This window comes from Homo sapiens, chromosome 3 (genome assembly GCF_000001405.40).
Source record: "Homo sapiens chromosome 3, GRCh38.p14 Primary Assembly".
NCBI classification, from domain to species: Eukaryota; Metazoa; Chordata; class Mammalia; order Primates; family Hominidae; genus Homo; species Homo sapiens.
The window spans coordinates 30,703,312-30,991,669 of NC_000003.12; the positions used below are offsets into that span (position 1 = coordinate 30,703,312).

Here is a 288,358-nt window from a genome sequence, read left to right on the forward strand (position 1 = left end):
GAGATGTTTTTTAGACTTTTGTGTCCTGGCAACCACTGACCCCACCCAGACTCAGGACTCAACTGGTCCTGTGGCCCTTCACCCAGAGTGCCCCTCCAGCACACAAGGACTATTTTCCATGCCCCTGTGATTGCATCCCCAGCTAATCAGCAGCACCCATTCATTAGTCCCCTGTCCACCAAACTATCTTTGAAAAACTAACCTCTGAGCCTTTAGTGAGGCTGGTATGAGTGACAACTGCAGTTCTCCTGTGTGGTCTGCCTCATGTCAGTTAAACTATTTCTTTACTGCAATACCACAATCTCAGTGAATTAATTTTGTCCATGTAATGGGCAGGAAGAACCCACCAGGCGATTACATGTTTAGTTAGCTGAGGGGGCTTAGGATTTTATTTTTGGTTTATAAGAGGGGATTTAAGCTTCAATCATCTGAATTGTCTTTGAGTTTTCATACTTTTTGTGACTCTGTGCACTTTCATCTTAATACATTTGTATGCCTTTTCTCCTGTTAATCTGTCTATTATCAGTTTATTTCAGCCGACTCAATTATCAAACCTTCAGAAGAGAAGTGTAAGCTTCCCTGCACACATAATATGTACCATATTATCTTTTGGAAAGTTCTCCAAAATTCTAGCTTTCCAAACCTATCTTATTCTAGGGATTTGAGATAAGGCTTGGGATATATATATATATATATATATATGAATTAGAAAGTTTCTTTTTCATGGTATTTCTTCATGTGCCCATTACAGGGACAGAAAAGATAATTTTTCCTCTACCCTTGTAAATTCTCAGCTGGGGCCTCAATATAAAAAGACAGATTAACAAAAGAAAAACAAATAGAAGTTTATTAACATGTATACAGTGACTTTTTCTGTAACCTCTGCCTCCCCCCCTCCCACCATGTTTATAGACCCCTGCATTTAAACCATCTGGGACTTCAGGTTTTAAACACGAGCTGGCTGAATCTTCTTGCTTGGTACCCTGCAATAAATGTATACATGGGAGACACCCAGGGACAAATGAGGAACTCTCAAAGAGATAGTTTAGAATTCAAGCATAAATACTATCTTCAGCTAAAGACAAAACAGAGAATGGTGTCAGGGAGGACGAGGTAACTAGGAAAAGTACAGTAAAGAAGAGTAAGTTTTGTAATGCAGATGTAAGTCAATACCTTCCCCACTGCTAAGAGCCTCTAGTGATTTACCCATCTTTCTCTTTCTTATACAGAGAGGGAGACACACTTAAAAAATTGAGATTTACTTTATAAATGCAAATTTCCCATAGAAAAGGGTTTACTTCTCCTTTATTTTCAGAGCTTCTCCTGTGTCTGCTGTTTCTCAAAATAATTCTGCTAAAGAGGCATATTTTGGGGTGTCATATTCTGGTCTCCTATATCATTCACGCTAAATCATGGGGCAGGATGATTTTCCGTTAAAGCTGAATACCAGGGAAGGCTTTTTAAAATTTCAAATGCTTGTGCTTCTGAACATCAAGAGGCAATCTGTGAAGAGATTCAAAGCAAGAAAGAAGACAGGAAACATAAGAACAAAGCTTCTTGTTTCCCCATCACCAAGTCTAGTTAAAATTTTCCAGTTGAAGGGAGACCAAGGAACTAAGATGAGATAAGATGTTCATGGGGCTGAGGGACAATGTGCTGCAGACTTGAAGGAACCATGCAGAATGAAGGTAAGTCATCATCCAGGGAACAGCCAGCCCCCACTGGAGTGGCACTTTATACTGTCAGCCCATGGGAACACCACGGATACTAAGTCAGAAACTCTAAAACTTCTGGATCCATTCAAGTGAGAATCATGTCGCTTGTGCCAAAGAATGACATCAATAGTCTTTCATACTAGCAACTGGTAAGAAGCGCCCATCCATAGCAGCCTACTGCCTACTTAATGTTAATCAGTACTGGCTCCAGTGGCCCAAGATAATTTTCTCAGGCCTTGACTGTTATGAATTAACCTAACTCAATTTTGCCAGTCAAAATTATCAGATTCATTTGGTTATCAGTAGTTTCAAATGCTTAGAAGCAGACTAAGGATACAAGACTCCTCCCAAAAACCTCCCCAGCAGGCTTCACTGAAAACAATCTCAGATTGCAAAGAAAGGAGTCACACAACTGAGACAGAGCAGGGACCCCTCTTAAAGGCCTGCAGCCCACCCCTCACCACCAAAGCGTGATAATAAGGGAATATTTTGACTTCCTTTAAGGGAAATTCCATACACCTAGTTAGCCCTGGGAAGTAAATGAGCGATTTGATAAGCAAGAAGACAAAAGTAGCTTAAAACAATAGCTAAAGCAGTTAGCATCACAAGATGTTTTGTTCCCTATAGAAATTAAAGATAACATTTTAACCTCTCTTCCTGAGTTGGTTTACAGAAATCCAAACTCCCACCAAACGGATCCATTGGCACATAGAACTCAGATAAGGGGCAATTGAGGACTGAACTCCGATCACCATTCTTCGTTCTAAATTTCTTCCCGAGGGAGGCAGTTAAACCCATGAGCTAAAGCTAACATTCTTTTCTGCTGATCCCAAATTTTAGACAAAGCTTTGCTTCTTAACCAATCACAATTCAGAAAGTCTTTGAATCTACCTATGACCTAGAGGCCCTGCTTCAAGATGTCCCACATTTTTAGTCAAACCAATGTATAGCCTCAATGTATTGATTTATGACTTTTTCTGTAACCTCTGCCTCCCCATCTTTATAAACTCCTACCTTTAAACCATCTCAGAGTTCAGGTCTTAAACATGAGCTGCCTGAATCTTCTTGCTCAGTACCCTACAATAAATACCTCATTTTCTCTCATCTCCATCCCAGTGTCACTCTTTGGCTTTGCTGCACTGGATTAGCAGACCCCGGTTTGGTTTTGTTGGGTACAGGCCCCCAAATCTGGCCATAAACTGGCCCCAAAACTGGCCATAAACAAAATCTCTGCAGCACTGTGATATGCTCGTGATGGCCTTGACGCCCATGCTGGAAGGTTGTCGGTTTACTGGAATAAAGGTAAGGAACACGTGGCCCACCCAGGGAGGAAAACCGCTTAAGGCGTTCTTAAACCACAAACAATAGCATGAGTGATCTGTGCCTTAAGGACATGTTCATGCTGCAGGTAACTAGCCAGAGCCCATCCTTTTATTCAGCCCATCCCTTTATTTCCCATAAGGAATACCTTTAGTAAATCTTATTATGACTGGCTTGCTGTCAATAAATATGTGGGTAAATCTCTGTTCGGGGCTCTCAGCTCCGAAGGCTGTGAGAGTCCCTGATTTCCCACTCGACACTCTATATTTCTGTGTGTGTGTCTTTAATTCCTGTAGCATTGCTGGGTTAGGGCCTCCCCAATTGAGCTGGTCTTGGCAGGTTTGATAATACAACCTTTACCACAACCTCAAGGAAGTTCCAAGTCTCTCTCTTTAGGTACCATCACCAGACCTCACACCTGAGACAAGAGCAACAATATTCTAAAGTTAGGAGGCAGCAACTTTACAGTTGGTGTTCAACAACCAGAATTTAGTAAATTAGTACCTGGACATTGTTTCAGAAACAAGCTTCAAATGCCATTGTAAAAGATCTGGATGTCTGAGCTAGCTGGATTCTATTCACCTGAAGATGGAAGGGATCTTCACAATATTTTTAGTCCATCCACATATTGCTATAGTTTGGATTTTTGTCCCCCAAACCTTATGATAAAATTTGATCCCCAATGTCAGAGGTGGGGCCTAATGGAAGTGTTTGGATGATGGGGGCAGACCTGTCATTAATGGCTTGGTGCCATCTTCATGATAATGAGTGATTTATTACTCTATTAGTTCCAGTAGGGAGCTGGTTGTTTATTTTAAAAAAAGGGATGGAAATGCCCCTCTCACTTGCTTCCTCTCTTACCTTGTGATCTCTGCACATGCCAGCTTGCCTTCACCTTCTGCCATGGGTAGAAGTAGCCTGAGGCTTCACAAGAAGCAAATACTGGCACTATCCTTCTTGTACAGCCTGCAGAACTGTGAGCCAAATAAACCTCTTTTCTTTATAAATTACCCATTCTCAGGTACTCCTTTATAACAACACTAACGTGGACTAAGACATACACCTTGAACACCAGTAATTTCAACAATGAGCACTTATTTGCATATCCATCATGATAATTGACAAAACCTCCACTATTGATATATAAAGGTAGGTGAAATGCTTGTAGTTACAGTCTCTGAAGTGTGACTTTTAATATACTAACTCACCATCCATAGAGTAATTTTTGAGATTGGGCAGCCATGCATCCTAGTAATGTGCATTAAAGCCATCATACACACACATATATATCAAATGCATGTGCTATACTATTTGAAAGTAAGTTATAGACTATAATTTATTAACTGAGGTCCTGTGTGGGTAACCTGCTTTTCAGTTTCCCAGAGCACTCAGAAGCCCTTCAAGTTAGAGGGTGGAGCACTGGATATCTAGAAGGATAATGGTGATGATATTTAGGTGAAATCTTCCCAGGTCCTCAAACTTCACAGTTGAACATGTTGGGAACTGAATGCAATCAGAAGAAAATCTCCTCCAAAACCAGGAAAGAAGTATATTATCTTCCATTCTTTCTGGTCAGGGAACAGACCCTACATTTGGGACAGAGCTCGATTTGTTGGAATATTTTTTCACTATAGCTCCCCTATGGACTACGCTGAGTCATGCTTTCTGCAACAAATGTCTCCATTGTTGGCACAATGGTCCAAGAAAAAGCTGTTAATGTGGCCATACCTTGTGGTTTTGTTTTATGAGACACGTAATCGTGTTAATTTGTTTTATGAGACAGGTAATTGTGTTAATATACAGATATTGTGTTAGAAAATTAAACCATTCATATACAAGTATTGTAAGAAATTAAACTATTTATGTTATATATTTTCACTAATTGATGTTAAATGTGGTTTCTTAAAATGTTAATATGAAATTAATAACTTAAATATAGAACATTCAAAATTTTATAAGGCAACAATATAGAAGTGATTAAGTAAAAAGATTATATGTCTTACATATGCATCTGTTGGGGCTCAGAAAATGATATCCCCCAAATTAAAGTATCAGAAGCAGTCTCAGAATCAAAGTTTCTCTCTGACCTTCTGCCTTCCTATCTCTCAGCCTCATTCTCTTCCAAGACAAATCATAGAAACCAGAATCTCTTTTCCCCAAAGTCAGCTATGAAGTTTAAAATTGTTACTCTAACTCTCCCCACCCACTTCCTTCCATGTAGGAAATGGCCATAAAGAAGGTGTTTCATCTACCTTGTTTGATTATGAGTCATAACACCCCTATTCCAGAATTCTGCCCTATGACAGAAGGAAATGAATTTCCTCCAATCAGTCTATTACTATTAGATCATACATTTTATTGGCCAATCACATTTCTACTCAGCTGTCCCTGCTTCACAGAAGCTAAATATAAAATAAGATAGTTTTCCCTGTGTATTAGTCAGGATTCTCCAGAGGAACAGAACTAATAGGATATATGTACATGGGAAAGGGAGTTTATTAATGAGAATTGACTCACACCATCACAAGGTGAAGTCTCATGATAGGTCATCTGCAAGCTGAGGAGAAAGAAAGCCAGTAGTGGCTTAGTCCAAGTCCCAAAGCCTAAACAGTAGGGAAGTCGACATGACAATGCAACCTTCAGTCTGTGGCCGAAGGCCTGAGAGCCCCTGGCAAACCACTGGTGTAAGTCCAAAGGCCAAAGAACCTGGAGACTGATGTTCAAGGGTAGGAAGCATCCAGCACAGGAGAAAAATGAAAGCTGGAAGACTCAGCAAGCCAGCTTATTCCACTCTCTTCCACCTGCTTTTTCTAGCCACACTGGCGGCCAGTTGGATGGTGCCCACCTACATAAAGGGTGGGTCTTCCTCTCCTAGTCCACTAATTCAAATGTTAATCTCCTCTGGCAACACCCTCACAGACAAACCCAGAAACAATACTTTGCGTCCTTCAATCCAATCAAGCTGACACTTAATATTAACCATTATACCCTATATCATTTGGTCATTTAACCTGGAGCCTCCTGTGTCATGTAAAACTTAGATTAAATAAATCTGTTATGCTTTTCTCTTGTTAACTTGTCCTTTGTAATAGGGGTGTTGGCTATTACTTTTAACATCCTCAGGAAATGCATCACACCTTTCTGTTCCTACATATCTATGCTTGTTATTTTATCGTTTCTGTATTTCTGTGTGCTAGATTGCTTCCCATTTCCCTTTTTCCACCATCGTGAATAATGCTGCAATTAATATTTTCATATAAGTTTGCTATGTTTTATTTTTCCTTAAGATATACTATAAGAGATTATGAGTATTTTTATGATACTTACGGTCTCTGGCCAAATTATTTCTCAAAAGTGTTGTATCCATTTTGATTCCCACCAACAACACGTAAGACAAGACATATATTTCACAGAACATTCACTAGCTTTACATATTAGCATTTTTAAATTGTAATAGTCCACAATTATGCCTCACTAATGTTATTATTTGTATCTCTTTTATTCATAGAAGGTTGAGTTTTTTCATATACTTGTTTAGAAATTATATTTCTGGGCTGGGAATTATATGTAATTTCCTGTAGGAGAGAACAGGTAGTACCTTATTGTCACCCATTGCAAGATTACTGGCTAAGATCCCTATAGCAAAAAAGCAGATTAACAAGAGAAAAGCATAACATTTTTATTTAGTATAAGTTTTACATGACACAAGAGCCTTCACAAATGAAGACGTAAAAACCCACAGAAATCTATGTATTTTTGTAGAAAGTTGTGCAGAAGCGTGGCTGGAGGACAAAGGAGTGTGATCTAATGGTAATAAACAGGGGAGAACTCAGCCAGACCTGTTTGTTTAGAGTCTTACTGGCTTCCCGGTATAGGGCAGGGCCCCTCTGGAATAAAAGTCTTATGTCCTACTTTCAAGGGAGGTAGTGTAGGGAATTCTTTTACGGCCTGCTTCAGAGGAGAAAGGCAAGAGAAGATCAGCGAGGACCTTCCTGTTTCTGCGGAGCGTTTTTGTCAATTTCCTTCAGCTTAAAACACTCATCATGCCAAGGTGACATATTGCCAATGGGTATTGTGTTCTGAGCCCTGACAATCCTTTATATATTTGTCTATGACACTGAAGTGATTTTATGAATTATAATATTTGCCAGAAATAATTTCCCACTGTATAGGGGAAAAATTTATTTTACCCATCACTAGCTTCACTGCTGAAGTCTCTGTAACAACAGACAGATTGACAAGAAAAACGCATGCAAATTTATTCACTTATAAATTTTTTGTGACATGGGAGTCTTCAGAAAGGAGGACCTAAAGAAACAGGGAAACCTATGTATTTTCATGCTTAAGTTTGACGAAGAGTGGACAGTTCTGCAAATGTATGACTGCACAAAGAAGACATAATCTTACGGTAATAAACTGCGGGGAACAAAGCAAGGCCTGTTTGTTCAGATTCTTCTCTCTCCCTGTGTCTTCAGAGATAAGGATGTTCCTTCCTCTGGGCATAGGAAGGGTACCTCTCTGAGGGTCTTACGACCCACTTCAGGGGAGAAGGGCGAGCGAAAGTTGAGAGGGGCCTTCCTGGTTCTTCTGTTTTCTCAAATGTCAAGGTGACATATTTTGAGGGTAGCATGTATTAAACCCTATCACCAGACTTTCATTTGCTTTTTAATTTTCTTAATGTGTACTTAAAACATTTAAACTGAAAAATATTCGTGGAGTATAATCGCTCACTCTATTTCCTTATGAATTCTCCTGTTGCATTCATATTTAGAAGAAAAGTGTCTGTCCAAAGATCCAGTAAACATCCACCTCTATTTTCTTAAAGATTTTCTATGGCATTATTTTAAAACAATTAATTGCTTATTCTCTCTAGAATTTATTCAGGTGCATAGTGTGGGCTTGATGGAAGATTATTTATGTTTTCTAATTGCTAAACAGATGCCCCCAACATCATTTAATGTGGAGTAAGAATGAGGAAGTTTCATTTGTTGTCAATTTGTGCTACTTCCTTAAAGATGCAGTACATTTGTCCTTGCAATGGAAACTTCTTCTGGACTATTTTGCTCCATAATTCAGATTTCAGTACAAGTCTGCTGTAGATAATATTACTTCTAATTAATGTTTGTATATTTTAATTCCAGAACAACAGAAAAATTATGGCTGTTAATGTTTTTGTGTTTGTTTTTCTTATGCTTCTTTTTTATCTAATCATAAATTATTTTATTAGAAAAAAATTAAAAAGTCATCACATACTCAGGCCTATAGCATGTATTCAGAGTTAATAAAGGTATTTTGTCATGTTTGATTCAGAACTTAGCCTTTCATTTGAAAAGTAACAAAACATTACAAATACACGAACATCTAAGTAACTGTCTTTACTTCCTAGTCCTGTCTCTATTGACCCTCCAAGAGTCCAGTTCTCTTTGGCTTAAATGTGGATCTTTCCTATCGATATATGTGTCTAAAATCTAGAGTGTTACTTCCTGTACATGTTCTGTTTAATTTATGTAAATGGCATTTTGTATATATTGCTCTACAACTTTTTTAAAATTTAAGATTACACTTTTGAGAGCTATCTATGTTGATCAATATCAGTCTAATTTATTCATTTTAACTGCTGTGTAGCGTTATCACACGAATATAACAAAATTTCTTTACTTGCCTTACTCAAAGACATTGGGTTATTTCCAATGCTTTTTATAATTACAAAGTGCTGAGTAGACAGACTTGATCTATTTTACTAGAAGAGGAACTATCAAGGTTAATTAACTGAAACAAAACAATTTAGATTATAAAATTCACTGAAAAGTAAAGATTGAACATAATTAGTGAAGAAACAGATAGTATAAAGAGTAGAAGACAGTGTAATTGTAACCTCAAAAAGGGAGATACATCTGTCAGTTTAAGCTCTAACAAAATATGTCTAGAATCTGTATGCTGAAAGCTATAATAAACTAATGAAAAAAGAAAGATAAACATAAAAGAAATGCTAAACTCTAATCATATATCTCTAGCAAGAATATTCTAAAATTTATGTAGAGATGCAAAGGAAATAGACTAGCCCAAACAATTCTGAAAAAGAAATAAGTTGGAGGGTTCATACTATCTGATTTTTAAAAAATACCTATACAGTTACAGTCCTCTGAATAAGGAACCCAGAAATAGACTACACAAATACAGTAACTTATTTTTTAATAATTTTCAGAGAAATCTAAATAAAAGAAATGGAAAAAAAATCTCTTACCAATCCATAAAATCTCTCCCTTCACAAAGGTAGAAGAGAGGCCGGGTGCAGTGGCTCACACTTGTAATCTCAGCACATTGGGAGGCCAAGGTGGGCAGATCACTTGAGGCAGGAGTTTGAGACCAGCCTGGCCAACATGGAGAAATCCGATCTCTACTAAAAATACAAAAATTAACTAGGTTTGGTGGCGCATGCCTGTAACCCCAGCTACTTGGGAAGCTGAGGCATGAGAATAACTTGAACCCAGGAGGTGGAGGTTGCAGTGAGCTAAGATCGTGCCACTGCACTCATGCCTGGGCAACAGAGTGAGTGAGACTCCATCTCAAATGAAACAAAACAAAAAACAAAGGTAGAAGAAAAAAAAACAATTTTATTATTCCATAAGCATTAAACTATAATGTAAGGAGCATCACATGCAACTGGCTAAGGGGATTGTAAAAATGGAAAGAAATCACACCATTTTGTATAGCAAAGCAGATGCAATCCATTACATACATGTGAATTGTCTTTATCAAAAATAATAATAAAACTTCTTATATTTTTGTGAAAAGCAGGAAGTTACACTAGGAGTCAAGCACGTAGGCTGAAACTCCCACAGGAACAGGAAGACAGAGCTCATCTTCCTCGATGTTTGCGTTTCAAAAAGAAGGTCCAAACATCCCCAAGAAAAAAAAATAACTGAAATGAAAAACTAGCAAGAGACTCATTTAGCTTTTAAAGAGATTTAAATACGTCTCAACCTGACACATAAAACATTTGCAATCTATTTTCTAAAGGAAGTGCCTATCAGAAAGAAAGGGGGAAATGTTTCCTCTCTCTTTTGGCATGAGAAAAATTACATTTTTAGGATTTATATTTATACTTTATACAATATACAAAGACAGCTGAGTGGATAAAGAATAGTCCTTTCTAAATAGTGGAAAAATTACGTGTCATATACAAAATATATGAACCTCAACATATACCACACACCTTATACAAAAATGAACTCAAATGGTTTATAAAAATAAATGAAAAAGTGTAAAATTATAAAACTTATAGAAGAAAATACAGGAGAAAATCCATGTGATTTTGAGGTTAGAAATGAGTTTTTTTTAAGATATGATACCAAAATAGAAAATTAATACATTTCAGTTGATTAAAATTTAAACTTTCATTTTGTGAAAGACACTAATAAGAAGACAAAAGGTAAATCACAGGTTGGGAGGAAATATTTGTAAATCATATACCAATAGAGGACTTTTATCCAGAATATATAAAGAACATTTAAAGCTTAATATGAAGAAAACAAAAACATTAAAAAAAGGGGCAAAAAACTGAACAAGAACTTTATCAAATAAAATATACAATGGTAAATAAGTATATTAAAAGCATCTCAACATTATCAGTCATTACAGAAATGCAAATTAAAACTACAAGAAGGCATAGGATTCTGCAAAGATGGTGGAGTATGTAGCATCAAAATCTGACTCCTCAAAAGTCAACAATTGCACTGGCAGAATTTGTCTGATGTAACTATTTTGGAATTCTGAAGTCTATTGAAGGCTTGCAACTTTCAAGGGAAAGCTTAGATGGCAAATTGCTGTTATTTTAGTCAATTTCAGCTCTTAAAATAGTAGTAGCTACCTATGCTCTATACCAGGGGTCCCTAACCCCTGGGCCACAGACCTGTACTGGTCCATGGCCTGTTAGGAACTGGGCAGCACAGCAGGAGGTGAGTGACAGGTGAGCAAGCATTACCGCCTGAGCTCCGCCTCCTGTCATGTCAGTGGCGGCATTAGATTCTCACAGGAGCATGAACCCTATTGTGAACTGTACATGTGAGTGATCTTGCTATCATTCTCCTTATGAGAATCTAACTCATGCCTGATGATCTGAGGTGGAAGAGTTACATCCTGAAACTATCCCCAATACCAGGTCCGTGGAAAAATTGTCTTTCACAAAACTGGTTCCTCATGCCAAAATGGTTGGGAAACCCTGCTTTACACCTCAGCCACATGGCAGGCTATTTTGCACATGTTCCTGGAGCAACTTGCACACAGCTTGTAGGACCCAGGGTGGACAAAATTAATTCTACTCTTTAAATAGTGGAGATCCGTGCTTAGTTGCTGATTGCCACTTCTGATCACAGGGGTGCAGACACAGAGGTGATAGCATTGTTGTTGTACCTTCCCCAATTGTGCAAGCCTCTTCTCCAGCTGAAGTGACTTCCAGGAGATGTATAAAGCTGGTGTCCCCTCCCCTTCATTTTTATTTTTTTCCTTTTTTGGAAACCAGATATTAAAGACTATGGCATTCAAAAGCAAACACATATATGAAAGAAATTAGAAAATCACTATATATGCCCAGGGAAACACAGAAGTTCAGAAAAGATCTGAGAAGACTTTAAGTTCACATTGGAGGTTGACCTTTGGCAAAGATACAGTCTATAGCAAAAATGACAACTAAAAAAACCATAATAACAAAAATACTTAAATCCCAGGGAAAGAAGAAAATCTGATTTCCAGAGTTAGCATGTTATTACTTACAAATGGCCAATTTTCAACCACAACAAAAAATTATAAGACAAATAAAGAAATAGGAAATAACGGCTCACTCAAAGAAAAAAAACCACAGTAAAAACCATACCTCAAAATGGATCTACTAGACAAAGACTTTAAAACAACTATGTTAAAGATATTCAAAGAACTAAAGGACGATGTGTAGAAAGTCAACAAAATGTTCTATGAACAAAATGGAAATAGCAATAAAGACATGTAAAACCTAAAAAGAAAGAAACAAACAAAAACCAAAATTCTGGAGCCAAAAGTTTCAATAACTGAAATGAGAAATCCATTACAGATACTCAAAGGTTTGAGCAAGCAGAAGAAAGAATCAGCGAACTTGAAGATAAGACAATGGAAATTATTAACACAAGAAATAGAAAGAAAAAAGATTAAAGAAAAGTGAACTGGCTTTTGGGACACCATCAAGTGAATCAATGTACACATTGTGAAAGTCCTAGAAGGAGAAGAGAGAGAAAAATAGACTATTTAAAGAAATAATGAGTTAAAACTTTCTAAATTTGATCAATGATATAAATATAAACCTCTAAGGTGAGGGCATGTCAAAAGGACACAGAAGTCAATCTGTGAAAGCTCCCAGTGATCAAACCTGGAACCACCTGAGCATAAAATGAATATCCTCGAGTCCACACTGATATAAGTACAAAATTAAATACATAAATAACTATGGAGAAATGCATGTTTTTCTTACAAAATAATTCCAATTGATAAATGTAAAAGAGATGACAGAAATACAAAGTGGGGCCAGGTGCGGTGGCTGATGCCTGTAATCCCAGCGCTTTGGGAGGCCGAGGCGGGTGGATCATGAGGTCAGGACTTCAAGACCAGCCTGGCCAACATGGTGAAACCCCGTCTCTACTAAAAATACAAAAATTATCTGGGCATGGTGGTGTGTGCCTGTAATCCCAGCTACTCAGGGGGCTGAGGCAGGAGAATTGCTTGAACTGGGACCTGGGAGGAGGAGGTTGCCATAAGCCGAGATCCTGCCACTGCACTCCAGCCTGGGCTACAGAGTGAGATTCCGTCTCAAAAAACAAACAAACAAAAGTTAGCAGTAGAACACCACAGGAATAATTGCAGCTGGCAGCATCCACTGATGACTGCAAAAATTAGTGAGCAAAACTGTAAGGAGAAATAGGATACTTGCATAGCCTTAAAAATCTCCCCTAAAATATTTATTAATTATTGTTAGTGGTTTTACTTTATGTCTACAGATTCTTTTATACTCCTCACTCCAAAAATGGAGCTTAATTCTCCTCCATAAGTAACTCACTTATAAATAATAGTGCATGAAAAGGGAAAAACAGTAAACTTCACAATGGAGAAACCTGCCAGGTACTACCTTAACCAAGTGATCAACATTAACATCATCAGTAATAAGACCAGACACAACCCAGACATCTTAGTCTAAGGCTAATTTTGTCCTACTATTGAGGCAAGGCTTTTTAAAGTATTCTACCCAATGCTTTTCTAAGTATTCTACCCAATGTCTTGTAAATCATGAGGTTTTTCAGCCTGGCTAGTAGAAGGAGGCAATATTACAGGCCCTGTATGAGAACTGGACACTGTTTCCTTAAACCTTCTAAGGGAATTCTTTCTTCAGCCTCAGGTAGTTTTCTTACATGCATGTGCTGATCAGTACTCTGTTGAAGACTCAAGGGAGACTCTCTGCGGATCAGAATTTTCTCTCAATGTAGCTCTTTTCTCTTCAGTAATCTGTCCCAATCCTCTAGCTACCTGGTCTCCCAGTGTTTCAAATCCGTCTCTTTAACTCAAAGAGTCTTCTGAGATCCATCTTGGCTTCTCTTCCTGTGCCACACTTAAAAAACAAACAAAAAACACCTCTCATTCATTAAGCTGGAGCAATCATTGGGTTCACCTCATTAGCTTCCTATTTCTCAGGGATCACTGTCCTTCATTACCTGATGTCCAATGTCTTAAAAACTTATTTAATATATTTTGCCCTGTTGTTTTGTTGTTTCATGTGAAAGAATAAATTTGGTTCCTGCTACTCCATCTTGTAGAAATGGAACACTTTCTTTAAATACTTTAATTCTAGCTTTTACATCTATTATTTTATCACCCAATCCTTTTATCTCTCTGTTCATTTATTTTACTTCTGACAGTTTTCTCAAGTCAATCTTGTGCTTAATTCATCTAAACATCAAATTATTTTATATTTATTCATTTATTATCTATATATCCAACAATCATTGCTAATATCTGCTGTTTCCAGTGCAGAGTTGAATTACAGAAGCACAAAATTATATGCAGGATACATAAGTGATTGAATTAATAAAATAATACTTCTCAGGATTATTTAAGAAAGAATATTTGGGTAAACGTAAAGCACTATAACATGTTTAAAAAATAACTGTTTATATTTTCTACCCACAACTAAATCTTACCCCCTTTAATCTCTCTCTCTCTTTTTCTGACTCTGTGAGGTCAGTTTATTACTCCCTTTTCTCCCAATATGCTATGGATGTTTTCCATTTCTTTCCTGGTGATTCAGGTTTGTCCTTTAAGTTCGTGAGAAGCCCACAGCAGCTTAAATTGGTTGAGTTTGATGCTCTACTTCACCACTGTAACTTACTCAGGTCAACTCTCTACCAGGAAGCAAACTGATATCTAATCTTTGTGAAACCTAAAATATGCTTGACTCTTGTGATCCGGAATAACTGTGGCTAAGTATTTTTTCCTCGTTTTCAGCATTTAATGGCTGTTTTGGTGAAAAAGAGAGAAAAGGGATTTCATGGGCAATTACTCTTCAAATTAAGAAAAATCATCTGTAAGCAATGAAACTCACAATGGGGTCCAAAGTCACCCAAACATGCAGCTAGTGCTCTTAATTCAGCAAACTCTTTGAAGAATATTCATTGGATTTTTTATTTTGAAGATAAGAACCAAAGGCAACCCATTTAGAGCATCAGGCCTAAGACTTTAAGACATTTAGTTATGATTACAGAAAGCAGCATCACAGAACATTCAGCAACCACGGGATTTGAGAGCTGCAGCAGCAGCAGCATAAATGCCAACCATTGACTTCTAATTACCAGGCGCTTCTTAGAAGACGGCAGTTGGCACAGTGGCTGGTGATCCAGTTTTTCTTCGGTTTTCATATGCAGTAGTAAGTTATGATTGTCAGTGTGTTTCAGTTTTCTGAATTCTATCATATCTCTTTTTGGAAGTTACTTGCTCATCCAAATTCATTCACCACTTGCCTACTTAACTAAGCTTCCTTCCAAATTTCTCTGGTAATGACAATCCTTTTTTCCACTTACCCATAGTCAAAGACTTGCATCAATATTCCACAAATGCCCTTACTCATAATAGTGCACCCTTACTATTGGTCCTTTAGAATAGTGTGATCCACACACATCACGTATATTAAACTGCTGACCTGTGAAGGGGAAGCTTAAACACTGGCTGTAGTGTTCAGGTCAATGACCTTGGTACCAATTTGATCTCTTTCGGAAGTTATGTATTTGTAGCTCTACCAGGCTCTGTTAACTCTTGCTTTACTCTCCATCTTTGGAAATTGGATTTTATTGTTTAGGCTTGGCCTATGCAGCATTCAATCTACTCTTTTCCCAAGATGTAAAGTATAGTGGTGGTCACTGCATTTCAGTTAAAAATCTTATACTTCCTTTTTGGCTTTGGAGAACCCAGACCTGCTGCCAACACTTGACAAACATCCTGACCAAGTCAGCCCCATCCCTAAAAGTACCATGCCTTCAACCTATAATCCAGTCCCTGATCTGTAACTACATACATACACCATAGGCCAGGAGAAGAGCTGTTGTGTGAAACCTATATCTATTAAGATGTTTCCATGATCTTAAAACTCAGACCAATAGAGATTGGAAACACTATGCTAGAGCATAAATATGCAGGATTAATCACGTGACTGTTATTTCACTGATTTAGCTAGCTATAGTAGGGGTGGAACAGGCCTGGGTGCCACACAATTAGTTTATTCATAATCTCTAGGATCTGTTCTTCACCCTTGTTTGTTCACATTAGGAGAAGAGATGCAGAAATTCTCACCTATACCTTATTCAGCTACAACTACATATGGATATCCTGAGCTTGCAGAGAGTAAAGATTTTTAACATTTCCTCACAATTTGCATACCAGATTAGGGCGATATGCAAACCAGCAAGTCACTATAACATGAATGTAAAAGCCCCCCAGAAGCCATTCAGGTTGGATTGCATAGCTCTGCCCTCAAAGATGTGAGAATACCAAAACTGATTCACAGGCTCCAGACAACGGACAGTAAAACACTGATTTGGGGATATTCGTCCCAGAATGAGAAAATTCTCTCCTATAGATCCAAATTAGAGGCCTTAGAGGGGTTTTTGAACACTTGATCTAGTCATTCAACTAAAAATTCAACCCACATGTTAACTTAGATATGAGATGAAAGACATATTTTTCTATTTAGCATGGGTTCTTAAATGCGTCCCAAGAGAGGGGAGTTGAGATAATGACATTTGCTCAAGCATCCATTGCTCATCCTTTTCTGTACCCAGCCCATCAGCAGAAAGGAACCACACCTGCAGAGAGAACAGCTGTGTTTCCATTACGGTTTAACAATCTTCTCATCCCTTCATTTCCGGCAGAGCATGACTTACCCAGAGAAACTTCAAAGCTTTCAAATAACAGAATAAAAATTGTTTAGGACTCACCATCCACATGAACCATAGTTTGAACTATTTGTGTACTACATTGTTATCAGTTAGAATTTCAAATTCCAGAATATTTCAAATGTGAGTCTATATGGTGTCAGTGAGGTGTTAACCGACCCATCTATGATTTGCGAAGTCTTAAGATGGATGAACTCTTGTCATACTCTATCGTGAGGAAATATTTACAACTCAAAATCATGCTTAAGAAGAAAAATTTTCTGAGATAAGTCAAGTCTAGCCAGGTGCAGTGGCTCACGCCTGTAATCTCAGCACTTTGGGAGGACAAGGCAGGTGGATCACAAGGTCAGGAGATCGAGACCATCCTGGCTAACACGGTGAAACCCCATCTCTACTAAAAATACAAAAAAATTAGCCGGGTGTGGTGGCGGGTGCCTGTAGTCCTAGCTACATGGGAGGCTGAGGCAGGAGAATGGTGTGAACCTGGGAGGCGGAGCTTGCAGTGAGCCAATATTGCGCCACTGCACCTCAGCCTGGGTGACAGATAAGTCAAGTCTAAATTTATTTTTAAGAAGAAACTTTTCTCTTTTCCTGTAGGGGCACATTTACTAACCAGAACACATTATGTCTCAATTTGTAGCATGTGTTTTAAAATTAGAGGTGACTTTAGCACTTTCTCTAAGGCAATTGGTTAGTTGTTTTACATTTATGATATGCCGCTCAAATTAAAAAGTCATCTCCAAATACAAAAGCACCCATCTGCCAATCTTCCTTACTTCCCTAATTATATATTGAGCAATTAATTACCATGTGTCAAGCCCTCTATAAATATTATAGTTTAATTTTTTAAAATGCACAGAGATATGTAATTACAAATAGTCACACCTATATTTTAGGGAAAGTACAGCAGCTTATATTGGTGCGATGCCATTTGCGTGGGTAGAGGGTAGGCAGAGAAGCCATCCTTAAAGAACTGAGAATCAAGCTGAGATCTGAACTGTAAGCACAAATTTAGTTAGGCGTAGAGAGAGAAGAAGGAAATCGCACTTGAGGCAAAGGGAGTACATGCAACATCCAAAGGTTTTGACATTCAGGGGAAAGAAGAGGGGAGGCTGAAAGAAGACTGAATTTTCTGGACCCCAGCATGAGAAAGGCACCAAAACATAAAGCTGAAACTTCATGGAACCTGGAGGCATGCAGAGCTTTGGCAGCCACTTGCAGAATTAGATCCTTATGAGAATTCAAATCACTTCCTTCCATATAGCTTAACTATCAGGAATGAGAATGAGGATCACTTACACCAACAAGATTTAACTGTTTATTCTTAACTGGAGATTCTTGCTCAGAAAGTTAAGGCTGTAAGTCAATGAATAACTTTATTGTTTACTTTAGGAAATTCCTGCTAACCGATTTATCCAAACAAACACTTGACTCATCTCTCCCATCAGGACAAAAGAATGTTCACCTGCAGAAACAGCTTGCTTATCAAACAGCAGTTTATTTGTCAAGACTCACATCAAGACTTTCACTTTGCTGTGCTCACCAGTCCTAAACAATTACATGATAAATTGTATTCCAGTCAGTTTGTCTTCTAAGCTACTCGTGTTCAAGACCAAAGCCTATAAACATCCTCCTCTTCCCCCTTTCTGGGACACCACTAAAACTCATTCAAGGCCATAGGATAAATAGACTTAGGTTTTTTTCACTAACAAGTTTTCTGGTAGTCTTTGGCAGAGTTGGTAGTTGTCAATCCTGGGAGCAAACAAAAAGCGATTGAGGATTTTTAAGAAAAGTGGAAGATAGGACCAGCATTTTAATTTGGTTGCAGTTTGGTGAGCAGATTGGACAAAGCACAGAATCAATGTACAGATGTGGCAGTAAGGAGGCTATTGCTATAGTCCAGGAGAAACGTGACAGAAGCTTGGAATTTGAACATGACAATTGAGATAGGATAAATGGATGGATTAGAGATGTGTTTTGAAGGTAGATCCAACAAGCCCTGCTAATAGTGGAGGACAGGGGGAGTTAGAGGTGTTAAGCATTAATTTATGAATTTTTGGTTTGCCGAACTAGATAGAAAATGGTGCCACTTATTGAGATGGAAAACATAGAAAAGGAGCAGGTTTGGAGAGGAATGTGAGGTTGGGGGTAGGAAATCATGAGTCAGTTTTGGACATGCTGAGTTTGAGTTGTCTTTGAGATACTCAAGTGGCAATGTCAAGTAAGCATTTGGACGTGTGGTCATGGAGATCAGAAAAGGTCTGAGAAACAAAGCAATGGCCAAATACTCAGAAAATAATTATTTCATCTCCACTGTGTTTCCCGTTTAAATTTCGTAGTATATGCACTCAAAGGGCCCTTTATACTGCTATCCTCCAACTTCAGTGGCAAAAAGCAGAAAGGAAAATTCTTGTATTCAGGCTTGAGAAAGATGGCAGGGTGGTATGATGTAATTATTGCCTTCTAAGAGCAACTTGGTTCTTAATGGCCTTTTCTTTCCATATAGCTATACTAACAAGAAGTTAAGAGCCTGGGCTCTGGGGTGAAGCGGACTTAGATTTGACTCTTGAATCTATAACTTACTAGATCGATAATCTTAAGAGATTTTCTTAAACTGAGCCTCAGGTTCCTCAATTATAAGTTGAGGATAATAATAACTACCACCTCATAGGGTATTATGAGAAGCAAATAAGTCCATGTAGTGTGGCTGGCATAGTACTTGGTGTGTAGTATGGACTCAATAAATGTTAGTTTTTGCTATAATTATCCTTGGATTCCGGCATTAGAGGATTCTCAAGCTTATAGAATTTTGGCCATAAGAAATGCCATGCCTGCAAAATTAGAGAGTTAAGGAAACAGAAAACTTATACTATTTTCTAATGTACTTCATGCCCACACCCAAACTCACCGCCAACCCCATGGAACTATAAGGGTCTAAGTATCCAGTGCTTCATTTGACTAATCTCATGCCCGTTGAGAAGAAGTGGAAAACAGAATGAAGACTGAGAGCTCTCATTTTTCTTCCCTTGTGACTTACATTTAACCTGGGGTTGTTTTTGTATCACTAGATGAGTTTTCCCTGAAAAGCTAGTCAAGAGTCCCTTTATTGCACTGTTGCTACTGAACTGTGGTCCCTAAAGCCAAGAGATTCATGAAAAGGGAACTTCTTTCTGAATCCAGTTGGATTGAGCAATTTAATCCATATTTTCTTGAGTTACATTGTGTAAAATAAATCCTATACAAATTTGAACAATCATACAAGTTCTACTTAGTTGAAATAAATTTGCCCAAGGTCAATCTAGCTCAAATAGAATGTGATCAAAACAGAGAGACATAAAATTACTTCAAACTGCAATCAGGCCAGTTCAAATTATGTTAGGCTACTTCAGACCAGTTTAAATTAAAAGGAATCAAACTGGTCCTGAAGAGCTTAAATTGAGTCAAATTTTTTTCCAGTTCAAAATTGGCTCTAATTGAGTCAAGGGGATTAAGACATTTCAAGTTGTATCAATCCATTTCTAGTTGGATTAGATAAGCATGAACCAGGCAAGCTGGCTCTGATCAGCTAGAATGAGACAAATTGAATTCTAAACAGTTTAATTGGAATCAAGCTTTATCAATCTAAGTTAATTTCTGTGCTGCCTGGGAAACAAAACATTGCTTTAAGAACTGGTGTCACTCCATGCTTGTGTCATGGTGGCAAAAACGATGAGTTGCTTGCCAGTGTCCATTCTCATAGTTTTCTTCACTACTAGTGGAACTACTTATGTGGTTGTGGTCATCAATGTGTCTAGCTAAAACAAAGCAAAAAACAAACAAAAACCTACATTTTCTCATCTCTCCTGAAGAGAAATATGGCAAATGGAGTGGGCATTGAAAAATAAGTTCTTTTCTATTTCTTGTGCCTGAATTGTGGAAAAAAATGGCTGGAACTACAGAGTTGCAACCATGGGTAAAACATGGTGACTTAATTCATCTCTAAGGATGGCACAATAAAAATATATAAGGATCCTGGGTAACATGGTAAAGGTACCATCTCCTGTTTCCAAAGTGGTCAGTGCTCCTTCCAAATCTCCTAGGCACTCACCAGTCCTGCTGAAGACTTTACCTTCAAGCATCTGTACTCTCTGTCCAAAGGATTACTAGGGCCATAGGGGGAGCATGGTGGGGGACTGTCAGGGAGCTAATGCCCCTGGGATCAGTTTCAACCAATTTATCAACCAATGGATTAACACCTGTTCTTCCCCAGCCCTCAGATGGGACATCTCCAAGGTATATTTTATACCCTTTCGCCGATGTCATGGGTAGGATCAAGCCTCAGTTGCTCAGAGCATTAATTTGCTCACTAATAATCACTACTGATTCTCTTCCCTTTCCTGTCTCACTGTACCACTCCCAAAACAGTGTTTCCTGGCATCACCAAATGAATAGGATACTTGCTCTCAAATCCTTGTCTCATGCCTGCCTATGAGGTAACCAAATATAAGACCATCTCTGGATTGTCTATCTTGGAACTTCTTTTGAATAAAGAAACATAAGCCTCTTTAATCAAATCACAATTATTTGAGTATTCTGTAATATGCTGCTAAACCCTTTCTTATCTGATCTGATTAGCAATGTAATAATTTCTTAAGCTTAAATCTCTTTATTATTAGTAGTCCTTTTTCCAATGAAGAAAAACTATTAAAAACCAAAAGCCAGAAGAAGAATTTAAAAGCCTTTTGATTTAATAAAATCTGATGCCTACTAAAATAAATATTGAAAATTATATTCTAAATGTTTACTTTTAGCAAATACAATTTCAACAAGTAAATGGCTTTACATTGCCAACTAGTAAATTTCAGTTCTTACTTGACTCATCCATAGCTTTTGATAGAGTTGGTCCTTTCCTCCTTTCTGAAAAATGTTTCTCTAATTGGTCTGTAGGCAACCACCCTCTCTTGGCTTTCCTTCTGCCTCACTGGCTGCTTCTTTCCAGTCTCCTTTGCTGGTTTCCCCTCATCTCAAGCTGGTATTCTTAGGCTCAATCTTTGGCCTGTGTCTCCTTTTTATCAACAAGCATGCTCTACATGATATCATTTGATCCCATAATTTGAAATAGTATCCCTAGGTTGATAGATCTTAAATTTACATCTTCAATCCCAATTTCTCCCCTGAAGTTGAGACTCATAATTATTACTTATATACCATCTGTGGTTGGCTGGTTTTTAGACAGCTCAGTTTTTACATGGCTGAAACCAGGCAAAACCACTGTTCCTGCAATCTTCAACTCAGTAAATGGCAACTCCTTTATAATGGTTGCCCGGGCCAAAAGCATACGAAACTAGCCACAATTCCTCATTTCGCTTTCAACACTCCACACCAGTAGCCAACCCTATCAACTCCACCTTTAAATGCTTCCAGAATCTGACCCCTTTTCACCATACCTCCACTAAAATGGTAATATAAACTACCACAATTTCTTGCTTGAACTCTTTCAATTGCTTCCTATTTTAGTTCTCTGAGTCTACTCTTGCCCCACGCACACCCAATTCTCTAAGCAGTAATCAGTGTGATCTTGATTCAAATATAAATGGAATTACATCAATACCCTGTCCAAATTTTCCAGTGTATATCCATCTAACTCTAAGTCTTCACCTACAGAACCCAGTGTAGCTCACTCCCAGACACTTTTTTACTTCATCATTCACCACTCACTCTGTCATTCACTTGGCTTCAGCCAGACTCACCTCCATGTTGATCCTTGGACACATACCATGAATCCAACTCCTCAGGCGTCTGACTTATCATACCCTCTATCTAGAAGATCTTCTAATCAGCTACCCTTGTGCCTCTCTCCCTCACTTCCTGGAAGTCTCCATTCAAATATTACCTCAACAGAGGCCATGACTAACCAACTTTTCTACCATAGCACGGCCCACCACACTCTCCCTTCCATGCTCTATCTTTTTACTCTGTTTTTCTTCAGAATATTTATTGCCACCTGACATGTTATATATTTATGTGTCATCTGTCTCCATTAGGATGAAAATGTTAGAAGAGAAAGGACTTTGTCTATTTTATTCCCTGAATATTTCTAGTACCTAGATAATTGCCTAGAACATAGCAGGCACACTATAAATGTTTTAATGAAAGAATAAATGCATTATAATCATACTTTTATCAAAAAATTATTTTTGACCACTTAGTCAAATACCTGATTGAGTGTGGTATGTCTGAATATTTCAAGAAAAAATAATGAAATTTTCAAAATTTCTGGCAGCAGTTTTTTTTTTACATTGATCAAGGAGCTGCCCTCTCTCGTAAAAAGGCACAGCAGGAGTTGAACTGTGGCTGAGATACCCATGGCTTACCCAGTAATTGAGAAAGACTAAACAAGAGAGTCCACTCTTTGCTATAACTGCTTTTTCCATTTTATTCAAGGTGTTAACTAAAATACAGAGAGCTTTCAACCTACTTTTTCAGTCATTAAACTAAAATGCCAACCAAGTCCAGTTCACTTCTAAAATGTATTGGTACAATCCAGTAAAGAGGAGATGACAGGAAAAGAAAAGTCAACAACACTAAGTATAGTAATGTTCCTTTTTGTTTCATGAAACCCAAATTGTTACAAACATCAATTTTAGAAATATTTTATGTAGACATTAAAACAAAAAGGCAACAAGAAATGCAAAATAAACACACACACACACACACACACACCAATAGGTTTCACCTGAGAATTTGAAGTAATTCAGAGACAGATTTAATATTCTTTGACCAATAGAGATACCGAGAAACTGTGCACACTAAAATGAAAATAAGCAATAAAAGCAAATAGTACTCAAAATTTAAATGACATTGGTTAACAATGGAGTACGAAAAGGTTATTGAATGTGCTAAGTCTAATGCTTTAACACTCTTCAATCATTCACCTTTTAATGCAGACCTTTAATTATATTCATAATCTTATCTTGGTGAACTCTACACCCACACCTATGAATTCTGTCAATTTCTTAGTTAAACAAAACTCTCCTAGAAACCTAGGACCAGGGTCAGAGATAGAATTAAAATCACCCACTCTCAGGAGAAATGGAGGAAGCATTTACACTGAAAGTCTGCTGAATCCCAGATTCTGTAATATAAACCACTTAATAATCTATACTGACATTTCAAAGCTTAGGAAAGGGAATGTTGTACAACCCTGGACTTCATTGTGTTTATTCCCTATGAGGCACAGAGCAAGATAATAAACAAGCCCCTCAAGCTAAAAGAGGAACACAGAAACATATATGTGTGTATATATATATATACTATACACACACATATGTATGTGTGTGTATATATATACATATATATGTATATATGTATATCACAGAAACATATATATTTCCCAAATTTTTCTTAAAAAGCACCCCAGTTCAGGTATCTTGAATAAAGAAAATTAGTCATAGACGAAAAAAAAGAAAACCTTCCAGTTGTCTACCAAGAAAAAACTAATATGGATATTACATGCATTTCTATTTTGAAGACCAACAGTTTATTAATTTATTAATAGAACCTGTATTTTTCTGTCAATTATTGTGCTTTCAATTATTGTGCTTTGAATTATATATATATATATATGTGTGTGTGTGTATATATATATATATATATAATTTTAACTTTTGAGAATGGATAATTTTAACTTTTGAGATAAACATTCAGCCTGCATAAAACATAAATCTCTATGAAGTAAACATCTTATACAGTTTCTCTCTTTAAAAATAGCTTTGACATGCTTCTGATGTCCTTAAATATTTGTGCTGCAGATGCCATAGTTGTATTTTTTCAAAGACTGGCTCAGAGGCTTCTGAAATATTAGATATCCCTTTGCTGGCAAAACATCAGAGTGGGTATTCGATCATTACAAGGTTTTTCTTAAACCAGTGTTTCTCGGATTTTACTGTGCATCAGAATTCCCTGACGGGCTTGTTAAAACACAGAATACTGGGCCTCACCCCCAGAGCTTCTGATCCAGTTGGTCTAGAGAAAGCCTGAGAATCTGCATTTTTAGCAAGTTCCCAGGTGATGCTTTGATGCTGATAGTCCAGGGACCACACTTTGAGAACCACTGCTTTAAACCGTTAGTTTATAAGTTCTTTAAAGAGCAATGTAAGCTTAGAATCCAGAACCTACATGGTACTTACTAAACTCTCTTCAGAGCTGTGTTCCAGGGGCATTCCTTGAGAAAATCATTTTTTTTTTTAAACTTTCTTCTTTTAGCAACAGTAATGCCCAGGCAGCTAGAGAGTCCTTAATATTCATTGCTTAGCATTTTGGTTTTGCTGGGCCTGGACTGGGAGTATTCCCTATTTCTCATCAGAAGGGCTGCAATCTACTGTGTATCTCCAAGATGTTCTGGATCTAAACTCTCCCAGGATAGGATCTATGCCTCTGGGGGACCAAAGCCACAGCTACATGTCTTTACCCAGTAAGTCTATCTCATCCAGGAGGAAGTCCATGTCCTCCCGGCTCACTTGAGGGCTGATCACCACCTGGCGGAAGAAGTTGACCTTTCCCCGGTGCGGCTGGTAGCCCAGCATCAAGCTTCCCTTCTTCATCATCCTCTCCTTAATGGCTGGGGCCACCTGTGTGGGGAGAAAAGGGGAGAGGGGTGAAAGACCAGAACATCAAGGCATTTCAATAGCATTTTCACCAGCCATTGGACATTTACTGGGCATCCACTGGTTTGGATCCCATTCTCATTCACACAAGGTTGACACTAATAATAATAATAATTTATGGAGGACTCATGAGTACTGATTCAAGTGCTTTAGACATATTAATTAATCTTCACAATAACAGTGAGGAAGATGCTACTAATGTGCCCATTTATGGTCGAGAAAACAGGTACATGGCGAGTAAATCAGTATCTCAAGGTCCCAGGCATTTTCTCCCTAAGCCCATACTCTTAAGTGTAAATCATTATTCAATGCTGCCTCATTAAAAACAAATCAGGTGTCCACAGGGATTACAGTCTCATTCTCAAATTTGTCTTAACTAAAAAACACCCCAGTTCAGGTATCTTGAATAAAGAAAATTAGTCATAGATGGAAAAGAAGGAAACCCTTCCAGTTGTCTACCAAGAAAAAACAAATATGGATATTATGTACAGTTCTATTTTGAAGCCTAAGTTTATTAATTTATTAATAGAACATGTATTTTTCATCCTAGAAAAAAAGAAAGTTAGATATTATTCTCATATATGAAATATAAACACCCTGTCTCTTATTAAGAGATGTAAATGTGGTAATAAAATTAGGAAGCACATATTTTAAAGATCTATAGCTGACATGAGAAGTACAGGCCCTGATAATCCAGATACACAGATTTTTCTAAAAGTTTAATGTTTGAAGAAACTAGTCTAATTTAAGAACCACATGGGAAAATCAGTCCATTTTCTAATCAGTAGTATGGCCACCAAAGAGCTAGGTTGTAAACTTTTAAAATAGTGAAGTTCATTTTTGATACACTGAGTTAAAATATTAAGAATGCATTTTTACTGTCTTGGAAATACAAGCAAAGTTTTTCCACTTGAATTTTATTTTAACTCTGAAAACTTTTTGAGTGTGTCCTATGTGAATATGTGGAAAGGGAATATAATGAGTTTCTATCCTTGCCTTCTCAGGAAGATGAGACTTACTCCTCCAGAAGGGAGGAGTACATATAGAAAGAACACCAGGCAGAGTGTGCTTTTAAACTCCTTAGGTGAGGGGCATGAATCTGGGTTCCCACGAGTCTCCCTCTCTCGTAATGTGATAATCCCACACCAGCCCAGTTTTTGAACATACCCACATTTTGTCAGCAAGTCAAATGACTTCATCTGACACTCAACACAATCTTGATCTGTTCCAAAGCTGATGAAAAAATTGGGTGTTTTAGACCTCTGAAGATATTATGTGTTGAACTTAACCACAGAGCCTTCTCAAAGGATGTTCAAGGTTAATTTTAACTCAACACTTTTTTTTCCACATGTACTAATTTTAGAATATAAGTCTTGCAAAACATGGACTACACAGTGCTTGCAATAACAAAACAAACACCTATTCAGGAAAATCACATTGCCATTCTAGCAAAAAACTGGAAGTTTCTTACATTATCACAAGATATGAAAAGAAAATATATGAGTGTAAAAGAAAAAATGTAGAAAAGGTGATGTTAGAGGTCAAGTTAGTGAAAAAAGCATGGGCCATCAGGTTCTACAAACTTCTAAATATATGTGACACATTTTATTCTGAGCTTTCTAGAGATTAGAAAAATGTAACTAAACAACAGCCTGCATTCACTTGAAAAGAGTGGCAAATGTCCAGTTGATGCTGGAAGCCAGAAGCTAGGAAGTAACTCTCTACTATGCTTATACATATCTGCTTCAAACCCATGAATTTGTATGCATTGGTTGAGTTTTCTTCCAAATCCATGTATGCAAGTAGTAATTCTAAAATCTAGTAAAAAAATATGTAAAACAAAGATAGATGAGTGCCAAAAAAAGTGATTTTTGTAAAAACTAAGTTGAGTCCTTTGGAAAGAAGAGATAAAGGGGGATGGCTAAACATCATTGTGATCACACTAGGCAAGAGAACTGTAAAAGCTTTTGAGAATCCAGACTGATTCTGCACGGAGATCGCTACACAGGTGTCTGAGTACTTACTTCACCTGAAGAAACCCGAGCTGCATAAGACAGATGATTCCTGAAGAATGTAGTTTATGCAAGAACAGTGGAGGGCCCTCTCATCATCAGACCTCTACTTAAGAAAAGTTTCACTTGTTTATAAAAAGCATTTGGAAATCTTCACTAGGTGGAAAAAACCTTTCCATCAAAAGATGGTAACATAAATGTACACTGATATACAAATATAACATTAAAAATTTAAATATAAAGATACAAATATTAAATGGGAAAATGCTCACATTATGTATGTATCACATTATTTTCTAGAATTATTTGCTTTACCTGACTAATCCTCCTCACCTTAGGTAGGAGGGCTTCTCGTGCATATGTGGATATAAATGGGTCTGCGTGCATAAGCATGTGTGTGTGTGTGTGCCTGTGCATATATGCACATGTTAATATACACACTCACATATAATTTAAACCTCTGACCCACCATATTGTACTGCTTTTAAAATCTCTCTGGCCACAGGGCAATGGAGAACCACGCTTTGACTTAGGTTCATCATAAAAGTACACTTGTTTTTAATTCAAAGAACAAGTGGCTTTCTGAATGCAAACTGTGAGAAAAAGACAACAGTAGTGCCAGTGCTGAATCAAGATTGGGAAGACCTGGTTTACATGGACCAAATGTCTAGCTAGAAGGGCCACAGACTATCAGTTTTAGAGCTTACAGCTTGCGGTTCTGTGGTTCTTGTTTTTGAAATCAAAATTCTCTTCATGTTCCTCTCCTTCGTCCTCCAGGTACCCAGGGTATAACTGGCTCTGGCTTGTAGCCAATTTTAAATGTAAAACAGGCATGCTCTTGGCTCAGGCCTAATTTGCATAGTGTATTCCTGTTTACTTTTCAATACTTCCATTTTTTCTCCCAAAATGGTATTTTATGCCTTATCTTTGGAGAGCATTAGAATTTTGATTCCAGTACATAATATATCTGAGGCTCACATGAGGCAATTATCAAAATGAATCTGTCACGTTTGTATTTCTTGTGAGGAAGCCAGAAATACTTTCTAACGTGAACAAGAAAGGTAAAGGAAGAGGGCACCTCAGATGTTTTAATATAAAGATACTTTGGATGTTTAAATTCTTGCTCTTGTGTAAAGCGCATGACTGTACTTCCATGGGCAAAACGCAGGGAATAAAAACCAAACTTCTAGGACAAATTTTGTTACTGACTTTCTGAGATTATAAAGACATAACTAAATATATGACTCAGAGAACTAGCTAAGCAAGGGTTTAACAGTACAACACATTTTTATTTATGAGTCTATGAACTATAAGATTAATTCCTACAGGCAGTTACTACTAGGTAAAAAAGGAAGGTCTCCCTTGTCTATGAATACTTCGCGGGAAAGAAAGTAATAACATCAAAGCTGATATTCATCAAATCTTTATCACAAACTATTCTGCTGGTAGTAGTAGTTGTTGTTTTTAACAAGTATTTTACCAGTTCTTTACAATTTGCAATGTCCTCTCACTTGTCTGATTCCCATAAATTCAAATTAAAGCTTATTTGAAAGGAATTCATGTTTTGGCAATTTAGGGACCAAGCACGTTCTCACTAACAGTCAGCTTATCACCTTTGCACTTAAAATCAACCATTTTTTATTTATGAAGCTCCAGGCATAATCCAATGCTAGGTAATTTGGATATTCCTTTTTGCTGATCACAGCAGAGACAGTCCTAATCTGACAGGATGGCATGGTCACAGGGGAAGGAAAATATGCATGAACTAAATGTAGGTATCCAGATACCACCCCTAAATGGGGCGCGCATAGAGGAAAGCAATTTGGCAGGAGTGAGATTGCTTTCCAGCTCTCAATTATTTTTCTGCTGTTTTTTCTTCAAATTGTAAATCAAATTCTTTTCTTGTGCCTCAGTGCACTGGTCCCTGCATCTTAAGTGGAGGAAGATTCTGACATTTCTATTTGGATACACGGTGACTTAATGTACACATTTCTGTGGAATTTGTCTCTCCCTACCCCTGAGTTATGTTCCATCAGTGATTTAGTCATTTAAATAGAGTCTCGTTGCACATCGCTGTAGCACCAAATAGGATTTGATATTTAAAAGTTGCTTAAACCCAAGGAAAAATAAAATAAAATGACTTTCTTTCTGACCAAGCAGGGCAATTCGATAAAAAGCTTCTGACCAGGCATCATTATTGCCTTTGATTAAAATAAAATGATAATTTCCATAAAATGACATTTCTTTTTAAGAATTTGTTATATACTCAGTGTTAACAAGAACAGTTTTTCAAAATACAAAGTGTTTTTCAGGGTCGGGCATGGTTGCTCACGCCTGTAATCTCAGTACTTTGGGACGCCAAGGCGGGCAGATCACTTGAGGCCAGGAGTTTGAGACCAGCCTGAGCAAAATGGTGAAATCTGTCTCTACTAAAAATACAAAAATTAGCTGGGTGAGGTGCTGCTTCTTTGTAATCCCAACTACTAGGGAGGCTGCGGCACGGGACGCAGGGGTTGTGGTGAGCCAAGATCACTCCACTGCATTCCAACCCGGGTGATGGAGTGAGACTCTGTCTTAAAAAAAAGTAATAAAATACAAAGTGTTTTTCAAACTATCTGTGGGGAAGGATCAGTTTTATTTTTTTCAATGCATTATAAACTAATACTTTAGTAAAATACAATAAAAATCAATTACTAGCAAAATGAAATAAAAATACAAGCCCAATTTTGTTTATTTTTAAGTTCAATAGTAAAGCTAATCTGTTAAGGTTGCTATAAAAGTTTCTAAATGGAAACTGTGGATTTCCATAAATTTCTTATTGCAGACTGGTGACACAGATGGGTTGGGATTGCTGCTGTGGCTTTCTTCCAGTATAGTTTTTCTGGAACAATCACAAAAACTAATTTGCTTTATACTTTCCTCCCACGTAATCTGGGTTCCCAATGTGTCCCACTTTCTATGTCAACTTGAGGAGAGTTCTGCTGAGTGGGATATTGAAATCTAGTTCATGGAAAAAATTGGCATGAAATGTTCATACTTTGTATCTGGCACCCAAAACTATCACTGAGACTTACATACCTCCCTCCCCTGTAAAGTCATCTCTTTTCTTTTCTTTTCCTTTTCTCCTTCCTTCCTTCCTTCCTTCCTTCCTTCCTTCCTTCCTTCCTTCCTTCCTCCTTCCCTCCCTCCCTCCTTCCCTCTCTCCCTCTCTTGATTGCTTGCTTGCTTTCTCTTCTTTCTTTCTTTTTTTGTAGTTTGGGGTCATCTTAGATTTTCTGAAGCCAGGTGGAGATACACCACGGATCAAGGCAGGGGCCAGAATTCAGGGCATGAACAGCATCAAGGGGAGAGCTTAAGTGGAAGGATTTCAGTCCAAGAGAAGTATTAACATGTCAAGACAATTCAGACTTTGATGGGCTTTCCCCGTGCCTCCCCCTTCTGAGGGGGTGCTCCAATGCAGTGGCTATCTAGAAGGCAGAGTTTTTCCTGTCTCACTGTACTCAGGAGAAATTAGCCACAGTCCTCAAAAGCTGAAGGCTGATTAACCATCTGAGAAAAGCCAACCTAGAGAGTCTTGAATGCCAGCTTCTGCAGATGTGAAAAGTTAGACATGTGAGAAAGCATGAAATTCTTTTATTTGCTTTATTAATTTTTCTGGTATTTATCTCCATAACTAAAGCATTATGGTTGCCAGTGAATTTAAGGTCTTCAGAACCATGTTAGATCACAAAGTCTCACATCGATTTACATCTCTGTTTGCCTTTTAGTTTCAATTTTTGTTTAAGTATATTCTTCAGTGGAAAGTGGATTTCATCTGTTTCTGGTGATGAAAGAGCTCAACAATATGTCTCATACAAATACTTCTTAAAACCTAATGAATATTCTTATCTCTGAACTACATATCTGACCATAAATATGAACTGAATTATTCTGCCTGTAAATATGAACTGGATTTTCCTTTACACGTGCAGCTCACAACATGTAGAGCTGAAATGGGCTTTGGATTCAGCTAAATATATATCCTCTAGTGTGTAACCTCCATGTTAGCCAGGCAGGTTGTTACTAAATGAACAGCTGTTGACAGAAAGCATTTCCTTATCGTCCAAACATATGATAGTGCAAAAAAGAAAGTGGTTGTTTTAGTCTTATATAAAAAAATTTTTGTGGTAATGGTTAGCTTTACATCTTTAAAATGTATTAAACGGATAGTTTCACCAAATAAAAAAAATTGCTAACCCACAATATAGAAGCTTTTCTTTGTATTTCCAAATATGTCTGAGTAATTTGTCTCTTCTCCCAAATGAGACATCTTACATACCAGACATTTGCCCTCCCAACACAGCTTGCTTTTGTCCATAGCCATAAACTGCAGAAATTTTGATTATCTTTCATCATATAGTCAATTTTGCTCCCCATTAAGGAAGAAACCAGTACTTGACAGACAAGTACTTTAGCACCTTCATGTTTCTTAGAGCACCTGACAATGTAAAGAGGGGAAAATAATAGCCTTCTTAGTTTGTGTTCAGGTACCATCTAAATCTCTCTACTTTGTTGTTGTTGTTTTTCTTCCTGATTTAGTCTTAGGTAAAATGATCTGATTTCTCTGTTGTTTCATCAAGTTACACATTTTCCTTCTGGAATAGAAAAATAGCAAGGGTGCTGCCCTTTTTGAAAGCTACTTGATCCATGCAGTAAAGAAAACTAAATCTCCCATTGCATTGTGTAGAAGGGGTCACACTATACAATTTAACCTTCTACGGCAATTGTTTGTTAATGAAAAATTTAGAACATTTTTCTTAAAAATGCCAAATCGAATGAAATCATTCACTCTATTTTCTTCTTCTTCTTTACATTGGTGTTTTGGCTGTATAGTCTTCATGAAAAAAGAAATGTGAATGTTTACAGCAACTTTATTCAAAGCAACACAAATGTACTTCAAGTACAGAATGGATAAACAAAACTGTGGTATACCTATACAATGGAATACTACTCAGCAATTAAAGGGAATAAACTACCAACACAACATAGAAGAATCTCCAATAGATTATGCTAACAGAAAGAAGCCAGACTCAAAGGCTGCCTTCTATATGTTTCCATTTATGTGGCATTCTGGAAATGGCAAAATCAAATGGCTAGAGAAGAGATGAGTGGTTGCCAGGACTTGGGCTGAGGGGAAGGGTTGACTACAAAGGGTCAGTCCTAGGGAATTTTGGTGAGTGATGAACACTGTGTCATGGCGGTGGGTATATAAACACCAGCAGACAATAAATTCTGTTCGAAGCTGGGCCTTTGCACTCTTGGGTGCAAAGGAAGAAGGCATTTTGAACATGGTGGAACTTGAAGCTTTTCTTCCTGGTGGGCTGAGTGGAATAATGGGAACTGCATGGCTCAAAGATTTTGGGGGCTCTACCACACATCAGATTGAACATATTTAAATGTACCCAACATACTTATTAAATATAATTCATATGCAATCATAGAAGATTTCAGTTGAATTGTGATGGACTAAATTAACATAATCTTTCATTATGTTTGTTTTTCAGTTTTCCTTTTACATTTTGGATCCATTTTTAAAACTAGCAAGTATTTTAATGTGGCCCTATTGAATTCCATGCTCTCAATGTTTATTTTGCCTGATGATTAAATAAACAAGCTCTGTTCACACTAGTGTGATCAAATATCTAGTTTGCTCAGGAGACACCCATTTTATACATGTTTTCCTGTAATTATCAATAACACCCCTTTTCATGGCCATAAGTGTCCCAGTTCAGATGATAAACTTTATGGATTAGACCGACCATACACAGACCAACAGACTAGCTTAGACTGACTTGTGACCTAATTCCTGAGATTCTCTGTGACTTTGGGCCAATATTTAACTCCTCTGGGAATCATATTTCTCTTCCATTCAGAGCCGATAATCCTTTGCAGGGTCCTTATGTGGACTAAATGAAATAATGAGAACACAATAAGCATAGTGCTTGGCATACTAGGCACTCACTAATAGGAACTAATATTATTTATTTCTTAAAATAAATTTGTATTTAATCAATTTACACTCCCGCTTGGACTTTTATTACATTATTTCATTATTATCTCTTGAGACATGAACATTTGCAAGTGCTATGAAAAACATGAAATAATTTATTTTCTCCCCGAAGTGTCTAAACTGGATTTAAATATTTATGAGACAGGCTGCAAGTTTGAAGTTTCAGAAATTAAATATTGCAACTCATGTATGCCATTAATCTTCCATTTAAGTTCCAGGATTTTTTCAAACGTTGATAAAGTCAACTTACATTTTTCCTTTACAAAGTAACACAGTCATTGATAATCTTGGCAGATTTTTTGGAGGGAAGTTTTCCACTAAAATTTATTGTGGGCAGGGATGAGTTTTTATTATATTCTAGAAATTTCTATCTGTTGCATAAGTTGTTAGAATACAAAAACATTTTAAAAGTAAAAAAAGTTACTTTTTCTTGGACCCATGAAAAGGCCATGTACTTAAAATTCATGAGCTTATTTCCAGCATTGTGCAGTCTCCTTGTGCTTTCTTGTCACTTATGTCTTTATCAAAGAAAGGTTGAAGAATACTATTTGGTATGTCCCAAACGTACAAGAAAATACAAATCACCTAGATTCAGGCCCCAATCAGAGCAGCTGAATTTGAATTTCAGTCGAATAAGCCTAGTGGTCTGTATATTTACCAGGCCACCCAAATGCTCTTTTTCATGATGTAAGTTTGGTGAATGATGATCTCTTACTTAGGACTTTGGGAGAGGCAAAGGTGAGGTTGGAGGTAAGAGGAGTTTAGTAAAGGAAAAGCAATTTTGACAGAAGAGGGGAGAGGAAATTGAGAATTTCCTCTCGCATTGCTTATGTCGATTTTGTAATAAAACAAACCAGTGACCTTCAAAGAAGTTGTTAGCCAACTTTTTTGTTAATCATAAAATCTAATAAAGTGTTTAAAACACTTAACCATGGCCCAGGAAACAATGAGCCTCTTAGTTTTGATTGCTCAAAGAATCAATTTTTCTCTTCTAATATATTTTCTGCCATTTTTAAACCTATCTAATTCTTCTCTTACTCCTTCATACAACCTTACTCATTTCCCCTGATACCTCCCCAATCCATAATTTAGAGGTAAAATGCATTAGTATGAGTCTCTCAAGTTTAAATTATGTAAAATTGGTGGTCTATAGCCCATGAAATCATGTGCATCCAAGAGATCATTTTAGCTTGGCAGAATATGAAGAAAAAAGCCATACTTTGATTGGACATACCTTTTTCAAATATGAATTTTACCCTTATTTTCCTCCTGAGTATATCTGAAAATCAGACATGCGCAAAATAAAAGAACTGCCTCATTCATGTTCTTTCCAATACAGATGAGCAAAGCTACAGAAACAAAGAGTTTAGAAACCCCAAAAGCCAGAAAAACACAGTGAGCTTCACATTTGGTGTTTACAACATAGTGACAATGATGACAGCACTTCCAATAAACCTAATGTCAGTCATATATTCAAGGCAGCTGAAATGAACAGTCATAAAAACAAACGAAACTGAACTGAAAGCTTTAGCTGAACAATGGACACAATAAACATTTTATACACTCTATAAAGCAAAAGCTTAATACCCAGTTGTGTCTCAGCAGCCACCTGAGCTAATAGCTCCTGAGTAACTGTTGTGGGCCAACTCCCAAATGTCTGCCTATGTTGGGAGATCCCTGTACTGCTCCCTAAATGCAGTTATTCAGTAGCTCTCTACCAGAGGTGCTACCAACTCCCTTGGGGCATTTGGAATCATGGCAAAGCATTTTGGATGGTTGCAATGACTGTGGAGTGCTACTTGCAGTTAGTGTCTCATGGTTAAGGGTGCCAAACACCTCACAATGCTGAAAATAAATCTGCCCAAGGAAGAATCATGTTATCCAAAATGCCAGTAGTGCCTCTGTTGAGAAACACTTCTCAGGAGCCCCATAATTCCCACCGACATCTCTACACTTTTTCTTGACATATCCTGAGACCTTTAAGTTTTTCTCGGGAGTCATTAACCTTGCTTTGGCCCAGAGCAAAGTAAATGGGATCTTCAGTGCTTAAAGGTATGTTCATGTTGTTTTCCAAGGATTCATAACATATTCAATGAGTATCACTCCATCTGAGAGGAGAGAATGAGTACAATCCCAGGTTCTTCTTTAGGTTCTATGGGCAGTGGTCCAATATTTCTGAATATTGTGTCTGGCCATTTCAGCAGGCATACGATGCTTTAGTTTCGGCACTACTGCCTATTACAATAAGTGGGTCATATTCATGAGTTTTTAGCCACACAGATGTCACATTCACACCTTACCCACACACTTAGTGAGATGAGAAGCACCTGAAATACACTCTATAGAAGATGAAAATTATGATTCATTTTCTCACGGGTTTTCTCAGGGCAACTTTCTCTGAGAATTCTATTACTTTTCAATATTTGGCATTGGGAAATTAGCAGCTACAATTTTCTCTTTTGATTTATTCCACTCTAACAAGCCACTGACAGCCAACGAGGCTCTTCTGGGCATAAAGGCAAAACTCCTACCTAGCAGCACAGGCACAGATGTGGGAAGCGGCCCCAGTGTTGGCACAGCAATAATTTTACATTGTAGAACCTGCATATCAGGCTTGGGAGGCCTAGCTTCCTGAATTACAGAATTACTGATTTTATAGTAGATGCAGGGGCCTGACAAGGCAGGGGATGAAAAAAGAAGGGAGCCCATGGCGTTATGCTGCTTTGACCTAAGAGACATCTTGTTCTATACAGGCTGCCGAGACATTCCAATTATGCCTTGGTGAGATTCCTGTATTCGCCATCCTGCACCCTCCTTCCTGTGCCCATCCTCCTGTGTGACTATCTACCTGCCCCCACCTGCCTGTGCCCACCTGCCTGCACCCATGCACCTGTATCTTATCTTGTTTATAGGTTTTTTCCACTGATTATTTGCTTCAGGAGTAAACTGAAGTCTAAGTTGTCTTTTTGACCTTTTTGTTTGTTTGAATACAGTTGTTCATTATCCATACAAAGTTAGTTGCACACCACAGGATGTGTTCTCAGCTCTCCCTATACCTTCTCTTTGCATCTCTATTTATGTCATTTTCATGTTTTACTGCACTTCTTTATTCAGCTATAGTGCATCCTAAAACACCTTGGTATTTCAATCTCAGAGGCAAAACCTGAACTTTTAAAGTCCCAAGTGTTATGTACCTTACTTTACTTCTGTCGCTGAATCAAAGAAAGCTACCATGAGGATACTTTAAAATAATTCTTATTCCTGTATTATTCATAAAAATATTGAGAAAATGTTAAGTATGAGGTGTTTGTTCCTCCTGGAAATCTTTATAAATACTAATAAAGAGTCTTTACCATTAATGCTGTAAATATTAACCAACGGTTTTTAAAAGCAATCCAGACCATTTACTTGAGTAATGAAATGCTTTTGATTTGCACATTTTGAGAAAATTAATGAAAGCAAGTTACACATTATTTTTTATGGAGCTTGCTCAACACTCCTAGTGTTTAAGGTTGGAAATTACTCTTTCCTCTAAATCATGATGTTTCTATTGTGTCCAGGGGGCTACAGGCTACAGAGGGATAGAGGGGCTCCCACAAGGGGTAAGAAGAAAGCAAAGCAGGCAGGACCCACCTCTGCCTAAACTAAGCTCTGCTTTACCTGCTTCGTATGTCAGAGTTCTACGTAAGAGTTTGCTTGGCAAAAAGGGCTCTGGTATTTAAAAAGACAGAGTTTGAATTCGACTGGTAATGTATTTTTGTTATTATTCAAGATCTTTTTTTGGGAATAACTGCAAAATAGCCCTCAAGATGTCAGCTAAGGGAATTCCTACATGCCACGTCTAAGGGGAGAAAGTTGCTCTTGGAGTCTGGCATTCTTTCCCAAGTTGGGGAAGTTGTGAGAAAGGTCCTAGAGAAACATGTGGCTCTGCTGAAACCAAGCTTCTTTTGCTTAAGAGTTTAGGGTAAGTGATACACGTCAAGTTATGTTCAAGTCAAGTAATGATAGTAATAAATTACTATTTCACACAATTGAACCTCTACGTACGTCCTAAAGCAGTTACATAACAAAACACTATCACCTTCCCCCCAAAGGTCTCTTTTGCTTCTTCCAGGTAATCACTATTCAACTCCTACTTTCTTACTCTCCCATATATGCCCCTAGGGTTTCAAGTTATCTACCAGCCATTTGAATGTCTTCTTTTTGTGAAATGCCTATTTATGTTCTTTGTATATTTTTGTTTTGGGTGATCATCTTTTTCTTACAAATTTAGAAAAACCCTTTATTATTAAGAACATTAATTCTGACTTTACGTGTTGCAAGTTATCTGCTTTTAACTTTGTTTTTAGTTATTTCCTGAACAATTTTTATATTTATACAAACAAACATATATATATCTAATATATAAAAAACAAATATATTATATTTGATATATCAAATATATTTATTATATATTATATATTAATATATATTATATATTATATATTAATATATATTATATATTATATAATATATTATATAATATATATTTGATATATCAGATATATAAATGTTTGTATAAATATATATAGGTGTTTGTATTATATATATGTATTCCTAGTATATATATATATATATATATATATATGTGTGAGATAGGTGGTTTGTTTGTATAAATATTATATATATTATATAATTATGTGTGTGTGTGTGTGTGTGTGTGTGTGTATTCCAACACTGTGGTGTTATACTTAAGCTCTCTCTGCCCACGCCAAGATTACAAAAATGTGTGTTATTTTCTGATTTGATTATGACACTTAAACTTTTAATCCATTTAAACATTCAATTTTTTACCTTGCATAGAGATACACTCCTACATCCCCACATTTAACCAGTAGTCTCAACACTGCTGATGGAACAAGCCTGCCTTTCCCCAGTGTGTATTGGAAACATGTTCGATTCCTATAAATAACTTGGGCCTAAGCCTTCTATTCTGTAAGACTGATCTGTCTATTCTCAGAATAATCCAAGTTGTTTTATTTATATAATTCTATAATATATTCAGTTCCTAGAGAACTCCCCTCTCAAAATGTTCTTGCCGGTTACTACCAACTTAGTCTCCTAGAGGACATCCAGAAGTGTTTTTGATGAGTTTAAAAAATCATTTAATTATTATGATTAGAATTATATTAAGCCCATGTATAAATTAGGGAAAAATTAATCTTCTCACCTAAAATTATGGTGTTTTTCAGTTTCAAAATGAGGTAAATTTAAAAAATATGACTGCAATTTTGTTTGACACTTCTCTCAAAGAGATTTCTTGAATGAGAGAGGGCTTGTGGCACACTAATCACCAGTGGGGTGCAGTGGAAGAGATCCTGTGTGGCCTCCAAGGCAAGGTCAGGAGAGGTGGACTATTGTCCAAATTGTTCTCAGGTACACTGACTTTCCCAAGTTCAACTCTCCTAAGCCCACTATGAGGAATTCCAGGCCACATGGAGAGGCTTTCCTGTAGGTGCTCTGATTGACAGCTCCAAATGAGGTCCCAGCTAAGGGCCAGCATTAACCACCAAACATGTGAGTAAAGACGCTTCCAGAATATTTTGGCCCGGACAGTAAATCACCTTCAGCTATTTTAGTCTTCCCAGATGAGACTCTAGACATCATATTCCCTCTGTGCTCTGTCAGAATTCCTGACACACAAAATCCATGAGCATAATAAAATACTGCTTAATGCTCCTACATTTGGAGTGATTTGTAAAACAGAAATAGTTATTGGAACATTAAGTGGTTTTTTTTTTTGGCCTTAAACTTTTATAGTTTTCTTCCATAGATATTATACTTTATTTAAGTTAACTCTTAGTTATTTAATATATTTTTTTTATTATGGTGATAAAATTATTCTGACTAAAAAGCTACCTTCTGATGTAATTTTTCATTTTCTAGCTCCCAGTTTCTTACCTTTTGTGTAGTTATTCAACTTTGTACATCTACTGCAGTACATTTCTAAAAGTATTTTATTTGATATTCTTAGGTTTTATAGATATACAATCACACAATTTAAAATGAACATATTTGGGTCTTCTCCATTTAAATATTATAAAATTCAGGTCTTTTCTGGTCATTATATTGGCTGGTACTCTCAGAACATCATTAACTCATGGTGGTCAAGCCAGACGTTCCTAATTTGTTACTGAGTTTAAGGGGAAGGTATTTCATGTTTAATATATATAGTTCTAAATATCATACAAGAAAACAAAATAATATAATCATGAGATAAACTCTAAGCCCTACTATTAGTTTTGAAGGTCATATATTTTAGCATATTTCAAGTAATTTTTTTTTTGCTACATTTAAGTGGGAGAAGTAATTTTGGATTACTTTTTTTATTTACTTGTTCAGAGATAGGAAGAAAATGGTGAAATTGCTACTTAAAGCATGCTTCTGCTTAGCTTTAGAAATAATGACATTCTGCTGAATGGAGCAATAAAAACAGAACCTGCGCATGATCTTGTATGCTACACCAGCTGACTAATCCATCTCCTCAGATGGTTTTTCAGAGTCCAAAAATGCTACATAAATTTTTTTCAACCTGTGTGAGTGGATTATTTTGTGGCTTCCTGAAATAATCCTCTCATCTTTTAACACAGTTCTGACCCAGTTTGAGAGAGTATCTTTAATATCTTGTTCTACTTCACTGACCTCAAGGCAGAATAGCCAGAAATATATGCATTTAACAGGCAACTTTCATCTTCAAGCTCACAGAAGGGTTGGCTTTCTTTAAAAAGGAAATTGAAACTTATATTACCAGGCAGCTTTTTAGATGATTTTACTTTCCATTTTATAACTCCAGCAAATAGGAAGCAGAGATGTGGAGTGAGTGAAGGAGATATGTGGAGTGACCAAGGTGCCTCAGAATAGCGCATAACAATTGATGGAAGCAAACACAAGCTGTCACAGCGCCTGCTTTTACCTCACCATTGATTATTCATCAGGTGAAAGGCACTCATCCCAGAAAGAAAAACAGAAACACACGTATGGAAGACAAGGAAAGTGGGTTGCTAGAACAAAACACAGAACAATAGCCCATCCAGAGGAGTGGGCTGGTGAGGTACTTACAGAACACAACCACTCTGAGAATTCACAACACACTCTGATTCCCTGAGTGGATGGTTAGGAGCATGGGTGTTTTCTAGTTGGTAAATGTGAGACTGATTGTTATGGTTATTGCCTGTTAAAAATAAATTTTATTATTGTTCTTCATTATTTAAATGTCCTTCTTGCCTTTGCCTCATAACCCACACACAGGGCCTGCTGTAGGAGGAGTACATATCTCTGTTCCATTGCTAAGTGACCACTTCTGAGCTGAAACTCTAAGAGTCATTGTGTGTTTCTGCCAGGCTTTCTCCTTTCCCTTTGGTGCAAGAATAGCATTTCCCAGACAGGGGCTCCTCCATCAGTCTGGATGCTGGGGGGAAGACCATGGAGCAGAGCAGAGCTGTGACTGACCCCCAGGGCATGAAGCATGATCAAGAAATACACCTTTGTATTATAAACCATTGAGATTTGGCTGGGAAAGGTGGGTGGGGAGAGGGAGGCTTATTTGTTGCTGCAGTGTAACTAAGTGAAACCTAATTCATATGACTCAAACTAAGGTATATTTGGTTAGATCTAGGTGAGTTCTACTTTAGAGGAAATCCTGGTAACTGTTGTTTGTTTGTAAGTTATAGCTGTAATTAATTTTCCCTGTATTCAAAGCCCCCAAACCCTGCATTCAGATACTATGCATTTAGACTTCCTTAGGCAAAGTCAAGGCAACAAGCTGATGATTCTAAGCTATTATTCAAGGAGTATCTACCATCATAAAGGTGGTTTAGTCATATAGATAATATCAATCAATAATACAGGAGATGGCAAAAATTTTTTGTGAAGAGCCAGATAGTAGCTGAGTATGATGACCCCTAATCTCAGCACTTTGGGAGGCTGATGGGAGAGGGTCATTTAAGACCAGGAGTTCAAGACCAGCCTGGGCAACATTAAAAAACTCCATTTCTACCAAAAACTTTAAAAAAATTAGCCGGGTATGGTGGCTCATGCCTGTAGTCCCAACTACTTGGGAGACCGAGGCGGGAGGATTGCTTGAGCCCAGGAGTTTGAGGCTGCAATGAGCCATGATCACACCACCGCACTCCAGCCTGGGCAATAGAGTGGCACACTGTCTCCAAAAAGAAAAGAAAAAGCTACATAGTAAATATTTTAGACTTTGCAGGCCATACAGTTTCTGTGGCAACCACTCAGGTTGTAAGTGAAAGCAGCCATAAATAATAGAAAACAAATGAGAGTGGCCATGTTCCAATACAACTTTATTTACAAAAAAATGACAATGGGATGTGTTTTGCCTGTAGGCTGACCCTTGTTGTAGAATAAGAAACACGAACAGCGGCGAACGAAATCTAAATAACAAGCCTAATGTAGCATGTTCTACAACTATGTTTATATGGTTTTAAAATTAAAAGCTATCCAGGAGCCATTGAAGAACATGGTTAAGTTCTTGGTTTTCCTATATGTAAAATAGAGACAGTAGAAGTTATTTCATAAGATTTTTGTAGGAATTAAGATGAAATATAAAGTGTGCATGAGTGAGCAAGTGCTTAATGAATTCCAGCTTCTTTAATCTTTCTGTGTGCTACTATTCAGGACTCAAAGTAGATTATTAGTGAAGGCCTATTTAATTCATGCCAAGTTAATGAATGAGGTCAAACAGTAATAAGGTGAAGCACAGAATCCTTTAAGTCGACATTTGCCGAGCAATTCAAACTTACGGTAATGAAGAATAAATATTAATATATGTCATGATTTACATGTCTATCAATTAGATCCCTAATTATATTGATTTGACATGGAAATGCTTTATTTTTATTGCGGGGGTACATTTGGAATGATAGAAAATAATTATCTGTGTTCCACACCCAAATCATGAAATTCTTTCCTGCATGGACAAGGGATAGAAAATAAAACCCTATTGCTATCTGCTATATTAAGAAGCTGCTCAATTAAACAGAAGTCAATTTTGTTATTCATTAAACTCAGATTGAGACATCAAATTTTCTTTCAGAAAGCAGTGGATCTCAATATGTTGCTCTGTGTTCTGTTAAATACCTTCCATCATGAATAATTAGTGTCAAATGTGCTCAGAAGCTCATGGCCAATATTCATCATCTTTGGTGCATGGGCCATAGTGACAATTGTTGAGATACCTGAACTTTTTCTTTTTGTAAATCTAAATGCCACCAGAGAAAAATATATTTGTTTTTCCAATACATTCTCTGCCTGATTTAACGTTTAAAATTTATCTTCCTAGGCCTCTACTTGGAGTTCATCCTGTTCCAAAATATTAAAATTCTCTTCCCTTATTCTTTCCATTTCTTCTTCTTCTTCTCCTTCCCCTTCCCCCTCCCCTTTCCCCCACCCCTCCTGCTCCTCCTCCTCCTCCTTCTTCTTCTTCTTTTTTCCTTTTATTGCACTCCAGCTCTGTTGCCCAGGCTGGAGTGCCATGGTGGGGTCTTGGCTCACCGCAGCCTTCGCTTCCTGGGTTCAAGCAATTCTCCTGTCTCAGCCTCCCGAGTAGCTGGGATTGCAGGTGTGTGCCACCATGCCTGGCTAATTTTTGTAGTTTTAGTAGAGACAGGGTTTCACCATGTTCACCAGGCTGGTTCGAGACCTCAAGTGGCCTCAAGAGGTCTGGCAGGCCACAGCCTCCCAAAGTGCTGAAATTATAGGCATGAGCCACTGCACCCAGCCTCCATTTCTTCTCCATTGTTAAAATTACACACTTTAAGGTACCACTCACTGCAGACCTACTGAGCCTCCAGTCTCTAAGAAGTTGTTTCTAGAAATACAATTTTTACCAAATTTTCCCATGATTTTAATGTGAAACCAAGTATAAGACCCTCCTTATTAAAGGAACATGAAGAACATGAGAGATGCTAATAGTCATCACCATCAATATTTTCACAGGGGCATAAAAAACAGCACTAGGGCTGTGATAAGGGTAATAAGGTGACAGGTGCACCAGGTGAGACAGGTGATGGGGTGATAAGGTGACAGGTGGGCCAACAATTGTTAGGAGGAGTTTTCTTCTCTTTTTACTTTGTACCTTTCCTTTAGCTAAGAACAGTGTCTAATCCTGGGCCATCAGATTTCTTACACACAGAAATGCCAACACATAAAAGTGACATATAAGTTGGAGATGCAAGAAAACAATGGACATTAAGATAATTGACAATAAAAATTTCCATTAAAATAATTGAAAATAGTGAACCAGATCTATCATATCTACAAAATTATTGTCTATAAATTCAATGTTGTATTTTGGTGTTCCTGATGGCCAGCAATGCAGGGGAGTGAAAATGAGATATGAGAGTTTAAGCATTAAAGGGCAGAAGGATACTGAGAAATCCCTCAGTGAAACAACGCAATTTAGGCCAGGAATTTTCCACTCTTTATCCTCACAGGCCCTTTTTGGTACCTTGTGTAATTATAGCAGACATATAGGGATGTCTCTGCAACATGGTGCCTGTCAGGTTCCTGCGTTTTTCTTTTTGCCTCTCAGATGATTTTTACTATCACAGGCCTGGGGAAAGTGATTTGCACATGAAGCATTTTAGCAGACCAATCAATTAGAATCAGCCTTTTTCTGTTTATGTCAACAGCCAAATGATCGTGAGAATACCCAGGCCATTTGTTACCTCCCAGGGATTTAGCATCCAGCACCTTGGGTTGTCTGAAGTTCTTTCCAGGGAGCTGCCTCCAGACCTTAGACACACCACGAGAAAATGTCTCCTTGGCTACTGACAATAATGAATCAACTGCATAAATATATCTGTCAAAATGATGGTGCATTTGTCTATCTGAATACTAGAGAAGGAAGGGTAGGAGAGAGTGAAAGAAAGGTGGAATTGAGTAGAGTCTGACACCTCACAAACTTAGCAATTTTGGTAAAGGATAAATTCACATCTACCCATACATTTCTTTGGACATCTGTGCAGAATCCTCAAATCCAATTTCTTTGGAAAAGACAGTCTCCAATATATTTTCTGAATCAAATGGATTTTTAGTTTGTTTGTTTGTTTGTTTGCTTTTAAAGTTAATTTATAATTTCCTTTGAAATGAAGACTGTAGACATGGCCATATCTAAGAGAATATGAATGAAAGATTTAAATAGGGGCATTCATGGTCAATCCACTTCCTTTGTTTATCCTATCCTGTAAATATTTTCAGTCTACTACCCATCTGTCACTCCATTCTCCTGATTCCAGCTCTTATCAGGATTGTGGCCTGTGGTTTAACTGACTGCCTTTGCCAGAGAGTTAAAACGAGTCTGTTCCTGATTCACAGCACCAGCTAGATCACTAGGGCCACTAATGATGAGTTTAGCAAAACTCCCTGCCAATAACATGAAACCATTCAATGGCTGAAAAATGCTTCCTGTCTGAATTAACCCCCCAAATATTTACAAGTACAGCCTACAAAAAAATTCAACAGCATGCAAACTTAATTACTCAACAGTGATGAAAAGTCCACTTATTCTTGAAGCCAGAGAAGGGAAGTTAGGTGAGTTAGAAAGGGATGACTTGGTGTTTTCTCACCTTCCTCCTGGACCAAATCAATGGCATAGACACTATGGATTGATTTGGAACACCATCTAGTGAAGGATATGAGGAAGCGCATGGACGTAGAAAATCCCACATCAACTCCTGGTTCGATTCATTTAACATTTCCTTTAGACTATTTTAAATGGTTCTGAAATGAATAAGGATGTAATTTTTTTAAGTTATGAAAAAAACAAAACAGAATGACCAGTGTGTACTCCAGCACTGACCAGATTCAGCTAATGAGTCCACTTGCCTCTTTTTCTCTTAGCACTTCCCCACTGACTACAGTAAGGATGTAAGAAACACCCCCATAGAGTTGATACAATCAAGTTTCCTTCTGCCGGAATGTCAGCATCTGGAATGGCACCAAAGGATTTGAGAAGAATGATGCCAGGACACCAGATTTTCAAACAAGCATCTATCAGCCATGGTATTTTTCAGTTAAACAATATATGTGTAAGAGGCTTTAGCTATCAAAAAATTTAAACATTTTCTGGAACTCAATAGCTTTTATCGTCAGAAAATCGGTACCAACAGCACCTATTTCACAGTGTGCTGCACACAAAAAACATTCAATAAATATAATATTGTTCAATAACTAGAGGTGGCAGCTAGAATTTTTAACCTGGGAAGAAAGCTGAATATAATTCAACCGTTACATTTTGAATTCTTCTATATAAAACTGTGTCCTCAATTTATTTATTTATTTATTGAACTTCTCAACTCCACATTTCAATGTCTTACCCCTTGGGATGTTGATCCATGTGCTGTTAGCACTGAATAAATATTATATGACTGCCTCTAAACTTCCCACAGAGGGAAAAAAAGACAAAGCAAAACAACAACACAATCCCTCACATTCAATGTTGTGGTTCTTTTACTATAATTATCAATTCCCGAATCAATCTTGCCTTCATGTACCCTAGTCTGACTTTCAGGAAACCTCACTGCACTGTTCCTGATTGGAATCTTGCTTTGTGTTTTCTAGCGGTTGCTCTGAAGTCACATGGTCAGCCTGCCATTTGGGGTATCATAGTTTCTGTGAGTAATTGATTCTATCCAGTCTTAAATGGAAATAAATGCTGTGTTTGTATTGCTCAGCATGTTAAATTTTCCTTTTAGGTGAAGCAGAAAAGGTTACATAAGGTCTGAAAGCCTCAATCATAGGCCACTAGGAACACAGTGACCTCCCATTACACTCTTGGTCTTCTCTCTAAAATCAGAAGAAAAGAAGACTGGCCAGAATGCTGGAGTGTCTCTCACTTTCTCTTTTCAACTCTTCTATTGTTTGAACAATGACTAATTAGCTGTCACTATCTTTAATCCAGCAATGTACTGACTAACTCATGCCTATTTTTAGCAACAGGTGAATCTTAGGACATTTCTTCAAGAAGCCAGCACTTTAGACTAATGGGACCTACTTTGATCTTAGAGAACAGAACAGTTTTCAAACATTCCAACTGTGCTTCCCTGATTTTGTGTGTCTGTGTTTGTGGTCCTTGAAATAATAGAGAAGGAAGGTTTTTACCTAGCAACACATTTTCAATCTGCTAGGCAACACCTGAGAAGCACCTGAAGGCAGGCAGAAGTCCTCTACTGAGTGGTTTCATTCGCCCCAGCTGAACAGCTGACACGAGCTCCCGAGGCACTCTACTGAGGATAATTAGACTTATACTCAGGGACCGGCAATAAAACATGAAAACAACTATGATATAAAATGAAATGGGCTATCTGTCATAACTGAAGAATAAACTGTGATGGAGATTTAAATCAGGGTATTCTACAGCCAATGATGAGGGCCAATGGAAAAGAGTGCTTTGGGCAGGAGGTTTTGTACTTTAGACAAAGGTCAGATTTTGCTGTCATTCAATCAGCTGTGTGTTGTGTAGGCAACTTATTATCATTCAGGTTACAGTACAAGAATTTACAAGTGACTCCTCCTCCTCTTTCTCCTTCTTCATCAAAGTAAATTAGAAAATACTGCAGATTATCCCCATATAATATTCCTCTCACTCTTGCTCTGAAATATTTTAATGAATGGGACAGAAGGCGCTAAAATTACAATCAGAAGAGCACATAACTGGAGATGCTGGTTTCTTACAAAAGTACTTATTTCTTTATGTTGTTGTTCTGGTGTGATTATTGATAGTATCCTTTTCAGTTTCAAAAATGTCCTGAGTTGGGCAATTCATCCTCTGGTCACCAGACACGCACCAACAGTCTATCTCATGAAAGCTGTAACAGCACACGGAGTGGCACAAGTGGGTATGATGCATCGTCCACATCCACTGACATCACCGATACTGTCGGCCTCCCTCTGCTTAGGCTTCCAAAACACCAGGTCTACCGAGATGCCCAAACAACATTGCAAAGGCAAGGTTATGAGAAATGCCACACTAGCTGTGGAAAGAGTACCAGTTGATGTTTCCAGTGTAATGAAATGATGCAAACGCCCACTGTATAAAAATTTCCGTCTATCCCTTCTCTCCTCTTGCAGCCACTTTTTTTTTTTAACACAATTGCTACAGCTAATTGTCAATATTAACAACACACGCACACACAATATAAAATATACATATACGTATATGTAATTTGTCCTGCGGCTTCATATGGATTTCAATTCATATCTTCTTCAAACTAACTTATTTTCAGCTTGACTAAAAAGTTGCTAATTCATTCGCCTTAGCTCATTTTTTTATTTTCAATGAACATTAGTCTCTGGTGGATCCTATAATAAAGCATTATACATTTTAAATATTTTTGAAAGACAGAGGACATTATCTGAAACACAAAGTCAACCTTTGTAATAAATATAAAAGAAGCGTGCTTTGAGAGAAAGAAGTAAAGAACTATTGAGACAGGAGAATAGGAATTAGGGTAACCGGGGTTAAGGCATAAACAAAAGAACAACAGGTGCAGCCAATTCGCATAAGCAAAAGAACAGCAGGTGCAGCCAGTTCTAGGCAAGATTGGGCAGCTTACGGGCCATATCCTCGCTCCTGTGATAACAAGACAGGAGTTTCCAGTTCAGCCTCTGATTGAGGGCCAAGCCTCACTTCAGCCTCTGATTGGTCACAGGCCAATCCTTCAAAGGGCATAACCAATTGGAGGCCTCTAAAGGGCACGTGGGGGGTGTTGCCAATTCTTTTGGCTTTATAAAGCCCTGGGACCATTGTGGTAAGGAGACTCTTGAGCCGCTTGCTGGTGTTTGTTTCTATTCTGTGAGTTGTCTTCGCTCAGTCTGTGCTTTTTCTTTCCTTACTCCGTTCTTCTGTTGCTTTGTCTTTCATTGCTTCTTTTATTCCTTCGTGTCTTCTGTTCAACATTCCGAGAACCTGGGTAACTAGAACCTGGGCAACTAGATCTTGTAATGCTATTTGCCTATGAAAATAGGCAAGCTGGAAATATCTAGTAGACTAGAAAAAAGGCTTTCTAGAACTTGAGTGGAGGTATCTATAGAAGATAGGCTAATGTGAAAACTGAAAGACTGAAACAGTTTGAGGAATTATCTCCCTATAAGCCCACCCCTTCATCTAGTCTTAACTACAATCGTGTCTCATAGACACGGAGATCTATGCACTGAGAAACTGAACTAGATTTCTGCTGCGCTGGTGCCCCCCGATGGTCTCGCCATTTCATGGCTCATAGTTTTTAGAGGAAAGTCCCTTGGAAAGCTTTTTTTGTCTCTGACTAAACACAGAAGTAGGATTAAATGGCAGGGCTAAATCTAGCTTCCCTTTTCATCCCCAACCAATCTTGTTTCTCTCCCCAATATCCCATTGAATGGCAAAGGGTAATGAGGCTGAAGATGAAAAGAACAACAGCAAAGACTTACTGATGGCTGTCTAAATAAGATAGGACGATTCTGAAATTAAACCCAGTAGGCAGAATGCTTCTAAAGGCTACCCAGGCCCATGTGCTGAAACCTATTTCGTTAAAGTACTGCTGTGGTTTCTCATTCCACACACACAGTGGTACCTGACTGAGTACTTCACTGAGAAGCTTGAGCAGAAGATGCGGCTCTGATGTAGTGCTGTTAAGTTCTCTCAGGTAACTTTAGGGTTTTCGACAGCTTTTCCTTTTAAACTTAAGGGAGGCTAGATCCACAAACCGAGCACTAGCACAGGCTGGCACGAAACACAGCTTAACTTTCATTTCAGGCGTTGTAGGGGCCTATCTCTCTTGCTGACAGTTACGGGTGCAGTTTAAGCACAATCTATTTAAGTGGTGCACCTTGCATGGAGATAGACATGTATGGTGAAAGAGGATGGGAGTAACAATGGAGTCTGTGCCGCAGCCAGTCTCTGCTTTTAGATAATGCTCTGTATCTAGTTACTATAAATTTGGGATAGCCCTGGCGATGAGGATGCTGTGGGACACTGTTTGCTTCTTTAAATCACCATAACCACTCATAAACCCAGTCTCGAGGAGTTATGCGAGTGTTTTTCTCTGTCCTTTCTCTTAACCTGTTCCCCTTAAATATCGTTACAAGAAAACGTCCACTGGAGCATACTTCATAGCACTGTGACAGTAGCAGAAGGGAGAAAGTGACTGTTCTAGAGGAACTTCCCCCAGCTCTTAGTTCCTTTGAGTATTTAGAAAGTGGAGTCCAAAGATTTGTTAGCATTTGAGATGTTAATGGCAGGTTAAAACAATCTAGGCTGCTGGAAGACAAGAGTTTTCTATTTAAGTTAACAAGATAATTAAGTTCTCAAATAACTAAAAGTGGCTAGAAGTCAAATCAGTATAAGATGATGGCAAGCTGGTAGGGCTTCTGAATTCAGTTGAGAACACAATCCTCGTTTTTTAACTTGGTTTTGAACACTTCATTGTCAGCAGTATTTAAATATTAAATTTTAAAAATAGATTCCTAAAGGAGAGTCATAACGGGCATCTTCTTAAACCAGCTACTCTTTAAAATCAAAATGCTGTCACTGCCAATAAATAAGTGCAGTGTCTTTTTCTTATGGGTGAGTCAGTTATTTAGTCTGATTTCAATCTTCTAAGTAACCTTGCGAAATATTAACCACGCTACACAGGCCCCACCCCTGACTGCAGGCAAGCAGAAATTCCCTTCAGATTGTGTGAATGGAGATAGTTCCAATCTACGTTACATGATCTATACACAATAGTATGTTTTCTGACATTTATTCCTTTGATTCAGAAATTCTTCCTCAAAACCATGTATTTTGAATTCTAGTTTCAAATATGTCTTTGAAAATATCCATGGCAGGTTTGTGCATAATTTGCATTTTGCTTATTTACCTTGGTTGAGGTTTTTCCTTAGTTTATTTTTTAATTTTTAGGAAAAAATTCTCAGGTTTTTTCAATCCTAAAAAACCAAATTTAAGGAAGGATAGTTTCTTTGTAGAAAGGTGATTAATGAAAAATCCCTGTTCTTGCTATTCTGTCATTGAGCTCTTTCAAACAAGCGTCGGAAGACCAACAGACTTAAAGATAACTTGTTTTCTTACAGTACTTAAGATCACTCTTGTTTACTTGCGGGATGTGGCTTAGAGAATCCCAGTTCATATTTAGATAATATGAGGAAACCAACGTGAATCCAGTGGGCACAAGTACAATAAATGAAAACTTAATTTGCTTTTTAACTAAACTTACAAATACATGTGTTCCTATGCAAGATTTATCTAATTCATAAATTGCAAGAAAACAGGCTAGCTTCCTTGTACACTTAAATCTCTGAGGCTCCTCACTCAACTTTTGTTTTAGTGGACCCTGCAAATGAGGTAACTAGACCATTGATGAATCCAGAAGAGGGAAGCAATTGCCTAAAATGACATCACTACTGTTAGCACGCTAAAAGCCATGGCCACCTACGGATTTTCCCAAGGAGGACTGAGGTGGTGAGGGCTACTTGCATTACCAATTGTATTCTATATTTTCCACCTTCAAATAGTAAACTAAATTAGTCACACAGGCTTTCCTGAAAAAGCGTCTGATTGCTAATGTGCCTCCCAAATAAGTAAAAACCCTTTTAAGAAAAATAGACAAGGTTGTGGATTGGCTTTTGAAGTATGGCTTCATCCTTTTTTGCTTTCCTCATGGATTACAAGTTCAATGTGAGGGGCAGAAAGCCTACCATTTTATTTTTTCAAGATGTGTAAAGGAGAACCACATGCAAGCCTTTTGTGGGGGAACAAACTATAATTCTGTCAAACTGATGAAACAAGTTATCAAGTAATATCTTAGCTTCCTTCAGGAAAGAATATGTTGGGGCTACATTCTGATAGGATATATTCAACCATAAGCCTTAAAAGCATGAATCCTAAAGGGATATAGAAAAAAGCCTCATAGGAATGCCAATGACGGACTCTCGAATCTTCAGGAGTTCTGGGAGCATCAAGAATATGGAGTCCAAATTCTACCGCTAAGCTGACAGATGACAAAGAGTGTATTACCTCAATGGCTAAATATTTAAGCTTCATGGAGTTTGGAAGATAGTTGACTGTAAATGAGCCAAGAATACAAAAAAAAAACTGCCTGTGAAATTATACTGCAGACATAAAATCTCAACTGCCTAAGAGCTCTGGTTCTTCTAAAAGCCGTGGCTGACAGAGCAAATTAAGCAGTGAGATGTTTACTATGTTTAACAGAGATAAACTGGCAAATGTAGAAGATGTAATTACCCAGCATGTTTTTCTAAAAATGAATTTTAACTCTGTTCTATGAGGGGGCAAAAACTGCAGGGCACTGATTTTTTTTCTGAAAGTCTCATGTGCTTGGGTAGGATTTTTAAATTATTCAGTAACTTGATAATAAATGGTCAAATATTGAAAAACCAAGAGACTTTCACTGAGGAAGCAGACCAAAACGGGGGAGCACTTTAGCATTTTCAGCATCTCTGAAAAGATTTCTGGTTGAAGAATATTGTTTGATCTAGCAAGATATCCAGAGGATTTAGCCTACCCAGGGACAACGCAGTGCTTCACATAGAGAAAATTAGCCAGTTAAAGCTGACTTGGGACTCTATAGTGAATGTCATACAGATGACCTCCCACCACAAAAACTAACCTGTACCTTACTGTAAATCATATCATTTATATTTGTCTTGCATGCAATAGGAGATAATTACTGACTAAAATATTCAAAGATGTTTACATGGTGAAACCATCAGCTTGATTTATTAACCTGGATGCTTTTCTTATTAAATAGCAACAATAAATGGAGAGTTCCAAGCCAGCTTCTTGGAAGAAGATACTATTACTAAAAAACTTGTTTTTCTATGTAGATATTCTAATAAGCTAAAAACTTCTCTAAGCCAGCACTGGAATAAATACAAAGATTATTCACACATCTAAAAATATTACAGTAACCTGAAAGATAAGTGAAGACTTCTCCCCCTAAGGAATTTCTTGGGCCTGTCCTAGGAGGGCTATCTCCTTTGCAATATGTTACGACAGGAAATCGTCCATTTTTGCTTGTGTGTGTGTGTGACAGTTGTAGAAAATATATACTAGCCTAATAGCGGTAGTGTTTAAATGTCTGAATCCCCTGTTAGACTATAAACTCATTCAGGTCTGGGAGTCCTCCTTAGAATAGTGTCTGACACATTGGAAATGTTCAATAAATAATTGTTAAACGAATGAATGAAACAAAAGGCAAATGTCTAGATACCTATGTTGTGATTAGAAAAAGATTTAAACAAATGCCAAAGGTACTTTTTTTCCTACCAAGAGGTCATCATTTGCATACATAACATTCATACACAGTTCCAAGTCAGCTTTAAATGGCTGGTTCCTCTGTGTGAGCCACTGCTATGGTCCCTGGTGGTAGACTCCCACAAGCTGCCTCCTATATGCAGATTAAGACCTCAGCTGCTTGATAGTTCACACAGTCACCTCACCCAGGCCTCGCAGGAGAAACCTTGGGACTGTGCAGGAGACCTAGGGCTGTGCAGGAGGAGTTTCACAAATGTTTTGGCAGCAGGGAACCAGCAGCAGCAGAGATGAAATGACTCGCCACTCTTCGGGGCACAGGATCTAGCTATGTCAAGCATTCATTTTCACTTTATTTTGATAAAATGTTTTTATGGACCATGACAATGAACATGGAGCTTGGTAACAAGAGAAACGTAAGTTCTGAAACTCAGCTACTCAACTGATCTGGCCTCAGTTTCCTCCTACATAAGATGAGAATAAGAAGGAAATTGACTATCTAGGATTCGTTGCCAAGTCCAAGTGAGATTGTGGATGTGTAAACACTTGTCAAGCCATAAAACACTCTATAATGTATAAAGTTATAAAGGCATCTTTGTGGTAGAATGACTGCAAATATGGTACCAATTATCCTTCTACCACTTTTTGCACTGTGCCTTTGAAGTTCCTACTATCAACAGGTGAAGTCTATTCCTCATCTCTGTAATCTAGCCTGGTCTTGGAATTTGCTTTGGTTCATAGAAAACAGCAGAAGTAATCGTGTGCTAAATTCTGACCCAAGGCCTCAAGGTAACTTCCTTTGCAAATACATTTGCTCTCGGAACACTACCACTGGCAGAACAAGCCTGGATTAGCCTGATTGGGAAGTAGAGATCATGCGGAGGAGAGTTTAGTTGTCCCAGATGAGGCCATCCTTGTCCACCCTTCAGCAGCAAACACAGCCAAGATCCAGCAGAGCTCCCTACCTGACCCATAGCTGATGGCTTGTCTCTCTTACACTTGCCAAGACCAGTAGATCCATCCAGATTCATTAGGAAAGATAGGCTTGATTGTGTTTAAACCACTGGAGTTTGGGGGTAGTTTATGTAGCAATAACTCAGCACTAGCCTCCAACCAGAGTCCATGGGGGGGACATGTCAAAGGAGAGGGGTAATAAGTAGAAAATGTGTGGGTCTTGAGAATCAATGACAGCTGTTTCAGCATTACCCCTCAGCTTCCTCCATTTCCAGGGTGTTGGTGGTAGTCACAACTTCTGGCTCACCTCGAGACTAAGGCTGAGAACTTCTGATCTCAGTAGAAAGACTGCTCTTAATTCAGAGTGCCATGTGAACCGCTATACCTCTGCTCCCAAAATGTGATTGAAAAAATAAGAAATGGCCTCCTGGACCTTCATCAAATATCTAAGTATGCTGTCTCAATCAAGAGTCAAATACTCAGATCTCCTTTTAAATATAGCCTCTGAAATCAACCTACCCAGCCTGACATTTAAAAATCAGCTGATAAAGGCAGGAAGGGATTAGTTAGCAAAAGTGGGAAAGTGAATAGATCAGAGGCTAGATCATCAGAAGCCTATAAAAAGCATAAATGCTTAGGACAATTCGCATGGAAAGTGAAAAGAATTAAAGACATGAAAGGGAAACCAGTTAGTCTCTTTATGAGCAGGTATATCCTTGCTCACAGAACTCTGGCTGTGTACAGCCTTAAAGCTAATGTAATGCTATTAGTAAATATTGAGGATGATTACAGGCCCATGGATTAGTGGATTTCTGCTTTAAGTTTGCTGTTTATTTTCTAGGGCACATAACCCCCCCACAGAGAATGAGTAAACACAGAAGGACCTAGAATTCCAATCATCCAAATAGTTCTTGGGATTAGTAGATCAGATTCACAAAATCACAAGAATTTGAAGGAGTTCTACAACTCCTACAAATGTAGTCCCCTCCCCTGTTTAAACAGTTCTAGTCCGTATCTTCTGGATCCCAAGACTTCCCTCTTCTCTTACCAGAATACACTAATAGCAAAGCTGCTCAGATTATCAGCAGTTCAGCAAAATCAAAAGGAATATCTGAGCTTAAGATGGGTCAGTTACCCAGTACCAATAAATGCAGATAACACTTATTGAGCATGTTACCATGTGCTGAGTACCATGGTGTTTATTCATTAATCCAAATTTGTTTTCTCAATTCCATGAGTTAAGTATTAAACTAATTTTATAGACGAAACTTCTCAAGATGCAGCAGCTTGCCCCAAAAGCTTCATAGCTTTCATAGTTTCCTGCACAGCCAAGAGCAAAACCAAATCTGGATGATACCAAACTACTCTCTCCAACCATCAAACATCATGCCTTGGCTTTACTCAACATTCTTTGCCTTTGTAGTACATTCCTATCTGCCAAGTACTATCCACATACAGTTGCATGCACCAAGTATGTATTCTTAGTGAACACCTTTGACAGCTTGGTGGAGCACTCCACTCTCTGAAAGAGCCCCTCCTTAGCTGATGAGTTTTCTCTGGGCTATTCTTTGCAGCCTCCCTCCAGCTCTTCCTTCCGTCAGATCTCCATTTCCTACACTTTGCTCCGTATTGCCTTTTATCTTTCCCGTCTTCCCCTCTTCTCAGGAAGAACCACAATGATTGTGCTTGAGAACTTTAGAATCAGACTGGCTCTGAGTAACTGACAAAAAAACATGAGATGGTAACTACCTCATAGAGGGTGGTTGAGAGGACTCTAAATGAGATCATATATGTAATGGGCTTAGCACAGTATAAGATAACATGGTAAATGCTTAAATATAAATGTGGACCTTCTACGAATATATCAACTTGGTGGAAGAAGAGAGTAAAAACTATTCCTGGATTCTTATCACTGAGATAAAGGTTTTCATGGTGACTCCATTCAAGAGGACTCCATTGTATTTCCATAAAGCAAGTATTTATTTATTGCCTCATAATGAAGTACTTTCATAAACAGAATCCTATGCCATCCTTGCCATTAGGCAGCACTTTGTAAAAGCTGGTACAAGTGTCGCCCTTTTGATAGTCTTCCCTGAGCTTCCAGTGGAATATATAGGGGATTTGAGTCAACATTTGATCTCCTTCTAAAGTCCCTTCCTATATTGCAGAGGCTTACACATTTCCAAAACTCTCTTGCAGTTAGTCTGATGTAATTTAAAGTGAGCCAGCCAGACATACCTGCACATAATTTCAAACTTGAGTTAGGTGGGAGAAGAGTCATAATGATTAAAAATCCGTTTTTTTTCCAGTGCAGATCACGATGGAGCTGGTTGGATTTAGTGCTGGCATCTCGTAAGGCAAATCCACAATTCGACAGGCCTCTGCAGATTGGAGCAGAAGCAGCAGCTCCCTGGGCAGCCCAGTTCTAGGGTAGGACTTAGACATCTGTCTCTTTAGCTCTCACAATGATTATGTAAATCTTTAATTATCTATAAATCTTTTTCTTCCAAAATTAGCCAGAGTATATTCTACTCCCTGCACTTGATTTCTAAACAATAGCTAAGAGGAGCTCTTGCCCTTCTTTCTGTACCTCCAGTACTTGTTCCTGCTCATAATTCTTGTTACACTGGACATTTTATTACAGTAACTCTTAGAAACATTTATCTTTTCCTCAAGTTGAAAGCTTGATGGAAGGTGCTATGTCATTTTCACCTTTGATATTTCCCATAGTGCTTGGCACAAAGCATTTGCTGAATTGAACTGAGACACGTTCCCACAGTAACACTGTGGTAAGCTAAAGCCTAATTTTGAATTGTCACTAGGTTTTATTCCACATTTTGTACATTGCTGAACTATGCCTAAACCTGTTTTTTAAAAGTGACCATCTTTATTTGTGGTAGATTAGGTTCTTCAGAAATACGCATATGTATCCTCACTACTTCACTTCCTTAGAAGTAACATTTCCCTGCTCGACTGCCACTGGGTTTGTGCATATGGCTGGATTTGGCTAACTGTAGCATAGTCTCCAATATCTTTTAAGGTTGGGCTTAGTTATGAGATTCACTATGGCCAAGCTAATGTCGGCAGATATAACAGACTCACAAAATGCTCTTATGCAGGTGGACTTGTGCTCTATGCCTCTGTCACTCATAAGAACATGCCTCAGTAAGTTGAAGAAAGATTCACGGAGCCACAGCCACTGCCAGCCAAGTCCAGCCTAAATTAGCTACCTAATATCTCCTTTTTACCTGCAGATTCATGAGTGATAAATGCTTATTGTCTCATATCACTAAAGTTTTGTGATTGTTTCACAGTATTGTCAATAAGTCATGTTTCTAGAGAAATAATTCTTTCAAAGAAAACTTGGATGTACCAGAAAGAGAAGGCATACCCTGGTATGAAGTTTAATGCTTCCCTGTAGGACACTTCCTTCCTGCACAATCATCTTCCTCGAGGTTCATCTCCTTCGTTTCCATAGCAATACATATTACTCATACCCCAGTTACTTACTGGCTTGACCTTACATCTCTTTGTGCCTTATCAATAGATGTTCCTCAATTTTTGCTTCTCTTCATTAAGCTTTAGTCTCTTTTAAATATCATTTTCAGGGACTTGTATCACTCTGTGAAACTCCTAAATTCTGTCCAACCCTGAACTTGTCATAGCCACCAACTTCTAGCTACCAACAGACTGTGTCTAGCTGGCATTCCTCCTAACATCTTACATAAAACTCTCCAAACCACATCCAGCAATATTTCCTTCTGTTTCCTCTTTCTCTTACCATCTTCCAGGCCATCTATACACAAAATCTGTTATCTTCCTCTCACCATACCAGACTCCAAATTTAATAATTACTACGTATCTTAAGTGCTCTGACAAACATTCCAAAGGATTTAGGCTAGTGAAGCTTCTAATTTGAAGGAATACTATTTGAAATCATTCTTGTAAAGCAATGAGTGGTTTTGGTTATGTGACTTGGCCCTGAATTGATTCTCTAATCTTGGGACTTCTCCACATGTTTTTCTTCAGGTGGGGGCAGGGTGATGATGGGCAGCCTGTGGAGCCTCAAATATACTGATAAAGATGTCAAGCAGTCATTTGGTAGAAAGGAAAGGACATAGGGAAACTGGCCATTCCTGCTTCAACTAGAAAATTAAAGGCTGATGTCCTGTGCTGTTCTAAAAAATCAATGGCTAATAAATATTTACCTAGACTGGCAAAACAAGGATTAAAATTTACCATGCAGAACACAACCCACAAAACATTTTGCAACTAGTATTGTATATTTTGAATGGAAAAAAGCTATCGGGTTTCATATAGGCATTTAATGAAGGATCTCTGAAGAGACCCTGGACGTAAATCTTTATATTGTATGCTTTATTTACTTTAATAAAATTCCAGCTTTCCTCTAAATCAGGCTATATTTCTATCACATTATATATTGAGAGATGTTCTATCGTGGATAGCAATGAGAATTCTGAGTCTCCAGGGAAGAAGACAGCTAGAGCCTCTCAGAGCTCCTCAACAAGCTAAGCTAAAATTGACTCAATATTGGTGAATTCTAGACACAAACAACTAAGTTAACCAAATATATGTGGGACTTATTGACAAAACAAGTAGCCAAGTCTTCTTCCAGGCACCCAGTGTCGGTGGCGCACACACATTTTCGCAGTCAATTAACTACAGAACCTGGGGGATAGATATGTTTATTTTTACTGCATGGTATATTTTAGCTCCTATACTAGCCAAATTTTTAGTGCAAAGAATTATTGAGTAAGCTTCCTTCCCTGAATCTGAAGCTGATCTTTGTTCTGTGTCCAGGAAGTCTGAGTCTAAACCAAACTTTATCCAATTGAAACTATCAATCCTCATCAGTCTGTAGTAACTTTTTAAAAAAGGAATGAGATTTTTTTAGACATATCCATTTGTGTGTGAGGGAAGTAGACAAAGTAACATCATTAGACCAGTAAGTAAAAAATCTGGAACACTTTTTCTACCTTATCACTAGAGCATCCCCTCCACCTAGTAGCTCTACCAATTAGATTCAAACCTATGGTCAATATTTTGAATGGCAATCTTGAAACAGCACAACACAAATGCTGCATTTCACAGGATATATAATATGAAGTTTATATGCATGTGTATATGTATTATATGTATATAATATCTGGGGCCGTGGGAGTGAGAATCTAATAGAGTATCTGAAACCAAGGCACAAAAGAGCCGAGACAGTGAGTACAGGTCTTGCAATGTGACGTGGGTAGGTGAGAGGTCTGGATGCAGGAGACAGTCTACATCACCAAATATCTTGACTGCCCTGCTTAGGAACCCATGTTTTATAGAGAAGGCAGCAGGAAAGTCTTTACATAGTGGAATTTGAAGGAGTCAATGGCTGTTTATGCAAGGCCTCTAACAGTGAAGAGAAGAGGGGCTTGGGGTAGTGACGATGCTAGGAGTAAGTGAATTATGTTGAGAAGGTTCATGGCAGTAATCTAGGTGAGAAAAGAGAAGTGAGGACATATGCTTTAAAAGGCTTCCTTTTCTACCTGGTAGTTCAATATATAAGGGTCCTTCGAAGACTGAAGTTTTCATGCGATTTTTGAATTGTCAAGCATGAAAAAATACACAAAGCATATCTGAACTCATGTACTTCAACAAACAACTTCAAAGTCAGATTAGAAACTTAACATTTTTATAATAAACTTTTAACTTTTGTGGGCACCATAGTAGGTGTATATAATTCTGGGGGTACATAAGATGTTTTGATACAGGCATGCACTGAAATAAGCACATCATGAAAAATGAGGTATACATTCCCTCAAGCATTTATCTATTGAGTTGCAAATGTCCCAACCACACTTTTTAAGTTATTTAAAAATGTAGTTATTGAATAGTCACTCTATTGTGCAGTCATAATAGGTCTCCTTCATTCTTTTTATTTTGGATCCATTAACCATGCCCACCTCCCAGACCCCCACTATCCTTCCCACTCTCTGGTAACTATCTTTCTAGTCTCAATTGTTTTTGATTTTTAGATCCCACAGATAACTGAAAACATGTGATGTTAGTCTTTCTTTTCCTTGCTTTATTTCACTTAACATTACAATCTCCAGTTCATCCATGTTTCAAATGACTGGATCTCATTCTTTTATGGTTGACTAGTATTCCATTGTGTATATGTACCATACTTTATCTGTAGATGGACACTTAGGTTGCTCCCAAATCTTAGCTATTGTAAACAGTGTGCTACAACAAACATGGGAGTGCAGTTATCTCTTCCATATACTGATATCATTTTAGGTTGACAATTAAAAATCTAGCACCATAAATAGGTAAAGTCATGTGTCAAGTAGAACTCTGTATGTGTATTTATACATATACATACTCCTCAGCTTACAATGGGGTTACATACCCATGATCCCATCATAAATTGAAAGTATTGGCCAGGAACAGTGGCTCACGCCTGTAATCCCAGCACTTTGGGAGTCCGAGGCTGGTGGATCACAAGGTCAGGAGATTGAGACCATCCTGGCTAACACGGTGAAACCCCCTGTCGCTACTAAAAATAACACAAAAAATTAACCAAGTATAGTGGCCGGCGCCTGTAGTCCCAGCTACTTGGGAGGATGAGGCAGGAGAATGGCTGAACCCGGGAGGTGGAACTTGCAGTGAACCGAGATCATGCCACCTCACTCCAGCCTGGGCGACAGAGCAAGACTCCGTCTCGGCGGCGGGGGGTGGGGGTGGGGGGGAATATTGTAAGTCAAAACTATTACACCTAACCTACCAAATATCACCACTTAGCCAAATCTACCTTAAATATGCTCAGACTTAGATGATTTTGCCCAACTATAGTCTAAGAGGAAGCCTATTTTATAATAGTGTTGCGTATCTCAGAATTTATTGAATACCATACGTTACATCAAAATTGCAACAGTTTCTCACATTGTAAAGTTGAAAAATCCTTAGGTCTAAGCATTGTAAGTCTTAAAGACCATATCTTTATCTATCTCTCCATCTATAGAGATATAGATAACATAATCCTTAGTCAGCTTTTGACCAGAAAATTCTAAATGTGAAGATATCAGAAAATATCACCTTAAAATGATATAATTTGGTTATCCATATTTGAAAAATGATTTTATAAATTCTCTTGATAATAAAAAGGAAAAAATCTTCCCATTGACTTTTTTCTTAACAAAGAATAAAATACATAAAATATTTCTACTAAACAAACCTCAAATCTCTAAATGAGGATACAGGATTTAAAATACTCCGTAATTTGGTCAGAATAGCATAGAAAGTTTTAACATTCATAAAAATGCAAATGTACATTATATATACTTATGTTTATTAAATATATTAACGCTTTACTGAAGTGATTTTATACTTAAAGTTTTTCAAAACTTAGTTCTTAAGTAACTGAGGACATGAAGAAAAATTCTCTTAAGAGATTTTTAGATCCGAGTCATTTTCCCTACTCAAATTTGTAAGAAGATACACAGTAGAAACTAATTTCTAAGACATGATCTGATAGATTCTGGTGTGTAGACTCTAAGAGAAACCATGCAAAATTTGTTAGATTACACTTAAAACATAATTCTCTTGAGTTATGTAACTCATAAGAAAAGCGAAACTACAAGACTCCAGTGCATTATAAACTGAATCAAACTGAGCTTTTTTTCCTGTAAAAATGGAAGTAGAGCCAAGTGTAGTTACATTTTCTTTCCAACTCTTTCGTACTACTTGGTCCCTTGTTATTTTTCTAAGCCCCTTGCTGAGCATTTTATTAGAGGAAATCACTCGAGAAGCATGTCCCAAGCACCAAGAACAGTGGAACACAATAGATGCTCAATAAATATATTGTTTGAGTAGGCAAGTTCCCATGTGAATTCTCTGATCATCTTACACTTAAGAATTGTTAACTCACATGATAGACATGATTAGTACCAAACTAAACTGCCACAGTATTCTAGTCCACCTCGGTATACTTCAGTGTCGGCTCACCCCAGGTTGTACTGACAATCTCCATTCGGAATTAGGCAAGTGATATTACAGTTGACTAAAGCAAGCTCTGCTGTGGCACTGCCAACATTTGAATTATCCCTACCTACCCCTAAAACAGTGAGGCACTACCATTTCTAGAACATCCTGCAAAGAGGGGGGACATTTTCATAAGAAACAGCATAATCCAAGGACAGATTGCAGGAAAAGTCTGACAATGCAGGTTTAGCCATCTGTAGTCACAACTGCAAATTGACTTTTTCCTTCCGAACTGATGATTTGACCAGCAGAACCAAAACTAAATAGCAACTTACAACACTAACTGCTAGATTTACGCAAGACAGAGGTAGTTCCCTCAAAGGCAACATTAGAAGAGCCATCAAAATGTTCATCTCCCCTAACATGTCTTCCTTAAGCTGTCCTTATCCCGAATTCCCCACATGGATCACCACTCATAAGAAGTGGTGGCTCTCGGCTCTTCCTGCACATCAAAAGCCAGATAAAAATATGATCCTAGGTTTTTACTGCAGACCAACTCACACTTTCAGGATGAGTAGTCATATTCTGTAAAACTACAGGTGGGATAATGGACAAAGAACAAACCATGATGTCTTCAGGAAGCCACAATAAGCATATAAGTTGCCCAAATGAAGTTCATGCCTTATTTTGCTGAATGAATCAATAAATTATTTTCTATGCATCTACTATGTGATAACATTGTGAAAACATACAAGGACAATCAACCCCATTATTAAACATTCAGTACCAGGGCTTGCTTCATGGGTGTGCAACCTGTGCAGCTGAACAAGGCCCTGCCCTCAGAAGGGCATGCTTGGTTTAATGCTCAGCTGTCAGCATCTTAAAACTCTGGGTAATTTTGAAACAAGGAGCCCCACATTTTTATTTTGCATGAGTTTTTGTACTAGCCAGGCTTGGAAGGGTTGAAACTCAAATATGACCCTAATGTGACACATTGTCCCCACCTTCATCTCCCCTGCAATCTACTGTATCATAGGGGAATTGTAATGCATCATCCCTATGCTTAAAATTCATCAGCCATTTTCTCCTATGCATTGCATAATTTGTCTGTTTCTCTCGCCTCTAGCTTGACATAATCTTTCCCAACTCCCCTCCCAAATATTGCTTTATTATCGTAACTGGCAAGACGGGAAGAAAATGTGTCATAAGAGTATATGAAAAGGGGTACTCATGCTCAGGTGCCAGGAAATAAGTCTTGGGAAAGCTGAGAGGCTGACCTTCTAATTTTAAATTGGAGTCAGACATAAAAATTGACTGTATTGGTTAAATGATATTGGTTAAAAGTTATAAATGGCTTACAAAAGACTGCATCATTCCCCATTCAGAGGAAGAAACAAGTATATATCTGAGGCCTCCAGGAGGAAATTGAACATGGGGCACCAAGAATGAAGAGGTGGTAGAATATAGGCACAAGGCATCAGGGATGAAAGCAGAGAGAAAATACTAGGAGGTAGGAATGCTAAATTCACTCTCATTAACCCTGAGCATCAGGGATGTCTTGAAGATGTGCAACCAGCACAGTCACACAAGCTCCTGAGCTGACAAGGGGCCCCATGCTTGGTAATGCTCTACTGTGGCCATCTTGAAATTTTTAGTAGTTTCTGGAAAAGGAACCCCACATTTACTTCACATCAGGCTCTGCAAATTATGTAGCCTGTCCCACTTAGCACTATGTGAAGTGGTTTACATGTACTATCCTATTTAGTCCCTGAAAATCCATAACATATCATTACTGTGATTTTTTTTCTCTTAATGAGGAAACAGGTATGGAGTGGTAATGTACTGTACCAAAAGGCACACCACAAAGATGAAGCCAGAACTTTCATCCAGGTTTTTCTGACTGCCAAGCCAGTGTGTTTTTGATGACAGTGATAGGCTGGCTTTCCAAGTAAAGACAGGAGAGAGCAGGTGGCTCAGTCAGCTAGACTGCAGGGGACATAAATAGGATTAGCAGAGGACAAGGTAAGAAGGTTGAGTAAATCAGATCACTGTAGTCCCTGAATGATCATAGACTTTCCTATGGGACAAGGGGGGAAACATGAGTGACATATTGAGAGTTGGACTTTAGGAAGTCTATTATTGTGATAGTGTTAAGGTATTTTGTTAAGCAAACAAAAAGGCATGGAGAAGATATCTGGGGCTCATATAGTCCTTCAAATATGAGGTAACAGGATGAATAATAATGAAAGCTAATGTTTATCAAGCATTTACTCTGTGCCAGGCACTATTCTAAGCACTTTGGTATAATGCTTAAATACTGTAATCCCCATCAAAGTTCTGTGAGGTGCAGGTAGTTTTTAAATATCCTCCTGTTATTGATGGAAAAAATGAAAAGGAAAGCAAGTTTCAGTAACTTGTTCATGGTCATGCAGCCAGTGAGTGGCAGAGGCATTATTTACTTCAGAATCAGTGATTTAATCTTCAATAAGAATATTTAAAAGATGCCCTTTTTAACTTAAAGAGTTCTAAAACATATAAAAATGAAAAATATTAAAGAATGCTATTTTACAAAAGATCCAGGAGGATAGAGTATTAGCAGATTTGAGAACCTATCGTAAAGGAAAGCCATTTAAATCCTTTGGTTCTTGGCACAAAAACAGAAACGCAGATCAATAGAACAGATTGGAAAACTGAAATAGTTTTTAAAATTGTAACATAAGACCCCATAATAAAGTGTTAGGAGGAATTAATTAGAAAAACTTGATAATACTTTGAGGAAATGATCAGGTTAGATTCATACTTTGCATGATACACTAAAATAACTTCTACATGGATTAAGGATTTAAATACAAAAAATTGAATGACAGTAAAGCCAGCAGGAGATGGAATAGAATATCAGGTTTATAAGAAAACAGTAACTTCAGCTTTGAAGCAGTGGAATAAATTATGAAGGAAAAGATTGACAGATTTGAATACATAAAAAATTTAAAACTTGCTGTTTTTTCATCGTACAGAAGACTAAATACAAAGGATATTATTACTGAAGGCCATATTTGCATTCCATGCTACAAAGACAGCTTTAAAACCCAAACCATGTTACCCTTATTCAAATTTATAAGGAAAAACATCAGATCTCAAAATATAAATACTTAAAATATGAAAAAAATGAATACACTGACAATCAGTAAAGAGAAATTGTTCAGCCTACCAACAATTAATAAATATGTGCAAAATAAACTTGAGATAGGATTTTTTACCTTCTAAATAACTCCCCATACCCCCCCCCCCCTTATCCTTATAACACCCAATGTTAGTTAGATTGAAGCTTGTGTACTCATTCCTTACTGCTGGCATTGCAAATGTATACAGACTTCTTAAAAATTAGTAATACAAAGCTAATCAGGCTCAAAGCTGCATGAGTTTTTTCAGGCAGCAATTACATTTTGAGCACTTTATCGTCTGGAAATAATAGCAAAAGCAGATGTGAGCAAAAGATGTTCATCTGTTATTGTTTACAATAGCAAAACCCTGGAAACCTAAATGCCCCAAATTGAGAATGGTTTTATAAATTATGAGAAGGGACTACTTGTTATAGAGGGCAAGCCATTTGAAGATTTTTATTTTCAGGAGTTTGGTCCAAAGGGATGAGGAAAGAGACAGTGAAGTAGCTTGAGGGGAAAACATTAAGGAAAAATTGTCATTTATTTCATTGAAGCCTTGGACATATTTATCAATTGAGGGGGAACAAGATATTAGAGGAAATAAGAATGAAATTTTGAGAAGGAGAAGAGGGGGAGAGAGAAGGGGTGGGGAGGGGGAGGAGAGGCGGAGAAGGAAGAGTGGCGAGACTGGAGGTGCAAAGACCTCTGAGGCACAAAGAAGCCTCAAAGGCAAATGTGGAAAAGTTTGCTTTGGAGAAGGGATGTGACTTCCTCTGAGATAAAGATGAAGAAAGAAACATTTGAAGTGAAGAGAAGGAACAATTTGATCTCTGAGAATTTGACTTAGGTGAGTCTTTCTTGGTCTGGCAGAACCGGATACCCTGACACCTGTGATGCTGTAACTCTATAACATTTTCACAGCATTTGTTCACTCCGCATTTAGTGTGTCATTTTCCAGCTGTGAACGAAAACATGAGCAAAAGTGCCACCAGGGGGCAGGCTGGGCACTGGCAAAAGCACTTCAAAGAGACCATGGAAAAAGTCTTTTCCTTTCAGCCCAGGGGTCTATTCTTTGTTTTTGCAACAACAAACTGCATCAAGTCCAGAGCATTTTCCTTAATGGTTGTGTTGTGGGTATGGATTTTGCTCCATGAACTCAAGTGTGCAAGAAATGTCACAGTACTGTACTTTATTTTCTCTAAATAAAATTAAATTCAACTGCAAGCCACCATCCTAGGCAAGGCTGAAAGTCACTCAGTCATTATTACAGCTCCCACAGCCCCAAAGCATTCTGTAGAGATGAGGATCTTATTCAGTGCTCGTATTTAGGTCATCGGTCCATCCAGCGACTAGTGAAATACTTATGACCTGAACCAACATGATGTCTTGGTACATGGTGACAGTGCTGTATCCTTATCTGTTAGGATAGGGGCAGAAGTTCCAATGTCTGGAACGTATGCACACACGCACACACACACACCCAGATACCTCCTTAGGTTACGCAAAGAGGGAAGCTGAGGATGATTCCTATCTGTAGAAATTGTCTCCTGTACCCTCTTCTGGCTTGAGGGAAATTCCTCCTGCTTCCCCCCTGTGCCTGCCTCTTTGTCTCCTCTATGGTCTAATCATGGGCCAGCTTAGGCTACAAAGAACATCTAGGAAGATAGACATCTTCAGAACACACAAACTTCAGGAGAGGCATTGAAGCCCAGAGGCCCCATCTAGTTCTTGGAATCCGGAAAGGAGAAAACACAAGATCAAAATGCACCCACACCCATATGTCTAAACTGTGTTGCCACATTTGCCACAAGGTCACCGTCCTTAAAACACCCACTACTTGACAGATCTGACAGTATGAGACCGTTATCTTCTAGTAGATGAGAGAGCTCAAGCATCCCTCAGTCGATAGTGGGCCAATCCCAGAACTGCTGCCATGGAGGAGCAAAGATGAAGGGACAAACTCTCATCTCAAGGAGCTTCCAGTGACACACAGGTAATCAAGGACTGACGAATTTAGGTAAGATATTACACATTTCTAAATCACTTACCAATATTGAAAACATTAAAAACAAAGGGTTCACGTAATCATCTGTGTATTATCTAGCTTCTCTTAAAAATAAGACCCGGCAACCCTGGCCTGCATTCCTGCATGGCAGTCATGATTAGGAGCTGAGTAGAGGTTGTTCCCTTTAGCTGGGACCAATATACTTCAGTGTATCACAGTCCCCATCACTCCCTACTATGTTATGCTCAGGCTCCTCTCATTTATGCTACTTGTCTAGCTTCTATACGTACTTGGGTTTGCAACTCGACTGAGTAAACCAAATAAAATCAGAGACACAGTGGTAAGTGGCCTATAAGCATTAATTAAGCTTCTGCCTTTCCTCGATGTTCACTCTGATATACTTGGGAATTCAGAATTATTTCACGTAGACCTTACACGAACAGACGCTAAAGAAACAGACTTAAATGATAAACTTGGCTCATGTGCAAATGTTACACAGAAAGCCAGTGGCACTCCGTACAGAGAATAGTATACTCATGCCTCATGTATGTGTGCAGAACAATAGATGTTCATGAAATGCAGATTTAGCTGTGTTCCTTGGCCTCATCTCCCATGACTGTCATCGAGGGTGCCCAGTGGATCAGTAGGTCACAAGTGAACAAGTGTTTACTGTTAGCTGTGGGTGGCCACTCCCACAAAAATTCCTGAGAACTGGTCTCATCCTAACCTCAGGCCCATGAGCTCAGAGAACTGGTCTCATCCTGACCTCAGGCCCGTGAGCTCAGCCTCAGCCTGCAGAAATGCCAGCTTCATTCTTTATTTTAATTTTCAAGAGATAGGCTAAACTCAGAACTTATGCCACAATAAATTAGAACAATCCAACAGAAACAAGAGAAGAGAGGCTGTTAAGCTCAAGGAAAGAAAAAAAAATTTATAATGAGGACATCTGTACTTATCTGGCTTTTCTGGAGAGTTCAAGTTACTATCCACAAAACACATCTATGAAAATGTTTAGACCACAAAACAATATATTAATCAGCAAATAAGCAAAGTAATAACAAATTTTATGCGTTGAAAGATGCTATTAAATACAAAGGAAAACTCATCATGAACTTCCCGTTAAACATGCGCATACAACAAGAATTTTATTGGAACTTTTTGTTGGTTGGAATTGTATAAATCCAGTGGAGTATATTTAGAAAGACAATAATTAACTAGAAAAGAGATTGAGCATAAAAGCGAGAAAAGCACTGAGTATTCCCTGCCCTTCAGCTGAAGGAACACTCCAGCTTCTTCAGCTGATTGCTGAAGCTGGCCATAATTATCAGAAGTACCTAAGTGGCTTCTTGACCCTTAGTTGCAGAATGGCATAAGAACAAAACTGATAACCATTAGAATGCATGACAAATTGTACATAATATCTCTACCTGACAGAATACTTAAAACAACATTTTATCTTAGGTTTTAATGGTTTGGGGAAAGAGCATACGGTATCTACAAAATTCAGGACATTCATTAGTTAAGCATTCTTGAAATCTACAATGCCAGCCACTATCCAAGTAAGGGGAGCCTCTTAAGTCACATTTAGAGCTATTTTCTTTAAAAGGCACTTTGATATTAGACTCTTTAAACATAAATTTTAAAGTACAGCTTGAAAGCGAGTGATAACTACTAGGAAACAGGATTTTTGAAGGATATACTATAAATTCTGTAGCATAAGGTTTAAAAAAGAACCTCATCTTTGAACATTTTTTAAAGTGCTGCACCTTTAAAGACACAGGTGCTTTTAGTTCACAGTCCAAAAATGAGTGACTGAATATACTAATGTCAAAGACAATGACAAAATCAGAGTTCTGAAAAATACACAGCTTTCAATTAATTTGTGAACATGTGTGCATGTGTGTATGCATATCTACAAGTCCCTAAGAGATCAGGAGACGTTATACACAGGATTGCTGTTATTTCTAGCCGCTCCTAAGTCCAGATATTAGACATGCAAAAAGACATTCAGGAAATAAATGGGGCAAGGAAAGAGATACTGAAGCCCTCCCTAAAATCCAAAGCAGCAGCCTGTGTAGATGTCTTCACTGTGAGGTTTCCACGGAAGCACATCACCCTACTCAGATTATGCAGTCTCATCTTCAAGTGCCGTTAATCAGAAACCTGCCAGGGAGAATACTAAACTCTTTCTAAAGATATCTGGAATATCATCAAGTTTTATCACCAAACAATAAAACAAACCCGTCAAGTAGATTTTAAGATTTATTTCTCCTCTACTATTAAGGAGAAAGGAGCCTGTTATAAATGACTAACATTAGTCACAAATCTGCAGGTCAGCAAATGGAAAAAATTGAAATAACCATACATGAATACGAAAAGACAGCTTGTTAATTACTTTTAAGAACGTAAATTGTGTTGGCATAGTGTACTTATTTATGAAATATTGACAAAATAAGAAATATTCTACATCAGAATACTGAGTAATGATGGGGCAAAACAAACTAGTGGAATTTTCAATTACATTCTCTGGGGTCTAACATTTCCCATCTTATCTTTGCATTCTATCCTCAACTTTCTCATCCTCAATATCTGACCACTATAAGGCAGCTTCAGAAGAAGCAAAGATACAAACTTATTTCAGGAAGTTACTTTAGAAAGCAAAGTGTATAGGGCTGGGTGCGGTGGCTCATGTCTGTAATCCAAGCACTTTGGGGGGCTGAGGTGGGTGAATCATGAGGTCAGGAGTTTGAGACCAGCCTGGCCAACATGGTGAAACCCCATCTCTACTAAAAATACAAAACATTATCAGGGCATAGTGGTGAGCAGCTGTAATCCCAGCAACTTGGGAGGCTGAGGCAGGAGAATCGGTTGAACCCAGGAGGTGGAGGTTGCAGTGAGCCAAGATTGTGCCACTGCACTCCAGCCCAGGTGACAGAGTGAGACTCTGTCTTAACAAAACAAAAGCGAAGTGTAACTCTACCACAATGCCCGAAGCTTTCAGGGAAACCTAGGAAGCCTATTGAAGATCACTAGGAACCACCACTAGCAATGCGTCTAAACTTAAAACCAATGCAGATACTGTGTGTTAGGAAGGAGGGGAGAGATAGGGAGGAATGACATATTGGACACAATACCTGGGAACACATCATGAGAAAATAGTTTGCAAACTAATTAATTATTGTATAATCATGATCCTTAGAGTGGTACAATAAGAAAAGATTAAAACATTTTAATATTTAAAACCTTAAAATTCATCCTTATAAAAACTTTGTTGTTAAATCTACATGCTATATTTCTAAGGTAATACATGTAGATAATTTTTAAATGGTAAAAACGTACCATATTGGGATTAATGCTTATTTTTTTCTGGCCCTTGGGGGAATACATGGTTAAAACCTGGATAACTTTTTGTCTAGATAAAGCACTCAAGGAAATCTGGCTTCATTGGATCAATTACTCCACTAAGGTATCTTTTTAATGTTATCTTATTTTCACAAACATACATTATAGAAAATTTTCAAATTGCAGAGAAATATAAAAGAAATCGCCTGCAACTTTATCTCTAAAAATATTTTGGCACCTCTTATGCACCCTTAAAACATAGTATTTTACATGTACTTAAGTATACTTAAGCATAAAATTTCGATATTAATATACTACAGTGGCTGTTTTAAACCCCTTTTTAATATGAATTATTTTGAAACACAATCTTGTCTGGACACTACAAATTTGTTTATAAGTTATGTACTAAAATTTAGCCAGCTCTTTATAGTTGAATAGTTTCTTCTGAAATATTTGCTATTTTAAAATAATGCCTATGAATGTCTTAGTAGCTTCTCCTCCATATTTCTATAACTTAATACATTTTTAGAAAAGGAATTGCTGAAAGATAAGATATTTGATATGTTTTATAATGTTGCTTTTCAGAAAAATGGTACAAAATTTACCCATGAATAGCTTACAGGAATCTCCTGACGCTCACCAACAGTAGACATCAACATTAAAAACTACAGTGATTTGTCAATTTGATTAGTGAAAGATATCCAGTACCCAATTTCCAGTGTTTCCTAACTCCTCTGGCCCAATTTACTCAGACATGGAGAGCTTTGGATGCCAAAGAGACAAGATTCGATTGGTAAGATATGGTAAGATTTTATCCTGTGAGACAGTGGTTCTCAAGGAAATGGTACAACATTCCTAGGGAATACCTAGGAAATTTGGGTAAATGTTTCAGATTTTCATGATTTTGAGAGGGTTGCTACTGGCATTTAGTAGGTGGAAACCAGAGGTGTCAGCTGCCCTGCACTGTGTAGAGCAATCTTGAGTGACATTGAACTGTGTCCCATGTTTTACACAACTTTCAAATGTCCTAGTAGAAATGTATGAGGTAAGAAGCTTGGTTATAATTATTCAAGCGCAGAACCTAACTGTTTAACATACCAATGCCAAATATTTTGTGGCCATTTTTAATAGTTTTCTACTACCATGTAAAGCAAGGGAAAAATGATTTCTTCAGAGTATTCGCAAAAGTTCATAATTTTTGAAAAGTATATCATTAATACCACACTGTTGCTGTTTTCATCACTAACATCACCTACTTATAATAGTCTGCATTCATAGACTACATTCACTGTGTTTCTAAGAGTATATGCAAGAATCTTATCACTTCCTTATGTATTCCAATACTGTCATGCTCAAGTATTTATATAATAAAACTTTTCTTATAAACTTTCTCTTTCATATTGTATATAAAGTCTTATGTTGCCTTTTACAAAACTGTATAGGGAGGTCATGTATTTCATTGGTTTCATTTTAGGAGAGTAAAGGGTATATTATTCTCCTAAATATTATATTTACTATAAATAGTGGTCATTGACTCTGACCGGGTTGAGAACTGTTGCTATATGGGACTAGGGAACAGGAAGCAAGTCAGAGACTTCCAGCAGAAGAGTGACATGAAGAAGCAGAGACGGAGGTAAAGAGGGGCTTGACGGTAAAGAAAATAAACTGGAAAAGGAGATGGCAGGAGGCAGAGAGACCAGAAAAGAGACAAATACAATCTAGGTAGGGAAGTAATGAAGACCTAAGATATCATAATGAGTGAGAGTCAGAGGAGGATTTTACGGAGGGCGTCTTGAAAAAGTGAAGTCGTTGGAACTCAGGCATCCAGTATCACAGTGTCATTGCATTGTTAGGCTACAGTGATTGTGTTCTCAAATAGTCTCACGTACGTGCACATACTTGCAAGCATACATATGCGCTCATACCCTTCAACTCTCCAGATTCATTACCAAATAATCCCTCTCCCCTTCTGCCGCCAAATGGAAGATTTATCGCACCAGCGATTCTGAAATGTGACAGCTCAACCTGACGTTAGTCTGAATCAGAGGGGCAAAGCCTTATTTGATTTGTGATTCTCTATCCAAGATAAACCCTGAAATAAATTTCAAGTGTGCTTTAAGTACACTACAGGTTATAAATCATATACTTGTATTCTCATTCTACAGTAAGCATAAAACCTCATAAACTATGTGATATATAATCTCCCTTCCCCCTTGCCAAATTCATGCACACTTCCTGACTTGCAGGGAGAGAATGATAGGAAATTAAGAAACTCAGAACCAGTGATAATTTGTCTGCAGCATGCATTTTTTCTATTCAGTAGCAACTATAACAAATGAAGTTGTTACTAGATCAGGCAAGGGGAAACCATGGTTGTAAATGGCAGAAAAGCATTTCCAAAATTAAGGGATGGAGAGTCCAAGATGGCTGACAGTAAAAAAAATAAACTGGATATTTACTGTATGATCATCCATTTTGGCAAATATTGGGGATAAGAGAATGTCCCAATTCCTGTTCAATTCCCAATTAAGATAAAAAGTGCACTACAGGCTGGGTGCGGTGGCTCACGCCTGTAATCCCAACAATTTGGGAGGCCGAGGCAGGTGGATCACCTGAGGTCAAAGCCTGGCCAACATGGTGAAACCCCATCTCGACAAAAATACAAAAATTCAGCTAAGCATGATGGTGGGTGCCTGTGATCACAGCTACTCGGGAGACTAGGGATGTGGGAATCGCTTGAACCCGAGAGGCGGAGGTTGCAGTGAGCAGAGATCGTGCCATTGCACCCCAGCCTGGGCGACAGCAAGACTCCGTCTTGGAAAAAAAAAATGCATTATATTCTGTATTTGAGATTAGCTTATATATCCATACTCAATTTCAATTTCTCTAAAAACAAACATGAGTCTGTCTAGTTATTCTAATCCCTGTCAGTCCAACAGTACTGAGTTAGACACAAATATCACATTCTTCATTGTTTTTCGTAAACAATTTCTAGCTTAGTGAGAAAAATGGTGACCCTATCTTTCTCAACTTGTAATTTCTTTCTCTACCCTACTAAAAAATGTCAGCCACATCCCATCATAGTGAAAAAATGTTCCTCTAAACTTCACCACTAAATTCTCACATTGTCCAGTTCCTGTTTCTCTTTATGGGTTACTTAACATCTGAAATGTATTCTTAAGCACTTTGCTATTTTGTGTGTGACAAATACAAGACAAATCCCCAAAGTCTATGCTACCTGCCTGAAATGGATAAGGGCACAGATATAACACCATCCATCTCTCCACATCTTTGCTCCCTGAGAGGGTTTGATAAGAGGTGTATTCTGTATTGGTCATCTATTATGTTACAGGTTAGGAGGTTTGAGCCATGAATAAACAGAAAATGACCTGAAGCTAAAAGGACACGCTGCCAAGTGAGGCAATCAGTGACCATGACTTAAAGGCTATGTTCTGCCCTCTTCCTTCTAGTTAGACTGGGGCAAAAATCCCAAGCTTTCTGCCGTGGAAGGCAAGGCTCCCATGACCCTCCCTCTGCCTGTTACTCTTCTCACCTCCCATCACTGCTTCTTTGCACCCCTGTGGTCTTTGAATCACATTCTCCCCTCTTGAGCCTCTGAGTTCTCATGCTGTGATTCTTCCTGGAATCTGCTTCTTTAAAATTGTCCCCTGACTGACATCTGCTTATTGTTAAAAACTCAGCTCTAGTATCACACATTGGGGTAGATACCCTTTCTCTCTACTTTCACTGCAAACAGTTAATCTCCATTCAGGTACTTCTTGGTTACCTTGTGATTGTCTCTTTACTCATTGTCTCTAGGAATATTGAGTTTCTCAAGGGCAGAGACACGTCCTTTTGATGTTTGTATTTCCAGTGCATAGTATAGTGGACACTCAGCAAATGTTTGTTGCTTACCTGAGTAGGGAGTCTTTTGTTTTTTGTCTTCTAAGGGGAAAATAGGCTATGGACAATGAAAATTGCTTTTAAAAAAAAAACGTTTTCCCCCTGAGGGTAAGGAGAGGGGTTTGCAAGTCAGAGCTTTTACTAACCAGGGTCATAAAGTCAGCTGTGCTGACTTGATCCCACTCAAGAGGTAGGGAATTGCCTGATTTTAATGGTGCTAGCCCATAAGAACTTGGACTCTACATGTCATGGCCACATAATCCCCAGTGAAACTCCCATGGGTTCACTTTCAGTATGCATTATGTTCATGCATCCAGAAAGTGGGATCAAGTAGTGTTACTCACGAGACTCCATAGTGCTTGGAAATCTGGATTAGAGGCAGGATTATAACTGGCAGGGCCATGCTAGGCGAGGAGTAGATGAGACACAAGCAGTCCCTGGAGCCTGGGGCCTCTCCTCACACGGTATCATCAGCCCCAACAGCTGTGTGTGAAGACACTTCCAAGCACATTTTGTTCGATGATCAGCTGAAACCCACTGCTTAGCATCTCTTTTCTTTTATGTAATCCCCTTGGGTGTAAGACATAGGGCCTTTGTTGAAGACAGTCTCACGCTTACAAAAAGTATCAGATTTAGACTTCTAACATTATTTCCAAGTAAGGTGGTACAACAGTCAGAGATGCAGTAGCAGAGTTGAAATAAATAGTCATTCATCACACAACTTTAACCTTGTGTCCCATGACCAGATGTCACTTCCTGAAGTACACTGTGAGCCAGAACTTCTACCTTACAGACAACCTAATTGTTTTGGGTGTGTGTCAACCATGTTAATTTGTTAAATGTAAACAATGTCTACAACTGTTTGGCCTGTCATTACTTTTTAACAAACTAGAAGACACTTCTCTAGATAATTCTGTGCTTGCTAGGCCCTCTTATTTATAGGATCAACAGATAATGTACACTGAATCTACTTCATCAAAAAGAAAAATACCATTTACTTATTACTTACCAAATTAAGTTTTGCCCAGAACTCGGGTCCTTCTTCCATCTCTCTGAGGCTCGGTGGAATGTACCAAAAGCAAATATTGGCATATTCAGGCTGAGAATTAGAAAAAATATAAAGTTGTTATCTTAAGATTTATCTTAGAATGCAATGAAATACTTTTAAAACTCTTAGCTAGTTTCTTCAAGAGTTATCATGTGTATAAAATTTTAACATCAGAATCTTATAGAGTAACAATCCCTTCTGCCTTCTTGATAACATCCTATTTAAAAATTTTCTACTCCATAGCGTGCACCTAGCAGGTTCTCTTTCATCTTAAATGTGCAAAGATCAGGAAAAAACAGTAAAGTTTGAAGCTGACTCAACCCAGCTCTGATCGTCAGTTAGTGCCTGCTTACATACATGCTCAGAGATGCCCTGGATCCTCTCTCTCCAACACTGATCCTTAAGTTATTTGCTATACCATCATAGGCTTCCAATAATTCTTCTTAAGGCAGCCAAAGTTGGCCCCTACACCTGGCAAATGCAAAAGCTTTGATTACCTGTGAGATGATAACAGCGTGACCTGCTTGGGCTTCACTAACCAGCACTACTATGACCCTAGCCAATACTGCTTTTGAAAAAAGAACATCACCTTGACTCCCGGCTCTCGAATATCAGTAAAAGTGCGAATTAGCTAGGGGACCTATTCAAAATGTAGATTCTCATAGGAACTCAGGTTCCTATGTTCAAAATGTCCAATGTCTAAGTCCATCCTAGAAAAGGCTAAAGAATTGGCATTTTATGAAGCATGTCAAGTGATTCTGAAGCGGGCAGTTTATGTTCTATCAGAAACTCTCATCTACACTAAGTAATCATAACCCAGTTATCTTCCCTGCCAGTCTGTTTTTCTATCAGACATGACTTGCTTAAACATGGGACTGTATTGTAACAGGCTTTAGCCCAGCCTTTGTCACGCAGACAAGGCTTTGTCCTCACTGGACAAAAACATAGGAAATGCGATGACTACTCAATGACTAGGAGATCTGGGACATTATGTTGGGGGTTCACAAATTAGACATATAGAATTGTATTCAGGAAAGATTGTGTCATATGCATCTTCCTCATTTGATGCTTCACACTGACAATATTTGAACTGATTTTCATTTTCTGCCATAAACAGTTTGTAATAACCAATGTTGCAACAGTTCTCAATAACTGTCAGAATTATGCTCCAGTATATAAAGTTTCAAAGCATTTCATCAAGAGGAAAGACCCATCATCTCATATCTTAATAAAAAGTAGTTTAAAATGAAACACTGTAATTCAACTCAATTTTCACAAACATCTATTGAGACTACAGTCATTCTTACAAATCTACACAATTTATACCTGGATCTCTGAAGTATTGAAAGTAATGGCAAAAACCACAATGACTTTTGCAGCAACCTAATATAATAGATTTATCTAGGATAGACTGTACTGAACTCCCAAATTCTTTGAGCATTTAATGTGAACACATTTTTCAAATGAAGTAACTATACCTGACTAGAAAGTAGAAGAAAAATATAGTAATTATCTGTCACTAGATTGTGTTATGTCAGTTATCAATTTATTGCCTCTCAGCCAGAAATCTACCCTTTTTGAGTGTCCTAAAATAATGTAGGTGGACTCTGCAGATATTTCTCCCATGACATGTGGTCCAATCTTAGACTTTGTCAGCAGAGGGTGCTGGAGAGACACTGGAGAAGGAAGGAATGCTTTCCTGGTGTGGTGTGCTCACTTTCATGGGTCTCCTACAGAATCTGTGGTTCATTTCAGCAGTACTGGTGACCAGAAACATAAGTACACCCCCACCCATCTACCCCAGTAGCTTCCCCCAGTACACCCCTTTCAGGTGGCATCACGTGGCATCACAGCAGACAGGCAGCAAGTGGAGAGCCCATAAATGGCTTTTCCTGGCATACTCCCCTCAGGTGGTTTCAAAGGAGAGAGATGCCAGCTAGGCACCTTGCCTTGGATGACTTCTCTGGCACTCCTTCTAGGTAGCTTGCAGTGATTTCCAAGTTGTGGCATGGCCCCTGTAGATGGCTTCCCTCAGCTCAGCACTCCAGACTAGATTTCTAGTGAGTACCACCAATGTAACATCTCAGTAAACTTTTCTGCTATCCCATGAGCCAAGGTCATACTCTCTCTGAAGAGGTCTAGACCTCAGTCCTGGGAAGGGATGGACTCTCCCTTGGGCGCTCTATCTCAGTGCCAGGTGTGGTGGCTGCTCTCTATATCAGCTACTCCTGTTCATTTTTAGGTTTTTCATTCTCTATGAGGCAATCCTCCATTACTCCAATCCCTTGCTAATAATTATTGATATTACACTTTCCCACTTTACCATGCAGTTCTTGTCTTCTGAGTGGACTCTAATATGTCACCAAATTTGTTATTCCCTTTCATTTGCATAGGAACATTACAAAACAGTTTACGATGTTTTATCTATTATGGGTTCTATATTTTACAAGTTAGGACTTAGATCTGATTCCTTTTGCCCAAACAGAAACTTACTAAAAAATGCAAAAGGTCTATCACTAAGCACTTTTAGAATGGAATGGCTTCAGTGCTACAACATTTGAAAGCTTATAAAGCCCTTCTGACACTTCACTTCATTGGAAGAAATTTGATGTTTCATTTGGAATATCTTTGCTTTGGTCATTTCCAAAATTAAGAGTTGAAAAAGTCTTTGAATTTTTGCAAAAATATATTTGACTTTTTCCTGTCTCTGCCTCTGTAGCTTGTATTTTACATAATTCTTAAAGAGACTTCAAAGCACTAATGAGTATTTTCAGAGTAAATCATTTGTATACCCCTTAATTTTAATTGCCTACATATGTGAAAGTCTGACTTCTTGGGTGTCCTGAGAACACATTTAGTCTATGTTCTAAAATCCACAAAATTAGGAAGGTATTTACAGGAGTCCAAGTATCTAGTGAAGGGTACAAAAACTCTGGAGCAGCAAGTGCATTGTCATAATCTTTAAAAAATTCATGATAAAGGAGTAATGTGCCATTAAAGAATGAATACATTCTATACCGGTTTTCAAACAAAAAACATTCTAAAGTTCTTTATCAATTTCAGGAAGAATTATTTAGCAAATTTTGAGACCATTTGGGAAAGAAATTAGTGGTCACTAAGGTAGCAGCTCACGTTCTCTAAAACTGAGTTATGTCAAAAGAAATTCATCTCCTTTGCTTTACAATGTCATTAGATCAGAATAATAGGTAACAAAAGCTAAAGCTAGCACTATTCTGTTTTAATAAATGTAAATGCAGAATCCAGCACACAGATTCAAACAATCATGCAAATATAGAGTGAAGGAAAAGCTGGAATGGTGAATTTTAATTGACTTCAAGCTTATAGGTGTTAAGATTAGACTATTGAAAAATTTCAAAGGCAGCACTGGATAGCAAAAAAGCCTAAGTTTTGGAGTTGCAAGGATGTGGCTTTGAATTTCAACTTCATCAGATCTTTGGGATGAGTATCAAACTTTCTGTTTCTGCTTCCTAAACTATAAAATGTAGATGATGTCTGCCCCACAGGGTTGGTTTGATGATTAAAGAGAAAACGTGTTTTCAAAATTTAGTACCGTGTCTGGCACACAGCAAGCACTGGTCAGTTAGTGACTATTATTTGGGGCCATAATGGCAAAAAGAGATGTCTTTTAAAGTGGATGAGTAGCTCCATTAAAATGTGCACTAGTGAGGTACATCACTATGTTAATTTCTTGGTACTATATTTGAAGGGAAACATTAAGAAATAATGTCCAGCGAGGGGTAACCAAGCTGTTCAAATTAATAAGCAAAGCTTTCTATGTTATAGATATTGACTAGGCATCAGGACAAGAAAATGACACTTTCTGAACTTGGAATGAATAGAGGACAGGGTGTACTGAAGAGAGGTGAAGCTAGAAACGAAGATGGGAGTCATGTCATGAAGGACTTCTCGTATGATGTACTTGGAAGCTTGGGCTTGATTCTAGAGGAACATGGAGTCACTGGAGAGTTTCACTATAGGAAATAGATCTCATCTTTGAAAAGCTGCTCTAGCAGCAGTGTGGCAGTTAGGCTGGAGGGATCTAAGACTGGAAGTGGGACACAAGTTAGCAGACAGTACCTAGATAGTACCAACCTGAAGAGTGATGAGATCTTGAACTAAGGCAGTGGCTTTGGGAGTGGAGAAGACTAAGCATTCAAGATATACTTAGCGGGGAAGAAAAGGAGATAGTAAAAACATCAAGATTTTTGGTTAGTGGATCATAGTTCTAATGACCAAAAGAAGAAAGTAGAATTTTGGTAAGGAAAATACTACACTTAAGTTTTTAGAAATGTTGAATTTGAGGTGTCTGTGGCATCTAGGTGAAAATTTCAGGAAATATTCATATACAAAGGCCTGGAGTTTAGGAGCTAAGTTGAGGATGAAGACATACAAAGAGGCTATTGATAACAAAGTTCTGAATGTGAAGACATTTCAGGGAGACTGTGGCCAAAGACAAAGTGTTAGAAGAATATTTAAGGGAGTGCCCTGATGAAAAGTCCCTTACATGGAGACTGAAAAGAACAAGTCACATGGAAAAGAGAAATTGGGAAAGGAAATCAAAGAAACTAAGACAGGGGAGACTATCAAGAGATGGAGTGATGAATGGGTAACATACAATGCTACAGAATTTCAGCAAGATGAAGATTAAAATAATGTGCTTTGGATTTAGCAATTAGGAGGTAGTTATATAGTTTTATTAGATTACAAGATAACAATGTAAGAAAAATCACAATGTGCTTGATACATATTAGTAGGTTCACTATTAGAACATGAATAATTAGAGCTATCTGGAAGAGGAATGAACTAGTGAATTCTCTGCAAATAGGAAGTATTCAATCACAGGTTGACCACCTGTTAACAGATACATTAAGACAGGTTTGCTGCATTGTGCAGGAAGTTGACTATATGTCCTCGAAGATCTTCTATAACTCAGTTGATGAAACATTAATAACTCCTCCTAGTGTAGACCTTGAGAAAAGAAAAAGTTGAATAATTAGGACTCTCCCAAGAGATAAAAAATAAAATATGTGAATTGACAGTGTAAGAATGAATATACCTCTAGGAAAACATCTATTAGATCTTAGATCCAACACAGAAAAATAGAGATGATTTTCAGGGGCCTATGAATAATTCAGAATTCACTTAAAATAATACATTTCTTGAAGATGATTGAAAGTTATTTTTATTCTTTCCAGGAAAAAATACTCAAGTACTGGGTATTGTCTTGTTATGTTCACTTACAATTTCCAATGTTCCACTTTCTCCTTGCTGTTAGACAACAGTGACACATACTCTCTCAAATACATGTACATATACATATATAGACATACAAATGCATATAAGCAAAAAGACTATCAACTTTATATGTGACATTCAGGGTCTAATTCTGCTTTATTCTCAGTGTAATAAAAAGAAAAGCGGCAAATGCAGATCACATACAAAAATCCTTACACCAGGAATTCTGGAAAACCATTTAGAAAACCACCTGCACTGCTTGTGGGCCAGCTGGCTCCCACAGATGAAAAAATCCAGGGGCAGAAGGCTGACTAAAATCCCACCTTAGCTTTCATTGCAAGGACATGAGTGTTTGCAATTTCCTAATGACGATGGTAAGTGGTTTTTCTTTTCTAAGACTTTAGGAAGAATATATAAAGAACTTTTTAATCGGCCCATCTTTTTTCTCATCACTTCCAGCTCTGTCAAAAGACTGTACAGTTTCAAGGTGTATAGGACTTTTCATAAGCACTATAGCTCCCAACACCAGAGAAAATAACACAACTCAAATTGAGAAAATAGAGGAAACTCAAACCCGAGAAAATATAAAGTGATCAAACTCAATTCAAATAGGACTGCTGTTTCTCCCATACATGCTTAGCTATCCACCACTAAAAACTATAGACATTTTCTTACATGTTTATAATGCCATTATGCCTCACAAAATTGACAATTCCTTGACACCATCTAATAGCCAGTTCATATTCAAAACTCCCCAACTGTTACAAGAATTACTTTTTACAGTTGGCTTGTTCAAACTGGGATTTCAACAAGGTCCATATGCCTTATTTGGTTATGCCTCTTCGGTCTCTTTGAACCTAAAGAGATTATCACTACTCCCTCTGTTTTCCTCACATCACCGGCCTGTTGAAAGAAACCAGGTTGTTCTGCAGAACTTCTCGCACTCTAAATTTGTTGTCTTTATAGTACTACCAGAAAGTTGTTTAATTTTTAATCATTTTGGTATGCATGCAAGATCTTCCATATGTCTAGCTTTCTAGCACTTTGGAAGCTTAGAACTTTCTAGTCTGATGCTTCCTTTGTAGATACTAGGGGAATCCATGCTCTAGATTCTCTGGAAAGTATTTCCCAAACTTCCCTGAGGACTATTGTCATATTTCACTTTGGCTACTAAAAACAGTTTCCAAGTTTGTCTTGCTTATTTTTCTCTTGTCCTCTTCACTATTGCTTTTTCAACATTCCTCTCTTCTCATGACATCAAGAATAATCTTTTAACATGCAAGTCAGACTCCTGTCTTCTTAAAACATCTCCAGTGACTACATTCGGGATACAGGCTAAAGGCCTCACCTTGACTTACCTGACCACCACCTGCTCTGGTCTCTGCCCACCTCTGCAATTCCATCACCTGCTGCACACTCCCCTTCATTCAATACAACTTTTTTTGGCTGCTCAAAGACAGAACTCTCTTCAGCTTTAAGCCTTGCAGTTGTTTACCAATTCTGCCAGAATATCTGTCCCTCAAACATCCGCATGGCTTGCTGTTTATCTTTATTCAGGTCTCAGCTCAAAGATAACCTTAAAATCCCCTACCCAGATTACTCAAACCAAATAAGCCGTCCCCATTTCAGCATTCTACACTTTTCCCCCCAGTACAGTACTATATCTATAACCTGTCTAATTATTTGTATACTAGATTATCTCATGAACATGTTTTATTGTTTTAAGACTACCTGATTTCCCTGTTAATTAATTTGCTTAATTAGTGCCTTTCAGTTTCCACTTGAATGTAAACATGAAATTGGGGGACCTTTTCTGTTTTCTATCTCCTGTGCCTAGAACCATGCATGACATAGTAATTGTTCAATGCATCTTATTGAATAAATACCAAAAAAGCTAGATTTCTTTTTCTTTTTTTTTTTTTCCCCCCGAGACAGAGTTTCACTCTTGTTGCCCAGGCTGGAGTGCAATGGCGCGATAGCTCACCGCAACCACCGCCTCCCAGGTTTAAGCAATTCTCCTGCCTCAGCCTCCCGAGTAGCTGGGATTACAAGCATGAGCCACCACGCTCGACTAATTTTTGTATTTTTAGTAGAGACAGGGTTTCACCATGTTAGGCTGGTCTCGAACTCCTCACCTTGTGATGCCTGCCTTGGCCTCTCAAAGTGCTGGAATTACAGGCGTGAGCCACTGTGCCTAGCCAGCTACATTTCTTATGTATAGCACAGGTTCCAAGACTGGAATCTCTAGGTTATTTTTACATTAGGTTAAAAACTGCTATAATACATATACTATAACAAAATCTAAGAAGTTTGCAATTTATATTTCTTAAAAACCAGAATTACACATTAAATATTTATATTTTCTAAACATGTTTTAGAAAAAAATATTCTCTACATTTGTAACCACCTAATTTCTTACACATAGCAAACAATCCAACATCAGCAAAATGACTTATTTTCCCATTGCTCCAAAGCTAATATGCTCATTATTTTATAAAAAGAGAAAACTGTATGCAGTACTGTACATTCACTTAATTGATTTTTCACATGCAGGCACCACTACATCACAGATGAATATTTGCAGTACAATCATGCAATTTATATACCAAGATAGAGGTCATAATTTATTCAATATTATCCTTGGTAATTATTATTGAGCATTTTAATTTTCAATACTTAAAGGCAAGTATATTCTGTGAATCCAACAAAGGAAAAGTACTCACTAATAGAGTAAATTAACATAATAGACTATGAATTAAGCTAATGACTTGTTTTTAACTCTGCAACACAAAAACCAATGAAACATATAACAGATAAGAAAATTACCACCTTCATCACTGTTAACTGACAAAATCACAAGCACAATTATGCAATCACTTACTTCCATCAGTAACTTGAATCCTTCTCTTTTCTTGATTTCATCTACTAGGTACCTAAAATTAAAAGTCACAATAATATTTATAATCTGCAATGTAAAAGTGTCATGAACATGACTGATATGACAAAACTGATTCAGACAGGGCTTGGAGATAAGAAAGATACAGATAAAGGTCAAGGAACAGGCAGAGCTATGGATAGATAAATACTCCAGACCTACTGTAATTTCCTTGGCCTGAGTAAAAGGATGCATCTTTTTGATGATGATATCTATCTCACATGTTAGCATCAGGCTTTAACCCTGGTGTGAAAAGCCAGATAAAGCAGGCTGGATATATATCTCTGAACATGTGGGTCTTACATTCATACTGTAAATGGGGGATTTAACCATAGGTACTTACATTAAATAGCTGGCTTGGAGGAAAGAGTTTTTTGTTTTGTTTTGTTTTGTTTTTGGTGTCTAATCCTGCTTGTAAGTTCACTTAAAATCAAGAAAGATCAACATAATCTTTTCTAAGTCCAGCACAGAGAGGAGGACTGATAATCAGTATCATGTTAAAAGTAGGCTGATTATCCTCAGCAAACTAACACAGAAACAGAAAACCAAACACTGCATGTTCTTGCTTATAAGTGGGAGCTGAACAGTGAGAACACATGGACACAGGGAGGGGAGCAACACACACTAGGGCCTGTCAGGGGAGGATGAGGGGAGAGTATTAGGGAAAAGAGCTAATGCATGTGGGGCTTAATACCTGGGTGGTGGGTTAAGTGCAGCCAACCGTGGTACATGTTTACCTAGGTAACCTGCACATCCTGCGCATGTACCCCAAAACTTAAAAAATACAAGAAAAAAAATTACCTGAATATGAGGGGAAAAAAGTGGGCTGTAGCCATTGATATAATATCTATAAAGTCATTTTGAATGTTGGGGGAAAGAGAATTGTCACACCTAAGTAAAGGGCATAGATGAAATATGGAATATGAGTGAGAAAAGACTAAAACAACATTGAGAACATGGTGCCCTATATAATATTGACTCCTCTCTTCTAGGCTTGGCTTTTGTCTGTACCAAAAGAGAAGTCTGAAATGGCTGGCCTTGAAAACTAGTGATTCACGAGCCTTTGAAATATTCACAACACTTGACCCAGTACTTCAAATCTAGGACTCAAACATAAGGAAATAATAGAGACGCTGACAGAAATGTGTTTGTCAGAGCATTTATTGTGATTTTTATATATAATAGCAAAAAATCACACCGAACATCAGGAATGCCTTTGAAAACTAGATTCCAGTAATAGTTATGATCCTATGATCATGTCACTAAATCATAAATATTCAACTAATATTTAAAGACACAACCATGCTCCTCTTGGGCCTCAAGTCTCTTACCTGTAAAACTGGACTAATACAATCTTCTTCAATTTGAAATGGTTTTTTAAAATAATAAACATAAATGCAGACTATAAAAACTGGAAAGGGATTATTACGTCATTTTAGGAAGGCCATTCTATAATGTGAATATGGAATACACTAGTTTTTAAGATGTTCCTTTTTGCAAATTTATACAGCTTTTTATATTAAAATATTGATGTTTGTATATTTCAAAGATATTATCTATATGCAATTGTATTAAAAATTGTCAATATTAACTAGTAATATGGGAATCCTTGAGCGATAACGTGAGCATACACATGGGCACGTATGCTCACAAAGTACCAGATGTTCTACATATGCCATTCTCTGAACACTTTTTCAGAAGACATGTAGCTATAAAGTTTTTAAACCATCTATCACACTGGCTAGCTTTCATAAAAAGCAATTCCATTGCTCAACAGATATCAGAAAAGTTATTCAAAATCAGTAATAATCAAAGAAGTGCAAATTAAAACAATATAGGCATCCCTCGGGGGTATTGTAGGTTTGGTTCCAGAACACTACAATAAAGTGAATGCTGCAGGAAAGTTCCTCAGTGTATATAAAGGTTACATTTACAGTATACTGTAGTCTGAGTTTACAATGGCATTATGTCTAAAACACAATGCACATGCCGTGACTAAAAATACCTTATTGCTAAAAAGCGCTAAGGATTATCTGAGACTTCAGTGAGTTGTAATCTTTTTGCTGCTGGAGGGTCTTGCCTTGATGTTGGTTGCTGACTGATCAAAAGGCTGAAGGTCGGGGTGGCTGGGACAATTTCTTACAATAAGGCAACAATGAAGTTTGCCACATTGCCTGACTCTGCTTTCACAAAAGATTTCTCTGTAGTAGGCAATGCTGTTTGAAAGCATCTTACCCACAACAGAACTTCTTTCAAAATTAGTCAATCCTTTCAAACCTTGCTGCTGCTTTGCCAACTAAGTTTATGTAATATTCTATATCCTTTGTTATCCTTTCAACAATATTCACAACATGCTCACTGAGTAGATTTCTTCTCATGAAACCACTTTCTTTGCTCATCCATAGGAAGAGGCTCCTCATCCATTCAAGTTTTATCATGAGACTGCAGCAATTCAGTCACATCTTTGGGCTTCATTTCTAATTCTATTTCTCTTGCTGTTTTCACCACATCTTCAGTGACTTCCTTCCCTGAAGTCTTATACCCCTAAAAGTCAACCATGAGAGTTGGAATTAACTTATTCTAAATCCCCATTATTAGTATTTTGAGCTCCTATGAGTCATCAGTGTTTTCAGTGGTGTATAAAAGGGTAAACCCATAAAATTTTCAATTCACTTTGCCCAGATCTATCAGAGGAATCACTGATATCACGGCTATAGCCTTACAAAACACATTTCTTAAATAAGACTTGAAAGTCTAAATTACTCCTTGATCCATGAGCTGTAAAATGAATGTTGTGTTAGCAAGCATGGAAACAATATTAATCTCCTTGTACATCTCCATCAGAGCTCTTGAGTTACTAGGTGCGTTGTCAATGAGCAGTAATATTTTGAAAAGAATCTTTTTTTCTGAGCAGTAAGTCTCAAGTCTCAACAGTGGGCTTCAAATATTCAGTAAACCATGCCATAAAGAGATGTGCTGTCACAGGCTTTGTTCCACTTAGAGTACAGGCAGAGTAAGTTTAGCGTAAATCTGAAGAGTCTTAGAATTTTCAGAATGGTAAATGAGCATTGACTTCAACCTAAAGTCACCAGCTGCATTAGCTCCTAACAATAGATTCAGCCTGTCTTTGAAGCTTTGAAGACGGGCATTGACTTCCCTCTGGTCATGAAACTCATAGGTGGCAGCTTCTTCCAATATAAGACTGATTTGCCTACATTGAAAACCTGTTTAATGTAGCCACATTCTTCAGTGATCTTAGCTAGATCTTCAGCATAACTTGCTCAGTTTCTCCATGAGCATTTGCTGCTTCAACTTGCACTTTTATGTTATGAGACAGCTTCTGCACTCGAACCTCATGAACCAACCTCTGCTAGCTTCCAACTTTCCTTATTCATCTTCCACACCTCTCTCAGCCTTCATAGAACTGGAGAAAGTTAGGGTCTTGCTCTGAATTGGGCTTTGGCTTAAGGCAATGTCATGCCTGCTTTGATCTATCCAGAACTCTACAACCTTCATAGCAGCAATAAAGTTGTTTCGCTTTCTTATTATTCATGTATTCACTAAAGTAGAACCTCTAATTTCCCTCAAGAACTTTTCCTTTGCATTCATAACTTGGCTATTTGGCAAAAGAGGCCTAACTTTGTCTGTCTTGGCTTTTGGCATGCCATCCTCACTAAGCTTTAACCATTTCTAGATTATTTGAAGTGACAGACATGTGACTCTTCCTTTCATTTGAACACTCAGGCCATTGTAGAGTTATTAGTTGGCCTAATTTTGATATTGCTGTGTCTCAGGAAATTGGAAAGCCTGAAGAGGAGAGAGATGGGAATGGCCAGTTGGACAGCAGTCAGAACACACTCAATATTAAGTTTTCCAGCTTCTATGGGTGCATTCTATGGAGCCCCAGAACAATTTACAACAGTAACATCAAACAGAACTGATGACTCAAACATTTTTATTATGAGAATTACCAAAACATAACACAGACATATGAAGTGAGCACATGCTGTTGGGAAAATGGCACTTGATAGACTTGCTCCATGCAGGATTACCACAAGCCCTCAATTTGTAAAAACAACAAAACCCCCAAAACACAATATCTGGAAAATAAGGTTAAGCACATAAAATGAAGTATTTCCTGTATTAACCATGTTTCCCAATGATACCAGAAATAAATTTTAGAGTGACAACATCCAGTGGTGGTAAGAATATGATAGAAAGTTGCTATAAACCTTTTAAGTAATACTCATATCTTATCAAGCAAACCAGTTTTGAAATGCTGGTCTACAAAGAAAAAAGTTATCAATATCAAGGATAGATATAACAGCATATATGTGCACATATATTTATATGTACTATCTAAATGTCTGTACTGTGGGTATATAGGTATATTCCATACAAAATAACTAGAAACAAGATTAATATTCATAAGTAGGGAATTAAAATGCGGACTATAGCAACATAATGTAATATGCAGCTATTAAAATGAATGAATTATATCCACTTAAAGCACAGGATGATCATGATAAATTAGTAAAAGATAAAAGTGAGGTTCTGAGAAATGGGGATGATTTGATTCAATTTTTACACTTTTTTTTTTTAAATCTCTATCCACATGTATATACAAAGTATGGAAGGATACGTCATAAATTGTTTACCTGAGGGAGGGGGAAACAAGATGCAATGAGGGTGTGTGGTTTTCCATTCCCTTTTTATATCTCCTTTCAAAGTTTCATACATGTGGTTACTTATATAGTTTTTGAAAAAGAACTTAAAAATACAAAACAAATAGATGAATATACTTCCTACCTATAGGAGAAAAGCTTTGTGAACCATCCTTTTTCTCCCTTTTCAGGCACAAATGTACTGGCAATCTGTTAACTCAAAAGCTTGTTATGATTTCATCCTGAACTGAGCCTATGAAGAAAGCTTTCTCCAGAAATCTTGGGAATAACTTTAGAAGATTCTAATTGTGCAGCTAAATAACTTTGTGAGTCTAGGCAAATTCCTAAGCCTTCCTGAGCCTGCCTCCACTTCCTCATGCACGTAAAGATGTACAAAAAAATTGGTAAAATCCTTCCCTTACAAGTTATGGCTACACAAAACTTGCATGTATTAACCATAGTATCATTTTAAAATGCTTGTCAAACTGGCTAAATGTGCTCCTAGAGGAAAGGCATCCTAAAACAGAGCTGAATTATTTCTGTTAAAACTCTTTTTGCTAACCATGTAGATCTGGGCTTTGTGTTGGGGTAATGTTCCTATCGCAGTCACTTTCAGAGCCTGTAAAGCCCAGTGATATGGTTTGGCTGTGTCCTCACTCAAACGTCATCTTGAATTGTAGCTCCCATAATCCCCATGGGTCATGGGAGGGACCTGGTAGGAGGTAATTGAATCATGTGGGTGGGTTTTCTCATGCTGTTTTCATGACAGTGAATAAGTCTCTCAGGATCTGATGGTTTAATAAAGGGCAGTTCCCCTGCAGATGCTCTTACCTGCTGCCATGTAAGATGTGCCTTTGCTCCCCTTTCACCTTCTGCCATGATTGTGAGGCCTCCCCAGCCACATGGAACTGTGAGCCCACTGAACCTCTTTTTCTTTATAAATTGCCCAGTCTCAGGTATGTCTTTACTAGCAGCATGAGAACGGACTGATACACCCAGTGTAACACTCCAGCTGAGTTGAAAGTAGAGGTGATTTTGAGGCAAGAGGAGATGCAGCTATTACTATAACAAAGGTCTTACACCAGAGTTTTCAAACTGTGATCCGTGGTATACCACCTTAATAGGTTTTCCACATAAAAAGTCCCACTATCAAATAAGTTTGAACACTGCTAGGCATATCAATTAGATTGATTTTTGTCTATGCTTAGAAGTACACTTGGCCAGGCATGGTGGCTTATGCCTATAATCCTAGCACTGTGGGAGGCTGAGGTGGGCAGATTGTTTGAGTCCAGGAGTTCAAGACCAGCCTGGGCAACATGGTGAAACCCCATCTCTACAAAGAATACAAAAATTAGCCGGGTGTAGAAGTGTACATCCGTGGTCCCAGCTACTCAGGAGGCTGAGGTAGGAAGGAGGATCACTTGAGCCTGGGAGGTGGAGGTTGCAGTGAACCATAATTGTACCACTGCACTCTAGCCTAGGTGACAGAGCAAGATCTTCTCCAACAGAAAACTATACTTGCCTTAATTCATAAGGCCATTTGTCAAGCTGGTTGGATTGTTCAATAATATCAGGAACCAGTTATTTAATTTCAGCTAGCCATGCTCTGTGTTAGGGAGGTTTCCTCTCATGTTCACAAGACAGCTGCTACAGCTCCATATGTCCCATCCTTATACAGCAGTGTCCGAAGAGCAGAGGGGGCTATAGCAAAAGCACTTTAAGTTCTATTTAGGTAAGAATATTTTCCCCAGAAGTCTTCACAGTATCTTGTTGACTGAGCCACATACCCTCCCCTAAACTAATAATTGGGGAAGATGGCTGACTAAACCAATGTTCCCAGATTGAACATTGCTACGTGAACAAAATCAAGGTTCTACAGGCAAGAGAGAATGGTCCTTGGTGAGCAAATCAACAGTGTCTGCATATTGATTAAAGTTAAAAAATGCTTCTATATTACAGGCCCTCTCAAAGTTTTAAATATCCTAATGAGTACTTCGAATCTCTAGGAGAGGAATAATATAGTAGTTAGCATCTCCCAGACACATTTAACCATGGAACTATTTTTTGAGGGATGATCTATTAAGATCTCTTGGAAGTCTACTGGCCACAGCATACTTTCACAAATGCTGGTTTATAAGTGTTTCTACTAAAAAGTACCCTATCCTCTTCTTAAATAAATGCTTAAATGAAATGTGTTGTTGGAAGGAAAGCCAAAATGTTTTAAGTCACCTCTGCTTATGTTTCTAGGGATGACTTATTCCTCGTAACTTTTTTTTCAATATATGAAAACAGCCTAAAGACAAAATACATTTAATAAACTAATCTTATACATGGTGCAAGCCGGAAAAAAAGTACGTTCAGTTTGGGGACATAATGCAGAAACCATAAACTACTATCAAAAGGCATTCAAGTAAGTGGACTCGAAAAGCAGTAATAACTTCATGAAACTCTTTGTCCTTTCCACTAACCTTGGCATAAAAGAGAGAAAAAAATACATATTGAGTTTTCACCAATCCTACTGTGGGGTAAGAACATATTAGTATTCTGGCTTGATCTTGGCATATGCATTAATGATAAACTTGCTGCAAAACAATTTTTCTTCCTTACAAAGAATCTCAGTTCTGATTGGGTTATATAAATCTCCCCCTTTGTTTTTATTTTTCTTGTCCTTTTGCAAGACATTCTTTCCTCTCTGCAAATAGCCTCTCCAGTCCCTTTCTTACTTCAGCAGCCGCTTAGCGCCTCCCTGAACCATTTTGGACCAAGTTTCTCTCCTAGTCTCATCTTCTCATTTGAAATCTCTTCTGATGCATTGAGCCTCCCAGAACTCCTGAGATTTTTCCATCTGCTTTCCGTATGCTCTGCATAGATCAGCACATGTCACATGACTTGTGGAATTCATCACAGACACCCACGTGCTCTATTCTACTGTAATTGTAACTTTTAAAAAGATCACCAATATAAAGATAAAATGAAAACAAAGACTGTTCCCTAGTCTTCCAGACTCTGTACCTCCCATCACCTAGAGAAATACACTGGCACAAAAGCACCATTGTGTAACTGCTCACCTTTTCCATACTGATAACAATACACCCCTCGGTATCCATGCAAGTCTATGAAATGATTTCCATTTGAGAGATTGCAGAGATTGTGTGTCAAGGGAATAGATAGATAAATGATACTCTGGAGACCAAACAAAGTAGCAGAGTGGGAGTTCCTGAGCTGTTTGTTGTTGAAAAGACTTAGACATGACTCTTCTAGCCTGCTTGAAAAATCCCTTAGTGGATATCCATTTAACCTGAATGCCATAACAAAGGCCTAGAAGGTGCCCTCAGCAACAGGTAACCTTGTATAGTAAAACATTTTTTACTTTCCTAGGCAGATATCAGAAATGTACAGTCACTGGCTTTGTGCCATAGTGGTAGTTTTAAACCTGAGCCCCCTGGGTTTCAATTATGCCCAGTAATCACATGTTGCTTTAGGCTCTCAGTGTCACTGATTTTCGAACCAAAGAAAAACAAAAGCATTTTAGTAATTAATATTTTCTGGGAGAAATGTTCTCTCTTCAATTGGGTTGACAGGGTCAAATGGAAATTAGGAAAAGCCTTAGAGGTCTCCTAGGCACTAAATTTTTCCTTGCTAAATTTCTGACAACCCATAAAATTGGAATCATTGTCCTCCTGAAAGTGTCTGCTCTTACTTTCCCAGGGGAATATGAAGAGGGCTATCTGATCGGTGCAGTGATCATTGGTCTATCAAAATCTCATCCTTAAATCTTAGTCAATATAAAAACTTCAAAGTTAAGCTCCATTTAGATTCAGGAACATGGAAACATTATTTCTATGGAATCAGTGTAATTCTTCCTGTATCATTATCAAAGGAAAAGAGTTGCACAGCTTTTCCAGTATTTTAGAGACCTGACCCTAGGGCCTAGGGAAGTGGATATTTTAGCTATAAGAGCCTGCCAATAACGTGCTCCTCAAATACTAAAACAATCATCACGTGCAGCTTTACTTTGCTGGAGTTATCTACTGAAAGAAGTTACGCTTCTTGGAAACAAAACAATGTTTCTGTAACTTAGAATTATTCCAGGTGGAGCCTTCCAACCATGGGTGAAATGCTTTTGATTTGGTAAACTCTGAAGCAAGTTGCTGGGCATCAGTGGGCTTCATGGGAAATATCTTGACCCTGTCGGTGGTTTGAACAGATTATGCTACTTCACATTATGCACATGGTTAGAAGACTGAAAGAGTTACGATTATAGCTGGAAGAGTTAAGATTATGACTCACAGAACCAGTGGTGTTCTAGAGCTACTTTGTAGTGGTTGAGAGTCCACTGTTAAATATTCAGGAATTTCCTCAACTACAACCATTGGTAGCTTGCAATTTGCTATGACAGAAATATTTACACCATGAAAATTGGCAGACACTACAAACTGGGGCTTTCTTTAACTTCTGAAAGAAAATTTACTGCCATACCACTGCATATAGGCTTAAGCAAACAGAATAGACCCCAGAATTGAGAAAAATATTCTATCTTTCCTAAAAAGCAGAACTACAAATGAATCAGTAATTTGAAAAGAAAGAAATCATGAAAATAAAGCCCTTCTGTTGCTAATTTACTATAAATCTTAATTCTAGAGAAACTCTTTCCAAGTTTTATAATTTCACATTCATACCAAATTACATGCCTCAAAGTACTCTGCCCTTTTCCTTGGCATTGGAGGTAGACTTTTGCCCACCCCAGGAATAGACTGTTGGATATCAAGAGTGTGGAAAGTTAAGGCAAAAAAACTATTATGAGTAACAGCAGGAAAGAGGAGGGATTATTTTTCAAATACTTAAACATAGGTCACAGTCTGCAGCAATGCTCACTAAAATGTTAATTCAATTCAACTTGACAAACATTTACAAACAATAAGTGTTTGTTGAATTGAATTGAAATGTTAACATTTATCCTCCTGTGATATTTCTCTGCAGAAATTAGAAAGTATTCTTAGACTGTAAACTAAATTCCACCCTGAGATGAATGTTAACTTTATAATAAATACAATCATAAAATATCTATAACCTTATTTCAAGACACCTCCCATTGAATTATTTCAAAGCTTAGACAAAATAATGCAGAGATTCTACCCCATTTAAATAGTGCAAGAAAATCCACAAAAAGGGAACAGAGCTTCCTGGACTTCTAATTTAGTGAGCAGCTATAAATAATTTATGGTAGACCGTAGACTGTCTTGTTTTTTCACCACTGGGTTATCTCCCCACTTCTAATAGAAGCACTTCAACCCTATCTCTAACAAAGGTACCTTCATCTAGGATCAGTACACATTCTATAAGAAGAATTGACACACTCCCCAGTGCCGAGAGAGAGCAGGTGAATCATCGTTACTACTGAGAGCATCACATTGCCCTGGAAACCATGACTGATTCAGAGATGGATATTTACTTCACTCTCAAATAATTAAACTTTCCTCGGGATTGTTGAGAGAGGAGTACTTTATCTTTTTGATCTTAAACTTGAACCCGAAAGAATATAGATCTGACACTCTTTGCATCCATCTTCCTCCATAGGAATAAACCCAACCTGAAGGAAAGCAGAACTGAAAGATGCAGAGAGACTGAGGACTGCTGATACTGTTGAAGCACCTAGACCAAGCCTTCTGAAAGTCATCACTACACTAGTCTTAAAAGCCTTAAATTACCTTTGTTTATAATACCTTGAGTTAATGTTTCCATCGCTTACTACCGAGAGTCCTCATATAGTATTCACAGGTTTTTCAAACTACTTCATACCCATAATCACCAGAATTACTGACTTCTAAAAGTCTTCTGAAAATGCCAAAGCCATGTGTTTACCTGTCCTTATATCCAAGCCCTTTGCTATGTAACTTTGCAATTCTTCCTGCTAAAAGGCAGAGGGCACTTCCCACCTCCTCACATTGGGTTTAGCCATATGATTTTCTTTGACCAAAGGAGTATTATAACGCAATCAGCTACAGATATAATACAATCAGGAGTTTAAAGTGGGCTTACATAATTGGTTTGCCTTCTTGGCCTTCTGTCATGGCCATCTCAAGAATGCGCTGGCTAGTATGCTGATCAAGGAATATGAAAGACGTGGCGAGTAGACTCAAACACCCCAGCTGCTGTGATATGATATAAAGTATAAAGTCATGCTAGCCAACATTTAGACCTCTAGGGGGAAAACAATTGTTGTTTTAACACATTCAGACAGCTTGTTGCTCAGAATACCCACACTACTCCCAGTATAGAAAGAAGAAATTGCTATAAATCTCTAAGAAGGTCCTACATGATTTTCCAAGCAGTTAAGTAAATAATAACTAAAACTTAAATAGCATGTAGGACATCCCAGGCATTGATCTAAGTGTTCTACATGTATCAATTCCTTTAATCTTTACAGTAACTGTTTGAGATACGTGTTATTATCACTTTCCTGGGACAAAACTGAGGTGCAGAGAGACTAAGAAACTTGCCCCAGTCACACAGGATTTAGGTCTTGAATCCAGGTTGTCTGTACCTCTATGCTATTAGGCTAGATTTGTTTTTTGCGTTTTGTTTTGTTTTGTTTTTGTTTTTTTTTTGTTTTTTAAACTGTAAGAAATGATAGGGACTGTGTTTTTCCAGAGTCAGGCATCATCATGTTCAGCTAGTTGTTACCATGTGGGATTGAGAGCATTCTAAGCTTTGAGAAAAGCAAAAAATCCAGGTTTTTTATAAATTTATTTTTTTAAAAGCATTTCAAATATTGAAATGTTTGAATGTTTAACACCATGAAAGTTAACCTTGAACAGTATAAGCTCAACAAAACACATTTAAAACTAAATTTGGCTATGGCCTGTCCACCACTGATCTAAGTTTAGCAGTTCAGTCCTATTCAAGTAGCAATGTCTGGCACCTATATCTTGAGCTTTTCTAATGTTCTTGAAAGTGTGACAACAATTTTATTTCTAATGTTTACTACAAGGCAAGTAAACATGGTGCTTCCACACTGCCTTTCCCTTCGAGACTTAAGCTGCCGCCACAACTCACAGATCATTTGCTTTTCAGGTCCTTAATGTCACATCCAGACTTTTGTGTCACCTCACATCCAGAGACTTGGGCCTGCTGCTCCTTCCACTTGGGTCATTCTTCTCCCCTTCTGTTTTAGTCTGTTTTCACGCTGCTGATAAAGACATACCCGAGACTGGGAAGAAAAAGGTTTAATTGAACTTATAGTTCCACAGTTCCCTGAGGCTGGAGGAGGCCTCAGAATCATGGTGGGAGGCAAAAGGCACTTCTTACGTGGAAGTGGCAAGAGAAAAAGAAACGCAAAAGCAGAAACCCCTGATAAAACCATCAGAGCTTGTGAGACTTATGCACTACCATGACAGCAGTATGGGGGAAACCACCCCCATGATTCATATTATCTCCCACTGCGTCCCGCCCACAACATCTGGGAATTATGGGAGTAGAATTCAAGATGAGATTTGGGTGAGGACACAGAGCCAAACTATGTCATTCTGCCCCTTGCCCCTCCAAATCTCACGTGCTCACATTTCAAAACCAATCACACCTTCCCAACAGTCCCCTAAAGTCTTAACTCATTCTAGCATTAACCCAAAAGTCCACAGTCCAAGGTTTCATCTGAGACAAGGCAAGTCTCTTCTGCCTACGAACCTGTAAGGTCAAAAGCAGGCTAGTAACTTCCTAGATACAATGGGGATACAGATATTGGGTAAATACAGCCATTCCAAATGGGAGAAATTGGTCAAAACAAAGGGGTTACAGGACCCATGCAAGTCTGAATTCCAGCAGGGCAGTCAAATTCTAAAGTTCCAAAATGATCTCCTTTGACTCCATGTCTCATATCTGGGTCACGCTGATGCAAGAGGTGGGTTCCCATAGCCTTTGGCAGCTCCACCCCTGTGGCTTTGCAGGGTATAGCCCCCATCATGGCTGCTTTCACATGCTGGCACACAGTGTAAGCTGTCAGTGGACCTACCATTCTGGGGTCTGGAAGATGGTGGCCTTTGTCTCATAGCTCCACTAGGCAGTGCCCCAGTAGGGACTCTGTGTGGGGGCTCTGACCCCACATTTCCCTTCCACACTGCCCTAGCAGAGGGTCTCCATGAGGGCCCCCTCCCCTGCAGCAAACTTTTATCTGGGCATCCAGGGGTTTCCATACCTCTTCTGAAATTTAGGTGGAGGTTCCCAAACCTCAATTCTTGACTTGTGTGCCCACATGCTCAACACCACATGGAAGCTGCTAAGGTTTGGGGCTTGCACCCTCTGAAACCATGGGCTGAGCTGCACCTTGGCCCCTTTTAGCAATGGCTGGAGCAGCTGGGATGCAGGGCACCAAGTCTGTAGGCTGCACACAGCTTGGGGACCCTGTGTGTCCCCAGGCCCATGAAATCATTTATTCCTCCTAGGCTTCTGGGTCTGATGGGAGGGACTGCCATGAAGACCTATGACATGCCCTGGAGACATTTTCCCTATTGTCTTGAGGATTATCATTCAGCTCCTTGTTACTTAGGCAAATTTCTGCAGCTAGCTTGAATTTCTCCTCAAAAAATGGGTTTTTTCTACTGCATCGTCAGGCTGAAAATTTTCTGAACTTTGATGCTGTTTCCCTTTTAAAAGGGAATGCTTTTAATGGCATCCAAGTCACCTCTTGAATGCTTTGCTGCTTAAAAATTTCTTCCATCAGATACCATAAATCATCTCTCTCAAGTTCAAAGTTCCACAAATCTCTAGGACAGGGGCAAAATGCCGCCAGTCTGTTTGCTAAAACGTAACAAGAGTCAACTTTGCTCCAGTTCCCAACAAGTTCCTCATCTCCATCTGAGACTACCTCAGCCTGGACCTTATTGTTCGTATCACTATCAGCATTTTTGTCAAAGCCATTCAACAAGTCTCTAGGAAGTTCTGAATTTTCCTGTCTTCTTCTGAGCCCTTCAAACTATTTCAACCTCTGCCTGTTACCCAGTTCCAAAGTCGCTTCCACATTTTTGGGTATCTTTTCAGCAGCACCCCATTCTACTGGTACTAATTTACCATATTAGTCTGTTTTCATGCTGCTGATAAATACATACCCAAGACTGGGAAGAAAAAGGTTTAATTGGACTTACAGTTCCACATGGCTGGGGAGGCCTCAATTCATGGCGGAAGCCGAAAGGCACTTCTTGCATGGCAGCAGCAAGAGAAAACGAGGAAGAATGCAAAAGTAGAAACCCCTGATAAAACCATCAGATCTTGTGAGACTTATTCACTATCAGTGCAGTATGGGGAAAATAGCCCCCATAATTCAAATTATTTCCCACCAGGTCCCTCCCACAACACCTGGGAATTACGGGAATACAATTCAAGATGAGATCTGGGTGGGGACACAGAGTCAAACAATACCACCTTCTCTTCATTAGATCTCAGTTGAAAGTCACTTCCTCCAAGGAGCCTCTGCCAGTGTGCCTCAAGAACACACTAGAGAAGCCCTCCTGATTGATCTTGGACTCTATACCTCACCTTGCCAAAAATGAGGGTCATTTGTGCATCTCAGTAGGCTAGGATCTTGGAGGGAGGTGATAGGACTGCTCTGTTCATAATTCCTAACACTTAGTAGGTACTGAGAAAATGTGTATTGGATGAAATAATGCACAAATGAAAACATGTACTTGCAACACATTTCAAGTATTACTTTCCTTAGGTCTTCCTATTACAGACACAGATAGACACACACACACACACACACACACACACACACACACACACACACAGAAAGAGAGAGAGAGAGAGAGAGAGAGAGGCTAGTACCTAGATAAAGCAAGAGCACGATTAACTCTTTCTTCAAGGCCTAATGTACCCAGGGCCTTCCAGGTCATCCAGAACTTGAATGCATCTGGTCTTCTGCTACACTGGATAGACTTGTCTCCTGTGTCATAGCTCACATCATAGAATTTATCCTGCTGGAAGAGGTAAGATGCCTTGGCAGAGTAGCATTTTTTAAGAAGATCCTTCGAAAAAGAAAAGATTACAAGACTGTTAAACTTTAGAATATAACTTGATTTTGAAAGCAAACACATGTACACACACAATGTGTATATTCTACCTGTGCCAAGTGTACATCTCACTTTGACTGCCTTACATCAGACACAATCAGTGTACATTGACTTTCAGATACACATTACCCATGGTGTTACCAAACAAAACTTCAGAGTTGACAATGCTAAAATCCATCTTCACAATTTTACTGAGTATTGAGAAGCTGAGAAGACCATGTCATTATCATTATGACATCAAGGTGGCCCAGTTTTTCAGTGTGAATAAAACTGTCTATAACTCAAAGTGCTCTCCATTGGCCAGAAAAAAAAAACTGACATATTTACATATGTTATACAATTTCATAAGCAAAAAAACTAGGTTTTAAGACCTTCTCTCCTTCATATTCATTTGAAAAGGCTAGACCCAACATAACTCAGGGATAAAAACCCAGTGAAAGAGCTATGGAAGAGGTAAACAAGAGCCAACAAGTTTTCACTACCACAGAACATCAGCTATAATCCCACAGGGCCTTTTGTGTTTGTCTCATGCTGGTTTTATTTGCAACCAAATTCCATTTGCATTTACTGACTTGTTATCATTAAGAAATGGGTGATAATTTACTATTCATCACGATTATAGGGCCTTTGCCTCGACCTCAAATCATTAAAGTTGAAGCCATGTTGTCTTCAATGTCATCTAGTGTCTACAAAAGCCAAGATTTCCTAATCAATCATTTACAGCCCTGACAACTCCCCCAAAATATTTTAGATCCTTATGCTCCTCAGTGGAGCCAATGTACTCAATGTCCTTGAACCACTACATCCTGTCTCATCTATGTCTTGTCTTATACCATTTGCTTGAATCTAACTCTCTATTTTATTATGATACTTGACACTTTCAAAAGAATATATGCAGTCTACTTATAAGCTGCGAAGTTTACTGACACTAAACATAGCCTGCCTTCTTTCCCAGGTCTGCCCTGCTATCAGGTCCCATCTCAACTTTTTCTTCCCCTTCAGCTTCATCTGCCCATCTCCTTGGGCTCAAAGGAGTAACTGGTATTTGGCTGCATTTGTTGGCCTTGGTCCTGTGCTTTCCGCATGCAATGAGCAGTCACTACCTATATTCTCTCCTTGTGTGGTCAAGCAGGTTCTTGGGAGCAGGAATCATTTCCTATCCATTGTTACATCCATGCAGTTTAACACTGTGCTGGGCACAGAGCACTCTCATTAAGCTATCAAGACAATGATTCCACTCTCAATGCCCTGACATGTGGTATGAATAGAATAAACACAGTTGGATGAGCTTCTCATTTGGTGAATTTTCCAAACTTTAACAATGCAAAACTACTAGTGCTGTACAGGAAGCTACAAAAAAGCTTCTCAGTAGACATGGCGGTCCTAGAAAATGTTTCCTTCTGATCAGAGAATGTATTAAATGTGCTTCATTTGACTAATCAGCTTGTGCTAATTAGCTGAATGAAAAGGAAATCTCAAGATATCACATTTCAAATGAAAGCATAAGTTTGCTGACTTAATGTAAGCAACATTGTCTTGTGTAGATACTACTCTGGATCTAAATATATTCTATTACAAAAAAGTATGATTTTATACTACAGAGAAATTATATACCAAATATAACCAAGAATTACAATATGCCCCTCATCCAGTATCCACAATAAACTGAGTATAAAACTGATAAGGCTGGGCACTGTGGCTCACACCTGTAATCCCAACGCTTTGGAGGGCTGAGGCAAGAGGATCACCTGAGGCCAGCCGTTTGATACAAGCCTGGGCAACATAGTGAGACCCCATCTCTACAAACATAAAAATTAGTTGGGCATGGTGGCATGTGCCTGTGGTTGTGGCGTATGCCTGAAGTGGGAAGATCACTTGAGCCCATGAGGTCGAAGCTGCAGTGAGCTGTGAGCACACCACAGCTCACCAGCCTACGCAACACAGTGGGACCCTGTCTCTAGAATAATAAGAAAAATAAATATTAGTATGCCTTCAGCCTGGTTCTGATGGGTATTCTTGAGAGATACAGGGAAAGAGCAGATTGCTCTGACCTGAACACTAAAGTAGAAAAATCCCTTACTTTTAAGTCTTAGATTTTATCATCAATATCTCTCCTCTGATCACAGTTGCCACTGCTGCATCTCCCTGCCCTCAAAAGTCAGGAAATTTGGTTGTTTCCATAGCAACTACACTGACCATATATTATAACACTAAAAGGCCACTGCATGTACTTTAAGGACAAATCATGCACACATGTTCACGACACAGGCACACACACTTGCATTATGATTATAAATTTACTGTCACCAACCATGAAAGATTAAAAATCCCCAAAGCAAACGAACTTTGGACATTTCTTGAGCAAGTTTTAGGGGCCTATGGTAGTGATTGAAAGGGAGAGGACGCTCATCCATTATCAGAAGACAAATTGTATCATCATAAGCAAGTGGAGAACAAGAGAGCCAAGAAAGCAAATAGCAGAATAAACAATTGTCCTGCAATAGTGACAGTTAATTTTATGGCACTAAAAAATTCTGCCTTGGGAAGGTTTCCTAAAGAACAACTGGAGGCTTGGGATTTACTTTATCAAAAATAAACTTTCCTCCCAAAGATTTCACTTTGCATTTTAGTTTATGTCCTTGTATTAAAATGGATGAGATGTCCTTTAGTTTTAAGACATCAACTAAGAGAAGATGCTCAGATGTCCAGAGAAAACATTTTAGAATAAGTATAGTAAAACGTAACATTGTTGAAAATAGTTATTATTGTGCTATCAAAGAGAAGCACCATATTTATCTTGCTCATCTTCATACTCTTAATCCTAGCAGGACAATAAATATTAGTAACATGGCTTTCAGAGACAAGTATCCAATGAAAAGACAAATTGCTTTATATTGATATTAATTCAACTCTCCTCAGCGGATTAGTAGACATTGTATTAGGACTTGTACAGTGGCAAATGAGGTTTAAGCAAAAGGAGGGAGTATTTTTATAGGCTTTTGTATATTTAAAAATCTAGTCATATATAATCTTCAGGCACAGTTGAATCCGGTACTAAGTAATATCCATCATCAGGAATATGTCCTTTCATCTTGTTCTATTGTAGCCTATATTGGCCTCACTCCCTACATATGGAAAGCTGGTAGGAAGCCTGAAAACCAAAGCTTCCAGGTAGAATCTGTGAGCATGGAGAGGAGGCTCTGTTTGAAGACAGGAAATGACAAAGAGACAACTTCTGCTGGTGGTGCTACTAACAAAGATTCTGTTTTTGACTAACATTTAGTTACTTAGTCTGCGTCCTCTAGGTCTCCACCTTGACATTTATCTTTCTGTAAATGCATCACCCTATTGTAGCAAGAATCTTGCTAGTCAGTTTGGAAAGAATCCCCCACCCCGATATCTCCCTTTATCTGACCAAATTCTTCATCCTTCTTACTTATCTGACTATTCTAGCCTGCCTTCAGCAAGAATCTTGTTAGATGTCTAACCTGTATCCTTTTATTTCTAATGTTTTCTTAGTCATTTTCCACCCACTGACTCCCAACCTGCCCCTTGGCTATGAATCCCTACTTGTCCATGCTATATTCAGAAGTGAATCCGGTTATACTGAGGTCTATCTTCCTCATTGCAGTAGTTCCTGAACAAAGTCTGTTTTTACTACTTTACTGTCTGGTTCTGGTTTTCTTTAACATTACCCATGTAGAGAGAGACTCTTGGCCTCCTAACCTCACTATCTTATATGAACCTTTTTGTGACCAAACCTAGCAGGAAGCCAATTGGCAAAAGAGCCTGGAGAATATGGCTTTTAGGAGTCTGGACCTTTTGCAGCGCAAAGCAGAGGAAATAAAGAATGGATTGGATTATACAGTAAAGAGAAGCCAATGACAAGCACAGAAACCACAACTTTTACTTTCCCTCTTTGCAATCACAACACCTAACCTAGCGCACATAATAATGACCAGAGCTAACATTTATTGAGCTCTTACTATTTTCCAGACACTTCATATGTAATAACTCACTTAAATTTCACAACCCAGTGAGATAAATTCTATTTTTGTCAACTCCATTGTACATTTTGCAACACAGCAAGTTAATTACCTAAGTTCATGTAGCTACTACATGATAGGGCTAGGTTTCAAACCAAAAATGCTTAGATTCAGGGCCTGAACGCTAACCTATTATACTTTATTGCATCAACAGTGGGCACTTAAATACGTGTGAAAGAGGGTGCTCCATTTGGAGAGGCTGGTGAAAAGGAAAATGGCAGAAGAGAGAACACTGAGCTAGAGGTCAAAATAACTAAGATCCTGTTTCAAACTCTTATTTTTTCCTATAAACATGACCTCTGGTCTTAGCACCAGTAATATCCTGTTTTTAAAGCATTTTGAGATCTTTATGAATACTTGTGAATCTGGTAACATTATGGAAAATATTCACTCATTATGTGAAAGAATGAATCCGTAGGTTGTATATTCTCCTGACCAAGATTAGCCAAGCCATCTTTGATTTCTATAGGCCAGATCAGAATCTGCGGTCTCTTTTTGGTCAGTGATCCCATGGGTCTACTAAGTCAGGATTCTGTGCACCAGCAGTCCCCAGCCTTTTTTTTTTTTTTTTTTTTTTTTGGGCACCAGGGACCAGTGCTCATGGGAGACAGTTTTTCCACAGATGTGGGGTGTGGTGTGGGGGAGATGGTTTCAGGAAGAAACAGTTCTACCTCAAATCAGGCATTAGAGTCTCATAAGAATCACGTGACCTAGATCCCTCTTACGCACGGTTCACAATAGTTTGCACTCCTATGAGAATCTAATGCCAAGACTGATCTTGCGGGAGGAGGAGCTCAGGTGGTAATGCTTGCTCACCTACCACTCACCTCCTGCTGTGTGGCCCGGTTCCTAACAGGCCATGAACCGGTACAGGTCTGTGGCCTGGGTGGGAGGATCCTTGCTGTCCACAACAACAAACCTTTGTATTTCCTCCTTGCAATGATGTTTTTCAGCTCATCAAAGAAAAGCTACCAAAAGCTCTTCCCGTATGGCCCTTCCTATATTCTGTCCTATGTCACCATATTTACATGCAAAAAAAATGGTCTAAATGACTTAGAAAATAGGAATATTAATCATCTTTTAATAATTCATCTAAAAATTATGTATTGAGGACCTATTATATAACAAGCACTATCATGCCAGGAGCCTCGGTATACAAGCCCATGAAGGTGCTAAGTGTCTGGGTTAATATTTGTTGGCGTAATGTGCAAAATCAAATTTAGGTTGCAAATAAAAGACTTGGCTGTAATCTAAAATATAAAAGTGAACTTTTAAAATGATTATGCCATCTGATATTGGCTTTCTTTATTGATCAAATATTTGGGTACCTTAATATAGGCTGAAAGCTGTGCTAAGCACTGGAGATGTAATGGTAAATAAAAAAGTCACCATCCTTAAGGCATTTCAGATGGGAATAGGAGCAGAAAAAACAAGCCACTACTGTCCAGTGCTAGAATAGGAGGAAGAACAAGGCACAACAGAGCACAAACGAGGGTCATATTCACCACCTTAGAGGTGTGAGAGATGGCTTTTCAGAAGAAGCTGAGAGCTGAAAAGTGAGGGACAGCTGGACAGATGAGAGAACAGAACTAATTGAGTACAACTGGAGCTAATTAAGGAGGTGGGCCATAGCTGGAGAGTTCAGGCTAGAAATCTAGAGTAGCCAAGTCACCACGCATCTTAAATGCCACAATAAGAATGATTAGTGATGGAATCTTCCAAGGCTCCTACAGATATTACAACTTAAAACTTCATTACTAATCTGGCAGAATAAAGTGAGAATCAGCAGATGTGAATTCTGCTTTTGATTTAGTTACTTGGTGTCAGAGCTCAAAGCCTGTCACTTAACATCTTGGGCTTCATTTTTCTCATTGGCCTAATGAAAATGCTGTTACTTGTTCTACCCATCATACATAAGTATTATGAAAATCAAAGGAACTAATGTTAACTGGGAATACTCTTTAGTCTTAAGCCAAAAATCTTACCCACCACTCTTCCTCTTCTCGAACATTCCAGTATCCCCTGACCCCTCCCAGCTGTCACTGCCTGTTCTTCCTTTGGTTTACTTTATTTCCCCAGGCAAGCTACAGAACAGAACATCAGCTCTAGACTTCCCCACTGTTTATGAAATGAACATATTACAACCCTCACCCACCTTCCTTTTTAATGGAATGTATTTGCCAGTTATACAGTTATAGAAGTAGGCTGAGTTGACGAAAATATTACAAGAAATCTTAAAGCAATAGGAAGTTATCAATGCTCTACATCCTTCAAATGGAATGGATCCTGACTTAATTAAGCTCCCATACTTGATGTCCTTGGTAGATGCTGTGGGTCTTTACAAGTCTCAGTGTAGTTTAAATGGAACACTCTAAAGGTATCACATAAAATAAGAATGACCCAGGGTAGGGATGCTAGGTGGACTTGAGAGCTAAGGAGCCATCAAATGGCCAGGTGTAACTTGAGTTTTCTCCAGTTTCCTTAAGCAAAGAGGGAAAAATGGTTAACTCCTGTGTAGTTGGTGTGGGGGATGGAAGAGAGTAAGCAGAGGACAATAGTGAATGTGCGGCCGGGTGCAGTAGTGGCTCATGCCTGTAATCCCAGCACTTTGGGAGGCTGAGTCGGGCAGATCACTGGAGGTCAGGAGTTTGAGAGCAGCCTGGCCAACATGGCGAAACACCATCTCTACTAAAAATACAAAAATCAGGCAGGTATGGTGGCACATGACTGTAGTCCCAGCTACTCGGGAGGCTGAGGCAGAAGAATCGTTTGAACCCGGGAGGTGGAGATTGCAGTGAGCCGAGATTGTGCCACTGCACTCCAGCCTGGGCAACAGAGAGAGACCCCTTCGGGGGGGAAATAAAAGTGTTTTTCCCAAAAGGAAGCAAATCAGACTGACCCATGTAAAAGGTCAGTGTATTAGGTTGGGCCATGAATAGTCTGAGAAGGAAGAAAAAGGAGGAGGGGAGGGAAAGAGCGAGGGAATGGCAGGGCAGAGAGGTGGAAAAAGGAAGAGAGAAGCAAAGGATGAACCGGCCGGGCCCAGTGGCCTACGCCTGTAATCCCAGCACTTTGGGAGGCCGAGGTGGGCAGATCACTTGAGGTCAGGAGTTGGAGACCAGCCTGACCAACATGGTTGAAACCCCATCTCTACTAAAAATACAAAAATTAACTGGGCATGGTGGTTGCATGCCTGTAATCCTAGCTACTTGGGAGGCTGAGGCAGGAGAATCGCTTGAACCTGGGAGGCAGAGGTTGCAGTGAGCTGAGACAGCGTTACTGCACGCTGGCCTGGGCGACAGAGCAGGACTCTATCTCAAAAAAAAAAAAAATGAGGATATCATTCAAATGTGAGATTTCAAGTGCTAAAGTATAGGTCAATACAAAGCGTCTGTGTAAATGGGTGCATTTTGAGCTTGTGGAAACCAGCAGACTATTTGGATGTCATCTAACATACAGATTCTTACATTAGCCCACTACTTTTATGAATCTTTTGCCTTTTTTGTCTAAAATGCTGATGTATGAAGTTAGCAAGTGGGAAAAATAACCCTCTCTTCATTTCTCTAAATGCAAGTCCACCCACTACTTTTATCTTTCTCTTTTTTCTTCCCTCACTGTTATAAATATTCCCTCTTTCTGGCTTTCAAATGTATACAACATGTTACAAGTCCTATGATAAGAATGAGAGCAGGTCATCAAAATAATTCGAAAACTCACCATCTTTGCACTTATGTTCACCTCACTCTCCTGTGTCTGTTCTTCTGTGTAACCTCTGTTTTCCCAGTCTCATGCACAGTGACTAAACGGTGGTGGAGAGTGTGCTTCATATACTCAACTCTACTGTAAGAGCTATTCACTTATAATTGGGAATTTGCCTTCAACTTTAACCAGCCAGGACTCATTTCCTGAGTGTCTACTCACAATATTTCTGCATTTTGCTGTATTTATGTTCACCTATAATCCAAAGCAGGTATTCTTTCATTTCTGACATCTTCAAATAAACATCTTGCATTTTTTCCTATGGCATGTCTTTAATTCATTTCTTTACTTGGATTTATTTAGTTAGTTCATTTTCTTTCTGCTGTAGATTTTTCATTCTTTGTCAGAGTAGAAAATATTTAAAATCATCCGGTTTGCATACAGCTTGGAGAGAGAACTTATTTTTTATAAAGGGTCACAATTATTTTTTGAATTTACCATCAAATCTGAATTCCTATTTGCCTTTTCATCTGCAATTTGAGAGGCTAATTCAAGAGGCAGACACATTGTGCTCCATTGGATGTTTCAATGTAGGAGGTTCAAATCATGATATAAACGCTTGCTTCTATTACCAGTTCTGAATCATTTTTTGATATTGACTCAGCTATCTTTCCCATTCCAGTCAAGCATTTTCCAATCACTGGTATCACCTATAGATCAATCTCCACTCAAATCCTCAATTTGTTCTCCAATTCTCACTTCCTTCCCATGATCTCTTGTACTTTCTGGAAGATGTTTTGTACAGAAGTTTGCTGATACTTGTTTTAATAGTTTAGAGGTGGGATTGTAGAGAACTTTCATTTAAGTTCATATTTTTATATTACTTGGATTTATTACAAGTATATATTAACAAAAAGTGAAATTTTTAAACACACCTTTTCCTCCAAAAAATCATTGCATAACATTCATACTGCAAGAAGGGTCTCTATGCATATTCTGTGGGGATATATACATATTTTTTGTCTTATTTCAATTTAAGGAGCATGAGGCTATAAGGAGACAACAATCTTGCTCTAATATTTTCTCAAATATTCTGAAGTTTATAAGCTATGTAATGAAGTTTGCTGATACATGAGGTGCTTGTGATTGAATTTCTGTTCTGGTGAACAGTCTGCCCTGTTCTCTTCTGCCATATAGTGACATGTTTGAGCTTGTTGTCTTGCCATTTTGACATCTCCTTTCCTCGAGTTTATTTTGATCTCCAGTTTCTCAAAAACTGTGTGCTATCAGCCCTTTCACAAACTGGCTTGATGGTCTGCCTGGTTCAAGCCGTTTCCAGAAAGTTTCTGGGTGCTGTGTGCTAGGTTTCCCACGAAATGTGATTTCCTCTCGCTTCAGTTAATTGATATAATGCTTTTAACTTCACAGCTATCTGTGAAAATGTGTTCTTTGAGAAAACATCAGCATTTCAATTCATGAGACTATGAAAGAAAAGTTACATGATATATATAGACAGACAGATACATAGGTAGATATAGAGATATATATATAGAGAGAGAGATCTGTGTTTGTCTTCCACCTTTGGCCCTTTGGTTGATATGCTCTTAAAAATTCTTAAGTTGCTTTACAAAGCTGAGGTCAGTTGCTTCTTTCCTTAATACATTTGACGTTTTTGTGGTGGTTCAAAATCCTCACTTTCCCACTGTGTATATTGCTTTACGTAATAAGTTATCAAAGAGATCCTACAGCCCTGTGTCCAGCTCAAGGCAGAAGGGCAGGAAAGGGCATGTTTGTGCAGTGGGCAATACTCCCCAGGTCCCTCCCATGAGCCCCCAGTCCTCTCTTGGCCGCACCCTCCTCTGGCTCGCCTTTCTTCTCGCTTGTCATCCTAGCTACTCTCTCTCCCAGTCACCCACAGTAGTCTCACAGCAAAATGCGCAAAGGAAATAGCAGCCTTCCACGCAAAATGAGAGGGGGAGGGGGAAGGAAGTCCCTCCCCCTCCTGCTACAAGGGTGGGGCTGGAAACACACCAGCCTTCTTGATAGTGGTTTACGCATTACCAGCTATGAACTGCTAAGAGCTCACAGGCACTGGATCAGTTTATCATCTGTAAAAAACCACTGACTTCTGAAATATTCTGAACACTTAGTGTTGAGATCAAGACTCCCCTTCCCCTTCCAGAAACCCTCTTGGAAGATTCTAGAAAGCTTTAAGTTTCAGGGCTGCAGACCCGTTAGGGATTTTCAGAGAACTGCTAGCATACTTTAGTACAAGATCTGAGATATTTTCTCCCAGAGTGTAAATCTTCCTTAAATACCCCTAACTAAGGGTTAGAATGAGCTGCTTAGAAAATGAGGAGACTGAACTAAGATATTTTTAGAAATGCAACTTAATAATTTTAAACCATAACGCTGCCTACAAGAGAGGAAAGTTGGACTCAGTTTCTTAGAGAATGTGTAAGTGCCTCTATAAATAGTTAAGAAACATTTGATAGTGCAGAGATCACTTGGCAATACCTCTGCATGCCCTACAAGCATTTAAAAATAGTACAATCGGTCTTCTCTCTTAGGACAGATGGAGATTTTTCGATTTTCCCTAGGCAACAATCCACACACCTTCTCTATTAAAGATAATCTAAAACAGTGTTTTTCAAACTCTGACTAGAATTCACAGTAAGAAATTATTTTTAAATAGTGACACAGTATCCGCCCTACCACACATGAAACTGAAAGAAAAATTTCATGGAATAGTACACATTATTACCACATGGAGTGCATACTGATTTTTTCTATTTCAGTCTATTCTGTTCTGTTAATTTAAAGGAAAAAAATAAAAAGCTGGCATGACTTACAATTGACTGTGTAACTCAAGAACAATTGGTACAGTGATTGTTAACCCTGGATAACATTAGAATCATATGGTTTTTTTTCCCCCCAAAATAACATTGCAGGGTTCCTACTCAAGGCCAAAAAACCAGAATTTTCAGTGTGAAGTAAGGGCAGTGTTATTGTTTAAAATGTTTCCCAGTGATGCTAAGGTGCAGCCAGGATTGGAAACCACTGTTCTGATGGGTCTTGATCTCACATTGAAAAATCCTGATCTAGAAGTTTAAGTCAACATTACATTCATGTTGGGACTACAGAAGTCTGAAGTGTTGAGTTTTTCTGATAACATAAACCAGGGTGATTATCTGACTTACTTTTTTGCTACTAGTACCCATTATAAGAGTTTTATTTGTGTGAATACAAGTGAAGAATGGCTTTATTCCGTGCAACCCAAAGAGAATGTGGGTTACATGTGGTCCATGCTGAAGTCTTAATCAGTGGAAGGAAAAAAAGAAGCTCCAAACTATAAAACCTAAGTCTATGGGTTATGTACAAACAAAACCAAGAACCCTAACCTATTCAACCTTTTGCTTTGCTATGTATATTAGTCTGTTTTCATGCTGCTCATAGATATACCAGAGACTGGGCAATTTACAAAAGAAGTTTAATGGACTCACAGTTCCACGTGGCTGGGAAGCCCTCATAATCATGGTGGAAGGTGAAAGGCACATTGCTCATGGCAACAGACAAGAGAACTTGTGCAGGGAAACTCCCCTTTCTAAAACCATCAGATCTTGTAAGACCTACTCCCTATTATAAGAATAGCATGGGAAAGACCTGCCCCCATGATTCAACTACTTCCCACTGGGTCCTCCCACAACACAAAGGAATTGTGGGAGCTACAATTCAAAATGAGATTTGGGTGGGGATAGAGGCAAACTGTATCACTATGTTACTGTGATATGGAAGAAGAAAAACTTGTGTTCAGAAGCTAGTATCAACAGATAGGGGAACTTTGCTCACTTGGCTCTGATAGGAAGAACTGTGATCCTTCCTCTTCTCATATTATTGCTAACTCTGAGTTTCTGGGATCCATTTGAGGCCCTACTTTGTTGAGAAAGGGATTTTAGGTAGCCTACAATATGGTAGGATTGGGAGGAGGACAGGAGGAAGGAGAGAAGAGAGATAGAAGTGAGGGAGGTAGGGTAGATCGGGGAAGAAGAGAAGGAAGGGGAAATAAAAAGGGGAGAATGTGGAACAGAAGAAATGAGGTTCAAAGCCAAGAGAAAATGCAGTGAGGAAGCCTGGAGTGACTGCACACACACTCCATGAGAAGGCACATGAGAAGGGAAACAGAAGAGATTACAGAATTTGACAAATTTTTGGCATATCTGGGAACTGATGCATAGTATAGCAAAGGCATTCAGTAGTCATTTGCTCCTTCTGAACTTCAGGTATTTGCTATGTAACTGTCAACTACATCACCTTGCTTCATCATATAACATTTTCATTCATCTGCAAATTGAGGATAATAATATTGCACTGCAGCCCACCTCCTGGAGATATTTGGATTATTTGTGGCATGATTAAGTAAATGCCTGGAAAAAATATATTTATTAACACAGGACATATTTCTTCAGTCTAGATGGATTAATTGCATCTCTCCAAAATAGGCAGACATATAGAAATGTTCTCTTTCAAACTGGACAAAACAGACACAGAGTGAGTGTTCTGCTTTGGAATGAGGCTGGAAGAGCAAATCTTCACCAAGAGCACAATACTTAACAAAATCAATCTATGTCCCCAGCTTATTGTGATGCTGTCAACAAAGGCATGGTTCCTTCTCAAATAGAATTTTACATTTCAATTTTACCTGTAGCAGTAAGGCCTGTGGCCTACATTTCTTGGAGTTTGAGCATTCTTGAGAGGTCTGGCCTCTGAGGCCTGGAGTATAGGTAGGAGATTGATTTCACAGACAGGAAAATGCTATGCAGGAATGCAAGTTCTGAAACACGAGTTCCCTGGTCGTCTTTGTATAAATCCCATTGAAGATTTGTGGGATATTACTGACATTACTATAATCATGAGCAGTCCTATTTAAAACTATCCTTAAATAGCAGTTAAACATTTAAGAAGTACTTGGCAGAATCTTTGGATAGAACAAAAGATGTAGTGGACAATAGCATTTTTTCAAGGACTTATGATAAAATGCAGAAATGCGCTGAAATGACAAAAAACGTTTCCACTATACTAATGGCTATTTGTTCAGGCAGAAAGAGCCTGTGCATTAGCATGTGGGTTACTCCTCAACATAGACATAACAAGGAAAAAGGAAATTACATTTATCGTGTGCTTACTACTTGATTAACAATGCACTGCACACGTTTGAACATTATCTCATTTAATGTTATATTAGTTTTTCAAAACAGAAGGTGTCTTCATTATACAGATAAAAGCATCAAGGTTCAGAAAGGTTAAATGACTTGTCAAAGTCACACAAGGCAGTCCCAAGCAGAGGAATAATTTGAACACAAATCTTGCTGGGTTTCAAGGTCCATAGGTTCATTTACCCACTGAGAAATCATAGTTAATCCCAGAATTTCCCAGTTCAAACTATAGCCTTAAAGACTGGTAAAGCAAACCCACATCTCTGGATGTTCTAAAACAAGGATGAGCAAGTGAGTACACCTTATATATCCTATATAGGATAGATAGAATCTTATCTGTATAGGGCCAGGTAGTAAATACTTTCAGGTTTGCAAGCCATATGATCTCTATCACAACCACTGAACTCTATGGTTGTAGCATGAAAGCTGCCATAGAGGATATTTAAATGAGCATGCCTGTGTTCTACTAAAACTTTATAAGAACAGGTGACAGGCCAGGTTTAACCCAAGGGCCATAATTTTTAGACCCCATGCTTTAAGACATTCCAGTGAAGAGACATTCCATAAGATAGTCATTTCCAAATTTGTAGAGGCAGAAAAAGTTAAACATTTATATGAAGGCTGCAAAACCAGAGACATTATTCTTGATTAAAAAAAAGAATAAGAGTTCAAGATCAGCCTGGCCAAGATAGTGAAATCCTGCCTCTACTAAAAATATAAAAATTAGCTGGGCATGGTGGTGGGCACCTGTAATCCCAGCTACTTGGAAGACTGAGGCAGGAGAATCACTTGAACCTGGGAGGCGGAGATTTCAATGAGCCGAGATTGTGCCACTGCACTCCAGCCTGGGTGACAGAGCCAGACTCTGTCTCATTTAAAAAAAAAAAAAAATTTTTTTCATTAAGGCAAATTTTTAATCCCTTTTACACAGTAAATACTTAGCCACTAAAAGAGATACTTAAACTGGGAGATAAAATGGCCATGGTTTATTTGCCTTTCTGGATTTGAGAAACATTTTACACAATTCCCATAGAGAATGGCATTTGAAAATCAAGACCCATACTGGCTTATAATTTCTAATTTTCATTGTTCCCCCGATGCCCCAAGAAGAAAAAAAATTTACTCTGTGATAAAACTGGTTAAATTTGTGTTCATTTTCTGTTTTACTGCAAACAGCAAGTGGAAGTTACTAGTAAAGGAACAAAAAGGAAGGCAGGGAGGGAAAGTAGACAGTTCTCTCTGGTCGGTTAGGAGGAGGGCTATGTGATGACATTTACGATTCTCTGGCACAATTCTAGGTCTCCAGGTATGAGAATTATGGTTTCCAAACCAAACAAGAAAACCGTTGTCTGACAGATTGCAAGTGTCCCGAAGGGAACAAGAGAACCAGATGTATTTAGAACAACCATGACTGCAAATCCTGGGGGAGAGTGACTATATCTACAGAATTTCTGTACAACCTTGGCTGAAAGAGGGAAAGTGTAATGAGAAAAACCTATAGGCAAGAGTCTGGGGACCGAATTGAGTTAGGTGGAGATTTATAGGTCAGTTTAACCCGACTGGCTGTGGAAATGAGTTAGAATTAGCAAAATCATCAGCATTACTACTTCATTTTGTATAGGTTCCAAAGGGGATTAAACAATCAGGTTTTATCTTTCTAAATCAATGTTTTCTATTTCTGTACACTGTTACGGCTTTACAATTCAGTTTTAGGTGGGAAACAGGGTTGATCCATTACCTGCCATCTTGTTTTAGGCACACATAAGCTGTGTGGTTAAAAGCATGGATTGCGGACTAAGCATGACTGACTGAATCCCAGTTCCATCCTTTATGAGCTTCATGGCCGTGAGCATGTTATTTATGCTTTCTGTATTCAGGTTCCTCGTCTGTACAGTGGGAAGGGGGAATAGTCCCTACCTCATGGGATTTGATATGTGGATTTAATGGGTTACTATATTTATCCACTTGTTTTATCTGTTTATTGAACTTGCCAGGCCTGCACTGGACATGAGAACAGGTAAGGGAGCCTCTATTTCAGTATAGATGAGAGGCTAATGGCTCCACCATTAGAGGAATTTGCGATATGTACTGAACAAATGCTTGGCTAGAGAGGAGACCCCTAATGCATCCTGGAAAAGCAGAAAGGCCCCCTGGAAGAGTTGAGGCTTGAGCCTCAACTGTTTCATGAGAGAAACAGTAGGACTTAGGACTCAAGTGGGCAAAGAAGAGTTTCTGGTTTTCCACACAGAAGGAACAACTTGGCTGTAGGAAAATAAATGCATTCTTAATGTGATGTTAAAATCCCTCCATATGTGATCTGAAATTGCTTCCAAGCCTCATCTCCCAGCACATCGTTCCCTAGCCCCAGACACCTGGCACATGTCATTGTCCAGATCTGACTTTGCTCTCCCCAAGACCATATATTCTTAATTTGTTTTCTTTTTTTTTTTTTTTTTTTTTTTTTTTTTTTTTTTTGAGACAGTCTTGCTCTGTCACCAGGCTGGAGTGCATTGGCGCTATCTTGGCTCACTGCAACCTCCGCCTCCCAGTTTCAAGCAATTCTCCTGCTGCAGCCTCCCGAGTAGCTGGGACTACAGGCGCATGCCACCATCCCTGGCTACTTTTTGTGTTTTTGGTAGAGACAGGATTTCACCACGTTGGCCAGACTGGTCTTGAACTCCTGACCTCAGGTAATCCACCTGCCTCAGCCTCCCAAAGTGCTGGGATTATAGGCATGAGCTACCACACCTGGCCCACATACTAATTTCTGACAGTTCAGTGTTTGTCAGAAATCAGGGGATAACTGTATTGTATAGCATCTTAGGGTGAAGAGTACCTATTCCTGTCCCATATCCAATCACTTATATAGTCCCCAAGCCTATCACTGCTCAGCATACCCTCTAAAAAGTCAGCATGGGCTGACATACAGTGCCCATACCCCAGTGACCTAAAATGAACCGTAGACATTTTCTTTCTCCCCTGCCTTACAAAATCCATGAACCCATTACAATGATGAGAGACAATATGTCTTCTCTATAGTCTCGTGTAGCCTGGCATGCGTGTCTGTTTTTGGTTCTAAATAATTATGATAAATGTCCTGAATGTAAGTGACAACCTTTCTCAAAATTGTCTAAAGCTGTAGAGGCATTGAGAAAAATAAATCCCCATACAGGGAGTGTTAAACTCCATGAGTTCATACTAATTTTATTGTTATATTGTAAATCCAATATCAGATTCTAGAATATACTTAAGATTCCAGCTCTGTGAAATTAACCTTGCCACCAATCATGGGTAAGTCATTTCCTCAATCACAAGCTTTTTAAACAAAGAAGACATTTGAAGAACTCTACTTCCCTAGAGATTTTCCTTTTAGATTTCAATTGAACTTTTTAAGTGCAGGGGCCCTATATCTTTCAAAATTGGGAAATGAAATCTATTACAGTGGCTAATCCTCTAATGCTTGATGTTGCTACCTCACAGGCAGAAAACAATCTTTTCCTTATTACATATAAATTTCTGGTTCACACTAGCTCTGAAAACAGCTATGTATTTCATTGCATTTCACTACCTCTCTGGCAAGTTGAATATTGAAATGGCACAAAGATTCTGACAGTGCTATAAATGAATGCACCAGTATTTCTAGAACTGGATGTCGAGGGTATAATCTGCACTATGGTGCTGTCTAAGACTGATAATAAAACAGAAGAATACTATTTCAAGGTAAGATCAAAAGGACATATAATAGTCATATGTGCTACTTTGACAAGGGCATAATGAAATGTACTGGGAAGACAGACAGTAGCCTTACAAAAGAGAAGTGGTGAACTTCTTTCTGTGATAACTGCTATGGAACTGGAGATACGGAAGATACAATTCTTGTTTTTTTAGTTTCTGGACTACATTTAAAATTCGGCAATCTGCTAGTAAATTGCCACAGCAAGACATGGAAGATATTCATTGTAGACACAATTTAGCCTCCTTGCCCAGTTCACAATGACCCCTTACTTCCCCTCTCATCCATAGACATGGGCATAATGAACCCTTGCTCCATCCCGCTGCCCTACCAATTGGACCAGAGGCTAAGAAGACTAGAAATGTGGAATTAACACTGAGAGATTCTAATTTAGCTTTGCTGGTCTCTTGGGCAGAGATGTAAACATTATACTGTGGAGGTGCCATATTTTACCTGTCGTGAGAACTTAAAAGCAAATATAATTGTTAGAAGTTTTAAAATTATATCACTTTGGATGTACAAAAAGGGAACTTTATTTTTCTTTAAAACATTTCTGATTTGGAGCCACCATTACTTCTAATGCATAATATTTAGTCTGGTCACTTTCAGAAAAACTCAAATTGACTAGTCAGACCATTCAGAAATAAAACATGGTTGATTAAGATTTTTTTTTCCTGAGAATAATTTCTGCCTCCCCTTGTTCTCTATTTCATGTTATTGTGAATTTCTCAAATGCTGCTGAGAAGAGTTGCCAGTTAAAATACAAAATACCTCATTAAATTTGAATTTCAAGCACATTATAAATTTATAAAAGCCATTAATATAAGTATGTCCTATGTAACATTTGAGATATACTTACACTAAAATATTGTTTAATGAAAATCAAATTTAACTGAGCCTCCTGTGTTTTTATTTACTGAATCTGGCAACCCTACACTGAGGTGTGAAATTTCCTTGTCCAATTTGGTCACTGCAGTTGTGTGTTGAGCTCCACCCTTAGCTCATCCCAAGATGGTCTTCCCACCTTGCTGCTTATACCTGAATATCTGCTATGGCCTCTGAATGTCAGATCACTTGAGGCCTGCTTCTTGCTTCATGCCCCTATTTCCAGGCTTCATTGTGTCTTGTTCATGTTCAGTCAGTTTTGGATGATCCTCCATACCAGCCATTCTGAAGCCTGCAGGAACACAGGGGGCTATCCCAGGCACTCTTATGCCTAGATAAAAGGCCATCTCTAGTTTCTGCTTGAACATATTGACGTGGGAGATTGAGGGGGAGGCTTCCCACATTGAGTTTCACCTAGAATTCGAGCTGAGAGGAAAGAACCTATTATCATTTCATTTACAGGGAGGTTCTATTCTTTCTTGGTGCCCCGGGTTTACACTTATACTTAAGAATTGCTTTCTCTTCAGAGAGTCCTCTTCCCTCCCCAACTCTGAGGCCTGTTTATCTACTTGGGAAAGAGGGTGTGAACTAAAAATGGTTTTTTGTATAAGATGTCCTTCCAAGAATAACTATGAAGTGTAAAAGGTAAAAATTTGTCACTCTTTATCTCTGGTTTCATTCTGATCATTGAGTACAATAAAAAGAACCAGAATTTCATAACACATCTTAAGCACTTGGGAGGTTAAAATCACTTTCATAAATCAGCCTTTGCTCAGAGTAAACTCAGCCTTTGCTCAGAGTAAACTAACATGGTTATTACAGATTAATTGGAAAGTAATTTAGATGAGCACACTCCAAAATGGAACTTAAGGAGCTGAGCCAAAACTGCCCTCAAATGTAAAATAGCATTCTTACAGAACAAAAACATAAATCAGGAGAAAATGAATATTAATTACATAAATTTAATAAGGACATGAAAAATAAATGCAAAAAGTGATTCCTCATGGAAAGAAAAGTAATTGGAAAAAATTTTAATTAAAAATTAAGATTTCAGGCAGGAATACAAGATAAAAATGAGATAAAAATAAGGACATGGCATATATTATGCTAAGATCTTTGAAAATCTTAGCAAAATATATTTGAGAAAATATTGTAATGGACTCAACTAGAGCAGAAAATTAATAGTTCAATGAAAATGTAAAAACTGAACACAGAATTATCTACCCCAAAATTTCTGAGCAAGAGTTTTATAATTAAATTTCCTGAACATTTCTAAAAACTGATGCCTGTTATTGAAATTATTTTTTTAAAGAAGTTTTAAAACTGCACTCAAAATACTATCCAACCAAGATAAAAACACAAAGAATAGATCTATATTATGTACATGGAGGCAAAAATCATCCACTAATATATTTAAAATAGTTTACTGCAGTAAAATGAGGTTAATCAGTAATACAGAAAATCTGTTAACATAAATTTAGTTTAAGGAGTAAATTGATAGAATTACCTTATTTGATAATAGAAAGGTATGTGGTAAAACTCAATACTAGATAATTTCTCAAGATTTATAAAGAATGTATAACTTAGGGCAACTTCAATAAAATCACAAAGACAAGAATGTCTTCTGTTTACCGAACATATTTTTGAAAATTCTATCAGTCTATTATAATTGTAACCAATATGAAGCTAGATATTAGAATGAAAAAATGACAATTTATACTGATAAAATCATATTCTTGGAAATGCAAGAGAATAACTTAAAATCTCTCAGAACCAATTAGCAATCTGGTGAAGTAGTTAAATATAAGTAAATATTTCAAAAGTTTTTCTTACATCAGCCTTAGCAGTTAGAAGGTTTAAAAAATAAAATATAAAATGTATAAATAACCCTAGCAAAACATGCAGGATCCTCTATTAGAAAAGCCATTGATGGGGTTGTTTTTTTCTTGTAAATTGGAAACAACAGGTGCTAGAGAGGATGTGAAGAAATAGGAACACTTTTACACTGTTGGTGGGACTGTAAACTAGTTCAACCATTGTGGAAGTCAGTGTGGCGATTCCTCAGGGATCTAGAACTAGAAATACCATTTGACCCAGCCATCCCATTACTGGGTATATACCCAAAGGACTATAAATCATGCTGCTATAAAGACACATGCACATGTATGTTTATTGTGGCACTATTCACAATAGCAAAGACTTGGAACCAACCCAAATGTCCAACAATGATAGACTGGATTAAGAAAATGTGGCACATATACACCATGGAATACTATGCAGCCATAAAAAATGATGAGTTCATGTCCTTTGTAGGGACATGGATGAAAATTGGAAATCATCATTCTCAGTAAACTTATCGTAAAGACAAAAAACCAAACACCACATGTTCCCACTCATAGGTGGGAATTGAACAATGAGAACACATGGACACAGGAAGGGGAACATCACACTCTGGGGACTGCTGGGTGTGGGGAGGCGGGGAGAGAGGAGGGATAGCATTAGGAGATATACCTAATGCTAAATGACGAGTTAATGGGTGCAGCACACCAGCATGGCACATGTATACATATGTAACTAACCTGCACGTTGTGCACATGTACCCTAAAACTTAAAGTATAATAATAATAAAGAAAAAAAGAAAAGCCATTGAAACTGAAATACTTACAAGTAAACTGATATAATGTGTGTCTTTTTTTTCTCTTTTTTTATACACACGGCAGAGGAGGAAGCAGTAGATATGAAACTGGTCATGAACTGATCCCTACTAAAACCATGTGATGGGTTCGTGGAAGTTCATCTCTACTTTTGTACATATTTGAAATTTATCATAAGAAGTTAAAAAGAATCTTTGTGTGAAATAAGATCTGAATAAATATTACTAGGTTGGAAGGCTAAAATCACACAAAGATGTTAAGTCTTCTCAAATTAATTCACAGGTTTAATATAAACCTTAGAAAAAATCCCCAGTGGAAGTTTTTTAAACTTAAGTTTTTGAAAACTGGAAGAATAAATAGATGATAATAAGTCATTTTTTAAAAGAGTGAATATAGACTTACCCTACTAGATGAAATATATTCTGAAGCTATAATGATTACAGCAAGGTGGACTTGGCAAAACAATCAACAGCTGTTTGATTCAATGAATGGGATTATTTCAGAAATGGAATATCAAGTTATCTTCTTGCCTTATCCAGTCTTCTGACCCTTAATTAAAATTCCTCTACTTTTCTCCTCCAGTTTATACACTAATGCTATGTTTTATTACAAATTATTTTCACTTTAGACTATTCCACATTTCCTGTAGTTGATATGCAGGTTTTGTACAATATTAGGTTTCACTTGGTACACCTAATGGGATAATTTGCTCATATGGAAGTCTGGTATCACTTGGAAACTTTCTCTATAGATGAATAGTTAACATGTGTCACAAAAAGATGACAAAATTCCACAACAAGAATAGATGGCTGGATGATATTTCCAAATACCAATATCTCCTAATTGAAGAAGACAGGTTTAGCTTCCCATGTTTCTGGCAGTCACTGATCACCTCAGTAACCACTGTTGTAAGAGGTGTCTGGATGGGGACTGAGATGAGGGAGGAGGTGTTGCAAATTTTGTTATAGGAGGAAAGCTTCTAAAAACATATATGGACTTTCATGTAATGCAAACTGCTGAGCTGGGCTGAAGGTGCTGAATTAGCTGCTTTCGTGGTAATGATGGCCGTGATTAAAGAAATATTCTCAAGCTTCTTTAAACCCAAGGAGCCTCTGTTTTTTAGATCATAAGAAGGGGTAGAAGTGGATAAAGAAAGCAAGATGCTGGTTATATAAGCAAAATATATTAATCTATACTTATCAGCCTAGATATATATTAATATGCATCTCAAGAAAATTTTAAATGATTTAATATTGGCTGGTGTTTTACAACTAATTTTCGCATTCTTAATTATGCTTGACTCTGACAGTGTGATCATATAATACTTTTAAAATATGGAAAGAAAATACCAGTTAACTGATATGTCACCTCTGCTACAAGTTTCTTGACCAGCCTTTTCAGCAGTGTTCTCATTTTATTTACATTCTCCAACTCCTGCTTTTTAATCATTACATAACTAAATAATAGCATATGTTTGCTTAAAATGTTACTAACCTTTGACTTAGGGTAGGGAGCATGTCTTATTCACTGAATACGCAGTAGTCTCTACATATTTTCAGGTTGAATGAAAGGCTGAATAAACAAATGCTTATTTCCAGTGGCAGTATTGAACAGCTGCTAATTATTAAAAATTCAGAACGTGGCACATATCAATTCTAATAAAGGAATAGATGAATTAAAGACCTTCCCACTGAATACAGCCAAGAATCCTGGAACAAAATATAAAAACTGCATCTAATGAAAAGCCTAGCAGACCTCCACAAGACAGGGATATAAACTACTGGGAGGTACAATGAGGGAAAGGGAACTCAGGGAGGTAAGCTAGAGACGTTCCTACTCCAGGACACTTTCAGACTCAGGGAGGACAGCCAAGACAAGAACCAGAATGGTGAGAAGGGAGGGAACAAAGATTGAGGTCCTGTGTCCACCAAGTGTGGAGACCTGGAGTATTATCACTTCTCACTAGCAGATATCCTAAAGACTTCAGGAAACAAAATTCAAAAGTATTCATTGTTATTAAGGCCAAGAAAGAAATCCCTTTTCTTGTTTGGGACCCAAAGGTCTCCACCATGAAGTGGAGGTACAGGCTATACCCTGAAGATCCAGAAAAATGTCAAGCATTGGTCCTGAACTGCTAATTCCCTCAGATACACATAAAAATGAAAATAGAGATTCCATTTTTATAAGAAAGATCAATTCAGGTCTCAAATTATTCCTAAGGGTAAATTTTCAAATAAAATATTAAGTAAACCACCAAAGATTATAAGGTACCTCTCTAGACAATAGGAGAGCCAGGAATCATGGACACAAGAAATAGTAATAACACCAAAGGGAAACTAGATATTGAAGTTAACAGAAGAGATGGTAAATCTATGCTTACAGTGTTCAAGTATATAAAAGCTAATCTTAAAAACGCCAATAACCTAGAGATGACAGTATGTAGGTAAAAAGAATCCATTAGAAATTATAAAGCTAGAAAGACAAAATAACTTGAGATGGCTTTCGCAGCAGATTAGATACAGCTGAAGAGAAAGAATTTCAAGATAGGTCAGAAGAAACTGTACACAATGAAACATGGAAAAACAAAATTAAGGAACATACAAAATAGAGAGTAAGAAGAAAAGAAAGGAAGAAGTCTTAATATGTATTTAATTGACATGCCAGAAAAGGAGAGAGAAATGAAAGCAGGGATAATAATTACAAAACGTATCAATCTACAGATTCAAGAAACCCAGTAAAGCTCATGCAAGAAAAACTAAATAAAATTCATATTTGGAACATCCTTGTTAAATAGTAGAAATATTTTTAAAGCTTGAAAATTTTAAAAGAAGCCAGAGGAAAAAAAGTCATTTTATCATTAAAGGAATGACAGTTAAATAGCAGATATTTTAACACAACAACAAAAGGCAAAAAGAGAAAAAAAATTAATTAGAAAAAGAAAAATATCACCAAAGTATTGAAAGAAAATTACTGACAATCTTAACACCAGCAAAAATGAAAAACATTTTTAAAGAAGCAAAATATAACAATATGCTACCATTTGACCCACAAGAAAATTCCTAAATGTGGTCTTCAAGAGGAAGGAAAATTATTCCGGATGGAACCTTAGAGATAAGAAGTAAAGATATGTGCACAAAAATACTCATAGCAAATTTTTATAAAAGCCTTGAAATAAATGCCCGTCAACAATAGAATGAATAAGGAAATTGTGATATATTCACATAGAATAGTATAAAAGAATGAAAATAATCATCAGATTGTGCCACAAAATGGATAAATCTTAAAGACATAAGCTTGAGCAACAACAAAAATCCAAGCACAAGAAAATACATACTATATGATTCTATTTGTATAAAATTCAAAAACTAAAGTAAATTATATTATTTGGTATAACTACAGAGCAAAACTAATAAAAGCAAGCAAGAAAGTATCAGAAAGAAACACGTGAAGATCTCTGGGTTTCTGGTTATGTTCTTTATTTTAATCTGTGTGAGAATGACCTGTTCACATTATAATAAATCAAGCTGTTCATTTATTTTATGCATGTTTTTATATCTATCTATCTTATACTTCATAATTTTAATTTTAAAGTAAAGCAAACAACTTTCAAATTCCCAACTAGCCTACCAGAGAATGAACTACCAGGGAGGACATTGAGTTCCTTTTGCAATTAACAAAACCCTCTAAATTATGATTTTCAATCAGCATCATAATGACCTAAAGGTATGTTTGCTGTGCAAGGGTACATGCACATGAGTGTGTACTTGTGAATTATATGCAGTTTCACATCTTGGAAGCAGGAGATTCAAGACCAGGGTACCACTTTTATTTTCTGATATTTTTTCTGTGGGCATTGGGATCCCTACTTAAAAAATAAGCTTGCTATTTTAGAGTTTTTATTTTTCTGCCCAAATCATTATTTATTATATGCCACCAACAATTTCTGAACAAATTAGGGTTTAAATACAATTACTAAAAGTTTATATAAAATCTATTTTCAACTTCTGAGCTACTTACAAAATTAGAACACTTATTCACATGGACTTGGATTAACACTTTGAATCACTATGGAACAACACATTCAGCAAAAAATTGACTCCCTGTAATCTTTTGCCCATGAAGCAACAAAGCTAGAAAGCCTAATTAGAATTATCAGGTATGTTTTAAGATATCTTCCTTGGAAACCAATATGACAACTAAAATTCTGCAAAGAAAAACAAATAGAATGATTTATTCCAAGAACTCAAAAGGGCCTCAACTATCATATCAGAGTAGCGATAAAAGAGAAGGCCTTAACTTGCACAGGAACAGAAAACCAACGCTGCAGGTTCTCACTAATAAGTGGGAGATAAACAATGAGAACCCATGGACACAGGGAGCGGGGAATATCACACACCAGGGCCTGTCCTCAGGTGGGGAACAAGGGGAGGGAGAGCATTACAACAAATACCTAACACATGCAAGGTTTAAAACCTAGATGATGGGTTGATAGGTGCAGCAAAGCACCACAGCACATGTATACCTATATAACAAATCTGCATGCTTAGCACATGTATCCCAGAACTTAAAAATAGAAGGCCTTGTTGCCGTGAGTTAATAATAAAATAAAAGGCAAAAAAGGCAGATACTTGGAATCCATTAAAAAATAGTAAAACCAAATTCTAGCCTACCTGAAGCAGGCACAGCATGCTTATTATGGCATAAATTTTTCTTTTACGTTCATTCCAGGCTTGTTTTATTCCTTTAATCTTATGTCTCTTCCTTTCTTAGATTTTAATTTATGTAATCTTTGTGTTGTGGGACCCTAATCAGTTTTGTTTCAAGCTGAGATGGAAAACATTTAGTGTGTAAATAGAATCCTCTCTCTGGGATATTTTTCAACTGCTGGTCTTTATCAAATTAAAGATGACAAAAGGACACAAAGGCAGAATTTCATATTTTTCTTTCTGGTTATTTTTTAGCAAATCTGAAGTCCTCTGTGATGACTGGCAGAGAAGCAAAGGTTGGCGTTCCATACTGAAACAGGCTGGCTGCCAAGATGAGTGAATTCTTTACCTGGGAAGGGCATTAGAGAGATATCTACACCCTCAGGGTTCTGCACAAATAGGCAGAAAATATAAAATCCAATAATAGGCAAAACCCCAACTCATCTAAGCCAAACTGACAAAATAAATGTAGTTTAATCAGTAAGACCAGGTGGCAGCCACCCAAGAGTTTTGAAGGAACTCAAGGATGAAATTGGGAGACCGTTGGCCAAGATGCTGGATCCAACATTATAAACAGCCATTTCCAGCAAACTGGCAGATTGTGAATGTCATTCTGTTCATTAGAAGGGGTCAAGAGAGGACCCAGGGAGCCTTAGAAAAGCAAGTATCTCTTCTACTTGTCCAGTCTCCAATAAAAGACAGCATCATTAGATACTAAAACAAAAATAACTTCCTAGGGGAAAGACAATATGGTTTTCTGAAAAAGGAAACCATGAGTCACTGATTTATTATTGGTCTCTGAGGCATGTAGATAAAAGGCCAAATGCTGGCACAACCCAGAGTCAAGATTTTTAAAGTGCCAACGTGGGATGGGATGAGAGAAGGTAATGGCTACATCAAGCCATATGGATAAGACAAACAATTTCCATACCCCTTCAAAAAATTTCCTATGTATTTTCCAAAGCAAGAAGGGTCATGCTTTGAGACTTGAAAGATCAGGATGCATGATAAAGGACATACTACTTCACATTGTGGGTAAAAAATTTAAAACACATTGCCATTTGGTGGTATTGGAAATAGATACAGATTTAGTCACTTCAGGAAACATTTTTTAATTGAGAATTAACTGAGGCTTGGGTTTTATACTCAGTAGTAGAGCGATAGTGGTGAGTGAGACCCATTCTGTCCTCAAGTAGCTCCCAGTGTACTACACAGATGATTCTAAGACCTGTGCCCAGTTCAAGCCCTGCATTAGGACCAGTACACATTTATGACTAGGTGGTAACTGATGATTGAGATCAGATAGTACAATCACAATTACATAACAAATCTCTTGGGGCCACAGTCAGCAATAGAAGCAATATACTGAGCTGTATGGGGCATGGATCTAAAGCAAAATGCAAATTCCCTTGTTAAAATGAATGGCAATGGTAATACCAACAAATCCTAAAAATGTTATTGGTTTGTTTGGTGGAGAAATAGATAATGGATTCTGAACACATGAGGCTCTAACATTATTATCCCTTTACCTTATAGAGAAAGAAAGCAGAAATGACAGAGGTGTTTGTGATTACTGATGAAATCGTTTTTTAACGTGATGCACCTACAAAGCTTTGTGGAAAGAAAATTACCCGTTGCTTATTATAATTTTAAAAATACAAGAATTAAGAGTATTTATCAATCAGGAATTGAATGAATTCTCTCTGTTTGATTTCTCAACTTTGCCAAAAGGTCTGGGAAGAATTTTCTGAGCTCAAGCAAGAACAGCCCAGACACAGAGAATGATTTTGGCAGCACGAAGCACAAGAGATTGATCTCTCTCCTACAAGTCAAATGCTTCTCTTTTCTAATCAGTTTTAAACACCTACCTTCCCCTTTTTCTGCTACATTAGCTGGTAGGCTGTCATTCTAAAGAAATTTATAATGTACCTGTACAGAAAAAGTGTGAGTGTTCCCTGGCAGGAGAGAAAATTTCTTTGATCAGATTGTTCAGTATTTTCAAACCATCTAATGGCATTTCCATAGGAGCTCTATGAAGAAAAGCAAGAGCTAGAAAAGAAATCCCCACAAAAGCAGATTCAGTTTGTTCTAGTTTCTCTGATTTAAAAGAAAAATGTACTTTCTTTCCTTTTTCTCTTTACTTGCACACTTTTTAACTGGCATGTAATAATTGTCATTTGTAATATCAATCATTCAGAACAGAAACGAAAATGGGGCTAAGTAACCTGCTTCTCAGGTATATTTTCCAGCAAAAATTCTGTCTTTTCCTGGTGACCACACTGGGAAATGACATTAGTCTCCTTTTTTTTTCCTTTACGTTGTACTATGTGGCTCAGCACATCCTCAATAACTATGTGTTGAATGACTATCCCACTCTTTTTTCTGCTACTCCTTCTCCAAAAATAAAAGTGGGGGGGGTGCGGGGGAGGGTCTATATTCCAAGCCTCCTCTAGAATGAAGATGAAAGGAAAGGAAAAGCATTGCAAGCTTATCTCCAAGCCCTCACATTTAAAACCTAGGCAATTTACAATTGTGTGTCAATACACTGAGCCAAAGATCCCTGAGAAGGAGGTATAAAATGTCAATAGATAAAATTAGAAGGAAAATGTTTGCATCTATGTCATTAAGTGTACAAATGTCTTGCCTATCAAATTGACAAAACTATGCCTGTGATGTCAAAGGTTAGAACACAGACGTATGCATGTACACACATATGCACATATATACTCTACTCTGCTCATGAGAATGTAAATGCTTTTGAAGAAAGATTAGGAAACCTGAATTTAAAAAGCATTATGAAAGCTAACTATTGCTCTTCCACTTCTATAGGGATTTATGCTAAAGGAATACTAAAGAGGAATCATTTATACTTAAAAGGCCATCTGATTAGCATGTTTCATGTTCTCATACCTGTTGAGTTTTTTTTAAACTAAAAAATCTGTCTCATAAACACTAAAAATCAAAAATCTGATACTGACATTTTTCTCCATCTATGCAACTGATTCTTAGAATATATTGCCTTTTATTTTAGATCAAAGCATCAAAACTGTCTTTGATCCAAAACAGCCACGCAAATCCCGCATTTACCTCTGAAGTCAACCTATTTATAATCACAGGTTTTTTTTAAAATCCCTGATTTTCTTTTTATTCCTGTGATTCTTTTTATTCCTGTGATTCAAAGAGGATTAGTGATAGTACAACTTTGAGAGCATCAGCTGTGCTTTGTTCCTGAAGCAGTCCTATTTACTAACACAGGAAATTAAAAATGCAAAAACTACCAGTCAATCAGGAAATCAGCATTGTGGATGTCAGGGCTTTGTAGGTACAAATTGGGGAATTAGTTTTTTCCATGAACAGCAGTATATTTACTAAGTAATTTCTTTTAAACTAGAGTTATCCTTTTACATCAACAGAAGAACCAATTAGAATCACTATTCATCAATTATTGTCCTAACACAAGCCTTGTGTTAGGACCTAGGCAATAGAGCTTATCAACTAATCAACTATAATTTTAATCATTGTATCTTGGAGTTTTCAAAAGGAATAATTTGGGGTAAGGGAAAAATTCAAATTCTTAGTTACTGCTGACATGAAGGCAGATACTTCTGAGGATGATTAATGTATTTAATCAACCATTCAGTTTTTAAATAGATATTAGTGGGTTTTTTTTCCCCTTTTTAGTGAATACTTGCTAGGCACTGACAACACAGTGGTGAATATAATGACATTCTTTCTCCTCATGTAGCTTCCATTCTAGTGGGAGAGAATATTACATGAAAAATCATAATTACAAATAGTAATTATACACACTATTATGCAAATAGTAACTATATAAGCACTTTAAAGGAGAGGAACAGAGTCTGAGAAACAACACTGGGGAGGTGCCAGTTTATCTTGGTAAGTCTGGGGACTCTTCAAAGAAGAGGGTGACAATAAGCTGTGGCATGAAGGATGAAAATCATTCACATGCCTCACATTTTGTATGGCTCAGAACACAGTTATCCAAAATATGGCACCTTGGAGGTCACTCTCTGATCTCCTCTCACCTTTCTTCCCTGAAACATGGTCATAAATAATTATTTGACCTACCTCCCCTAAAAGGAGGCTGTTAAGAACCTCATTCTGGAGGGGTCCTACCCTATGCCTGGAAGTCGAGAAGACTGGACAAACAGGCCCTGCAAAGTCCCCCCCTGCCAGCTTATGACCATACTTCTGCATGATTGTCCAGAAAAATATAGTTTTCCCTGGGCCTTTGGATCTTCATCTCTGAAGGTTCTTGTTTCACAAAAAATTTTGGTTAAATAAGTTTGTTATGCTTTTCTTTTGTCAATGTCTTTCGTTATGGGGAAGTCAGCCATGAACCTTGCAAATTGGGGTAAGGAAAAGAGATGACTTTTTCTTTCTTACATGTTCTTCCCTGTCTGGTTAGCATCACTCTTTCTGGTCTTCCCACCATCTCCCTGGCCATTCTGACTCAGCCTTCATGGGGAATCCTTCCTCCTCTATCTAATCTCTCAATGCTAAAGTTTTTCAGGGCTAAGTTCTAGGCCTTATTTTCTTCTAATTCCAAAGATCCTCCCAAGGCATCTATAACCCATTCCTATGACCTCAGATATCATCTATGTGTTAACAATTCTGTAATAGACTTTACCAGTCCAGACTTCTTTTCTTAGATTTGGGTCCATATGCCAACTTCCTATGTGACTTCCTCACTTGAATATACCTCTTAAGAACCTCAAATTTACTATGAGCAGCACTAAAAGGTGTTTCACTCTCAACTCTTTCCTCCAGTGATCTTCATCTTCCTAAATGGAATCATTCGTTCAGTTGCTGTATCAGTAATCAGGATGATTACATGACACCTGCTTCTCTCTCATCTCCCATAATTGATAATTGATAATAATTGATAATTGAGCCCTGTCTAATTGATAGCTAAAATGTATAGTGAATTTCACATTTTCCCATCTCTCTTGCCATCAACTCTGGCATAGATACTGCAAGCCTTTTTCTTAGTCTTCCATCTATTCTTGTTCCCCTCCAATTCATTGTCCTAAATGAAAATTTTTTCCAATAACTCTTTTAGTTCTTCTGTTGTTCTAAAGATCAAGTCTAAAATCATCACAATGGTCTCTAAGACCCTTCATGATCTACCCACTGCTTAATCCTTTAGTCTCATATTATGTCAATCTTCACATTATTCTCTATGCCTCAGCCAAAATACGCTTTTTTCAGTTTCTAAAATAATTTTTTTTAAAAAGGGCGTTCCTTTCTTAAAGAATTTTCACATGATGTTCCTTCCACCTGAGACATCACCTGCTGTGTATTACTGAAGTACTATACTCTTCTCTGTATTAGACAAGGGTGCATTTGGCTGCAACTAACAGATTACCCAATGGAGATGGTTTCAGTAGTAAGAACATTTAATTTTAACCACTTGATATCGCAAAGTCTGAAAGGAGTCACGTTTTGGGGGTGCAACATTTCAAAATTACCCCAAACCAAGACTTTCCCTTTGTTTCTGTCATTCTGTGCATATTAATTTTTTAAATTTAGGGTAATTGCCTTATGGTAACAACCCGTATATCATGTCTGATGCAACTGCATTCAAGGTAGAAAAATGCGAGAAGAATGCTCTCGTATAAAATTATTCTCAAGGTCCTCACCACATTTCCCTACATCACATTAGACATAACTATGTCATAGAAACTGCAGGGGAGGCTAGTTAGGTGAATATTGGGAGATAGGCAAGAAGAGAAGGAGGCTGGAATGCCTGTTGATTTTTACAATCAACAGAGTCTGACATTTGTTAGTGCACTTATCAAAACAGCAGTTAAAAAATTAAATATCTGCATTTTGTTCATTGTCTTCCCTGTGAGATTATAAACTCTTTGACTCTGGGGAATATGTCTGTCTGATTCAATGCTATAAGAGCCTAGACTCGCACAGTGTCAAGCCTACACAGATCATTTATGCTGATTGATGGAATGAATTAATGATATGGAAGAGAGTAACAGAGGCAGAAACCAGGTACAAAAGAGATAGAAAACTGCCAACACAAAACTTAAACTGATTGCCACATCTCATATCTCATGGTTTAGCTTTCCTATTCCATTTAAATTGAAAACGGTCTTTTCATTAAAAAAAAAATTGGCAACTTTTTGAAAGTGCTCAGTTCTTTGCACAGTGAATAGAATTCCCCTAACCTCTTAATTCATGCCATGAAAATAGACATGGGTTTTATTGTCACTAAGATTCAGGAATGAATTCTTTAAAAAAAAAAAAAACCCTGTTAAGGAGTTATATGATCCAGAAAAATTTAAATTGCCTCAAGTACAGAAATGTAATTCAGTTGTTGTCTAAATTACTCAAATATCAGTTAATAAGAAAAGTATATGAAAGCTAGAAAGTTACTTAAGAGTAGTCATAAAATTTTTAGTCTAAGTTCTCCACTCCTTAGCATATCACACCAACAGATAAGTTTGTCAGATTGGCCGATTTAGGTAGAAAGCAAATGTAAAATACCTCACTCATAAAGGATGCTTGATACATTTTTGTTCTTATACCTAGACCAAAAGAAAACTTGGGTTTATTCCTATCTCTGTCCCATCCTAAATGTGTACCTATGGGCAAGTTGATTACGTTCTTTGGTTCACAATCAATATGGTAATCTTAAACTACCTTTTAGTTACAAATAGTCATACCACAATTTTGAAACTTAAATTTAAAAATTAAATGGTATTGAATACATTCAACTCTATCCAACCTAATAAAACATTAAGGAACTGATTCATATTTCTGGTAGTGTCTATTTCTATAGAAGCAAAACCTGTTCCTAGTTTCTGATGGACAGTCTGATCATGTCAAAACGCACAGGGCACTAACATAAATATCACAATTTCTTTAAAAAGTTGTAAATAGCTACACATGCAAGACTAGGTTTCAAGTTTTAAAAATAGTTTTCATTTCAAATAAAATTCCTTAAAAACAGAAAATGACTTTAACATTGGCAAAGGGAGTCCCCTAAGAAAAAAATGTAAACAGATGGCTGAGAAAGATCACCCACATGCTGAACACAGATCTTGAGGAGGCATTTCTAAGAATGAAGTAGCACTTCCCAGCCTGGGCCACTTCCCACAAGGATCCTTATTTAACCCATGGAAAACACAGAGTTTATACCTCCGGCCAAGAGGAGCCTCAACTTTTTTTCCACTTGCCTCACAGTGATCCAGACAGTTTCCAACTCTCCCTAGCATTCCAAAAGAAGCTAAGTACCAACCACTTGGGATGAGCAATCCCCTAATAAATTAGTGTTCGAAGATCAGCCCTGAACAAATGTCTTCCCATATAAACGGGCTGTTAAGCCCTAGCTAAGCGTATTAAGTATTCAATTTAATGTATGACACACATCTGTTCCACTTTCTCAGTGAGCAGAAGTTTCAAGATAACTTAAATCCCAGACTTAATCAAGGAGAAAAAAATCTTGGCAATGTTTAAAACTGAGTTTTAAAATATAATCCAAATGATGGTGAGAGAGAGACCATTTTGCTGTAACTAATGAGATTATATAATACCTAAATCAAATCCACAAAATTACCTGAGCAGAATCACTAAATATTTTATCTAGGCTTATTTGTCTTTCATGTAGAGACCATCAACACATTTCCCAAACACCTTCAATTTACGCCTCGCCCAAGTCACCAAGAGATGAGCAAAAATGAAGCCCTTGGCAAGCACAGTGGCTTAACCCCCTTGAAGCCCAAAGGACCACAAGAGGAAAACTTACAGATTTGTCTTTCACAAGGAGAGCACAGCACTGGATCCCAGCCATCAGCATCTTGTGTGGGTTCCAGGCCACAGAGTCAGCCCTATTGTTTAAACAAAGGGACAGAGTAGGGAGAGGACTCAATTAGTTTCTACAGGCAATGGAATACTATCATTATCAATATCTGCATTCAGTACTCATACATAGTTTACTGTTCTATAGAACTCCTTATCTGAGTGGTTTAAGGAATTTGGAGGGATTTTTTGTTGTTGTTTATTTAAGGAAAACAATTACTTTGTTTTTTCCTATTTTCAAAATATCACTTAGTCCAAAGAGATCCCTTTGCCTGACAAAAGTTGGCTGTACACCAGGAAACTACATTTACCTGTGGATGCCATGCAGAAGCTTGCGGTGCTTCCTCGACATCAAAGCTGAGCCACCCCAAGAAGCCTGTTGAGATATTTACAGTACCAGAACAATGTTATTTCAATGTTATTTGTTTACCAGTGGGTTGTCATAGAAAACCCTCAGTGAGGACCTCAATCTGCATTATTTGATATTTTATGTCATGTTAACTAATTTGTACCCCAGGAAATTCTGATCACTGGCTCTACTCAGGCAACCAGAACCTCATCACAATAGATGGGCCCTCACTGACCCTTAGAATTATAAATTCATGCATCATAAATTGGTATATTAACCAACTGAGCTATGTGTGGATGGAAGAGGTTCAAAGTCCATGCCCTCTTGAAGCTTAGACTCTAACATAGACAACATCTTCACAATGCTAACATTTTGCTATTCAGTGTATGATGAGACATGGGCTAAGGACTAGTATTTTATATAATGAATGAGGCATATTATTGACAAGGTAGATAGAAGGCCAACTAGGATGAGCTAGGCGGAAATATCTGTTAATGAAAAATTAGATCATTTTAGCTAAATGGCTTTCAGAAATATCTACAAATGAGAGAGAGGGCAAGCTTGGGACAAAAGGAAGTTATCCACTGGAGAAGTAAATTTTGTGAGCAAAGGAGAGGGGAGCTCAGATAAAATCCCATAGTCAACAGGTCTGGAGCAAAGGGAGAAAAATTGATGTAAGAAATACAAAAGTCAGTATGCTTCTTGAAAATGGTGCAGACATAAATTTTAATTTGTAGGACATTAAAGGATAACTGTATTGAGAGAATTTGAAGGGACTAGCTTGGGCTGTATTGAATGCTTTCCAAGTTGATTTAAACCTTACAGCATTCCATTAGGAATGGAGTTATGATCACTTCCACTTTTTATAAAGTTCAGAGGTGTTCAGGTAAATTGTCCAAGGTCTCGCCAATGACAAAAATCAGATCTGAGATTCAAAGCCCATTCTCCTGTCATGTTAACATCATTACTTAAGGAAGGTGACAATTTGGCCAAACTGGGGAGTATAGCATGTAGAATGAGGGTGACAGAGATGCTTTAGGCAATAGGTAAGTTCAGGGGTTGCTTAGGATGTAGCAACTTCTATTTTTGGCTATGGAATTTAAAGGCATAGGTAGACCTTAATATCATGTAAAAAGAAGTGGCATGGTTGGCTGCACCACAGATATGGAAGATAAAGAAAATGAAGTATCTCCACGATCCTCAGAGTATTACAAAATTTGGGCCCATTGGTAGCCAATAACAAGAAAGTACAGCACAAGCAACTTTGTGGCCTTAAATCCCACTTAAAAACAACTTTCATTGACAGCTGAGACTAGGGTGAAGTGAATGAGTCAGGGTGCATAATTCAAGGAAGAACTCATCTCAGAGCTGGACTCTTGCAAGGCCCTAAGAGTGAATGCTTCTTAAAATTTGAGCCCTGCCAACCCCACTGGCCTCATATTAGCACCAGCCTTGTCCCATGGACTAAAGGCTCCATCAACTCCATGGGGTCCCCAGAGGCCTGCGAGCTCTGATGTGTTTCAAGGGTGTTGGGTGTTCAAATCCCAAGGATTCCCAGGTAAAGAGTTAGTAACTTGGCATTATCAGTCAAATTCCCTTCCTGCTGCATTTCCTCCCTTACTTGGATTCACAATGGACCACGTGTGACTCAGGCTGAGCCACAAAGGCAAATGCCCTCAGCATCTAGGAAAATTTTATCCCCAGCCTACAACTGAGGATCTCCAGATCTGGATTTTGAGAACTTGGTCCTTGCAAATATTAAGATGTGTTACATATCACATTTTTCTTGACTTTCATTACATATTCTAAATCCTAAATTACCTACTTTTCTCACTTCTCTTATCCCCCAACCTCTCTGAGAACCTATCAGTGACAACTACAGGAAGGATTAATTAGTCCAGTCAGCCACACCTGTTTGCTCGCTCACACTTTCCACCTGCCTCATACCCTACACTTCTACTCCTTCATGCTCCCTGAGCTAGCCTCTGCCTCCACTGCTTCTCCAAAAAGGTAAATAATCTCCCAATTCTAGTGAACTGGATTTAAGTTTTGAAATCACAGGAACCCTTCCAAGGCATTAGTTCACCACTTCACAAAGTACTTTGGCAGGGTTAGGAACAGCTCATCCATAAATTTATTCCTTAAAAAAAAAAAAACACCCCTGATGTAAATGCCCTACTTTAATTTGCTGCACTCTAATTCCTAACTCCAGAAACTGTGAAATTATCAAACCTATCACCTAAATGATGGAGTTTGGCTTTCCATCTCAATAAAGACTGTCATTTATTAAGCTATTACTATATGTGAGGCACCACAGTATATCATTTTATATATATTTGTCTTTAATTAGTTAATAAATTAATAGTAGAACCAATCTTGAAAGGGAAGTGAAGGTAAGAATGGAATTGAGATTTGGCAGCCTCTAAAGGCCATGATTTTAAATACGTTTGTGCCTTCTATGGCACTTGGAATGAGGAATGGGTGAGAGAATAGGAAGCTTTGTTGGGAATGAGAGGCTTTCCAGCAGCTACAACCTCTGATTTTGAAGAAGAGCTAGACCAGCCCGACGTTTTGTTCTCAGACAGAAACTAGCATAACAATTGCCCTCATGAAGGAAGAGAACAGTACTGGAGTGAAAGAGTCTAATAAAACTAGTTTTTCTTATTCGGTTGTTTAAAAAACGCATTATATTACCAAATTGAAGACAGTATCAAATGTAAGCACCCCCATTTTTTGTGTACTACTAATAAAAATTGACATCAAAATATCAATTTCAGAGTTAAAATTTTTTTAAGTAAGTGCATCTTAGAATTAATAAAACATGGTATGTATGCAGAGCAGCATGGTTTTACTGAAAACCCAGAAGAACAAGTAAATGTCTTTTTATTTTTAAAAAGAGATAAACATCAGTTTAATATTTGAAAGAAGCTTTAAAATACTCTAGAAGATTTCAAACAGGTCAAAGCAATTATTGCAATTTGTTAATATTTTCTTTAATAAAGTACCTATGGCATATGAAGTTTCTTCAAGATAAGCTACATGTTCCTGTAGTAATATTTTATTGATTTGACACCCACAATACTAAAGGATGGGTAAACATGTCTTTAATAAGCCAGATAGGCTTGTGTCAAATTTAATCTAATACTATAGGCATTTGCCAGATGTATACTATGCACAAATAGGATAATTTGGTGTGGTTTACATTCCCTTATAAAGATGTTTTCTTCAAAGACTCAACCTTTAATTTTTAGAAAACCTGAAGAGCTTTTCATTCATAAATCACAATTTTCTCTAAGCCCCATAAATCTCTTAATGTCATTCCCAATTTAAAAGCTGCTGTGGTGACTGTTTTACATAAACTATTTACTTTTCTCCATTTTATACAAACTACATAAACTATATAATCCATATGTGATGTTTCTTTTATGAGAGTACAATATTTAGGTAGAACTGCTGATGTATTTGATTTTCCCCCTTATTTCCACAGTTACAAAAATGCTCACTTCATATTATCTTTTAGGATATAATGTATTGTTATGCTTCTAAGTCTATAAAAATCAATAAGATATAAGTTGAAATATGAACAGATACAAATGCTAAAATCCCGTTAACGAGTCACGGATAATCTACCTCAAGTATTGCCATTGGCATACTAATAGAAGCAATAACTCTAGTAAACTTTATACTACTGTTGCTTTTACAAATGTTAGTATTCAGTTAATGTAAACTTTGAATCATATCACAGACACTCTACTAGGTGATATGATTTGATTGAAATAAACACTTTGAAAGCATAAAATCATCTAAACTACAAAATTATGTGGGTATATCCCCCCAAATGCTGTTTCCTTTTGTTCAGCAAGTCAAAAAATATTTCTTCTGCCAAGGAGGATCTGAAACTATCACTTACCAGAGGAAAGCTCCCAAAACACCATGTGCAATTGTCTCTTTGGTTAGAATCAAACTAATTAACTGCTGGTTTCACACAAAAAAAATTAATTTTAAAAAAGAAAATTAAAAAGCTCCACAAGTGTTCATAGTTGGCTGAATTCAGCATTCTAACCCGGGATAAGTAGAATTTTTAAAGTTACCTTCGATTTAAGGAAATATGTATTTTGAATAACCGCAGGACTTACAAAAATTCTTTTAAAAAGCCAATCCTTTGCTAGAAAATAATGGAGTATATTATCCCAACCCCCCTCAAATAACTATCTGATAGATCCAGAGAAAATTTGCTTTAGTTATAGCATGCAATTATGCATTGTAGCTTTTTTGCATTTTCCAGCTGTTTGGAATCATAATTTTAGAGCTAGAAAGATACCTTACAGCCCACATCTACCATCCCCCCTCTTTACAAATGAAGAAATTGAAATCCAAAAGGCTAAGATCGCAATGAAGAAGAGGCAGATCAGAATTTCAAACCAAAGTCTCTCGGCTCCCTAACCTAAAATGGGTGCCTTACACCAGGCTGCTTCAATGACAGTAGATTTGAGGACCAAAGATGGCTCATGGGAGTAAAAGAAGCAAAATGGAATCCAGAAAGCTAAAACAAAATATACACAAAGTCGTGGAATCTTCTCATTTATACTTTACAAGAAAGTGGCATACTTATTTCCCCCAATTTGAGACACAAACAAAAGCGTTGGGGACTCCACATCTAGTTTCTGAGAATAAGAAAAATTTCTACCAAGGCTACAAAAAGACCAAAGGTTAAACAGGTATGTACACATAAATGAACTTACATCTACATGAAGCCAGAGGCTGTGCCTCTCGCAGATGTCTGCTATTTCATCCAGAGGGTCAAAAGCTCCCAACACAGTTGTACCAGAAGTGGCACAGACAAGAAACGGTGCTGCCCCCTGTAAGAAGGATCCACACACACAAAATTATCACTGTCATCACTAAATTTGTCCTGTAATAGCTGGAAAATATAAAGGGTTATGCATCCAGAGAGTTATTTGGGTTTTTTGGAGGTAGTCATTAATTCAATGGGTGTTTTTAAATTTTGTGAATATGTGGCCTCTTGGCATTATAAACAGATTAAGGAAACAGAAAATGCTATGGCAATAGCATTTTCTGTCCCAACTCAGTACATCTTCAGTATTATTCTCATGTTTTTTGTAATGTTTTGTTCTATCAATTGTCCAGATAGAAATTTAATAACTTCAGCTGCAACAGCAAACTGACATTTTGTATGACTCCTAATTTCTTCCTGAAAAAATACATTTAGCCTCCATTGTGCCATCATTGTCATCTTCTCAAAAAAAAAAAAAGGTTGGAAGACAGAGCTCCCGGAGTAAACCATGCAGGCCTGTTTGCTCATCTCCTTGTAAAGTAAGTGCAGTTATAAAACAAAGAATGTAGAATATTCTCAGGTACAAATTCAGCATCAGAGGAGATAAGGCAACCTCACTGGGATACATTCTCCAAAATAGGTGCTGCAACAGAGAAATCCATTGGCATGTGCTGGAAAAGAAAATCTGTGTCACTTCTATCATGGTTATTCCTCCTCATATAGCTGATGACTGCATCTTGTGGCATGAACGGGTACTGGTGGGAAATAGAGAAGAAAAGGGAGAATGTGGGTGCACACAAACAGATGAATGGTTATCTCGGTCAAGCTAGTCACATGCTTTGTCCCCATTAAAGGACTCTATGCCAATCAGATAGATGAAGAGTACATGAGATTGTTTCCAAATGGATTGCTCCAGGATGGTGGTAGAGATGTGTTGCTCGCTGTGTAGGTGAAGTTTGCAGACAAATGTGGGGGTGAGGGGAGCAAGTAGAATATTAAGATTCTAGAGCACCTGAGAAATAGACAAGAATATTTACTGCCTCTGAAAGTTTAGTGCCTCTAAAAGTTATTTTTTTCTCCATTTAGCATGGAGCCATTTTTTCCCCTCAGTTTTATAAAGTGCATGCTCATTGCAATACATTTTTATGTCCTTTAATGCCAGGGATTATTGTGTTTGAACCAACTCTTTCCAATTTAACCGACTTTTGACAGAAAGATGTTATTTCTCAATGGAAAGTGGGGCAGAGCAAGAATATGTGGTTCGCCTCTCTAAACTGAGATGCATACGGATCAAAGTGGTGGTATATAACAAATCCATTTGCCATCTTGGGAGACAGCTGTGGCAAATAGAATCAATCCCATCTACCCAAAACTTTTAGAGCCAAGTCAGTAGGTGACAGAGCCCTGGAGAAACCAGAGGCTTTGAAACTTCTTCCCTGTATTCAAACTACTGACAACTATGGCTTTATCATACCAGTGACCTAAAGGACATAAGACCAGCTTTACACCAATCATTAAAATCATTAAAAGCAATAGAAAAATAATTTACTAAAACCATTTAAGTTGTCTTTAATGGTTGCGCTTTTCCTCATAAACTATATGACATCCTGACAGTCATGAGAAAATACATTTGCAAGCTATTATAGCCTATTAATGAGTTTTCCTCACCTTTAAAAAAAGATCTCATTAAAAATACAGGACCAGAAATTAAACTTTTGCGATCTGGATTTAACCTAGACTTTCTTCCCCATATCTCCTGCTGTTAATGAGAATTCAGTAGAAACAGTATTGATGGCATGCTGCCAGTGAGCTGTATTGTCTAAGAAAATTTGTCATTTCTAACACAACTCTAACAAAATGTCTCTAAATATTCAATGTTCATCCTAGTTTGAGCTTGTCAGTAAGCCCTTTAGGACCTCTGATGCTTTGTGTTTTTCACCATCTATGTAATGACATCAAGACAAGGTCACTGCAACAGTTTTTCAATGGATTGTCATAGGCCAGGGAGTTGAATCCCAGCAGAAAAAATAGTTGATGGTACTATTCCTCATATCTGAAACAACATAAGTTAAAAGCTTGAAACAAAACAACTAGGCCTGAAGCTACTGAGAAAAAATGAACCAGTCATCATGTATTATTATCTCAGAATGGATGCAAGGTTTGTCCTTGGTGAATCCAGGCTCAAGTATTAGCTGACTTGAAAGAAAACTGAGGAGACGTACTAACTCTAACCCCATTGCCCTACTTTTAAATGTGCCTAAAGCAATTTTTACTTTTCAAAAACTTACTTTTTTGAGTTCTCAACTTTAGTATTATGTCCGTTTCATGTACTTTCACTGTCAAAACAAAAATTTGAGCGACAAAAATGATAATGACTGTGGTGGAATAAAACCCTCTATGCTAGAAACATGAATTCCTAATGACACTAAAAAAAAATGGGGATTATCTTTAGGGGATGCTAGGCAACAAACTCACTATTTTAAAAATTGATAAATAAGGGGAAAGAATAAGACGTTTATCCTGTCTTGCCTGTGCAGTGTTTCCTTAGGGAAACAAAATGAGGAGGAATATTTTTCTTTATAGTAGAATGCCTGACAATAAAGAAGGAAGGAGAGAAGGAATTAGGACATCACTTAATGAAATAATGGGTCTAGACAATGATCATCAATGGCAGCAAAAACCACTAAGTGAGAAGCTGATGGAGTGGAGGGTATTGTGATGGATGGACTGACGATACCAGACCCCACCAATCAATGTTATTACAAAAGAGACACAGGATGTCTCCTGATGGCAGGAGCCAATGAAGCCTCCCTGGTTTTAAAAAAAGAAAAATACAACTTAAATCTCATTGAGTCTCAAGATCTAACTGCCAAATTACAGAAAATATAAAGAACAAACCGGATGGTGCAGAGGAGGTGAGCACTTAGGGTCTCAAATTCTTGATGTAATCCACAAAAATCTATAATGTGGAAAGCTATATGGGACAAAAGACCTGATCTTTTCAACAAATCAATGGTAGTGGGGGGAAAGAGGAGGAGGAGGAAGCTATAGATCAGAAAACATTTACATTTGACGTATCAACCAAATGCAATTTGTGAACTTTATTTGAATCCTTGATTCAGACAAGTCAACTATTTTTTTTAAAAGGGCAATGGGGAAATTTTAATATACACTGAAGATTTGATATTAAAAATTATATTTTAAACAAAACTATGGTATGTTGTTTAAGCAAGTACGTATCCTTCATAAATATACTCAACTATTTATAGATCAAATGGTATTATGTCTGGGGTTTGCTTCAAACCTATCTAGTGGTGGTATGAGGGTATGTGGTACAGATGAAATAGGAGCATGAGCCTAATGACTGCTGATTACAGAATGGGTATATGAAGCCTCATGATATTAGTCTCTTGGTTTTTGTGTGTTTTGGTTTTTTAGGAAACATTTACAATTTTTTGTAATGAGAAGTTTAAAATTTAAGAAGTGGGGAATAGGGAATGGAGAAAGGGAGGAAGGAAGGAGAAATGAGGGAGGGAAGAAAGACAATCATGACACAATTAATATTCCCCACCAACAAGCATTAACAACATAATGCAAATTATTTTTGATAGGAATTTATGTAAAAAGAAATGAAACTAAAACTAGAAAACAATATCTGTGGTTCTCAGCAGAACGAACTTACAAGTTGTTACTCAGAATTATACCAGAGTCAAAGAAATCTGATCATGCAAACCACCAGATAACAATAAAGTTCACTTGTCATTGGAATGTTTAAAAAAAAAAAAAAAAAAAAAGTAGGACACACACCTGAAGTCAATACATCTGCAATAATGGCAGAAATTTTAAATACAGAAGTTCAAGCCAAATATTGTGATCTAGCATTCTCCAGGACTAGGTAGTTTTTATGAAAACTTGAAAAAAAAAAGTACAACAACAGAACTATAATATTCAAACTTAAAAACATTAAAAAACCCATCCTTGTTAAAGTATGAACTCCTATGAGGATAGATACACTTGTATCCCAGCTCAGGAGCCAGGCTTTTTATTTTTCAGTAGTCATGCCTGCCTTTGTTGCTACCTATTGGAAGGTTATTGGAGAACGGTCTGAAGCTCCATCAGCAGGCAGCGGTGGGATGGGAGAGAAGCAGCAAATCTAGCAGGCTTTTGGTCCAAAAAGCAAAATGGCTGAGACCAAAATAATGATACACCTTTTTTTTTTTTTTTGAGATGGAGTCTTACTCTGTCTCTCAGGCTGGAGTGCAGTGGTGCGATTTCAGCTCACTGCAACTTCTGCCTCCTGGATTCAAGCGATTCTCCTGCCTCAGTCTCCCGACTAGCTGGGATTACAGGCATGCACCACCACGCCCGGCGAATATTTTGATATTGTTGGTAGTGACGGGGTTTCACTGTATTAGCCAGGATGGGCTAGATCTCCTGACCTCATAATCTGCCCGCCTCAGCCTCCCAAAGTGCTGGGATTACAGGCGTGAGCCACCGCGCCCGGCCTAATGACACCCCTTTTTAAAATGCAGGTGTTAAGGCCAGCCTTGGCTGGAGCACAGCAGGTGCCCAGAGCCATGCCTTGCCTTCTCCAATATTTCAGTTCTAATATATTCTAGCAGCTAAGGAAGAAAGGATGTTCTGTCACTGAACTACTAGATACAGACCCAACAGGGGTTGATAGTAATAGATGGGTTTGGGATTGGAAGCAACCTGGGAGAATAGGTTGGTCAAGAAATCAAAAATCACCCTGAATACAGCCCAGAGAAAATTGGTTTGTCCTGCAGATTTCTCAGAGGGAGGAATTATAAGGAGAGGAGAGGCTAGGGCCCTGCTGGAGAGGCTGGATTGATCCTTAGAGCTGCTTCTAGCCAAGAATCCTGAATACGGGTGATTTCAGTGTTTTAATAGTCTCCAGCCACCTGGGAACAAGAATATCCGGGAAACTCCACAGAACATGGAGAGCCAAGCACTTGGAAATAGAACATCTGTAAATGAGTTTTCCTATTTTAATTCCAACATTCTCTCTCCTCTCTCCCACACATAGAAATGGTTTTGGCTGTTTGCATTCTCTCCTTGCTATTCCCTCTCTTTCATAAGCGCGCGGGCGTGCGCGCACACACACACGTTCTCTCTCCCTCTCGCTTTCTCCCCTCTCACCTCTTTTCTGGCTTGCCAGACTTGCTTCTCCAGTTCCTCAGGTATCATTTTACCTCTAAGGGACAAAGATTTGAGACTTTCAGTTATGTTTAGTAATTAACAGATAATGATACTGCTTTATAAACCATATAAACTTTTCCCTCCACCCACCAGGCTTCCAGATCCTGTTCCCATTACCTTCCATCTGTTTCCACAAAGCAAACATTCTCAGTGCCAATCCCAAGAAAAGAGGCTGCCTTCTTCATAGAGTAATGACACTGAATTCAAAGGGACAGTGGGGAAGGGGGAGACATGAAAACATAGCACAAAAAAAGCATTGCTTATTATCAAAGGTAGATGAAAGTATGGCTGAGCACAATCTTTGGGACATTATTGCATAAAAAAGTAATTTAATTGAGCTCCTTAGCATAGTGGTTGAGAACATTCACTTTGGGGTCAGAGAAACCAGGATTGAACGTCAAGTATTCCAGTTACAGCTATGGAATCTTGAACAAATAATATACACTCTCCAAGCCTCAATTTCCTACTCTTTAAAGGGATCATGCCAATAATGCCTACTCCATCTGCTCGTGCTAGACAAAAATGGGTTAATAATATATGTAGAGGGCTTAGCACAGAGCCTGGCACATGGAACAAACTAGGACACCGGAGGCTGTTGTTTTCCATCCCATTGAGAAAAGTAAAGTTTCTCCTGATGCTCCTCATAAGACTTAGTATTAATGGAAACTTAGAATCTAGTCCACTGCTGACTTGAAACCCTCTAAGGAGAGGGCAAGACTCTATCTCAAAGATTGCAATCACAGGCTAGAGAGGAATCTAATTATTTCCTAGAGCAAACAATGAGTTATAAGTGCTGATCAGACACTTGACCAATCTTGTTTAATACTGAACACAAGACTGAAACACCCAAGAATGTGGCTAAAATCCTAAGAACAAAAGTAATAATAGACAAACTACTTTACTCAGCTATGGCATGAGTGAGGCTAATAGATGAATATGGAATTAAGTCTGGTCTATTTCTTATTGATAAATAGTAGTGTGTGCTTTACATTATTGGGCCTTCTCTATACTACATGAAGCCCATAAAATAATTAGCATGCAAACATTGGATATGTCGCTCTTCATACATTAGTGAGGACAGGTGGTCAATTAATTCTTTTTCTTGCCAGAAAAATGAAGGTGCTAAAGGACATTATTGTACCAAAAAAAAATCTTAGTAATTTGTAGGTATGAATACATTAAAAGAGTAGTCATGCCTTCACACTTCACTTGATATATTCCCTCAAATGTGGTAATTTTTTTCCTTTTGTCAGGAGAGTTTTATTGGGAGCTCTTTTTTTAACTCTGTAAAAATAAATGCAGAAGTAACATCAGGAAAAATGAAACCGTTCTAAATAATTAATTTCCAAATATCAAATAGGACATGTCCAAAATGCCTGTAGGATGCTTTTATTTCAGGTTGTTAAAAGACCATATGCATATTGAAGAGTAATAATGTACAAGAAAGTGTAATTAATTCTCTACTTGCTCCACCAGCCTATGCTGGCTGGCGGTAACCTGCCTGCCATAGCTAAGGTGACATAGCTCGGGTGAATTATTTCTCACCAGAGAGTTGAGCTCTGGCAACCAAACAGCTATTGATTTCATAATGATAAATGCTAGCCTACCCCACTGACATCTAACTATAAGGAAAAGCACAATGCTCTCCCCCTGAGAAATAGCAAAATATCTCCAACCAATGAATCTGCTGAATAAAAATCTTGTAATCAGAATTAGAAAAGTGGAGCTATCTTTAAGTACCTGAGGGCAAAATACAACCCAATGTCAATCTGAGATAGATAGATCAAAAAAAAAAAAAACAAAAAACTGCAAAACTGAAGTTTAAACATCTGAAAGCTTCAGAGAAGGAAGAGCCCTGGAAGGGAGAACAAAAGAAGGTGATGCTTCAGACATGCTGAGTAGTTTCAAGGAAAGGAAAAACCTAGAAGGCTGGAATTCAGAAGTAACAACTGCATTTAGAAACAAACAGTGGCGTTTCTATCATTGGCAAAAGATAAGTCAGTTGTTCTAAGACTCAACCTCCCCACAGGTTTCATAAATCTACAGAAGACGAAAAAAACTCTCAGCGGGTGTTCATTTCTATAAAGATAAAATAGCAAGTGCCTACATGAAAGAGAGCATTGAGCTGGAGTTTTACTTTCTGGCTCCCACAAGGATTTTTTTCTATGACCTTGAGCTTCTCAATGAACTGCTGCTTTCTCCTCAATGTACACTGTGCCCTGGACACCTGGACTCCAGTGCTGACTAATTTGATTCTCAAGTTAGCTGGTAGAGAGAACGGGGTATATAAATGTACACTGTGCCCTGGACTCCAGTGCTGACTAATTTGATTCTCAAGTTAGCTGGTAGAATGGGGTACATAAATGTTACATTTTAGAGAATGAACAAAAAGAGTGTCCAAGGGATGTCTCTAACAACACACAGCTGGTTTAATTCCCCAAGAGGCCAGAACCAGAAGCCAGATAGACTGAACCCAGCCTCATGCTCTGCAGGATGTCCTACGAAGCACCTGCTTGCCCGTGGAGAAGACCTGCAATCACATCCCATCGCAACTCAACCTCAGCCCTCACCCAGCAATCAGGAGGAAGAGAAAGAGGCACCTAGAGTGCAAAATTTAGAGGCATGACCCTGAGACACACCCTACATAACTCACTTGCCTCTCCTGGCCTAAGCCCTGCTAGAGAGGAGCTAGCCCATTGATTACTGGCCTGGGAGGTAAGGGTTTCTTTTTACCCTACTTTTTAGTGGCAAATCATAATTACTGCTTTATGCTAATTCCAGAAGTGATCTGAAATATACAGGAACTTTACAAACACGGGATTTCTATACACCCAAGAAATTTATATCAAAGTGCAAACCAAGACATAGATTTATTACTTTTATTTCTCCAAAAGTCCCCTTCTCTTAGATGCCTATTTAGCACTAGAGAGGCAACCTTGGATATATTGACAGTGCAAAGGTCTTTGTCATGACCTTGCAGGTCTTTATCAATAGTAAAATTACAATAAAAGCCTAACACATGCAAAAACACCTTCAGTGGTGGGTACGTATATTCTGCACTGGATGGTGCAAGATAGAAATGGAGTAATTTGGGGTAGCACAAAAACTGGAAAAGACTACCTAATATAACAGTACTGGGCCATGGACCAAACCCTTAAAAGAAAATAAGGGAGGTATAGCAAAAAGACTAACGCAGAGTTTAAGACTGTTTACTAAACACAACCTTCTTTAATTCTTTAATGAAATAGATGGATTTGTTGTAATAAGTAGTAAAGGCAGTCAATAAAATATGAATTAAAATAGTGCAAATGCTATAACCTGACTCTTTGAGTAGGGAAAGGAATGAGCTGCAAAGTAGTGTCTTGACCAATGGAGTCAAAATATAAATTCAAGGCTACAGTGTGCTCGAAGTGATGTAATTTTTCTGTGGAATTCACACCTAGTTCTTGGTTTTTCTGGCTCCAGCTTCTGCTGACATGTTAGCCAAGGCATATATTTTGCCTCTCTTTGGAAAGTTTTTAAAAACCACTTAGTTATGGTTTCACAACTACATAAGGTTTCAATTTCTTTTCACTCCCAATTCATAAGCCCCACCTGTTACTGATCTTTCCCAGGCGTAATCTCTGTTCTAGGCTTCCACGTAATATCTTTTCCCTTTCCATGGTAATTATTCCAGAAAAGAACTCCAGCAAGCTTTAAACCAAATGAAGAATGAAAAAGGCAAAAGTAAAAAACCTGAGCTGATAACCTGGGCGCTATTTAATCAGCTTTCCCAAGCTTGGAAATAGCAGTTTGAATGCAGAAGAGACTCTGCATTTATTATCCACTGGGGTCCCTCACATTGAAACATCCAGGGCTGAAGCATGAAGAAGGAAACTCTATTCAATAACAATCCCAAATAATCAAGTACTTTTTCCCAGCTGTCCACATTACCAAACATTCTTCTCTTGGTACAGAAGGAATGACTTATGAACAAGAGCCTCGAATGGCTGAGTTAAGAATCTCAGGCTAGATGATTCCTCCCAGTTGCCTCCTGTCACTCAACTCCCACTTTGCACTTAGTGCTGAAAGATCCAGAGCAAAGGTCAGAGTGAGAGGAAAACATGAGAGTGGTCATATTTTCTCCTACTGAGGAGAAATTAGTGCACAATTTGTCCTTTTGCAATAAGAAACTAACTTTTGTATTTAGAAGAAAATGATAGATACAGGAAAGCCTAGCTGGAAATAACAGACTCTCAGTTTTTTATTTTGTCCACTTCATGTTAGTGGCAGGATACCTGATATTATCTCAGAAGGTAAGAAGCTAAACTCATTCTGCCAAGAACCTGGGTGATGAAGCAGTGGTAGAATAGACGGAGGCATCCACTAGAATCACACAAGAATAGGAAAGGGAAAAAATCTCTTCCAATAAAGGCTGCACTTAAGCCGTGCCATCTACTTCTGCCCACCTTGTTGCAGCTGGAACATTCTCCTAGTAACAATTATAGTTAATATTTTAAAAAATCTATTATATCCCAGATGACACTTTACATGCAATTACTCATTTAACATTTGCCAAAACTCACTAATCAGCAACTACTGCGTGGTTGCTGGATTGTTCTAATGGTTCCAGTTGTTCTCTGTTCCGTGTATTCAAATCCTTTGCCTGGTGACTTTACAGCAAGTCCCCCCATGAGGTTGTGGGGTCTTTCTTCCCACATCTTGGGTCTGGGCTCACAGATGGGATTTTGCCAAGAAAATGAGGCAGAAGTAACAATGGCCAGTTCTGAGGCTAAGACTCAAGAGGCCTGATGTGTTGCCATGCCCTTTTATACCTGCACCATTGCCATGAGGACACACCTAGACTGACCTGATGGAGAATGAGAGACATAAGGAGCAGAGAGGCATCACTGGAATCATCCCAGCTGAGCCACTCGTAGATGGGCCATCAGCCAGCCAACCCCTAGACATGGAAGGGGGCCCAGCCAAGAGCAGCAAATCTGCCCAGCTATCTTGAGACTTATAAGTGATAATATACAGTTATAGAATGATAACTCTATATTTGGGGTGATTTGTTGGTTATAAAAGCTAAGTGATAAACTTATTTTTACAAATTTAGGAAACTGAGGCACAAAGAAATTAACTCACTCAAGGTTACTCAGACAGTAAGTGACAGAGGCAGGGACTGAATCCAGGCAGCCTAACTCAAAGCCTATGCGCTTATCTACTGTCTGACCCACCTACTTTAGTGGAGAGTAAAATAAGAGATGGAGAACTGTGGCAATATCTGTGTGTGTGTGTGTGTGTGTGTTTTCATTGTTACTGTATATCTTTCTTTTCCCTGGAAAAGTAAGATACACATCCCTTATATTAGCCAATCAAAGCAATCATTTTAAAAGGAAATGTGAGTAGAAGACATAGCTGAGATCCACAGTGTTCATCTAAGTACTAACAAATAAGACATTCAAAAAAAGAGATTCACAGAGATAGCACTTTCAAATTAAATATTCTTTTCTTAAAATGTTGTTACAGACTATAAATTTTAAATAAAGGTAATTATACAAAATTGGACCAGGCGTTACAACATCAAACTCGTTAGAATTTACTTTGGAATGAAATACTATGTTATACTGCAGCATATTAGTCACATGGGTATAGGACAAAATCACATCAGGAATCTTCAAACAAAGCCCTCTTAAATATGCTTTCTCAGAAAATCTATATTCAATACCAAAAATAATTTTTACCTCTGCAGATGTGAAAAGGATTAATCTTGGCGAACCAGACAGCCCCTTTTCCTTAATATCAGGACAATATTTGTATCTAGCTAAATTCATTGCATACATATTGGACACTGAGCCACCTGCAAAAACAAAATTAAAATGGCATATTTATAGCATGAAGTTATAGCTCGCAAAATGCTGAATACAGTGGAAAGCATGAATGGCCATGACTGCTCTAGTCTAATGAAAAATCACCGTGAAAAGCACATGAACACCGACCTCCCTGCTCCCATTATTCTGAATATTTTATTACATACCCTAATCTCTAATTCTAGAACTTTTATTCTTAGAAGATAAATTTTGGTTTATTCCCATGACAGGCTTTTTTTCAAACCAAAAGTCTCAATCTGTGAGCTCTGGACTTAGGGCCTTTACCTAGGTCTCCATAGTTAATATTCTTTGTCACCTAATCAATAAAATTGAAATAATATTTGTTGGTCTCTGGCTACAAAAAAGGACTACAGGATAAACAAATGTAATTCAGAAATCTTCTCAAGTAAAATTTGATTTTAAAATTTAGAGGACTTACAGCCCTTCCAAACTTCCAGCATCAAATCGATTCATTTGTGTTAGATATAAATCCTAAACTGTAGGCACCTCATTCATTAAGTATGTATGTCATCTATTTAGCATTAATACAAAATATTATCACTCTGGAGAAAGGCATAAGCTAGATTCTCAGCAAGTAGAATTATTAATATCCAACTTTTTGTCGTGTATAAATCTGCAAGGAGTTGTTCCTCATGGATAAATTTTTACGTGGTTGTATTGGAAGGTTGATATCAATAACTAATTGTACTCACCTGGGTTAAATATTCCATCCCCTTCTTTCCAGCCAATAAATTCAATCATTTTCTTCAGAACCGCTTCTTCCACTAACAGAAACACTGGGGACACCTCATACGTATAACTAGATAGATATAAAAAACACTTCACTTCTATGACTAGAGTCAAAACATTCCTTTGGTGTCCCAAGAAATGCACAGAGTTCTATTAAACCAAGTGGCTGCTGAAGTGTAGGCAGTCTTTGGAAATTTATCCATTGAAAATAGAGAATTACTCCATCAGTGACAGCACTAGTCATGGTTAGATAAATGCCAATAGCTTGTGGCCTCAGGGATCTGCAAGTTGCTGCAGCAGTCTTTCGAGAAAAACCTCAATTCCGTGAGGAGCAATAAAGGCAATGCATTTGCGTGCTATGTATTAGCCATGAGCAGTGGCCATTTCACTCTGTGGATGCTTGGAACACTGACTTGGATGCTGTTGATGGTCAAAGAAAATCCATTGTCATGGTAACCAAGTTTTATCAGATTACTGCCATGAGTATGCTAACAGTCCCCTCTAGATATTCTAAGTGGAGACTACTCCACCTGAACCAGGGCTTCCTCTACTACACTCTCTGTGTCTGTATAAATGAGGAGTGTTTTGTGAGACATCTCTTATGTGATAATTTTACTGCAAAGCACTACCCAAATCCCTTGTCAATGAAGGATGTGTTGCTCCGGGCTGGAACGCTGTTGTCAGAGCATTGATGTTTTAGCCCCTTTAGAGATTGCCTTGGCTGCAGGGAGCTACCTCCTCCAGGGTCACACCCATTCTTGTGGTGGTCTACACCTGATAACTGCTGGAGATGTAAAGGCCTAGCCGTCTGGGCCTAACTCCAGACCCCTCTTGAAGGGCCACTGTAGTTCCAGAGATCTCCGAGCGTCAGCCAAGATTGTCATGGAGCCTGCGTGGCAATTTGACTCCTATACTTGCCCTTTCTTGCATCCTCCTCCTCCTTCCCCAGGTCGTCACTCATGTTGATCCCAAGGGTACTCCTTAATAAACGTCCCACTCACTAAACACCATCTAGAGCAGCATTCTTGGGAACCCACATTGTAACAGTCACCATGCCTTGTTTGATATTTATTTTCTCTCTCCAGACAACTTGAGGGTGACTACATATCTATGATCTCCTTTTCAATTGAGGGATTACATTAAATTGTATCTGAATAAATGTGTACTCTAAATATGTAAGTTAAGCAGACACATTTAGATTTATAGTCACAGAATTTAATGCAATTATTTTAACATCTGGAAAGGAAAACTTTGGATTGAGGCATAAAAGCTGGTCACCTACTATGTATCACCTACTATTTATCACCTACATATGTGTCAACTCTACAGATGTTATGCCATCTTAAAAATAAGATAGATTCAGCTGGGTGCAGTGGCTCATGCCTGTAATCTCAGCACTTTGGGAGTTCAAGGCGGGTGGATCATAGGTCAGGAGTTCAAGACCAGCCTGGCCAAGATGGTGAAACCCCATCTCTATTAAAAATACAAAAATTAGCCACGCATGGTGGTAGGGGCCTGTAATCCCAGCTACTCAGGAGACTGAGGCAGAGAATTACTTGAACCTGGGAGGCGGAGGTTGCAGTAAGCTGAGATCATGCCACTGCACTCCAGTCTGGGCAACAGAGCAAGATTTCATCTCCAAAACAAAATTTAAAAAGATAGATTCTGTTTCTTAACCACGTTATGAAGCCAGTGTACATACACAAAAAGTATGAAAAAAGCATATATTTATGTGAACCTACAAATATATATAAAATAGTTACTTTCATAATAAAAAAAAAAAGTATTTAGCCTGTCTTTGAAAACTGGCTCAATTATAAACCTAGGAATCAGCCTGGAGGGTGGAGGAAAAGATAAGATAGAACACACTCATGGGTTGGCATATTTTGAGTGGATGGTTTAGCTTAGCAGCAATTTAACACTCCTTTAATCTGAAATATTTAGAGATTTTTGAACTTAGATGAAGAGTTAGAAAACCTGGGATATACAAGAAAAGATTGAAAAAGGTGTGTAATTTTACTGTCTCTCCTGACTTACCCTCACTGTAACTGATTGTAACCTGGTATCTGCTGTCATCACTCCATCAAAACCTCCCTAAAGTTGCCAGTGACGTCCATGTAGCTAATCCAGTGGATGCTGTTTAGGCTCTTAGTTGAATATTCAACAACATGTGACACTAGGCATGCTCTCCTCGTGGCTGCCACAGCTAGCCTTTTGTTTTTTTCCTTCTATTCTCGCCATTGTAAGCTGACCCTGTTCCTCCTAACCATTAAATGTTAGATGTCCTCAAGGCCCAGTATTGAGCCGCCTTCTCTCCCCACTCTATACTCTGTCCCCTAGGCAGTGGTTCTTTATCTTGGCTTCCCATTGAAATCACTTGTTGAACTTTCTAAATATATCAATGCATGGGGCACAGCCACAGAATTTCAGATTTAATTGGCCTGGGTTGGCACCCAGGTATCAATACATTTTTATAAAATTCTCAAGTGATTTTCATGAATAGTCAGGGTGGTGAATCACTGACATAGGAAGTCTCATCCACGTCCACCATTTCAATTACCATAATTTCACTGATAATTCTTAAGTTTATACCTTTCATATAGACATCAGAATTCCAAGCCCATATATTTCTCAGCTTAGTTCCTATGCATTCTTGGATATTTTAAAGTCACTGCAAACTCAAATGCCCACAACTGAAAATGTAATGCTTGCTCTTGCCTCCTTCACCATATACTTGAAAACCAGTTCCCTCTCCCAGTGCTTATTTCTATGAATGATATGACCATGAACCTAGCTATGAAAGCCAGAAACCCAGGCATTGTCCCAGGAGTCTTCTCCCTTTTACTGTTATTTTCAAGCTGTGTATCCCATCCTTTCTGTTTTATTTTTTGAACTCATTCTTTCCCGCTCTATTCCTATCTCTTCTCTCCAAGTCCGAGCTACTTTCCTCTCTCACCCGACTAAAGTAATGCCCTCCTAACGGGTCCCCTCCAACCTATTTATATTTTTAGAGATTTTTTCAGTAAGAAAATGGCACCTAGTGACTTAGAAACCTTCAATGGCTTTTTGTTACATTTAGAAAGACTCATAAACATGGTCACCTGGGCCCTATATGTCTGGCTTCTATCTCTCTCTCTCTTTCTCTAGTCTTATTCTCCACTACAGTCCTGTAACTCTCTCAGCTGTACCCACACTGGCCTTTCAGTTCATAGAGAATGGCATGCTGTGTCCTGCCACAGGGCCTTTATACATGTCATTCTGTCTATTTAGAACTCATCCCTCACCTTATCACCTAATAACACTTATTCAGTGTCAACTGTCATCTTTGCAGAGCACACTCTCCTGAGCTTCCAACTAGGAAAAATTGTCCCATTCATATGAATACTTAGAACACTTTGTACTTTTCCTTCAGATGAGAGTTTGGATTTTACATTAATTTTTGTGGACCACTTCGATTAGCATTTTTATACCAGATATTATGCTCCATGAGGGCAGAGTCAAGGTTTATTTGTGTTCAATATGTCTCTCCATCACTTAGCACAGAAAATGACTTTTCATGCAAGAACAAATAAAAAATTGCCTAATCAATTTTCTCATCTGTTAAATCTCATTAAATGAGATAATAATGACTGCCTTTTCCATCTCACGGTACCACTATTTAAATCAAATAGCTATTTGAATACTGATAAGTATCATAAAACTATTCCATTATTTGCGATGGCACTATGCAAAAGAAACCATTAAATAGAGATTTTTGAAATAAAATTTCATCTACTTAAAGTCTCTAATCCACGTTTGGTGTGAAATTTCTATAGCATGGCACTTACACACTTGGATTCAATGCTTCGGTCATAAATCGGGCCACCAAGGAGTAATAATCAAGTCCAGCATACAATTGGTTGAAAAATCTTGGGTGGTCTGTAAATTTAAAATGGAGTATTCATCTATGCAGCAATAAAAAAAAAAACTACTGATACAGCATTAACATAAATGAATCTTTCAGAAAATGAAAGCAGACACACACAGAAGAGTTATATATAACGTAATTCCATTTATATGACATTCAAAACCAACAAAGCTATCTAAGGAGATGGCGGTTAGAATTCTAGGTACTTTGTGGAAAGAATTATGGATTGGGAAGGGACTTCAGAGAGCCTCTGGAGTGCTAGAATTGGTCTATATCTAGATCCAGGTGATGGCTCCATATGCACAGCTACGTACAAATTCATCATGCCGAGCAATTAAGATTTGTGCACTTTACTGAATATAAATTATACCTCATTCTAAAAAAATCCAAAACAGGATCATGCGCAAGGAAAAACATGTTGAAGACACATCGTAGAGCCCTTTCTACTGGTCAGTGTTTGTAAGTAAAATCTGAGTTGTCTTTTAAGAGCTTTGATTTACTTGCTCCTCTTTTTTACAACCCAGACCCAAACCAGAACCCTTAAATAATTATTTGAACACTATTTGTCCAAGGATCACAGGGTACTGCCTTTTTTTCTGAAAATATCAATATTAACTTCTCACTTCATATACATTTCACTCACAGCAGAGTTCACCCCAGGCTATGGCACTGAGCAGCCTTTTCATTTTTCAGATTGGACCCATGCGACTGGCAGTATATAGATGGAGTAAGATGTGACTCACTATGCGGCTTACATACACTTCTGATTCAATTTGCTTGAAATGCAATCGCCTTTAAGAGACAAACAATGGCTTGTTCCAATTTTAATTTTTTTCCCCCCTCCTATAAAAGGTCTCATAAAGGTTCTTGGCTTTACACCATGTGAATAATCACACCATACACCCGGCTAACTGGCTTGGCATTCTCAATCTCAGGAAGCTCAGCATGACAGAACAAAGAGGCAGGAGGTCTATTTCTACATTTGAGTATTTGGGAATCATTTAATTTGGTGACCTCTCATTACAACTTACAGCATCTGGTTTTAGTTTATTTTAGTTTTTTTTTTCTCTCTTTAGGGGTTCAATAAAAAAACAAGTCTCAAAAGAAAATGTCTTTTCAGCTTAAACATGGAAAACTTCCTCTGATCTGGCAAAAAAAAAAAAAACGGCATTGCTACAAGTAATTTTAATAAGTTTTTTTTAGTTCTGTGTTAATTTATGATTGATTTCCATGGTAACATGGAAAATATCCAGTAAACTGAAAAATCTACTGCATTAAATGTCATTCTGCACTTTTGACATGCACTGGTAATAATAAGATACATATCTCTGCTTTTGAAATGCTAACTGAGTTTTTGATACATACACCAGACTTTCCCAAAGGAATATAATCCAATTATTTTTAGCCAGAATTTTACTATGTTCTTTCCACTAAACTTAGTCCAGTGTCAGAATTTACAAAGTAATGCCTGTATGATCTTAAGCGCTAGATACCTTTACATTACACTGACAAATATTTTGGAAGATTATTCTCCCATTTTTGAAACTTGTTCGCTGGATGAACAGGATATTAACAGGTAAGCTAGAATGGTGCCTCAGTGTAAGATTGACATCACATTACTGCACGTACAAAGTTCACAGTAGTTATGACATCACTGTGAAATAATCTCATCAAAAACTTGGAATGTATTCATTTGTCTTATATCCATCTAAGGGCTTTTATTTATTTGTTTTTGGTACAGCCAGATTTGATCAAATAGTTTGGCAATTACCAACTGCCAAGAGTTAATCAGTGTCTTCCAAATAAATCATTTCTGTTTATATTAAAGATACCTTTTGAACACTTTTTTTGCATACTCTGGGCCATCAAGATTTAAAATCCCTTAACAAATTTATATAATCAAAATACTATTTGCCAGTTTGGTCTAACACAAGAAATGATAAGTAGCAGTGATAATATATGATCTTGATTACAACTAGTATGTGGGGGTTGGCAAGGAGAAGAGGATATTTACATACAAACACTAACACCTACAGTTTTCCTGTCAACTTATCTTTGGCCTTGGCAATGAATCTGGATTAGGGATTAAAGGGACCATTGCAAAAACATCAGAACTACTAATTTTTTGATCCAGATTTCTCGTTCCATAAGCATTGCTATACTCAGCTTTGAGAGGCTTTGCAAACATAAGAACTTGTCAGAGGTACAGATCAAGGAAGTAAATTAAAGTTCTTACTAGTTTTGACACTGTAGTGTATGACATCCCGACAGAGTTCCAATAGTTTATGGGGTGGCTCGCCTGAGTCTCTCATCTCCAAATCAAGAAGCTGTTTCAGTTGTTCAGGAGGCCTCCATTCACACACCTGGAGATTCAACCACAACACAAATTGAGTATCCACCATAGCCAGGTATTGAGAGGATGTTACAAACGTGGACTCTACCATTACAAAGCTTCTGGGCAGCGGGTGATTTAAACATGCAACTATAGTTCAGACGAAAAGAACTATTACAGTAATGTAGATGTTGATGGGACCAATGAGGGGCGCCATCTTAGATTTGCAAGGTAAAGGGAGATTTCCTAGTGATACTGATATCTAAGTTGTTACATAGAATAAGAGTAGAGCGAATCAAAGTTTAGGGAGGTTCTAGATGGAAGTGACAGAAGTAACAAAGATCAAAAGTAAAATTAAAAAAGATAAAAAATTCGGATCCTATGGCACATCTGTAAAATCAAGTACATTTGGTATGGCTTGAACATGGATTTTTGAGAAATGGAGAGGAAATAAACAGGAATGCTGAAGCAGTTTTTCTCTCTGTGTGTACCCGGCCCTATGCAGTCTGCTATCGACCTAGCAGCCAGAATGATCCTCCTAAACTTAAGCCATGGCCATTCCTCTATTCAAATACATCTGATGGCTCCCTGTTTCTTTCAAAGTAAAACCTGAGGTCCTTACAAAGATATAAAATGATCCTTTACGATCTGCTTCTCCTGGTTTCATTTTTCCTCTAGTCTCATCTGGGACTACTTTCCTTCTGGCTAACTCTGCTCTTGACACCCTAGCCTCCTTACTGTTCTTAACTACACGAGGGAGGTTCCCATACTGGGGTCTCTGCACTGTGTGTGCCCTCTGCCTAGAATGTTTTTCAAAATATCCTCATAACTGAATCCCTCACTTATTTCAAATCTTTGCTCAGAAGTCACTTTCTCAACAACAGCAATCCTGACTCCCTTACCTAAAATTAAAATCTACCCATTACCTCTATCAATCCCCTTTAACATTTCCTACTATTCCTTTTTACAAAGCACTTATCACCCTCTAATATACTGTTACTTATTGTATCCTACATAATCTCCATACAAGCAGATCTGTCTTTTTGCTCACTGATCCCAAGTGACTACCACAGAGTCTGCACATAATAGTGCTCAATAAAGATGTGTTGAATAACTGAATGGATAAACAGAGATAAGCAAGGCTCAGATCATAATGGGCTTTATGTGACATATTATAGAGTTTGGACTTGGCTCTAAGGAAGCCATTAAAATGTTTAGGACAGGGGAATGAAAGGATCATATTTGTGTTTGGGGCAATAGCTTTAGTTGTTATGTGGAGGTTCCCAATAAAATTTGAAATAAGAGGTTGCTGTAATAAGCCAGGCAAGAGAAGGTGATGATCTGGATGACAGTCAATGCTGTATTAAATATGTAGTTTTTAGAGATATTTAAAATGCAGAATCACTAGAACCTGGAAATCAGTTAGATTTTGAGGGTGAGATGAATGAGCCAAGGATCATCCCAAGGTTTCCAGCTTGGACACAAGATTGGATGGCAGCAATGGGGATAGCAGGAGAAGGATCTGGTTGGGGTGGTGTGGGGATGATGAGGTGAAAGCAGGTTTAGGACAAGGCACCTTCAGAATATCCAAAAGCTGTATAGCAGTTGATCTGAGGCTCTTGCAAAAGATTGAGGACAGAGTTCCAGGGAGACACTATGATAATGTAACAGTAGTTGATGTGGCTCAGAGAGAACCTACAGCAGGGCAGAAAGGAGCAGAATCTTTCTGGGCATCACCAACACTTATGAATGGGCATAGGAAGAGGAGCCTGACTGTCCTGTGGAGGGCACGCCAGAGAGGTAGGGAGAATCCTAAGAGTTTAGTGCTACCATAACCAAGAAGAAAGAATGCTTTAGGAAGGAGATGTTCACCACTGTCAAATACTGCTAAGAAGCCGAATTAGATAGACTTGAAGTGCTCATGGAATTTATCAACAAGGAGGTGTTCTTGGCAAGAGCAGCTTGACTTAGAGAGGTGGGGGCGGAGGCCAGATTGCTTTGAAGTGAGAATGTAGGAGGTGAAGAAACGGAGGGAGGGAATATAGATAATCTCTAAAAATTTTGGCTGTGGAGGGGAGGAGAGAGATAGGGAAGTAGCCAGGGAGTGAAAAGACTGGGAGGCTGGGGGGAAGCAGGAGGAAATACCAAGTTGTGCAAGTAGTATGAAATTAAACTATGATGCTATAACCATGACAGGCAGAGGTAAATTGGAAATGCCTGAGACAATCAAAAGGAATGACTACTGGCGCATTCAACAACATGGATGAATCTCAAATGCATTTTGTTGAGGGTAAACAGCAAGACTCAAAGCCTACTAAAATACTATTCCATCAACATGACATTCTAGAAAAGGCAAGTATCATAGGGAAAGAAAATCAGTGGTTTCAGGGGCTAGAGGAAAGGGGAGGATTGATTAGAGAGGGGCACAGAATAGTTATATAACTATTCTAATGAAGATATAGAACAGTTCCATCATATCGTAGTAATAGTTATGACTTCTGAAACTCATAGAACCACACCCCAAAGGGGTAAATTTTACTGAATATAAATTATAATTCAGTTTTAAAAACTGGCTGATGAAGAATTTTCTGCTAATGAAACTAGCAGTGATCACTGCACCAAGCTTGGGTATATATCTGCAGGCTACCTTTTAATGGTGCTCTGTTGGATCTCAAACAAGGTAGGCTAAGTTAGTGGTATCAAAACTTCACCTCCTTCCCCCAACTCTAGCATAGCTTTCAATCCAACTTCCCGTGGGTAGCCTGCACATCTATTACATTGTAATTGACTTGTGGTTCCTTAATTGACAACTTAGGATCTTAAGATCTTCCGTTTCTCATCTTATTAGTCCCCTGTGTGAGCTCTTTTTTTCTGGGCAAAAAATGGTCCCCTTGCTGTGTTAAGTACATCTTGTCCTTTTGCAATGCTCTTTCCATTATTGACCTTCCTGCTTTCTTCCTCCAGAAATGAGTACCCTAACGCCAAACTTTCTCTTCCCCTGCCACTGCCCCCCAAAATTCTCACTTGCCCTTTACTTACATTCCACATCTGAGCTCAAAGTACTCGCTCCTGAGTGAAATCCCAAAAATCTGTTCCAGTCTCAAAGCATTTATCACATCCTTACTGGGACCCCCCGCTGCCTTTTCTAATGAAAACATATCCTTCCAATTAGATTATAAATTCTGTTCAGAGCTGGGCCTTTATATTGTTTTTCTTTATATTCTCTAGGGCTGAATATAAAGCTTTAGTCATAGCTAATACTCAGTTAATATTTAATGACTGAATAAAGGCCAATAAAAAAAACTGCCAGAGGAGCAGTGTACTCCAATGTAAAGCAGATCCAAAGTATTTCACAAGTACAGAGAAGAACAGAAATTATATAATTATAAATATGCTATCTGGGCAAATACCAAACACCATCAGGATTTTGCCTTGAACATAACTTCCAAATTCATGCATCAATCTATTTTCCTACTAGTTTTCCGAAAGGCATGTGATCAAAAATTCAGAATAAATATCACCTCACTTTCAAAATCTTTTAAAAATGATACTTATTTCTAACTAATATAACTGGAATAAAAATCTCTTCCTTACATCCATTTGTTGATAATCCACCTCCAACATGAAAACCAATGTGATAAAGGTTGATTCGGTAATTTTAAGAGGCATATGGAATAGTTAAGAGTGCAGATTGTGAAGTGATACTGCCTGGATTTTAGTCCCGGCTCTGATACTTGTGTATAATCTTGGGCAACATATTTGACCTCTTTGTGCCTGACTTTCTTTCCCAGCTCTAAAATGGGGGTAATAGTATCTGCCTTTTAGTGCTTTTGAAAGGATTAAATGCATAAGGAGTAGTCCTTAGAACATAGTAAGTATTCTTAAGAGTAGATGTCATTAGCGGCGGTTCTAATATCAATTTGAATTGAATTTGAGCCTGAATTTGAAATCTACAACCAATAATTGGTACCAGAAAGGAGTCAGACTTAACCACCTAAGATTTCTAGGCTAAATTTAGACAAGCTCTTCATAAGGACCTTAAGATAAATTTAAAATGTTTTTACATCCTTTTCCATCTTTTGCTTGATTTTCATGAACAACATGAAGAGTGTGCACTAGAAAATGGGGAGCAAAGAGCATTAGAGAGTTGCGTAAGTGAGATTAGCAGGTTACTTATCTATGTTATTATCTAGGGTGCAGGAAGTTTCATCCCTGTGCTTCATGTCCTTATGTGATTAAGCTCTAGGGTCTCAGCCAATCTTCCCACGAATGATGACTGGCAGAGTAAGGAGGCAACCCTTCAAGGACAGCAGGAATTGCCTGAAGGACAGCCTACACTTTTATATCTGGACATCCTTTTGAGACAAAGGCATAGAAGAAATAAAAACTTGGCCTTCCCATTTGCTTTCTATTCAGCCATACTGATTTGGGGAACATCTATCTTTCCCATTTCTGCAATTTCTTACAGGTTTTAATTTTTACCTTCTCATTGACATCTGTAGCTTTCAAAACCACCTCTTCCATTATTAGCCTACAGGCCTCTTCAACAAATTTTTCTCCAGCTTTTGCATCTGTTGTAGGACCATTCAGCACAACCCCATCCACAAGAACAGCATTCTTCTTACTTGGAATCATCTCTTGTTGATCAATATCTCCTGGAAGCAAGCAAACAAATTGTGTTTGAGAGATAATCTAATTACACCACATAACAAAGCACGGGACAAAATGCATCACTATCCCAGCTTCAGATGGCACATCTTTTAATACATGAAGGCATCATTTGAGGTGTTGAGCTGACAATTTCTTATGACACACCATGGTATGATAGTTAAGGAAAATTTTACAAAGAAAGCTCACAATTTATGGATTAAGTAAATCTACCTTATTATATATGTCACTCTGTACTGGGCTGAGTTAGTCATGGAGTATATGACCTCCTAATTCAGTGCAATTTCAGGTCTGATGGGGAAAGGTACCATTCACATACAATTCCCATGCTAGATGGTGTTTGAAGTTGAAAAAAAATGTTTTCCATAATTAGAATGCTGATTCACAAAGCAACTGCCCCTAGGAGAGAGTAAATATTCATTGGCATTTCTACACATGCACAAATGATTAAGTGATTTCCCTAATCCTTTCCTCAGAGACAGCCGTCACTCTACCACAGGAGAGTTCGAGATGGAGGAACAGGAGTTAGGCATTTGGAGAAAAGGATGAGGAGAAAGCCCTTCAGATTTTATCTAGAATTAACACCACCTCTATGCTGTCAGTATCCCCTTAAAATATAAATAATACAATATCATACAATAGTGGTTTTAACTTTCAGAATCTGGTGCATTGAGTAGACAAATCCTATAATTAAGGTAGCAAGCTTTTAGCTTCATTTCCTTGTACAAAGTCCTTTAGCATTTCTGAGCCCTAGGATGAAGCTTTGGGCAGAGATAAAGAAAATAGCACCTGTCCTTACACAATTTATTTTCCTCAAGGAAGAGATAATGCATTTCCAGATTGAAATAACAAATTGAATTTTATGAAGATCCATCTTGTATTGGATGTATCTGAATTATCGAAGTATCTAAGAGGGATCACCTGGTCACCTTCAACAAAGTGAATATTGAAATCTTCAAAGGCAAAGAGCTAGCTGCTTCCTTCTTGAACTAGCACACATGAATATGTTTCTCCAAATGTATGTCCCCTCTTCCTTTAGGTGCGTGTAGCTGTTGGCCAATTTCTCTATGAACTAGATTACAAAGTTTACACAAAAGTTGTATTTTTCATTCTTGCAGCATCTTGTTTAGCATCAGGGAGTGTGGAGGAGACCAAGAAATGTAAATGTAACCTATTTTACTCATTCTTGCAGTCACCTTTCAAACACATGTACAAAGAGATCTTCGTAAACATAAGCCCATGTCTGTTTCACACACACACACACACACACACACACTCTCTCTCACACTCACACACTCACTCTCTCTCTCTCTCGTAATTTGTCAGGGATACCATATTTTCCCTTTTAACAAATCATTCCTTAAAAAGCAGCAGCGATATAAACTTGTCACTAATCTTAATTGTATGTTTTAATTCTATGTTTAAATGTTCCTCTATATTACAGATACTGCTTTGTCCCTGAGAGCCCCTAATTTTTCAGCCATTTTCTACATAGAGAGTGATAGAGGAAAGAAAGCAGCACAATGATTTGTTAAGCCTGTATTAAATGCCTTTAAACTTTTCAACCTTGCAGCTTAAGCACAGGCAAAAGGATGAGACGGAACATGTTCAAGACTGTACATGCCGATCATTGACTAAATGTTAAAAGTCAACATGAAAATCTATATCTGAGAAGAAAGGTTACTGCCTACCCAAAATAGCCCTCCACAAAAATAATTCTGGCAACTCAATCCAGATATTCAACCAATTTCCAGCACAAGCTTTGATTCAATCACATTCTCTTTTTCTAATCAGTATGTTTCTCCACCTTATAATGTATATGTTCATTTAATTGTTGAAATTGACAGAAACAATTTTTAAAGTACTTTTCAGCACTGTACCTCACACAGTATCTTCTATTTTAAATCCATCTTAAATATTCCAATGGTCTACAAAAAAAAACCCTTCTAAATATATGTATTTCAAACACTTCTACTCTTAGTGAGGGCTCTAACAATATTAACATTTATCATTTCTTAGACTCCACCTTCTCCTCAAAGTTAAACGTTCTGATAAAATTCTATGGCTCCACAAACACTTTAATTCTGTTATTGGCAAACACAAATGGTGTCTATGAAAGCACCAGATAAAAATGTTACAGGAAGATCCCCCAGTTGGGGAAAGATGGAATCTGCAGCAAAGGATCAATCTTTTGTCCTCTCACTGAAAAAGAAGCCATTTAGAGCTCCAATGAAGAATGTTAGTTCCAGCCCTCACTTTCACATGAAAGGAAACATTTAACATGGTTTAGGGCCAAATATTGAAACCCTAGAATTGAGCTTTTAGATGGAAATGCTCTGCACCTGAAGGTACTTTCCTCTCCTCCCAAATTTTTTAGGCCCTAAAAATAGAGTAAGAAAGAGAGCAATTATTCCAGGAACTCTGGTTATGTGAGTAGGCAGTGCTATTATTAAGCACGCAGAAAAAGTTAAGATTTTTTTTTTTTAACCTCATTAGTAGGATTTCAAGCTTTTATTACCCAGGGAATAACAGCAGCTCTATAGCCTGCTCATTATGTTTCTCTTTCTCTTTCTCTCACCCCGTTCCGTGTGTGTGTGTGTCACACACATACACACACACGATAAAATAAAAAATGTCAACACCCACTCGTAACCAGAATAGCAGTGAAATTTAAATTATCACTGTCTTCACACCAATGAATTAAAAAAAATCCCCATAATTCACACAATTATCTAGGAGAAAATACTGTAAAAATCTATACAGAAATGGGTCTAGATGATGTCTTTTCTTTGATAGACACATTTTATTTTTATAGCCAGATGTGATAATGTGCCTCTTTCTCCCCCAGCATTTGTCCAGGTCAGAAAAGGCCCTCTGGAGACTCTAGAATAGGTCAAGCTGTGGTCTCCTGAGGAAGGATATTCAGAATTTTCATTCTAACTGCTAGAGTTTATAGTGGCTCTTAATGAAGTCTTTCAATTTGAGGAATCTTCCATGAAGACTATACCTAGGATATGACTGCTTTTCATCACCCCCACTTTTACTACCTTAGTTCAAACCACCTTCAAATGCTAGGGTTACTGCAGTAGCCTCCCAACTAACCACCTTTCTTCGCCCTTTCCCCTCATTTTCTGTGGACTATTCTCAACACAGTACCTCCTACGTTCCCTTGAAAAGATAAATCTGATCACATGATGACTCCTGCTTAAAGCATTCAATGACTCCTCATCAAACTAAAAGCTAACATCCTTCTAATAACCTCAAAGGCCCATTTCCCTATTATCTCATGGACCTCAAACCTCATCTTGTTACTGTCCTCCAAGCTCACACAGCTCTATCATCTGTGGTCTTTTTCACCATGCTGATTCTTTCCTTAAACATCAGTTTCTCAGGGAGGCCTTCCTTGACTACCTCATATGAAGCTGCAATCACCTCTCTGCACTACTTTCTCTGCTTTGATTCCAGAGCAGTGACTACCATGGGATATATAATACCCACGTAAATTAATATATATATATATATATATATTTTTTAATATCTGTCTCTCCAATAAAGAAAGGTTAAGCTCTGTGAGAGCATGAGTTTGTGTCTGTCGGTTTCACTGTTATTTCCATAGCACCCAGAAAGTGCCTGGCAGTTTGCAGGAGTTTGATGAACATTTTTTGACTATTAAATGAAAGTTCTTCCTGGTTCCTTTAACCAACCAGTGATAATGTCTTCCTCCCTTGAGATGCCGTCGCAGGTTGTCTGTATGCCTTTCTGAACTGATAGCACAGCAAGGAGACTGGACCTGATTAAGCAGGGGAAACCTTTGGCTGGGGATGCAATAGACATAGAACACAGTTAATGGGCTAGAGAAGAGACAGTGGAGGCTGAAAGAACCCCGGGAACAGTCAGCAAGGCAAACCTGGGTTTCTGTTCTCTTCATTATTAAAGGAAACTGGCTGCAAGACCCTCCCTTTCCTTTCCTCTCGATTCTTGTTACCGCAGCCACTTTTTCTGTGCCCTTATTTTATGGTAGTCATTTGACTTCTAGAAGTCAGCGCACGGACCACAGGCTCACTCCAGAAACCACACTTCCAAATTTGAAAGCCAGTCAATTCCTAAAGACTCCAACTTCTGCATTTTTTACCAATTCCTCCCCTCCATAGCTTCCAAAATTCTGTATAGGATCAACTTTTGCTTTGTTCAGAGAGATACATTGTTCTCCCTTGATTAACAAACAATTCAGCTTCAAATATTGTTTCAGATTTTGAGAGATAGCCTCTTCCTCTGACATAGAATTAAGTGAATTAATACAGATAATGCCTTAAAACAGTGTCTGGTACATATTGGGAACTAATAAAAGTTAGCTAACAGTAGTAAATAACAACAATATTTATTCAATACATAAATGACACCAGGCACGGTGGTTCACACCTGCAATCTCAGCACTTTGGGAGGCTGAGGCAGGCAGATCACTTGTGGCCAGGAGTTTGAGACCAGCCTGGCAAACATGATGAAGCCCTGTCTCTACCAAAAAATACAAAAATTAGCCAGGCATAGTGGCACACACCTGTAGTCCCAGCTACTTGGGAGGCTAAGGCACAAGAATCAGTTGAACCTGGGAGGAGAAGGTTGCAGTGAGCCAAGATCATACCACTGCACTTCAGCCTGGGCAAAAGAGTGAGACCGTGTCTCAAAAATAATAGTAATAATAGTACATAAATGCATAAAGGAAACTTGCATGTGATGGTAAACTGTGACAATAGAAAGGGGAGGTCTTCTCAGATTGATCAAATGACCAGGGTAATAAACTCTAGACCAAGTGGCTGGTGAGTTATCACCTCTGGAAGGGCAGGAAGAGAGGACCACAGTGGTTGGGGGTTCCCCTGTGAGAAGAGCAGAGCTTCCTCCACCATGTTCAGAACGCAAGATGGTAGCTGAGTAGTTCAGCCCACACTGGGTAGGCAGCTTCCTAGACCTTCTGCCTTGTTGCTTTCCACCTTGCCCTGTGTTTACCTGTGTAGAGGTTTTATTTCTTATACCAGATTATAAACCTACAGAAAAAAGCCATGTCTCATTTTACTGACCATTCCAGAAACAGAGTTCAGCAACTGGCTTTCAATAGCTCTCTGAGGACTGACTGGCTGACTGTATATTTACTTTGGAAGTCATCTTATCTAACCTTTTCATACAATCCAATAATTCCCTCCACAACCTGTGGCCCAGACATGAGAAGAGCTGACTTCTAGTCCCACTTGATCACTCCCAAGTTCTCTGATCCTGAAATAATACAACCTCTCTGTGCCTGTTTTCTCATCTATAAAAATTGGAGCCCATCTGAGGAAAGTGATCTGCTAGCTTCCAAAAAATTCCTGGGAAAATTAATGAAGATTCAGAATCCGGATTCCTACCCAAAAGGATTCTATGTGGAGCCTAGGATCTAAAATTTCAGGAAGTATTCCCATTTATATTAATAATACTGAAATACACTAATATGCAGTGGGTATGGAAATGGCTATTCTGGGTGACCTCTAAAGTCCTTCCAAAACTTCAAATCTTCAGTTGTCTAGCCCCTCTCTCTACTCCTTTAATAATTATGTATTTATCTTAAATATGCATCAATCTCCGAGAAGTTAAGAACTGAAAAATTACAATACTACATATATATATATATATACACATATATGTATATATATACATATATATGAGAGAGAGTACTTACTATGTGCCAGGCCCTGTTCTAAAAGTTTTACAGATTTAACAAATGTAATTGTAACAAACTCGTTACTCAGTTTTTCAGATGAGAAAACTGAGGCACAGAGAGGGTTTAATTCAGTTGAATTGCCTTGCCCAAGGTCACAGAACTAGTGAGTAGTGAAACTGAGGTAAATTTTTACTGAGTACTAAATATTTGCTGAAGTTCTATGAAGGATCAATGAGATTCTGCTTTATGGGTATCTACCATTAGCAAGGCATCATTAGGGAGTTAATAATGACAGCAAGACGAATTACTGTACTTGGGTAATTGGGGGCCTCAAAGTGCTGAATAACAGCAATAGAAGATAATAAGTGTCAAGTAGTGCCACGTGGAAGACACCAATAAAATATGCTGAATGTAAACAATGTAGACATTTGAAATTAAGGGTTGTGGTTATAGGAGAAGCTGAGGTGTCAGGGAAGATTTCTGAAATTAGAAGACCTGCCTTCTCTTTGAACATATGCACTAATAAATAATATACTTTTAAAACCTCATCACTTCTGAAGTAACAACTTCATTGACAGCTGCCCAGACCTCCCACCTTGTCACTTTCACAATGGTCACAAAACTTTTCCTGAGAGTGACTCCAAATATGCATTTCTGTCATGTCTATAGGCTTTTATAGTAAATGAGTTAAGTACATGGAATTTTTCTTCCACAGGACTGTAATCCAAATATGTGAAGACTTTTTATCAATGCTTTTAATTGTCAGTTAAAACTGCTCTCAGTTTTTTCAGTGGTTTCCGATAGTCCGTGGTCTGTAGTCTGGACCAATTTGCTTTTATCTTATAAAATGAGGCATCTCACAAAATTCCAGGTGTGATCTCACCAACTCTCAACATGGTGAACTCATATTTCCCATGCTCTGGTCACCATGATTTCATTAATAAAGCTTTTATTGACACCATAGTGGATTCCAAAGCCTGAGCTTTAAGTCCTGGCCCAAATTCTAACTCTGCTTCTGTGACCTTACTCATGTTATTTAACCTCTGTGTGATCCGTATTTCTTTTCTGGCAAATGGGGAAAACAGCTATGAGTCATTGAAAGGGTCAAATGTGGTAATGTGTGCAAGGTACTAAACAAAGTGCCAGGGACAGTGTAAAGAACTCAATAAATGATAACTATTAATGAGTTTCAGTCTATATGAACTCTCTTTTGGCACTCACGTTACACTGTTGGCTCAGGTAGAAGTCATAATTAGCAGTCTTAGGGTTTTGTCAGAAAGTCTGCCAGTAAAAGCCAAGTTTCCCATCCAAGTCTCTTTAATTGTTCAGAGCAAGTTAGCAATAGAAAAATAATGTTTGCTTTCAAAGGACAGAAATGAGAAACAATGAATCAAAAGTGAATCCAGACATCTGGTTGGGGGAGGCCAAGGAGCTCTTCAGAAAGTTAGTGCAAAGACGCTGGGGACCAAGGGAGGCAGAAGGGTCAGGACTTAGAGAATCCCGTAGGCCGGTCCAAGAGAGTCTGAGAAGCAAAGTTTAAGAGCTGGGGTAGTATTAATTAATAAATTAATAAGAGCCTCACCCAGCCTGGTGCCTGTGGATACAGAAGTAAAAAACAGTCTCTGTTCTCAAGTTGTTAAAAGTCTAGAAAGCGAATATTTAAGAAACCAGGGCAAAGAAAAATTGAGATTTAAAAAAACTGAAGATATATTTTCTCTTCTGGAGGTTTCTAAGTCAGGCATTTCTTCCAGGCTCAAAAGAATGGATGCCTAATTTACCTGATGTACCTGGTACATCAGCCTCATAGATTGTTTGCCACACTTTTGAATTTCACACTGGTTTTAAAGCTATTTTAGTTGTCTTAAAAATGACATGCCAATGAGAGCGGGTAACTGTGAACAACCTACAAAGAAGATGACTATGGGAAATATTAAGAAATAACAATAACACAAAGCCGTGAGAACAGAAGCTCTGAAGCTTTGGGTAATGGCGACAAATGTGGCAACTTAGTCCCTGGATCTAGCCCTGTGATTTGATAGAATCATAAAGAAGGCTTAGGGATTGAACCATTTCCACATCCAATCCACAAACATGAATTCAAAGGAGTAAACAGAAAACTATGTTTACAACTTTGTCAGCAAGAGATATGGGTATCTATTTTATTTTATTTTTTTTTGAAAAGAGCAAGACGAGAATTTTAATCATTTCTTTAGTCTCATCTTGGGGTCAAATTCTCCTTAGCTGAAATCCACAGTGAGCAGATACTTCTCTTACTCATACTTTCATGAGATAGTCATAAAATATTGAATTGCTACTATGTTCAAGACATTAGGGCAGGCACTATAGAAAACTTCAAGACCAAAAAGACACACAGATGGTGACCCCAAAATCCAATAAGGGAAATTAGACATGTTTATTAATACTTGAAATCCTATCCAAAAGGCATAAAGTTTGATAGGTGAAGTCAGATAAAACATACTGAAATTTCAGAGAAGGGTATTGTTTCTCAATGTGAGAAGCAGGAAGTCCTTCTGGATGAGGTGGCATTTGAGACAGACCTCCATTCATCCAATCAGCAAATACTTATATTTAGTGCCTATTATGTATAGAACTCTGTGTAAGGCATTTGAGGTTGAGCAATGAACAAGAAAAATTTACATTTAGTTGGGGTGGATAATATATGCAGTTAAGACAAACAGATAAATTATTAAAATAATGCAGGCTATAATGTTCTAAAGGAAATACCTGAATGACTTCATAGAATAAGGACAAGGAGCTATTGTAGATATAATTTGGAAAAAATGTTTCTGAACAGAAGATATCTGAATTGAGTTGTAAAAGAGAAGGAGAGCCAGACACGAAAGATATGGAAAGAGAATGATCCAGGAAGAAGGAACAGAAAATGCAAGCAATCAATAAGCTGGCTTCTTTAAGAAATGGAAAGAGATAAGTGTGGCCCAAGTGTGAGGGCAAGGGAAAGGAAGGGTGAAATTAGATTTGGAAATAGGGACTGGGAGCAGATCAGGTAAGGTCGTATTTTACTCTAAAATCAACAAGAAGCCACTTAAGGGTTTTAAACAGAGGAGTAACATGAACTGGCTTACATTTATGGAAGATTCCTCTGGATGCCGTGTAGAGAATGAACTGTCAAAAGACAGATGTGGAAATAGGGAGACTGCTTAGGTCACAACTGTAGAAGTCCAGGCAGTAGACAATGGGAACTTTGGTCTGGATGGTGGCAGACGAGATGGAGCAAAGTGCTGCAACTTGGGAGATATTTAGGTGATAAAGCTTAAAGAACTTGCGGATAGATTGGATGTAGGGGTCAAGAAAGCAAAAGAATTTAAAGTAATTCTTAGGTTTGAGACCCGAGCAATGAGACAGATGGTGACTAGTGAACCCTCTATACTGATCTGGGGAATGCTGGGGAAAAGCAAGTTAGACAAATGTGTGGCTGGGACATAGGAAGATCGACATTTTGACAAATTCATAGGAATTGGTCATGATGACATAGAGACAAGATTCATGCCATGGACATTCATGACAGAAAAAGCAACATGGACTAAGGCAGAAAAGTGTGTGTGTGTGTGTGTGTGTGTGTGTGTGTGTGTGTCCAAGAAACTCAAGTACTTCTGTTTGTCCAAGGGGCAGGGTCTGTAAATGAGGGAAGGAGCTTTTGAGAAAGAGGCAAGGAGACCAACCTTGCAGGGACTTCAGTAGAAACTGAGGAGTTCAGCTGTTACTTACTGAGTGGGCAATAGGAGGCCACTGAAAGCTGTTGATGGGATAAGAAGACTGCCTTAGAAAGATGAAGCGGGACTGGTGTAAAGTTTAGGTGTGAAACCAAGAATTGAAGGAAGAGAGAAATGATGGCAATAATCCAGGCCAGGGAGAGGGAGGAAATGAACTAAATAGTAGACAGGATGGTAGGTTTACATTTTATTTTATACTCTCTCCTACAATACCATTACTGAATTTGAGCCAGGTATCCCATATCTTTGTAAAGAGTTCTACAACTGTCAATGGATAGACAGCTTTTCTCTCCTCCAGTAAGTCTATGTTCTAAAAATGATCATTAGATAAAAAGTGACAGAATAAGATGGGAGAAAATCACTCTGTGCATCAGCACCTTTCTTGAAAAGCACAGATGAACATGTAATATTTCTGGGAGGGAACATGTTCCCGTCACCCAGAGTTTTACATTATGAGACTACGTTGTGTTAGAATCTCAGATACCACTCAGATAATTCTGATTCTACTGAAACACCAAGGCATCCCCACAAACCAAAGAGCCAGGTCCATAAACACCATCCAGCTTCTGAGAGAACGTGCTCCTCAGAAGGGAGTCTCTGAAACAGCCAGAAAAATAGCTGGCAGTGTCCTACCAATAGCCAATAAATACATAGTACATCATAAACCCTGCTTATTTTAATTTCAGTAATGTTTTTCTTTCACTGGGCACAAGGCCAGGAATTAGATAACCTAATCTTTTCAAGAGAGTAGATTTTTCAGAGACACTTACTCCTATTGCTTGAGTAAATATTACTTGATAAGGGGCATGACGTGCTGCAATTGTATATCTTAGATTGTCATATTAATAAGGCAGCTCTCCAAACCACCTCCACCCACCAAACCATTTCTAAATCTTTTGAACTTCTATAATGGGTACAAATTCAGCTTGAAAACACTTATGCAATTGGGCTCCATGAAAAAAATTTGACTTAACATAGCCATTTAGTAAATTTTATCCCTGTCCTTCAGTCCCAGTTTGGAGCACTTTACTCGATCATATCCTTTAATGTGGCTTAGTGGTAGCTACTGCACCACAGAGCAGTATTTTCCTCAGGAGCTGTATCTTCCTTCTTCTCTCCATTAACCACTGTCACCCCCCATAGTCATAGTTTCTGTTGGCATTTTCCTCCTCTGACATCTTGGCTGTTTGTCCTTTCTTATTCTTCATCCTTTTCTTGTCTATATACATTTATAAAACACCAGGTTTCACTCATTGCTTTAATGGTAACTTCTGTGTTTTCTGAGATTCAGGGCTGAGTAAATAGAAGGCCTGTTTTTAGTTTGCTTGTTTACTTGAGGCCATTTTTGGTCTAACTAGCATCCCAACTAGAACCACCCTTCCCCTAGGACATGGTCTTGGTGATACTGTCAGTTAAATACCCTTTTGTGGGTATCTCCAAGTTCTAAGTTTTCCAGATCTCAAGTCACCTTGGTTCCTGTCTTATTTAAGACCTAATTATTTATCTTTCTCTAATTCTGTGAGCTTTCTAAGATACTCTCAATAAACTCCCCCTTTTGGTGAGCAAGAGTCATTCTGCACTCTGTGAAACTAGAGAGCCATATGAATACTCTGAGTAGCTTGGATTCTGTAGCCATTTCCAACTGATGAAAATTAAAACCAACTAGACACACCTTACTAAGTATACTCTCTTGACCTTCAGAGTCTCTCATCTATTTACACTGTTTTCCAAAACTTGGAGGTCAACCAGTTACTGTCAGACAATAAATATGCTGTTTTTTTTCTAACTTTCTTCCCATGTATAATTCTGGATGCTTGAGGTCAGTGTGTATAGTGCAGTCATAGCAAAAAGAGTCCAGGGCAGTGCTGCCAAAAAGAAATATAATGCAAGCCACTGACACAAGCCACCTGAGTAATTCTATCTTCTCTAGTAGCTTTTCTAGTTGTAGTGTGGCATAAATGAAACAAAAATATAATTGCACTTATAAAATAATAATGGTTAACATTTAATGGATACTTACAATGGACCAGGTATTGGGATATACACTTTATATATTTATATACATATATATGAGGTTATTTCATTTAATCCTCATAACTGCCTTATGATGAAGATATCTTTATTAACTCTATTTTATAGATAAGAAAACTGAAGTTAGAGAAAGAGAATTGCCCAAGTCATATAGCTAGTAAGTGGTGGAGCCAGAATTCAAAGCCAGGCAGCCTGATTCCAGATGCCATGTTAATAATTACCATATTCTCCTTTTTTCCAAAAAAGGCAAGGAAGAACATATTGCTTTCTGTGTCTTATCAACCACACTAAACTATTTGGATACATTTTTGTACTCCTAAAGCAATAAGCGATTATCTTAGAAGTATGTATTAAATTGCAATGTGTTACAATTAATATATAGTTTTAAAACCAATTTGCTCAAGTGTTGACTACAGGACTTTAAATGAATTCCATTTAACCAGCAATTTAAATGAAAATTTAAATAAATGCTATAAATGGGTGCCTCATTTGCATCATCTGTTGATTTACTCTGATATGGGGATTATCTTTGCCCAGGGTTCTGCCTCCTTAGGGCTTTGGTGAATCATTTTCTAGGTGAACAGGAGGCACTTACTCTCAGCTCTCTTGCTTCTCAATGCACATGTTGTAACATTCACATGTGGCCACCTTCAGATACAGAAAACTGTACTTACCAAATTCCTTTAGAGTTACTAAATGTGATTGGAAAGTACATATTGAGAAGCTCATTGGAATGGCAGTAAAACCTTTCCAAGGGGTACATTTAAATTAAAACAGATGGTCCAAACTGCCTTCTAGGGAGGGAGGACACTGTTACCTGCAAGAAAAATGCATTGCTGAGTAGGGTTTGCAAATCTGGGGCCAGAGCTTGAATTTCTTAGTGAAGTAGGTAGTGAAGAGGGTGAGGCTGAAACTCATCCCTTTATGCCACACAGATTCAGCTTCACCTCTATATAAAATTGGAGCAAATGTCCTAAAAATTGTAGCTTCCTGGGAGTCATCACAGTAACACAAACTACATTATAGATTGTACCGCTGGAGTGGCAAATGCAGGTGCCCTGAGGAATGCCCACACATCTCACTGCTACTGTAATGTTGAGAAATGAAGTACTCGCAGAACACTGCCTAACAGATCATAGTGACACTGGCCTGGGTTATTCCTCAGCTGAAACTCACTGAGAGATGGGTTTGGAACCATCTAGGATATGGGCCAAGGATGTTTTTGGCCATTTATGTGTAAGATTTTGGGATCTTAGAGCTTTACAAGCACTTACAGATCAGTTAGCAAATGTCCTCATGTTGAATTTGAGAGAACCAAGGTTTGATGACACAGAGATTGCTTGAAGCCTGTGTAACCCCTTCTAAAGATTCACCAGATCCACTAAGTGTTATCTACATTCCACCACTCGTAAGCATCTAGAACCTATTTCATATAATCGTAGCTAGCATTTATTTAGTGCTTACTCTATGCCATGTTTTTGTAGGTCCTTTGTAAACAGCAGCACATTTATACAAAACAACAACTCTTTGAAAATACAAACAACTAAACTCACTCTGGTTAAGTAAAGCAGAAAAAAACCTGCTTGAAGGGTATATCAGCTGTCTATAGTTGTACCAAAAAAGGAACCCAAAATTTAGTAGCTTAAAGCAGCACCAACGTACATAATTGCTTCGGGGTAATTCTGGTCTTGCCTGGGCTCACTCACACAACTGCATCCAACCTGTGCATTGGCTCAGAGCTCAGCTCAGCCAGGAAGATTGAGATGGCTGGGTCTTTCTATGTAGGCTTTTATTATCAAAGAGATAAGACTTGTCTTCCTCATAAAGTAATACCAGCTTTGAAGACAGTGAAGGCAAAAGCTACAGCACCTCTTGAGATCTCAGATGATTTGTCATAAATATCACTTCTGCTGTCTAGTGGTCAAAGCAAGTAGCAAAAGCAGCCAGACTCAAGGATATAGAGAAAAAAAAAAAAAAAGCTCACCTCTTGATGACAGAAGGCAGTTGTCACATCATTGCAAAGTGGTAAGCATACTAGGAAGAAAGGATTCTGAAACCAATTTTGCAATCTATCATAGTCCAGTCTCTGATCAAAATTCATATTCCTCTCATCCACAAAATATCCTCATTCCCATATGAGGACCTTCCAAAATCTTATCTCATTATAGAATTAGGCTTGAAGTCCAGAATATCGTGGTCTGTGTCTTGTCTATAGGCAGACAAGACTGTTCAGTTATGTTCTTGGTCCAGAGACCCCTAAACTAAAAACACAAGTTATCAGATGTCGCACACAACATACAATAGTCATGCAGGCCAGGATAATTTCTGCAGACACTCTCACGAAAGAATAGGAGGCAGAGGGTAATCACTGTCTTACAGCAGTTCTGAAATCCCGCTGGGCACATACTTCACATATTAAATAGGATCTGATTTGCCCTCTCGGGTGGTTTCCTAATCCAGTATTCTCTGTGGCCCTTGGCTCCACACTCTGGCAGAAGTGAAGCAGTGGCCCAGCCTCTCTGAAGTCAAATGCCGTGATGGGTAGATACAGACATACCAGCATATTGCAGTTTATCCTCACTCTCTTCTCATCTAGATGCTTGGTTATTGATCCTAGAGATATCATTCACACACAAGAAAAAGCTTCTCCAGCCCATTTCACTATCACAGTTTGGCAATTGGACACGCCTGGATTACCAGATTTTCCTACAAGCTCCAACTTGGCCATTCTTGCCAGTTCCTCAGGAAGCTGATCCGTGACTTTTCTCTGATTTCCAATTCTCCCTTATGAATGTTTTCTTCAGTTCCTGCTACAATTGTGTGTAAGGTCTAATTCCTATAATACATTCCATATTCTATAATGTTCTATACATATAATATGTTACTGTATTTAATCTTCACAACAGCCATGCAAGTTACATACTAACATCCCCGTTTTATAAATGAGGATATTAAATCTGAGAGAAGTTAAGTAACTTGCCCAAGGCTACACAGCTAGAAGGTATCAGAGATCAAATTCAAATAGGTCTATATGATTCTCAAACCTATGATTGTAACCCCTATTTTCCATTTATGGAAAGAGATGGGATAGGGACAGTAATGTGTACTGATAAATTGGTTTCTGAAGAAAAGGCTCTGATTGGTAGCATTCGCCTATTTCTATGGTGTAAAGACGCCGATCATGGCTAATTTCAGGGCCAATTTTAAAACTGGCTCACAACATTTCTGAATATTTAACACTTGTAATGAACAAGTATGAGGTGGTTTCAGCATGCCTCTGCATGGGGAGCCAAGAAAACAAAAGTTCATCAATTGAAAAAATAACAGAAACGGAGTAGAGTGTTTCTTCAGGTGTCTCTTCCATGCACAGGCTCTCTAATTTCCAAATGTTAGCATCTCATATTTTTGCCTGCAGCCTATTTTGGTCAGAACCTACTCTTGCCCACTTACATGCCAAGTGTGAAGATCTAAAAAATAAATATCCATAGCTCAGCATCCTTCAACCAATAAGTGATAGAAACTGATGTATTAATAGCCAACTTTCTTGTTCTTCACATGTGGTAACACTAATGTCTGTCTTCTTCATTAACACCCAGAGTTACCCAGCAGGATTAAGCTTTAGTTACCCACAGTGAGAAATACCTTACTTTATTATGCATCCTCTATTGGCTGTCTCCCTGAAATCACCTTACAAACTAACTAACCACACTCTAATTCTTGATTCAGAGTCTGATTCTGAAAAATCTAACAAATACCTATTATTTTTTGAATCCCAATGGACCAGAAAGACACTGTACTAGGCACTTATATTACACGTTTTTGGACAAATATTCATAGCACCCTAGAAGGCAAGTATACCCAGTTCTACAAATATGGAAATATGAGGATCAGAGAGGTTAGTTAACTCTATGGAGGTCACATAGCTGATATAGTAAATAGCAGCGCTGATATTCAAATTATGATCAATTGTAACATCTCTTCTCTTTCCATGAATCTATGCAGCCTCTCTCACCAGAAAGATTGAACTAACACACATGAAACAATAAAAGAACAATTAAATGCTAAGCTGACATATTGTATTGAACAATTTTGGGCAAAACTGTCATCAAACTTATGTTCCGCAATTACTTTCTAAAATTCTCTTTTTTGTGCCATCAACTTGAAAAATAAGGCCACTGACTAATATTAGGGAATCCAATTTTTCATAAGTTTTCTTTATCCTCTATCACTGCATCATACAAATTAGGTACTGAAATAAAACTGAGTGTCATGACAGAATATACCATGATGAAAATGCATATGAAGGAAATACATTGCTTGGGTATATTTTTCGGCCCACATAGCATCTGAAAAATCAGATACATCATAAAATACCAACTAAGTCTCTATTGATTTTGTAAGTCAACACAAAGTATTAAAAGATCAAACAACACAGCATACAGAGTGCTGAAATGGGAATAGTCTTATCAGCTAACAACATCAGCAAAGGAAGGACTTTGATTTGACTTTTGTCTGTTAAAGGGGCAAAATCTGAAGTGTGGAAATTTAAGATGGTTAATGGTGTAGTATTACCATATAGATTTTAATATTTAACCATAATAGATTTTAATATTTAACAGTGGCTTGCTGTCATCAAGTAATTTAGATAGTTGCTCTACAATATTTAACATGAAGAAGGTCCTGAATGCTGAAATTATTAGCACTACACCAAAAAATCTCAGATGCTGGTAGAAACACACATAAATTCCAAGTATGATTTGATCAGTGTCTTACAGGTTTTGTTTCTTACTTTTAATTACCTGTCCTGGTGATATGCACAAAAGGGAACCCTCTGGAGTTTGGGGTGAGAGTTTTAGCCCTGACTCTGGCCCCCAAGTAGCTCTGTGGCTGCAAGTACTTTAACCTTTCTGGTTAAATGATACTCTCAGTTAAATAATGCTCTACAAAACACCTTGTCACTCTAACAATGATTCTATGGCTAAAGCCTAATTTTAAAATTAAGTTCTTATTTACGTAACTAACAAAGATCACATTCTACCATTTCTAAAAGTGGTCCTTATTAGTGCTCTTCAGAACCATAAATTTCTAAAATCGTCCAGGACCTTCATGGAAGTAGCTCAGGGAAGGAAGTGATGGAGAACATGAGCAAGTAGTCTTTTTGGCCCATGAGGCCTACTTTAGGTATAGAAATGCAATTTTAACTGAAGTATCTCTGTAAATTATTTTCCTTAAACAAACAGGCTGGAATGAATGCATGAATACTTTGGCTTAAATTATAATATGACTGATAGACATTTGATACCCATCTCTTTTCCCTCTTCATAAAATGCATAACTTATCTACTGAGACTTACTTATCACAGGACACTCCACTCAGAGGCCTGAGACCCAGCTTTGAACATATTTACCTTTGGCAACTGCACTTATCCAAAGACAGTGCCAGTGGCAGTGGCACTAGCTGAAGCAGTCAATTCCATTTGTTTTAAGCGTATTGTGGTGCTATCATTTTTATGACACTAGGGTATATAGAGAAAATATAGTATCCTTATTATGTTCTTTAATTAATCCTGTCTTCCACATGAGCCCACATTGCTGAAAAAAAGGTAACAACATTTATTTTATTTAGTCCAATCTGGTTAAAACATGATATATAGTAAGTTAAACAGTTCGTTTAGGCAATGTTCTGTTTAACTGTGTAAACATGTTTGATATCTCAGATTTCCACTTCTCTGAATACTTTTCTTGATGACTTCTAGGTATGTGGGGAGTAAAGAATGTCTCACTCAACCTCAGAGTGGAGGAAGAGTGGTGGAGTCCTTGGATCACTGCAGTGTGTACTGACTGGTACCTTTGTCCCTGGGCAATCTCACTTGTCTACATCTTTAGAGCATTCATACCTGGCTGTCATGTGGGATGCATACTCATGGCTTCTTATCTCTCATGTTAGTCAGAGACTGGGGTTCTCTCTGAATGAGGTGGTCTCACTTTAGCTTTTGGTGATGGTATAGACATTTCTGGGCTTATGCCCCATCCTTCCTTGGCTCCCCAGTAGAGAAAATGCATCCCATAGCTTTTGCCTTCATCCTCATCAGAGAAAGCCCACTGGGAGGACCAAGGGTACTCAATTAATCTACCTTCCTCTGAGGACAAAAAGGCTTTTCTGAATCATTTCCACCCCTTGAAGAGATCAATACAGGCTCTCCCTCTCTATCCTACTTTAGTGAGCCATCACTTTGGCTTTGATAAGTCTGCAAGGTGATCTCCTCCAAGAGAAGCTGATAAAGGCCTATGTTGTTGCTTACCATATTTCCATAAAACTATCATATAACCATCCACTGTCTCTCCACCCCTGCTTCCATCCCAAGTAATAAGAAATCAAGAATGTGAATTTCTGCACTCGTCTCTCTTGCTTAATCCTTCTTTCTCTTCTCATTGTCACTTCCTGCCAGAAATGGAGATTTTTCCGTGACTTTGCCTGCATTAAATATTACTTTTTCTTGATGCTAGCCTCATGGGTAGCCATTGAAGGTGCACAAAAATATCTTTTCTGCACCAGGAAAAAAACTCTGTAATTTTGTTCTCTAGGCAAAATTGGTTAAGTTAAAGGGAAAATAAAAGAATGTAGAAAGCCCAAGGCAATAGTCGGAATGATAAAATTATTGTTTTGCTTTGAAACTCCTATTTTGACTGCCTGAATCTAAACAGTAACTGCCTTTCTCTTTGCATTCTACTTACAAAGATCAGAATCTTTCACAGCCAGACACTGCTGGCATAAAGGAAGGAGGTATTCATAAAGGCAGCAGAAGAAAAGCACAGTAATTTTTTAAATACATTCCTGAAAACACAGTCCTCTGCCTCTGAGTTATACATCTATGGATTCAATAAATATTTTAAGATATTAAATATTTTTAAAAACCAACAATGACAGTGCAATAAAAAATACAATTTTTAAAATACAGTAAATATTTACATATCATTTACATTGCATTAAGTATTGTAAGTAATCTAGAGATGATTTACGTATACAGGAGGATGTGCACAGGTTATATGCTGATATGGTTTGGCTGTGTCCCCACCCAAATCTCATCTTGAACTGTAGTTCCCATAATCCCCATGTGTCATGGGAGGCAACTGGTGGGAATTAATTGAATCATGGGAGTGGGTTTTTCCCATGCTGTTCTCATGATAGTGAATAAGTCTCATGAGATCTGATGGTTTTTATAAAGGACAGTTCCCCTGCCCACACTCTTGCCTGCTGCCATGTAAGATGTGCCTTTGCTCCTTCTTTGCCTATGCCATGATTGTGAGGCCTCCCCAGCCATGTGGAATTGTGATTCCATTAAACCTCTTTCTTTTATAAGTAACCCAGTCTCAGGTATATCCTTATAGCAGTTTGAGAATGGACTAATACATATGCAAATACTATGCCATTTTATATAAAGGAATTGAGCATCTTGTGGAGGATTTTGGTATCCACAGGAGGTCCTGGAACCAATTCCCTGCAGATTCTGAGGGATGACTGTACTCTAAAATTTTATGGAGGTGAGGATTAAATGACTGTAAATTTGTTAAAAATGGAATTGTACTCAAATTGATGAATGTTGTGGAATATAAATTAGACCTCAAGAAAGCTCCTAAAAAATTATATGCAGTATAAAAAAGAGTGAAACATAATTGGCCACCCCCTTTTCAGCTGTACTATGGACTCTTACTGGTGTTGCTTATGAGAGCAGTGCAAATGGAGAAAGTAAGGAAAGAAAGCATAGGCATTGTCCTTTTCCCTAAGGGTTAGAGATCAATCACATTCCCAGTGCAGTTAAGTGAGTAGAAAGCTGTAATATTCCTTTCAACTGGGACTTACCTCACAATTCTGTTTATATGTGTATCTCTTGAGCAATAAAATATTATCAGCTTTTCCAAATCATGGGCATAAATTGTAATTATGCTTGTATACATTTACATAAAAATATTTTCATTTACATACACTTTGTATGCAAGCTTCCTATCTGACAAAATCATATAACTAGAACATATGCAAGAATACAGAAGAATGCCAAAAATTAGAACAATGTGAAAGTAACAGATACTTAAACTCTTATAGTAGATCTTAACATTTTCAGAGGCAACCTAAATTACACTATATGTAATTCCAACCTTTTTTGGGCTAAAAAACTAGAAGACAAAACAATGGCTAAGCTTGTTAAATGCAATACACAAAAGCATCAAGTGGTGATTAAGGATGCTACTGGAATTCAAGAGAAGGAAGAAAATATCACTGACCTTCATGGGAGACCCTGATGAGGGAGATGGCAACAGTATAAAAAAAGATATAAGAACTCAAGAACAGCAATCTGAGATTGTTCAATGAAGGGACAAACAACTGGACACATCTCTACTCTTTAGAAAATATTACGTTATGATCAGTGCTGTCTAGCAATGTCAAAATACAACAAAAAAATGATAAATTTGTTAAGGGACTGCTATGGTTTGAATGCTTGTCTCCTCCAAAAACTCATGTTGAAATTTAATTGCTATTATAGCAGCATTAAAAGGTGGTACCTTTAAATACTATAAAAAGTAATTAGGTCATGAGGGCTCCAGCCTCATGGGTGGGGGTTGAAGTTGTTACAAAGGCAAGAGTGTAGCCTCCTGTTGCTGTCTTGCCTGTCTACCTTCCATCATGGAATGATGGAGCAAGAAGGCTTGCCAGATGTTGACCCCTCAATCTTGGACTTCTTAGCTCCAGAGCAGTAAGCCAATAAAATTGTTTATTATAAATTACCCATTCTGTGGTATTCTGTTATAGCAGCACAAAATAGACTAAGACAGTTTGACAAGTTTCTAAATAGTTTTACACACTTTTCTATCCTTAAAATATTTATTTTTTTTAATTAGGTATTTTTTATTGTGGTAAAACATGAATAATAAAATTTACCATCTTAACCATTTTTAAGTGTACAGCTCAGTAGTGTTAAGTATATTCACATTGTTTATTTGGACATATATAACAATGTTTCACATTGTGAAACAGATCTTCAAAATATTTTCATCTTCTAAAACTGAAACTGTATACTCATTGAATAATTCCACCTTCCCCCTCGCAATCCACTGGAAATCACCATCCTGTTTTCTGTTTCTGTGAATTTTACTACTTTAAATACCTCACATAAATGGAGTTATAGTATTGGTCTTTTTGTGACTGACTTCACTCTGCATAATGTGATGAAGGTTTATCTACATAGCACTGACAGAATTTCCTCCCTTTTTAATAATATTCCATTGTATGTATACACTACATTTTGTTTATCCATTCATCCAATGATGGATACTTGGGTAGCTTCCACCTCTTTACTATCGTGAATAGTGCTTCTATGAACATTGGTGTGCAAATATCTCTTTACCCTGTTTTCAATTTTTAAGGTAGATACTCAGAAGTAGAATTGCTGGATATGGTAGTTCTATTTCTATTTTTTGATTTTTCATTTTAATGCTATTTTACATAGCAGTTACACCATTGTACAATGTCTCTAACAGTGTACAAGTGCTCCAGTTTGCCCACATACTCTCCAGCACTTGTTATTTTCAGGTGGTTGGTTTTTTTTTTATAGTAGCCATCTTAATGGATGTAAGGTGATAGTGTGGTTTCAGTTTGTATTTCTCTAATGTTAGTGATAGTGAGCATCTTTGCGTACATTTGTTGGTTATTGGTGTATCATCTTTGAAGAAATGTCTTTTCAAGTACTTTGCCCATTTTTAAGTTGAGTGATATAATTGTTTTGAGTTCTAGGAGTTCTTTATTCACAATATTATCCGACGTATTATTTGAGAATATTTTCTCTCATCCCATAGATTGCCTTTTCACTGTTGATTGTGTCTTTTGGTGCACAAAAGGTTTTACGTGTGATGTAGTCTCATTTGTCTATTTTTGCTTTTGTTGCCTGTGCTTTGGTGTCATATCCAATAAATCATTGCCAAATCCAATGTCATAAGGCTTTCTCTTTTTGTTTCCTGATAGAAATTTTATATTTTTGGGTCTTGCACTACTTCTTTAATCCACTTTGAGTTGATTTCTATATACAGTATAATAAAAAGATCCAATCTTATTCTTTTGCATGTGGATATTCAGTATTCCCAGCACCATTTATTGAAGAGACTGTTCTTTCTCCATAGAGTGGTCTTCTAGCCTTTATCATAGATCACTTGACTGTATATGTGAGGGGTTATTTCTGATTTCTCTATCCTATTCCATTTATCAATACGTCTGTCTTTATGCTAGTACCACAGTCTTGACTCCTGTAGCTTTGTAGTGTTTTCAAATCAGAATGTGTGAGTCCTCTAAATTTCTTTTTCTTTTAAAAATCATTTTGGCTTTTCAGATTCCTTGAAATGCCATGTGAATTTAAGGATAAATTTTTATATTTCTGCAAAAATAATGCCATTTGGGTTTTGATAAAGATTGTGTTAAATCTGTATATTGCTCTGGGTAGCATGGACGTCTTAATAATACAATTTTCTAATCCATGAACACAGTATGTCTCTTCATTTATTTGTGTCTTTAATTTCTTTTAGCAATATTTTGTAGTTTTTAGTGTATAAGTCTTTAATCTCCTTCATTGGGTTTGTTACTATTTTTTATGCTATTGTAAATATTTTAAGTTTTTAAATAAAAATTTTAATTACTTGGCTTTTTAAGAGATTAGCAGTGAGAGAGCTGTGGAAAGACAACTGGTATCCCACTTGTCTAAGTCCTTCAACTCTAAATATCCTATTTGCTCATCCAACTCCAAATGCTTCCACGTCTTAGTCTACAAAATTCTGCTATTCCACTGCCAATAAGGAACAGGAAGGGAATGAGAGGGATGCATTCCATATGATCTTGGTGGGTGTGAGGACAACACTTTCTACGGTCCGTCTCTAACTTGAAAAGCAACAGCCACAGTAGTCACAGATCAGACAACATTAAGTAGAATATTTGAACCGCATATGGTGACCTGAGATGAAGCCCAGCTGGGGAAGGAAGATGCCTTCCCTGAGACAATCCCATTTCATGAGAACTTTGTGATATACTTTTCAAAAATTAGCATCAGGCAAAAACTCATATTGGTGATCTCTGATTCCCTTCCTGTGCAAGTCTGCAGCACCTGTCGAAGGGACAGTCCTTAAAGAGGTGGTGGCAACAGAAGCAGAACCAAATTCAGTTCCCTAAATCCACGAGAGATGGAATCTGAGCACAGGTTCAGGAAGTTACCAACCTCAACCACTATAACTTCATCAGTAGCCAAAAAAACTTAATCTATTTACCTCCTACACTTATTTTTCTATCATATTTTCTATCTGTGCTGTTTCCATTCTGAGCAGAAAGAATCTTTGATACCGCCCTTTTTCAGTTACACTATATTACGAGTGATAAAAGTCAAAGGTGTCCCTTCCTCATTATACATTGCATTTGTTATTTGGTTTGGAGGATATATTTAAACTAATCTTTATTAAAAATCATACTCCCCAGAGATTTTCATGCATATGTATACATATAATTCAATGTGATAAATATTTATTGAGGGAGGAAGGTAGAAAATACTTATTATGCCAGGTACTTAATAACATATATTCTCTATCAACCCTCACAAAACCCTAGGAGGTAAGCAGTGTTGTTTCTTATCACCTTTATCGTATGGGGGCAGTGAACTGATGGCTCATTGCTATTAGAGTCAGAACCCAAGCCTCAGTCTATATCAGAATAATGTTCAAACTTTGTTTTTCCCCTTTGCTCTCCTGACAAGCACCTAGTATTTGTTCAATACCAACTTAACCAAATATAAATTGATCAAGATGATCATTTGTAAAAATAAGTATTTCCAGTCACTGATTTCCTGGGATTAGTAATTCTGGCGTGTTCCTTAGCAAATTTCTAACTCCTCATTATGCCTTAGAACATTATTAATCTTTTTCCAGAATTGCACTGTTCCTCCATTTTTTGCTTCTATATTTTTAATTAATTTCCAGCCAATTATTTTTTTCTTCTGTCTTATCTATGATTTAAAGATGTTAAAATAAGTATCCAGCAACAGAGGATTAATTAGAAAACATTTTAGATTCCAATGTAAGAATTTTTTAAACAATAGAATGACATTCATGCCTGTATAAGATGATGAAAACCAAACCAGATGGATAAAGCTAAAAAGCCTGGCCTAAAGTAAGTGAGAAAAGCATTTAAGCAAAACAAAAGCTTCATCCCCACCAAGTTTTGTTTTCTTTTTGACAGAAACAATACAAACTCATTACAGAAAATACAGACAAGCGAATGAATCTAAGAAAAATTCTATTATCAACCCAATCACCCACAACTACTTTTAATTCCTAGGTGTAAATATTTTCCATTCCAGTTTCATATGTATAAATGGATGATTATTTTTCAACAAAACAGACTTCTATATAAACTATCTTTCAAACTACTATAAATAAGACAGCATTTACATTTTTATTTTAAATTTTATTTTATACATTTTTTATAAAATTAAATTTTATATATTTACTTTTAATAGAGGTGAGATCTCACCATGCTGCCCAGGCTGGTTTCGAACTCCTGATCTCAAGTGATCCTCCTACTTTGTCCTCCCGAAGTACTGGAGCTATAGGCATGAGCCACCGTGCCCAGCCTATGTTTTTAAACTAATATTTATTTCTAAGCAATTTAATGAATATGAATATTTTACTATTGGCAGAGAAAAGAAATAATTGCCAGAAAATTAATAAAGAGATCAAAAACAGATTAGCAATAAATTTGAAAAATTCTAAATACACATCAACAAAAGGCTTAAAATATAAAAGTTTGCAAAACTGCCCCATAATGCATCACAATGAAAATTACTAATATTTGAACTAATTGGTAAATGACAACATCAATTTTTACCAATCATTATAATGGTTCATGAAGCTAATACAAGAACTGTACTTGATCGCCTAATAAGAAGCCCAATAGATAAAATGACTTCATGCTTTTTTCTGGAATTTGAGGATTAGATTGAGGAATGTACTGTAGTCAAGAGGACTAGATATATCCAAAAGAAGAAGCAATATGGAGCCATTTCTGCACACCAAAAGACAAGGTGTTGATTTCTCACCACTAATTTTTACAGTATCCATAGTTTCTGCAGAAGTAAGCAAGACCGTCCCCCATGAGTAACTGTGCAGTTTTGCATTATAAAGAACAAACTATGGACACAACAAGAGCAAACTTGGGCTGGTGAGAAGAGGACAGGGCAAGGCCAAGGGATGGGGAGTGGGGTGGAATAGCAATGTCTGACAAAGGGGCATCATTGAAGGAGGGGACTCTGACCTAACCAGTGCTGTTGGAGCCTGTTGAGGTAGAATGACTTCTCAGCATGGGGTTAGCTTTATGCTAATAATTCATGTTGTAACTGTTTGCTCACCACAACTGCGTTATACAGAGAAGACTAGACAATTCTGATTGCTTTGCAGCATCCAGCCTGAATGGAGCTTCTGGGTCCCAATCTATATTGTTGTGTGCAAGGTCACAGCCTAGAGCTCCTGGCAGGCAGCATAAGATAGACAGTGGACAAAACCACAGACAATGGAGTTGATAGGGTACATTGGAGCTTCGGTCACAAATGCAGTCTGCTACTTCTTTCTACTTAATAATGATAATCATAATAACAGCAGCACGTACAGAATGAGCCAGTGCTAAGTGTTTACAGGTATCATCTCATGTCATCTTCACCACTACTCTGGGAGGCAGGCTCTGTTACTAGTTACAGATAAGGAAGCTCGACCTCAGAACTTGGGCAGCATGCCCAAAGACATAGTTCAGTGCCCACAGTGCCTAGACTTCAGTAACTGGTAGAGCCTGGACTCCAACATGGTGTGTCACCTCACCTCATTATAGCTGTTACTTAATAGAGTACTTAGCATATGCAGTCAAGGACTGAGAAGGAGGACACACTAGGGTTGTACAAACTGGAGTTAAAAAGAAGGTGCTGTGGTTTGAATGTCCCCTCCAAAACTCATGTTGAGACTGAATTCCCAATGTGGCAGTACTAAGAGGTGGGGCCTTTAAGAGGTAATTGGATTGTGAAGCCTCTGGCTCTTTGAGAAAGCATTTATAGATTATTGAGTTAATGAATTAATGGGTTATCATAGGAAGGGAACCTGGTAGCTTTATAAGAAGAGGAAAAGAGACCTAAGTTTGTGCATTAGCACTCTCAGCCCCTTCGCCATGTAATGCCCTGCACCACCTTGGGATACTGAAAAGAATCCCCACAAGCAAGAAGGTTCTCACTAGATGCACCCACTTGACCTTGGACTTCCCAGCCTCCAGAACTGTAAGAAATAAGTTCCTATTTTTTTTATGAATTATTTTGTTATAAGCAAGAGAAAAGAGACTAAGAGGCAGTCTTCAGGAAAAATGTTGAACCGTGAGCACAAAAGTAGTGAAATCCAGATTGTCAATTTTACAAGCTGAATGGCCCTGGTTCTTCAACAGGTAAATTTTAAGAATAGAAAAGAAAGAGAGAATCTATACATTAAAAAGACATATCATAGTTTCTAAATGGTAAAACTAAATTGTTATAACTAGCAATGCATATATGAATGGTAAAACTATTTTAAAAATGCAAGAAAGTAATGACAGTCAATGCTTGGTGTTCACAGGGGATTGGTTTCAGGTCCCCTATGGATACCAAAACCCGAGGCTGCTCAAGTCCCTTACGTGAAAGGGTATAATATTTGCATATAACCTAAGCACATCCTCCTGTATATTGTAAATCATCTCAAGATTATTTATAACACCTAATACGATGTAAGTGTTATGTAAGTAGTTGTTATACTGTATTGTTTTTGCGTTATTTTTTGTTTTTTATTTCTATTTTTTTAAAATATTTTCCTTCTGCAGTTTGTTAAATATGCAGATGCAGAAACTGCAGCTAGGAAGGGCCAACTGTACTATCAAAATCAGGATGCTGGTTACTTATAGGGGAGAAAAGAGCTCTGGGAATGGGGCACATAGAAGAGCCTTCTTAGACAATGGCAAAATTATATTTCCTCATCTGGGTGGTGGTTACGAGTGTACAAAATAATATTTGGGTGTTCTATGTGTGCATACCTCATAATTCAAAAAAGTTTAATAAACAGAAAACAGAATCACCATCGTGGAGTTGCGGAGACCCTCAGGAATCCTCAGAAGCTCATAGTGAAAGCCAAGTGGGAAGGAGAGAGAAGAGGGGTGTTCCAAAATCCCTGAGTGTCAGCAGCAGATTTAGTAGGGACAGATTCTGAGACATTTTTTTCAGGATTTTTCCCATTCCATACCTATTATCCCCAAGTGGGACGCAATAGGGGTACTGCCTTCAAATCAAGAGATTAGGACTTCTCATTAGAACTTCTTATTCTTTCTTCAAGAGAAGGAGTATATTAGGGCTGCATAACAACAAGGAGACAGTCTCAAGGGCACTCAACAAGTTTATCAGAGTGCCTATGAGGGAAGATATTAAAAATGAAGTAGGGCTTTCCTTTAAGACTGAAAAAGAGTTCCCTACATGAAAAGTAATGTGGCTGGTGGATCCTGGAAAAAGGGACCCTGAATTCCACTTCTGTCAGAAAACCAAAGAGGCAACCAGATGTTAGAAAGAAAACAATGTCATATGTTCCCAGAAACAGTGCGGAACCAACAGTAAAATTTTTGCAATATATATAAATGTATAATATTAAAAGTTTACTCATTCATACCTCTATTCGCAAATGTTAATTTAAAAACAGAGAAAAGTTGTATTAGTACATTTTCATACTGCTATGAAGAAATACCGAAGACTCGGTAATCTATAAAAAAAAAAAAAAAAAAAAAAAAAAAAAAAGAGGATTAATGGACTCACAGTTCCACATGGCTGGGGAAGCCTTACAATCATGGCGGGAGGCAAAGGAAGACCAAAGGCATGTTTTACATGGTGGGAGGCAAGACAGCGTGTGCAGTGGAACTGCCCTTTATAAAACCACTGAGTCCCTCCCATGATGTGTGGATTATGGGAACTACAATTCAAGATGAGATTTGGGTGGGGACACAGCCAAACCATATCAGAAGCCATCTTACTTTACAAAGTTTCTCGTTCCTGGAGCTGCCTTTGCAGACAAAGAAATGATATTCAATGGTGGCCACCTTGCAAACACCTCAAGCACACGTGCAAAACAATTAGGGAACACTTACACAGGAGGTATTCGTGAACTGTCAGAAAATGTATACATAACAAAGCAAAAGCCAAAAGCAGAAATGAGACCAAAAGTTAACCATGACTTACAGCAAAGCAATGTATTTAACGTGGCAACATGCTGAAAAATTAATATTCTTAGTCACTGGATTCCAGTTAACTTTTTTTTTCCTACTTTGAGTTTCTTTTTAAATCACGCATCTCTTTTAACTCAATTATGCAATTTTGGAATGCTGAGAGGTTGGAAACTACTGAAATGTTCAAAAAGAGTTAGAGGAGGGCAAATTTAGAAAATTAGCTGAGAAGACAACCTTAAGTGCCCAGTGACAGGTGGTACAGTATAAGTGATCTTATAATATACATAGTTTATATTTCTTATACTGCATTCCCTCCTTGTAAAAGCAATGCAAATTCCTACATAAGAATCAGAAATATAATCAAAAGAATTTAAGGAATATTCACAATCCCATCTACCTAGAGACAACACCTATTCTTTGCTATCTAGCCACCTAGAACCTCTTGCAATGTGTAGTCATTGTCCAAACATGAAATGCATTCACATAGTATTCTATACTCTACCATAATTTATTTTAGCCATCCAGCTATTAGATATTTAGATGTTCCAAACAATGCCTCTTTGTTTGATATGTAAATGGTTACTAATTTTTACTATTACAAACAGCTTCAAGGAGGCAAAGGTGAATATAAACTTAAGATTTAAATGCAAAAATGAAAAGAACTTAAGATTTCGGGAATCATGCATTGTCATGATTCTTGTCACTCTAAATCATTCATGTATGAGTTTACTGAACAAACACATGTTAAATATATGTACCTATTATGTGCCAGGCACTTTGCTAGATGCTGGGGATGCAGTAAATAGACAGATGTGTTCCATACCCTCATAGACATCAGGGAAGAAATAGATATATAGAATTACAAGCATGTAAAAAAGAATGATGATATGGGCAATACAGCCTTTACCAAACACATTAGAAAAACCAGTGAACAGAGATAAAAATCTTGAAACATCTGTGGTGGTAACTCCATTATGCCAGTGACCAAAATCCTTTCTGAAAATCGCCTCCCTATGAATCACCTGGACTCTTAATTCATTCTCCTGTTTTAATATGTAAATTAACTACTCATTCTTTCCTAAAACTGAAAGCCCAAATTACAAAGACTCAGCAGCAGACCAAATGTATAGAGTGTGGGGTAATCATGCAGCTAGTGGATATTCTTCATCAATAGGTGAATATGAGATTGTGCTTGGTAGCATTGTGGAGTTGAGTGAACATCACCATGGGCTCTTCCTGTAAAATCACATGGTGCTTAACACATTTCAATAACCTCATTAACTTTCACATACAATTTTCTGAACATAATAAGTCTATAACCTACTACCTGCCATGCATTGTGCATATTATTCCTAATCTTCATGATAATCCTAAACAGTAGATATTTTTATCCCTACCTTACAAATTAACAAACTGAGGCTCACAGAGGTTAAATCTGGTATCCAGAGACCCAATCTGAACAGGCTGTCGGCTAGAGTATTTACTTTGCATTCTTCCTTCCTTCCTTCCTTCCTTCCTTCCTGTGGTTACCAACAAGAGAACAGCTGTGGTGAGTCTGCCTGCTCCCAGGGTACTGCCTTATAAAATGGATTCATCTGTCATGATCTGAGAGGAACAGAATCAGTAAACCTACCCCAAGAGAAGGGCTGTTATAGAGAGTTCATCCCTTGGGATGCTGCCCTTTTCCCTCAGAGCCAAGCTGCTTTGATCCTTAGCAACCAAACAGCAGAGCACATATACATGCCCCTGAGAGAGGGGCAGTGAGCTGCCTCCTCAGGACTGCCACATCCAGCCCTACCATGAGTGCGAACCTCCCAAAACTGACAGCTTTTCTCCCCATCCTTCCCACTCAAAGAGGAAACAATGCTACTGTCATTTCAAGGAACTTAAAGCCACACACATCTCAGGGTCTTCTCCAGCATTCTTCCTGTGGTCCCAGCAGAGGCAGGCAAAGGAGGCTGTTCCAGGTCACTGGCCCATATTCTGTAACATAGGCCAGGGCCAGGGATTAGGTGTTAGGAGTGTAGGGGTGCGGGACTCTGGAGTGAGAGCCCTGGGTTTAACGCCCAGAGCTGATCTTTACCCTCTCCAAGACTTGGTTTCCTTAAAATAAAAAAAAAAATAAAAAGCAGATCATAATAGTATCCCCATTGACTTGTTAACGAAGGTTACATAAGATGGTATTTGTAGTTCGGCACAGCAATAGTAGGGACCATGCACCCAGTGATGAATTTTGCCTGTTGGGGGTTTCATTTAAATGATAAGAAATAAACAAAAAATGAAAAAGTCACAGAGAAAAAGAGAAAATCTAGAGTGGGGTAAAAAAAAAATACAGAAATTTTGGTCCCAAATGTCATGATTTCAATTTTATTACAACATGCCAGTCTTATAATGGTATATAAAAGCCAGCATTTCAACAACAAATTTTTGACCCACCATGAAAACTAGAGTTTTACTTCTCTTTTAAACATGTTTTAACAAGAATCAAAGCTATTCAGGAAGAATGGAAAGTTGTGCTATTATTTCAAGTGATAGAGAAAAAACATTATTTGAGTCTGAAGAATCATTCATTTTTAATATAATGAAAATTTGAATCTGATATAACTAATTGCTTAAACCTCTCTTGCATGTACTACAGCAAGATCATAAAAGATATCAAAGCATAAAGAGCAGAATAAGAATTCTTTATCTGCAACAGGATTCCCTATGGTATTCTTCCGTAATGTATAGGTCTGTAACAGATATTCAACAAGAGAATTTAAGACAAGATATCATTTAACATACGAATTCAATGTTACCTTCAGGATCTCATCATACATACTTGGAGGATTACTTAGTCTGACAGATAGTTGTCTTGTACTCTTTTAAGATACCATAGCAAGCATTTGGCATAATTAGGTGTGTTGCTGCCTTATCACCTGCTCAAGGATAACCAGAGAGCAACCCAAGAATTGTGGTGTTTTCAGAAATTCAGATTTAAGGCAAACTTTGAACTTTACTATTTATAAATCATATATTCAGCTACCAAAGCCACCACAAGCTACAGACATGCTTTGTTACAAGGTACATGCTTAATCTAAGAAAAGTAGATACCTTGGTTTTTTTGTTACTGTTTTTAAAAGTTTCTATCATATTTCTGAAGACTATGCTATATGGCTTTAAAACAAGAATTAAGGTTAAAAACAAAACAGCAGGGTTAAGGTCAGATAAAACTATTTTAACCATCCTTCCTTCACATAAAGAAGTCTCCTGTATTATTAGGATTCCTAAATAATCTATACTTTTCAATCCATTCTCAAATAGCCAAATATTTATTTTATTTATTTATTTTTTGAGACAGAGTCTTGCTCTGTCACCTAGGCTGGAGTACAGTGGCGCGAATCTTGGCTCACTGCAGGCTCCGCCTCCCAGGTTCAAGCGATTCTCCTGCCTCAGCCTCTCGAGTACTGGATTACAGGCACCCACCAGCACGCCCGGCTAATTTTTTGTATTTTTAGTAGAGATGGGGTTTCACCATGTTGGCCAGGCTGGTCTCAAACTCCTGACCTCAAGCGATCTGCCCACCTCGGCCTCCCAAAGTGCTGGGATTATAGGCGTGAGCCATCATGCCCAGCCTAACCAAATATTTAAATAAGTATGTGCTGACCCTAGAAACATTAAGAGTCTGACAAAATGCCTTAGCAGTTTTCAGTGTCAGTTGTTTTTCTTCTTTTTAAGTTTTATTGTTTTTAATTGAGACATCATAATTGTACCTGTTTATGGGCTACAATATGATGCTTCAACACATACATACATTGTTTAATGACCAAATCAGGGTAATTACCATACACCTGTCATTTCTTGGTGGTGAGAACACTGAAATCCTCTCTTCTAGCTTTTTTGAAATATACATTATCATTAACTATATTCACCCTACTGTGCAATACAACACTGGAATTTATTCTTACTAACTGCAGCTTTATACCCATTGACCTACCTTTCTACAGCCCTCTCCGCTCCCCAGCCTCTGGTAACCACTATTCTAACTTTCTACTTCTAAGTGCCAGGTTTTATTATGCCATATATAAAAATAATAATGATAGTACAAGTTTTAAAGTTTTTTTAAAAGAGCGTCAGGACAGTTATGCTGGAAACTCTCCCTGGGACATTAAAAGGTGAAATATTTGTTTCAGCCAAATGGTTTCTGCCTCACCAACTACTGTGCAAAATTCCCAGCCCTGAAAATGACTGATCCGCAGGGGACCCCAGCTGAGTTACCTGACCTACCTGTTGAGCAGATGCCCCCAGAGAGCTTCAACTTTGAGACTTCATTAAGCTGTGTTCAGCACAATTCAAAAAAGTTATTGATACAAAGAGGAGTTATTCCTGGAGGATCACTCCTAAAACGCCAACAACTAGTTAGTGAGAATACCTGAATAACAATAATGATAACCTTTCAAAGAAGCAGCAACTATTATTTTACAGAAATAGAACTAAGTGGCACCTGAGTTATAAAGACAGTTTGGAGGAATTCTGCTGCATACGATCTTTAAACAACTAAGGTCCCCGTTCTCAATCTGCAGCTCTGAACCAAAGAACATTAAGGGCATCACCTACTCTGAGATGACGGTGGCCTCTTTTAACCCCTGTTTATAGAATAGCTGGCTGCAGGTGAAAGGACTGAGATGATGCTGTCCTTGTCCCCCAGAAAGAAGCAAAATCATCTTTTTTACAGGGCAGGTACTTCCAATCTAACTAGGGAAACATGCGGCAGTTCGCCAAGCAGTAAAATCTCAATACGCATTTATTTAACAAACGCCCGTTATGTCTTAGGCGCGGTTCTTCGCGCTTTATAAAAGTTAACTCATTTGATTCTAAATAATAACCTTTTAGGTACGGAAAACGGAGAAAAAATCCATGAAGATGGGGACTTTCTACCCACCCCAGCCGCTTTACAAAGAAATAACCAAACTTCTAGTCCCCAGGTCAAAAATAAGGAGATTAAAACCCAGACAGGGGAGGTTAAGGACAAAAACCGCAGCCGCGCTGAGTCGTTACCGTCCACAGGACACTGGCGGTCCGAGTCGCTGCTCATCTCCGCTCCCCCACTCCAGGCTGCCCCGGGCGCGGCTCCCGCAGTCTGGGCGGCGACGGTGGTTGCCGAGGCAGCGCCCCCCGGGGGACCCGCAGGTGCACCAGGCAGCCGCGGAGAGAACACCAGTGCAAACGGAGGGACGAGGACGCGCGCGCTCCGTGCTCCTTTCACTTTGCTATCCAAGGCTCCAGTGCCAGGCTTTTGCAGCCCGCGGCTCTCTGTTAATATTTGGAGCGCTGCTGGCTGCTTTGCCACAGGCTTGACCCAGGGCCAGGGTCTCTCCGCCTTTGCGGGGAAGGGGTGGGGAAGTGTGTAGGAGCGTGGGTAATTTGGGTAGGAAAAGGCAGGGAGCACCCTACCAGCCCTCCTAGGATACAGGCTGGGCAAGGCAGATAAGTGGCTCTTGGCCTGGTGACCTTTCCAGCGTCCAGTTCTTTGGAGTAACCACTTCGCAGAGCCTCATCCAGCCGGAGGAGCCCCAGGCTAAATATGATGCCTGCACCAGGTCATCAGCTGAAGGAACCTATTTTAGGGCAGCTGTGGTGAACAGGATCCACTACCCATTCATTCAGCTCTGCCCTGACATTTAAGAGTTCTATAAGTGAATCCCTTTTCCCAGTCCACTTTCAACTTTGTGTGTGTGTGTGTGTGTGTGCCTCTGCAAAATTTTAAGTTTGGAAAAGGGAAATGGTAGGGGGTGCTGGGCATGTTGTTACCTTATAGTAATGAGCAAAAGGAGGTGGTAAAAGGTGAAATGTTGTAAAAGGCTCAATATTTGTCTAGTCTTTAGAGTAAAATTTTCTCCCTGTGTTTGCTCCAGCAAGCCCTTGGAATTTTAGTTTCAGTCACGTTCCTATTGTAAATTTAAATTTAATTAGTGAATGCGGCATTTTTGTCATTCCTCCAACAGGCTTTATGTTTAAAGTTAAATTCCCTTAGGAGCTTTTAACTGAGGCTGTCGATGGGATAGAAACAATCAGTTAATGCCATTTCAAAGCACATTTATGACAACTACATTTACGGAGCTGCATTTGTAATCCAGATCTCAATGGACTAAAAAAAAGAAAATCGCTTTACATTTGCAAATGCCTAGTGTCACTTCTTAGCAGGTGAATTTTTTTCCTCTGGCAAGCATAATTATAGTTCACATCGGTGAAGACAGGGCAGACCTTTCTTCCAAATAAGAATAGATTATTTCTAATATACCAACAACCAGAGTTACTAAAGTCAAGACCCTGCAGATAAATTTCAGAAAGACTGTGTAAGTTTCTGAGAACCCCACATACTCTTTTGTATCCAGTCTCAGCAGAAATATCACTGAGATCTAGTGATGAAAACGTAAATAACACTAGGAGTTAATCTTCTGTAACTCTATTAAAATATACTGAAAGAAGTGCAGTCGTGTGTTGATTAATGATGGGGATACATTCTGAGAATGCATATCGAGGCGATCCATCATGCGAACATCCTAGAGTGTATTTACACAAACCTAGATGGTAAATTCCACAACACACTTAGGCTACATGGTATAGTCTATTGCTCCCAGACTGCAAACCTGTACAGCATGTCACTGCACTGATTAGTGTAGGCAATTGTAAGACAATGGTAAATAACTGTGTATCTAAACATAGAAAAGATACAGCAAAATTATGGTATAAAAGATAAAATAACATGTTACATCTGCATAGGGCACTTACCGTGATTGGAGCTTGTAGGATTGGAGGTTGCTCTGAGTAAGGCAGGCAGTATTAAGTGAGAATGAAAGCCCTAGGAAATTACTGTACACTACTGTAGACTTCATAAACACTGTACCTTTAGGCCATACTAAATGTATTAAAATATTTTCCTTTATTTAATAATAAATTAATCCTAGCTTATTGTAACAAATTTAAAAACTTATAAAACGTTTCTATAGGCCAGGCGCGATGGCTCACGCCTGTAATCCCAGCACTTTGGAAGGTCGAGGCAGGCGGATCACGAGGTCAGGAGATCCAGACCATCCTGGCTAATACGGTAAAACCCCATCTCTACTAAAAATACAAAACAAAATTAGCCAGACATGGTGGCGGGCGCCTGTAGTCCCAGCTATTCGGGAGGCTGAGGCAGAAGAATGGTGTGAACCCAGGAGGCGGAGGTTGCAGTGAGCCGAGATCGCACCACTGCACTCCAGCCTGGGCAACAGTGAGACTCCGTCTAAAACAAACGAAGTTTCTATAAGTTTTTTAATTTGGTAAACTTTTTGACTTCCTCATAACACAGCTTAAAACACATTGCACAGCTGTACAAAACTATTCTTTGTATCCTTATTCTACAAGCTTTTTTTCTTATTTTTATAAGCTTTTTGGTTAAAAACTAAGACACAAACATACATATTCACCTAGGCTTATACAGATCATCAATATCACTGGTCTTCCACCTCAACATCTTGTCGCGCTGGAAGGTCTTCAGGGGCAGTAACACACATAGAGCTGTCATCTCCTATGATAACGATGCCTTCTTCTGGAACACCGCCTGAAGGACCTAAGGCTGCTTTACTGTTAACTTTTAAAATACATATATGTATGAGGAGTGCACTATAAAACAACTTAGTATATAATTAGTATAGTATGGTAAGTACATAAACCCAGTAACATAGTTGTTTATTATTAGTATCAAGTATTATGTATTATACATAATTGTATGTGTTGTACTTTTATAGGACTGACAGCACAGTAGGTTTGTTTACACCAGCATCACCACAAACACAGGAGTAATACATTGCACTAACAACATCGCAATGGCTACAAAGTCACTGTGTGATAGAAACTTTTCAGCTACATTATATTCTTACGGAACCACCATCATATATGTGGTCCATAGTTGACTAAGACATTAGTATGCGCACATGACCGTATACACTCCAGCAAGTTTTTCACTTTTTTCTTAGCATTTTAATAAGAAAATCCCCTCCACTCCACTTTAGGATAGTGACCCGCGGCAGCTGCTGCTAAATTTCATATTTCTCTGTGTGACAAACCAGGGCCTGCAGGGGCCACAGTCATTTTACAGACCTGGACCAAGACCCCCAATCAGGGAATATGCCTTTCAAAATTTCTTAGATTGAAAACTAGAAACTGCCCTATAGCACGCCCCTTACTGACTTATTTCAACTATCACATTTATTCCTGTAACAAAGGCATTGCATTATATTCTTCAATTACTAGACTTTTTCCCTGTGCCAGACACCAAGGATTTAAAGAAAAATCCTGCATTCAGAATAGTTTAGTATAATTGACAGAGAGATGCTTAAAACCAGCTAACCTTTCTTAGATGTTTTATTTTCAGTGAAAGATAAGGGGCATTGAGGAGCCACCACTGAGGGGGATGGTTAACTCTAATAGGGGGATTAAAAAGTCTCCAACAGGAAGTGACAATTTTGAAATACTTAGAAAAATTCACTAATGATAGTTTTTGTCATGTACTATGAACTAGGTACTCCGCCAAATGCTTTTTATACATTCCCTTTTATAACCCTCACAAAAATAGGAATTACTGTCCCATTTTGCAAATGGACAAACTGAGGTTCAGATTAAGTAACTTGCCTAAGAACCCAGAGGTGAAGAGTTTTAGAATCATAATCGGAATGCAGCTGTCTCTTATTATAAAGCCTGTTTCCTATCTCTACAGTAGACTGCATTGATTAGCAAAGACACTTTCTAAAATCTTTGTAGTGTAAAACTTTTCACATAAACCTTTCATTTGTGAGTATAAAGATATGCCACTTGGTGTTACAGGAAACTGGACTGCACCTAGGCAGTCACATTTCCCTCACAGAGGAATCTCTACTTGTCATGACAAGATAGAATACACGAATGGCTCTCTAAAAAGAACTTGGAAGGCCAGGCACGGTGGCTCATGCCTGTAATCCCAGCACTTTGGGAGGCCAAGGCGGGTGGATCATGAGGTTGAGAGATCGAGACCATCCTGGCCAACATGGTGAAACCCCATCTCTACTAAAAATACAAAAATTAGCTGGGTGTGGTGGCTGGCACCTGTAGTCCCAGCTACTCGGGAGATTGAAGCAGGAGACTCGCTTGAACCTGGGAGGTGGAGGTTGCAATGAGCTGAGATCATGCCACTCCACCCCAGCCTGGTGGCAGAGTGAGACTCTGTCTTAAACAAACAAAAACTTGAAAATTAACATCCCAGGCAGGACTGCTGTGGAAACAGCATTCATTAATTTATAAATTTGTTCAACATTTGCTGGGCACCTACCTACTGCATTGCACATACTTTTTATGGAAGCTGACCTCATCTCAACAACAGATTTTCATAGGAATGCTCCAAGGAATTAGATACGTACATGAAAAGAAAGAAAAAAGAAGCGTTACTCCATGCAGAGTTGGCCAGTAGGCCAATTTATTTAAAGATGAGAAATGTGCCTTTTGTCGAATAGGAAGTGAAAGAGAACAAAGAAGATCCCAAGCTTCTATTCGGATGAGAAAATCTCTACCAGTCACATCTATCCAAGAGGCTCCCCCAAATTGTGTGGCTTTGAAAATCTGGAAGCATACTCAACAGAGAGGCAGCAAAATGCAGTGATTAAGAATCCAGTCTTTGGTGTCAAATAAACACTACATTCAGATGCTGACCAGCCCAATCAATGGTACTCAATACGGGGTCAGTCCAATACTATCCAATGAATGAGTAACTTGAGCAAGTGATAAAACTAACCTAAGACTTCACATCTGTGTAAAGTGGGATTAATCGTATAAACTTTAAGGAACTTTTGAGTGATATCTCTGTATAGGTAAAGTGCTTTCAGTTACTAATGGCAGAGATCTAAATTAGCAATGATTTAAGTACATTAGGTTGTTTTTTTCATCATTTAGCACAAAGTGTGGAGGTAGACATAGTCTAGGATTGTTATTACAGTTCTATATTTTAATCAAGCATGTTTTAATTTTCTTCTGTAGCATCTTTAATGCAGCCTTCCAGCCTCAGAACTTTCTCGTGGTCTTGTCTTGTAATGGCTGCCAGAACTCCGGAGGACTCCTGTTAGTCTTCCAAACAGGAAAGTAAAAGGAAAGGGGAAAGGGGAGAAAGTGGCATCTGGCAGTTGATTCAGACCCTTTAAATAACTTTCCCAGTGGTTTTGTTCAACAACATCTATTTAATATAGACACTTCCTCTCAAGAGAGGCTGGGAAGTGTGTGTGTGTGTGTGTGTGTGTGTGTGTGTGTGTGTGTGTGTGTGTGTGTGTGAATATGGGCACTTTGGGGGTTCTGCTATTGAGGAAAAGGAGAATGGAGATTGGGTAGACAGCCAGTAATATCTGCTATAGTTACAGATTTGATCCAGTGCCACAAAGTAAATACTCAAAAAAAAATTCAGTATGTTAGAAAATAAAAGATTCCTGACAAGTGATAATAGAACTAGTCTAAGTGTGTGTGTGTGTTGAGGCTGAGTGTGAGAAAGAGTTTTGATCAGATATTACTTCTTATGAAAGAGGTAGAACACTCGTTAATTTTATCAGTTTCAAGCTGAGCTCAAAACTGACCGGAAACATCATTTAGGTTACAATCTTTTGCATACTTTGGTGCTAAAAACATGAATAGGAACACAGTTTAGTTACTAGAGAAGAACTCTAGGCCAAGAGAAAGAAAGAGCTTAGCAATTCATAGAAACAAAAGTGGGAAGGTGGAAGAGAAAAAATGAGAAAGGGATCTAACATGTATTGCTTGCAAACAACCTAAATCACATCTGCCTATCTTAAGACTGGTTTTACAGCAATCATTTGGGAGGATAGCAAGGCCATACAGACTTCACTGAAGGGTTGTAAAGATGGAAAATCAGACTTGGCAGTTAAGCAAGAACCAAGCTCTGGAAGTTCAAAAACCAGGAAGCATAACAAGTAATTTTTTATAGGGATGAGTCTGATCAAGGATACCCACTTTGTCCCACTGCTGCAAGAAAGCCCCGTTGCTGCCATCAGATGCTATCTCAAGTACTCAGAGATAATCCAGTTTATTTTTTAATTTTATTTTTCTAATTTAAGTTCTGGGATACATATACAGAATGTGCAGGTTTGTTACCTAGGTAAACATGTGCCATGGTGGTTTGCTTGGAGGATAGGTCAGTGGGTGAATCCAGTTTCTTATCTTTGTATCACTTGAGCAAATCAATCAGGTGTATGTGCCTGATTACCCATGTCATGCCTGGATCCAAGGATAGAGATAGCCTGAATCTCCTCCCTTTGGCTTCCCTGGGCAGTAAAGTGGCCCCACCATTATCATCCTCCAAGAGGGACTCTCACACGTAGGAAGGAGGGTTAGATGCAGGACAGCCAAAGAAACAAAAAAAGAGGGACGAATATCAATCACAGTGTCTTAATGAGCCAAGCTGTGTTGAGAACCTGACATGTAATATTCACCATGATCCTGGGAAGCAATAATTGTAACTACTATTCTATAAATTAAAAATTAGGCTTTTATCTAAGGACCCATTGCTAGTAAGCAACAGATCTGGGACTCAAACGTAGGTTCGTGGATTTCAAGAGCTCTTCTGTTTTGCAATATCTGACCCTACTTCCATGTCTTATTTTATCTGGATTTGACATATTTTTAAAAATCTGCCTCACTGGGACTAAGTCAAAGGATTTGAGGGGATGACAATGCAATATTCAAGGCCATTTGACATGGAGCATTGTTCTTTTAGCTAGTAGACAATGTGGACACTTGATCATTATTTTTCCAATGATCAGGCACTCATTCAAATAATTCTTATTGAGCTTTGATGTGAAAGGCACTGAGCTAAACGTGGCACATGAATAAGTCATGGTTCCTTAGAGAACTGGCAGGGGAGATTGATATGTGGACAGTTAAATCACAATATGTTGTGTTAAGTGCAACGATAGAAGTATGCACAGAAAAATGTACAGAAGCAGTGCTGAGCAGGCAGCTACTTGGACCCCTTTAAGTAACTTTTCTGGAAGTTTTGTCAGGAACACTTGGGTTGTGCTCAGCAGCAAGTAAGTCCCCAAATCAACTAAGATTTATTTCCCACTCCTGCTAAATGTCCACTATGCATCTTCTGTACTTCATTGCCCCCCCAGGACCCAGGATGCTGAAGTAACCTCTCTCTGGACAGGCTCACTTAAGAGAGTTAAGAGTAAGCAAAACCATGCCCTGGCTCCCACACTGTCTATCCAGGAAGAATACCCATATTTCTGCCTATAGTTCATGGGATAAAGCAAGTCACATGGCCAAAATTGACACCAATAGGACAGGAAATAATAATGTTGATCTTCTCCCAGGGAGGGGCAGCGAGTGTTTATAAACAAGAGTATAGTCCACCACATGAGCCATCTGGGAGACAGGAGCAACCAGAAAGGCTCTCCCAGAGAGAAGAAATGTGAAGTGGTCCGGTGGAAGGTGGGATCTGGGTTCATCCTGGGTTTGAATCCAGTTTCTACCACTTACTATTGTACAACCATTGGAAAGTTACCTAAATTAGCTAACTGCCATTTCCATTTCCTCAATAGTAAATGTAGAATAAAAAGGGTACCTACCTCATGGGGTTCTTGTAGAGAATAAATGAAACAAACATTTAGCACAGTGCCTATCATACATAGTACATTCTTAAATGTTGACAATCAGCATAAAAAGCTAATATTTTAGCTGAATTTTGAAAAATGAATACAAGTTTTCCACGTGGATGGTGTTAATAAGGTAGAATACTGGTTTTCCAGGCAGAAGGGCAAGTATAGGCCAAGTAGTGACCTCTGACCCAGCACCAATAGAGCCAGTACTTTCTGGAGGTGTTAAAGTGGGGAGAAAAGGGTGTTGAGAGATGAGGGTGGGGAAGGGAACAGGGCCCAGGTCCTGAAAGACTTGTAGGCCATATTTAGAAGCTTAGACTTTCTCCTTTAGGCAATGGGAACCCAGGGAAGAGTTTTAATCTGGGACAGATGGAGAGAGATAGTATCATTATGGAACATGCCCAGAGGTCAGGGGTGGGGACAAGGTGAAGCCCGGAGAGGGGACTATTCTGTGTAATAATCTAGGTGAGAGGTGGCAAGTGCTGCCAGCAAGGCAGGGATGGTAAAAACTGAGAGGAAGGGACCGACAGGAGGTAGCATACAAGGGGCCTGCCAGAGCTGTGAGTGCACCGGGACTTCTTGCCTTTTCGGCTGCTGAAGCCCCAAACCCAGAGTGGCATGAGGCAATGCATAAGGGGTTGTTGAATAAATGTATCAACAAGACTTGTGAGTGGATTCAGAAATGGTGGGAGAATACCTGCTGGGGGTATCTTTTCTCTCAGTATTTTCCAGACTTCTCAATTATTGGACTCACCCAGGGTACTTACTAAATATACAGATTCCCAGCAATCCCCCAACCTAGCTCCTCCATCTTTTGATGAACCTTGAAATCTCTATTTTTAAAAATAACTATTGATTAGTGGTAAGAAACTAATGATTCATTTGGTAAATCCTGCTAAACTGATTAAAATATTAGTGGTCAAAAAGGACAAGGGTGCTGGGTATGTCAATGAGGTGTCATGATTCAATCTGGGATTGTGCATTCATTCTTCAATGCTGTTTAGAGATGTTTATGGGCACTCCTATTCATATCCTAGAGCACTTACATTAGGGTTAGTTATGTTGTTTTAAGAAAATGTCTATATTATAAGTTACACGATTTCCATCTGTTTTTATTACCCTTGGGTAATACACAAATTCTTCTAAAATTCCCCCACATTGGGATCTCATCCTTGGGCTAATGAGAAAGGCAGTGGGAAAACCTCTTCTAGAATGTTACTTCTCAGAGTGTGTTCTGCAGACCAGTGCTGATCTGGGACATGCTCATAACTGGCCCATGAAAGGTGAGAGCAAAAATTGAGGTGAGTCATTTAGACACTACAATAGAAACAACCTCAGTACTGTGGACCTCTGGAACCTGATGATTGTGGTGGAAGCTGTCCTGTGCATTGAAGGATGTTTAACATCATCTCTGGTGTCTTCCCATTAGATGCTAGTAGCACTCTCCTCCCAGTTTTGACAATCAAAAATGTCTCTAGACATTGGCAAATGTCCCCACAAGATAAAATGTCCCAGGTGAGAACCATTGCTTTATAACAATTTAATAGAGTAATGTTATGCCTATGACTCCAATAATATGAAAATAAAATTGGATTGTTTGAGTCTTTTAATTTCATTTTCTAGTAATTCATTATTATATTTTGCTCTTAATTCATACAGAGTTTTTTAAATAGCCCTTCGCTATATATAGCTTAAAACACACTGAGGGAAAGTCACTGTAAAATATAGAAGTGATCCTTAGAAGAAGAGGTACAACCTTGGACTGTCTATCATCCCCCTACCACAGTCAACATTACAAGATGACTTTGAGGAAATTAACTAGACTTTGTTTTTTATGGTTTTATTTCTGTAACCCATCATGGAAAAGTCTCTAACATTCTCATATCACTACAAAGGAAGAAGCAGCCAGCACTAGGTTACCCATTCTCCAGTGAGAGTAAGTAGCTCTTTTTTTCTTTCCCAGGTCAGATGAAAATTTGCTGGAGGGGAAGGTGGGGAAAGAACCTAGAAGTAAACCCTCAAAACCTTTGTATGAGAGAAAGCCCTAGGTAAGAGGTCACACACTACCTAACCACGGTTAAATTTAGTCTACAGACAGGTTTTTTTTGCCTCACATATTGACTTTTTAAAAATTAATTACAAAACTACTTCTCATAAAAATCATGATTGCCAGCTTCTCTTGAAAGATCAGAGCCTTTTGGCAACACTGGGCCTAGCTTATCTCACAATGTCAATCATTGGAGCTGAAAAGCAACTGCCATCCTCAGCCCTCTTCTGCTGTCTCCTGACAGCTCCACTTCCTGATCCATGTAGCCATGTGAGTTGGCAATTCCTGGGCAAGGTCAACAGAGCATTTCATCTAGACATCTGAAGAAATAGAGGTGACAGAGGATTTGGACTTTGAGGATACAACATGGTAGAACCAGGGACTGTCCAAATCTGGGACAGGGCAGGTCAAAGGCTCAAGTGCTTGCAGTTGCTAGGTAATTTAGGTCCTGGGTCTTGGAGGTAGGTCTGCTTCAGATGGGACTAGCAATATGGGCACCTCTACAGGTAGGAAAAGATTGCCTGAGCCTGATCTTACTGACTGTATTAATTGAGCCATGAGACTTGTCTGTCTTGGTCTTGGCAGCAATGTCCCTCACTAGCTAGTGTGCAGGATCTTCTCCCATCACTAATTATTTGGTCTTGTAAGATTCAAGGGGTATCCCAAATTTGATTGCTAGAGAATGTTTAACCAGCCTGTCAAGTGAGCACTCAAACTAAACTTAATGGATCTTAGGAAAATAAGTAACAGTGACCTTGATTGCCCTCTGAGTGCCGAGGAGAAACCGTCATCTGTTAGGAAAACACTTAGTGGGTATTTACTCTGTGCGGGCTTTGAGGTTCCAAGAACAGGTGAGGCAAATCAGTGCTCCTCACCCTATGATGCTGTCACTGAGGGATGAATTCAGCTGTGTAAAAAGATAATCAGGACACACTGGGTGAATGCTATTTCAGAGGATGATCCAAACCCTGAAGCAGCCAAAGCATGAGTAACATAATCTCTGCTCGGACAACTTGGGGCTTCCTGGAGGAGATGCCATCTCAGCTGGGCTTTGAAGATTAGGTGGATTTATTAGATAAAGAAAAAAAAATAAAGCATTGTAGCCAAAGGAATCAGCCTGTGTAAATAAGGCTGGAGGCTGACTGAAATGAGCAGCAATTTAGTATGGCAAGAAGAGAGTGTGAGTAAACACAGTGGTAGGCACCCAAGAAAGGGCTGAGATCAGGTCAGGTCATGTCCTCACATCAAGGTTACTTGAGCTTATTGGTTGCGTGAAAATTCAACAATTATGTGATCTTATCAACTTTGTTTCTTTAGAGATGAAATCTGATGGCATATTAAAGATAGACTGGGCAAGAAAAACTGGAGGCAGACAGCCCAGCTCTGAAGCTGTTTGCAAACCTGAACTAAGGCAGTGACAGCAGTGAGACATTCTCTCGAAATTTCAAGACTTACATTAAACGAGGAGGTGGGAGAGACGAAGGTGCTTTCTGACTTGGGGAGACTAGATGGTTGTTGAAACTCTTAACAGAAATGAAAAAAATAAAGAGCATGTTTGAGGAGATATGGTAGAGAGTGAGTTGTTTAGGACAAGTTTGAAACAACTGTGGGATCTTCAAATAGACTTATCCGAAAGATGCTGAAAAACAGGATACTAGAGTTTCTAAGAGTAAGAAAGATACTAGAGATATCATAAATGATTGATGAAGCCACATGAGTGGCTGAAAGTGCCAGAAAGAGAAAAGGAAGATCCAGAACAGAATCTTAGGGAACCTTCAATTTAAGGGACAAACACGAGAAGAGGATACTACAATAAGGGAAAGAAAGGACAGTCAGAGAATTGGGAACATGAAGACTACAGTGATAGAAACCAGTGAAGGGAGGTTTCAAGAAGCAGTCAACCCTAGTGTCCGGCAGGGGACATGCAGAAAAATATCCATAGGATTTTGCAATTAGGAGGCCATTAGAGACCTTAGCTGGAGCCACCTCAAAGGAAGGGGAATGGCCAGAAGCTAGAATGTAGTGGATTGAGGCATGAACTGAGGGTTTGTGGAAGTGGAGATGGTAGTGCTACCGGAAAGGGGCCCTGATACACCAAGAGAGGGTTCTTGGACCTCGCACAAGAAATAATTCAGGGTGAGTCCATAGAGTAAAATGAAAACAAATTTATTCTGCCTCCTCCATAGGCAGAGCAGCCCTGAAGGCTGCTGGTTGGCTATTTTTATGGTTATTTCTTGATTGTATGCTAAACTAGGAATGGATTATTCATGAGTTTTCTGGGAAAGGGGTGAACAATTCCCAGAACTGAGGGTTCGTCCCCTTTTTAGACTACATAGGGTAACTTCCTGCTATTGCCATGACATCTGTAAGCTGTCATGACACTGGTGGGAGAGTCTTTTAGCATGCTACTCCATTATAATTAGTGTATAATGAGCACTGAGGACGACCAGAGGTCACTTTCATTGCCATCTTGGTTTTGGTGGTTTTTAGGATGGCTGGCTTCCTTACAACATCCTATTTTATCAGCAAGGTTTTGTGACATGTATCTTGGGCCTATCTCCTATCTCGTCCTGTAACAAATGCCTGATCTCCTGGGAATGCAGCCCAGTAGGTCTCAGCCTCATTTTACCCAGCCCCTATTCAAGATGGAGTCGCTCTGGTTCAAATGCCTCTGACAGTAAGGTGGACTACTAATTCGTAAATTTGATATTAAAGCGAACCCAACAGGCTAGAGGCCGGAAGCAGGCTACAATTGTGGTATTTCATCCCCATTTGTCAGCCTTAATTGCTGGGGATGTCTTGAGCTTATTTGTAACAAGAGGGAAAGGCCCAGTAAAAAGAGAAAGATGAAAATTCCTAGAGACAGAGGGTTCCAGGGCATGTTCCAAGTGAGGACTTTGGGGATGTCTGGGAATGAGGGGAGGATCACAAGCTCTGCTTTTATGAGTAATGGGAGGGAAATTGACTTGAGGGAATGTCTCATGAAAATCCTAGCATTTCTTAAGGTTTGGATGTGGGGAGCAGGAAAGCCCTCCCCCAGGAACTTGAGAACCCCCAGCTGACTCACGGGGCCCCTCCCAGGAGCCACCAAATCAGAATCACTGGGAGGAGGACCCCAGGACCTGCATTTTAAACCAGCACCCCAGAAAGCCACCATGTGAGAAATGATAGAGTAATTATGCCTCCTCTGAAGCCAAGTTGCCTGGGTTCAACTATCTTCTCTGCCAATAACCAAATATATGATATTGGGAAATTTACTAAATCTTTCTGTGCCCCAGTTTCCTCTTTTGAAAAATGGGCATGATGGGAACTACCTCAAAAGGGTATTGGTGAGGAGTAGATGAATGAGTGTATGGAAAGTACTCACAACAGTGTCTGGCACATAGTAAATACACAAGAAACGTGGACACATGGCTTTTATTTCACATTTTCTGTCATAATGATTCTCAGTTTACAGTATGAGCACGGATCACTTGGGGAAATGCATGAAAACTCCAAATTTTGCTGCTGAAATTCCAGAGAAGCTAATGAAATTGGTCTGAGATGGGCCTCTAAAATCTGTGTTTTAAACAAGTCCATTTTCCCCAACCTCTCCCCAGCCCCCATAATTTCAGTGTAAGTGGGCACAGGACCACACTTCCAGAATCATTGTTCTGCAGGATTGTGCCCATTGGGCTAGCTGTGCCCCTGCTCTCAGCTTTGCCTACTTGCAGGAAGGTCAAGATAGCCCTGACGTCTCTCAAGGCCCTCACTGGACGGTGAGAAGAGAAAGGACTGTCAATTAGAACTAATTATGAAGACTTTTTTTTTTTTTGAGATGGAGTCTTGCTTTGTCACCCAGGCTGGAGTGCAGTGGCGCAATCTCGGCTCACTGCAAACTCTGCCTCCCAGGTTCACGCCATTCTCCTGCCTCAGTCTCCCTAGTAGTTGGGACTACAGGCGCCCGCCACCACGCCCAGCTAATTGTTTGTATTTTTAGTAGAGATGGGGTTTCACCATGTTAGCCAGGATGGTCTGGATCTCCTGACCTCATGATCCGCCTGCCTCGGCCTCCCAAAGTGCTAGGATTACAGGCGTGAGCCACCACGCCCAGCCTAATTATGAAGATTTTTAAAACAACTTTTGGTTTTAAAAACCTTTGACTCTGAAAGTATTTTTACCCAAATTAGTCATTTGTCAGCCTTTATTGCTACTGGTGTTTTCTTTGGGGGGAAAGCAATTTGAAAAGAGATACATGTGTATATGTAGGAACTTTCAGAGACATGAGGCAATTTTTCTAGTGTATTTATAGCACAGCCATTACTATGTGCGCTGGTTTCAAACTTAACATTACAAAACACAAGAACAATAAAACTTAAAATGTAAACGAGCTCAGCAAACCAAACGTTTTCTTCCAATTGGGTAAATGGTTCTAAAATTTTAACTTGAGTATTCAGCGCAAAGGATCGTTATTGACATAAATAAAAATAATGGAAAGAGTGACTGGAGGTGCAATTAGATTCCTCCTGGCAACTGTATGTAAAGAATGGTAATTGTAAAGGAGAAGACAGGTGTCTGGCCTCCTGTGTGCAATGCAAATGAGCCTCACTGGCTTTTTTTTCCCCCACAACGTTTAGTTAAAGTACTGTGAGTACTGGCTTTAAGTTGGGTAAGGCTGTTGTTTGCAGGTGATGTGAAGGTGTCCTGGGTCCTCTTGCTGATGAAAAGCAGTGGCCAACAGGGTTAACTTCTGTTATCTAACCCAAAGCAGATTCATAGTAATTTATCGGGATTTTCTGTATTTTTGATTTAAAAAAAAATTAGAGCTTTGCTGCTTACAAGGCTTTTAGACCCATTGACTCGAGATTGCAAATGGGCTGTCTGAAGCCTACACAGGTTTTCTTTTTGGCCTGCACAATGTTTTAAAAATAACTAAAGAGTTGCCAGGGTTTTTCTCTTGATTGGGAGAATTCACATTAAATTCAGATTTCAACTCTTAAAAAACATCATGTCGTGACCTATATTCTTGCATGATTGAAATGAGCTGGAGCCGTGTAGCAGCTGCTCCCTTTATATAGGGCATGTATTTTCTCTGTTATCCTCTCTGTGCCTCAGTTTCTTCATCTGAAAAATAGGGATAGTAGTTATTCCTCTTTTGTAGTTATTGTGATAAGCAAGGAAGTTGATATAGGCAAAACACTTAATGCCCAGCATTTAATAAGTGCCACAGTCTCCACCCAGCCCAATTGATTTAAATTCCTGGCAGGCACATAGTTTACATGCATTTGCATTTGTGACCCTTGCTAAGTCTCACAAATTTTTAAAAGTAGATACCAAAAAGAGTAGATACCAACGTTTCTAAAAAGCCGAGGAGTTTGAGGGCCTTTAGCACCTTCCTGCTAAAAAGAGCTGGCCCCAAGGAATTTAAAATCTGAGGAGAACAAGAACTAATTTGCTGAGGGGCAAAAAAGTGAGGGGACAAGTCTGTAATGATTTATAGACTCAAAACACTGTCTTCGTTAAACTTTGTAGGTTAAGTTTGCAGCTTTGGGATTTTTCCTTTCTTTTATTCTCTATCTCTTCTCCTGTGGTTTTGAGTAGTAAGAATGCTTAGAAACCCCCAAATAATTCGGCATGTGTTTAAGAGGAAGTATTAATACATAAAAAGTTCAAGACAAGATTGTGCTCCTGAAAAATACTGAGTGGGAACCATCATGCGGCGGCAGTTGTGAGACCCCAGTGGAGTGGCACTCTATTTGTCACCAGGATTGCCGCATCTTACTACACTGGGTATTTTCCACCAGTCTTCCCAGATCCACTCTCCGTCCTTCCACCTGCTTGGGGTCCCCAGAGGCTAGCTTGTGTGGGCTCTCACTGGCTTCCCAGCCCTTGGGTGTTCAGCTAGATTCAGCCAATGAGAGGCTTGGTGGGAGATGAGAGAGAGGAGAAAAGGTGAGGTTGTGTGTTTATTGCAGTGCTGCCCTGCTGCTGGCCTGCGGCAGCCTGGCTGTGTCTCCCTACCAATGACCCAGGGCTCCTGCCAGGCAGCTCTCTTGAATCAGCTGTGTTCTCTCAGTTCCAGTCATTGCGCTCCACCCTCTTCTCCTTCAGGCAGGTCCAGGGATGGCAAAGGATGCCCACTGTTGCCAGACCAAGGAGACCACACCATCGTCAGTGACTTTCCTAAAGCCCACTGGCACCTTTGAGAACAATCCTTTTATTAAACTCTCAATGGTTTCAACCCAGGCATGGGTTTCCTGCCAGAACTCTGATTGATAAAGGATATTATATGGTAGATAAGTTTACCACTTATACCCTGCTTGTGTTTAAGAACAGGGCCTTCATAATCTTCTGTGCCATGTCCTTATTAGTAAATTCTTGGGTTTGATCTTATCATTATATGCTAAGCAATGCTTACTCAGTTGCATTAGTAGATTGAGTAATGTGTTAATCAAAATAATGTTATCGAAGGTGAAATTTTGAAGAGGAATAATGTTACTCCACATGAACTTTTTTCTGTCTTACCATGAAGGAATGAGAAAAATGCCTCCATGTATGTGCTTCCCATAATGCCTTGGGCTAAGAGCGTGTTCCGCTCCTACCCTATGCCCCCAACCATGGAGCTCACATATTCAGGTTTTCAAATATAAGCAAAAATTCTACATAACTGAAAGTGAAGGGAAGGTGTACATAGGAGGAGACAATGAATTCGTTAGTGAAGGAGTAGAGTTGTAGCCCACTATGGTGGCCCTGGGCCATGTGTTGCTATTGAGCAGTTAAATTGTGGCTGGTCCAAATTGAGATGTGCTGAAAGTACAGAATGCACCCTGGATTCCAGGGTATCTATGAAAAATATGCAAAATATATCATTGATAATCTAAATATTGATTACATTTTGAATTACATATACATTTATGCTCTTTTGAATACACTGGGTTATTCAAATGTTATTAACATCTTTTTGAAATAGTAAATTAGAACTGTTCTGTGTCTCTCTCCCTCACTTGCAACCCATGGCCTTTATTGAATAAGAGTGAAATGGAGGGTTAGAGCTTATGCTTGGCACATACCTTGTAGCCACCTTCTTTGAGCCATACCCCATGGCATGTCCCACATATGAACATGATTTGTAACCCTTTTCCCAGGTAGAAAAGGGATTCTGTGTACCATAAATGTCAGTGGAGGCCACTTGTCCTTTGAGATGTACGTAAAATTCTCTCCAACATTAGATCCCCACTAAGAAGGAAGTCATATGCCTCTCTTCCTCTGGTCACTTCTTTCTCTCTCTCTTCTCACCTTCTATAACTCTTCTCCCCGTTGGGTTTCACACTGACCCAGGGGTGGTCAATGTGTCCTAACTCTTGATTTTCCTACCAGTCTCTTACACAAAGTATTTAAAAGTTGTAGCTTTTACTGAAAGTAAAAGATGAAAGAAATTTCTTTCACACCAAGGCATGAGGGATTTCTGACTGGCCACCTTTGTTGATAAGTACCTCCTGGAATCACCTCTTTACTCCCAAATTCCTTCTACTTCTTAAACAGAGTACTGTAACCATCTGTTTGTCCTGCTACAATCTTCCATGCCCTATATCTTGGAGTCTCATCTTCTACACTTAAACGATTCTATGAAGCATCTGTCTTAAACACAGACATTTCTTTGTGAAATGCTCCGCTAGAACCTAAAACTAATGTGACCTCTTTATGTCTCAATATCCTCATGCTTAAAAGCTTAAAAAAGCACCACTGGGCTTATTGTGAATCTTAAGCAAGACAATACCCATGAAGAGCATGGAACATGGTCTCAGATATAGTAAGCCTTTAGTAAGTGCTAACTGACAGTGATGTTCTTAAAACAGAAGGAACTTCCACCCCATTACACGAGCAACTTTCATTTTAAGGTAATGCTTCACTTCAGGAAATCCTGGGGCAGGTGACTAGCTGCCCAAAGATACCTCTCTTTCCCCTGCTCTAGTATAATGGCTTGGATTGGAGACATTAGAAAAATGCACCCACCAAAGGTTTGAGGAGGTTTCCAGTGGCCATATGCTAGACTTCTTATGGCACAAACTTTCCATGGCAACCTCTGTAGTAGTTTCCTATGACTGCTGTAAAAATTGCCACAAACTTGGCAACTTAATACACATTTATTGTCTCACAGCTTCTGGAGGGCAGAAATTTAAAATGAGTTTCACTGGGCCAAAATCAAGTTATCAGCAGGGCTGTGCTCCCTCCAGAGGAGCTAGAGGAGAATCTATTTCCAACTTCTAAAACTGCATCCCTGAATTCCTTGGCTCATAGCCCCTCCCTCTATCTTCAAAGCTAGCAGCTTAGCACCTTGCTTCAGTCCTCAGATTGCCTTCATCTGTCTCTGCAGTCACATCTCCCACTGCTGCCTCCTTATAAGGTCATTGTGATTACATTGAGGGTACATCCAGATGATCTAGGATAATTTTCCCATTTTAATATTTTAGGATGATCACATCTGCAAAGTCCCTTTTGCCAAATAAGGAAACATTCACAAGTTTCAGAGATTCTGACGTGAACATCTGTGGGGGTTATTATTCAGACAATTTACCTGACAATTTACCTAAATAGGAGTGAAGAAATTGACCAGGATTTTTTTTTTCTTTAAGGATAGGAAGAAGTACTAATATATGCATATGAGCAGTTCTAACATTCTTCATACAGTCTCACAGAGCAAGAATATGCCCCTATTCCCAGCTCTAGAAATACCACTGCAAGTGGCAGCTTTTAAAATCCATTCATGTATTCATTCTTCCATCCATCTATTCATTTATTTATTCATTCATTTATCAGGCAACAAACAGTTGTCGAGACTGTACTAGGTCCCAGGCACTGTGATAAGAATTAAGTAAAATACATTCCCTGCTCTCGAGGGGATTACAATTCATGGTGATGATGGGCGATGGCAGGAAATGACCAGTTAAGTAAGCTAGAGAAATACTGTTTTGAATGCTGCTACAACGGAGGTATGACAAGCATTGGGAGGTGCTGTGTGTCCTTGAAGTAGGGCGATATAAAGTTAAATTTGCTAAGGAAATGCAAAAGACAGTAATATTAGATATCTTGGTGTTTTTGGTGAAATACGAATTTTTCTTGATGACTAGAGCACTGGTTATTCCATTTAGCTACACATTTGATTCCCCTGGGACTAGGGAGAATGATTAAATACAGATGACTCAGTTCTACCTCAGATATTCTGGTTTAATTGGTCTGGGGTGAGTTTTTAAAAATTGGGATTTTTATTTTATTTTATTTATTTATTTATTTTTTTTTTTTGAGAGGGAATCTCACTTGCCCAGGCTGGAGTGCAGTGGCATGATCTCGGCTCACTGCAAGCTCCGCCTCCCAGGTTCACGCCATTCTCCTCCGTCAGCCTCCCGAGTAGCTGGGACTACAGGCGCCCGCTACCACGCCCGGCTAATTTTTTGTATTTTTAGTAGAGACGGGGTTTCACCGTGTTAGCCAGAATGGTCTTGATCTCCTGACCTCGTGATCTGCCTGCCTCGACCTCCCAAAGTGCTGGGATTACAGGCGTGAGCCACCGCGCCCGGCCAAAAATTGGGATTATTTTTAAAAAAACTTGCAGGTGATTCTTTTTTGTTGTTGTTTTTTGAGATAGGGTCTCACTCTGTTGCTGAGGCTGGAGCACAGTGATGTGAACACGGCTCGCTGCAGCGTTGACCTCCCGGGCTCTCAAGCAATCCTCCTGCCTCAGCATCCTGAGTAGCTGGGACCACAGGCACATTCTACCTTGCCCCGCTAACTTTTTTTATTTTTTCATAAAGACAATCTCATTTTGTTGCCCAGGCTGGTATCAAACTACTGGCCTCAAATGATCCTCCCACCTCAGCTTCCCAAAGTGCTGAGATTACAGGTATGAACCACCATGCCCAGCCCCAGGTGATTTGAATGTGCAGCCAGGTTTGAGAATTGCTGGCCTAAAGCAGAATGAAGGGCAAATGCTGAGACAAGAGACTAAGCCAAGGGAGAGGTATAAGCATGGCTCATCACAGAGAGTTGTGTGCCTCCCTAAGGGATTCTCTTTGAGCATCCCTTAGGAAGGGATGATTTTTTTGTTTTTAGTGGTGACTTCCAACAACCTCCTTTCTTGCTCCAATGGTGGTTTGCTTTATGGCATTTGCCTCCAGGCTGCCTTGGCTTCTCAGGTGTTTTATACAAAAGCATTAAAGCAGGCTAGAATTGAACAAGTTTATGTTGGTGCTCTGAATTTAAGCAGCTGGAAAGTGATTATGCTGTGTACTACACATAGGCCTGCCACAGACTAACCACATGCCCTTAGGCAAGATATTTTCTGAGGCTGATTCCTCATCTGAAAAATGGGGATAAATATGTAGAAACTCATATTTATTGGTTACTGTGATGTATAAAATACTTGTGAGAGAGAAAATCCTTAGAGCAGTGCCTGGCACACTGGAAGTCCTGAGGAAAGCTTCATCTTGTTATGATCTGAACTTGCTACTTAAAGGGAACCTTGGGGGACCGCTGGAAACAAAATAAGATAATACAGAACAGTGACACTCTAATTCATGCAGCTCCTCTCCAAACACAGCCCCCAGTGAATCAGGCCTCCCATATCCATGTCTTCCTGTCATCACCTCCCAGTGACTCTGGGCTGGCCCTGTGATTCACTTTTGACTGTAGAATGCGGCAGAAAAATGTTAAACGAACTAAGGCAGAAATAGACAAATTTTGCATATTCTCATATGTGGGGGCTGAAAATTAAGCAAATTGAACTCATGCAGGTAGAATAGAATGATGGTTATCGGAGGCTGGGGAGAGTAGGAGGAATAGGAGGATAAAGTGGAGTTCATTAATGGGTACAAAAATAGTCAGAATGAATAAGATCTAGTATTTGGTAGCACAATAGGGTGACTATAATTAACAATAATCTATTGTATGTTTTCAAATAATGAAAAGGGTAGAATTAGAATGTTGCTAACACAAAGAAATGATAAATGCTTAGGTGATGGAGGCACCAATTACCCTGATTTGATCCATTAGACAATGTTTGTATCAAATCATCACATGTACCCCATAAATATATATACCTAGTATGTACCCATCATTCAAAATAATTTTTTTGAATGGGGCAAAATTAACACTACATAACTTCTGAGACTAGGTCAAAAGGAGTCCTGCAGCTTCCATGCGGATCCTTGAAATACTCAGTCTTGCTTCCTTTCCCCTGAAAGGGCCATACTGTGAAGAAGCCCAAACTAACTACCTGAAGGCAGCATGGAGAGAGAGAGAGATGCCTAGTCAGCCTCTAGTCTTTTCAGTCATCCTGGCTGAGGTGCCAGGCATGCGAGCAAGGAAGCCTTCTTGGACATCTTGTGCAGCGGAACTTTCAGATGACTCTAGCCTTAGCTTTCATTTGACCGTGACCACATAAGTGTCTCCAAGATCTGCCCAGCTAAGGCTAGTCAACACATGGACCCATCAAAGAAAAATACATTGTTTTAAACCACAGAGTTTTGAAGTGGCTCATTATCCATCAATAGATAACCACAGTATAACAAAAAGAGTTCTCTTCATCTAACATTTTGTAAACACATTATCTTACAGTCATGTGCATCTGCAAGGAGCACTTGAGACAGGTCTTAGATGTTGGCTGGCTTCCCTCAGAGTGAGCATTTCAAGAGATCCTGGTGGAAGCTGCAAGAATTTTGACCTTGTACCACATCTGCAGCCAAAAGTGAATCAGAGGGTCAGCCCAGATTCACTGGGAAGTGATGACACCAAGGCAAGGATATGGGAGGCCTGCTTCATTGCAGGGACTATCTTTGGAGACTAGCTTCCACAAGAGCAGATAAACTAGAGTGCCACTGACCCCACTGTGTAAGGCTGCCTTCTTAATTGGCTGTTGAACTGTTATATCTTGCAGTCAAATTATTTTTCCATCCTATTAATTGAATTCTATACACAGAAAGATATTGAGAACTGCTAAGTGAACTAAAGAACAAACTGAATTAGAAACTTTCCAAGGCTGTAGGACCCAACCCACAGACATTTGTTTGCCTGCACTGCAGCTAATTATGATCCTGGTGAGGCTCTGATTAATGTTCAGGAAAACTAGGTATTCAATGTGTAGTCCATTGATATTGTTTCTTCTATTGTTAATGTCTGTAGAGCAAATTTAAGGTCTTGAAGGAGAAGAAAAATCTGCCTCTGTTTTTATATTTTGCCTTATAATCAGGAGGTTGTGTATTTTGTAACTGCATCAATGAAGCTATACAGATACAATGAAATCCATGCATATCAGAACAGTATGATCTGGTTAAATGCCATTTGGCAGGGTTAGAATTATTCCCATCACACCTACCACATCCTGACAGGGTGAAAAACATTTTAAAATTAGTATAATGCTATGTTTCCTTTAGTCTGAGGCTTTTCTTTTCTAATTAATTGACTCATTTTTTAAAGGCAGTTTCAGGTTTATAGAAAAGCAGAAAGTATTTTGAACAGAGTGTCCATATATCACCTCTCCATACCCCTCCCCTCAATTTCCCCTATTATAAATGTCTTGAAGACTTGATGTGGTAGCATTAATACTGTAATCCTAGCATTTTGGGAGGCCGAGGCAGGAGGATCGCTTGAGACCAGAAGTTCAAGACCAGCCTAGGCAACATGGCAAGACGCTGTCTCTACAAAAAAGAAAAAAAATAGCAGAATGCAATGGCTCATTGCCTGTAGTCCCAGTTACTCGGAAGGGGCTCAAACCTGCAGTCCCAGCTACTCAGAAAGCTAAGATAAGAGAATCACTTGAACCCAGGGGTCTGAGGTTGCAGTGAACTATGATCATGCCACTGCACTCCAGCCTGGAGGACAGAACAAGACTCTGTCTTAAAAAAAAAAAAAAAAAAAAAAAAAAGACAGAAAATCTTGCATTTGGTGAGGTATGTTTATTACAACTGATAAGCCAAGACTGACACATTATTATTAACTAAAGTCCATAGTTTACGTTAGGATCTACTCTTTCTGTTACACATGCTATAGACTTTGGAAAACTTATGTATTCATCACAAATGTATGTTATGTATTTGTCCCTGGCCCCCAAATATCTTGTGTTCCACCTGACCCATATCTTTTTCACATTTTAATGTCTCAGAAATGGGGATATTCAAATACCATTGATGGCTACAATGAATGTAATGTGCTGTCTCCTTTCCCTTCCTCTCTCCCCGCTTTCCCTGCCTCTCTCTCCCCTTCCTTTCCCTTCCAACTTTCCTTCACCTGAGAGGTTCTTGTTAAACTGCCAGGGTATTTTATAATCCATGGCATCTTAGCACTGAGGAAACATGGTAGTAAAAGAGGCCTTGATATGAAGCCTAGTATGTACTCTCTTCTCCTTTGTTGCATATCACTGAGAATAACTAACAGGACCTGCTCCATTCTCCTTCTGACTGGAGTTGTGGGGGAGGTTGCCTAATGTAGCAGCCTTTTTCTGCCATGTGCACATGTCACTTTCTTCCCTGCCATCAGAATCTGGTTTTGTGTCCGGGTGATGTGCTGTGTTTCCTCTGCTTTCTCTTTGAGGTCCCCTCTTCTCCATCTTTCTCCACCCTGCTCTGCCCCTGGAGACTGCCCTGTTTGGATTACATCAATAGGTCCCAAGCCCTTTGGCTTTCAGTTGTTTCATCAGTGAGGAGTCTGGGCAGGAGAATGGAAGGACTGAGGCGGGTGTTTACTCTCCAAGTTCTCTTATAAAGGCCACCTTAACCTGGCTCTGTTCCTTGATAGAAGGTCACTGCTCCTCTGAAAGTGGGTGATTCTACGAGAATCTTTCTCTTTTTGAATCTCATAAGCTCTCTGTCACCTCATTACATTGGCCCAGGGATGGTAGCAGCCTGTGTTTTTATACCATCCCTTGTAGTTTCCCCAAACCCTGGCCACATCTTCATAATGAGCCCCCTTTGCAAATTCGCCCTCCTGGAATTGTCCTCATTTGAATGGACCATCTGGTTGTTGTCGGGTTCTCAACTGATACAGGCTGCAAATGGAGATTACTTTCATCTCAGAGAGAGGAGGCCTCAGTCCCAGGGGATGAACCATGATTGGTCTAAACAATTCTTGGTGGTCTAAATCTTTGTTACTAATGATTGATCTAGGCCCTAAATTCTAGGGGTTCCAATAAAAGTAAAAGGAAGTCAGCTGGGGGACTTCTGTTTTTGAAGATAAAGACAGAGCTTCATGATAGAAAAAGACATTTGTTCTCCCATGGATATTGGTGTAATTTCATGATGCCTGGAGATACAACTGCCACTTTGCGACCATGAGGTGACCAAAATAAAAAAAAAAAAATTCAAAAACCCTGTCATGTACAGAGAGCCAGGATGTCTCTCTCTCTAAAAATATATATTCTCAATGGTATTTCAGAGCCTTGCATGAAATCTGAAACCACCTATTTTGGATTACTCTTCTTTGGGTAATATGATCACATGCCCTTACTGTTTATGCCACTAAGAGTCAGCAAAACCCATTCCTACCTGATAGAGTGAGGGAGCGGGGTTGATAATAAAGGTAACACATAACATTCTCCAGCTCAGGATGTGGTGGAGAAGGGATAGGAAAACACTGAGTCTAAGATGAAAAGGGGTGCATATTGACTTGCCCTCATTGTTCTATCTTTAGAAGAGGCAGCATGAGGCTTTTACCATCCATTGGACCTGTGCCATACTCAATGCAATATCAGAATCCACTACATGAGAAGCTTCTCAGTGTTTAGAATCTGACTTTCATAGCCAGATAACACTGAGTCCTTACTCAATGTTTCTAAAGCTCCTACTCTGGGTTTTTCCACTAACTGCCTTTGCTGATATTAGACTCTTATCTTTAGCCTGTCCATTTGAGGAATAGTCTTTCTGTTTCTAGGGGAAAAATAACTAATTCCTGACCACCTGCTCAAACCAGGCAAATATAGTATTTCAAATCCTAACAATCCTGCAAGGTAGAAACTACAATTACTTCCATTTTACAGAGAAGGAAACTGAGGTTTTTAGATATAAAATCACCCAAATCTGTCTTAAACCTAAGCACTTGTTTCTAGTATGCTTAAAGTAAGCATAAATTCTGAGCACACCTGTCTTATTCATAATCTGGACACTGTAACCCCTTGCTGCATTTTCCCTATTCCTGACCTGTCCCTTGCTCTCCTCCTGCTGTTCATCAGCTTGCTCAATGCACAGCACTGATCATGCATATTCTTCCTTGGGCCCAATTTTGCTCTCATTTTCAGACCCCATCCTGAAGCTTTGGGGCTGTCAACACCCACAGGGTGACCTCAGAGTTTTTTTACAAAAGAAATAGACTTCACACACTTGAGTGAGCCTGACATTTTCTCTGGATAAAAACCAATGCCTAATTTACATTTTATATATTCAGAGTTTATTTTAAAATTTGGCTTCTATCTTACTCTATACAGACGGTTCTCAATTTATGCTAAATCGACATATGATTTTTTGACTTTACGATGGTGTGAAAGTGATACGATACTCTCACACATTGCTGGGCGGTGGCTCCCAGTCAACCACATGATCACCAAAGTAAACAACTGATACTCTACAGTTTACTGTGTTGCCAGATGATTCTGCCCAACTGTAGACTAACACAAGTGTTCTGAGCACTTTTAAGTTAGGCTGGACTAAGCTATCATGTTTAGTAGTTTAGATGTATTAAATGCATTTTCGACTCAATATTTTGAACTTATAGTGAGTTTATTGGGATGTAACCCCATTTTAAGTCAAACAGCATCTGTATAGAAGAATCAAACAAGATAATAAGACATACTACTCCTGAAGAGAGATTAAATAATCAGTGTCTACCCACATTGGGAGTAAAGGCAATGGTAAACAAAGGGTTTATGGGACAAATGATGTTCAGAACTATCAATGGGCTCATTAGACACACACACCAGGATCGTCAGAGCAATGACTGGCTTGAATAGAATTCCACCAGAGAGAAGCCATGAGAAACAAATCAGAAAGTTCCATGTAATCTAAGAGGCTTCCTTCGGATGTCAAAGGATCTGGTAACTTCATTTCTTTGTTTTTCTGGAATGCTAGACCATATGATTTTCTGGAGACAGAGAAAAAAAGATGTTGTTTTGATACTGATAGCAACAGGAGGCATAGAAATTCTAGGCAGACAGGGGCAGGTCACTGGTGAAGCTCCGCCCTCCAGCCAAAAAACCTGAAACTATAGCCCGAAGTGAGAACTCATATCCCTGTTTTCCCACTCGAATGCTGCCTTTTCCTAAACCACCCATGGCCCCGCCCCACCCCATCCTGTGCCTATAAAGACCCTAGACTCAGCTGGCAGAAAGGAGAAGCAGCTAGACATTGGAGACTACAGTTGAACATTGGAGAGAAGCAGCTTGACTTCAGAGGGACAGCTTGATGGCATAACTTCGGAGAAGAATCCAGCCAGAGACAGCCAGACTTTGGGGGAAAATTACCTACCTACCCCATCCCCTTATCAGTTCCCCTTCCCACTGAGAGCCACTTTCACTGACAACAAAATCCACGTTTACCATTTTTCAATTTGTTCGTGTGACCTCATTTTTCCTGGACACCAGACAAGAGCTTGGGAGCCACCAGTGTGGATACAAAAGGCTGTCACACTGGCCCTTTACCCTTGCTGGCAGAGGACAGCTGTGGGCCCACTGGGCTGTTAACACTTAAGCTATCTGCTGATGGCAGAGCTAAAAGAGTACTGTAACATGCCCTTTGTGGCTTCAGGAGTCACAGGCACCCTGCCTGGATCCTGCCATAGGCCTGCATATGAAGTTCACTCCTGCCAGCACCCAAAAGCACTGGCTCCAGCTGCTGCACCTGCTCACCTGCATGCTCCCTCCCATGAGAGGTGGAATGTAGCAGGTCTGAGTCAGTTGAATCTGATCCCACCAGTGCTGAAATGGCTGGCCAGTTCCAGCCGTTGTGAACTCCAGCTCCTGCCTTGTTCAGTCACACACTGTCTCCCTGGAGTTGACAGCAGTGGGCTGAGTAAATGAGGCACCCCTGTCATGAGTCCCACAAAGGGGTCAGGGAAATATCCTGCTTCAATATCATCTGATTCACTCACTATAATATTTTTCACAATGACGATTCTATTCTATTTTCAAAGTATGATTCTCACAGGTTTTGTTAAATGTGGTGAGCACATATCCTTAGAGGACCAATGCTTTCGTAGACTTTATGCATAGAAGTGGCACATAGCAATATATTTAGGTGTAATAGATAATATCCAATGAAAACATATGCATTATCATTTATTGAGCATTTCTGTGTGTCTCTCAATATTCTAAACATTTTGATGTGCTAATTCATGTAATCTTCAAACAATGCCATGAGGTAATATCAAATTTTTTTTGGACTTGTGAAGTCACTGAAACTTAGCAAAGGTATGAAACTTGTTCAAGGTCCACATGTGATAGTGATAGAGCCCAAGTTCCAACCTGTTTCACCTGATTGCAGAGCCCACACTGTTAAACATGCTAATATACTGTCTTTCATTGGCATCAAAAATTATGACTTGAAACAGCCTATTTGCAATTGAAGACATGTCAGGTTATCTACATAGATGTATTTGCCAGGTTTTAGGGTTCAGACTCAAGCCAAGAGTTGGATAACCCAGGGTCTTTGTGCTTTAGGGACCTCAAGGGGGGGATCTCATTTAATATATAAATATATATAAATATATAAAATAAATATAACAAAAAAAGCAAGGAGAGTGGTATTTTAATTATTCTTTAATTTGTTACAACTAAATGCTGTGCTTTCCAAAACTTCATCTGAAGATCAAAACATACTCCTTCGTTCCAGAAGTTCTAACCAATAAAAAAGATTCTCTTGGGAGTAGAACTTTAGGAAATGGTAACTGTGCTGCCCTATCATTTATAATATAAAAGTTTGGCAACATTGAACTAAGTTAAATGTACCTGTGATTTGAAGACAAAGCCTTTCAAAGTTTTAGAGATATAGAGACATGTATCAGCTATCTTTTGTTGTGTAACAAACCACCCACAATTTTGTGGCTTAAAAGAATAAAATTATTTAGCTCATGGTTCTGTGAGTTGGCAATTTAGGTTGGGCTCAGCAGATTAGTTCTGCCAGTCCCTGCTGGTCTCACTCATGTGTCTCTCAATCAGTACATTAGCTGGAGTTGTCTGGGACTGGCTGGGTTTATGATGACCTCAGCATGGATGGTTGGAATGAGTGCCGTCACTCTCCATATAGTTTTTCATCTTTCAGTAGACTAGACTGAGCTTGTTCTCATAGTGGTCACAAAGTTGCAGAAAGTCAGTCTCCAATGTGAAAGCATATTTCAAGCATGTGCTCAGGTCAAATTTGCTATTGTTCCATTGGCCAAAGCAAGTCACATGGCCAATCCTATGTGTGGGGCATGACCATCCTAAGATGTGGCTATAGGGAGGCATGAAAAAATTGGAAGTCAAAGCAATAATCTATTACAAGATATAAATCCAAAGGTACAGATTTCTAAAGATGGATATTTTTTAAATATCTTAAAATAAAATTTTGATTACGCAAAACCAAATAATTTTAAATAATTATAAAGTATCAAATTTTGTAAGAAAACCAATGTTTTTCTACAGGGAACCATCTGATAAGTTTGAATTTTAAAAGATAGATACAAATGATAGAATATCATTATCAAGAATAAACTAAATGGGAGACATCTGTGAGAATAAAAATTTTTAAAAATAGAGGTTTGAAAAATGTATCAAGACAAACAGTGTTGTTTATTATCAGACAATCTTTTTGTGGTATTTTTTCATTCTTCATGTATGTTCTGAGCAAGGAAGAAGTGATAGGCCAAAGCTTGGAGCAGTTAGTGTTATGTTAGCAGATGGTCAGGAAAAGCAGAACTATTCCCTTTCTGTCGTGCTTCCATTTTCGCCATTAAAAAGAAAGAACTTTAAGCTGGAAAGGTTGGAATAAATGTGATTGAATAAAAAATGAACCCATATTTGCTGAAGAGTTGGTTTAGTGCTCAGATAACTACATGGGATAGTGATAGCAATTGCAGATGTGACTGTAGAATTTTTATTTGAAAACATATGTGACATAAATATGTGGAACAAGAATTTCCAAAAGATCAATGGTGACCATTTATAAAGCTGATATTCAAAAGGTCATGTATTCTACAGTCATTTCAATTTCAGAAATTTTACACTACCAAGTTTATCAGTCCTTTCTTGATTTTAGGAGAGAGTCATTTGGTCATTAATTCTCATTAATTTAATCAATATTAAGCAGTGGATGTAACAATGAATGTCTGTCTAGGGAAATTCCCATTTACTTAGGGAGACAGAAATGCAAATAAGCCACTATATTGCCCATGAAAGAATGCTGAGACCGGGCGCGGTGGCTCATGCCTGTAATCCCAGCCGAGGCGAGTGGATCACAAGGTCAGGAGATCGAGACCATCCTGGCTAACACGGTGAAACCCCGTCTCTACTAAAAGTACAAAAAATTAGCCGGGCGTCGTGGCGGGCGCCTGTAGTCCCAACTACTCGGGAGGCTGAGGCAGGAGAATGGCGGGAACCCGGGAGGCGGAGCTTGCAGTGAGCAGAGATCGCCCCACTGCACTCCAGCCTGGGCAACAGAGTGAGACTCCGTCTCAAAAAAAAAAAAAAAAAAAAAAAAAAAAGAATGCTGAAAGGAAGACATAGCATCTTGAAGGATGAGAAGGATTTGGCGAGGTGGGAGGTTGGTGGGTCAGAATGTGAAGGAAATAGAACTAGAGTGTACACAGAGAAAGCAGCTTGTAAAGAGATTCGGGTTACAGAGATCACTCGGATGCATCAATGTGGCTAGATATTAGGGAGGGATGAGGGAACTGTAGGAGACAAACCAAAAGCATATTTAATTTAAAGGCAGCAGAAGCATTTAATAAAAAGCATTATTTGCTAGTTATACATTTATTCCAAAGGAAAAGGGAAACTATACAACACGTTAATTTCCAGTATAGGTCTATTTCTGAGTTTCTAATGTGTTATATTGATCAATGCGTTCATATCTAAACAGATGATTAAACAAATCCCCAGAAAAGAAAGGCTCACTGGAACCCATCATGGTTCTTAGGGCATGTTTATAATTCTTTCTGCTAAAATTTCAGGTATAAAATTTGTAAATATGAGACAAACGGCCACTTGATTTTGGTAATAAATTTGACAAGAACTCACACTATCTTAGTAGACAAGATTAAGGCTAGGTAATTATATAGTTGGGTAGATGTATTGTGACTGGACAATTTATTAGAATCAGCCTTTTTGGTATCCATACTTAATCTTTTACCTTGTTGTTTTAATCAATAACTTGGATGAAGACACATGATTATAAATGTTTAAGTCATGCAAGCAATAGATAGTACATTGGAAAATCAGGTTCAAAGAACTGTGTTATGCTCTAAATAACAAGCTAAAATCGGAGATGAAAGTCCAAGATTTTGGTTACAATTTTTGATATGTCAACTAAATGTAATATGAGGATTCTATTTGGATCCTGATTTGACTAAACCAATTCTGAAAATAAATATTTAAGACAATACTGGAAAATTAAATATAGACTTGGCGTTAGATAATACTAACAAAATATTACAAATTTTTAAAGTATGATAGTGGGCCTTTCGGTTACATTTAAAAATAGTTCTTTCCGGGAACAGTGACTCATGCCTATAATCCTAGCATTTTGGGAGGCCAACGCGTTGGATTGCTTTAGCCCAGGCATTTGAGATCAGGCTGGGCAACAAAGTGAGATCTATCTACAAAAAATTTTTTTAAAAATTAGCCAGGTGTAGTGGTTTGCACCTGTACTCCCAGCTACTGAGAAGTCTGAGGCGGGAGGATCCCGTGAGCTCAGGAGTTTAAGATTGCAGTGAGCTAGGATCCTACCACTGCACTTCAGCCTGGGTGACAGAGCAAGACCTTGTCTCAAAAAATGAAATGGTTTTTATCTTCTAGCAATACATGAATATTTACAGGTAAATTATATGACTATGGTATTTGCTTTAAAATAGTACAGGAACAAACAAAAAAACATGGGAGGTAGATGGATGAAATACGTACACACAAAAAAAGATAATGTTGAATCTGAGTGATGGGGATGGTAGGGGAAATTAAGTTCCTGTTCTGGGGGCTGAATACTACCTACCCTTACCTCTGCCTCATGAATGGGATTAGTGTCCTTACAAAAGAGGTTCGAGGGAGCCCTTTTGCCCTTCCCCTTTTGCCTTTCAGCAAGGAGACGCTCACTGTGGATGGTATCCATCCAGAAAAGTGACTAGGCTACTTGCTTTCCAACCTCCTCTTCTCTAGAGGTGCAACCAAACTTCTATTTAGCCTGCCCTGTACAGGCCAGTGGTCTCCAGTTTTGATGATGTGTGTGTGCACATGGAGGTGTTGAGGGAGAAGGAGGGTCAGACAGGGATTAGAGCAGAGAAACAGACCAGTTTCTCATGTAGACTATTGATTACTTCAGCCGTGCAGGACACCTCCTTGTACAGCATGATCTGCTGTCCTGTTGACAAAATTATAAAACAAGCTCCTCCCTCTCTGTATTCTCGTCATGGGGATATTTCATGTGGGCAGTTGCAAGCCTTCTGGGACTACGTCTTTAGAAGTACTTACGCTTAATCCAGGTAACCAGCTGTCAAGGAGCGTACCTATCTGGCTGAATAACTCTCCATTTTATCATCTGTGATGATGTTTCTCAGGAGTCTTTAGGTAAAAGGAGCTACATGCTCATATTAATGTTTTCAAATAATGAGGTACTAATTTTATAAATAAGTGGCTCTGCTTCAGAAAAGTCAGCTACAGCTTACACCCTATAAAATAATCAAAAAAGGACAAGAACAGTCACAGTATTAAAGGAAGAGGCATAAATGTAGAGGAAGCAAGTGTAAGTGTGCTAAGGTAAGACAGAAAATATGTCGATGGTAGGGAAACCTAAAGGCAAGGTAGAGAAGTTTTCTGAAAATTACGGCTGAGAAACAAGCTTGGTAATTAAACCAACACTTAGTCAACTTATCTAATTATTGTGACATATAGCCAGATTCAGAACTGTTTTTAAAAATCAAGTTGTACATTTTGTAAATTCCTCTACAAATCAATAGGTAGGATCACACAGCAGAAAGCCCATCTAATCCAATGAAGGGGAAACTGGGGAATGGAGAGGTGAAGTGATAAAGTCACACAGTTAATTAGAGTAAAGACACAAATTAGGATCCAGATCTTTAAACTATTGATTATGTTTTTTCCCCAAACAGATTAATACAGACAAATAGCCACCTACAGAACTTCAAAGTTCTAGAAAGCCAGTAAGGCTTATCTCTTAGCTAATGGTGTTTGGAGTTCCATTTCATAGTTTCAGCCTATGGAGGACACTGGTAGGAGACTGCAACGTGGTTGAAAGAAGAGATAAAGATAATTCCACTTTCTCTTTCTTTGCCTTGAGTTGTCTCTTCAACAGAAGCTGATTGGTTTCAACTCTGGTCAGACAGACTCCACGATGGTTACAGCTCCTACCAGGGGGCTGAGGCTTCTGCAAGGTGGTCAAGTCCAGTGGCACTGCCCCCTGCCTTTGTCTCACCTCCCCAGACAATGGAAGCATCTTTTTGCAGTTGCTATTCTGAGATGTCTTACCGTCTTCCTTTGTTTTTTCAGTTCTTCTAGCACTCTCATTATTAGGTGTTCATAGTAAATTCCTTTCATTAAACTGCTCAGAATAGATTCTATTTTCTGGCTGAACCCTGCTACTCAAACCCTTCGCAAGTCCCAAAGTGTAAAGAAATTGATCTACCTTATGATCAATTTCATCAGAGTTACACACAAAGGAAACAAAATTTCATTTCCAAAATCTAAAAACAGTTGTCTTGACTAAGGTCTCAAAGAGGATGCAAAGGGATGAGGACACATTGCCTAGCATGCAACAAATTTTTTCTATAGTTTGTGACATTCACTTGCTCCCTCAAAACCTGTGTTGATTATGCTACCATCTTAAAGTTGAATGAAAAAGGTTTCCAAATACAATGACAAAACAAACTAAAAATCTATTATTTTATTGAGATTCATTGATGTTAAAGATTACATTTATATTTTCAACTGCAAAATAATTATAATTTGCAGTGAATAACAACCCTCAATGAATCAATTTCAAATATTTGGTCTCAAAATAAGTAATGATACAATAAAATTATTTACTTTTTATTAATAAAAAAGAAAAAAATGCTGGGATAAAACATAAAGATGGTAGATTTCAATCCCAATATACCAGTAATTACATTAAGAGGCTAAATATTCTAAATAATGATTTGTGTTGTTGGACTGTATAAATAAAACTTACCATATGCTGCTTTTAAAAGACATAATCATCAGAATCGAATAAATCTTGTAAAACATGTAGGTGCTCTACACTAAAATCTAGAAAACTTTATTGAGATAATTACCTAAGACCTACATTAATATATAGACACACCATATTCAATAATGAAAAATAATCTATATGATAGAGATGTCAATGCCCTCTAATCTGGAGAATGCTGCATGTTCTAATGTTGGCAAATAACTAGTGAGCTCGCTGTCAGGTCACCTCTGACCTGGTGGCACAGAACTCTAGCTATGGACGAATCTAAAGTCTTGAAATGCATGGTTTAGAAGTCTTTATAAAGTACCCTTTCTGGGGAAAAAGTAGGCAACTGAGAACAGAAAAGTGTCTTAGAAGGAAAAAAAAAAAACCCAACTGGCAGAAATTGGGACTTATAGAACAAATGGGTACAACAGAATCTGAATGTACCTCAACCCTTCTACTCCCCCACAAATGCCACATATTAAAGAAAACGCACCTCACTGCCCTGACAGAAGAGGGCGCTCATTTTTTGTTTGTTTGTTTATTTGTTTTTGAGATAGAGTCTCGCTCTGTTGCCCAGACTGGAGTGCAGTGGCGCTATCTCAGCTCACTGCAACCTCCACTTCCTGGTTTCAAGGGATTCTTCTGCCTCAGCCTGTCATGTAGCTGGGACTACAGGCACATGCCACCATGCCCAGCTAATTTTTGTAGTTTTAGTAGAGACAGGATTTTGCCATGTTGGCCAGGCTGATCTCAAACTCCTAACCTCAAGTGATACACCCGCCTCAGCCTCCCAAAGTGCTGGGATTACAGACGTGAGCTACCGTGCCCAGCTGAGGGCACTCTTACACTAAGAAACCTGTGAGCCATCCAAACCCTTTGCTGTTTTTTTTAATTGATGATCCAGTTAAATCCAGACATTTAAAGACAAGATAGGCAACATCCATATAAAGCAATTATAACAAGAACAAAGAAAATGGGAATTGTTCTTACCTGATGACCATGATCTAAAAAAAGAAACAGCAGAATAAAACTGTAAAACAACACTGCAACGTGATATGTCATGAATAAGTATTTGCAAATATGAGAACACTTCCAATAAGAAATGTCGACTAGGATAAGCAGAAAATAGGAATGTGAAATCATCAAACTCAGAAAATAACTTGAATTTAGGCCGGTCATGGTGGCTCATGCCTGTAATAGTTCAGGAGTTTGAGACCAGCCTGGCAAACATGGTGAAACCCCATTCCTACTAAAAATACAACAACAACAAAAAAAATTAGCCGTGCGCAGTGGTGCACGCCTATAATCCCAGCTACTCGGAAGGCTGAGGCACGAGAATCGCTTGAGCCTGGGAGTCTGAGATTGCAGTGAGCCAAGATTGTGCCACTGCACTCCAGCCTGGGTGACAGAGTGAGACTCAGTCTCAAAATAAAATAAAATAATATATATATATCAGACTAAATATCAAACTCCCTAAGGGGAAATGAAATCGATTAAAAATAAGGAGCTCTGATGAGATGAACGAAAACAGTTATAAGAAAGTGAAACAAAGGATCCAAGAGCCAGTACAAATATTCTTGAAATAAATATAATTGGAATCCATGAAGAAGAAAAAACAATGGGATATAACTAATATTTTAAAACATCATCCAAGAAAACACTCCAGAGGAAAAAAATTCTAGAATACGTATTGAAAAGGCCCACTGTGTGCTGAGAATTGTCAATTTCAAGCTATAACCTAGAAAATCATTAAATCGTAAAGATAAAGAAGAAATACCATGGATCTCTCAGTAAAACAGCAAAGTCATTTGCAAAAGACAGAAAAAAATGGTGTGTATCAAACTTCTCAATAGCAACATGCACAATTTTAAAAATTGAAGCAACATTTTCTCAAAGCTCAAAGATAGTCAGCCAAGATTTTTTTTAATCAAAGTTCTAGAATCAAAGCTATTGAAGAATAAATTTAAACATTTATGAACTGAAAGAATATTCATATGTTCTTGAAAAATTGGCTAGAGTATGACCAAGAGATGATTGGGAAAATGCTGTCAAAATTTTGAGTATATATATACTCAATAGACCCCATATTTCCATGTTATCTTTCCATACTCATATATTGAAGACATATATCGGAGACAAAAAAGTGGTGGTAATGGGGGGAAAATAGTTTGTAAATGTTGTATGTTTTGATAGAGTTGAAACAATACAACTAAAAAGTGAAAGAAAGGACCATTCAGGACATAGGCATGGGCAAAGACTTCATGACTAAAACACCAAAAACAACTGCAACAAAAGCCAAAATTGACAAATGGGATCTAATCAAACTAAAGGGCTTCTGCACAGCAAAAGAAACTATCATCAGAGTGAACAGGTAACCTACAAAATGGGAGAAAATTTTTGCAAGCTACCCATCTGACAAAGGTCTAATATCTAGAATCTACAAGGAACTTTAACAAATTTACAAGAAAAAAAACAAACGACCCCATCAAAAAGTGGGTGAAGGATATGAACAGACACTTCTCGAAAAAAGACATTTATGCAGCCAACAAACATGAAAAAAAGTTCATCACTGGTCATTAGAAAAATGCAAATCAAAACCACAATGAGATACCAGTTAGAATGGTGATTATTAAAAAGTCAGGAAACAACAGATGCTGGCAAGGCTGCGGAGAAATAGGAATGCTTAGACACTGTTGGTGGGAGTGTAAATTAGTTCGACCATTGTGGAAGACAGTGTGGCGATTCCTCAAGGATTTAGAACCAGAAATACCATTTGACCCAGCAATCCCGTTACTGGGTATATACCCAAAGGATTGTCAATCTTTCTACTATAAAGACACAATGCACACATATGTTTATTGCAGCACTATTTACAATAGCAAAGATTTGGAACCAACCCAAATGCCCATCAATGATAGACTGGATGAAGAAAATGTGACACACATATAGCATGGAATACTATGCAGCCATAAAAAGGAATGAGTTCATGTCCTTTGCAAGGACATGGATGAGCCTGGAAGCCATCATTCTCAGCAAACTAACACAGAAACAGAAAACCAAACACCGCTTGTTCTCGCTCATAAGTGAGCATTGAACAAGGAGAACACATGGACACAGGGAGGGGAATGTCACACACCAGGGTCTGATGGAGGGTGGGTGGCAAGGGGAGGGAAAGCATTAGGACAAATGCCTAATGCATGTGGTGCTTAAAATCTAGATGACGGGTTGGTAGGTGCAGCAAACCACCATGGCACATGTATATCTATGTAACAAACCTGCACATTCTGCACATGTATCGCAGAAATTAAACTAAAATTTGAAAAAAGAAAAGAGACCAACTTTCTATTAGAGCAAAAGTGTAGGAGAGTATATTGGCAGCTGAAGCAGGTGAATGCCGGGACAAAGCAGAAATGAACATATGTGTAGGTGACCCACCCTATGGCAGAGTTTAGAAAATTATCCCTTATTCCTTTCAAAGAAGAGCCCCCATTCCAGTGTTTCAGTGACCCAGTGATTTTAGATGTTCTTAGATATTGAAAATGTGTCTTCCTTCTCCAGCCCACTAAACCCCTGAACATATCTTCAGGTACCAGAGAAGAAGTCTCCTCATGACTACTACGTTCAATGCAGGAATGGAGACCTAGTGCATTCAAAGAGCTGGGCCAATACTTGGGCTGACTATGTGATACACTTCTCAGATGCTCTTGAAGAATTTGTGCAACATATATTTTCAGATGGACCTGCCTGGTAGACAGAAAGAAGGAGAGTGAAAGAAAAAAGAAAGTAGAGTAAGTTTCTGATTGTCTTATAGGTAATAAATGGGACTCAAAGGATATCATTTAAAGATGACAAATCAAATAGTAGAAGCATAAGTAAGGAAAAGGGAAAATGGAAACATTATAAAAGACGTTAACATATATGCAAATACTGGAAAAAAATACAAACTTTTTCCTAAACACCAAAAAGAGAAAAATTTTAAAGCAAAGACAGGCTACCTAGGGTCAACATCCCACAAAAATATGTAACAAAATGCACACAGCATTAAGTGGGCAAAACGTAAGTAAGGGTAACCTAAAAAACAACATTAATGTAGGTAATATAGATGTTCATTAAGCTTTAGACTCTAATAATTGAAAACACACTTTCTCAAGTACATATAGTAAAACTGATGTTAGCTTACAAGTAAACCACAATAAATTCCATAAAACAGAAAAAATAACAGCATTATCTGATAACATTTCAATAAAGCTAGAAATAAATAACAATACAAAATTAAAGCAGAGATTTCAACCCGAAAATGAAAAATCTCTATAAACTCTTGCAATAATCAAAATTAAGAATTTCGGGATAAAATAATGATAATTACAAACATTAGTTGAGCAGTGCTAGGTGATGATGGTAAAAATGACAGTAATCATAACAAAAATAATGGTATTGAGTATTTTTTACTTCATATGTGAAACAGAAATATTTTCATATATTTAATTATATACATACCCACACATAAACATAATTATATATAAATGTATAGGTGTGATCACGTATCAGTGTGCTAGGACTGCCATAACAAAGTACCACAGACTGGGTGGTTTAAACAACAGAAATTTATTTCCTCACAGTTCTGGAGGCTGGGAGCCCAAGTTCAAGACGTCGGCAGGGTTGATTTCTTCTGAGTTCTCTCTCCTTGGCTTGCAGATGGCTGTCTTCTCCCAGTGATGTCTTCACATGGTCTTCCTTCTGTGTATATCTGTATATTAATTTTCTCTTTTTACAAAGACACTAGTCATATTGGATTAAGGCCCACACCAACGGCCTCATTTAACCGTATTACCTCTCTAAAGGCCCTATCTCTAAATACAATAACATTCTGAAGCCCTTGACGGGTTAAGACTTCAACATTTGGACTTTGGGGAGGACACCATTCAGCCCACAACAGATTATAAGCACTTTTATTGTGGCCTTTTCTTTCTTTCTCCTTTCTTCTTAATTCCCTTATCTGTTTTTCATGACCACATAGTTCTCTCCTCCCTCAGGGTAATCCGTGGCATGCATATTTCCATGTTACTTTTCCATACTCATAATAAACATACATGCACATAAATCTGTAGGCACACATACATATTTATATTTATATATAGAAGGGCTTTTTAAATGCACAAAAGTGACACACATTATTCACCCCTTTCTGCATTTTATTTTTCATATTCCACCATACCTCATAAAATGTCTCCATGAAGAATTCTAACTCATTCGTCTTGAGAACTGAACAATATTCACAGCATCCCATGGTGTATATGTGCCAATCCACTCATCTGTTTCTCTGATAGTTTTGTAGGCACTAGAAATCATGCTGCATGAACACCCATGTACACACACCTCTGTGCACTGCTGCTTTTATTACCATGGGATAGATTCCAGAAGTGAGATTTCTAGTTTGAAGGATACATATATTTCTTTATTTTTTTCTTTTCTTTTTTTTTTTTTTTTTTTTTTTTTTTTTTTTTTTTTTTGAGATGGAGTCTTGCTCTGTTACCCAGGCTGGAGTGCTGTGGCACAATCTCAGCTCACTGCAACCTCTGCCTCCTGGGTTCAAGCGATTCTCCTGCCTCAGACTCCTGAGTAGCTGGGATTACAAGCGCACACCACCATGCCCAGCTAATTGTTTGTGTTTTTAGTAGAGACGGGGTTTCACCATGATGGCCAAGCTTGTTTTGAACTCCTGACCTCAAGTGATCTGCCCACCTTGGCCTCCCAAAGTGCTAGGATTACAGGTGTGAGCCACTGCGCCTGACCAGGATACACATATTTCTAGTTTCACTAGGTGTTGCCAACTTGGCTTCCAAAGTGGCTGTAACACTCCACACTCCCATGAGGCTGGAATTTTATCCCTCTTTTAAAGCTCAAGAAGCTGAAAAGCAGAGAAGATAATGTGTTCATGCTTATTAGCAGTGGAGGTGAGGTACAAACTACACCTGCCTTGCTTGCAAACCAGTGCTTTTACCACCCCAGTACTCAGCCTCCCAAAGTGACAGGCATCTGTCCTGCAGCAGCCAGGTGTGTGCATGTCAGGGTGAAGAACTGCTTTTCCCCTGATCCTTTTGTCCACTAGGCTGGCTGTACCCTCTCTGTGGCCTGCTGAGCCACAGGTGCTGGGTTTGTACTGTTTACAACATAAAATTGCCCCCTCATGAAGTATAATGATGCACAATTTGTAAGAATAAGGATCCTCCAGGAGCAAAAGTGGGTACTAGAGCTTGATGCCACTAAATGTTATCTGAGAGGTCATAAGAGATAGCTAGTGCAGTGAGAAATTGGGGCCTCTTCTACCTGATTAAACACATTATCCAAATAATGCATATGAAAGTAGAAGGGGAATGAGAAGCAGGTGCTGTGGTCGGTTTTCTTATCGCTCTCCCTTTTAGTTATCGTTTTTTTTGTAAATAACAAACGTGCCATTCAACTAAGTCTTGCTTACTTAGCACATTTTTGAGAGAGGGAAAGAGATTGAAAGTAGCATTAATTTTAAGAATAAACAAGCTGATGCATCTTTCTGTAGCTGTTGTTGGAGTTCGTTTTGAGAATACAATTATGCCTCTAGACATGTACACTGGAAAAGGTTAGCTATAATAATTCAAACAGCATTGCCGTAAAAACATCCTTTCCAAATACGTTGGAGAAAAAGCAAACAAGTTTCTTTTGTGACCACAGGGGGAAGCATCAGCATGGCGTTTGAACAGTTTCACAGCTTACAGGAGAGGTGTTCCTCCTATTTGTGAGTTATGGCAGGAGCAACATGAATAATAACATTTTATTTTCTCCTTGGAAAAATAGAGGGCAGGTCGACATGGGAATGGCAAAACTGTAAAATTCAACAGGTCTAATTCACACTTGATCATGAGCACACGAGTAATGGGACGGGACTTTTGGGGTCTTTAGCAGAGAGGAAACTTGTAGGAAAAATAAGAAGCAAGAAAAACCAGAGTGATCCAGTTCTGTACGATGTGGCAATATTGTATAATTCTTCTAATCTTAAACCTTCTCTTAAACAATTCTTTAAATAACTGAGCTTTTCTTGTTTTCCTTTAATAGCTGTTAAAGTCACTTGAAATGAATGCTCTAGTTTAAACTAAAAAATACCCAGGAAGTGACCATTTAAAAACCAAAAACAAATCTAACCGTATATTTTTAGTCTATATAGCCTTCTTCAATTAGTTTCATATTTTGTCCATTTTATGCCACGACTTGTAGCTTTCTACATGGCTAATGATGCTAATAATAAATTTTGTATAGCATCTTCAACTTTTTCTAAAAGCAGGGTTTTATTTTTTATTTATATTTTTCAGAGACAAGATCTCACTTTGTCACCCAGGCTGGAGTGCAGTGGTCTGATCTTACTCACTGCACCTCTAACTCCTGGGTTCAAGGGATCCTCCTGCCTCAGCCTACAAAGTAGTGAGGACTACAACCATCTGCCACCACACCCAGCTAATCAGAGCGGTCTGTTCACAAATTTCCAGTGAGGCTGGAAACTGGGTATAATTATCTTCAGTTTACAAGTGTGCAGATCAATTAAGTCACCTACTCAAAGTCACATAACTGGGAATAGACTCAGAAAGAACCTAAACCTTCAGATGCCTAGCCCAGGCACTTTCCATTATGTTACACTTCATACAAACAGCGACATAGATTAATAATTAGTGTTTACTAACTTTTGCCTGAAATAACCAAGCTCTGGAATGACTAGACACCAGTTAGCAGTGGCTAAATGAAATGCTGTTTGAGAAGGATTATAAAGCTATATTATAAAGCCATCAGAGCCGTGATGGATGGGATGATAATATCCGTCATGTGTGAGGAGGGGGTTATGCTAACATACAAGCCACGTATTTCCGAATCCTGAAAATTCCAAGATCCTTATTCCGCATTTTGACCGTCATTTTCATTTGCTGTCAACCCAATGTCATGGTCACTTCCTGGACCATTTTTCAGACTAAACCATGTCTAAACTCTCCTTTTTTTCCTACCTCTGTCTACAATCTCTTCTTCTTCCATCTTCCTCAGTACTTGCTCTCACACCTTTGTTATTTAACTTAAGAAACACTCCCCAAAATTCCTCCACCACTTTCTTTTTATTATTATTACTATTTGTTGTTGTTGTTGTTGTTATTTCAATAGTTTTTGGGGAACAGGTGGTGTTTGGTTACATGAATAAGTTCTTTAGGGGTGATTTCTGAGATTTCCGTGCACCCATCACCCAAGCAGTGTACACTGCACTTAATGTGTAGTTTTTTATCCCTCGGCCCCTCCCACCCTTCCCCCCAAGTCCCCAGAGTCCATTATATCATTCTTATGCCTTTGTGTCTTCATAGCTTAGCTCCCACTTATAAATGTGAACATAAGATGTTTGGTTTTTCATTCCTAAGTTACTTAGAATAATGGTCTCCACTCCATCCAGGTTGCTGTGAATGCCATTATTTCCTTCCTTTTTATGGCTGAGTAGTATTCCATGGTAAATATATACCACTTTTTTTTTAAATCCACTTGTTGGTTGATGGGCATTTATGTTGGTTTCATGTTTTTGCAACCGTGAATTGTGTTGCTATAAACATGCATGTGCAAATGTCTTTTTCACATAATGACTTTTCCTCTGGGTAGATACTCAGTAGTGGGATTGCTGGATCAAATGGTAGACCTGCTTTTAGTTCTTTAAGGAATCTCCATACTGTTTTCCGCAGTGGTTGTACTAGTTTACCTTCCCGCAAGCAGTGTCAAAGTAGTCCCTTTTCACCACATCCACGCCAACATCATTTTTTTAAAAAATTATGGCCATTCTTGCAGGAGTAAGGTGGTATCACATTGTGGTTTTGATTTTCCTTTCCCTGATAATTGGTAATGTTGAGCACTTTTTTCATATGTTTTCTGGCCATTCGTATATCTTCTTTTGAGAATTGTCTATTAATGGCCTTACCCCACTTTTTGATGGGATTATTTGCTTTTTCTTGCTGATTTGAGTTCCTTGTAGATTCTGGATATTAATCGTTTGTCAGACACATAGTTTGTGAATATTTTCTCCCACTCTGTGGGTTGTCTGTTTACTCTGCTGATTACTTCTTTTGCTGTGCAGAAGCTTTTTAGTTTAATTAAGTCCCATCTATTTATCTTTGTTTTTGTTGCATTTGCTTTTTGGTTCTTGGTCATGAAGTCTTTGCCTAAGCCAATGTCTAGAAGAGTTTTTCTGATGTTATATTCTAGAATTTTTATGGTTTCAGGTGATAGATGGAAGTCTTTAATCCATACTGAGTTGATTTTTGTATAAGGTGAGAGATATGAGGATCCAGTTTCATTTTTTCTACATGTGGCTTGCCAATTACCACCACCATTTGTTGAATAGGGTGTCCTTCCCCCACTTTGTTTTTGTTTGCTTCATTGAAGATCAGTTGGCTGTAAGTGTTTGGCTTTATTTCTGGGTTTTCTATTCTGTTCCATTGGCCTGCATGCCTATTTTTACACCAGTATCATGCTGTTTTGGTAACTATATCCTTATACTGTAGTTTGAAGTCAATGTGATGCCTCCAGATTTGTTCTTTTTGCTTAGTCTTGCTTTGACTATGTGGGCTCTTTTTTTTGTTCCGTATGAATTTTAGAATTGGTTTTTCTAGTGCTGTGAAGAATGATAATGATATTTTGATCAGAATTTCATTGAATTTATAAATTGCTTTTGGCAGTATGGTCATTTTTACAATATTGGTTCTACCCATCCATGAGCGTGGGATGTGTTTCCATTTGTTTGTGTTGTCTATGACATCTTTCAGCAGTGTTTTGGATTTTTCCTCATAGAGATCTACAGGGAAAACTCTTTCAATTTCACCTCTTTGGTTAGGTATATTCCTAAGGTTTTTTCTGTTTTTGTTTTTTCAGCTGTTGTAAAAGGGGTTGAGCTCTTGATTTGATTCTTAGCTTGGCTGCTGTTGATGTTTAGCAATGCTACTGATTAGTATACATTGATTTTAGATCCTGAAACTTTACTGAATTCATTTATCAAATTTAGGAGCTTTTTGGATGAGTCTTTAGAGTTTTCTAGATGTACAATCATATTTTCAGTGAACAGCAACAGTTTGACTTCCTCTTTACCAATTTGTATACTCTTTATTTCTTTCTCTTGTCTGATGGCTCTGGCTAGAACATCCTGTACTGTGTTAAATAGAAGTGGTGAAAGTGGGCATCCTTGTCTTGTTCGAGTTCTCAGGAGGAATGCTTTCAACTTTTTCTGGCTCCATATGATGTTGGATATGGGTTTATAATAGATGGTTTTTATTCCCTTAAAATATGTCCTTTCTATTCCCATTTTGCTGAGGGTTTTAATCATAAAGGGATGATGTATTCCATCACATATTTTTTTCTGCATCTATTGAGGTGATCATAAGATTTTTTTTTAATGCTGTTTATGTGGTGTATCATATTTATTGACCTATGTATGTTAAGCCAATCTGCATCTCTGGTATGAAACCCACTTGATCATGATGTATTATCTTTTCGATATGCTGTTGGATTCAGTTAGCTAGTATTTTGTTGAAGATTTTTGCATCTGTGTTCATCAGAAATATTGGTCTGTAGTTTTCTTTTTTGTTATGTTCTCTTCTGGTTGTGGCATTAGGGTGATTCTGGCTTCATAGAATGATTTAGGGAGGATTACCTCTTTTTCTATCTTTTGGAATAGTTTCAGTAGTATTGGTATCAATTCTTTCTTGAATGTCTGATAGAATTCAACTGTGAATCCATCTGGTCCTGGAATTTTTTTGTTGACAATTTTTTTTTATTACTGTTTCAATCTCGCTGCATGTTTTTGGTCTGTTCAGAGTTTCTATTTCTTCCTTAGTCTAGGAAGATTCTCTATTTCCAGCAATTTATCCATCTTCTCTAGGTTTTCTAGTTTTTGTACATAAACGTGTTCGTAAAAGCCTGAATGATCATTTGTATTTCTGTGGTATTGTGATATCTCCCATTTTATTTCTAATTGAGCTTATTTGGGTCTTCTCTCATCTTTTATTGGTTATTCTTGCTAATTAATGGTCCATCAATTTTGTTTGTTTTCAAAGAACCAGCTTTTTGTTTTCTTTATCTTTTGTATTGTCTTTATTTCTTTCAATTTCATTTATTAATAGTTCTTCTCTGATCTTGGTTTCTTCTCTTCTGCTGGTTTGAGTTTGTTTTTTTTTCTTGTTTCTCTAGCTCCGTGAGGTGTGACCTTAGATTGTCTGTTTGTGCTCTTTCAGACTTTTTTGATGTAGGCATTTAATTCTACGAACCTTCCTCTTAACACATCTTTTGCTGTATCCCAGAGGTTTTGATTGGTTGTGTCACTATTATTGTTCAGTTCAAATAATTTTTTAATTTCCATCTTGATTTCATTGTTGACTCAAATATCATTAGGAGCAGATTATTTAATTCCATGTTTTTGTATAGTTTTGAGGATTCCTTTTGGAGTTAATTTCCAATTTTATTCCACTGTGGTCTGAGAGAGTACTTGATATAATTTCAGTTCTATTAAATTTATTGAGACTTGTTTTGTGGCCTATCATATGGTCTGCCTTGCAGAATATTCCATGTGCTGATGAAAAGAATGTATATTGTGCAGTTGGGTAGAATGTTCTGTAAATATCTAAGTCCATTTATTCTAGGGTATAGTTTAAGTCCATTGTTTCTTTGTTGACTTTCTATCTTGATGACCTATCTAGTGCTGTCAGTGGAGTATTGAAGTCCCCCACTATTATTGTGTTGCCATCTATCTCACTTCTTAGGTCTAGTAGTAATTGTTTTATACATTTGGGAACTCCAGTGTTAGGTGCATATATATTTAGGACCTGTTGGACTGATCCTTTTATCATTATATAATGTCCCTCTTTGTCTTTTTTAACTGTTGTTGCTTTAAAGTCTGTTTTGTCTGATATAAGAATACCTACTTCTGTTCACTTTTGTTTCCATTTGCATGGAATATCTTTTTCCACCTCTTTACCTTAAGTTTATGTGAGTCCTTATGAGTTAGGCAAGTCTCTTGAAGATAGCAGATACTCGGTTGGTGGACTTTTATCCATTCTGACATTCTATATCTTTTAAGTGGAGCATTTACATTCAACATTAGTATTGAGATGTGCAGTACTGTTTCATTCATCATGCTAATTGTTGTCTGAATACTTTGGGGTTTTTTTATGGTGTTATTGTTTTATAGGCCCTGTGAAAATTATACTTTAAGGAGGTTCTATCTTGGGGTATTTTGAGGTTTTGTTTCAATATTTAGAACTTCCTTTAGCATTTCTTGTAGTGGTGGCTTGGTAGCGGTGAATTCTCTCAGCATTTGTTTTTCTGAAAAAGACTTTATCTCTCCTTCATTTATGAAGCTTAGTTTCACTGGATAAAAAATTCTTGGCTGATAATTATTCTGTATAGGGGGCTAAAGATAGGACCCCAATCCCTTCTGTCTTGTAGGGTTTCTGCTGAGTAATCTGCTGTTAATCAGATGGGTTTTTCTTTGTAGATTACCTGATGCTTTTGCCTCACAGCTCTTAAGATTATTTCATTCATCTTGACTTAGGTAACTGATGACTATGTGCCTAGGTGATGATCTTTTTGCAATGAATTTTCTGGATTTTCTTTGAACATCTTATATTTGGATGTCTAGATCTCTAGCAAGATCAGGGATTTTTTTCTCAATTATTCCCTCAAATAAGTTTTCCAAGCTTTTAGATTTCTCTTCTTTCTCAGGAACACCAATTATTCTTATGTTTGGTCATTTAACGTAATCCCAGATTTCTTGTCCATTTTTTTATTCTTTTTTCTTTGCCAAATTGGGTTAATTCAAAAGCCTCATTTTCGAACTCTGAAGTTCTTTCTTCTACTCATTTGATTCTATTCTTGAAACTTTCCAGTGTGTCTTGCATTTCTCTAAGTGTGTCTTTCATTTTCAGAAGCGTGATTGTCTTTTCTTTGATATCTATTTCACTGGAGACTTTTTCATCTATATCCTGTATAGTTTTTTACATTTATTTAAGTTGATTTCACCTTTTTCTGGTGCCTCCTTGAGTAGCTTAAGAATCTTCTAAATTCTTTTTCTGGCAATTTGCAGATTTCTTCTTGGTTTGGATCCATTGTTAAAGAGCTAGTGTGACCTTTTGGGGGTATTACAGAACCTTGTTTTGTCATATTACCAGAATTACTTTTCTGGTTTCTTCTCATTTGGGTAGACTGTTTCAGTGGAAAGATCTAGAGTTCAACGGCTGCTGTTTAGATACTTTTGTGCTATGGGGTGATCCTTTGATTTGGCACTCTATCTCTTCCCCTAGTGATGGGACTTCCTGAGAGTCAGACTCTAGTGATTGCTATTGTCCTTCTGGGTCTAGCCACCCAGCAGGGCTACCAGGCTCTGGGCTGATGCTGGGGAATGTCTGCAAAGAGTCCTGTGATGTGATCTGTCTTCGGGTCTTCCAGCTGTGGATACCAGCACCTGCTCTGATGGAGGTGGTAGAATAGTGAAGTAGACTCTGAGGATCCTTGGTTGTAGTTTTGTTTAGTGTGCTGGTTTTCTCAAATGCTGTTTGTACCAGCAATGAAGTTAACATGTGAACAGACTTAGGACCTCTGGTTAGCCAGGATGTTGCAGGCAGTGGAATTAGCTGTTGTTTTCTCCTCCTTTGGAGCAGGGTTGTTCTGTTATGAGTTGCTGTAATGGCTTGAGTTGGTTGGTCTCCAGCCACAAAATGGTGCTTTCAATAGAGCACCAGCTGCAGTAGTGGATGTGGGATATAATCTTGCCCTGTGTTGGCCAGAGGAAGTACTTGGGTTATTAAGGTAGTGGGTGGGGCCATAGATGTCCCAAGAGTTGATGTCTTTTGTCTTCAGCTACCAGGGTGGTTAAAGAAAAACCATCATGTTGGGGGAGGGTTAGGCGCGTCTGAGCTCAGACTCCCCTTGGGCAGGGCTTGCTGCTGTCACTGTGGAGGTTGGGGAGATGGTTCTGAGGCCAGTGGGGTTATGTTCCCAGGAGGATTATTGCTGCCTCTGTTGCAGCATACAGATCACCAGGGAAGTGGGGGAAAGCTGGCAGTGACAGGCCTCAGCCAGCTGCCACACAGCCAGCAAGGCCAGTCTTATTCCCACTATGCCCCCACAACAGCATTTAGTTTATATCCAGGCAGGCAGTGAGCAGGGCTGAAATATTACCCTAGGCTACAAGCTTCCCCCTGATAAAGCAAGCAGGGCTCTCGGATCTTACCCCTCCCTGCCTCCTCTCACTTTTGGCTGCAGCTTCTGTGCTTGTATCTGTACTTCCCATTCACCCCCGGGATGATGTTTAGGAAAATTTGTGTTCAGTCAATATTATTACACAGCTCAGCTAGGAGCTTCCTTCACACTGTGGTCCCTCCCCAGTTCCACTGGCTGCCTTCCCTTCCCCAAGGACCTCTGTAAAAAAAAAGGCCAGGAATACCTTCCCTGGGTTCACGCTGGGGACTGGGAGTGCCTACAGGGCTCTTCCCACAGCTTCCTCTACTTTTATATTTTGCTTAACTCCATAAATCCATTTCAATTCTAGGTAAGGTTAAATCTTTCTCCTATGATCTGGATTTTCAGGTTCCCCAGTGAGGATGTATGTTTGGAGGCAGACATTTTCCCCTTCTCACACTTTGAGAGCTCAGTTTTTCAGCTGTGTCGCAGCATCTACAGCAGCAAGCCACTTCTTTCAAAGCATCTGTGAATTATTTCGGTTTTCGTAGTATGTTCCTACAGTGGTTCTTGTAGCAAAAGTTCACAATGTGAGTCTCCACATGCTGTTCTGTCCATCCAAGTGGGAGCTGCATGTTAGTCCTGTCTCCTATCTGCCATTTTCCTCATTCTGCCTCTATCTCTCCACCACTTTCTTACCATTCCGCTTGACTCCATAATCCATTTCTTCTAAAATGTTAAACTTTTTGATCCTTTGTCTTTTTACTGTACTATACTTGAAAATTTTCTATAGCCAATGAATCCAACCAGTCTACTTTTACACCTGAGCTCTGCTGGAGTAAATGTTTCCAAATATAGACCTTAGTGCCACTAAAACCTTTTTTTTCTTTTTTCTTTTCTGAGACAGGGACTTGCCCTGTTGTTCAGGCTAGAGTGCAGTGGTGTAATCATGGCTTGTTGCTGCCTCAACCTCCTGGGCTCAAATGATCCTCTCATCTCAGCCTCCAAAGTAGCTAGGACTACAGGCATGTCCCACCAACTCCTGGCTTTTTTTTTTTTTTTTTTTTTTTTGACAGATGTGGTATCTCTGTGTTACCCAGGTTAGTCTAGAACTTCTGGGCTCAAGCAATTCTCTTGCCTCAGCCTCCCAAAATGCTGGGATTATAGATGTGAGCCACCATGCACCCTAAAAAATACTTTTTAAATTTTTATTTATTTTTTATTTTTTTATTTTTGAGTCTCACTCTGTCACCCAGGCTGGTGTACAATGGCATGATTTCAGCTCACTGCAACCTCCACCTCCTGGGTTCAAGCAATTCTTGTGCCTCGGACTCCCAACTAGCTGGGATTACAGGCATGTGCCACCACACCACATATTTTTAGCAGAGATAGGGTTTCACCACGTTGGCCAGTCTGGTCTCGAACCCTTGGCCTCAAGTAATCCACCTACCTCAGCCTCCCAAAGTGCCAGGATTACAGACGTGACCCACTGTGCCTGTCCCAAAATACTTTTAATATTCAGTGTCAGCTTGTCTGTGTTGCCTTTCAACCCGTTTACTCATGACTGATTAAGCAGACTGTCATGCTGCACGTCATTACATGAATTAAAGTTGTACTATGTAGCTGTACTATTGGTCAGCATCTTTTCTCATTCCTCACGTTGGTTACCCCAAATTTTTATAACTACCCTCAAGTTACCTTCAAAAATATCCAATTTCCTCACCCATTAAAAAAATCAATTCCACCATGTGTTATTGATTTGAAATCATGACATAAGGTAGACCTCAATCTCTTATTATTTACGTTTGTATATTGTAAATATACAAATATACAATATACATTTGTATATTGTAAATAACCTATTATTTACCACATTTGTATGAATTTCCCTATATTGGATTGAATTTAAAAGTCTTGCATGGTGGTGCATGCCTGTAGTCCCAGCTACCTGGGAGGCTGAGGTGGGAGAATCACTTAAGTCCAGAAGTTACAGGCTGCAGTAAGCTATTATCACACTACAGCACTCCAGCCTGGGCAACAGAGGAAGAACCTATCTCTTAAAAAAAGTCCTTATCAAGCCCCTCAGCTCCCAAGGTAGATCATTTTACACTATGGCTAGTTAGGAAGAAATGGAGAATAAAAATAAAATAGTGGAGAGAATAACCACCATTCTGCTCAGATCCCTTCACATCTCTTCTTAGCACTTATTTATTGATTATTTCGTATGTGCACATTTCCATCCCTACTCTGACATTGACGTGCTTTCGTCTCCAACAGTTTTGTTTCTGAGGACTCCTTTTCTACCCACTGGAGTCCACTCGGCCTGATTAGAGAGCTGGAAATGCTAAAAAAAAAAAAAAAAAAAAAAAAAAAAACTTTTTAAAAAAGCCTCCCGAAGTGGCTACAGGAGTATAAAAGCCCCAGATTCCTTGCCTCAGGAAGCAACAACTCTGAGGTGTGGCTTGTAACCCCCAGCTCCCTGAGGGATCAGGCTACAGCTCCCCTCTGTGGAACTTTGCCTTAGATTACCCACTTCTGCTTGGCTTCCTCCCCTCCCTGTCCTGCTTCTTTACTCCATTATTGGTCTTCACTGAGAACATTTTCTTAATAAATCACTTGCACACTTCTGGGGAATCAATTTTAAGACAATTAGGTAATAAATATTTGTGTGACTGAAGAGACTGATCTAAACCAAACAAGTTTTTGAAGGTGTGTTGTCGCATTAAAATAGCTTTTGAGGTTTTTTATATTACTTTTTTAAAAATTTGAATGTTGGGCCTTGAAAGTAATTTTTTGTTACAGTTCATGAAGTCTAAAAATTCAATTGCAATCATTTTCTGAAATGCAGTTTTTCTAACATCCATAAACCAGAGATAAAATTGTATAAATAATAAAATATTGTCCAAGCAACTTGTAGTTGTGCTCGGTACTAGTATTTTTAATTTTATCATTTCAAAAGAATTATTCAGGTTATAGAAATTGTATAAGCAGTTTCTGAGGTATTTGGAGATGTGGGAAGATATACATATTATCTTCTATAAAACCATCCTTTGCCAAGAAGAAAAAAAAAATGGTGCTGAATTCTCTCTTTCCCCTTCCATCCTACCATGTGACTGTGCCAGTCATGGATATACCTCTCAGCTCCAAATTCACCCCTTTGCATGCTCTGTGATAAGGGAGGGGGCGCCTCATAGATATTTTTCCTTTGACAGCCAACACAATAAACTTTTCAGTAGAGGACACTGGAGGGACACAGGAAAAGGAAGGGGATTTCTCCTCCTGGTTCTGGTGTGCTCCTCTTGTGGTCCTAGTTGAGTTCCTGCAGAGTGGCTGACGTTTTGTGACTATGGCCCCACAGCTAACAGCAAGAGTCACCTGTTCACGCTGGAGTTTAGTGCACTCCCAAGGGCAGCTAATGAGTTCCACAGGCACCTGGCTCATTTCCTGGGCATTTTCTGATGACTCAAAAGTATCCCACCACACACACAGGCAGCTTCCAGGAAATTTTCTAGAAAATCTACCTGTTGGCTTTCCAGGAAGTTAATGACTTCCACATTTTGCCCTCCTCAGCAGCTTCCTGGTGAATGTCTTTGGCATCCTAGCAGATGGTTCTCTGCCTACCAGCCTCAGCCTCATCCCACTGTGTTTGGACAGCGACAACACAGTGCATTCTCTACCATTGAGTGGACTTAAACCACACCCTGGCATCCAGTTGTGGAAAGAACATCCCCCCCTCAAGTTTGTTTCTTCCCTGGGTACCCATTCTCAGCCCTAGGGTGTCTTTATGAGTTCTTTTTTCCCTCCTCTTAGACAATTCCCTGTTACTCCATTCCTGTGTTAATAATTTTTTATACTGGTCTTTCCTTGTTCTGTCTCCTGATGGGGGCTCTAACTAATATAATGACTAAGCAATGCAGAATGATGAAATCTTAAAAAATTGCTAGTCCTCTCAATGTGTGAGTTCTTTAAAGAAAGTTTTTTTTTTAAAAGAAAGATATTTAGGCCATGCCTTTTAAGTCTTTTTTTTTTTTTTAAAGTTGTTCTTCCACTCTTTAAATGGCTTTCAATTTGAGACAAAACAGTTGCCAACTCTAAGAGTGACAGCTCTGACTTTTTGTATGGTTAATATGAAAAAACCAGAGCTGTCACTTTTGGAGTAACTGCCTAGTGCTTGGCACTTTACAAACAACACATTTAATTCCCAGAAAGCTCTGCAAGGCCCACACCATCATCCCTGTTGTAGAGGTAAGGAAACTGAGGCTCAAAGATATGAAATGATTTGCCTGATATTACATTACTGTTATGTGCTGGCAGGTAGATCAAAAAAGTCTCTTCACTGTCTTTCATTGTATCTCATGTAGACACAAAATGAAATCTTTCAGATCTTTAGTAATTTGATTAATCAGTTCCTTCCTTTATTCCCCAATATTAATTGGATACTTCCTATGTTTCATGATAGGTTAAAAAAGCCTCAAGGGGTTTTCATGTTAAAAGCACTTTTTTCTTAACTACTTGCCCTTGACCATGCATTGCACTTTGCCCCTTGTTAAAGGCTTTAAATTCCCAAGCAAGCCTGTGCAGAAAGTGACATTTTTCCCCAAAGTTGCTATGGGCCACTTCCTGCTTGCATGCTTTGCAGCATTTTGTATTGATTTGCCCAGTTTTTCTGTCCCCCTTTAGGTCTCCGTGCCTTGGGACTCAGTCTTGGCCTGTCCCCTTGGATGCTGCTCCATTTGGGGGCTGCTTGTTCCTCTTCTGACCTTTAGCTCTTCCCCTTCACCATCTTAGTTTCTTCAACCGTTCTCTAGATCTGCTTCTGGTGTTCCATGTTTCATGACCCATCACCACCACTGTTAAGACTGCCTCCCTAGCCACACAGGGGTGTGGGAATGGGCAGGAGCTTTTTCTAAGTGGGGAATGTCTGTTTCCCCAAGACACAGATTTGGGGGCAGCTCTGATCTACATTGAGGTGTAAGCAAGACAGTATCTTTATGGAAGAAGCTCTTCTGGCCTCCTGCTTTTGCCTCCAGCAAGCCATGATGTTATGTCTTCCCAGAATACTCTTCTCTTCTCCCTTGCCCATGTCTTCTCTTCCTCATAAGGCCTATCCTTCACCCCAGCTATCTGTCCAAATTCTATTCATCTTTCATGTTCAACTGTAACATTAACTTAAGGAGATGGACCTCCACTGAGCCCTTGCTGCAGTGCTGAACTGTATTGGCTGATTCTTTGTATCTTAGGAATTGGGAGCATCTGGAGTACATGGACTGTGTTGTGTTAGTCTGTATACAGCAAAGCTTAGCATTGTGTGGCATGGAAGTCCCTTAATAAAGATTTGGGGAGAGAAAATGGGAGGGAGAAAGAGGAAAGAAGGCAGAAAGAAGAAATAATTAGTGAAAGGGAGGCAATGTATTCTTTCTCTCTTTCGGCATTTTATAACATTTTACCAGCTGAAGTAAATTAAATTTATCATCTGACATTTAGGATATCTCCAAGAACACGGTTTTAGGTGGCTTTTGGCTGAGACTCTGTTCTAGCCAGTGACTTCACTCAGAGACAGAAGGAATAACTACCACCACAGTAGAAATAACATCAAACAACAATGAACACTTAGTGAGCCCCTGTTAGGTACCAGACCCCATACTAAGCATCTTCTATGCATTATCTCATTAATCACCACAATCGCCCAATGAGTGGATACTGTTCCTCTTTTCAGATAAAGAAACTAGCATAGAGATATGAAGAAACTTGCCAAGGTCACACTGCTTGTCAATAGCAATATTAGGGTATTAAATCAGGCTGTTACCCACCAAAGCCAAACTTATAACCATTACACTATGGTGCTTCTCTAAGGAAGTGATGTATGTTTTCATGCCCAGAAAGGCCCACAAGATAGCAGAGTGGATCCTAAAGAGACACCTAAAGCTTTGGTCAATAAAAGGCATTTAATGCAAATTAAAACTACAGTGAGACATCATCTTACACCAGTCAGAATGGCTATTATTAAAAAGTCAAAAAATAACAGATGTTGGCAAGGATGTGGAGACAAGTGAATGCTTATACACTGTTGGTGGGAATATAAATTAGTACAACCCCTCTGGAAAAGAGTGTGGAGATTTCTACAATTGAACTAAATATAGAGCTTCCATTCAATCCAGCAATCCCATAATGGTATTTTCCCAAAATAAATAATTATATTAAAAAGAGACTTGTAATTGTAGGTTTATTGCAGCACTATCCACAACAGCAAAGATTTGAAATAAAACTAAGTGATCATCAATGGTTGGATGGATAAAGAAAATGTGTAAATGTACAATGGAATACTATTCGGCCATAAAAAATGAAATCACATCTTTTGCAGCAATGTGGATGTAGCTGGAGGGCATTATCTTAAGTGAAACAACTCAGCCAAATACCACATATCCTCACTAATAAGTAGAAGCTAAATAATCACACATGGACGTGGAGTGTGGAATAATAGACACTGGAGACTCAGAAGGGTGGGAGAGGTGGAAGTGGGGTGAGGGCTGAGAAATTACTTAATAGGTATAATGTAAATTATATGAGTGATGGTTACACTGAAAAGCCTAGACTTCACCACTTTGCAATATACCCAGGCAACAAAACTGCACTTATACCCTTAAATTTATACAAATAAAAAGATGTTTAAAAACCCTCAAAACCCAAATGCATTAACATGTGATGACATTTCCTTATAGAAGCAAAATGAAAGTCACTCTCATAATGAAATCTGACTGCTTATTTGAGTTGGTGGGGGGAGGTGGAAAAGTGGTGAGCAAGAAAAGCAGAAGCAGCTGATGGAGTAGTTTGCACAATTTCCCACTAAATTGAAACAACAAATAATAAAATGGTTATTGCACTCAATTGGGAGGCATCAAATAGATTATTGTAAGGTAAATATTATAATAGTGAGGCTCTCAGGCAGAATCAATTCCCCAACAACCGGGAGAGGTTTTGTCTTAGGTCACAAATGCATGTCCTCCACAAAACAAGGCCCTCATATGCTAAGTGAGGGAGAAAGCATTAGGTGGAGAAGCACTTTCAAAGAGAGGGCAATTGAATTTTGAACAGCAATGAAACAAGCTTCACAAGAGTTGGTTTCAAAATTAAATGGTTTGTATGATGATCACTTTGACTTCCAGTGCATCAAAACATAAAATATTATTTTACATGCATTTCCACAGCCCATTTCTCTGTAATACCTCACTGCTTTGACAAGCATGTTACGTTAGAAGGAAATAACACACAAAGGGATGTGGGCTGCCTGGGGACCAATCATATGGGAGTCTTTGTGACTTGCTTAAGATTATTCAAAGATCAATGCAAAGAAACGTGTCTTGCCTCTCTCCCCTAAATCTTGTCTGGAATCTCTTGGAGAGAATTTGCAGCTTTGAGTCCTCAGCTTGGGAAACTCTTCACCTTGGTTCTGCACATATTAAATTTCAGAATGTTCTACTCTCAAATTATTTATTCTCAGTGATGGTCACTTGTTGGCTGACAGGTCATTTATTTAGATGTAAGTAGAAGGCAGTAGGACACCATAAAAAGCATCTACTTCCAACTCCCTGTCCTCAGATAAGACTACTACACATGAAGTATTTATGGTACATTGTTTGCAAAAATGACCACAATCCTTTATCCTTCCCTATATGTGTACTCTTTGTACTGTGGCTTGCAGCTTCTCCCATCAAGAGACAAAGTTTTTCATCTGCCTTTGAATCTTAGGTCTTGCTTCAACCAATAGAATGTGGTGGAATTGACACTATGCTGGTTCTGAGCATGGGTCACAAGAAGACATGCACCCTTCCATTCATTTCCTTTGTCCCTGCTTTTGCCATATATATATGTATATATATACACATATGTATACATATAGATATATACACATATGTATACATATAGATATATATACACACACACACACACACACACATATATATATATATATGGACTCTGAATTTCAAACCCAAGAAGGAGTGGTATAGTATAAACTAAATAGGAAGAGTGGTAGGGAGGGGAAGAGAAAATTAAAAGACAAGTGTTAGACTTTCCAGTCCATAGATGACCAAGTTATGCTGCAACAGAACATGGGTCTCACTCACTAATAAACATCTATTAGAAATTTTTGATGCCTCAAAACTCAAGTTTCTTGTTTAGCATGTGTAGGGAGGGGCCTAGTATTTTAATACAGAGCTTCTCAAACATTAGTGTGTCTATTAATTATGTAAGGATCTTACTACAAGGCAGATTCTGATTAAGAAATTCTGCAAGAGGCTGTAGATTCTGCAGTTCTATCAAACTTCCAAGAGATGCTAATGCTGCTGGTCCCTAGACACATTTTGAGTAGCAAGGATCTAGAGTACTAGCTGGATTCTTCAAATAAGATCTAAAGTCCTGATACAAATTCCACTCAAGGACCTGAGAAAACCTGAAAGTAAAGCCCTAAAGTATGATCAGAAGTCATTTAGAAACATAGGTGCATGAGATATATAAATATACATGGAAAATAAATATATATACATAATATAGTTTCTGTTTCAAAGAGGACAAAATACTCCCAAAGATCAGAACAAATTGTAAAAAAAAAAAAAAAAAAAAAAAAAAAAACTTTTTTTGAGATAATCCAGAAAATTTTGACTGCTAGCTGGATATTTGATGATATTTAAAAAGATCATGTTTTAATTGTAAAATGTCATTGTGATTATGTTTCTAAAAACAACTCTGTTTTGAGGAATACCTACTGAACTCTACACAATTAAATATTCTAATACTATTCAAAACAATCCAGTGGTGGTTGGGAAGAAGTGGGTGATAAAACAGGGTAGCCAGAGAGATAAGTTCTGAAGCTGGGAGCTGGGAGTGGGGGGTTATTTTGCTAGTTTTTCTGCTTTTCTATGTATTTGAAATTTTCCAAATTTAAAGTTGTAAATAAATAGTTATGCAAAAAAGGGAAAGAAGGATGGAGGAAAGGAGAGAGGTGGAGAGAGAGGAAGAGAGGGAGAATAAGAGAAAGAGAAATATTCAGAGAGAATAGTCTCATCCAAGTTCCCTGCAAAAAAAAAATAAATAGGTTCAGCAAAATAACTGATTCCAACCTCAATGCTAGGTAATATTCTAAGACATATTATTGAGATAGTGGAAGTTAAGTTTTAAAAACAGAAAAAGATGAGATCACTGGGTCCTTCTCAGGACAGATTGCTAAGGACTCTGGCTTTTTTATTATGGCTTTTTGACAGGCATGTTAGATCCTGTAGATTTAAGGCCTCTGAATTCAGAGCATTTGTCAAAGTCTTCTGTGATCTTTATAAAGAAGGCAAAAATTGTGGCTCAGATGATAGCATGGCAAGGTGGATTCATGACCAGTTGAATGTCCACCCCCAGGAGGAATAGATTAGGAGCCAGCATGAGGCTGGAGGCAGCTCTTTAGTGGAACACTGAAGGAGTCCTGTTCAACATGTTGTAGTTTTTTAAATCAATGACAGGTGAAGATAAACAAGATGTTTTGGCCAAATTGACAGGGGGGCATAAGGTCTAAAGGACTACCTTATAATATATTTGACAACGGAATTATAATCTAAAGACATATCAACATGCTACAGCTAAGAACCAGTGTTAGCAGGCTGAAATTAATAGCATTTTTGATCAGTCAGCCAGGAAAATTCAAAATGAGAAAAAGACTTCTCAGTGGACCACGTGCACCTAGGGGTACTTATTAGCTACAGACGGCCAGGACTCCTCCCCCTGAATTTTGCCATCATCCTGTACTGGTTTGGGAAGCACTGACTTCAAGATCTCTCATTGTAAATTACATAAGAATCAGGAATGTAAGCGGCTGCTAAAGCCAATTTGATCTGCTAATTTTATTGTAGGGTACGTTAAAACAATTACTTCTCCAGAAGAGAAGAGGGAATAAAAGCAATAATTGCATCTACAGTTTAGTAAGCATTTACTATGGTGAGGCATTGCACCAAGTATTTTGCATACATTATCTCATTTAATAGCCACATAATTCTTTCCATGTGGGTGTTAAAAACTTCATTTCCTACATGGGGAAACTTGAGTTCAGAGTGGTTCAATGACGGCTGAAGCCACACAGCTGCTGAGCATCAAAATGGAGATGCGAGTGGAGCTTCTGTGGTACAGCAGCAGCTTAGGAATGCAATGCTTGCTCTCACATTGTCTGGGCTGGCCCCCCAAAAATTCCAAGCACAGGGTTGAGCTCTGGTTACTGTGCTTTAAGAGAGCATCAGAAAATCTTAGCCTGTGTCCAGAAGACTGTCTCACTGATCAAGGCAGTGAGAGAACAAGCACATCATATGTGGTCCAATTAGAAGAAAGATAGAAGAGTCAACTTAGAATGTCACGGTAGGTGCTTAGTAAATGTTTGCTAAAAGACTAACTTTAGCTTGAAAAAGGAATTTTACGGAGTCTGCTGTTTTGGTTATCTATCATTACATAAAAAACTGTTCGAAAAACATGGCTTAAAACAGTAACCATCATTTATTTTTATCTCTCATGGTTCTAGGAGCTAACTGGGCTGAGCTGGGCAATTCTCACTCGGTCTCTCAAGTTTTTGCAGTCAGTTGGTGGTGAGGGCTGGTATGGGGGGAAAGAAATATCTTCTCATCCATCGCCAGGTTCATGGTGAGACCTCTGTAACAAAAGACATATTAACAAGAGAAAAGAGTACAGTAAGTCTAACATGACATGGGAGCCTTCATGAAGAAATGAAGACCCAAATAAACAGATAAACTTGTATCTTTTTATGCTACATTTGATAAAGAAGTAAATAGTTGTGGAGAAGTATGGTTGGACAAAGGGTAGATCATCTAGTGGTAATAAACTGGGGGGAATTTAGCAAGGCCTGTTTGTTCAGATTCTTCTCTGTGTCCCTGTGTCTTCAGCGATAAGGGTGTTTCTTTCCTTCATGTAATAGGATGGCACATCGGGAATAAGTGTCTTATGACTTGCTTCAGGGAAGAAGGACAAGGAGAAAGTGGGAATGACCTTCCTGCTTCTGCTATTTTCTTAAATGCCAAAATGCCATATTTGGGGAATAGCATGTCCAAAACCACATCACTGGAATAATCTCAAAAGCTGTTGAACTCAACTACTTGGAAGTTACATAATCACTCAGGGTTTGAAAGTATGTGTCACAAGCGATCGAGTCCAGCAGTAGCTGTATTGTCTTCTCCAATCTGTCCTAGCAAACCACACAGTGTGCCTTCTGTATTCTGTTTGTCAAGTCAGTCACCAAAGCCTGCCCAGTTTCAAGGGGGTGGTGAGGGGGATGTAGACTCCACCTCTTGACAGGGGAGGGAAAAGGTTTGGAGAAAAGGTTTTTGAGAAAGTTTATGGAACCAGAAATGTGATTGAAGCCATTTCTGGAAAATACAATTTGCCACATCTGCCTAGGAATATTTGGGGCAGAGGTGGGGGACTAGAAGTGTTGTATGTGGACAGAGAAGGTAGAACTAAGCCAGGTCATGAAAAGAAGTAAAATAGAGACAAATTTGGATTCAAGAAAGGAAGATGTTTTCAAGACGCTGGATTATTTTTAAGGGGGAATGAATTTTCTGCCATTGAAACATGGGCTGTCAACACGTTTCTAGGGTCTGATACAGTGAGGTATCTGATCCCTCCAGCTCAGTGTGTCCAGGACTAATCTGTTAGGGGTCAGTGGCTGGAGCAGGAAGTCTTCATGAGAACCAGAAAGGCTAGAGGACCGAGCAAAGCTGAAAGTTAAAATGTTTTTAATTTTTAAAACTTTTTAAAAATGGTGAAGCCCAGGCTGCAGGAGTGGGGTTAGAAGGTTTACTGAATGTGGCAGGAGCTGGAAGTGAACTTTTAAGTTGGGGATGTGAACAAGAGTTTGAAACCAGAGAGGATCAAATAAATAGAATTAAAGTAGATCTAGAACTAAAGCTTTGGAGGAGCAGAGCAGGGAAGGATGGCACAGGGGACCTGAGCAGTCAAAGCACAGCCTCTGGTTGCTAGAGCACACTCCCTGGGACTGCTGGGGCACTGGACGTGTTGGAGAGAGAAGGGGGCACTGCCCGAAGGTTAGCTTGGCCTAGTGCAGGACAGACACAGGAAGACAAGCTCCACATGGAGGACTTGGATTAGGATGGACAGTGAGGCGCCTTCTGAAGCTAGGAATATTAGATTCTCATAGGACTAGGGGACATGTAGTAAATGATTGTCAATCTCTAGGCATTCTCTGGGTGTTATATTAGTCTTGACAGTAGACGTTTTCTACCCTTTGATAACTAATCAGTAACAGCCTTGGCATGCCACCCTCAGGTGTAAATGAAGCCCTTACAGGGAATCACAGTTCCATGGCCTTACACATCAGCTATTGCATGATTTTGAGAAGGCTTATTTCATAGTTAAAATCCAGGTCTGATGAACAACCCAGCACCACGAAGCCAGATTGTGTCTTCTGCCCTGGTAAAGGCCATTATTCCCATTAGGATTGCTACATAGTTGAGAAATCACAATTGTATTATATTCATTCATGTGCCTATGTAGGTTTCAGGGAAAGTTGCATACATTTTGACAAGGAAACACAGGTTCAAGAAGATAAAAATGGTGGTGAGAAAACACAGATCTGTATCAATAAAGAAAAACTTATCCTGGGCCACGAAAAGGACAAAGAACACTAGCTGGCTTTAGTGGCAGGACAATGAGCCAAATGAGCAATTGGCCTCAAATGGGAGTGAATGAATGGGTGGAACAGATGGCACTATAGTGATCTTCCAGCAACCCAGACTGACACACTTTAGCTAATAAGCCAGCAGCCCCATATTGTACTCAAAGAGACATGCCATGCTAAATCCTCAGGCCTGGGGCATCCACCATCAGCAGCTATACTCTGGTCCCTTCCTATACTATATGGAGTGGCCATTAAACCAGACTTCTCATTTGTAGAATACATCAATCCAGGAGCACATATATTAATTTAAATCTATAGGTGCAGTTCAGTAGATATGGAGCATGATTCCTGGCTTCAGCTTAAAAACCTCTTGGGAGCAACAGAGCAACTAGACTGGAATGTATTATTCTTTACACCTTTGTTTACTTTACTGGAGAGAGTACGGTGTTATGCTGGAGAAAGCTGAAGTAAGAAGAAAGCTGAATTAAGTCCCAGCTTGAAACAGTGTACCAAAGGTTCACAGAGAAAATGTAGATTGAGAACAAAATGCAGACTGAGACCAAAATGCCCACCTCTATTTCAAATTGTAGAATTTTGTAAGTTGGAAGTAGCCTTAGAAATTACCTCACCCAATCCTTAATCTTACACATGAGAAAACTGATGCTGTAGAAGAAAATTATATACCTTCTATTTCTTTTTATCGTAGAGTATTTCTCTGATATACATATTGAAAAAGAATGGAAAGAATAGAATTTGGCTTGCAGAATTTTAATTTCCAAACCATGCCATTTAGAGTGATTGTTATATCACTTTGCCACCTTTGCAGCATGACCTGGGGGAAGGAAAGAAACTCTGTGGTTTGGGAATTCTGTGACCTGGTATCCACTCCATCCTAACTAGCTCTGGGACCTTCTCTCCGGTCCCTTTCTGCCTCTTTTTTCATCACACAACCTAGCAGAGTGCAGAGCACGTGGTTGATAATAAATATTTGATGTCCAGGCACAGTGGCTCACACCTGTAACCCCAGCACTTTGGGAGGCCAAGATGGGTGCATCACTTGAGGTCAGGAGTTCAAGACCAGCCTAACCAACATGGTGAAACCCTGTCTCTACTAAAAATACAAAAATTAGCCTGGCATAGCGGCACGTGTCTGTAATTCCAGCTATTTGGGAGGCTGAGGCCAGAGAATTGCTTGAACCTGGGAGGCAGAGGTTTCAGTGAGCCGAGATCGCACCACTGCACTCCAGCCTGGGTGAAGAAGAAAGACTCCATCAAAAAATAAAATAAATGTTTGATGAATGAATAAATGCACTTAAGCTCTAAAATATTATGCTTCTCAGCATAGTAATAAGAGAAATAGAAAACCCTTTTCAATAGGAAGTTTCTTCATCTATCAGAATATGAAAATATCCAAACTCCTGGATTTGTGTTAAGATAAATGAACAGTTTTTTTGCTAAAAATACTTTCAAAAGAGTAATTAACTTGGCATCATGATGCCCCAGAGATGTTCATTTATGTCATTAATTTTAGGAAGATGAGCACTTCATTTTTATTCACTGGAGGGTCAAGACCCTTGGGAAAAGCTTTATAAATTGATCTCCCTTTAATCTTCCTAGATCCTTACCTCTCAAAATGGGGGTCCATGGACCAGCAACATCAGCCTCAGCATCATCTGGGAACTTGATAGAATTGCAAAGGTTCAGTCCCCACCCAGATCCACTGAGTTTGAATCTACATTTTAACAAAGACATTAGGTAATTTGTGTGCACTCTAAAGTCTGCAAAATGCTGCCATAGATCAGTCCAGCAGCCTGAAATCTTTAGCAAGAAGCATCATGCTTCTTTACAGTTTATGGCTTCCTTCACTTCTACCAAAGAATCTGTCATGCACATAATCTATTTGAATACTCAAAGATAAACACCCCACGAAACAAACTTCACGAAGCCTTCTGAATATTTCCTTAATTATTAAGGAACTATATGAAATCTTGAACCATATGAAATCACTGCAACTCAATGTTTTCAATGGCAAATTTTTGTATATTTCAACATAATATAATATCCACCATTTAGAGAGTGCTTATAATGCAACAGGCTTAGTGTTACGTACTTTGCGAATGTTTATTCTAATCCCCAAAATACTCTATGAAGTGGATATTAAGTAATTTTATAGTTGAGAAAGTTAGGAATGAAGAAGGTTAAGTTCCCAAGGTTACCCAGCCAGTTATGAAAAGGCTGGGAAACACATCGAGCCCTAAACCCAAGGCCCACCATTTCTCGAAATGTGGACTTCAGACCATCACATTAGATCCACATGGGAAGTGTGTTAAAATGCACATTTCTAGGTGCCATCCCAGATAGTTGAATCTGCATCTCTGGTACATGGTCCTTGGAATTTACATTTTAGTAGCCCCTCTGTGAATTGGGCATGCTTTCTTTGAGAAAAAAATGAATCCACTATTTTCATGCACTGACTCTTTTCCAAGTAGGTGATGGGAAATCACTGATGTAAAAATTGACTTACCCAAGGGTAGAGTGACCATATGTCCTATTTTCCCAGGGCAGATCTGGTTTATGAACATTGTGCCGGTACAATTTCTAAGAGCTCCTCTTTGGATTCTCAAAAGTATTCTGGTTTGGTTGATAAATTGCATGAGTGATCTGTGTTAGGGAGGAAACTGAACTGGGTTTCTCCCAGGAGAGCAGCAGAAGCTCTATCTCCCATAGGAGAGCTATCTTGAAGTTCTCAGTGAGCTGAGGAAGTCTGAGTCTATCTCTGGAAATGTCCAGTGCCCTGAACCTCACTATCTTCCTCCTCCCACCCTGACCTCCCTGGACATGCAGCTCCAGGCAGTGGCAGCCAGGATTCCAGTATACTCGAGGCATTCCCCCAAGGCTGCCTATGCTGGCATTCCCTAGAAATTCTAGTTAGACCTTTTAGTTTGTTTGAACTCTACTCAGAGCACCAACTGTTTCCCATTTCTCATTCTCCATGCCTTTGATGGAGCTTTGCCTGAGACCCCCTCTCCATTCCTGCAGTGTTTGTGTCCCTCTCGGGCAGAGGCTTCCAGGGCTGGTAAGGTCTGACTCCTCTCTGGACCCTAGTATGTGATACGAGACCAGGCACTGAGTGAAATGCCAATATATGCTTGTAGTTGGCCTAAATAAGGAAATTAATGCAGTTATCCGATTATCGTACCAGGAGCAGGTTTTGACAAATCAGGGAAAAAAGAAAAACAAGAAAATTGGTGGGCAGAGAATGAAGATATATCCAGGCCTTGAGAGAGCTCAGAAAAGAAAAAAGTCTATATAGTGCTACAACATTAGGAAACAAAATTTAAACTTATCTTTAAAGAACACATTAGCCACATCTCCAAATTATATGCTCAATATATTTTCCTTTAGCCTCTAGGCACCTTTTCAGGTAAAGTGCCCCTAAATTTAAAACAATGGATCTAATTTTGAATATACTGTACAGCATCCCAAAAATCCGGAAACAAGAAAAGGCTGCATTCTTCATACTTCCTTCAGATTAACATTTTGACCCTCTGCCAATTTACAAGCATTTTTATCTGAAAACATATGCAAGTATTTTGTTTGAAAATATTTATTAAAAATAAATTTATTCTATGTATGATGATTAATTTTATATGTCAACTCAATTGGGTCATGGAGATATTTGGGGAAATATTATTCTGTGAGGGTTTCTTTGGATGAGATTAGCATTTGGGTGGGCAGACTGAGGAAAGCAGACTGCCCTCCTTAATGTAGATAGGTCTCCAATCAACTGAAGAGTTGAATAAGAAGAAACTTCACCTGCCTGACTGACTGATCTGGGACATTGGTCTTCTCCTGCTGTGGCACTGGAACTTAACACCATTGGCTTTTCTGTACTCACGCTTTTTTACTCAGGCTGGAATTTATATCACCATGTCTCCTACATTTTCAGCTTGCTGACTGCAGATTTTCAGACTTCTCAGTCTCTGTAATCACAAGAGCCAATTTCTTATAATCTTTCTCTCTCCCTCCCTCCCTTCATCTCCACACACAGAAACACACACACACACACACACATATCCTATTGTTTCTACTTCTCTGGGAACCCTGCCTATTGCTTTGTTTTCTATCTTTCATACTTTCATGTATCCTGTACTTGAAAACTTAGTTAAGAAAAAAAAAAAGGTGTTAAGAAAGAACGTTCTATTAAATAACACTATTTTTTCTTTGAATATGTTCCTGCCTCAAATGTTGTAGATTGAATCATCCAATGCTACTGTAATTTGTTTCTTGTTTTTCATTATTTATAGAGGCTGGAAAGCTAAAAATCTACATTTCCTAGACTCCCTTGCAGCTAGAGTATCCTGTTGTTGTGATCTAGCTTTTGCCAAGCAGGTGCATCAGCTCCAAGCTGAGTGAGAAAAAGTGAACGTGGTAGCTTGATGGCTGTCTGGAAATGTGGTGCAGAAATGCTTGGGTTTTTTCATGGCAGTGGTGGTGAAGCTTCTGGTGCCTGAGCAGTCCTAAGCTTCAGTATTGATAGCAGCCAAGGTGAATGATTTCTGAATAGCAGCCTTTCTGTGTGTAGCAGAGGCAGAATGGCTCTTGAGTCAGCAGTGGTGGCATCAGCTCCCATGTAAGCCAGTTTTGTAGTGTGCCTCTGGGAGTAGCTCAACCTACATTTGCATCTCCAGACCATAAAGTCTTTCTATTTAATCTAACTAGAGTAAGATTCTGTTTCTTGCAACTGAACTCTGACCAATTCAGCAGCCTGAGGAAAGATGTCTTAAAGCAAAGTCCAATGGACCAGGAGTCTGATTCTTGGCACATTGGTTGGTCACAATGCTTTGATTAGAGGCACACTCCTGCATATCTGCATACTCTCAGTTTAGAGTTACTGCAATTCAGCTTTTCCCAATGTATGTTCATCCAATCAATATATTACCTACTGTATTAGTCTGTTCTCATGCTGCTAATAAAGACATATCTGAGACTGAGTAATTTATAAAGAGAAGATGTTTAATTGACTCACATTTCTACAGGCCTGGGGAGGCCTCATGAAACTTACAATCATGGCAGAAGGGGAAGCAAATATGTCCTCCTTCACATGGCAGCATCAAGTAGAAGAATGAGTGACCAGCAAAGGGGAAGCCCCTTATAAAACCATCAGATCTTGTGAGAACTAGTTCACTATCATGAAAACAGGATAGGAGAAACCACCTCCATGATTCAATTATCTCCACCTGGTCCCTCCCATCACACGTGGGATTATGGGAACTACAATTCAAGATGAGATTTAGGTGGAGACATAGCCAAACCATATCACCTACCTACCTCCAAAATGTTTTATTGGTCAAATGAATAAGAGAGAATTGAAGGCAAAAATGTTTTGAATCAGAACCTTTAAGGTGATTTCATGCCTTAAAAGTCTTAAAATGTGCTTCAAAGAGATAAGTGTAACATATGCAGTTTTTGTTTAGTATTTTCAACCTCTAATTCCCCATTCTGCTACCATTCCCTTTCATTTTTGTAAGACTGATATTCCAAGAAATATACTGGGGAAAAGCTTGCTCAATCCATTCAAAGTGGCCAGTTCTGACTGTAGAGAAGCCATTGGCAAGTGAGGTTTTTGAGCTGCTTTCTACAGATGCTACCATTGGACCTCTGCATTAGTCTGTTTTCATGCTGCTGGTAAAGACATACCTGAGACTGCGTGATTTATTAAAAAAAAAAAAAAAAGAAGAAGTTTAATGGAATTACAGTTCCATGTGGCTGGGGAACCCTCACAATCATGGTAGAAGGCAAGGAGGAGCAAGTCGCATCTTAAATGGATGGCAGCAGGCAAAAAGAGAGACTGTGCAGAGAAACTCTCCTTTTTAAAACTATCAGATATCATGAGACTTATTAACCATGATGAGAACAGCACAAGAAAGACCTGCCCCCATGATTCAATTACCTCTCACTGGGTCCCTCCCACATCATGTGGGAATTCAAGATGAGATTTAGATGGAGACACAGTGAAACCACATCTCCCTGGCCTCTCCCAAATCTTATGTCCTCACATTTCAAAACCAATCATGTTCCCAACAGTCCCCCAAAAGTCTTAACTCATTTCAGCATTAACTCAAAAGTCCATAGTCTCATCTGAGACAAACCAAGTCCCTTCTGCCTATGAGCCTATAAAATTAAAAGTGAGTTAGTTCCTAGATACAATGGAGGTACAGACAGGCCCCATGCAAGTCCAAAATCCAGTGGGGCAGTCAAATCTTTAGAGCTCCAAATAGATCTCCTTTGACTGCATGTCTCACATCCAGGTCACACTGGATGCAAGAGGTGGGTTCCCGTGGTCTTGGGAAGCTCCACCCCTGTGACTTTGCAGGATACAGCCTCTTTCCTGGCTGCTTTCACAGGCTGGCATTGATTGTGGCTTTTCCAGGTGCATGGTGTAAGCCGTCAGTGGATCTACCATTCTGGGGTCTGGAGGATAATGGCCCTGTTCTCACAGCTCCACTAGGCAGTGCCCCAGTGGGACTCTGTGTGGGGGCTCCAACAATACATTTCTCTTCCACACTGTCCTAACCGAGGCTCTTCATGAGGGCCCTACCCCTGCACCAAACTTCTGGCTGGACATCCAGGTGTTTCTATACATCCTCTGAAATCTAGGCAGAGGTTCCAAAATCCCAATTATTGACTTCTGTGCATTTGCAGGCTCAATACCACGTGGAAGCTGCCAAGGCTTGGGGCTGGTTACCTCTGAATCCATGGCCCGAGCTCTATGTTGGCCCCTTTTAGCCACAGCTGGAGTGGCTGGGACACAGGGCACCATGTTCCTAGGCTGCACACAGCATGGGGATCCTGGGCCTGGCCCACAAAACCACTTTTCCTTCCTAGGCCTCTGGGCCTGTGATGAGAGGGGCTGCCTTGAAGACCTCTGAAATGTCCTGGAGACATTTTCCCCATTGTCTTGGGGATTAACATTTGGCTCCTCATTACTTATGCAAATTTCTGCAGCTGGCTTGAAAATGGGATTTTCTTTTCTATCACATTGTCAGGCTGCAAATTTTCCAAACTTTTATGCTATGTTTCCCTTTTCAAACAGAATGCTTGTAACAGCACCCAAGTCACACTTTGAATGCTTTGCTGCTTAGAAATTTCTTCTGCCAGATACCCTAAATCATCTCCCTTGAGTTCAAAGTTCCACAAATCTCTAGGGCAGGGGCAAAATGCTGCCAGTCTGTTTGCTAAAACATAGCATGAGTCATCTTTGCTCCAATTCCCAACAAGTTCCTCATCTCCATCTGAGACCACATCAGCCTGGATTTCATTGTCCATATCATTATCAGCAATTTGGTCAGAGCCATTCAACAAGTCTCTAGGAAGTTCCAAACTTTCCTACATTTTCCAGTCTTCTTCTGAGCCCTCCAAACTGTTCCAACCTCTGCCTGTTACCCAGTTCCAAAGTCACTTTCACATTTTTGGGGTATCTTTTCAGCAGCGCCCCAGTACTAGTACCAATTTTATAGTATTAGTCAGTTTTCATGCTGCTGATAAAGACATACCTGAGACTGGGCAATTTACAAAAGAAAGAGGTTTAATAGACTAACATTTCCACATGGCTGGGGAAGCCTCACAATCATGGCAGAAGGCAAGGAGGAACAAATTACATCTTACGTGGATGACAGCAGGCCAAAAGAGAGCCTGTGCAGAGAAACTCCCCTTTTTAAAAGCATCAGATCTCATAAGCCTTATTCACCATCATGTGAACAGCATGGGATAGACCTGCCCCCATGATTCAACCACCTACCACTGCATCCCTCCCACAACACATGGGAATTCAAGATGAGATCTGGGTGGGGACACAGCAAAACCACATCAACTTCCATGGCTTTTTTTCATTCAAATTGCAAAAATCTTTTTCATATCTCTTGGCTTTTTATGTTTCGTCATAAAACAAGATTTTGTCTTTCCCTATAGAATCTGCTTCCTTTGGGACTAAAGACCAGTATACAGCATAATGGCTGTGATTATGGCTGGATTTCTGACTCTGTGTATTAGTCCATCTCACATTGCTACAAAACAAAACCTGAGACTGAGTAATTTACAAAGAAAAGAGGTATAATTGGCTCACAGTTCCACAGGCTGTACAGGAAACATGATGCTGGCATCAGCTCAGCTTCTGCGAAGGCCCCTGGAAGCTCGCAATCATGATGGAAGGTGAAGGGGGAGCAGGCATGTCACATGGCTAGGGCAAAAGCAATAGAGCTAGGGGCGAGGTGCTACACACTTTTAAATGATATCTCACACAAACTTACTATCGTGAGGACAGTACCAAGGAGATGGTGGTAAACCATTCAAGAGATATCTGCCCCCATGATTCAATCACCTCCTGCCAGGCCCCAACTCCAACACTGGGGATTACATTTCAATATAATTTGTACAAAGATATACATGCAAACTATATCACTCTGATACTTGCCAGCTGTGTGAGCTTAGGCAAGTTGCTAACCTCTCTGTGCCTCACCTCTCCATCTGCAAAATGTAGATGATAATAGCTGTTGTATTAAAGAAGTTAATACACATAAAGTCTCAATATAGGTCCGTGTTGTACAAAAGTGTAGTCATTAGCCATATGTTGCTGTTTCCACTAAAAGTAGTTAAATTAAAATTCACTTCCTTAGTTATACTAGCCACATTTCAAGTGCTTGATAGCCAAGTGGGACTAGTGACATCCATTTTGGACAAAACACATATAGATATTTCCATTGCCACAGAGGCTTCTAGAGCCTAAGCACTTAGCAAGTTCTAAATAAAAGCTAGTTTTTATGCTCCAAGACCCAAATAAGTTCAATTGCCCTCATCAGATTCTTAATCTTCAGTCAGATCTCCCTCTAGGAAACAAATAAAAATTGTAAAATTTCAGTCACTCTTTGCCTTGTCTTCTCTTTTTCCCTTCTTTTTCCTTCTTTCCTTCCTCCTTCCCTTCCCTCCTTCCTTCTTTCTTTTGTTCCTTTCTTTATTCCTTTGTTCCTTTCTTCCTCTTTCCTTCTTTCCTTCCTTTCTTCCTTCCTTCCTTTTTTCCTTTGTTCTTTCATCTTTCCCTCTCTTTTCTTCTCTTCTTTCCCTTTTCTCTCCACCTCTGTGGAGGAAACCAGAGAGTTTCCTGGTTGGGATTTCCTAGTAAACTACCCTGACTCTCCAAGTTTACTATTACAGTATAACTATTACATTGGAGCCCAAAAGCCCATATTACTCACACCAACATCTGGAAAGTTCTCAATTTTGTCAGAAAGCTGAACGTGTCTTTCCACCAACTTCATCCTTTCTCTCTATCGAAGCATAAGATTTTGACAAGATAGATGTGCTTCTATTAAATTATTTGTAGTCTCACTGTAATGAGATCATCCTAGCATGATTGCCATGGGCCACTGTCTAGGCCTCAAAGAAACAGGCCAGAGGAAGATTTCTATTGATGATACTCGTGGAAAAAGATGTGACCACTAGTCCTTTCAAAAGGATCATAACAGATATTGATTCTTAGTTTGGGAGTTTGCCTCATTAAAATACCAAACAGAATTCTACGGGGAATGGGCTATATTGATTGGTTTGTTTTGTTTTATAGGTTTGTTTCCTATGTAACATGTAATTGTATTTTATAGTTGCTATAGTATGCAAGAATTAAAGACCTAATCTGGCTAAACAAGAATTGGCTTATAAATTATGAAACATTCTTTCCCATCAAACTTCTAGATAATTAAACAAAAATTTAGGAAATGTTATCTTTGCTGATTGTTTTGTATTGTGGTAAGAGATAGAAGAAGATAAACTTTTTTTTTCTTCTTGTCACTGTTTAATTTTCTTAGCAATTAAGCCACTAGTAATGAGTTTAGGGATTTCAGAGAAGACTGTTTTTTTCTGAGGTCTATTAAACTGTCTTTTTTTTAAACATGATTTTGCTTCTAAAATTTGAAAATGAGTTGCCATCCAATGGCATGATGGAGGCAGCACAGGTTCTGAAAGTATTCAGACTTAAATTCAAACTCTGTATTTTCCCTTCTGTTTCAACTAAGGCAAGTTACTGAATGGGATATTTTGAGATTTTAGAAAGTTGTTCTTCTGTACACAAGTAGATTTAAAATAATCACTTCTTCCTCCATCTTTTCAGTAGATAGATTGTACTTCAGGTGCTTTGATTCTGCACTTGGCCATCTGACATGCTTTGGCCAATGGGAGTTTAGCAGACATGCTGTAAGCAACATCTTGAAAAATGCTTGCATGTTTGGGCTTGCTCTCTTAGTCTTCTGCCACAGCTGTGAGAACATGTATTAGCCACCTGATTCCAAGAAAAGAAACAGAAACACCTAGAGCAGAGCCACTCACAGCCAACCACAACCTAGATTGGCTGACTCACAGCCAGCCCTTATATTTGTGAATTAAATAAGTGATTATTGCTGTATGGTGCTGGGATTTGTATCACAGTTAACTGATATAGCCTCTCAAGCTTCCTTTACGCATTACCTTCTCCCATTGTTCATGAGGATGGTTCTCTATATGTATTGCCCTTACAGATGAGAAAACACACAGCCAAGAAAAAAGATCAGTTGATGTGCTGAATGCATATGTATATATACAGTAGCAAAACCATTCTTTCTCTCTGCAAGAGTCAAGTTTGTTGAGACAGGAAAGAATTTATGGTTTCCAAGAAGTAGCACCCTGGAAGACTAAGAACATAGCTTTTATACTATAAAACGTATGCTAGGGAATAGTGCTACTAAAATAGAATAGACCACAAGAAAATAAGATGACAGACAGAAGGAGCAAAGATCTGTTGGGAGGTGGCTAGAATTCAGATACAAGAGACCTTAAGAGGGGCTAGCTGAGTCTAACAAAAGAAAGATGAGGAAAAAGCCTAAGTAGGATTTATTTGTGGGTTCTTTTTCTCTTTCCTTTGTTTAAGCCCAATACTACAACTTTCTTTTGGAACTCAAACATCTAATGTGGCACTATATACTATAGATTCACAGTGGCTGAGGGAGTTATCAAGGTAGATAAGCTTAGAGAAGCCTCATAAAACCTACCTACTTCAGTGATAGGTGGTAAAAATAGGCAATGGGTTTGCATTTCATCCTGGGGAATCCTTGTACGTGAGCACAAGGAAGTGGTGATGAGCTAGAAGAGAAGAAGAGACCAGAAAAACTGGAAAAGGAGCACATGGAGACAAGGATCTCAGTACAGATGCTAGGGCTTAAAAATGGGAATACGTCTTAAGCAGAGAAAATGGGATCTTTTCTGGATTGAAGAGTGTTAGCCATTAAGTTCTCAAGTCCCTGTCTTATTTGACATTATCCAAGAAAGAAGCAGAACACAGGAAAATTTTCACATCTGAGGATAACACTAAGGTTTTCTGAGTAATAAATAACAAGTATAAGGAAGCTATAGAAAGATCCCATGAAATCGAGGGCTAAAAAGTGGCAGGTGATACTCAATATTGATGAGAGTCTGATAAAATGTTTCAGGAAAATGATCCTTTACATGAAACAACTTCAAAAGTGTCTCTATAGCCCGTTGATTTATAAATGATTAAAAAGTCAGCCCATGAAGACAAAAAATGGGGAAGACAATATTAGAGAAAGGTGGAAAATGATAAATGAGTGTTAAGTAACTTGGCAAAAAAATAAAGCGTGCCGGTAATGTGAAAGCATATTCAGATTGTGGAGCCCAAAAACCCCCGAAAGCAGAGCTGCCAGATGAAGGGTAGGGCAGACAGCAGAAGAACTGGTAAAAAGCTTATATCAGGAGATCCTCTCTCCTGAACCCTCAGCTACCAAATGGCCTCCTCCTACCAGAGACAGAGACAGAATATTTTTCTCTAAATAAATTCAATGAGGGTAGGTCCAGTTCCTGTATGGCGAGGCACCATATTGAAAACAGAGAGCTAAGGAAATAGCTACATAATTAACAGGCATATCCCCATCCTTCTCTACCCGTTTACAGCATGCTAGCCTACAAGTCTGTAAGTACTAGGCAGGTGATTGGAAATATTTCCTGTAGAAATAGATTAACCCTGGAGAAAGACCCACAGATTTCCCTATTGCAAATGTCATGCCTGATTCAGCTTCATTGAAACACAATGGTTTGACCAACCCATATATGCATAGATTATAATCAGCTTTTTAGTACTTTATAAAATATGATTACATCTCCAAGGATCACCTGATGTTTGTGAAAAGTTTTTAACATCAAAGACTGAGACTGGGTTGGCTGCATGTAATCATTGACCAGAAATAACAATGCCTTAAATATAAGAGGAATGACTAGAGCTCCAGATACCATGTCCAATTCCAAGCAGTAAGGAAGGAAAAAGGGCAGAAGGGTAAAAGGGCTAGCCTTTATTTGTGTCAACTCCCTTTAAGCAGGTTCCCCAGAAGCCCTACAAAACACTTCGTTGGCCAGAACATGCTCATATGAATATATCTAGCTACAAGGGAGGTTGGAAAATATAGACTTTCAACAGGATAAATATCTCTCCTGAATAATATTGTTTTATAGATGAAGGAAAGAATGAACTTTTGGTAAACAACCTGCATACACACACACACGCGCACGCGCGCGCACACACACACACACACACAGGCTGAATAAAGTAACTTGAAAAAAATAAGATTGATGTACTAGAAGCAGAAAACTCCAAAATATGATATTTTCAGAAAGAAGATATTTACCCATGAATAAAGAACAGATTTCTATTTAAAAGAAAAGAACAATAAAAAACCACAGAGCTCCTTGAAATAAAAAAGAAAATACAGTAGTCACAAAAGAGGGGGATTGTGGACTAAAATATACAGTTGAAGAAATCTCACAGAAAAGTGAAAGCAAGAAGATTAAGGAGAAAAGAATAGAAAACTAGAAAATCCAGAAATCCAAATATTTTAATAATAAGTGCTTAAGAAAAAGATGTCAGGAAAATTAGAGGAGTAAAAGAAATAATTAAAAGCTTTTTCTGAAGTATATGTGTTTCCATTTGAAAGTGCACATTGAATGTTCAATAAAATAAGGGAGAAAAATTCACACAAGATATATTATCATGAAATATCAGAACACCAGAGAGACAAAATAAAATTTCCAGAATGAAAAGAAGTATTCCCAAAGCAATACTGAAAGATATAATTCAAAATTATCTTACAAAATGTGAAGAAAAACAATATTCAGCCTAGAATTCCCTACTCAGCCATACTAGCAATCGAATAGGATGGAATAATCATTTTCAGACATAAAGTGACCAAAATATTTACCTACCATGCACTCTTTCCCAGAAAACTACTGAAAGACGTTGACCATTAAAGTGATGGAATAAACCAAGAAAGAAGAAGATGGGAGGGCTGGGAAACACAAGATCCAACACTGGAAGAGTAAAAAATTCTCAGGATAAGGACAGAGGGAAGTCTCTGGATGTCAGGTGTGCAGCAGATCTAGAGCAACCAGTCAAGATTGTCAGAGGAGGATAGAGTGTTCCAGAATAGATGGAATTAAGCCAAGATGTTAGAATTGATGAATAAAATTATCCTGAGAGAGCCTTTAAGTTTCTAGCAAAGAAAGTTTAGATCCATAGAATACTTTGCAATTAATAAAATTATAGCAGCTATTTTCTTTAATGAAAAACCTAAAAATTTGTATGAGAAAGGCTATATAATGCAGGATAATTCATGGCTACACTATGAACAACATTTGCAAAGCTATAACAATATGTAAAAGGTTAATTTAACCAGAAATTGTGATGTAACCATATTAGGAAGATGGGAGAGGGGAGTTTAGGGAATATATAATAACTTTAACAATAAGCATGCTTAGAAATGGAGGTAAATATGAGGAAAAAGAGCTACAAAAATTCAGAACAGTTTCCCCTAGGGAGTGGGACTCCTGAAAGGAGATAGGTGCTGTACATTCCCATTGGTGTTTTTCCTGATAAACATTGTAGTAGTGCCATTTGACTTTTAGAACTATGACACCTATTATTATGATAAAAGAAAAAAATTAGGCATGTATGCAGAAGCAAATAAAACAAAATAGTTTTATTTGCCCCTTTATCGAAGACAGCTTCTAGCCAGCATTTCAAAAGATTGGGGGGAAAAGGCCAGGCGTGGTGGCTCATGCCTGTAATCTCAACACTTTGGGAGGCTGAAGTAGGGGGATCATGTGGTCAGGAGTTCGAGACCAGCCTGACCAATATGGGGAAACCTCATCTCTACTAAAAATACAAAAATTAGCCAGGCGCAGTGGCACCTGCCTGTAATCCCAACTACTCGGGAGGCTGAGGCAGGGGAATCGCTTGAACCCGGGAGGTGGAGGTTGCAGTGAGCCGAGATTGCACCACTGCACTCCAGCCTAGGCGACAGAGCAAGACTCCATCTCAAAAAAAAAAAAAAAAAAAAAAAAGATTTGGAAGAAAAAAAGAAGGAAAATAATAAGAAAGTGTCAACCTACTGTTTAAATACAGCCTCTACATTCTTGTACTCAGACTCCACATGCATTTCAGAAAAGCTTTATTGAAGCAGAAAAATACCCAAGAAGAGGTTCATGTTAATCCAGGATTGAAACGGCTGCGTGATAAGGGAACCACTTTTGCCAACAAGCTGCTCTTCCCATTACCCTAAAGCAGAGCTAGTTATGAGATAAGACTTTCTGTCTGGGGTCAGGCACGGTGGCTCACACCTGTAATCCCAACATTTGGGGAGGCTAAGGTGGGCAGATTACCTGAGGTCAGGTGTTCAAGATGAGCCCAGCCAACTTGGCAAAACTCCATCTCTACTAAAAACACAAAAATTAGCCAGGTGTGGGTGGTGCATGCTTGTAGTCCCAGCTACTCAGGCAGAGGTGGGAGGATTGCTTGAACCCAGGAGGCTGAGGTTGCAGTGAGCTGAGGTCGAACCACTGCACTCCAGCCTGGGCAACAGATGGAGACTCTGTCTCAAAGACTTTCTGTCTGAGAAAATCAAGACTGAAAAGAACATTGTCAAAATTTAATGTTATGAAATCTTCATAGAACAGTTGACCATAAGGAATAAACGTTGTGTAGAAGGAGTAGAGAAAGGAACAGGCAATGAGGGCATCCCTTAAACCCTTCCCTCATCTTTTCAAATAGAAAAAGTATTTTGTAACAGAGACAAATGTGATAAGGCAGTAAGGAGTACAGTTAATAAGCTCCATGAATTACAAAGCTAGTTCAGTGTAAACATCTGAAATATGTCAAGAAGCACGCCATTGGTGAACCACTGATACAAACGATATGGATCAATCTCAAAAAATGTGATGTTGAGTGAAAGAAGCCAGTACATGATGTATTCATTCATTTTGCCACTCTTCTTTAAACTATACATATATGATTAATATACTTTTATAGTATGATATATCTCCCAACGTAAACAATTCTGGAGGTTCACTCCTGCAATATTTCTAGAATATAGTGTTTTTACCTAAAAATACTGGTATCTATGGAGTAGGTCATTAATGTTTGCTGAAAACCTAGTATACTTTTGCTACTTTATACATATCACTATACATAATACTGAAAGTAACACTGAATTATTTGTCATTGATATAAATTAAAGATTAGAACATTAAGGCTCAGAGAGATGAAATAACCTTGCCCAAAACCTAGACATGCACGCAGATCTATTTGACTCCAGGGCTGCTTCTCTTTTGATACTGCCAGATTGTGAGTCATTCTGTTCTTTTATTTTAAGGGCATTTCTAAGAGGAAACCAAGGATTATTTGGAGTTGTGTACAAAACAATTTCAGGGAAGGGCAGTTAAAACTCTTCTCTCCCAGGAGATGGTTGGTATCCTTTTTGCCACACAACTTTTGTCCCTGCAGAGGGCACCTGAGGGCCTACTTCAACACAGCTCTTCTGCCATCTTTCACTCTTCTGAATAATTACGTGTGCTGATGTTCTGAGAAAGTGCCATCCTAGAAATTAACTTCATCAATAATACGAAAACATTTTTCTTTCCTGGTGGGAAATTAAATGAGAAAACAACTGATCAATGACTAGGAAAAGCCAAAAATTAACAAAACTTGAAAGCGATGGCTGAAACTGCTGGATGTGTTAGATGAATTATGTAGAATATTCCTAATGAGATGCACTAGGATCTGACTCTTGCCAAAGAAAGTAAACAGAACCTTGGTGATTTATTTAAAAATTGTTTAAATTCACTTGATCAATGGCTGAGGCTCCAGAGGTGACACGACCTCCCCAACATTGCTCTTCTTTCTGGAGAAAAAATAAATTAATGAAAGAGAGATAACTAAAGTTCCATTTCTGATCACAAAAAATTGCCTCACTTTGATTCTTTAGGAAATCTCTTTAGGTTGGATAAATGGCAGAATATAGAATCTTCCCTCTTCCCAGCCAGTTTCATTTTTAAAAGCATCAAAATGAAGCCTCCAGAAGGGAGATAAGTGCTGCTGCAGACAGCTGCAAACAATTAATTCTTAAAAACAAAACTGAAAACAGACTAATTAATTTACAAAGTGTGCAGGGTGTGTCAAGAGTGCAGTAAAAATCCATCCCACTTAGTGTCCACCCGTATTTCGGTAAAACAGAGCATTTGCAAAGTGCTATATATTAAATTATAAGGCAAAACTATGGTGCATAATTCTCAGATGCCCGCATATATCTCTCTAATAAGAACAGTTTACCTAAAACCATTTATAATGTAATAAATTTCTTAATATTGAATTGGTAAACATCTGCATAGCCCATGCTACCAGGACTGTATCTGTGAAATTCTTAGTAAGCTGGTTGGCTCAAACCAGGGTGGTAGCAAAAGACGTTCTGAGGAGGTAAAAGTGTGGATCCATTTTCAAGATAGAACCAACAGGATTTTCTCACAGATTGAGGTAGGTCATGAGAAAGAGATGACTCAAGGATTTTTGACTTGAGCAAATAGATTATGAAGCTTCTGTAAAGCGAGATGAAAATTATGGGTGCAGCAAATTCATGGGGACAGGGAAGCTCAGTTTCGACATGTTGATTTTGAAATATCCACCAAAGCTCTAAGTAGAGAGCTAGAGTAGACGGTCGAATGTATCAAGAAAGAGCTGGGGAGAAAGACAATAATTATTGTGTGCACACTTGGTTGCAGGGACTTTATATTCATTACCTCATTTAATTCCACAGAAGTTTATGTGTTAGCTATTCTACCTGTTTTGTTTTATATTGTTTAATAAAAAAAAGTATTGAGTATCAAAGAATTTGAATAACTTGGTAAAGGCCCTACAGCTGATAGATGGAGAAGCTGGAATTCAAATTCAGGTCATCTGATGCCAAACCAAAGTCTATGCTTTTGTTTTTGCTAACCATGCACCCCAGGAAAATGCCCTTTGCATTTCTTTACACTTTGGAGAAGTGAATATTTCACCTACTTTTATTAATTAGAATGTAGGTTGCATGTTCTAGAGACTCCAAACAATAGTGGTTTAAATAAAACCATTGAAGCGATTGCTCTTTTACATAAGACTGGAGACAGGCAATGATGGACTGTTGTGGCAGCTCTGCTGCAGGGCTCATTTTGGGACCCGGGCTCCCGCTATTTTCTTGCATCACCATATCCATGATAGTTTTCTTCTCTGAACAGATCAGAATAGTTGACTGTCAGGGTTACAATCCAGGCAATAGGATAGAGGAAGGGAGAAAGAAGAGCCCAATCTGAAAGTTGCACACATCATTTCCACTCATATCCTATTGGCCAAAACCTTTGGCCTAGCTTCAAAGCAATCTGGGAAATATTATCTTTACTTTGAACATCCAAATGTCCAACTAAAAATCAGGATTTCTAATACTTTGAAAGAAAAGAGGAAAATAGATGTCAGAGAACAGCAAGCGTTGTTTACTACTTTAGTACAAGGTGGGCCAAATCTCTTAATGTCTTCAGATGAATGCTTATGAGATAAGTTCATTTGATACAGATTTTAACTTGGAAAAAATGATTAAGATTTCAATTAATGTGTGAACCTGAAAAAATGCCAATTATTTCATATAAGATAAAAGGAAACACAGTTTTCAAAGGATGGAGACAAAGTGAGTTTGTTAACTGTGTTTATACTATTGCTATATGGAGCCACCACTTCAGCTAGTAACAAAAACACTTGTCATTCTTGGCCAGGGTGAGTCTTGAATGACAAGAGTTTTGAATTATCAGATGTTTCCAGTAGTGCGTCTGTCACATAAACTGTGACCACCCAATAATTCTAATTTTCCTTTCCATGATCCAATATTCAGACAGTTTTGTTTTTTTTTTTCTTAGAGCAAAGCAGATCTTGTCAAAATAGCTACTATTCAAAACAGGCTGCCAGTTTTAGGAAGATAGGGTCAAAGAAAACAAGATCTCCTCTCCTCTCTGCTTCTATTATTAAGTAGAATAACAATGAGAGTAATGACAATGAGGAATGAGAGAAAATATTTAAATGTAAGTCCCAAATTTGCATTTCTAGCTCAGACTTCTAGCCTAAACTGAACTCCAAATTCATATATAAAATTATCTCCACTTTGAAGTCTAGTAGATACAATTTCAAAATGTCTAAAACTGAATTCTTACTATATTGACACCATGCACACACTACCCATCTCAGTTGATGGCAGCTGCATCTTTCCAGTTACACTATCCCTCCATAGTTCAACAGTTTAGGTTGATTCTTCTCATTTTCTCGTATCTACATCCAATTTTCTAGAAAAGCCTTTTGGTTCCACCTACATACACATAATCTGATGACTCCCTCACTGCATTCACTACTGCTATCATGGAACCAACCGTCATCTCCTCTCTTGCCTGGATTATTGCAGTATCCTCCTGTGCTATCTCTACTCCCTGTAGTCTACCCTCAGCAAAGCAGCCAGGATGAAGCTTTTAAAATATGACTCAGATTATGTTCTTCCTCTGCTTAAAAGTCTCCAGTGGTTTTGCATATGCCCTGTAGCAGTGTCCAGAGTCTTCCTAGTGGTCTTCAAGGCCTGTGGGATCCGCTCTGCTACCACTATCCCCCCACTCACTCAGCTGAATCCACACGGGCCTCCCAGCAGTTCCTGGAACAGGCAAGCATTTCTGCTTCGGGGCACTTGCTCTTGCAGCCCTGCCTGAAATGCCCTTTCCTCCCATCGTCCCCTTAGCTCACTTTCTCACCTCCTTACGCCTTTGCCCATATCTCACCTGAGAAGTGAGGGCTCCCTCCGTCCCCTGTTTAATACCTCAACTACTCCCGTAATCCAGTATCTAGATTCCATTTCTCATATTCTTTTTTTTCATAGTGCTCATTATCTGTATTAATTTGCCATGTGTATTCTTTCTCCATGTGCATTTAGAATACCAGCCCCAAGTGGACAGGGATCTCTGCCTTGTTCATTACCACACGCCAAAGCCTAGAACAGGTTACTGATGGCACTCACTCAGCTCCCAACACACATTTGTTGGCTAAATATCTTTTTCAATTTATAAAGAAAAGAGATTTAATTGGCTCACGTTTCTGCAGGAAGCATGGCTGGGAGGCCTCAGAAAACTTACAATCATGGCAGAAGGCAAACAGGAAGGAGGCACGTCTGACATTAGTTTATTAAGTCAAACAGATAAATTTCACCCTATGGACCCTCTCAGTTTTGAGAACAGCAGTGCTACACTGCCAAGAATTCATGCTAAAACAAACCATAAACCTGACCTACGTCCCTAGTCTGCTGACTTTGCCCAAAATCTAAGCTCTTGCATTAGACTTTAAGTCCAAATGATATCATCATGGATTTTAGAAGAAAACATATATTGCCTTTGATTTTTATTTTTAAGGTGATAGTAATAAAGACCAGGCAGTATGAACACTGAATGCAGTGAACTTTGCTTGCACTTGCTGGAATACCCTAAACCAGCCTATTGGTTTTCCTATGTAGTTTCTGTAATTGTAGAGCAGTTGGAACAGGGCTCCGGCAAGTTACCAGCTTACCTATGCCTCAGTAAATCACTGAGCCTTAGTTTCCTGATTTGTAAAACAGGGGACACTCACAGCCTTGTAGGAGGGCTAAATGAGTATATAAACAAAAATTGCCAGGCACATAGTAAAAGTGCTATTTATTACCAGCTTGGATTTTACATCTATATCACTAAGCTAGCATTACAATAGAAATTAAAATCTGAATATCTGGGTTAAGAAAAGAAAACAGATGATGAAAATGAGGGTAGGAAAATCAAACAGGTTTGAATAAGCCAAGTTAACTTTTATCTTAATGTTTAAATACAAGATACTTCAAATGTAGGAAAGTAATACTTACACTAGCAGTATTACAGCCAGGTATTTTATTTTGAGGAGGTTTCCTTAAGTTCCTAAGTCCCTTAAGTTCTCCTCATTCTCATTCTCCTTTCTCTGGTGAATTTAGTGTGCAACCTACCAGCATATGTTTTATCCTTTTACTATATAGAAGCATTATACCTTTAGTACACGTACTACATGCCTATATAAACAATATAGTGATGTTTTGTTATTACATTTGTATGTTTCTGCTGCTACTCCATATGAAAAGGTATTATAATGTAAATATTAATCTTTTTTCTTAACATCAAATGTTGGTGATATATTCATCCTGGTTGACATAGCTTTAGTTCTGTATGGCAGGAGTCAGCATACTTTTTCTGCAGAGGGCTGAACAGTAAAGGACCAGTACTGTAGGCTTTGCAGGCCACACGGTCTCTATTGCATCTACTTGACTCTCTGGTTATGGTGTAGAACAGCAGCCACAGGTAACGTATAAATGCGTGAATGGGGCTGTATTCCAGTAAAACTTGTAAAAACTGGGGTGGGCCTGATTTGGCCCACAGGACGTGTAGCAACCAAACCCTGCTATATAGTATTTCATTGAAGAAATAAGGCACAATTAATTCTCTATTTTCATGATGTGATTATTAATTTTAGTTGTCAACTTGAGTGGGTTAAGGGATATGCAGATAGCAAGTAAAGCATTATTTATGGGTAAATCTGTGAGAATGTTTTTGGAAGAGGCTGGCATTTCAATTAGTGGACTGAGTAAAGCAGATCTTCTCTCAATGAGGGTGGGCTCCATCTGATCTGCTGAGGACCTGGATAGGGTAAGTAGGTGAATTTGCACTCTCTCTCTTCTGAAGCTGGGATGCCCTTCTTCTCCTGCCCTTGGACATCAGTACTCCAGGTTCCCTGGCTTTTGGACTCCAGTACTTGCACCAGCAGCCCCCCACTGGGTTTCCAGGCCATTAGCTTCAAACTGAGAATTACACCACCAGCTCCCTGGTTCTGGGGCCTTCAGTCTTGGACTGGGGCAAGCTGTGGGCTTCCCTGGTTCTCCTGCTTACACTGGGCCTATCATAGGACTTCTCAGCCTCCATAATCCTGTAAGCCAATTCCCCTAATAAATTCCCTCTCATATACCTGTGTCTATATCCTATTGGTTCTCTCTCTCTGGAAAACCCTGACTAATACACATGGTAATGGACACTTAAGTTGTCAACCATTTTTTTTTCTAAATCAGCCAATGTTTCAGTGAAGAATCGTATACATGTTCCCTGCATGCTTGTATAAAAAATCTTCTAGATCAGTGCTTCTCAACCTTTAATGTGCCTGTGACCCACCTAGGGATCTTGTTAAAATATAAAATCAGTAGGATGGGATGAAGGCCTGATACCCTTTTGGTCTAACAAGCTCCCAGGTGATGCAGATGCTGCCAGTCCATGGACCACATTTTGAAAAGCATGGCTAGACTAGAAAACTAGAGTAAAATTGCTCAAAATTATTAGATGTTGCCAAATTGCTCTTCAAGGTAGACAAACCTGTTTCCATACCCAGCAGGAGCATATGCCAGTTTTATTTCTATATATTCTCACCAAAAGTCTGAATTTTCATACTTTTTATGTCAGCAATTTAAAGAGTATGAAATTATACTTTAAATTTGTTTTTATCTGATACCTTCAGGTTGAAGATCTCTTCTATGTTTCTTTATGTATCTGGTCTTGTTCTTCTGTGTATATCTTGTTCACTTATTTGTGTTTTTTCTTGTTGCTTTGTATGAATACTTTTAAAATTCTATACATTGATCTTTTGCCTATTATATCCTTTGCAAGTATTTTATCCCAGTCTGTGTTTCTCTTTCCATGTTGTTTTTAGTATACAGAATATCTTAATTTTAATATGCTATAATTCAACCATATCCCCCCTTGATGTTTGCATTTTAGAACTTTGCTTAAGAATTTTTCCTAACTTCCAAAGCCATAAAGATATTCTATTTTCTTCTATCTATTGGACAGTTTTTCTTTTTCTATTTAGTTTTAAACTCATCAGAGATTGATTTATAAATGTGAGGCAAGGAACAAAGTTTTTTCCTAATAGAAAACCAGTTCTCCCAACATCATTTATTAAATAGCCCATCCCTTTTCCTTCTGCTGATTGTGATGTTTTGGTAAGTGTCTCTATCACTGGTGATATTTCTGTATATGTATTGGTCTGTTTGGGGACTCTATTCTGATCTGTTACCCATCTGCACATCACTACCACACTGTCTTATTTGCTACAGCTTTGTAAGTGTTGATGTCTGATAGGGTACCTTGTTTTTCTTTAAAACTATCTTAATTATTTTAGATGTTCACTTTTTAAGCTATTTTATTAACTATAAGTATATACATATAAGTGCACATAAGTACATATAAATGTAGCTCAATAAATTTTTTAAAACTAAATATACCTATAAAACCAGAATGCAGATCAAGAAAAAGAAGTTGGCTACCATCCCCAAAGCCTCTGTCATGCTCACCTCCTGTCGCTAACGCCTCTCCCCAAAGGGAACCAATATTATGAATCCAATATCATTGCATAAATTAGTTTTTAGTATTTTATGTAAATGGAAATATAAAGTATGTATACTTTTGTATATTCAACTCTAATAGATACTCTCAAATTGTTTCCAAAGTGGTTGTATCGAATTACTGTCAATATGAGAGCTCTAGTTGCTTCATATCTTCACCACATTTTGATATTTTCAGACAAATGGGATATGTCTGAATCCCATTTTAGCCAGTTTGGTTGGCATGTAACTTTATCCCATTATAGCTTTAATTTGCATTTTCTTAATAACTAATGAAATTGAGTGCCTTATACATTTATTGGCCATCCTAGGTATCCTGGGTTCTGAAGTATCTAAGTTTTTAGTTCATTTTTCACTGTTCTCCCAAGCATAGTCTTTCAATTCCTGTTTTACACTTTCACCTGTTGTGGGGTTTTGTTTTGTTTGTTTTTTGTTTGTTTTTTTGGGGTTTTTTTTTCTTTGTTTGCTGTGTCACCCAGGCTAGAGTGCAGTGGCATGATCTTGGCTCACTGCAACCACATCCCAGGCTCAAGCAATCCTCCCACCTCAGCCTCCCAAGTAGCCAGGATCACAGGCGTGTACCACCATGGCCAGCTAATTTTTTGTATTTTTAGTAGAGGTGGGGTTTCCCCATGTTGTCCAGGCTGGTCTTGAACTCCTGAGTTCACAGGTTCTGCCTGCCTCAGCATCCCAAAGTGCTGGGATTGCAGGCATGAGCCACTGCACCTGGCCACACTTTTGCCTTTTTCTTTTCCCCTATGTAAACAAAAGTCCATCCTACCCTGCTATATAGAACACATGACTCTTTCTTCAAGAATTCCTTTTCCTTCAAGGCCCATCATGACTTTCTTGATCTCTCATGCTTCTGCTAATTCCCCAGTCAAATACTGTATCTACCCCGTTTGATAATTTGTAGGTTTTTTTTAACTTATTGTTGATAACACATTCTTCCTTGAACTAGAACTATCTTTGTACTTGTCACTTGCCCACTATTTCAGAGTTTTCAAACAGTGGGTAGCAACCTATTAATGGGTCATGAAATCAGTTAGTGTTTCACAACTGATATGGCTTGGATCTGTGTCCCCACCCAAATCTCATGTTGAATTATAATTCCCAGTGTTAGAGGTGGGGCCTGGTAGGAGGTGATTGGACCATGCGGATGGTTTCTGATGGTTTAGTACCATCCCCTTAGTGCTATCTCGTGATAGAGTTCTCACGAGATCTGGTTTTTTGAAAAGTGGGCAGCACCTGCCCCTTTGCTCGCTCTCTTCAACCTACTCCAGCCATGTAGGATGTGATGGCTTCCCCTTCACCTTCTACCATGATTAGGAGTTTCCTGAGGCCTCCCCACCCATGCATCCCACACAGCCTGTGGAACAATGAGCCAATTAAACCTCTTTTCTTTATAAATTACCCAGTCTCAGGTATGTCTTTATAGCAGTGTGAGAACAGACTAATATAACAACTATAATTTTTAAAATATGAAAGAGAATAGACTAGAAATGGAATATAAATAAAATATGAATACAAATAGACTAGATAGAAAATATCAAGTTAACTGCATATAATGGTAAATCTTTAATAATATTCTTATTTCAAATATATATATACCTGCATGGTGGATTATGTTATAAAATGTATTTTTTAACACTGAACTTCTGTCAAAAAAAGTTTAAAAAACAATGTCTTATTTGACTTTAATCTTCATGAGGGCAAAGAAAGTCTTCCATCATATTTTATTATTTATAGGGCTGTCATATTGCCTTGTACATAGGCCAAGACATATGATTTGAATTGAATTGATCCTCAGAACTTAGAAATTTTGCTTTCATTTACAAATCATTTTATATTGCCGCTTTGCTGTAATCGCTCATTTAAATAAAGCATCCACTCCAAAAATTAAGGCACTAGAAGAAATTTCAGATCCCTGCCTTTTACAGGAAGCCCTTGAGTCCTGTACACCAGTGCTATCGTATGTTAGTGAACCAATCCTGGTCTACAAACATTTTTGCTAGTGATTCACAAAGCGATAGTCGAGAGTAAATATTTTGAAACTTCTATAGCAATTTGACACAGTAGTTGTATGTTTGTTAAATCTAATAATTAAAAAATAGAGATTGTTTTTGTCATTGCACTTTTTTAAGTAATTTTTATTGTATTTATAAAAATATAAGTTCAAAATGGTTTAAAAATCAAAAAGTGGTCCTACAAAAAGACAATTTGAGAAGGACTGTTCCAAAATATAAATGAAAGATGTGCATTTTTAAATTATCGAAAATACAAGCCAGGTGTGGTGGCATATGCCTGTAATCCTAGCACTTTGGGAGGCTGAGGCAGGAGGATCACTTGAGCCTAAGAGTTCAAGACCAGCCTGAACAATATAGTGAGATCTTGCCTCTGCAAAAAATAAAAAATTTAGCCAAGTGTGGTAGCATGTGCCTGTAATTCCTGCTACTTGTGAGGCTGAGGTGGGAGGATCACTTGAGCCCTGGAGGTAGAAGTTGCAGTGAGCTATGATTATGCCACCACACTCTAGCCGGGGTGACAGAATGAGACCCTGTCTGAAATAAATAAGTACAGATTTCTTCTGTAAGTTTCCTGAATTTTATTACTAAAACAGAAAGTATCCTATGTAGCCTGGCCTTTGTTGAAGTCACAATGTATATTTGCTATCATTTTATGGGTTGCATTCGTGTATTTTATCTGGAATACCTGCATCTTCTGACTAATGGCCTCCACATCTTTTTGACCATGCCTCTTGCATTAGTAAAATACTTTGAGAATATGCTCCCATATATGTATATTTATTAGCAATAATTTCATATTTACTATAGTCAATTATTAGGTACATTGTAAAACACATATCAAAAATAATAAAGGTTGGGACAAAAAAAAAACAAATCTTCATGGAAGTTCAAGTTAAACATTTTTCTCCTAAAGGTGCATATACTCTGACTTTGGAGATTCTTACCCTAGATCTGGAGCAGCAAACTTTTTCTGGGAAGATCCAAAGAGTTAATATTTTTAGCTTTCAGTCTCTGTTGCAAGTATACAACTCTGACTTTATAGTATGAAACCAGGCATAAGCAATAGGTTTAAAAATGAGCATGGCTGTATTTCAGAAAACTTTATAAAAACAAGTAGTGAGCCAGACTTGGACCAAGAGCCATTGTTTGCTGATTTCTGCTCTAGATTTTAGGGAAAATTGCAAATCCCATATTCACTCTCCTAGGGAATGTGAATTGCAGCATAAGAAGCCAGAGAAATATAAAAATCCCAATTTCCTATTTTGTTGTTGTTGTTGTTTGTTTGAGATGGAGTCCCATGCTGTCACCCAGGCTGGAGTGCAGTGGCCCAATTTCGGCTCACTGCAACTTCTGCCTCCCAGGTTCAAGGGATTCTCTTGCCTCAGTCACTGAGTATCTGGGATTACAGAGGCATACCACCACTCCCAGCTAATTTTTGTATTTCCAGTAGACACATGGTTTCACCATGTTGCCCAAGCTGATCTTGAACTCCTAACTTCAAGTGATCCACCCCCTCGGCCTCCCAAAGTGCTGGGATTACAGGTGTGAGCCACTGCACCCAGCCCCCACCCTTTTTTTTTTTTTCAATGGAGTACAAACAAACTTACTTTATGGATGAGGAAACTAAGGCCCAAAGAGATGACCTTCCCAATCATCCCAGCAAAGAAATATTGCTGTATATAATTGCAATTCATGCTTACTAACTAAATCTTATACTTGGTCATAAAACCATCACATTTAGTAACAACCAATTAAATTATTTTATTAATAAAGAAAACCCTGCCTCAGCAAATTATGATTTCCTATAGTTTTTTTTTCCTCAGGTTTTTCATTATTTCACTCAGAAAATATTGCATTTAGGGTTAAGAAAGATTAGCAGAATCACTTCTAACTAATTCAGTGAATAAAAAACTTAAAAAGATGGATTTTAAAAAACCCAGTCATTTGTTTTCAGGAAAGCCTCAAAAATTGACAAGAATTCAAATTACAAATGGAAAATATTCTCAAGAGTTTCATTTTAGTAACTGTACCTGGTGTTAATGATCCACATAGGTGTTGCTTAAAAATGAATGATCAATTTTTGCAAACAACATGCTTGCCAACAGAATGCGGAGGGCTTTCACACACACTGCTCTTAAGTCATGGTTAATTCATAGCCAAGGACACAACTAATGTGAGCAGTAAATAACATCTTGCCATGCAGGTCAGCAGATCAAGAAGGATGTTGTTACCCTGAAAGGGCTCAAGGACATCAGCTAGTGCCTCTTTATTTGTTCTGCTTCTGCATCTAGGACACAGCCTAGCACGGTATGGAGAGTTGACATTCGTGGAATGAATGAATGAACAGATGAAAATATGGGACTGCTGAAGAGGACTGAATTCTCTACAGAGATGTCTTAAAGTTGTTCTCATTGCTTTTACTTTTTAAATTTCTTCTATTTCATTGAGACTATTGAAGACAAAGCTGAGGAAGAATCTTGGGGAATGAATCTTTTGAATAGTGATCTGGTTCAACAGAAAAGGAACTGAAAGAGATAAAAAATTATTAGGCCAACATTCTATATCTTCTGGTAAAGAGTTTACAAATAAATAAAATTTACAAATGTTTTTTCACATTTTATAGTATCCTTTTAAAAACCCAAATTCGTTGTAAGAATCTGTCCAGACAAGAGAAGATTTCCAAATTTACTCTATCTTTAAAATGAAAACTATGCGACTTTGCTTTGCAACCCTATATAGCAAATTCCATGGGGATGGGAAAATAGAATTTATGAGGGATCCATCTCCAAACAGCTTATAGACATTCCTACTAAGGTGCCACCTTCCCATCCTTTGTCACCCAAGAAAATTCCTCAATGAGAACTGATTTTGAGTGGTTGGGAAGAGGAAAGGATTCCTCTTTCCTACCCCCAATCCCTCTACTTACTGGTAGTTTGTTAAAATTCCTTTTAACAAAGGACCAAAATTTTTGTTCCATAAAAATACTTAAAATGCAAATAACTCTGCAAGTGGGGGAAAAAAAAAAAAAAGAAAAACAAAGCTGTTGACTTAGATTCACACTAAGGGGTAAATAGCTTATCAGATCTTTTCCAGAGAGTAGGTTCTGATGGCTACAGGCTCCATGGAGAGAAAAAGGCACTGGGGAAAAGTAGAACAAGTGTTGCCTAATTTACATTTTTGCTTGAGGCTGGCCCTGTTTCTGAATTTAGTGCCTCTACCTGATCAATCCCCAGAGACTTGTTCCTATCATGTCTCCAGCTGCCATTCGCCTTCCTCCATCACCTGTGCCTCCCCTCCTCCTCTACCTGCCTGTTTTTATGCCACCAGCAGTCATTCAATTAAATGCAATTTCAGTTTTTCCCTGTCTGTCTCAACAAAGCCACTCCATATGGGATCAAATGCTAGATAAGAATCTTTTGAGATAACCGTGACCCAGCTGATTAGTAAAGGACTTCGGTCTTCCCTAAGATGGTGTATCACTGGTCAGCTCCTGAGATAGCAGCAGGAGGTTTATTGGAGAGTATGCTCAGAATCAGCACCCCTGAGAGACAGAGGGAAGTCATTGAGGGCAGGGAGAGAAGCTGAGCTACAGTATAGTTGCAGCAAAGGTCTCAGCCAATCCAACCTGGAGATCTAGAGCTGAGAGGGCCCTTCAGAGTTGTTCTGAATTGAGGCAGGAGAGCTGCACCTTTATAACCCTGCACTGACCAGCCACTGAATGTAGTTTGTGCCTGAAAAATGGGTATGATCTTGGGGCAAGACACTCTCTTCAGCCAAGCACAAATCCCAAAGAGGACAATCAGCTAAGGGGCATCAGCCATTAGCACTTCCAGCAGCTGGGAAAATAAGTGCCTCTTTCCTAGAGGGGGATCTTAGGTATCATGATATCCACTAAAATAAAGTTACTGTTCTTTTTAAGTGCAGGCTTTAAATTGGGGCTTAAAAGCAAAAATCACTCATTATTTTGTTAGAAACTTTACCAAGATCTCTTCTTCCTTGCAGAAAAACATGTCACCCATAGTAATGCACCCATGGCTTCCAAGTTGCCAATTCAACACACATGGATTAATCTGCATTTGCAACTGTCACATTCATGATAATTCATGCAGACTTCTGTCTGCTTCATTGTAAGTGTAGTCAGACACATGAATTAAAATATTTGGGATGGACACAGTGGCTCACGCCTGTAATCCTAGCACTTTGGGAGGCCGAGGCGGGCAGATCACGAGGTCAAGAGATCGAGACCATCCCAACCAACGTGGTGAAACCCTGTCTCTACTAAAAATACAAAAATTAGCCGGGCATGGTGGCACGCACCTGTAGTCTCAGCTACTTGGGAGCCTGAAGCAGGAGAATTCCTTGAATCTGGGAGGCGGAGGTTGCAGTGAGCCGAGATCACACCACTGCACTGCAGCCTGCCATAGAGCGAGACTCCGTCTCAAAAAATAATAATAAAATGAAATAAAATACATCTGAAATTTATATTATTATAAATTATTTTTCTATTCTCTTTAACATTGCAGTTAAGAATATGTGTATAGTAATATTTATACAAATTTTATTTCAGGAAAGTAAGGGAAACACGGCAAAATATTTTGTATGAAAAGAGATCATTAGATCTGAAAATGTAATTTAGGATGGAAGCTTGCCTTAGAGTAATTCTAAACCCTAGCTGCCACTTAAAAACACTTACGAAGCTATAAAATATCCTGATGCCCAGGTCATATGCAAGACCAAGTGAATCAGAACTTCTGGAGGCAAAACCGAGACATTATTATTTTTGAAACTCTTCAAGGAATTGCAATGAATAGATAAGATTGAAAAATCCATGTCCTGGGGCAGTGATTCTCAAAATTAAACGTGCATCACAAGCACCTTGTGATTGATCAGGCGCAGATAGCTGGGACCCACCTCCACAGCTTCTGATTCAATAGCTCTGGGATAGGGCTGAGAATTTTTCTTTCTAATCAGTTCCTGAGTGACGCTGATGCTGCTGGTCCAGGACCACCCTTTGAGAGGCAGGGTTCTAGAGGCTTTGCCTGCCTGAGCAGAGTCCCCTCGCCACATTTAGCAGCTTTTCCTTGTCCCTGGTATCACCCATAAAACATTTTGGAAAATCTTCCCCTTTGTCAGTTTTTGGAAAGACCCTTTCCCCTCTATGCAGCTATTTCCAAATGCCACATTTTTCTACCCTCTAAGGAGGAACCACCAGCCGTCAGGAAAGATAACCTCTAACTTCTTCCATAATTTTTTCATCTCCTTTTGTTTTGGATTTATTTGTCATTATAGACATGGTTTTACAAATTACAGAACTAAAAACACTCCTTCAAAACAACAACTTAATTGCTTTTGTTGTACAGTTCAATCCTAACATTTATGCTGTTGAGAACCAAATGCACTCACCGATGTCTTTTCACACTTGCTTTTTATCCTGAGATGGGCCAGATACAGCTGCTCTTCTCTATTATATAGCATTTTGCTGCCAGGTTCTAGAAGTACATTTGTTTTAACTCAAATCAAGCAAAGGCCATAAATAACACAAAGATGGGCAGGAGTAATTTGGCCACAACCCTCTCTTAGTTCCTCCTAAAATCAGAGTATTTCCCAGGAGGATTTAAGATAGGATTTGTTTATCCCCTACTTCCTGCAGTTGCTTCAGTGAGACAGAGAGGTTTCTGAAACTCCTATGAAGTCTCATACCTCAACCTCAAGCACTAAAGCTGATAAGGAAGTTGGGCGATTCAGATAAAAATTAACTTTCCCTTTTAAGAGAGGCTGAGGGAAAAACGGACAAAAAGTCCTCATTTTCTTTAGCAAAAGAAAAATAGTCACACAATTTTTCAGCTTGGCCAAGATTAATAACTCGTAATCTGAAGATATTGGCTTCTGTTGAAGTGAATATCAAGATTTATTGACCTGTGAAGTAAATATTAACAGAGGTGAAACTGAGGTTAATAACAAACCTCAGGGGATAATACATCTTCATATTTGCTAGTATAAAAAGTCAGCCCATATATTGCTCATGCATACATTCAAAAACCTCTTTAACCAAAAAGCTCTGGAAATCTCTTTGCTGTGACAGATTGCTTAAATATATGGCCGAATTTCTATTTGTATTAACATTCTCTGGCTGTACTAAGGCAGCCAGAAAAGCAAAACATTAATAGCTTCTTCTGAGGATCATCAGCAGCCAATCAAAAGGCAGTTGTTTATTTGCATATGAGACCTGATTGGAAGAGACTGATCCTAATCAGTATCTGATTCCCCTCAATCTCACTGATGTAGGCAGTATATTGATGTGATTACACTAGTATTCAGCCACCTAATAAGCCCATCTTTTCTCCACATACAAAATAAAATACTCTAAACTACGATTTTATACACATTGAAATAAATATGCTCATTGTCACCAGTGACAAATTTTATAAACGAATGTTAAGAAATTTTATTTTTTAAAGAATAAGAAGGCCAGGCGCAGTGGCTCACGCCTGTAATCCCAGCACTTTGGGAGGCCGAGATGGGCCGATCACAAGATCAGGAGATAGAGACCATCCTGGCCAATATGGTGAAACCCCGTCTGTACTAAAAATACAAAAAATTAGCTGGGTGTGGTGGCATGTGCCTGTAATCCCAGCTACTCGGGAGGCTGAAGCAGGAGAATCGCTTGAACCCGGGAGGCGGAGATTGCAATGAGCCCAGATCGGGCCAGTGCACTCCAGCCTGGCAACAGAGCGAGACTCTGTCTCAAAAAAAAAAAAAAAAAAGAATAAGAAATATGTTTCTTATTTCATACCTGAACAAAGGTATGAAAGGTATGAGATTTCTGGGCATTGGTGCCAGAGGAGCTGTTGGAATTCTAGTTCTAAGACTTTCTTTCTCTGTGACATCAGGCAAGTCACTTCACTGCTCTGTTCCTGAGTTTCCTCCATTGGAAAATGAAGATAACAATAGCACTTACCTCATAGGCTTGTTGCGTAGATTAAAGGAGTTAGGACATTCAAAGTGCCTTAGAGTGTGCTCAGAGCATACTAATGAATATATATTTGTTTGTTTGTTTTTTAAGTTATAGAGAAAAGGGTCTTTGAAGATCCTGTGGCCCCACAGTCTCAAATATTTGTGGGCATCTGTCCCTTAGTGTTCTCGTGGTTAGCCTTAACCATTGACTGTAAAGTGTTGATATTACTGATGTTTATTTAAATTTAAATTTAGTTGCCAACATTTAAAATTCAGGGGAATTCCATGTAAAATAATAAGAATGCACAGCTTTTCTCACAAAAATTTCAGAAGACACAACCACAGTTGGACTCGTATTCTCAGCGGCCAAGGAACAGGTGGCACTAAGGGGCAGCTGCCTGCTGCAGAGGGTGAGTGACTTTATTTTCACAGGTGTGAGCATGCTCTTTGCCAGTCTCTACCATTCTCCATTACTCCCTATACTGAGGCTGAGGGTCAACAGCCAAGTATTATCCCATTAACGCTGTTACTCTTCTTGTAGTAGAACAAAAAGTGAAGAGAAATTTATCCTCATACCCATGTCTCTTTCAAAAAGAGAAACAGAAACAAAGACAGAGAGGCCCATGCTTCAAGAAAGATGTGAGCCAGACATGCTTGTTTAGACCATAAAGAGGATTTCTGAGTTTAATATACCAACAAAGTGCATCTGTAGAGAGAAGAATACAACTTAAGCCTCCATTAGGAAAACAAACCATGAGAAGAACCATGACTGGTATGTGGAAAAGATGCCTGATGAAAAGCTTAATGATCTGTAAAAGAGACTGGAATTTTAACACAGTTGATTTTGTGAATGTGAAACAAGTGAGTGGTGGTGCTGTGATATGCAGTGATGTACATTTTATACATTTACGTCACCTGCTCCCTGCATGTAGGTATTTGTATTTCTGATCCCTAATCTAAACTAAAGTATTATTATATAGATGAAGAAACTAAAGCCAGAGAAGTTAAGGGAGTTGACTAATTGTAGCATACTAATTAGAGGCAGAGGTGACATTTAACCTGGGTCCCTTGGCTTCATTCCATGTCCTTTCTATTACTCAAATACAAATACAAATAGCTTCCACTGTGACTTCATGATGATACTCACTTTGATGATACTCAAAGTGAATACACACCCTCAGGTGAATTGAATCTCACCCTTCACATCTTATGAGACCATAGAAGGATTTAAATTCTCTCAGCCTTAACTCTCCAGTTAGAAAACACTAATCCTAGTGCTAGAATTATAATTGTTCAAAATGTTTTCAAGCTGGAATAAAATATTTGATCTACTGGTTCCTGTGTCAACAGACCACTATAATCAAAGTATGAACACTTACCCAAGTCCTTTATTGGCAGAATAAAAATATTAAGAGTGGAAATATAAAACAAACGCTTAAACAGTAAATATGACATCTCATCTGTTGCCAGAGATTTCTTCACTTTCTTGTCTCAATACAGTAGAAAAAATTTTCATTTCTTTTGAAGAAAATGCAGCATTGTTCGATATCTTACTTAATCTTAGCCAACTCTCGGATTCACTCTGATTTTATTGTATTATCTCATTCTCCCAATTCTGTGAGCCCACTGGTCAGACACCTTTAGAAAGACGGCATGAGACATGACTAGAAATATAAAATAAAAGCTGGGAAACACCTTAAAAACCACCATGAAACTATGGCTTCTCATACAGACTGACATGCAATTTATTAAAAAGAAAGGCAACAATATTAATATCTATGATCACTTGCCCAAATGCTTTTGTTTTCTATGCCTTTGCTGCTCCTCCTTCAGCCAATGGCTTTCTCAAAATGTAAACTGAAAATTCTTGTTCTATTGCTTATTTTATTTTTGGTTAGGTGATTTTGTTTTGTTTTGGTTCTAAGATACTAAATGATCTTATTTCTTCAGTGTGTTTCCACCTTCTCTCCCCTCTTTCTCCCATTGAAGGTGATAGGGGCTCTAACAATTGCTTCAGGGGAGGGATCTAAAGCCTCAAGGGTGGATACTGCTTAAAAGGTAGAAATCGGCTTTCAGACTTTGGTTTACAAAAGCCTAAACTAATCAAGAACTTTGCTGGTCAAATATCAAGAGAAAGAGTGTAGACTGATGGCAGAGAGGCAGCTGTCAGCTCCAACCCTGCATTCGTTCTCAGCCCCTCAGCCCTAAGTATTCGACAGTTGACCACCTTTCGTGGAGGTTAGAATCCAGCGAAGGGGAAGAGAACTCCAAATAAATTGGGAGAAAAGAGGGAATGGATGAATCAAATTAGAATTGAAGATGTGGAGTTTTTTAATTAGTTTTTCTGGCATATCTGTGTTTGTTACCATTTAAGGACAAAATTCAAGCATCGGGGTTATTTTGACATGAAGACAGGGTAAATAGCCCCCTATTAGCATTCAGTAAGGAACTCAACCCCCTTTTAAGAACTCTGTATAAAACTCCCTTAAAACGTGTCCTCCCCTACACTGACATGGGTATAGGAACCAGAAATAACACTTTTATCTTTGCCTCCTCCATTTCCTTTACCCCTCAATCCACTTATCACTACATTCGCTTTTCCCTTCATCTCTGTGGTTGCAAAGTCCTGCAGACTTTGCCACATCTCAGTGCTGTGGCTTATTGCCTCCTCTTTCTCCCTCCCAGCACTGCTTTAATTAAGGCCCTCATTGCCTCCTGACTCACCTATACTCCTAGACTTCTGACTTGTCTCCTGGTTTTCACTCTTGTTCTGCTCCAGTCTATTTTCCACGTAGCCTCCAGAGAAAACCACAATTCACATATGACCATATCATTCTGGCTTAAAGTCCTACATTACAGCTTCCCAGATATGGTTTTAGATCAGGGAGAGCTCAGAGGGATAGGAGCTATCTGCAGCCTCAGGTTTTTCTTCTCTTGTCTCCCGCTCATGGTACCCTGCTATCACTAGGCTATTTCTTTCTTCAGTGCTTTGCTTTCATGACCCTTCTGCCCCAAATACCCACCTTAACCTGTTCTTTCTCCTCTTTCCCACAGGGCTCACTCTTGCTTATCCTGAAAGCCTCAGAAATCCTTGCTTCCTCTAAATATTTGACCAGCTGCTCCAACAGATGGATTAGCTGCCCCTCTCTAATGCTTCCTTTCACACCCTTCATACCCACTGAATTGCTTTTTCAGCAACTATTTATGTGTCTGTCTCTTGCAGTAGAATATATGAGTTCTGCCAGGGGAGGGACCATACCTGACTCATTTCTTTATTACTAGAACCTAGAATAGTTTCAGCCTAATGGTGGGTCTTGAAAGAATTTTGGTTGAATGCATGATAGATGAAATATACACACACAAACATACACATACAGCCTCTCTCTCTCTCTCTCTCCCCCTCCCCCTCCCTCCCTCCCTCCCCTGTCTCTCTTGGAGGGATTAAGGGATTATACTGGAAGATGAAAGATGCAACTTCTAGATTGGCTAATGCCCCTGTTGAATTGATATACATGCCTGCCCTGAAAAGAGCAAGGATTAGACATTAAATAACTTGGATAAAGGATAAGTTTCAAAAGCAAAAAGAAATTGGAGCAAAACATAAAGTTATTCACAGAAGCAAGAAACAAACAAAAGTCACGAAATGTGTAGGTAGTGACAGAAAGTGAGAAAGAAATAGACAATATTGACCATTTTGATAACTTAGCCAGGTAAATTCTAGATGCCTTAAGTATGTTAACCTATTTTAATACCACAAAAGTTCTCTTACATATATATTATTATCCCCTACAAATGAGAAAACCAAAGCCAAGAGGGAACAAATAATATACACTAGTGTAAATAGCTAATAAGAGATTTGATTTGAACCTAGGTCTGAGTGATACCAATATTGATGCTCTTTCTGCCACATTATATTGCTTCTAAAGATATACATGAGAAATTTTGCTTTTATCTCCATTTGTTCTTGGAGTAGAGGGAAAGGAATAGAAGGGCACGGTCGATATCTCCTGGCATGATAATAATGATAATAATAGTAAACACTTATATAGCAATTAAGATGTACTTGGTACTGTTGTAAGTAGTTTAAATACACTTCTTACACTATACTATCACAATTCTATGACTGAAATATTGTCGTGAAACTCCTCCTTTTACAGATGAGCAAACTGAGGCACAGAGAGTTCATGAACTTCTCCAAAGCCACACAGATAGTAAGTGGCCAATACGGGATTCAAAACCATGAGTGTAGCAGCCAAGTGGATGCCCTTAGCTATTCTGCCTCCAAACATCCCCACATGGGACACAGAAAGAAGATAACCAGAAGAACCCAGAAGAAAAGAAATCCATATTGCACAGAGACTTTTTCTAGTCACTCTATGGGTTTTCACTATAACTTTATGCAGATAAAGTAGAGGTGTATATTAACACCCCATTACACAGATAACCTTCACAAGACCTTCAACTTGAGGATCAATTAGATCCTGGAAAAAGGCTGCAAGTCTTTATATCATTATATTTATATCATTATATCATTTATATCATTATAAATTAGACTTCTATTTTCTATAGCAAAACATGATAAATTAGGTTTATTTCTGGAAAAGCATTCAAATAAAAAATACCAAAATAAACACAAAAATACATGAAAGAAACACAAATGTAAGCTTTCATAAACATTTCTTACATTACACATTTTACATAAGTTTGGTTTCTACATATACTAGACTTGTTGAAGGTTATTAAAATAGGAATCAATGAAGTTTGGATTGAAGGTAAATTATTTTTCCTCGCAGACTTCCCTGTAGCAAGCATAGGCATATGTCACTGCTTTAGGCATCTCAGACTTGAATTCAAAATTAGAGTGATTAGTCTCAAAACTTTTTATTCTAATTTGTTGTGAATGAATGGAAACTTTTAGCATAGTAAAAGCTGGGAGAAATCATTTCCACAGTGTCATCTTTTTCAATGACCTCTTGCTCTTCTATTTCAATAAGTCCTTTGACAATGACCTCTACCTGATTTGTCAATATTGCTAATTATTGCAGTCATTATCAACTACCCTCATGGTTTTGGTATTTTGGGTTCTGATATACGCTACTAAAATTCAGGCATCTTTGTTTATGTGACCCTATTATTTTACAATATAAATCTGAAATCTGAAAATTATTTGCATATTGATTATATATTTTAAAATTCTGTTTCACTCAAATTTTGTATTAAACTAAGTGTTCTTGTTTAGAAAGCATTCTTTCTAAAAGTCCAGATTCCTGAAGATGAAGAAAATGACAATTGATATAGTAAATTCTCATTCATAA

The 288,358-nt window shown here is 38.5% G+C and overlaps 1 protein-coding gene and 1 pseudogene across 3 annotated transcripts, besides 2 other annotated features; both read right to left on the bottom strand.

Annotated features, from left to right (window-relative positions):
* Nucleotides 1-22,885: 22,885 nt before the first annotated feature.
* On the bottom strand, nucleotides 22,886-191,350 carry GADL1 (glutamate decarboxylase like 1). Of its 3 annotated transcripts, none has more exons than NM_207359.3 (15): nucleotides 191,267-191,350; nucleotides 158,282-158,454; nucleotides 153,704-153,830; nucleotides 151,388-151,478; nucleotides 147,524-147,630; nucleotides 146,685-146,800; nucleotides 141,076-141,155; nucleotides 140,899-140,953; nucleotides 135,686-135,802; nucleotides 130,906-130,970; nucleotides 130,542-130,623; nucleotides 97,578-97,777; nucleotides 83,044-83,095; nucleotides 74,868-74,957; nucleotides 22,886-25,104 (listed from the first exon to the last, which is right to left on the bottom strand). In NM_207359.3, the coding sequence occupies exons 1-15, from the start codon at nucleotides 191,301-191,303 to the stop codon at nucleotides 24,931-24,933; spliced, it is 1,566 nt and encodes a 521-aa protein (NP_997242.2). In that variant the 5' UTR covers nucleotides 191,304-191,350; the 3' UTR covers nucleotides 22,886-24,930. The 3 variants fall into 3 exon arrangements, with proteins under 3 accessions (NP_997242.2, XP_016861786.1, XP_047304027.1); XM_017006297.2 differs by lacking the exon at nucleotides 191,267-191,350 and adding an exon at nucleotides 171,924-172,405; XM_047448071.1 differs by lacking the exons at nucleotides 22,886-25,104; nucleotides 74,868-74,957 and adding an exon at nucleotides 79,600-79,895.
* On the bottom strand, nucleotides 105,367-106,385 carry FNBP1P2 (formin binding protein 1 pseudogene 2; annotated as a pseudogene).
* Nucleotides 114,003-114,172: an enhancer, noted in NCBI's record as "experimental_69439 CRE fragment used in MPRA reporter constructs". NCBI's record gives its function as "activates a minimal promoter by MPRAs in K562 erythroleukemia cells, with activity observed for both the introgressed and non-introgressed 3:30858891 variant alleles {active_cell/tissue: K562}" and the evidence as "EXISTENCE:reporter gene assay evidence [ECO:0000049][PMID:34662402]".
* Nucleotides 205,156-205,717: an enhancer, noted in NCBI's record as "NANOG hESC enhancer chr3:30949959-30950520 (GRCh37/hg19 assembly coordinates)". NCBI's record gives its function as "activates a minimal SCP1, AML or CMV promoter by ChIP-STARR-seq in naive H9 embryonic stem cells {active_cell/tissue: H9 hESC(naive)}" and the evidence as "EXISTENCE:reporter gene assay evidence [ECO:0000049][PMID:30033119]".

What these genes read in the sequence shown, in the direction of transcription:
- GADL1 (NM_207359.3), bottom strand. Translation starts at nt 191,303, where the DNA reads ATGAGCAGCGACTCGGACCGCCAGTGTCCTGTGGACG. An exon ending in CCGCCAGTGTCCTGTGGACG is followed by an intron (nt 158,455 to 191,266) that starts GTAACGACTCAG and finishes GCTTGCTTCCAG; the next exon opens with GAGATATTGATCAACAAGAG. An exon ending in ACACTACAGTGTCAAAACTA is followed by an intron (nt 151,479 to 153,703) that starts GTAAGAACTTTA and finishes TTAAATTTACAG; the next exon opens with ACCACCCAAGATTTTTCAAC.